Genomic DNA, 241902 nt, shown 5'->3' on the forward strand with positions numbered 1-241902 from the left:
TGGACTTCAGGGATTCAAGGAATTTTTAGGTGTAGCTTTGATGCCAAAAATATTAGCTGCTCTCTATCTACAAATGAATCAACAGCAAATATAGAAAAAACAGTCTAACTGGATTTTCTGCTTAAAATCACCAGTGGCATACAGACAAGGTGCTCAATAAATTTATACATACATATATGTAAATATAAATAAATATATATATATATATATATATATAAAACAGAATAAAAAAATAAAAAATCTGGGGACATAGGGATATAGCCACTAGGTGGGAGACAAGAGCTGGTTAGGGAAGAGGAACCTCAGCGGGACCGAGCGCGCTTAGGGAGTCCCCCAGCCACGGCCGCCAGCAGTGCCATGCCACGCTGGAGCTGCACGTTCATTCATCAGGGACCACTTTCAGAAGCGTACACAAGCAGGGTCTTCACTGAACTGGGAAGCTTTTCATGAATTGGCAGTGGTGGCCATGAATCGCTGTGGGGGGCCTGGGGGAGATGTTTTTAAAGTATCTGTATTCATTCTTTGGCTCTAAATAGTTTTGTGATGGGAAGTTCTGCATTTTCATCTACAGCACCGATGGGAAGGAACATCTTTTGTGTTATCTCATCTGCATGATCTCTACTAAAAATACAGCTGCCAAAAGCTTTTGTGGGTGGGTTTAAATGTTAAGTAAGTGTGAGGAGCTCAGTTGGTCAGAGCGTGGTGCTGCTAATGCCAAGGCTGCGGGTTCAATTCCTGTACGGGCTACACTGAGGGTTGGACTAGATGATCTCCAGAGGTCCCTTCCAACCTTACTGATTCTGTGATCCTAAGAGGATGGAGTTCAAGTCCTTACTATGTAACAGGCTTTCTATGTGGCTTTGGGCAAGCTGCTTTTTTCCTCTGCATTTTAGTTCTTCTACTTCTCTTTATTTTCCCTTTTTAAGTGACATGAAATGGAACTTCCTTTCTTCCCCAGTGGAGACAAATACTATTAAGACTATGTTATAATAATACTCCAAAATACAGAAATATCTTATTTGAGGGTACATTTTAATAAGAAAATATGAATTTTTTGTAGTATTGTGTGGCTCCTTATATTTTAGCTTTAGCCAAGATAACAGAAATTTCATTCAGCTTCTTGCATAAAATTATTTGTAAAAACTGGCTGAAGTTAAAAGAAAAAAAATAATTATTTGAAACAAAACAGACATACTGATCCCAGCCAAAACCTGTGCTATGATGGCATCTGAAAATCAAGAGGGGTCTGGGTTGAGAAATTAATGGACTAAGCAGGTCATATCAGAAATTAAGTCTAGCAGATGACCAAAGCAATGAGAGAAAAGGCAGTTTAACACAAATGCCTCTGCTGAAGTTTTTAATGTAGTGAGAGAGACAGCTCTTCTTTGGAAGAGCAGTTCCCTTCCCTTTGCATTGGCTGTGACTACTGTAACAGATAGGTATCAAAGCATGACATTGTAGGTTTGTTGCAAAGACTGACTGCAGATTAGTTTTTAGCATGATATTCTGAAAAATTGTGTTGGCTATCAGCTGTACTCAATTTATTAGCCAGTTCAACCATATTTGAACCAGAGTGATTGCAACCTCAAAGGTATGAATTTTCTGTAAGAGGAACAGATGGATAAATTGCCCATACTGTCAATGCTTATCTGCCCACTTGACTTGCTGTGAGGCAACCAGCATGAGTGAACTGGCCAGGCAATTTGCACATCCCTGAACAGCCATAAAATGTACTGTCCCTTGTGCCCTCCAATGGCTCTGTGGCTTTTAGAAGGAGTTGGAGGTAAAGTTGGAAGAAAATGTGGGGCTTAGGAGATGTGTCTGTGTGTAAATCTGGGGGGGTTGAATACTGGGATAGGAGTAGGGAAGCCTGAAATTTTTGCTGTAGAGGTACGTTTAAAGAGTTAAGAGAGAAGTCTATAGAAAAACAATCTTCAGTAGTCCTGCTGTAAGAAGGACAGTTTGTCTGCAAATGCTCTGTGAATGTGGAGCTCTGCTTAACTGTGTATGGGGAAACTGGGATGGATGGTGCCACTGATGAACAAAAACAAATGATAATTTATTATTTTATGTAGCATGTTTGCCCTTGTTACCAATCTAGGCTCCTTTGTGCTAAAATGTTTTTAAAATCCAGGATGACTTGGTCACAATTATTTTGGCTTTAAAGGAAGTCTCATTTTTGAAGGACATTTTATTTTGGTTAATATGAGATCTAAACTCAACCTAGCTATAGAAGTACAAGAAGAGATGCTTTTGAACGCTTTCCTTTGGAGATGTCTGCATTCATTCCTTTTATACTTAAAGCAGAGCCATATAACAAAGTTAAGCTGTTCTTTATTTAAAAAGCAAGGATATGATTCATGCTATTTCTTGTAAATCAGGATTAAATCCACCAAAGCAAGCAAAGTCACTTCAGTTATGGAAAGGAGATAATGCTTATCAAAAATACAGGTTTGCTGGGTCTGATCACATTGGATTTATCTGAGATCTCATTAATCCAACTGACTTAAGTTGCTTCTTCAAGTGCTTTAAAAAATGAAGTGTCTATCAAATTTTTTAAATGTTTTCTTTGGAGGGAGTAGAAAAACGATGAAAATGGAATTTTAGAATCTGACGGTCTTCCAACCCAAATTAATCACTCTCTGAAAGCTAAGTATGTGCAAATTGGAGGTAAATAAGCTATGGGTGCAGTAGGTGAAGACATCTTCGTCTCTGATGAGGCTTCAAAATCCTGTATGTTTTGCCTAAAATAAGAATAGAAAATCAGGATTTTTGGAGTTCATCAAAAGGCACCAGTGAGTTTGGTTATACAAGTACAATCTACAGGCTGGAGGGGAAAACAGTTTCCTACTCCCTCTCCACTTTTCTTGTGGAAAAGTGTGTGGTAGGTGATTGGAAGAAGAGGAATTCTTGTTCTCATTCTTATTATTTCACCTGGATCAGGTAGGGCAAAGACTGTGTTTCAGTCACAGGGACTGTATTCATATCTAGCTAAATGTAGTCTTCCAATTACAAGTAGTTTCTGGCAGCAAGAATTGTGTCTCGTTATTTAGGATTGCCTACTGCTTTGGAAAATGTAGCAGGTAACACTTGCGTGTCATCTGCTTCATCTTGTTTATATTGAAAGCTGGAATGATGGCTGCTCATTTCAGACACTGACATTTCATAAATAAAATGGGCTGCCTATAAATGAAAAGTTTGTGGATTTTTGGTTTCTCTCCTTTCTGCTTTGTCCCTTCTCCTCTTCTATTTATCCTGTTCTGGACATTAGTATTTCTTATACTCATTGGATGACTTTTGATGTTTTTTTGATAACAAATTTGCTTCAATGTGGCTTTACTGATTTCACGAGGGTTAACTTCCTGTCGCACTAGTCACTTGGTCATTTGCATGTCTGTAGACCTGTAAAATTAGTCAGGACTCCAGAGAGAGAGGCTTCTAAAAGCCTTTTCATTTTTTGGAAAATGGCATTTGCATGTGACTAGAATTTAGAATTAAAGTTAACACAAGAGGTTGGTTTGGCAATTATGGGAACCAAGCCTGATACAGTTAGACTTGTAATAATCCTTAATAAATTTTCAGAGAATTCCCTCTCACTCCCTTGAAAAGGCACTTCCTAACATCAGGCATTCTTGTTTGAGAGGTAGATTGTGTGGAAGATTTCTGAGGACAGCTGGTGTGGGCTCAGCGCTACCTCCAACACGTAAAGCACAGCAGTCTGGCTAAGGAACAAAACCTGAGTCTATGCTCAGGCAGATGTGATGCACAGGAGTCTGTGTGCAGAGAGAAGAAATGGTGGCAACTCTGGATTGCAGTGGCTACGTTGCAGCTGTACAACATTGCCTACTGCTTGCTTGCAACTGGAATATAATATGCAGAGAGAAACAGGCCATCAGTCATTCTCTGTATTACTCACATTGGGTCTGGCTATGAAGGCAGTATACATGATTTAATTTTTACTCTGTTTAATAAGACAGCTTCCATGGATGGAAGGACAGCTTCTAAATTCTTTCTGAATATAAGCAGCTGGCCTGAATTTCTAAAATAATGCCATATGGTAGACTTTTAAGTTTTTATAGAACATTAAATAAAACTAAGAGCTGATGAAAAAGATCTGGACAGTAACATCATCATGTTCACTGAACAAATCAATAACACTGCAAGTACTTGCACATACAGAGCAATTGCGAGTTTCACAACAATAAACTGATTCTGGAAAATCCTATAGATTTACTTAGTCCAGTGCTCAATTGTCTGATAATTATAGATTTCCTAAGACTTGCTGCTTCTGTCTCTTTCCTGGATGTGCTGCCATGTGCTGCCATTTTTTTTTTTTTTTCGGGGGGGGGGGGGATTACTGTCTCTGTAGCTATTTCTTGAGTTCCCATTATTAACATTTCCTGCAGCTTTTAAAAACATTCTCAATAACATCTTTTAATCATTAACTGGCTATGTTTTTACAGTGTCCTGCAGCTAGTTTTACTTCTGGAAGCTAAGTGAGACGAAAAATTCTCTCCCCTTTCACACTCCTCTTTGAACACCACTTCATAGGAATACAAGGGCTCTAAAAGCTTTGCAGCTGGTGAAAGGAGAATTCCCACAGGAGAGATGAAAGGATTCCCTGCAGTGCAAGCGGCTATGCGGATTCTGAGTAGCTCTGAGCTGTAGTTCTCTGGAAGTTTTCTTAAATTAGAGCGACTCTCAAAGTCATGCTTTATGCCCTAGGCTATACTAGTTCCCAAAGCAGGTCTGAATTGCAGGAGTATAAGGGTGGCTGACAGTCACCTGAGGGCTTTGCTGGTGGACCATGTGTTTTCGTGACACAGCTGGTGAATTTAAGAGAGATCTGGGCTTATGTATTACGTCTAGCTGTGAAAACTGTGAATAGAATTCATTTTTAGAAAGGGAGGGTTTTGTCTTACAACACTATGATCCATTTCCCTTCTTGTCATCTACCTTTGGTTCTTGAGTATGTATTAAATATTCTGTAAACATCGCATGAGGACATGTAGCTAAGTGTAAGTGAGGGTGCAAAGCTTACTGGAATAGTGTTGGGGAACTGTGGAAATGGAGGGAGCCAAACTTTGTGCATTTTTGTCCAAAGTGCTTTTTGAGAGAAGACTTGTAGAACCGTCCCTTGAACTGCGCCTGGCTGTTGTTTTGGAGAAAGCTTGTTAGAGGTTCAGAATAGGGCCATAAATTAACATTTCCTGGTCCTCTTTCATTAAGGAGTGTGGAAGCACACTAGGGAGTCTAGGAACATATGCTAGTACAAGACACAACTGACTGTAAGTTGGAGATAGATTTCAAGAGCTGCAATGTCTCTGGCTATGTGCGGAGTTTTAGACTCCTAATAATTTTACAAGCAAATGAAGGCATACAGGAGTGTTATACCTTCTAGGACACTCTCCAAATTCATGCACTGTTCTTGAGACATCGGTGTAGTTAGCAGGATAATATGTAAATGTGTTACAAACTTGAGATACCTCCCAAATTATCTTATTATCTCCTTTTGTGCAGAATTCACTGAATTTGTCATGTACTACATCTGTTTTTATTTTTTCAGATAAATGAGGTAAGAACTGACAAAGATTCACAAGTATCTAAATGTTTGTAATATTTTTCCAATCGACCTACATGCAGAAGGGATGCTGTACTTTGAACTGTACTGAAAGGAAGCTGACACTGAAAACCCATCAAACTATATACCAAAAGTGAACCTGTAATTTGGCAATGCTAAAGTGATAAATCTCAGTGTATGCAGAACCATATGCAAATACGGATCTCCAATTTTCATTAAGTGATAGGAAAAAAACATTTTATTTAGCCATATGATAATGATTCAAACTAGGAAAAATCCTTGTGGTTTCTGATATGCTTCTGATATTTGAACTGTGCTAACAATTTCTATCTGAAGAATCAACCCTCAAAGCCCTTTTGACAGCTGCATCATCTTCTATGATTATTCATTATTCATCAAAGCTTAAAGAGAGTCAATACACACCAGATCCTTAAGCTTTTGTGACACAACAGCTGTATTTTTCAGATTCCAGTGGGCACCATCTAAGATTTCCATGTGTATCAAAGCTGTAGCAATCAAACTTGAGAAAAGCAGTTTCGCTATTTTAAGCATAGCATGGTCCTTTTAGGATCTGTGTTCTCAGCTTGTTACATTGACAGTATGACTGCAATCCTCAGCCATGAGCCTCATAAAATGCAACGGAAAATCAATTTCCGGACCTTCTCCCAAAAGAACTGTCATAGCAAAAAAGGTAGGATGTTTCATGGCTAGCACCTTCATAACAAGAAGGTGTAACAAAATAGTCCCTCATTGAATATGCATCTAACTACTTCTAAAAACTTAAGAACCTCTATCAAATACACTTTTTTGTGGAATACTGCCCAATAAGATGTTGATTATTTATGACAATCCAAGATGTTCACTGTTTGGTATTTGTGCCAAGGGAAAGCAAAAATAGAAGAGATAAATAAATGGAAGAGAACTATTACCATTATAAACACGAACATGGAACGTAAGAAATTTGTATGAAAAGAAGTTCACAACTGCGACTGAGAAATTGGAAAAAGGTGACGGGGTATATATATATGTTTTCATGTCAGTGACAGAATGACATGTATTACCACTTTTTGATAGATGGATAGGCAATATGCTGTTCAGGATCTAATGACATAGGGATGCAGTAATCATATTCAAAGAGATTTCAAAGTGTGTTCTTAGACACCTGTCGGTGCTACCTTGGAGCTAAGCCAATCATATGCTGATCAGACAGGAAAATAACTTACAGACAGATAGCAACATAATTGAGGTCTTTGAGACACTCAAGAAAACACTGTGCAAAGTAATCACCTTGTAGCTGAGTAACTGAAAGTTAAAACATGAACTCCTATAAAAAAGCTGCTGCACAAAAGGTCGCAGGCAGGTGTAAGAGTTCTTCGTGTGGTAGTATGTCTGCAGCTCCAGAGCCCCCGCATTAACATAGGAGACCTAGAAAAGACAGCGGAGAGGATGATCAAAAATATGCAATGGTTTCTGTATGTGGGGAGATTAAATACACTAGGCCTCTTCAATCTGAGAGGGAGACAGGAAAGAATCGGCACGACAGCGGTCTAAAATCAAGACCGACTTGGGGAAAGCTGCTTGGGGATTACTGCTGCCAGCAAGGGCGCAGGCCCGGGGCAGGCCTTGCTCGCACACACGGGCAGGCCCAGGTGTTTTAAGGGCTAGGAGCTAACGGGACAGGCCAGAAGCAGCCTGGTGCGGTGCCACCACAGGGAAGGAAGGGGGAAGGGAGGCAGGGCACGCACAGGGAGCCCCAGCCAGCGGCCCCCCCGCCGCTAGCGCGGCACTGGAGGACTCCCACCCCGCACCGCGCTTGTCCCGTCTTTCCGGCTCGTGTCTATGGTTCCCGCGGCGGGGTGGGGCGCGGCCAGGCGGGCGGGGCGCATGCGCACACGCTCCCGGCGCCGGCCGGCTCCACACTGGCGGAAGGGCTGGCGAGGGGCTGCCGGCGGGATGGAGGCTGCCGGCAGGGAGGAGCTGGGTGAGGCGCGCCGGGCGGCCCAGCGGCGGCGGGGGGCGGCGGGGCCGCGGCTCGCCGCGGGGCGGAGAGGGGGGCCGTGAGGAGCAGTCTGCCGACTTTCACCCAGCGCACCCCTCCGCTCGGGCCGGAGTGGTTCGGCCCGAGGGGGGGATGCGCTTCAGCGCTGAGCGCAGCTGGGCGGGAGGAATGAACCATCCCACGCGGCGGAGGGGGTGGGCTGAGTCCGGCCCTCCTGGGCGGCGGGCGGCGCCTCGGGGGCCGGGGCCGGGTGGCGGTGCAGGGCCGGGCCGGGCCGGGCCCGGCTGCCTTAACGCCTCAGTCTCGCCTCACCTGGCTGCTCTTGATTTGGTGGGACGTTAGGGATGTAACGGCCGTGGTTGGAAGTTCATGTAGATGCTTCCTGATCAGACCCCTAGGAGATGCTTTCCTCTGCAGTGAAAGCTCGTGTATGTGTGCGGTTTTTTCTTTCTTTTTCTTCCTTTTTTTTTTTTTTTTTTTTTTGAGGGTATGTGTGTCGACATATTAGCTATATTTATTGCAGATTAATATTCAGCCATTTGAGAGTGTGTGAGGGCACGTGTGTGCTCACCCTTTCATTTGCGTACTCATGGGCCGACCAGGGATAGCTCGGAGCTGGTGGTTTGAAGGCGGGTGCTGTGCTGGAGTGGGCAGCTCGGCTGCCTCAGCAGCCCGCATAACCCTTGCTCTCGCGTGGTGGTTTTGGGGAGCAGGTAACATGCTTCAGGTTTTATTTTCTCTGCAGACTCTTGCATCTTCCAACCAGAGATTGCAGCCTCTGGAGCAAAGGTGGCAGAAGAAAATTCTGACTTCTTCTTTAAGTACTCCGCTTCACAGATTGGCTAGAATTAATGTCTGGCAGAACCCTTGGAACTGGATTTTTTTGAGGGATTAAAGTTCAAAAATGCAGATAGACACCTGATAAGATGGCAGAATTTGCCTACCCACTTCATTCTTGTTTATTGAATACTTTTGAATGATGACGCATCAGAAAGAATTTAAGAGTTTTTTAGTCATGTAGGAATGTATAGCTTGAGTTAGAGGACAGTGGATTATTTTAAGATTAACATCTCTCCAGATACATGATTCATTGTGAATTCAGTGTGCCGTAATGTGTCTTGGAAAGTGCATAATAAACTGTTAAAGACTCTGGATGCTTTAATGAAATAATTCAAGTGTCTTGTTTTATTAGTCTTCTGCTTTTTGACAATTATGTTGCAAAAGCAAATAATTCTTTCTGCTTAATGAGGAATTACTGACTTCCAACACTTGCTTAGAAATAATGGCTTTCAAGATTAATATTCTTGTAAACAAGAATAAATGAATTTTATTAACTTAGTTTGAAATAGAAATAAATGATTCAAAGATACCTTTCAAAAGTAAATCAAGTAATTCCACCAAGTATGGCTTTAAAGTTCTTGAAAACCAACAAACCCAACAAAGGGTAATGTTAACTTTTATTAGGACTTTTTAGCAGTTGTTAAACATTAAATGCTTGCTTATCTTAAAGTAGGCAAGTCTCTTTTTAGTTTTCTTTTGTGGAAAATAGTTTGTGCTTTGAGGGATTTTTGCTTGTCTGATATTCTGTCTGATGTTCAACTAAAAAGATAGATTATTTGTGTATGGTTGAAAGGATTATCTCTTAGTTCTCTCTTGAACTAGAAAAAGATCTAAATATTTCAATCCTTATAAGCATACTCTTTGCACTGCCATTCATAGTCGCTTAATGTTGATCCATAATTTATATGTCAACTATGGAAACACATGGCTGAGTAACTTCATATATTCTATCAGACTCATATGTGCTTGGTATATTTTAGTTTGATATCTTCTGGAGAAAAATGCTGCGCAAGTTCTTTGCAGGGTGAAGTTTGGGGAAAGGAGAAACATATCCCTTCTTTAGTGGTTGAGGGAATAACTGAGAGTTTTAGGGCGAATTGTCTATTGAACCAGTGGCAGATTCTGAAAATAATCAGAATAGTTGGTGATGATGGTATTTCAGATTTTTTTTTCCTTTTTTTTTTTTTTTTTTTTGAAAACGCTGTTTTGGAACACTGTGCTGAAAACCTTCTCCATAGCTTTAAGATGATAATTTACAGAGGGTGAATTTAAGTGGAATGCTTAAGGAAGCCAAGCCCCTACTGGCGTTATAGTAATGGTTGTTCCCTGATATTTGTGTGATGATATTAGAGTTGCCTGTTGCAGCCCGGGAAGCACCTCTACAGTGTGTCTGCTGTTCACAGCCTTGCTCCTTAATCTTGGCCCACAAAGAGCAGCCGTAGGCTTGGTTTGGTGACAGAGGCTCTGGGCACGTATTGTTCGTTATGAGGATGGCATTCTAACAAACTGTTAACATGTGCAAGCCTGTGAAAACATATTAACATAAAATCACATCTTAGATTAGTATAAAATTTACATGGTTCTGATTTCTCTCTTATACAGCAGTCAAAATGGTTGCATTTTAAAATGAATCTGTTTCCCTATTACTAAGGCACTGGGTCACCTCGTGCTTCATAGAGATATTTTACAGGACTGTGAATATTCTGCTGTACTCCTGGCCTTGTTAGCATGCTCTAGTGTAGAAGCTGTGACTGAGTGATGAACTGTCTCTGAGACCCCCTTTGATTCATACTCTTTACTAATTATTTATATGAATATACATACTAGGTGGTATTCCAGCAAGATCTGTGTTTGCCTTCTCCCATACACTGAGTGAATACAGATGATGTAGACAGTTATAGGCTATATCCAGTCCTCATAACTACTTATATTTTTATGTCAAATCCAGCCCTTCCTGTTAGCTGACACTAACTTCCGTAACCCCCAAGGAAAAAAAAAAGATTATATTGCTTGTATTTGCAAAACAGTTTTTAGGTGGCAGCTCATCTCAGAGGTAACCTTCTGTGAAGGAGCAAAGGGAGATTGGATTTGTCTTTATTTTTAACACTGCCTTAGCCTTTAACTTGCTTTTCAGCCATGGCTCATTGCTTTATATTTTTGTCTGTTTCATCCATAAAATGGAAATGATGGAGTTGAATTTTGTGCTTGCTTGTGCCTTGTGCTGCTAAGAGCTCCAGATAATTTTTAAAATCTTAATTACTTGAGCAGTTGTCGTTGTTTGTAGTGATCTCTCAAATTTACGGAACTAGGTACCATGTGAAAGAATCTTTATTTTTGTAAGCTTGTTAAATTAAAAAGAAAAAACAACCCACAAACAAGAGATTAATCTTTTCTGTGCAGACTAACCTAGATTGTTAATTCGCTAGTTACTTAATTCACTAGCTTGCGGATTTGTTAACTTAATTTGTTAATGTCACTTGCTTATGAGTAAAATAATTGCCTAACCAGCAGTGAAAGTGCTCATCCTTCCTCCCCTGTCGTGATGTGGGTGTCCCTTGAATTGCTCTGGGAAGCAGGAGAGCCTCAGCAGTCCAGCTGCTGGTGGATATGCTGCAAAGGCTTTGGTGATTTGTACCTTCCACCTGAGACATTTGGTCTATACCATCTCTGCTGGTTGTTACTGGGCAAGCATTTACCTAATTCTGAAGAGTTTCAGCTTTATGAGATGTTAACAAGTAATTGTTTATAAAACTTAAAGGATAGCAGACCTTATTCCTTTTTTGTCCTTGAGTATCTGACATATGTGTTGCTCTTGCTTTAGCCTAACGACGTTGTTCCCAGCATACATCAGACTTTAGCATGAGCTGTGGCCTCAAAGCCCGAGCAGGAATAAAATGAACAGCCACAGTAGTACAGAAAAAATAGGTTCTTGGTGAAAACTGAAATTTACTTATGGAGCTTTCTAACCGAAGGATTACTTAAATGTGCTATATATAGCTTTACAATTAAGTAAATTTAGTAATGGGTGAAAGATTTCTTTGGAAGTAGGTCCACAAACATTGGCAAGAAGCTGGCACATTCTGAAGGGTAAGAATATTAACTTGAAGATGCAAGAAAAGAATGTTTATAAAAATCTAACCATTACAGTTTTATTCCCCAATATTTAAGTAGGAATTGACTAGCAGTTAAAATTCTTTAGACTTCTTTGAGAATACCATGATCATGTTTATGCATCACTATAGTATGACTTATATCTGTAATCGATCAATGATTTATATCTCTAGTGGATTAAGGAGTCAGTTTAACATTACAGTTATAATTTTGGGAACAGTGGAAGAAATGCACTTTGGGTTGGCTTACTGGTGTTAGGCAGTACTTGTAGACCTTTGACATCCTTCTTATGTGGGTGTTCACAAAAGAAAGCAAAAACAGTGGCAAATATGTAAATAACTTAAAATCTGAAGACAGCATTAGGTCTGAAAAGAAATTTTAGGATAGCACAAGGCAAAGAGAGTTTCATCTTAGCTGTAGGAAAGAAAAGGATAAAACGTGGTTGGTGCTTTGGTTAAGTAAAAACAAAAAGATGACTAAATGTGAACTGTCTCAAAATTCTTAGTTGTGCTGAACCGTGAAAGATAATGCAGATTTTTTTTTTTTCAATGAGTGCTGTGGCTGAGAATTGGATTGTTAATAGTAAATGAGGTTTAGATACATTCTAGACTACTTGGAGCAGAGACCTAAAGCAGACTGAGATGTACACTGTATCATGGGCTTTGTGATATGACAGTCAGTCAACTTCACCTCTGATTCATGTATGGCATGCTTATGCTGTTCTTGTAGCATGGATTTGACATCTTATTTAAGCTGCATGTGTTGGAGCTTCCTATGGGAAAAAAAAAAAGTCAACATGTGTATTCCATGCTGATTTTATGGCAATAACTGGACTTCTGGCGCTAGCCTGAAATTATCTGTCCCAAGAAGTGCTAAGTTAGGCCCTTGCTGATCTATATTATAGTTACATATGTGTTTTGTTGGGCAGAGGAGGCTTAGGGTTTCTTGCCTGGCATGCTTTGGATCAATTAGGTTTGGATGCTACGCAATCCTGGGCATAAGTACGGGTAGGGACTGTGCTTGAATTGCAGTAAAGACATAGCCACAGTATCCCCACAGTGGAGATCTGTTACCAAATGAAGGAACCTGTGTTTAGAAAGTTGCTTGATCGAAGCCTGGTAATATACCCCTGGCCTGTTACTCTTTACTGATCCATGCATTTCGGGCCAAAGTTACACACTAGTCATGGGATAAATGATGGAGAGAGGAGGCAATTTGAAGAGCAATGGTATGACTAGAATAGCGGCTAAATAGTGTTTTTTGAGTACTTCAGATAATCGAATATTTAAAGAGAACTTGTAATAAGTGTAGTTACCACAATGAGTTAGTGCTGATTAGTATGTTACTCATTTTAAATCTGGTTATAGTGGAATTTCTACTCAAATGAGTTATTGTATTGGAATAAGATCTACGAACTGCTGACCTAAGTATACAAGTAGGAAGCAGACCTGAGTTCTAATTTTATCTCTTTCTGGGAGCATGAGTAAGTAATAGACCTACTCTATTTCATTCTTCTCAGTATTTATTGCATAGGAGTGGTATGTTAATGAATATTTGAAGAGATTTCAAGATAACTGTTATTATGGTTACGTACTGGTCTCATAAGACAAAAAAAATCTACGTGAACAGGTATAGATTTTAAAGGGGTTATTGTTGAACAGGGTTTTACAGGCATAGCATTCTACTGTGCAGTTGGCCTAAAATCAAATTTTAACCCTTGGGTTTCATTTCTTCAGACACTACGTTTTATATTTTTACTGATTTATTATTTTTTTTTTTTTTACTCTGCAGATATTTGATATGTTTTTGAAGCAAGAGATTTAGTCTGTCCCTATAGACAAACTCTTTCAAGGCCTCCTGTGAGTTATAAAAGTAAAGGATATATAACTTTAATGTTGTGTGGGGAGGTATATTTAACAATAATATTTTTCTTTATTGTCTGTATTATTAAATCAATTTCCAATTCTTTGCTTTTTATCTCATTTAAATAAATAGTTTCTAGTCACATATGGTCAGACTAATAAGTATCTCAACAATGACTGAGTTAAAATAAATACCTCTTAAATAGTAAAGTAGGGCCAGGCTAGAAAATAATTAAGCCACCTACTGTGCTCTAGTTGTGTACAATTTTGCTGTTGTTGTGGTCAGCTTAACAGGTCAGAGAAAAGCCGATAGCAATGGCCTTGGAGAATGGAAGGCCTAGTTGTACTTTTGAGATGCATTGAGTAATTTTTTTTCTTTTAAGATTTGTTTTTATCAGCATTTTAGAATCTGTTTTATCTTTTACAATAGTGTGGTAAACAGTAGTATTAACAAAATCAGTTGTGTAATATAAATCCTGTGCAATGAATATGGATAAGCAGTTTGTATGTGTAAAAATAAACACATACAGGTGTTAGTTTTAATATTGTGGAGCTTTAAAAAGTCTTATGATGGGGCGTTCAGGGAAACTCCCTCCCCTTTTTAGCTCTGTGTTAAAATAGACCTATGTTCAGTGTTTTGGTAAGGTTACGTCTCTTGCCTTCTCTCCAGAAGAGCTGGTGCTAGGTTTTTCAGGTGAAGAAAGTCCCTGTAAGATCACTTTGGTGACATTTGTCAGCTTGGAACATGGAAGTTGGCTGGCTCTGTTGTTGAGCTGCATTTGAAAGAAACACGTTTAAAGAATTTTCTAATAACCTGCTAACCTATTAGCTTTTCTTGACATTCAGGTCTTCATTTCATCCTGTAGGCTGATGATGTTGGACAGGTTAACATGAGGTGAATTGAAAGCAGAATGTAGGTAATGCAATACGTAGCAGACTGTAGTATGTATGCACAAAATTATCAAATCTTGCACTTAGTAACTACTGAATAATGGCTGCTCCTCTAGAATAGGAGGTTCCACGCTGCTGAGACTCACTTTGTATAAAATATGCTATCTTGTACCTTGAGACACTTTGTAAATAAAACTTAAATCTGTTTTTCAGAGTAAATACTTTTTAATGATGCATTGCTTTTCTCTTATTGTTAGTAATAGCTCACAACTGTTAGCAAGAAATGTAATACAATGTGAAACTGAGATGTAGTATTGTATAAATATCACTTATAAAATGGCAGACTATTGTGGAAAAATAAATACTAAGAAAATGTACCTTATATTCTGTGATTCTGTGTGATTCTGTGATACCTCTCCAAGATTTGGAAATAAATATTCAAACCACCATGATAAACATATTTAGTTACCATTCTGTCCTTTGGTCTGTTCCCCCCCCAAGTAGTTTTAATCAAAAATTGGAGGTTACATTAAATTCAGTGTGCCCTTCCTTTTGGGTTAAAATGACTGTGTGGTATAGGAGACCTTGAAGTGATGAAGGGGCACAAATATACTTAAAGTGGCCCAAAGTTGGAGTATGAAAATATGTTGAGACCATATGACTATTGTTGTTTTTGTTGCTTGTGAAGTTGTGTGCAGTACCGTAGTTCAGTGAATTCCATTGTGATCTCTGGCGGTTTTGTGAATCTTCCTGAATCTTATAAGCAAATTTTGAAATGGCAGATTCTCTGGAGACGGAGATATGAGTACAGGAGAGCATATATCAAAAGGTATGAGATGAGATGCAAGTTTTAAAGCCATGTTGGTTCAGTGTGCAGGAAAGAAACTAATAGATGTGAGGCTGGGAAGAAATTTAATGTCATGCAGGCAAATTTACAAAAGTGAAAGCAATCAAACATGAAGATTTTGTTTTAACCTAACATGGAGATTATTTAGTAGATCTAGAAGAAGACTTTTTCATGCATTAGAGGAAGGTGTAGTAAAATTCTTGCATGTTCGAACATCAATTATAAGGGAAATCATTTAACTGAAAGCTTAAGACATAACATGAGGACAAAACTTTGCATAGCAAGAATGCAAAGCCAGTAGTGCTTGTTGTGTACAGCTTCTGCACAGTCATGGTTTCTGTTTATGGAGGGGAGATTTGCCTTGCCAGCATCTACCTGTTGACATCTCCAAAAAAACTCACTTCATTCTAGCAATATATGACTGAATTATGTAAAAATCATGATTATATACCAAATGGTAATGCAGATGAGACACCGGTTTGTTTTGACCTGCCAGCCAGTTACATCTTTGAATAAATTAATCTTATCATACAAACTTAAAAATGTGGATTATGGTAATATTGTTAATATTAGCAAATGGTAGAAAATTGGTACTATCTTGAAGTGTAAAACAGCACAGAAGGAAAAGCTGCCTTATGCAGCATCTATTAGATGTAAAAACCAAGGATGGATATCTCCAGATGGATTGGCTAAATTCCAAAGGACTAGGAGGCCCCATTCCTCTTCATATTTGATATACATTCCAAGGGTATCTAGCTGTACCAGTGAAGAATACTATTGTGGAAATGAATTCTGATACTGTTGTCTAGAAGGAATGGCTTTCACAACTGCAGGTGCTTGATCTCGTGCTGAACAGATCCTTTAAAAGTATTTGAAGTCTATACTCAGAATTAGTCTTGGTAGGAGATTATGCTGTAATCCCACTGGAGAAAATAAAGAAGCCTTGTTCAATGTTACTTTGTCATGAAGTTAGGACAACATGGGATCTGATAAATCCAGAAGTTTCAGATAAAGAGTTTAAGGTATTCTGTATATTAAAGATTCATGTATGGAACAGAAGATGATTTCTTTGAATTCAAATAAGCAATTGAGAATAGTTAGGAGAGACAAGCAAGGAACTGAAACATTAAAATGGAAAGCAATAGTAATAAAAGGTAAGAGAAGAAGGTAAGGAAACCTCAGGCAAATCATTAGTGAAAAGCTGTATGTTGTTGATATATATAAATGTATATAATAACAATATATCAATAGATTATTTATACTGACTATAGAGCGGGAATAAAAATTTTTGCATATAACCTCTGGGAGGGGTCATCTTTCTTTTGGGTCAGTATAGTATGCCACATGATTTGTTGCCATCTTGAGGAGTAAATTGCATCTAAGTAGCGAACTTGGGAGTTTTACCAGTGCTTAAAATTACAATATAGAAAGGATTTTGGAGTTCAGTTATAAAGACCTTGATATGAATTTATTTCAGATTTTTCTGTATTTTTGGAACTGCTGGCTAATGTGGTTTTCTGTTTTTTTATCTCACTGAATTGTTTTGGCTGCTTTTTCTTCTTTGCCCCTTTCATTTGAAACTGGTTCTGATGTAGCTCTAGTTGCTTAGTAACAAGTATTACCAGGTTTATTGTCTGACATCAAATCTTCACTTTGAGGAAGATGTCATCAAGAGATCAGAAAACCTTGATAAAGAGGGAAAAACAACGGAGCAAATCAATTTGAGCCTTTCTGTTTCATGGGGAGATCTGTCCCTAGCTTTAGCTGACCTGCTGTGCTACTTGCTTTTCTAGATGATGAAACAGCAGAGAAGAAAGAGTTGTTGCCTGTTCGTTTGCCCCTGCCTTTCTTAACCTAATGTTTTTTTTTTCTTCTTCTTTATGGTATTGACATCTGTATGTTGACATTTTTATACATCTCCTTAAAACTCAAGTTTACTTTTGTTGATAGCAACTATCAGAGAACTAGTCTTCTACAGGAATATCTTGCTGTTTGTCCAGGATGTGTCCCTGAAAAGAGCAGTGGTTAGTGATACTCCAAATAGCAAAGCAATTTTTCGCTTAACAGTTCATGTACTAGACATGGATGCATGCAGAAATTTATGAAATACACACAATTTAAATACATGGGGACAATATATGTGGCGTGAGGGGGGGAGATGCAGAAACAGAATCGTTGGGATGATCAATTAAAAGAGAGGCTGACTTTTTGGAATGAATCAGTAATGTAAATCTTTCAGTTTGAGCATTCTTACTGCCTCTTTTTGAATGCTTATTTTTCATTACTGTCATCATCTCCCTCATAAATGAAGGTCAAGTAAGTCAACCAAGAGGAAAATAAGGAACAAAAAGGGTGTTATGGTCAAGCATTCAGCCTCATAGGTGAGGAGGCTGACTTGTTTTTGAATGATGATTCATTCTAGAAAGACAGCTAACCTCTCCTCTGTTTGACAGGTATCAGTGATCCTGTTCCTTTCCATCCTTCATGCCAAATGAGTCTTCTCTCTATTCCATTAATTCTTAAAGGAAAAAAATGCTTTTCTGTTTATCAAAATCAGTCAACTGCTGTATTTGACAAATGAACTTACGGGTCAAGCTCAGAGGGGAGGCCAACTAGGAGGATGGAATGGTGAGTGTCTGCTGCAGATCACCCGGTCGGGAAGAAGAGGTGGATGAAGCTTTCTTTTAAACAACTGGAAGGAGCCTTCTAGTTGCAGGTCCTGGTTCTCATGAGGGACTTACTATCTGTCTTATCTATCTTATCTATTTTTTTTTTGATTTAGGTGCTGAATGATCCAATTAGGGGAAGTGCTTCTCTGACTCTGCTACTCATGAATAAGAAAGGCAGCTTTGGTTGTAATGACCATGGATGGTGAAGTTTTAAAATCTTAAAGGCAAGCTGCTGACTAAAGACAGTGTACTTCAGGAGGGTGAATATAGGCTTGTTTAGGGAACTGACAGGCAGGATGCCTTAGCAGCTTGCTCTGATGGGCAGAGGAGCCCAGGAGAGCTGATGGATCTTCAAGGATAATCTCTTCAAAGAACAAGAGCTGTACAGTTTGATGTGCAGGAGGCCAAGTGGCATAGCAGGAGGCCAGTTTGCCCGAACAGAGAACTAACTGAACTCAAATGCTGAAAGGAGGGTGGAGAGTGGGAACAGGCTACTCAGGAGGAATAGAGCAGCATGGCATGGTGCACAGCAAACATGAGACCTCAGTCACAAACTGCAGCAAAAGAAGTTTCAGTAAGAGGAGGGAAGAAAAAGCTCCCTGTGAGAGTGGTTATTGCTGGAATGGGTTCCCATGAGAGTGTGGAAATTCATCCTGAGATACTTTCAAAACTGAAGGCTATTGTGTAGCTCATCTGAGCTTCATCTCATCCGCTTCTTTTATAGTTAGTGGAGTGAAATACAAGTCTCCAGGATGCAGTTTGTCATTTGGAGATACTTGAATATTGAAATTGGGTCAAAAATCTTCCCTGAAGAATGTTAAATGTACAGTACTTGCTTACTCTTCTCCATGTTCTTCTTGCCTGTACATACGTCACTTGTCTCTCTCTAGATTCTGAATTCTTTAGGACAAAGACTCTTGTTTTGTATTTCTGCAGAACGGTGAGTTGCTAGACCTCAGTTAGGAGTTCTAGACACTGCAATAATTTATTATCAGCACTGTGATGGTTGTAAAAACAACTCTTAGGTGACTGGATGCCTTTAGGCATAGACAGACAGATTTTTTGAGGGGAAAATAGCTTGCCTTCATAGAAACAGTTTTGATATTTAAAAAATGAACAATACCTGAATGTGTCCAATACATTGTTAAATGATTGCTTTTGAGGTCAGAATGACAGATGGGAAGTTAGGACAAGAGTAAAATGGGATATTTTTAAAATGCAGAGTCTTCAGTGAGTAATCTGTTGCCAGTCAAGTTGTGTGGCAAACAGTGTGCCTGTGTAAATCAAAACTTCCAGTATCGGGCTAGCATGGAAGAAAAGAAATTCATTTTCCTCCCTTGACCAAGAAGTTGCTGATATTCACCAGTTCTGTGGCCTAAGAGCCACATTGCTGGTCGGAAGGTATATGGTAGACGTGCTTACAACAGGTCTCTGAAAGATCTGTGCACATCAAGCAACAAGTATTTTGTATGATTGCTCCAAGATAGAGTATATGCCTGAAAGTTAAAAATGCAGCTGTATCTCAGGAAAATTTAAATGTGCTTAGCTACAAGCAGACAAGATCTGTCTGTTGTTTGTAAAATGGAGGTTAAAAAGTGTTTCTCTGCCCTTCCGTCTTACTCACAGGTGATCCTTTTATCACAGCATGGCAGGCACAAGGGATTGAAATTAGGTTTTGGTTGCCAGAGGTATTTAATTTAGTGTTTCCTGACTCTGAAAGATTGGGCTTCTAAAAGCGGTCAAATGCTTTTAATTAGTTAATTACAAGTCAGATTGTTTTTGTACATTTGACTTTGGTTAGGCAGCTCATAGTACTCTGGTAGGTTATGCCTATCCCACCAGGGAGGAGGCAGCCTTGTTGAATGGTCCCTGCCCAGCAGTAGCTGCAAAGAGAGCAGCTAGGCAGAGTGACCTTCTGTTACTTGCTTATTCTGTGAAGCGTACAAGATTGCTGGGTCCTGTTGAATCTTTTAATGTCACTGTAGAAGCATGACCGTAGTGTCCTATGCATGTTTCCCTGGCTTGACTCAGAGTATAGTTCTTGAGGAGGGTTTCTGAATCACAGTCTTGATACTCCCACATCCTACCAGGAAATGTGGAGTGCTGTGGCAACTAATTGCACGCGTCCAAACTACCAAACTTTTCATGTCACAATGACAGTGTTGCAGTGTTCCCTGTTGGTAGTTTTGTTGGATTTTGTACACATGATGTTTCTGCTTTAGTTTTTGTTTATTATATATATAAACACATTGCAGGCTGTTGAATTCCTTTGAAGTAATGTAGCAAGGTATCATGGGGGAAGGCTGCTGTTTGCATCATGCCGGTGGTGCCCAGAGTCGGGGAGGAAACCTGCAAAATGGGAAGGAGGCGAAGGGACAGAGGCAAGTGAGACACGGCAGGATGACAGCTTTGGATCAGAGGCTTTGTGGTGAGAGCAAGTATTGAGCCACACAAAAGAGCAAAAGAAACACCAAAAGGAAAGTTTTTTGAGGGAAACCTCAGGGTGACTCTGTAAGAGCCACCCTGATTTGCTATAATGAAAGTAAGCCCGAAAAAGAGGCCTCATCTGCCTGGACACAGTACGTAGGGAGGAAAGCTTGTTTACACATACTTTCATTTTTATTTTTATTCTTACCCATCCAATTTTAGTACTATCTGTTTTAAAGAGGAGTGTAATAATTCAGGAGTCAGGTTTCTTCATTTACTTTAAGTCTTCTGCGTCTTTCTTGGGTGCTGAAGTTAAGGAAGAAAATTCAAGCAGTTCCATCTCAAAGCTGTGGCCTGCTCAGGGTCCCCTTGGACTCCTCAGCAGGAACCTTACTCACCGTCCTTTTGTTGTCTTCATTCAGCTTTGCAAACTGTGTCCTGCAGAATGTGATTGAGTCCGAACTTACCAGTTAGAAACCGGAAAGTTAAATTAATGATGGTGGTGATTTTTGTATGCTGCTGAATTGCATATGATCACAGACTTTATGCGCTTGCATTTTGGTTTGTTGCTAATGGAAACATTTTGGACTGTTATGTTCAACTCAATATTCTTAAAATAAACCTAACGCCCATGGGATGAAACTTCCAGCACTAGCCCTGGGCTTCCTCTGACACCTGAGGTGAATGACTTTTCCTTCAGGACTGTCAAGCGCAGAAGGAGTGGGCTGTGGGTCAAGGCTGCTGTATACAGCAGCAACTCCAAGAGGTTAGAAAATGGTAATTGCATCCCAGATAATCAATACTATGTGTTGGGAGCAAAGGGAAGGAACTTTTTGCTGACTCTCCTTTTGATCGATGTGTATAATGCGTATACCATTGAGTGAAAGATGATTAAAACTATTTCAACTTGTATAATTATAATATTGCTGACTATAGATTTACTTTACGCTATACTTTCTTATTGGCTCTCTAACCTCTCCTGATGTTACATCCTACTTGGAATTTTTAACTTCTGTCAAGTGTTTTAGTTACTGGCTTTTAACTTTGTCTACACCTGATTTCATATGACTATTTGCTGTCTTTAGGAGAGATTGATATGCATACTTTTAAAACAGAAGGAGGCTTACTCGGGTAGTTAAGATTATAGAAACATCTGTTTTATTGTTCTCTGTAAGTTCCTCTTGCTTATGGCTGGCTTCAGTGCCCTGCTCTTGAGTTAGACATCTTTAAGGTTTCTTTAAAAACAGAAATGATTTATTGAATGGCTAATTTTCAGGGTTCTGTATGTCTTTTCTGTTTTTGTGCATATATGCAAATCAAAATAGGAATTTTTATCAGATTGACCCTAATAACTCACAAAATAATGCTCATATCTGGCAGTTTTACTTCTAAACTCGGAGTTTGTTTATAATGCCAAATTTATTTTAACTGTTTTGTAGACATGGAGGTGATGAAGCCTTTAATTGAAGAGCACAGTTCTGATGAGGAACATGAACATGATTTGTCACCAGTTGAGAAGCATTACCAAATTGATAATGAAGAAGGCATCTCGTATGTATTACTCCTAAGAATCAGCATGTTAAAATTCATTACCTCAGGTTTGTTCCTTGCAAGTAGTTCAGCAAGCTCTTGTGTACTTGCAGCCACAGTACAGTTTTGTGGTCTTACTTTAGGACTTTGCATGGGATTTTTGCTGCCAAACAGCAGCGCTTTTTTCAGTAGGTTCTCTGTTCTGCAGAAATTAACAGTGCACTGGTCATAAAATAGTCCAGGGTGCCCATGTGCTAGGTCATAAGGCTACTCAAAATTCAAGCAGTATTTAAGGAGGTTTTTGATTCCTTTTATTTTTTAATAAAGAAACTTCAGGAGACATTGGAAATACTTATGTGTTAAAGTTTAATTTGAAGATCTTGTGAAATGTCTTTATTGATAAAGATTTTGTCTGTCAGCTTCGTAATTTGTAATTGGTAACTGTTTGGAATGTCAATGATTTTAAAGTAGTGTTGACAAACCTTAGTAATTTGGTCTGTTTCTGAGGCAGAAAGGCAATAAAATTGCTCAGAAATTCAAGCCTTTCACAAGCTGAAGGAAGGAAGATCAGACTTGTATATTCCAATTGAAGGAGCTCACATGTAGAGATTAATGAGAATTTCCTTTGAATGTGCTGGACCACCTTAAGTAGATAAAGCTCACAAATTTTCCCATGCTAATAAATGTTAGGATTTTTTTAAAAAAATGAGAATATATTTTTGCTCTGACTTCTATTTTTATTCTCAGGTTTATACAAACACTTACCCACCTCCTCAAAGGAAATATTGGGACTGGGCTTCTAGGTCTTCCCCTTGCAATAAAAAATGCTGGCATTGTGGTAAGAATTCAATTTATTTTTCATAGATGACAAAAATTATCTATAATGTTTGACAGATACATGATTGAGCCCTAAAAACTGCTTCAGTCAGAAGACTTAACGACTATGCATTGTGTTTTCTCTTATCCAAACAATTTTTCTGTGGAAAACAAATATTTTGTCTGAAAAAAGATTTGGATACAAACAGACTTCCATGATGTCTCATGGGAATTGTTGCTTGGGTTTACTTTATCTTTTGTTTACACTTTGCTGTATCTGTATTGTGTGTCCTAGGATGCACTGTCATCTTGTTAAATCAATCTTGTGTTTCTGGGGTGCAAGGCATAGCACAGTCTAGTGTATACTAGGTAGTAAACAATGACTCTCCCAGGGCAGTGTAATAGAAAAATAAATACCTGCTGTGAAAACCTTTGGTCGAATATCTTATTTAAAACAAATATTTAATTGAATATTATCTATGACTTGTAACTATTAAAATTATTGGGCTGGCAACTGTATATATATTTTTTTCAATTGTACATCATCAAGCATACTAATGTAATGGAAAGAAGTCTTTGAAGTGGCATTGTTGATGACAAAGTGGTTCAAGCCGATGTTTAAAATTGTGCAAAATATGCAATCTTCTGTCTTGCCCAATTTTTCTTAGTAAGTCTCATAATGAAGCTTTTATGAGAATGAAGTTTTTCTTGCCTGTTTGCTCTTTACAACTTGATTGCCTCTGAAAACCCTTCTCTCAAAAAGTTAAAAGTAAGGTAAGGCCGTAAAGCATTGGCAGCAAATCCACCTCTGAGGAAAAAACCCAAAAAAAAAACAACAAAAAAAGAAGTCACATGTAATTTTTTAAATTTAAAATTTATTTATTTGCTATGACGTGAAATTGCATGTAAAGATTTTCCCTCAGCATATTTTTGTGAAAGATTCTATGTAAATAGCTTTGGGTATTTACGTATCCCATGTTATAGGGGAGGCTACGCTGAACCCCATTGTTATATTGATTAAGTATAGCTGCTTCCACAGGCTGCTCTCCAGTCACTGTTGTTAATGTAAGCGGATACCTGAGGGCTGATATAACTTGCTTTATTAATAAGACTTGGACAGCTGCATTGTCCTGTGATCAGGACAATCTGCCAAGAACTGACCACCTGGAACCACATCTTTGTTTTATCTGAACCACATCTTAGTTCTGATGAACTAGGCTGAACAAAGCTTTGTTGTATGATTTGTGGTCATCACTGTCAGGTGTATCTATAGGTGAGGGAAGGGGACTCTTTAGGAGAGACAGACGCGAGTCGGCTCCTCCCTGGTTTGGGGATGCCTGACCAGGAAACTCCTCAAGGTTGAGAGCCCAAATTGCTTGGTGGTATGTAGACTCTGCTTTATTTGCTAACTATTGATTGATCTTTCTTTCTATCCCTCTGGTATGTGAATAGCCTAGGCCTGCGAATTAATAAATTGTATCCCACTCATTGCTTATTTGTGTTGTGACATTGCTTATACACATAACACATCCTCCTTTTTTTTCCTCTATACCAGATTGGACCAATCAGCCTTGTTTTCATAGGAGTTGTATCCGTTCATTGTATGCACATCTTGGTACGTTGCAGCCACTCTCTATGTCAGAGGTAAATGTGGAACTATTCATTCTGTTGCTGACTTTGAATATTACTTTTTCTTCCTTCTTTTCTATTTCTAATTTTCAGACTGCAAAATGTCTTGATGCTGTAGCGTTTTCTACAGATCAGAGTCTTGTGCTTCAAAGAAGGAACACTTAAGTTCTTATGGTGCAACTATCAATGATAGCTGTACTTTGAGCAACACTATCTGAATACATTGAAAAACACTTCCTTCACTACTTAAACACAAAATTAGGTTGGGAAGTAGCCAGGTCTTTCTCATTGCAGTTGCAATTGCATAGCATCTGTACCTACCTGAAATGAGGGTTCTGAGATGACTCTGTTAGTGTCCACACCTTTTTTTTTGTTTGCTTGTTTTTGTACTTCAGGGTACTCCTTCCAATTTCTTTTCAAAAACCACTAGACAGAAAATTATTTTATGTTGCTAATGTTTGGATTAAATCATTTTTCTAGACTATATGGGAGAAGATGCCTGTGATATCTTGGAAAAATGCTGAGTTGCCATGAAGACATTCTGCTCTGTAGTCCATCTTTGTGAATGTATTTTTGACAGTGCCATTAGTGAGATAAGAAATATTTAGCTGTCGCAGCTGTTTAAATTAGAAAATATTTTGCACTCATGCAATTTTCTATAATACTCTCCCATTTCTATATCTTTGTAGCTTCTTCCTACCTTCTGTATCTTCATAGCTTTGAAAAGCATTCAATTTATAAATAGCTATTTTAGAAAGTATTTTATAGGAATAAAGAATAAACTGTGAATTACTGTTAATGCTTTTCATGTTAATACGTGAGCTCTGTCTCTTTGGATTGTGAAAACTCGATTCTTCACAATTGTGGTGCTGATGAAGTATGTTAAAATGATGCTAGTGGGGAGATGAATGTTAGATACGCCTCTAAGTGAGATGTACTGTACAGGGGGGTGGAATTTGAAGTTGACTTGTGGAGTATTCCAGTTAATAGTGATTTTCATTAACATCTGACAGCAAGGTAAAAATGGTTAAAGAGAAGGAGTAGGCTGTCATATTTTAAAAGTACAATAAAGCTTATTTGATCTGAATAGAGATGAAAAAGATTCTTGTCCTTGTAGCTGGGAAAACTACCATCTCAGTTTAATGATATATTCTACTATGAAGGGATTTTGTCATTCCTGGATCCTCCTTCCTTTCTCTGTAATTTTGAATGGCTTTTGAAGATATATGCAAAACTAAGACCACTGAAACAGTTACAAATGACTGTTTTTCCAAGAAAATCTGTGGTGCTGTTGAAGTTCTTTGTGACTTTTAGATAAGAGATCAATTTTTTAAGCTGCTGATATAAGAATTTGATTCTACACAACTGTGTAGATCAGTTTATCAAGAAACTTCCTTTGTAAGAAGCTGATGTGCTGCTGAGTTAGTGGGAAGCAACATGGTTCATATGTTTATAGAGTGCTGAATAGTATTACTTGTGGGAGATGAGCTCAAACTGTGACTCTGAACTTCAGCTGCTGCAGAATGGTATCACAGATGATTCCTTATTGTAATCCTGTGAGGCCACCAGCATTTTCAAGGTAGGGTTCTAGGCCATGATAATTTCTAGTTAGATCTGTTCTTTCTCCACTCTTTCAGGTTGAAAAAATACTCACTAGGATATAGTGATACAGTTAGTTATGCCATGGAAGTGGGGCCCCTGACTGCTCTTCAGAAAAGAGCTTCTTGGGGAAGGTAAGCTTGCATTAGAATTTAATTTAACTGACATTCTTAAAATTAATGACTGCACTTGGAATGGTTAGAACACTTCTTACTAAGGCATTGCTAGCTCAAAGAATGTGTTCTCTATGCTTGATGTTTCTTTATGCAATGCTATTTATTAGTTTCTGTGGCCAACTAAGGAACATGGGAGGACTGGGGAATGTGCTTCTGTTAGGCATTTCATTTTGCAGGTCTGCAGGAGCTGTGAAGAAGTGAATTCTGTTACGTGTTAGAGGAAAAGATGTGCTAAAGCCAGAAGTGTGTTCTATATTGTCTAATGGATTGAAATAATTTAAGTTTTCAGTTCTCTTCTATCACAAACACATTTCTCTTTATGAGAGTTCACTCTTTAAAGAAGTTGACACTGCAAACATAAATGATTTAAATATATTTATTCTGAGAGGAAGGAAAGCTTTCTTTGATTCCTATTTAAATATGAATTGCAAATGATGGAGTAATATTTATTATATTTTGCAATACTGACATGGAGATATTAATACCTTGTTGTCTTTTTTAAATACTTTTTCTCCATTTTGAAAAAGGCCATAATTTTGCCTTTTCCATCTGTTGCTGTATGACAGTTTACAGAGTTTAAAATGGTTGTAGTATGACTACACAGTAATGAAACTCAGAACCTTGAGATTGTTGTTAAATGTTAATATCGGTTTTAAAGGCCTTTCTCCCTATCTTGAAAAAGGCTATGATTTTGTCCTGTTATTTGCAAGGATGCAGCATCTTGTATCATGTGCTTTGACTATTACTGGATTCCAAAAGAGAAAAAAAAGAAAAGATGAACTAGTCCTTTAAGATCTTTGTGCTTACTTCATATGAATGGAGTAGAACTCAATTATAGAGAAAATTGGTTTGTAATGAAATAGAATGGAAATACTGTAATGCATCAAAGAGTTATAAGCTACAAATGGCAATTCTGTTTCCAGAGACAGTGCTGCAGAAAATTTGTTCTCTGAGGCAATTTTCTGCTGTATGTTTAACTCTATCAAAACAGTTTTATGTCTTCAGGCCACTAGTGTGCATAACATTTTAAAAAATAATATGAGCCATAGTTTAGAATTTTTTCAATGAGATAAAATGTTTGAAAATATATCTAGATACATTCATACTGAGCCACTTAGTAAGCAGTGAAGACTTATGTTATCTTGAATTGCTGAAACTTCGGTAACTTAGACTGTATGAGACATTTCATCTTCTCTGGTCTCCATGGAAAATGGCTGTGTTAAAGTGCTAAAGAATGCAGCATAAGTTACATGTGCACTGAATATATGTGTCTATTTTTTTATATTTTTGTACCACATTGTTAAACAAAAGTCTTTGAATTACATTTTGTGGCACTTTAAAATATATGACTGCCTTATGCCTTTCTGAGAAACCTTGATATTCACTTGGTGTTACCTTAAAAAATTTACTTTGTGCTACCAGAGGAGGAACCTGCATTGCAGTGCTCCTGAAATTAATGTGGCATTTGAATCTAGCATTTTCCTTAGTGTAAAAAGAAGTAATAGTTTTATATCATGTGGAAATGGGTTAATTGTTTGAATCTTAAGTATAACATATATATATATATTTTTTTCCCCTCAGATATATTGTCGACTTTTTTCTAGTGATAACACAGCTGGGATTTTGTAGCGTTTATGTTGTGTTCTTGGCAGAGAATGTGAAACAAGTGAGTAAAGATATAAAGATACTGGATGGATACAATTATGATTTTAGTTTGCTTTCCCTCCAAATTTTATTTCCTTTCTTTATGAAGTTCAAAAGAACTACTCATAAAAAGTGAAGTTGAGAGATGCACAGAATAGGTTCTGCCATGGTTTCCGCAAAAGAGCTTTTGGAATAAAGGAGCAATTTGCGAAGTGAACTGAATCCAGATCTTGCGTAAGTGTTGGACTTCGTTGCTCTGTGATTTGTTTGTTGAATTTAAAAATTAATTATAGATAACATAGAAAATAAAGTCAAAAGTGGCCTGAGAGCCTGTTGTTGCTGAAATTTTTTTTTGGTCAGGCTTTGCTTTTAACCTCTTTTTACTGACCTCCTGAATGTTTTTTCCTTTTCATGTCAGTGGAATCTTCAGTTCTATTCTTATTTATTATCTTCCCTTTTCCAGAATTATCTTACAATTAGTCATCTACATTTCAGTATAATTGTGATTTTGGACGAGCATGGCGTTGTTAACTCATAAATGACCTGTGATCCACTGTGATCTCTTGATCCTTTACTGCAGAATTGTTCTAGGCAATTCTTCTAGTTCTTCTATTTATACAAATAATTTCTGCTTACCTACGGAACTCTCTATCTGTCCTTGCTGAATTGATTTTAGCCAGTTCTCAAGGTTGGATTTTAATCCTCTTCTACATTGTTTTACTTTCCATCTGCAAATGGAATTTTTAAAACTTGCTTATTACACCATTGATTTTATTAAGTAAAATATAAAACAGCACTGCTCATATAGCATTTCATAGTTCTTTACTTTAAATATTATTACATGTATTATGTAGTATTAAATGTATGCAGACAAACACTTCAGTACGTTGTAGCTCTTTAAAATGGATTGAATATTATTAGAAAAACGCTACAATTTATCATTTTTGCAAGTTATAGTTAAGAATATCTAAAACCCAAATATTTTGTCATGCTATTTTCATAAAAGATTCAATTAAAAATTGTGTGTGACCACCCACACAGTTGAAAATGCACATACATGTTCCAAACAAGCCCCTAACCTTTCAAGAAAACCAAACTGTCCCCCTCTATGCACTTAGTAAGCTGCTGTATCCCTGCCAGTGTACCTGCTCGTATGATTAAGGTTGGGCATTTGACATAAAACTAATGACGATAAATCTGGGCTTGTGTCTAAACGTGTGTGCTGTGTAATTAGTGAAGTGGGCGAGGAATAAGGTAAGACAGATATGAGACTGAGCATTAATCATCTGTATGGACTCTCGTTCCACCCAATGAGATACATGAGATACAATGTTTCTTTACATAGTTAGCTTATTTTAATGAGGAAGACATGTGTCCCCATGAGCAGTTAGTAAGTAGTAGATATATGTCTTTTTTCCCCATGTAGACAAGTATTTATATTATGTTTAAAAAGTATTCCAAGTTCTACACAGGAAGTTGCTTTCAAGATGTGAAGAATTTGTGTGTGTGTGTATATTTATATCTGTCTCAGGAAGAAACAGCGTATCCAAATTTTTACTTATTTATATATAAAATATATAAAAATAAGTATATATAATTTATATATATTTTATATATAAATAAATAGAAATTTGGATATGCTGTTTCTTCCTGAGACACAGATTACAAAATGAAAAAAAACCTTAAACACAATCACACTGTCACTGTATTACATAGTCATAGTCTACTTTACCTCTGACATTTCTTTTACTGGTCTTTGGAGGTGGGAATTCTTACTGCCTGCGTCATAATGTAAGTTCAGACAGAAACCCTTCCCATCTAGCAAGTGTTAGACCAGCCAGTCCTTATTCTTTCATTTTGACCTTAAACATAAGGCAAGACTGAGCACTTAGTGGTCTCGTCTCGTGTAGGTTTTGAAAAAATGAAGCCTCTTAAGAAATTGTGTTGCCACTTTCTCGAAGGAGAGTTAAATGCAGTCAGAGCTGAATGCAGTCAGAGTATGTAGAGATGCTGCGAGGAAGGCTAAGGCGCAGTTGCAGTTGAGTCTGGCAAGGGATGTCAAGGACAACAGGAGAGGCTTCTTCACGTACATCAGTAGCAAGAGGAGGACAGGGAAAATGTGGGCCTGCTCCTGAATGGGACGGGGGCCCTGGTGACAAGGGATGCAGAGAAGGTAGAATTACTGAATGCCTTCTTTGCTTCAGTCTTCACTGCTAAGGGCAGCCCCCAGGAATCCTGTAGCCTGGATGTGAGAAGACTTTCATTTGGTTGAGGAGGAAAGGATTAGAGACCTTCTGGGCAGGCTAGACATCCACAAATCCATGGGCCCAGACGGGATGCATGCACGGGTACTGAGGGAGCTGGTGGATGTTGTTGCCAAGCCGCTTTCCATCATCTTTGAAAGATCCTGGAGAACTGGAGAGGTGTTTGAGGACTGGAAGAAAGCCAGTGTCACTCCAGTCTTCAAGAAGGGCAAGAAGGAGGACCCAGGCAACTCTAGGCCAGTCAGCCTCACCTCCATCCCTGCAAAGATGATGGAACAACTCATTCTGGATGTCATCTCCAGGCATGTGGAGGAGAAGAAGGTGATCAGGAGTAGCCAGCATGGATTCACCAAGGGGAAATCCTGCTTAACCAATCTGATAGCCTTTTCGGATGGAATGACTGTCTGGGTAGATGAGGGGAGAGCAGTGGACATTGTGTACCTTAACTTCAGCAAGGCTTTTGACACTGTCTCCCAGAACATCCTCCTAGAGAAGCTCAGGAAGCGTGGGTTAGACAAGTGGACAGTGAGGTGGACTGAGAACTGGCTGAAAGGTAGAGCTCAGAGGGTTGTCATCAGTGGCGTGGAGTCTAGTTGGAGGCCTGCGGCTAGTGGTGTCCCCCAGGGCTCAGTACTGGGTCCCATCCTGTTCAACTTTTTCATCAACGACCTGGATGAGGGGACACAGTGCCTCCTCAGCAAGTCTGTCAATGATACCAAGCTGGGAGGAGTGGCTGATACACCTGAGGGTTGTGCTGCCATTCAGAGAGACCTGGACAGGCTGGAGAGCTGGGCAGAGAGGAACCTCGTGAGGTTCAACAAGGGAAAGTGCAGAGTCCTGCACCTAGGGAAAAATAACCCTAGGCACCAGTACAAGGTGGGGGCTGACCTGCTGGAGAGCAGCTCTGCAGAGAAGGATCCGGGAGTGCTGGTGGTGGACAACAAGCTGACCACGAGCCAGCAATGTGCCCTTGTGGCCAAGAATGCCAATGGTATCCTAGGCTGCATTGGGAAGAGTGTTGCCAGCAGGTGGAGGGAGGTGATCCTGCCCCTCTCCTCTGCCCTGGTGAGGCCTCATCTCGAGTCCTGTGTCACTGTCACACACTGGAGAGAGTCCAGTGTAGGACTACAAAGATTATTTGAGGGCTGGAGCATCTGCCCTATGAGAAAAGACTGGGGGAGCTGGGCCTCTTCAGCCTGGGGAAGGGAAGAGTGAGGGGGGATCTTATCAATGTGTATAAGTACGTGAAGGGAGGGTGTCAAGGGGACGGGGACAAACTCTTTTCAGTTGTCCCATGTGACAGGACAAGAGGCACTGGGCAGAAATTGAAGCACAGGAAGTTCTGCCTGAGTGTGAGGAGGAATTTCTTCAGTGTGAGAGTGATGGAGCCCTGGCACAGGTTGCCCCGAGAGGTTGTGGAATCTCCTTCTCTGGAGATCTTCAAGGCGCGTCTGGATGCAACCCTGTCTACCATGCTGTAGGTGCCCCTGCTGAGCGGGGAGGTTGGACTAGATGATCTCCAGAGGTCCCTTCCAACCTTATTCATTCTGTGAAAGCTGGATATGGACCCCACACAGATGGGAACCTGTGAAAAACCAGTAGTTGCAGAGACCTGTAACACACACCCTGTAAATGAATTTGTTATCAGCAAGTCAGAAGTCTCACTTAAAAGTCTGTTTAATTCAGATTGTGCTCAGATTTTCTCTTGGAGGTTGTGTCTTCTTCCGAGCAAGTTTGTTGCATATATTTGTCCTTTAGAGGGCACCAAAGAACAAAAATTGATATAGCTTTAAATCTGTACCTAACTGGGTAATGGAAGGATGGGACAGATGAACAGAGGACTGGAAAACTAGATTGTGAAATGTTTGATTTCCCTTTCTTCCTAATGGATGTCCAATATAGATTTTTTACAGACACTATGCAGAAAAGACCTGGAATTAGAAGCTAACGGTGTTGATTGCATTATGTGTGTTTTTGATTCCTTTGTGTTACAAGACCCCATTTTCAGTTGTTTATATTAAATTTCGAGTAAAGCTCTTCCTAAGGAATTTTTGCTGAGGCAGCAAAGATACTCAGGTTGGTGGAGCGAGTCCAGTAGGATGCAAGTAAGAGGCTTATGGGTTAAAGTGGCTAGATTTGGAGAAGAATGACGAAATTGGAATAGAGTTCAAGGCTGATGGCAGCAAGACTGGGATAGGAAAAGCATGATCCCCTCCGTATCTGCTTTTCCTGCTTGTGGAATATAAAACCTTTTTGGCATTCTTATACTGTTAATGAATATTTGTAGAGTTTTCTGGAAAAGTGTCCTTTTCTCGTTGCTTACTGATAAAGCTATAGTATACCGTCAAATTCTTGCTATGTGGGAGCGCTTGGTTAGCTCGGTAGGCTTCAGCCTTGAAGATGACCTATTAAGGTCATTAAGGACCTATTTTGTGCTAGACCTGACTCAAAGACTACTATTTTGATCCCACAAGATGCTGAAAAGTCTGTAGAACGTATGGCAGAAACAGCAGGCTTTGGGGTGTAGGTGATGCCACATGCTAATGTCTGTGCATGAGAGGATCAAGAGCATGCAGCACAAGTGTTCTTAATTTTGACTTTTTAAAACTTTTTAAGTACTTAATTTTGCTACCTTTGATGTAGTTTTTGTAATGTATCTAAGGTTTTATCTCTCCTTTATAGTCAGAATAAGCATGAGCGTGGTAATATAAAACATCATTTTATTGACGTTCTCCAGAAGCCAAAATTACTTTAGTAGAAAAGATAATGAAGGGATGCCATGAGCAAATGTGTATTTCTGTGTCACATATCTTTGGCTTGCTTTTAGCAATGGGAAAATCTGGAGTATGTTTGTTTATTGTAAGAAATTTTCAAGCACAAATCCTTGACTGAGTAAGTGAAGAGCCTTGTTGGCTTATAAAGCCTGAGTTGGCTTATATCCAGATATTTCAGATTGCTTTGCTTCATTCATAGGAGAGAGACAGCTGGATATAACGTCTACTGTATCTTGTTCTGACATGACTGCCCTTTGCAGTGATGCACTAGCTGAAAACAGCAGGAGATTGAGTGATGATTGACCAGAATAGGAACCTGAGATTATACTGAATTTAGGGCCAGGGAGTCCCATCTTGGCAGTTTCAGTTAACTGTGGCTTGCAGATGTCTGCGTCAATATTCACTTGATAATGGCAGTGTAGAGTTTGTGTGCGGCTGTAATATGTTCTTTCTCTGTGGTTCTCCTCAATTTTTGTCAAAATAAAAATGGGTAAATATAAAGGCTATTTAAGATGGCCCTTTATCTCTGATATATTGTGGAGGTGTGATCTGGATTTTATGCCCCTCATCATGGTAGCTGAACATGGTAGATGTGAACTTGAATCAAATCCTATGCAATATTACACAACAATAGTGTTATGCAGTACTACACACTGCGTGTTCAAGCAGTTTGGCCCAATAAACTCCAGGTAAATATCTAGTTGGAATTTGATATTGCAAATAGGAAAAAAAAAAAAAAAAAAAAAAAAAAAGTAAGAAGTTCCTGAAATCAGAATTCTGAGTTTTGCACGTACAAGTGAAATTGTTGTTTTCTTAAGAGAAAACTGCTACTCAGAATGATTTGGGTAGCAGCTAGCTTATATTGTGGCATTTTAAAGATGTTTTAGAACCTAGTCTGTATCCTGCATGCAGTTTCTTTTTTAGCAATATTTTTTTTGAATAGTTCATCAAGTTAAAGATATTTGTATAAACTGAAGGCATGTTAAATATTCAGTGTGGATGAGGCTTTCAAAGGGACTGAAGGGAGTTACATTCTCAAATTGCATTGTAATTTCTAGAAAATCCTCCTATATGTCGTTGTGTGTAGGACATCTCTGGCTACCTGTGAATACATGCAATTAAGTAAACATGCAAGCCTGTTCTTAAGGTACTTGCTCTATATTTTTAAGTGCTATGGAAAAACATAGGAAATTTCCTACAGGGACTCTTACTTCATTCACATAGCATTAGAGAAGTAATTTGATTAAGCATTTGGCATAATGCTTGGCCAAACAAAGTTACTGTAGCTCTGAATTCAGTGAAATTCAGTTCTACGTGAATTTAGCTCTTTTTAGTAGCTTTCTAAAAACTTTTTCTTAATGAAAACCCACAAGTGTTAAAGATGTATTATAACTGACACTCTTCTGATTCTTGGGAGGTAGATACCTTCAGTGTTTTAGTAAAGACAGGGGCTCGCTATTTTCTTTAAAAGTGATATTTCTAGAAAATGTGTGGTTGTATCTTTTTTTTAATCTTTCCCTTTTTCATAATGAAAAATTCTAGTGCTTATTGTTATAAAGAAAAGAATTTTAAATAAATTCTACCTCCTTCAGTTTGTGGATTGTCTGAAACAATGGAGCTAAGGTGAATTGTGGAATTTTTCTGGAGACTTGCTAAATTTAAGTTTGACAGAATTGCCAGTTTAAATGACACAATTTCTATACTCTTGATTTTGTACTATCAACTAACCCGTTTTAGCTTATGAAGTTTCACAGTCCCAAGGATCCCTTGATTGCCTACCATATCTCCTGCTTGTCCTCTTATCTCCCTTTCTTCCTCTTCCTCAAGCTAACAAATTAATAGCCCTGAGTTGCTGTAATAGATATTCAAGATAGCTAATATACTTTCACATTGTGTAATACTAATTATTTGCAGATATGAATTTAAATTGATTTAGTGGATACAGGTCTGCGTAAGCTCTTAGAGCTCTTGACTTTTTAAATGGAGCCAAAGTTGATTAAGAAAAGAGTGAAGTTAAAGTAATTTGAATTAAAATAAAGACAACTGGGTTATTAGACACTGAAATCAAACAATAACAGTTGGTCATCTTACCCCTTACTCTCCTTAAGAAAATTAAAACTCTGACTATGTAGACCTAAATTGATCTTGCCTAGATTCATTTTACCTAACTCTGGCTGCCTAGGAGATGGACATGTAGTCTGAACTACTCAGGTACGTTTCTGGTTTAGGCAATTGCGGGATAAAGACAAGGTCTTTCAGGGCACAGTTTCGTCATTTGTCCTAAGGATGAGCCACCTGCTAAAGATGCCCATCTTCCTTTTGGCATGGGGAGTATACTGAACCTAAAATACCTAGCTTTCAGCAGATAAACTTGGAGGGACAAATACCACCTAAAAAAAACTGTGTTGTGACCATATACAAAAAAATCAGTGGTACCAATTTTTTTAAAAAATATCAATTTTCCAACAGGTCCATGAAGGATTTTTGGAAAACAAGACTATTTCCATAAATGCCAGTGTCACCAGCAATTCTTCAGAGAAAAGAAGTACCGATTTACGGATATACATGCTGTGTTTTCTGCCGTTTATAATCCTCCTGGTCTTTATTCGTGACCTTAAAAGCCTGTCCTTGCTTTCATTGCTTGCCAATCTGTCCATGGCTGTCAGCCTGGTGATCATTTACCAGTATATTGTTAGAGTGAGTATAAATTGTTTATTATTATTTTTTTTCTAGTATAACATCTCTCATTTGCTGCATGTAGTAGCTAATCTCTGGTTTATATTAATCAACAATTTCAAACAACAAAACTTATATTGTAATTTATTGGGGTAGGAAGCACCCTAGTACTTGAGACATGCCTTTACTGTACTTCTAAGAGAACGGATAATATCGAGGCACTTCAGATAATAAAGATAAGATTATAAGGACTTCGAATTCTTCAGTGGAAGAATATATGAATTTTCATCAGTCACACTCAAAATTTATAATATGGGTTGTAATCTGTGGTCAGTCACTTTGTTGCAACAGTAGGACAGTTTCAACAATAATTTTAGTAATAGTGTTTCTCTAATACAATCAGGAAAATTCTAAGGCTTATGCTTTAAGAATATATATTGCAGACTTCGTCTTCTCAGAAGTTGAATAGTCATTGCGTTTTCTGGGTTACTGTTTTTTAATATTTGGATGCATTTCATAATGGAACAAATTGAATGGACAGTTAAAAAAACACATTTAGAAACCTCAGGTGTTATATCTGGATGTGCGGGGTGTACTACTGTCTGAGAAAGCTTTCATGAGAGTGTGAAGAAAGTGGTAGGAAGAGGAGAATGGTGGAGGAAGGCAGAAAAACAAGCTGTGTTTAAGATACTGTTTGGGACTGGAGGTAGGAGAAGTAGTTGCACAAAACAGACTGGGGGAGATTGAGAAAAACTTTTTCTTTCCTTTTACTATCCCCTATAATTATGAAGTAGACCTGTAAAGTACAAAGGCGATTAGAAATACAATACTCTCTGAATAGCCCTGAGTTTGCAGCCTTGAAAAATTAAGCTTGGGGTATGAGCTTTCCTTTTCGTTTTAGTTGATGTTCATTCATGTATACCAGTCTGATACTTTAAATGGGAAAACTTTTAATGTCAGTCACATGATCCTAGGATAAAATATCTTTGCAAGTGTCGGTGGGTGGAAAGTGGTTGTGCAAGGTCTAAGTTCGTTGGTGGGGGAAATTGGGGACTGGAAATGGCAGTGTATACTACATTGTCAACACATGCTGATTTTACTTTCATATAGAGTAACACACATATCAAAACTAATGCTCTTTACATAGGATTATTTTGCTTTGTTGTCTTCAGGATATAGCAGATCCTAAGAAGTTGCCTCCTGTGGTTGGCTGGAAGAAATATCCACTCTTTTTTGGGACTGCTGTATTTGCTTTTGAAGGAATTGGGGTGGTAAGTGCCTAATTACTAACTCTTCAAAATACCTGAATCACTACCAGATGATAGAGCGTAGGCAGTTTTTACTCCTGTTTTGTTTTTTTTTTTTTTTTGTTTTGTTTTGTTAAAGCAGTAATCTGACAGTTGTATGAAATGAGTTAATTTACCTTGTCAAATGGATACTCATCAAAGAGGAGTTTGATGAATATTGATTAATAGCCAGACAGTTAACACCTTCCCAAATTACAAGAATGTCTAATTCATCCAGATAGATTAAGATAATAGTATAAAAATAATCAGTATCATAATATAATATTCAGTTAATAATATTATGACAGTACTGTAGTCGTAATGATTCAACAGTTTAGCTTGAAATGAGTGTAAAAACAACAACAAAAAAGTATTCAGCTTCCTCCTTATTTTCCTTTGGGATCACAGAGGACAAAAGACACGTATCAAAAACATATTCTTCTTGTCTGTAGGCATGACTTAATAGAGATGGTAATGATAAGAAAAAGGCTAGGAGTTTGAGACTATTGTTTTGATTCATAGGTTTCTGAGAATGAACCTCAGTTCCCTGTTTCCTGAATGATGTCAAATAGAAAGATTTATCACTCCTAGAAGTTTGCTTTTTAAAATTGAGTCTCTTTTAATCTCTTATATTCATATCCTATTGCTTCTAAGGGCTTTCTGATTGGCCCTTGCATCTCTCTTTAACAAAGTTTGCAAGTTCCTTAGCACTTTACTTCCATGTTGCATGTTTTAAAAAATAGTCAAAGAAGCTTCTGGGAATGCTAGGTCATAATGTCTTTAAACTATTGGGAAATTACTATATGCACTTTTTTACTAATGTAATTACATACTTCAGCAAGTGTTAGCGTGTGCTTAAAACTTAAAAAACAGAATACACTTCATCTAAAATGACTATTGTTTGTCATTGACATAACATGGGGGAGATTTCTAATATCTTTCTTTCCTGGAGTTGTCAGATCTGAATTAAACAAGCATCTATCTCCCTGTTGCCGTATTATCACTGCCAGAAGAACTTGCTAGCAAATGCTTGCTGGCTAACTAGCTTTCACCCTAGCAAAAGCTCCTATTGTAGAAGTGTGTCTTCATATACATGATCCATGCATCTACGGACTGTGAATCTCCATTTCTCAGATTGTTCTTTAGCATGCTAAAACAGTAAAAATAGTGACTGGTGTTGAGGGCTAGCCACCATATATCTCGGCTTATCTGGACATGATTCCTTTTGTGATCTAGAAGTTCTGTCATAGGAAATGGGGCCTTTGGGATTGTTCGATGCCCACAAATCCTGGACAAAACATCATGCGCAGTGAATCTGACAGATTAGGGTATACTAAGGCAACACTCTTAAATTTTATAGTCTGCCTGGGGCACACTGTGTAGAGACTGCACTTACCTGGGGCACACTGTGTAGAGACTGCACTTATTGCATATGGGCAAATGCAAATCAAATACAGTAGGTCTCATATATTCTGGTTGTATTAGATTTGTTACTCATGTATTGCACACCATGTGTACATATATTTCTGTCTGGGAAATCCCAAGAGTCCTGTGAGCCTCAGGGATATGCAGAAGGCTTATCATTTGGTGGCAGTAGTTTACTGAATCTTTGAGGTTTATAGTAATTATTTTCTGGTAAATTAGATTCCGTATTAGACAGATCCTTAGACTGAAGTTGGTGGTAGTAACACTGATTACCAGTGTAAACCTGTAAAGAACTGCTCAGAGTTGTGCTTGGTTGAATGTCTAGTTGTTACTGTAGACATCTTTTTAAAACGCTGAAACTTTTTACTTATTAATGAAGAGAACATAATACAGAGTTTATTTTTTATTGCATCAAGCAATGTTTTTATCTTTTAAAAATACTACTGGATGTTAATACTAGTTATTGAATATATTTCTGTATAGACTATCTCAATTTCTTGCTTGATTGTAATTTATTTTCAAAGCAACTGAAGAGTGTATCCTAGGTCTTTCACTTCGTTGCTGGTTTATAAGCTAATCGAATGTTTACGTTCATTGTTGTTTGCACTATGTGTATACATATGCATATGTACATTAAACAAGACCATTGAAATAACATGGCTACCTTTGCAAAATAAAGTTATTGTAAAATTAAAAATTTTGAGCTTAATATTTTTCTTCCTTGTATGTAGAATGATATTAATATATCTCTAAACTGTAGGTGCATGCATCATAGAGAAGATTTGAAGAAAAAAATGGTTTTATGGATTAAATAACATTAAATAGAGTTGTTCAGGCATGAAATAAAAAAGCTGACGTGAGACAAAGGCAAGATAAACATTTCCACTTTACATAGTTAATATTTTGTACAATTATTTGTGATTGATTTAATTAATAATTAGTTGTTGCAGTTCACTGAGCTACCATGATAGATTGAGCTGTGATGTCTGCGTATATGTTGGTTAACTCTTGCAAATGTGAAGTGAAAGGAGAGCTTAGATGTCTTTCATTGGGGTATAAACTAATGCGTTGTACTTCAGGTTTACAATGGTTTAAGAATACTTGCATAGTCAATTGCTGTAGTTTTGCTAATATGTGATGATTACCTGTTAACCTGTGATAATTTTTTTTCTTTACCAGAATAATATAACCATATGAATAAAGGAATGGCAGTAAGTAAGACTGCCTAAGTTACTAAAAAAAAAAAAGTACTAATTTAATTTGGCTCCTTAGTCTGCTCTGACTACAAGTAATCAAAATGGATTTCTGTAAGAAATCTTGATACTAGATTTTATTCTGTTATGTCTTGCAAATAGCATTTATTTCCATGGAACTATCTGAACATTGCATTATAAACCTTACAGTCTTAATTTTTATGATAGAACATGATTGATTCATCTTATGCAATAAATTAGCTTCAAACAGTTATGGGTATAATTCTGTACATTCATTATGCTAATTTACATTTTATTCTTCTGAGGAACTACCAGATCACTGGGTATTATGAATAGAGGCAGCAGAGGAAGTTTTGAATTTTTTGGACTAGTTAAGCAGTTTAAGTAACAACCTAACAAGAGAGGAAAAGTGGTTTCTCTAACATGATTGTTCTATGCGAAATGGACTTTCCCTCTAGAAATATACGTCAAACAACTTTTTGAAAATAGAAGTATAAATCAATCAACTAGCCATTGCAATTAGGAGGATTTCTTCTCAAATTGATCTTGTTTTTTTTTGTTAACAGAAGAGTGGCTAATACAGAAAGAAAAAAATAATTAGAAGTGTCTAATGCCTTGTTTAGTGTGGAATACCTGTTTCACAGAATCACAGAATGGGTAAGGTTGGAAGGGACCTCTGGAGATCATCTAGTCCAACCTCCCCACTCAGCAGGGGCACCTACAGCATGGTAGACAGGGTTGCATCCAGGTGCGCCTTGAATCTCTCCAGAGAAGGAGATTCCACAACCTCTCTGGGCAACCTGGTCCAGTGCTCCATCACTCTCACAGGGAAGAAATTCCCCCTCACGGTCAGGCAGAACTGCCTGTGCTTCAATTTCTGCCCATTGCCTCTTGTCCTGTCACATGGGACAACTGAAAAGAGTTTGTCCCCATCCCCTTGACACCCTCCCTTCAGGTACTGTATGGACAATGTACAGACATTGATAAGATCCCCCCTCACTCTTCTCTTCCCCAGGCTGAAGAGGCCCACCTCTCGCAGCCATTCCTCATAGGGCAGGTGCTCCAGCCCTCTGATCATCTTCGTAGCCCTGTGCTGGACTCTCTGCATAGCTCCACGTGCCATTGCTGGCTCATGGTCAACTTGTCATCCACCAGCACTCCCAGCTCCTTCTCTGCAGAGCTGCTCTCCAGCAAGTCAGCCCCGACCTTGTCCTGGTGCCTAGGGTTATTTTTCCCTAGGTGCAGGACTCTGCACTTTCCCTTGTTGAACTTCAGGAGGTTCCTCTCCGCCCAACTCTCCAGCCTGTCCAGGTCTCTCTGAATGGCAGCACAGCCCTCAGGTGTATCACCCATTCCTCCCAGCTTGGGATCATCTGAGACTTGCTGAGGAGGCACTGTGTCCCCTCATCCAGGTCATTGATGAAAAAGTTGAACAGGATGGGACTCAGTACTGAGCCACTAGCCGCAGGCCTCCAACTAGGCTCCACGCCACTGATGACGACCCTCTGAGCTCTGCCTTTCAGCCAGTTCTCAATCCACCTCACTGTCCACTCATCTAACCCATGCTTCCTGAGCTTCTCTAGGAGGGAGACAGTGTTCAAAGCCTTGCTGAAGTCAAGGTACACAATGTCCACTGCTCTATCCTTCTCTGCCCAGCCAGTCATTCCATCCTAGAAGGCTATTTTGTCTATTTTTCTTGAAGCCACATATTAGAATGCCGGGGAAATATTTCAGCACTTAATTTTTTGTCCCTTTGTTCCAAAAAGCTTTTTATATTTTTTTTCTTGTAGTTTAGCACTTGTCATCATTTAAGGTGTGACTACAATTCGTTAGTAACTCTAATAAAATGAAACTAATTTAACAGAGAATTCTAAAGTCCTCGTTGGTACAGGGAACATGATTCAGGGAGATACAGTTATTCAACAGATTCCTGGTATGATTTGTTTCTTGATTTGCTGTTTCTGATGCCAGTGCATCTCTCTTTCAGATGATGAGTATAGCAACATGTCTATCTTTTGTGTTTCAATTCAGATCTATTATAGTTTAGGACCAATTCGATATCCTTGTGTAATAATTTTGCTTCTGCTTTGGCTGTATTCAGTTCCTTGATAAATGGACTTTAAGAACCTTGATTTTACACACTTGTTTGTGAAATAACTCATAGGAGGGAGGTTAGCCTATTTATAGTTTAACTACAAAATCTCTAATAAAGTACTGCAAGGGTTGACTCTAGTACTCATATAAAACCAAGAACTAATTAAATGTTTCTTTAGCTAGCATTATGTATCAATTGTGGGACATTTTCATGAAAATCTATCGGGAGTTAAAATTGTTAGACAAGTTCTCATTGCGCCTGGAAAGGCTTCTGTTTGAAATTCATATGAACTCATATCCTGCCTATTTGCTTTCTGCTTATAATAAGATGAGGAGTGTGGTTAGCACTGCAAACTCAAATACTGTAGTACTCTTAGTCACATATGGAGGGTCTGTCAAGGTTAAGGGGTCTCTCAACCTCGAGGAGTAACCTTGAGAGGCATCCCTACACAAGGGGTGATACTGGCATGCAGCTAGCTGCCATGCAGGAGACCTCACAGAATGATTGAAGTTGCAGGGGACCTCTGAAGATCATTTAGTCCAACCCCCCCTGCTCAAACAGGGTCACCTAGAACACTTTGCACAGGATTGCATCCAGGTGGGTTTTGAATGTCACCAGAGAAGGAGACTCCACAACCTTTCTGGACAACCTGTTGCAGTGCTCTGTCACTCTCATAGGAAAGAAATTCTTCCTCATATTCAAGTGGAACTTGCCATATTTCAGTTTGTGCCCTTTGCCTCTCGTCCTGTTGCTGGGCACCACAGAAGAGTCTGGCCCCATCTCTTGACACCCTCACTTAAGGAAGGTATTGTAGACATTGATAAGGTCCCTCCCCCAGTCTTCCCTTCCCCAGGCTGAAGAGGCCCAGCTCTCGCAGCCGTTCCTCATAGGGCAGACACTGCAGTCCTCTGATCATCTTCATAGCCCTACGCTGGACTCTCTCCAGTAGCTCCACATGTGTCTTGTCCTGGGGAGCTCCTGGGGAGCCCAGAACTGGACGCACTACTCGAGATGAGGCCTCAGCAGGGCTGAGTAGAGGGGCAGGATCACCTTCCTCCACCTGCTGGCAACACTCTTCCCAGTGCATCCCAGGAGACCATTGGCCTTCTTGGCCACAAGGGCACACTGCTGGCTCATGGTTAACTTGCTGTCCACAGAAACTCCCAGCTCCTTCTCTGCAGAGCTGCTCTCCAGCAGGTCAGCCCCCAGCCTGTACTGATGACTGTACTAGATTCTGTGCTGCTGATGACAACCCTCTGAGCTCTGTCATTCAACCATTTCTCAATCCGCCTCACTGTCCACTTGTCTAACCCACACTTCCTGAGCTTGCCTAGGAGGATGTTATGGGAGATGGTGTCAAAAGCCTTGCTGAAGAGAGAGGAGACAACATCCACTGCTCTCCCCTTATCTACCCAGATGGTCATTTCGTTACAGAAGGCTATCGGATTGGTTTAGCGTGATTTCCCCTTGGTGAATCTGTGCTGACTACTCTTAATCACCTTTTCTTCCAGATGCTTAGAGATGTCATTGAGGATAGAGTAGTTTTCATGAGTTTTGAACTGATGCTTTTTTTTTTTTTTTTTTTTTTTTTAATGCAGAATCCCAGATTGAATAGCAGTTTTTGGAGTAGTCTGATGAATCTTTGTTTTCTAATAAGGTGAATTGAACTCTTTACCTGTCTGAAAAAAATCACTCTAAAATCTTATTTGATTGCAGATTTGAAGAATTTTGTCATATTGCTGGAACTCCGTGCAAATCATTCACTTGTTATCACAACTGCTGCAGCAGAAATAACATTGGTATCATGAAAGGGCTGACTCAATGTCAATGTGTGCCAAACACTAAGTGATGCTTGTAACAGCTTTAAGAATGCTGTACTCTCTTACTTGTCTTATTTGTTTGCTCCTGATTTGAGTCATTTAGAGAAACAAGGTCACTGCTGACTGGTATAAATTACCTGCTGGAACTTTTGGATGTCTTGGCAGCCAGCTGATGATGATCTCTGTGCATTGACAAGGAAGAGTTGACAGCGGGGTTACACAGAAAACCGTGAAGGCATTGCATTGGCAGATACAACCCAAGAACTCTGTACTGTAGTGGTCTGATGTCTGTCCTTCTTAACAAGGAGAATGAGTTTGGGATTTCAACACTCGAAAGCTGAGATTTTAAGATTATCAGGATGTTTTGGGGAAAATCATGCTGACTAGTAGCATAAATACTGTCTGAAATGTTAGTAGCAACAGAAATCTAATACTGAAGTGCTATTTTGGCTGTTCAATTTTGATTTTAATCTTTAAAGTGAAGATTTCAGTTTAGGTAGAAATGAAATTTAGATTATGAGATACAGAAACTGTAGGTTCAGGGCTCAGTGGAACTTCTTGAGTGCAGAGTCGTACTGGGGATAGGGTGGTATTCTGCTGCATCTCTTCTGTGCTTTAGTTTCTCTCTGGCTTCATGTGTGTCGTGTGAAGCTATCTGGCAAATCATGGATTGGTGTTCGAGGTGCAAAACAGAGCAGCCTACCAACGCTACTTTTTGAATGCGAAAGTTGCAGGTGATGAATGTGTTTTCATAGAATAGGTAAGGATGATTGTTTTGCAAAAAACATGTTCAACCCCCTTTTTCATATTCCAAAGGTGAGTAGGCCTACTTTTATTGTGCATGTAAGATTCATGTAACTGAATTAAAATGTAGCTTCAGACTTTGCTGTTGAGTGTGCCTAAAATGTGGTTCAAACGCTTGGACATGCTTTTCAGAAGAATGTAAAACCAGAGTCTCCAGGCTTGAATATATATGCATCATTATAGTGTACAGGTAATAACTTTCAATAATGTAGTGCTTATATAATAGCAGTTACACTTCGTGAATATTTCCTGGAGAAATTCTTACTGGCTTTGCCATTTGAGGTATAAAAAACAAATGCAAATTTGGAAGTAATATTTTAATTCAAAATAAAGGGAGAAGGAGGATAAAATAGATTCCTAACGTTTAGACTAGATCATTTTTCTTCTCTATCATACAAAAATATGTTCAATCTAGCTGTGCAGTTTTATCTTTTTTTTCCTATTGGAGGATATTAGAAACTGATTAGTCTAGCAAAGATAAAATGTTACTTTCCAAAATTAATTTCAGGTTTGGAAAGTAAGTTTTCTGATTTTTTTAGGCTTCTTCTTTAAAATGCCGTTTAAAACCTCTTTTGAACTTGAATACCATGGTTTTGCAGTTGAAGGTAAGGTAGTATTTGTATATATTAAAAAAAAGCTCTGAAATCAAGTCAGCCAGCAGCTATCCAATTCCAGGATTTAAAAGGAAGAAACTAAGTGGATTATCATTTTAAAATGTCATTGTATGGATTTTGAAAATGATGCAAATAAGCTTGTCAAAGCTTTGAGATAAAAGCCTCTCATTGTCAAAAATTCTTTTGCCAGCTTAGTATTTTCCTTTAAAAAAATAAATGAAACCCAATGATGATCTATTGTCTTTAAGATCAGACTGGATTTGTCAAGAATAGATATTTAACAGGTAACAAAGTGGTGTCCCCTAGGGCTCAGTACTGGGTCCTATCCTGTTCAACTTTTTCATCAATGACCTGGATGAGGGGACACAGTGCCTCCTCAGCAAGTCTGCAGATGATCCCAAGCTGGGAGGAATGGGTGATACACCTGAGGGCTGTGCTGCCATTCAGAGAGATCTGGACCGGCTGGAGGGTTGGGCAGAGAGGAACCTCCTGAAGTTCAACAAGGACAAGTGCAGAGTCCTGCACCTAGGGAAAAATAACCCTAGGCACCAGTACAAGCTGGGGACTGACCTGCTGGAGAGCAGCTCTGCAGAGAAGGAGCTGGGAGTGCTGGTGGATGACAAGTTGACCATGAGCCATCAATGTGCCCTCGTGGCCAATGGTGTCCTGGGGTGCATTGGGAAGAGTGTTGCCAGCAGGTGGAGGGAGGTGATCCTGCCCCTCTACTCAGCCCTGCTGAGGCCTCATCTCGAGTCCTGTGTCCAGTTCTGGGCTCCCCAGGAGCTGAATGGTGGAATCATGGATTTCACTGATGCCAGCTCTTTATCAAGTTAAATATTTCTTCCTATCTTGAACTTGGTGAGTACGGGGGTCTTTATTTTACCCTGAAGAACTGTTTGCTTAGCTTCAACTGTTTTCTTGTGTATGTTCTTCCTTAATACTTCCTGTGCCTAGTGCAGCGTAACGTGTTTAGGCAACATCCAATACCTGATGCTTGTAATATTTTTTTTATTTTTTTCTTAGAAAACCCAAGATACGTTTACATTAACACAGATAAAGGGCTCCTAAGTTTACTACTTGCTTGGTTTATGCATTTCTTAGAATCCTTCTGCTGTTCTGTGACTCTGGGAAACAGAGAGAGAAAGTTGGCAGAGTGCCAACCTGCCACGTGTTGTGGCAAGTGATTTGGGGGATTCTGGTACACGTGACTTCAGTGAGAAACAAAACCCAGGTCTTCTGGCCGGATATAATCATTAGATGGAAAACTTCTGTGTTATTAGTATGCATGCAGTAAAGCCAGTGAGACTTATACTAATACATATAATTAGGCAGCATAGGAAAAAATTTTAGGTAGAAACATTTTCTTCGATTTATTCTACTTTTTGGTGTCAAGTTTTCATATTCTCTGTCCAATCTCTAATAATTCTAACCTACTACTATTTTTCAATTACTCATAATTGTCTTTTGCAAGGTTTCTTCCTCCTTTCTATTTTGATAACAATATTCTACGCGAGTACTTATCTGCAGTACTTTTCCTGGAGTGAGAAGCTATTTAGAATAAATATTTGCATCCATAGTTTTGGATTTTCATAGCTGTCATGTAATTGCCATCATCTTAATTTCTCAGTCTGTAATAGATTTTCTTTTTCCCCCATGTGAACAGTTTTCATTGATGAAGGTAATATAACTGGTGCGTGTGTGTGAGTACATATGTATCTAAAAATAAAAAGTAAAATTTCCATTTACCTCCTAAATATTTTGTCAACATAGTTGTTTTGTAAATTAAAGCTATTGTGTTTTCTAGAATCATAAAAGTTTATAGAAATGAAACAAGGAAGAGACTACAGTTTAAAAAAATGTGTTTTGATTGTATGAGTCAAAGTAATAGATACTGAAAGAACTATGATTTTGTTGAAGGTCTTCTAAACTCCATAGACTTCTTGAATGCTCATGAAGGATAGTGTTCCCATATACAAAGATTTTAAGAATACATGTTCTTTTTGGTTTGAAAGAGTCCTTTGTTGAACACTTCAGGAGTGACCTTCTAATAGAGTGGCTTAAAAGTCATATGCTTGTAGGCATAATTTGTGAAGAGCAGAAGAATAAAATCCTGAAGGAAATAGATGGAAAAGTGCTGTAATGGAGGAGGCATTTGAAGGAGCAAGGTTATACTAGGAAGTAGTATGTTGGGTATTCTTAAACTTATCTTGCACTTAAGGTGTTTAGGAGCTTTACAAAAAAGAAAATGAGTAGTTTAGAAGTTCAAATGCTGTGCTCTCTCTCATTTCAAGTGGAAATGAACAGAGCTTTCTGTTTTTTTGAGAAAAGCACATGGAGTGATCAGTCTATCCGTCTATTCTGATATTTCAGAATGAGATGGTGATTTCTTTTGACAATGGTTTTATATCAAAGGATAAGTTCTGAATTAAAAAAAAATCCCTTTATGTTTCTAGGAATTCTGTGTTGTGGTCCTGTTGATTTTTAGCCATCTTAGTCTAGGGAAGTGCATTGTTGGTTTCCTTATCCCAGCATTCTTTCTCTATTGGTAAGCTCATACTGTGGTTATTTTTGATATATTTTAAAAAGTGAATTTATTCTACCCATACTTCATCTTTTCTTGCTGCCAAAGATGATATTGTCCAAGGTACACCTTCCTCCTCTGAAATATTTGAAGTTGTTTTTTGCCTATGTTCAAACATTGTTTATGAAAGTGTTGGCTATATTTTGACCTAAAAACCCAGAGTTGGAATTTCTGCATAAAGTTGAGACTTAGTTCTCCTTACCTTTGGATAGCTGTATCTATTATACTGTGTTTTAGGGAGTGTGGTTGAGAAAAAGGGAGAATGCTTTTGTAAAGAGAAATTCCAGTATTTAGAGCTGTAAAACTTCGTCAGAACCTTAATCTTGATTTTTTTCTATGATATTCAAAAATTCTTGATAGAAAACTTTTTAATTATTTACATGTACAATCATGGAGTTTGCTCAGCCCCAAGATGTACCCTGCAATGTACATGTACCCGTTCTTACATGTCACTTTAGAAGCTAAAGTAACATTTGGGTAGAAGAATGTTTTAGATGACAGTCAAAAGATCTTTTGGGAGACTGCTTGTTTTTTTTTTTCCATACATTACCATGGAAATGGGCTAAAATTCCCAGACTGTTTTTTGCTGTTGTCTACAAAGAAGCAGATATGGAAAAGTGAGAACTTCGTGATCGTTATCAAGAAATGAACTTCAGCCTTTTTAATAATAATAAAGCTTATTTTAAGTGATTTAAATTTTGATGTTTTTTTGATCGCTGGCTGACGTAAAGGTTTAAGTTTTATATCACCATTGGGAAGCTTAATTTTTTAACATGAACTAGGAGGAGTCCAGAAATACCTGGTCATGTGCTATGATGTATTATACTGACCAGCAACATTCCTTGCATTTCTGACTTGTATTTTCTTTTGTTGCTTTCTCTGTAGAAATTTTGAGTAGCCTAAGTTATATGTTAGAATAAGCATTTTGTAATCTAAAGGGAAGATGGTGAAAACAAAATGGAAAAGTCAAGACTGTGGTGGCTACTCTTTTATTACCCCCCCCAAAATATTTTCTATTGGCATATATCTTTTGCTGGATAAAATGGGATTTTAATGTAAAGGACAGCAAAGCGTATAACACTGCAATGATTTCTACATGATACATTTTAAAATGTTAGTGACATAGAGCTAAGATAATGCTTCTTAGTTTTCAGTTTGTATTGTAGGCAAGTATTTCAGGATTTAATTTGTGAATCTAATCAGATAATACATAATAGTATCCAGAATTGTGTAGCTTTGGTTAAATTGCAGAGCAAGTTAAAAGTTAATATCATGAAAGGAGTGATAAACAAGCTTTTAAACATAAAAAGAAACCCCAAAGAAAGCAGAAGGTTCAAATGGCAAGCTAACTGGGATGGATGTAATGCCTCTAAGTGTTGTTAAATCAAGGCCATCAGAATTGGGCAATAAGTTATGTATTGTGGATATGAATATTTTCTTTTCCTGATTGAAAAGGTGGGAAGCTTATTTGCATGAATTTGAGAAGATTGTTTTGGAGATGAGTAGAATTGCCCGGCAGATTTCAGGAGGTAGGGTTCTGTAATGAGAATTTTTCTATTTTCATTTTTTTTAACTGAAATACTTAAAAATTATAAGGGAGAGAAGATTGCTACATTCTCATTCAGCAATTTTAGTGGCATTTCCTGAAAAAGGGGAAGATCAGCATATGGATTTAAATACTGAACATGCATACTGTCAAGTTAGCCATTGCAGGATTAGTTTTTTAGTGGTTGTGGCAATTAAATCGTAGCTTATTTGATTATCTGCAATCTGAGTTCTCGTGTGTGTTACTTTTGGTCCAGTCATGTAAAATATACAGTAGAGATTTCTAATTAGGATTAGACAGTTCCCTGCACCTTTGTTCTAAAAAGTCTGATAGTACTAGGATATTTTAGGCAAGTAACTAAGAGACAGCATTGTTACTTGGGGATGATTCCAACTATTGCATGCAATTTCATATTAAAGGGAAATTACTTTACATAATTGATAATGGTAGACTTCTTTAAAGATTACTACTGGTGGACTACTTCAAAGATTAGATTATGATTCTTCGCCAGTGAATTATGGGCAGTTTTTGAGATCCTCATTTGGTGGATTAAAGGGAGATGGATCATACTTTGATAGTTTGTAAATTAAGAAACTAAAGGTTGATAAACTCCTGCAGTGACACTAGCTGACTAGAAGCTCCTGCTGCTGCTCCTCCGAGAGAATGTCTGAGCCTAGAAGGGCTCACTGGTGATGCTGGAAAGGGACACGCTCACTGAACTCTGTGAGGCAGGACAGGCTGCACGCTAATGCAGCATCTCCTGTTCAGTTTAGAGGTGATTCTGGTCTTGATACTAACTCAAGAGTGAGCAGAGAGTGTTTTTTTTCAGTATCCTCCCTCTTGGCTGCAGAAATGCTTACTAAAAGCAAGCAGACAAGTGTGTTGGTTCTTGTTTTCATAAAAAGCCGTGAGGCTGGCTGAGTATGATTTGTCCTTTTTAAATCTGTGCTGGCCACTCCTAAACATCTCCTTGTTCTTCATGTGCCTGGAAATGGCTTCCAGGAGGACTTGCTCTGTAATCTTACTGGTTTTCGAGATCAGGCTGATTGGCTGATAATTATCTGGATACTCTTCCTTGCCTTTTTGGAGGTGGCTGTAACATTTGCCACTTCCAGTCATTGGAGAACTCCTTTCTTTTTGTCCTTTCACATCCCTAACCAGTTTCAATTCCAGCCACGCTTTAGCTTTTCTATTTCCATCCATGTATGCTCAGACAGTGCTTGCTTCTGCATATCCTGTCCCCATTTCCACCTTCCTCACAGATCTTTTTGGCAGATAAGCTCAGTTAGTTCCTTGTTCAGACGAAGTGGTGTTCTACTGTGCCTGTTTAGCCTCCTACCTAACAGGCTGGATAGATTTTATGCCTTGACATAAGTTTTTGAAGATCAGCTGGCTTTTGGAGGGAGGGAGATTATTGCTCTTTAAGTCAATTCAGACAACTTGATTGCTATTTCCCTGAAAAAGCTGAAGTCTGTACTTTGGAAATCTAGGATCTTTAATTTGCTAGTTGTCTTCTTCACTTCCTTCAGAATTTTAAGTGTCACCATTCTGCATTCATTGTAGCCAACACTGCTTTTGACCTTTACATTCCTCATCAGTTTTTCTTCTTTCTGCCTTTTCTTGATTAGGCTGTAGTAGATGCTCACCATAGTGTCCAAAGACCTTTAAGCCTTTAACAGACCTGTTGCCATTGCATAGCAAACTGTGCATTAAAGTGGTTCCTTTGTGCAGCATACATCCCATCAAACACTCTTCCATCCTGTCTTTCCTGTAGATCCTGTATCCGTTCATCACACACTCTAGATATGAGAGCTATGAGACCATGTCTCTTACCTCCAGCAATATCAGAACTCTGTGACTTTTCACAAACTTGCAGTTCCTCCTGTTTTTTCCTAGCCTAGGTGACTTTGTGTGAAGACATTTCAGATGGTCCCTGACTTTAGAGGGGTGTGAGAGCTGCCAATGCTGTTGTCTTTTTCTGTGTGTGCTCACTTCCTATCTGCTATTCCTACTTTTATCTGCAGGCTTTGATCTTCATTCATCAGTGAAACTAATTAAAGGTCTTCTTAACTAGGTTAGCAAGCCTACTGAAAGATATTCCCTTCTGTCACTTTTTCAGGTGGATCATGTCTCTCCCCACCTGTCCTTCCTTGAAGATGTTCTCATGTTTGAAAAAGCCTGAACCCAGCTGCTAGCACAAACTGCACAGCCAGGATTTCATCTCCAAGATGCATCCACTGCTGTCTGTAATTTTCTTGTCTGGTAGTATGTGGAAAGCACTAACTAACTCCTAGCTAAGAGCCCCTAAGACACCTTTGTTGTCACCTCGAGACCTCTGTAGTCACCTTTTATACACTTACTGTCTCTCTTGGCAGTATTGTTAGTGCCTGCGTGGATGAGCAGTCCTCATGGTCTAGTATTTGGATAAGCTTTAGTAATCTTTCTATGGTGGCCTGGGTCTAGGCCCAGGGTAGCAGCATATCCACTTCTTCATCTGGTGGCTCAGCAGTTCATCCATAGCACCCCTTCTGCAGGTGAGACCACCATCATCTTTAGCCCTGGCCTCAGGAAGGAGCACCTGGTGGTCCTTGCAGCCTGTGATCTGGGTGGATTCATCTTCCCTCAGGAGTTCATCTTGGTCCAAGTTTCTGATGTGCTGAGGTGGCTCCTCCAGGGTTAGAGCAAGTGACCTTGTCCTATAGCAGCTTTCCACCACTGTCATACCAGTTCCAGCACAGTCTTGCGCGGTCTCGAACAATCCCTCTGGGCTCTTGGTGCACCCTCTTTGGCAGCAGTGCTCTGTGTGTTAGTTGCCTTGATCTTGGTTGCTGGTGCTCCGTATCGAATGATTTGCTTGGAGGCTGGATGTCAGTCCGCTCTGTCTCTCACAGCCTTTCTTGGCAGACCAGCTCCTGCAGTAGGTTTTGATTCCTAGCTACTCTTCTTTTACCTCTCTTATGCTTACTTGCTCCGTCCTCCCACGCATTTCTCTAGACAGGCAGTGGAAACCATACTGTGGTTTCATGTAAAGCATTATATGTTTGCAAAATGGCATTACTGATAATAGTAACTAGTTACTAGCATCTATTGCCTTGACCTGTGCAGTCATGTAAACATCTCTTTTTCTTTTAGTGTTTTTCTTTCAGAATTGCCATAGCCTGTGTGTGTTATAGATACATATTTTACTATTTCAGTTAAAGGTCTAGTAAATAAGTAAGAACTTTCTTTCTCTTATACTTTTTTGTGAACAACAGATCAGCTTCCAAAGATCAGCATGGATCTTTCCTCTGAAAAAGTCATCATAAGGAATGGTTCAGTGGAGTCAGTAAAAGGTCTTTCAGTTGAGCTCCCTCTGTTGACTGTGAAACCACAGGAAATGACTCTTTTCCCCCTTAGTCTTTTATAGATTGCTTTATTGTCCTTCAGAGAGGCAGACAGTCCCAAGAATCCCTTTCCTGATGGGAATCCTGGTAGAAAAACACTAGATTTTTCATTACTGGAATGTGTCTGTAAGTTCACAACCCTCCTTCTGCCGGGAATGTACAAAAGGATTCTGTGTTGGAGATACTGGAAATCAAATCTCTGTGCCTGAGAAGTTATTAAGAGATTCCTGATATCTGTAAGTTGGGCAATGAATTGCCGTTAGAGCTCTGCAGAGATGAAATAGCTGGCTTGGAATAAGATCTTATTGTAACAATTTATGCTTATTAGGATTCCCTGAATCTGTAGAACATGGCAGAACATGTGCAGGAAATATGCTCCATTTATAGTCGCTGGAGAATCAGTAGTTATGCATTGAATGAGTATTTTTATTACTGAACTAGTCCCAAATATTATCTATTGAAATCTTCTTTCAGAGTGTTTTATAGGAAATCAAGTAGGGAGAAATTCAGATGAGGGGGAAAATTGCCTGTAATTAACATTCTTCCAAGTTCTTTGTAAGGAGACATGTTAAAGCAATCTAATTCCAGTTAAGGACAAAAGAATCCAAGATGCTATCCATTTGACCTGGCAATTCTCAATGTTGAATATAAAGAGACTACTGTATTGCCACTGACGTTTATTTAATTCAGATAAATTAAATTTTGTAATATGTCCTGATATAAATTTTGCTTTCTTCATCACTAGATTATATTATAGTACAATTTCAGGTTGATTACTGGAGGAAATAATTCAGCAATGAAAGCTTTGAATTATAAAGAGGATCCTCAGTTAATTTATATTATATGCTTTAATTAATTAAGGATACTGAGAAACTTTGGAAATGCCTCCAAATGTGTCCCTTTTAAGAGATCTGTTTTCTCCCAAGTAAAATGACTTCTTCAGGAATTCCAGTGTGTGAGGAATGGGATGAATGGGCAATGATGATAGTTGATAATAGGTCAGGAAGTGAATACCAGTGGGTAAATTCGAGGGAAGGAATGATTCCTCTAAAAAGAGGAGTATGATAGCTATTCAAATATGTTTTTTTCTGTTAATTAGTTGATGAAACCTGCTTTGTTTGTAACTCACATTTTTTTAATTGAAAATAGTAGATACTTAATCATTTAAAAAGCAATTTTGTATGAAGGACACGAGCTTTTATAGCATGGCCCTGTTGCATTGAAATTGTTTTGCCTTTGTTAGATTTGACATAAGTGGAAACCAGATATGGAAAGCTAGTTTAATTGCAGTTCCACACTGTTAAACAAATATATTGTATAGTCTATAGGTCTCCTTAAAAGTAAGCTGAATGGCACTCTTTATTCCACTGATTATATTGATTAGATCTTCATTAGCTGTTACAGAAACTTAGACATTTTGCTTATATGTAGACACACGAAATCTTAAACTGTATCCTGTCTTGAGCATTTGAGATAAGTACACAGTTACTCTGAAAGAGATGGGAAAAAAATTTTTCTAAGAAGTTCTGTGCCCCTTCAGTTTGTGTCTTTGTTAAGATTTAAAAGGATCTGGTGCACTGATGAAACTCAAAGAGAGAAGAGCAGCAGCATACCGTGAGCTTGTTGCTTGGATTTCATGCCTTGCCTTGAAATTCTGTGTTGGTGGCTGAAAGCTTAAGTTGAACCTTGTAGAGTGTATTTTGCTGTACTGTATATAATGTGCAAAAGACGACAATCTCTCCAGAAAACTGCAGGCAATAATGGTGGCAATGCCCTTATCTGCACTTCTAAGTGACAGGAAGTACAGCAAGCTCCCTTGGCTGCAGTTGAGGCTGCAAGCATCTACACTACGGGTAGGAAAAGTAGCGCTTAGTGTGCTTGACCCTAACTTGGTCAGCAAAATGAGACCAGCTTAGGTCCATGTTCCCATCGTTGGTGTACTCAGGCTTCTCCTCCAGGCAGTGCAGAAGTCACTGCTGAGCATGGACTTGGGTGTGAACCACATTCATGATAGGTGTGTCTGTGATGAGAAGGGACCTGACTTTTCACTTACCTGGCAATTAAATATACTGAATAAAAATAAAAAATCCAATTACTTTTGGATTTTGAACATAATCTATCACAGAAAATTTTCAAATATGTTACTTGTTTTGCCTGTGCGCTATCATCTAGGCTCTGTATATTTCTCGTGTCACTTTTCTTAACCTATAAATATTGTTTTATCTTTTCAAACTGACATTGTTTTCTAACCAAGATAAGTGCTTTTGAGTAAATAACTGAATGTTTCTATTGGAGTATATAAAACAATGATTTTCTGGGCTGTAAAATATTATTGTAATCTTATTTATTAATAATACCATCTAAATTTAAGAAATTGACTTTGAAAAGGCAGCAGTTGGGAGGAGTCTTACTGTGAGGACATAAAATGTAATTATTTTCCTTCTATTTCTAGGTACTCCCACTGGAAAACAGAATGAAAGACAGCACGCATTTCCCACAGGCACTGAACATTGGCATGGGAATAGTTATGGCCTTGTATATCTCGCTAGCCACTCTAGGGTATCTGCGCTTTGGGGATGAAATCAAAGGCAGCATAACTTTAAACCTGCCACAAGATATATGGTAAGTGCATATAAGATTGCTATAACCCTTGCTCTAGAAGGGAGAAGTTGCATGTGGTGTGAAAGGCTGTTTCATGTGTCAGTGCTGTCATGCTTAAAATTGATAGGTGCTCAAACTTTTTTTTAAACTATTTTATGTATTTTCTCTATGCCTTCTATAATTATGTCATGATCCTAGCCAGCAACGTCTTGCATAGAAACAGGAATTGCATATGGGAAGAGCTCAGTGATCTTGATGGTGCAGTACTCCATCTCAAACAGGAGCCAGTTCTCAATGTGTCGAAGGAGGACATCTGCAGTTTGCAGCCAGATGAATTCAAGTTTGTAAAATGGCTCGTTTTCACTTGGATACCCTGGAAATATAGTGGTATTTTTTTAGTGGCATGACTATGTTTAGCAGGTAAACAGCTGCAATAGAAGACATCAAATGCAAGACATCAAGAAATTTATTGTTCGTTTTTGTTTTTGTACTGCTATTTTATAAACTGAGATTGGGTCTGAATGACATTTTGCATCATAATCTTGTTTTTTTTTTTTGTTTTTTTTTGTTTTTTTTTTTTTTTTTTCCTGTGGTCCCATTTTTGGGGGCATTTTGGTTGTAATATGTATTTAGTTGTTGCCTTTTGTGGACATATACATACATGAAAAAATCAGAAATCCTCCAACACTTAACTACATCCATTTCTTTTTATATGACGCATCTGAAGAAAGGGAAAATACTTCTGGCTGTAATACTACATAATTTTACTTATTGTTAGTGGGATAAGTAAAAAGTTTGTTTTAAATGGTATGTATAGGTTTCTTTGTTAAAGCCTAAGTTTATTTGTGCCTTAAGATAAGTGTGCTTAGAGAAAGAGGAGGTGGAAAAGAAGTGTAGAATAAGGCAAGAGTGCTCAGTGTCTTTCCCTAGTGCTTTTTGTTGAGCTTGTGCAAGCAACAGAATGAACTTGATTAGCTGTTGCATAAGTGATCTGTTTAAATACCGATTTTTGAATACTTCTTGGCTACAGTTCAGATGTGAAGATAAAGTAGTATTTATCCTACTGACTTTTTAGACCTAATGCAAAGAAGAAGTAATACAAGAGATGGAAACTGGTGCTCTAAAAGGTGGGGAATTGACATTACAAGTTTAGTAATCTAAGAGCTGTTCAGGATGTATAGATAGAGATAATAGTTACCCGTTTGCACTTTCCTTTGATAGTTCCCCAGAGCAGCAAACAGAATCGGAAGGAGAAGCTCTGTGGTACCCCGTGGGTTAGTGCTGGGCTTTGCAGTGAGTCTACTTGATATGGCGCTGATGAGCCAATGTGTGCAGTTAACTGTGCTACCAAACCAAGTTTCCACAGATCCATATGGCAGCATTGTATTTCAACTGGAGAAGACTAGTTTGGAGCAGTGCTTTTATGGTTGTAGATGATGCAGGCTTTGCTTGATGTGTGGGTTTTTGTTTTGTGTTCTGTTTGGTTTTAGATCAGATGTTAAGTATGAAAGCAAATCTCAGGACTTCCTGAGTCAGTTCAGTCCAAAAAACTGAATCAGTTCCGTTCACAATTCAGTTTAAAAAACCCTTGTGTTTGCTGTTATTGTTAACCAGATAGCACACATTACTATAATTCACCTGAAGAGCATGGGAGTGAAGAAAAACTCCTGTCTTCTGAAACATGGATATTTTGTTTCCGTGTTATGGTAAAATCTCGATCATGTACGATTGAGACCACATCTCTTTATTTAATAATTTCTGAGATGTCAAAGCATAGAGATCAGATGTTAGGCTGTTGGTTATTGTGTCCTAATATAAAAAACCAATAAGTAGCTTGGTTGAATTTGAGAAATGCTGGGAGCAGATATGTTTTTGTAAGAAAGTGAGTAAGGGGAAAGTGACTGGAATATAGCTATGCAGTGAGACTTAAAGTTGAATTCCACTTGGTCAATTCCTGTCTAACCGAGACAGCTAAGATTCAACTGCTTTCTGAGTTTTATTGGATATTCTCTCAGATGGATGAGATCAGGAGGCATACACAGCCCTTAGTCCAGTTAAGTCTTTTGCTGTAATTTAGAATCATAGAATCAGTAAGGTTGGAAGGGACCTCTGGAGATCATCTAGTACAACCTCCCTGCTCAGCAGGGTCACCTAGGGCATGGTAGACAGGGTTGCATCCAGGTGCGCCTTGAATCTCTCCAGAGAAGGAGACTCCACAACCTCTCTGGGCAACCTGTGCCAGGGCTCCGTCACTCTCACAGAGAAGAAATTCCCCCTCACGGTCAGGCAGAACTTCTTGTGTTTCAATTTCTGCCCATTGCCTCTTGTCCTGTCACACGGGACAACTGAAAAGAGTTTGTCCCCGTCCCCTTGACACCCTCCCTTCAGGTACTTATACACATTGATAAGATCCCCCCTCACTCTTCCCTTCCCCAGGCTGAAGAGGCCCAGCTCTCGCAGTCTTTTCTCTTAGGACAGGTGCTCCAGCCCTCTGATCATCTTTGTAGCCCTACGCTGGACTCTCTCTAGGAGCTCCATGTGTGTCTTGTCCTGGGGAGCCCAGAACTGGACACAGTACTCGAGATGAGGCCTCACTAGGGCTGAGTAGAGGGGCAGGATCACCTCCCTCCACCTGCTGGCAATACTCTTCCTAATGCACCCCAGGAGACCATTGGCCTTCTTGGCCACAAGGGCACATTGCTGGCTCATGGTCAACTTGTCATCCACCAGCACTCCCAGCTCCTTCTCTGCAGAGCTGCTCTCCAGCAGGTCAGTCCCCACCTTGTACTGGTGCCTAGGGTTATTTTTCCCTAGGTGCAGGACCCTGCACTTGCCCTTTTAAGTAGAGGACTACTCGTATTCTAAAATGGCTTTACTAGATCAGAGCCTTGGGAGAAGTGATTTGCTCCAATTCTAATTTAGAATGTAATTTAGATAACCAGCTGTGGGTCAGCTTAATATGTTAACTGGAATATGCTGAAAATTTATTTTATGAAAAGAGAGAAGTGTTCAGATTTTTAAATGTTTTTTAACAACTACTTTTTTATAGAATCAAAGGAATCCATTTTAGTGCATTAACTAAATTTTCTTTTTCTTAATATGCAGCTATGTTTGGCTCATGGACTTTCTTAGTAATTGTTTTTCATGTTCTCAAAGGTATGTAAAGTACATAGTTTCCATTCTTTTTCAAAATTTCCAAAGTGTAGAGTGAAGGGAGGCAAAGATTATTGTTTGCTTCTTTTGCATACACCAATGATGATAAAATATTTTTAAAAGATAGTCTATGGAACTATCTTTATCTGTCTTTACGTAATACCAAATTACTATAAAATCAATTCCTATAATATATGAATCAATTCACTAATTACATAATCAATTCAATCAATATAAAAATTAATTCCTAATTTGAAAAATTTGAATCCCTGACAGAGTTAGAAAATTACTCAGTATCGTGGAGACACTTGCTTTGAAGAACCGTGTGTTTAAAGCTTTGAAGCTTATTTATGAATTTCTTACTTTTTAAAAATTAATTTTATAAATTTTTGTAGGGATCTAAGGTCTAAAGATTAAAGGTAATTTGGGATGAGCTGGTCAAGTATTCTTTCTGCTAACTGACTAATATCCATGTCAGCTTATGGATTCTGGACAATAAGGCAGAGCTAATAGAGATGTGACTTATTTCTCTCTTTTTCTCTTTCTTTTTCTTTTTTTTTCCTAAAGCTGCTCAAGAGTCCAAACAAGGAAATAAATGTGTTGCAAAAGCAACAGTTCCTAACCTAGATACTCCACTTCAGACAGGGACGTAGTATTGTAACAGGTATTTTGTGCATGCCTAGGACTTTATAGGACTGTATACAGTCAGTCAGATCTCTGATACAAGTAATTTGGGACTTGTTAACAAAATTTAAGTATACTTTTATCATAGAATCATAGAATCAGTAAGGTTGGAAGGGACCTCTGGAGATCATCTAGTACAACCTCCCTGCTCAGCAGGGTCACCTAGGGCATGGTAGACAGGGTTGCATCCAGGCAGTCCTTGAATATCTCCAGAGAAGGAGACTCCACAACCTCTCTGGGCAACCTGTGCCAGGGCTCCGTCACTCTCACAGAGAAGAAATTCCCCCTCATGGTCAGGCAGAACTTCCTGTGCTTCAATTTCTGCCCATTGCCTCTCGTCCTGTCACACGGGACAACTGAAAAGAGTTTGTCCCCGTCCCCTTGACACCCTCCCTTCAGGTACTTATACACATTGATAAGATCCCCCCTCACTCTTCCCTTCCCCAGGCTGAAGAGGCCCAGCTCCCCCAGTCTTTTCTCATAGGGCAGATGCTCCAGCCCTCAAATAATCTTTGTAGTCCTACACTGGACTCTCTCCAGTGTGTGACAGTGACACAGGACTCGAGATGAGGCCTCACCAGGGCAGAGGAGAGGGGCAGGATCACCTCCCTCCACCTGCTGGCAACACTCTTCCCAATGCAGCCTAGGATACCATTGGCATTCTTGGCCACAAGGGCACATTGCTGGCTCGTGGTCAGCTTGTTGTCCACCACCAGCACTTCCGGATCCTTCTCTGCAGAGCTGCTCTCCAGCAGGTCAGCCCCCACCTTGTACTGGTGCCTAGGGTTATTTTTCCCTAGGTGCAGGACTCTGCACTTTCCCTTGTTGAACCTCACGAGGTTCCTCTCTGCCCAGCTCTCCAGCCTGTCCAGGTCTCTCTGAATGGCAGCACAACCCTCAGGTGTATCAGCCACTCCTCCCAGCTTGGTATCATTGACAGACTTGCTGAGGAGGCACTGTGTCCCCTCATCCAGGTCGTTGATGAAAAAGTTGAACAGGATGGGACCCAGTACTGAGCCCTGGGGGACACCACTAGCCGCAGGCCTCCAACTAGACTCCACGCCACTGATGACAACCCTCTGAGCTCTACCTTTCAGCCAGTTCTCAGTCCACCTCACTGTCCACTTGTCTAACCCACGCTTCCTAGGAGGATGTTCTGGGAGACAGTGTCAAAAGCCTTGCTGAAGTTAAGGTACACAATGTCCACTGCTCTCCCCTCATCTACCCAGACAGTCATTCCATCAGAGAAGGCTATCAGATTGGTTAAGCAGGATTTCCCCTTGGTGAATCCATGCTGGCTACTCCTGATCACCTTCTTTTCTTCCATATGTCTGGAGATGACATCCAGAATGAGCTGTTCCATCACCTTTGCAGGGATGGAGTTGAGGGTGACCGGCCTGTAGTTGCCTGGGTCCTCCTTCTTGCCCTTCTTGAAGACTGGAGTGGCATTGGCTTTCTTCCAGTCCTCAGGCACCTTTCCAGTTCTTCAGAACCTTTCCAAGGTGATGGAGAGCGGCCTGCCAACATCCGCCAGCTCCCTCAGTACCCGTGGTTGCATCCCATCCAGGCCCATGGATTTGTGGATGTCTAGCCTGCCCAGAAGGTCTCTAATCCTATCCTCCTGAATCAAAGGAAAGTCTTCCCTTCTCTGGACCCTCTCCCTCACATCCAGGCTACAGGATTCCTGGGGGCTGCCCTTAGCAGTGAAGACTGAAGCAAAGAAGGCATTCAGTAATTCTGCCTTCTCTGCATCCCTTGTCACCAGGGCCCCTGTCCCATTCAGTAGCAGGCCCACATTCTCCCTAGTCCTCCTCTTGCTGCTGATGTATTTGAAGAAGCCCTTCCTGTTGTCCTTGACATCCCTTGCCAGACTCAATTCCACCTGTGCCTTCCTCACAGCATCTCTACATACTCTGACTGCATTCCTAGAATTCTCCCAAGTAGCCTGTCCCCTCTTCCACATTCTGTGTATTTTCTTCTTCTGTCTGAATTTGGCCGGGAGCTCCTTGCTCACCCATGCAGGTCTCCTGCCCCTTTTGCTGCACTTCTTACTCAGAGGGATGCACCACTTTTGAGCTTATCTTTCTTTCCCCAGCAATAAACTTTTAATTTCTTCTATATGTTTATTCAGCTAATAGAAAATCTTTTTTTCTGTTAGCAGTTTTTCAGTGTCTTCAAAAAATGAAAACTTGCTGAACCGTCTTGTAGGTGAGATGAATTTCTGAGAAGCACAAAGACAGATGTGAAACGACTACTAAAGTTTATCAACCACATTGTTCTGTTCAAAACCTCCCCATGCTGCCAGAGTCTTTACTGGCTGTAGATTTAACCTACCCTTCGAATTGCTGAACGACAGAGATGCTGTAACCTCCCTGGGTGAGCTGTTACAGGGCCTCACTGTTCCCTTCCTTTTGAAGCCTTTCCTACCACTAAACTAAGCCTCAGTTGGTACAATTTAAACCTACATTTATTTTTCTTTGAGCATGGAGAACGGTTTATCTTCTGCTTTGTGGAGCTGTCTTTTAAGTATTCAAAGGCTGTTATTCTTTATTCCCTCAGTGTTCCTTTTTCTAGCCAAAACAAACTCAATGTACAGCCATTCTCAGTAGTCTTGCTTTCTGAACCTCTAATTATTCTCCTTATTGTTCTCCAAAACAGTCTACCTTTCTTTTTCTTTAGGTTCTATATTACCAAACCAAGGCTTTTACAATGCTGATTATTTCATGTGCAGCTTAGGTATTTTTTCCTTACAATATTAGGAGATGTTGTGAAGACTGCAAAGAGCACAACACTGTTGACTGTTATCTGCTAAAATTCCAGAACCTTTTTTGTAGAATTACCGATTCAGTAGTTTGACATTACTTTTGTACAGGTGTTTCTCTTTTTTTATTTAATAGAAAGTCTTGCACAGCATGCTACTGAATGGTATGCTATTTTTTCCATCCATTTCTCCAATTTTTGAAGGTTATTCTTAATTTGAGGCCTGACTTCATATCCTTGCAGGCAACTGTGTATGGTTCTATCCCTAGATGATATTTTTATCGTGAATTTCATTAATAAAAGGATTGAATAATAACAATCTACAGTACAGATTCAGATAGAATCACATCTGTTGTAGTTTTCCACTCTTGATACTAACTCATTGATACTACACTGCATTTGATTTTCTAAGCAATTTTGCCCTCACATTTAGTTTCATTCATTCTATCATTTTTAATCTTGCACATGAGAATGTCATGTAGAAGCTTTTAGCCAGTTGTCAGTATACAATATTTTGGGCCCAGCTGATTTGGAAACATACACTTTATTCTGTCTACTGACTGGAAAACCTTTAGGTTTTTCCTCAAGGAGCCTAATTCTGTTCTATAATCATATTAACATCTAACATTTCCCAGCATAACTCAGGTAGCTCATTGAAGAAACAGCTCCTTACCTACTGGAGATGCTGAATGTTGTATTAGAGTTCTGAACATCTAGAGGGTATGCAATTGCCTTGTTTAAGGCTCGTTGTATCTGAATATGTTTTTGTTTGCCAGCCTCTGTCAATTGTATTTTATTAAAATAAAAATTACTGGCAATGTTCCAGACAAGATACTAGGTTTGGAGACAGGTTATAGTAGAATCATAGAGAAACCTAAGTTGCAAGGCACCTCTGGAGATTTTGATTTAAGAAAAAGAAACAAAACATTATCTTTAATTAAAAAAAAATTATTTAAAAAAAAAGTTATTTTCTATTTTTAGATTTGCTTTAGGAGGTATGTTTTTCTTTCAGTTTCATCAAGACAGTTAAAGCCTTGGGCTATTCTCCAGTCTTCGTGGTAACCTTCATCCTAAGTATTGCTTTTACTGACAAGAGTCTTGATTTGGGGATCTTTACAAATCCAAGCTTTCGCCAGGGTTCTGTTCATGTTCATCCTTCTTCCTTCTGAAGATTTCTTGTGGTCTGTAATTGGGATGATAGTTTTAATTCTTCTCCTGGACTATATATTGACTATACTTTCCTAACTCTTAGAACTGCTGGTATCCTTCAGATGTCACAAAATGGAAGCTGCTTTTCTGAAGAACATCGGGTAAATTTGAACTTGTCTTTCCAGGTGTATATATATGTGAAAACCAGCTGTCTTGCAGGAGATAAATGCTTCCTTATACCTGTCAATATAAATTAATTGTACACATAGAGGTATTCCAAATAATCATATGTACTGATATCCCTTCTTTATCTGAGGCATCCTGTTTTGATGGGAAAGAGTTGAGCTGTATGAACACAAATTTTGCCATGTCAGCTGGCCTCAGGATCAGAAGCCAAAATCAGTGCTGATTTGATTATGTTTGTTAGTGCAGATGTAGTCTATGACCTAGCAAAATTCAGCAAGTGCTGCTATAGTGATGATGCGATACAGATGACCTCACTGGACAACTGAATGTGAGGAGGGTATGACTGACATCAAATACTGGAGACTGGAGAAAAAAAGGAAGGATATACAAACATGTAAAATTGTGGTAGGTAAAATTACCTTTAGGATAATGTAAACGTGTTGTGTTTCAAGTGATTTAGCACTCATTGTACAGTCAAATTTAGGCTGTAATTTTGTAGCATTACAGTCTTAAGACAAATATTCCAGTAATGACACAGTTTGTGTGAGACACATGATGCAGAATCATAGAATAGTTGAGGTTAGAAGGGGCATCTGGAGATCATCTAGTCCAACACCCCTGCTCAAACAGGGTCACCTAGAGCACATTAGATAGGATCCATCCAAGTGGGTTTTGAATATCTCCAGAGAAGGAGACTCCACAACTACTCTGGACAACATGTTCCAGTGCTTTGTCACTCTCATATATTCAAATGGAACTTGCTGTGTTTCAGTTTGTGCCCATTGCTTCTTGTCCTGTTGCTGGGCACCACTGAAAAGAGTCCAGCCTCATCCTCTTGACATGCTCCATTAAGGTATTTATAGATACGGATAAGACCTGTCTCAGTCTGCTTTTCTCCAGGCTAAACAGGCCCAGCTCTCACAGTCTTTCCTCACAGAGAAGATGCTCCAGTCTCCTAATCATCTTCGTAGCCCTATGCTGGACTCTTTGCAGTAGCTCCGTGTTTCTCTTGTACTGGGGAGCCCAGAATTAGACAGAGTCCTCGAGATGAGGCCTCAGCTGGGCTGAGCAGAGGGTAGGATCACCTCCCTTGACCTGCTGGCAACACTCTTCCTAATGCACTGCAGGATACCATTGACATTCTTGGCCACAAAGGCACACTGCTGGCTCATAGTTAACTTGCTGTCCACAGAAACTCCCAGATCTTTCTTTGCAGAGCTGCTCTCCAGCAGGCCAGCCCCCAGCCTGTACTGATGACTGTACTAGATTCTATGCCACTGACCACAATTCTCTGAAGTCTGTCATTCAGCCATTTCTCAATCTACCTCACTGTCCATTCATCTAACCCACGCTTCCTGAGCTTAGCCAGGAGGATGTTATGGGAGACAGTATCGAAAGCCTTGCTGAAGTCAAGGGAGACAACATCCACTGCTCTCCCCTTATCTACCCATAATCCCATCCTAGAATGCTATCAGATTGGTTAAGCCTGATTTCCCCTTGGTGTATCCATGCTGACTACTCTTGATCACCTCCTTTTCCTCCACATGCTTAGAGATGACATCCAGGATGAGCTGTTCCATCACCTTTGTGGAGGTGGAGGTGAGGCTGACTGGCTTGTAGTTTCCTGGGTCTTCCATCTTGCCCTTTTTTTTGAAGACTGGAGTGACTTTGGCTTTCTTCCATTCTTCAGGCACCTCTCAAGTTCTCCGTGTCCTTTCAAAGATGATGGAGAGTCGCCTAGAAATAACTTCCATCAGCTCTGTTAGCGCTCGTCGGTGCATCCCATCCAGGCCTTTGGATTTGTGGATGCCAGGTTTGCCTAAATAATCTCTAATTCGATCCTTTTTGACCAAGGGAAAGTCTGTCTTTCTCCAGGCTTTCTCTTTTTTCTCCAGGGTCTGGGATTCCCGAAGGCTCTCCTTAGCAGTAAAGACTGAAGCAAAGAAAGCATTTAGTAATTCTGCCTTCTCTGTATCCTTTGTCACTAGGGTCTGAGGACCCCATTCAGCAGCGGGCCCACATTTTCCCTAGTCTTCCTTTTTTGCTGATGTATTTGAAGAAGCCCTTCTTGTTGTCCTTAACATCCCATGCCAAATTTAATTCCAGATGGGCCTTAGCCGGCCTTGTCACATCCCTGCATACTCTTGACTGTGTTCCTATATTCCTCTCAAGTGGCCGCTCCCTGCTTCTACATTCTGTGTGATTTCTTCTTTTGTTTGAGTTTTGCCAGGATGCTCCTTGCTCACCCATGCGGATCTCCTGCCCGCTTTGCTTAACTTCTTATTCATAGGCACGCCGCTCTTGAGCTTGGAGTAAGTGATGCTTCAATATTAACCAGTACTTTTGGAACCACCCACCCCCTTCCTTCTAGGGCCCTAACCCATGGGATTCCTTGAAGTAGTACCCTGAAGAGGCCAAAGTTTGCTCTCGTGCAGTCCAGAGTTGCAGTCCTGCTTATTGCCCTGCTTCCTCCTCACAGGATCCTGAACTCCACCATTTCATGGTCACTGCAGCCAAGGCTGCTTCCAGCCTTCATGTCTCCAACCAGTCCTTCTTTGTTTGTTAGTACAAGGTCCAGCAGCAGACCTCTCCTTATTGGCTCCTCTACCACCTGTGTGAAGAAGTTATCATCAGTGCTCTGCAGGAACCTCCTGGACTGTTTGTGCCTTGCTGTGTTGTCTTTCCAGCAGATATCAGGGTGATTGAAGTCCCCCACGAGAACTAGGGCCTGCGATTGTGAGGCTGCTTCCACTGTCTCTAGAAGACCTCATTGATTTCCTCTTCCTGGTCAGGTGGCCTGTAGTAAACACCCACAACAGCGTCACCCATTTTACCCTGCCCTTTAATCTTTCGCATAAGCTCTTGAGTTGCTCTTTATCCACCCCTACACAGAGCTCGATACAGTTGCTCTCTCATATAAAGAGGAACTCAGCACCTCACCTGCCTGGCCTGTCTTTCCTAAAAAGCATATAGCCGTCCATGGCAGCATTCCAGTCATGAGTTATCCCACTATGTCTCTGTAATTGCAATGAGACCATGGCCCTGTGACTGCACACAGATTTTCAGTTCCTCCTGTTTATTCCCCAGGCTGCACATGTTGATTTACAGGCGTTCTAGAGAGGTAGCTGAGCATACTTTCGAGGTTTCCCTGGAGGGCTGCTAAAGGATCTTCCGTAGTCATGTCCCGTGCGCCCTTCCCCAGCACCTGCTGGAGACATCCCAACCTGAGTGACATTCTGTTGACTACGTTGTCCCTATTACTCTCTCTTACCTCATCTTTCCTAGTTTAAAGCCCTCCTTATCAAGCTGACCAGCCTGTTGGTGAAGACATACGTGCCTCACTTAAGCATGATCGTCTGACACACGTATAATGAAATCTTACTTCTATTTATTTCTCAGTGTTGAGTTTGAGTGTGTAATCAGAATCCCAGATCTCCATAGTTTCTAGTTTTGTTAAAACCTCTGCTTCATTATTCTAAAATTGTTTTTTAAAATCTGATTTTTATTAAATCCTGTCCTTTAGCTATATAATTTGATCATGAACTGGTTGATTATGAAATGTAATCCAGCCTTTTATATCATATTCCTACAGTGCTTATATACTCATTGCTTAATTTACAGGGACTAATGACAAGAATTATGGTTCCAGTAAGTTTTGTTAATTGAGTAAGCTGAATTCCTGGTTTAAATTAGTTGAACATGAATTTTTTTATTTTTTGTACTAAACTATATAGATGAATGAATGTAAGACATATCACAGGTTGTGTTTGCCATGTATTACTTGGGTGGCAGGGTCTAGAACGGGCATGTTTTGCTGCATGTATTAAGTTAAGGCAGACATGTTTTTTGAAGATCTTGCATAAATGAGAACAAATGAGGTCCAAGAAATGAAAACACAGTAAGAGTTTATTCCTGGAGAAAAAAGATGGTAAAAATAATAAGAAAATACTTTTTTAACATGTTATGAAACTTTACAGGTTGGAGGATTCATAGTTTCAGCTTTTAGTTTTAAAAAGTAAGATGTTTCAAGGGTGGATCAAATGATACTCATTTGTTTCTATAATCCTACCTCTAATCATATATCTGATCTTACATGTATACGTATGTGAAGATACAGATTTCCAAAACCTGCTGGCTCCTTGTTTGATGAAATATGTTGTATAGAAAAATTAAATGATAATTTCATGCTTAAAGGATCATTCTTGTGAGCTAAGATGGCTTCTTTTCGTATTTACAATGTTTGTCAACATTGCAGTAAGATTTATTTCTGGATTGGATTCTTGATAAGGTGTTTGCTCAGCAAACGTAAATCAGTGCCTGCAGTTCATGTGGGAAAATTTGCCAGATCCTTCGTGCTGTCGACCATATTACCATTTTTTGAATTCCAGTTCTTTGCCTGACTACTGCATGTCTATGGTCTCTATAACGAAAAGTGCACATTTGCTCTGATGCTGTTACGAGTTAAACAAAACAATTGTTACATGCTAAATCTTGAAAGTTCTCTCTCTCATTCTTCAGTCTTCTTGTTCATCATAAACTGTTTCTAGGAGGCAGAAATATGCCTGACATCTCCTCTGTTCAGTTACAAGGTGGCAAACTAAAGAGACTCTTTTTGCTCAAATTCAGATTACAGTGGAGCTACTGGGGTGTGACTGTGTGTTGCTATGGTGCAAAGTGGCACCAGTAATCAAAGCCCTGGTTAGTCATTTCTCAGACAACCATTTTCCCCTGATTACTAGTCCTATGTATAAGAAATTGTTATACTTAGTATATACTCATATAAACAAACAAGGCTACGTGAGAGATTCAAGACGTTGCCATCAATTCCATCTCGTAAGCAAGACACACTTAAAGAAGCTAAGGTTAATGTTTTGGGCCTGAACAGGAAAAAAAATCTCTCGTATAGGTAAAGATAGAACTTGACTGCAATTAAGTATTATGTTAATGATTACTAAGTGTATATCTCCTGAAGAATGTACAGTCTGACAATCATTCAGGGCTATGAATTTTTTTCTTTATTCTCTCCCCTTTTCCCCTCTCCTCCTTTTCCCCTCTCCCTCCAAAGTATTATGATATAACTTCTTGCAGATACTCTGTTTCAGGATGTATTTCATCCAGATTTCTTCTGATACAAGTTCTGATTCGGCTGCAGTCATTAATGCATCATTGTTATTTGTGAGGCTAACAGTTAGTTATGGATCATTTAACTAACCAGTGCTGCAACTGCAACTCCTTTTGCTGTGTAATTTAATTAATAACTGGAACACTTCAGACATCTCAGATGGACCTTTTTGGCACATCACCAGTAAGTCAGTGTTTATAATAGGAATATCCTGAAGAAATTCGACCTTAAACTTAAAGATATGAGGTACTTCCAAAATCTGTTTCTGATAATTCACAGTCCAATGGAGAGTCTTACATAAAAATATCTAGACAACAGAGACATGTCTGGAGTAGATTCTTTCATATTATTTCCTATTGCTTGGGACTGCTTAATTTCAGATGTTTCTAAGATACTTAATATGACAATTTCAGAAATATCACCTTCTCAAACTGAGCAGCCTTCCTCTTAACTCAGAGGTCTTATAGAAGTTAACTCAAGTGTGTGGCTGTCATTAGACTTGTAGGGTGCTCTGGGGGAAAGTTTCGTTGAAAAATTTGGCAAATAACTGCTAACTGATAGTTGCTGATTAGATCTACAGTGTATTAATTAGGGTTGACCTTGGGGATTCAGTGTGTAGGTGGCAAATGAGAAGGTGCCATCAGTTTCCTGAAAGATACTGAAATTCTGTAGTGGTAGTAAGTATACTTGTTAGATTTAATTGATGTTAAGAAAATTTATGCTGCTTTTTCACTTAATCATTACAAATAATTTTCATTTATTTTATGCTTAAAAAATAAATTTTGTGATGTAATTTTCTTGTTTTATAGCTGTGATTGTGTGGAAAAGCTTTATTTTCATTATCTAAATTAATGCACAACCCAGTGCATCCTTTTTCTGTAAATAGCCTTGTCTTTGTGATTAAATGTCGACACCAAGAATTTAAAATGTATGAATTTGATTTTGAATGCGTAATTTTGATGCATAATTTAAAAATGATTAATGATTAACACAAACAAGATTGCTTGAATTTTTGATTTCACAGACATGAAAATACTTCTGTTGTATTATTTTGCACTTTATTGTACCTTCTCCATTAAAGAAAAATTGAGAAGACAGGAATGAAAAATTCTGCTTCTAATAGAGCTGTTATTAGTATAAAGTTAGTGACGGACTGATTCTTGGCTTATCTCTCAAATGAGCTGCAGCTGCATTCTGTCACCCTGGACTTCAGTCTACCAGTTCAGGACTCTCTAAATCATGTCGTGGCTCAAAGCAAAGCTAGGCGCAGAACTTAGGTTTATGTAGAGACTGGCATGCTAGAGTGAGTGTTGTGTCATTGGGAAATGTTCCACTGTGGAGCTGGGACACAGTCATGAAACACTCCTAGATGTGGGCGCTTGGAAACTCTAGGCATAGCTTATGAAATTTGAGCTGATTTACAGTTTCGTGGAGGCTGACCTATTGACAAAATTTATAGTTGATTTAGTTATTGCATAATGTACAGAAAGAAAGAATTCTTTAAGTCTAAAAACTTTAATCATTGCACATGTTAAAAAACAAAATGTGAAACTATCTGCCTGAAAAGCTGAATAGTCTTTTTGGTACAATGAGGAAAAAAAAGCATGAAATGGGTTATTAGCTTATATTTTGATAGACCTTCAAGCTTGTTAAATACTCTAAACTTACAGATAAGGTTAAAAAAATCCTGATTTAATAAAAAAGTGGGAGATTTACTTGCTTAGCCTTTAATGAATACTCAAATGTCATATGATAGAAGATCCTTTAAAAGAAAAAAAATTAGCAAGCTAATTTTTTGTTAAGAATTTGCAGCTTACATGAATTTCTGTAAATATTTTGAACAGGTTATATCAGTCTGTAAAAATTCTGTACTCCTTTGGGATCTTTGTGACCTATTCAATTCAGTACTACGTCCCCGCAGAGATCCTCATTCCAGCTGTCACCTCAAAAGTGGAGCAGAAGTGGAAGCTACTTTGTGAACTTCTGGTGAGAGCACTTTTAGTCTGCTCAACATGTAAGTTTATACAGAACTTTCATAAAATGTTTACCGTTATGTCTTCCTGAGGCCTGCAGTGATAAAGAAATGTTCTGTTATATATTTTTACTGGAGGTTGGCAAATGTAAGATTTGCTTCAGTAACTCAGTATTTTTTGATTTTCATAAACAGGTGATTCTAGTGTTGTATTTTAACACATTTTTTTAGTCAACTTGACCAACAGTTTGATGACAAAGCATCTTTTGCTGATAATAGATGCTTTGCCGCTACTAACTAAATGACCTGAAAAAGCTACTAACTTGAAAATAGTTTTAGGATGAAAGATTTTAAGTAATGCACACCCATTGCTATTTCATATCTGCGCTTCTGTGTGTGACCTGCAGTACGCGTTAAGCACAGAGAAATTCTGTCACTGTTTTACCAGTCTATGAGAATTAAGCCTAAGGTATGCTGCTGTGTATCCGTAAAACAGCATCAGCAAACATTGGTTTCTGGTCAGAGTGTTCGTGGTGTCATGGTTCACTTATTTTGGGTGATAATGTCGCGAAGTAGTGTTGTATCTCTGCCCTCCATGCCCATTCCTCCTCCTTTTTTTCTCCCTTGTCACCTACTTTCCTCTACTCTTCCCGTCTTCCTATTCTGTCCCCTCTTTTCTCAGAGGGCTGAGTAATACAGACAGTAGTAGGGATGAGTAGTGGATTAGGGCCCCTTCTCTGTGCTCCGTGAATGGTGAGCATGGTCTCATCTGAGAGTCGATATCCCTGCGGATAATGAAGTGATGAGCAAATTCAGGTCTCTCTTCACATCTCCCATCAAAACTGCTGAAAAACATAGGGAAATTAAAATGAGCTTATCTTGAAAATGTTATGAAAAATTGTAACTGGTAAAAAGCTGGGTTCTTGACTTCGCCATTTTAACTTAAAGTGACTGCTTATCTTAAAAAGATTAAAAACCTCCAAATGAAGAATGCTTCTGTCAAGAAGAGCCTGTGGTGAATAGACTTAAAAGCACATTTGCCTGTCTGACTTCTGTGGGAAAATGACTCCATGCTTTTTTTGTTTTATTAGTGGGTAATTACTTACAGTAATTACTTACTGTAATTACTGGGTAAACTGGAAAGACAAAACTGAATGGCAATCTCTGTGAAAAGGAAGTAGAAAAAGAATTAGCTTTAAAAGCTGGAAGATGAATCTGTGCAAGGTGAAAAGAAGAATTGGAGGCAAATCAATGGCGGGATACATTTTGAGCTCTACTTGAAAATGGCAAGGAGGTCTATGGGGCATAATTAAATAGGGCTGGGTCAATGGGGACTGGAAGAATCCAGTAAAGCATGAAGTGTGGTGAGTCCCTTCTTCCCAGAAGTATGTTTGCCTGTTTTTTTTTTCTTTGTTTAGTTTTCAGACATTTGTGCATTGTTATTTTTCAAATATTTCCTTGGTTCATTAGAAGACATCATCTAATCGTCTTTTCTTTTTTGAAGGCAAGGTAAATATTTTAAATGATTTAATGTAAAGTGAATGTTGTATCTTTGTTTAAAAAAAAAGATGTGGGAAAGATGTGGTAAAGTTGGACCTAGTTCCTGAAATTGAAACTTAGCAGTGATGCAAATCTTTAAAATGGCCTTGCAGAAATATTACAGATTTAATTAGAGTCTTTGGGCACATTAAATTCTTTGCTAGAAGGCATTTACAGAAAAGTACAACTAGAATTTTACTCCTAAATGTTTCATATTTGTGGGGCTGATGTATGATCAGCAGAGTTTATCTTAGTTGTCATTTCAACTTTTTCAAGTGGTTTGTACAAAATCTACATATGCTGTTATCTGTGTGTGTTTGTCCTGTTTGGGTTGCAAAACTTTTGTGCAAAGAGCTATTTAATTGCTGTGTAGCTTTCAATAGCTTCCACGAGCTTATACTCATCTTCTGTTTGCTGCTTTTCATTGAAGCATTGGTTATAATCCAGACCTGGTTTTAGTAGTACTTCACTTTCACTAAATGCACAAAATGAAATGATTTAGAAAATGTTTCCTTAAAAAAAAAAAATCCTCAAAGCCTTTAAATTGAGTTTTAAAAGTGAAAATGTTTTTGATGTCAGTGACAGAATATTTTGTAATGTCTGGACCATTCAGGGGTCATGCATTGATTCTGCCTGTTTGAAAATAATTTTCTAAAAAGAGAAACTAAAAACACATCAGCTTTTTGAGAGAAGACTTGAAAAATCAGTTGGCTTTTCCTTACTATTAGTTTTTTTGAGGCTTTGCACTTCTCAAATAAAAATGTATGAAGTCGTTGTTTTATTGTTCAATAAGTGTTTACCTGGGAACATGCATATCCTGAGGTCGTGCGGGCAGAATGTTGGTTTCGGGTTTTTTTTTTATTATTATTTGTTTGGAGGGAGGGAAGTTGGTTTGTTTTAAGTAAGGACTTGGCAACTGGAGATGCAACGTGCATCCAAAAATACATCAGTTCATTTGATATTAAACACTTCTCACCATTTCTTTTGCAAGAGAATTACATCTTTTCATCTTTGTTTAGATTTCACTATGTATTTTGTGTAGTCCTTCAGGTTGGTATGATGCTTCATAAATGTAACACAAAAGTTGTTTTAAAAACTCTGATGAGCACCTTGTGCACTCACTGGGACTGGACCAATGGGCTAGATTTCCAGTGAAAGTCCAGAGTAGTGCTGAAGGCTGGGTGCTGTAGTTAATGAATGCCGATGGGAAGTTGTCCTGCACATAGAAATCCATCAGGGTGGACCTGCCCTCAGGCCACCAGAATGCTTGGAAGATCCTCACTGCGGAAGTCATCGAGGCACATTCTTTAATAATCTTCAGCTGCATGAATTGCAGCTCTTGCCTGACAACTTGTTGTCTGTTGTTCTTTGGTGAGTCCATTCAGGTCATCTCTAATAATTTAGAAAATTTCTTGTAACACGTGAGATGACAGAAAAGAGATTTGATCATGCTCAGATTGTACAGTGCTCTTCTCACATCCTTGTAGTTTCAGGAGATTCTATTACAGTTATATATATATATGTTTATTTGAAGTGTAAATGCTTTTTATTTATTTTTCTTTACAGATTTTTTTTTAGTATTTGTGGTATTTGAATTTCAAATAACTTCAGTACTTTGAAATATTTTTCAGGGTAGAATTCCTATATTATATCAGTATTTTCTCTGATCTTATATCTTCAAAATACATATCACAAAAAATAATTGGATCTGCATTTGCTACATGTGCATGGATAAAGATTGAGCTTCCTGTCCAGATTTTGTCATGGTTCAGCAGTTTGCTGAGCCCGCTGTGTGATAGCGTTGTGGTTACTGCGCAGACTGGGAGTAACCATTTGAGCATGAAGCTTTTCAGTTTGCTTCTGAAGAAACTGGAACATCTTGGATGAATTTTTTAAGCTTCACAGTTCTTTTAATATCTTATGATATTTATTGCATAGATCTCTATAAGTTTCCAGTTCATCTTTTGAGGGACTAGTCTGTCTGGGAGAACGAGACAAAACCTTCTATGCAAGTGAGTCCTTCTGACTGTTGTTCAGTGAATTGCTTGAAATAAGCTGCCATAATGTCATGAGAATTTTTTTGCCCATTCCCGCTTACCTAACACTAAGATCATGGTAATCATGAAAGGGGGAGACAAGGAGAGGATTTGCTGAGTCCAAATAGTCCTTTCTCTTGTGTTTAAAAACTTCAAAATATGCTCACCACACTGAGACTGAGAGGAGATCGAGAGGTGAAGAGCTTTGACTGTCAAGCATTGTCAATATTGAGGCTAAATAGCATCAAACATGCTCAGTTCTGTTGCTGTCTCTCAGTGAAAATTGTGTTTTAAGTATTTAAGACAAGGCAAGAATGTAATTTTCCTGAAGTATACAAGTGTAGGTTTCTGGCCTCCTAGCTACCAAAATCTTACACGTGTTTGCTGCCAGAAGGGCATTAAAGATTAAGAAGTGCTTTCTGGAGGTGTTAGAAAAATCACAGAGAAATGAAGTACTGAGAAAATCTTTTTCATCTGAATTGTGGCAACAAATTCACAAAGAAGTAAAAGGATGAAAATAAAGATAGAAAAACTAAACACTTAGTTTTAAAAGAAAAAGGTGTTTTTGACGTGTTATTTTGAAGATAATGAAATAATTTTCTTTTAAATTGATGAAAGGTGCTGAAATTTGTTATATAATGGAGAAAAATGAAGTTCAGGGGTAACAGTGTCTTTTATCTGCACAACAAATACAGATGTTTTTTATAAATAGCTTAATTTAGAGCTGCTTTGTAGAAGCCAGAGTGCGGCTCTTAAAATGAAAATGAAGAAATGTTGTATTTGAATTTGGATGTGGAGATCTTAGTAGAATTGTCAGCTGTTACGATTGTTAGCTTGAAATGAAACAGATTTAATTGAATGGCTGATTCAGCTGAGCGCGAACTGAGCTTTTTAGTGAGCTACTTTCCATTAAAAAAAAAAAAAGATTAGGCTGAGCCTGCTGCATAATTTTACTAAGATAATAAATTCATTATTCAGTTGACCTTTCAGTTCTGCTTGTCTAAATATTTCCCCATTTTAACTGTACTTGGTTTTAGAAAAGAACAGTTCTTAGTGCTGAACAATTAAATACAAGATAACACGATGTTTATCAGCTATGTTATACTGTTTAACAACATTAGGCCAATAGAATACTTATTTAGAGTAGCTGCAGTGTAGGTAAGATGAAGGAGTTTTAAGATCTGAATAGATTTTAATATATATATTTAGGATTAAGTGATAGCATTTCCCTGTCTGTGTATTAGATTTTTTGATAAGATTTTGACCATTTTAAAAGTAATGTTAGAGAGAGATAAATTGAATAGTTAGTTATTAAAGAGCTGTATGACAAATGCATCCCGTTCACCTGTTAATCCTTACCTTTTCAGAGTAATGGTCAAGAATTCATCAGTTTGATATTCTTTCTTGTTGCTGTGAATCAAAAAATCTGAATAGCTCTAGGGCTGGAGTATAAAACTGCAGAATTTTATAAAACTCTCAAACTTTATTTTTTTTTGAATCTGGAACATTGGTTGTCTCATGACTTGTCCAGGGACAAGTCAAAGAGCTGCATTCTACGGTTTAGGAGATGGAGGGAAGAACAGGAATATCTATAGGATGTTATTTTATAATACATGTAAGTCAAATTAACAGCTCAGCCCTCATGGAAAGAGGGTGTCTTACTCTTTTCTTCCCTCCCTATCTCTCTTTCCTATCCTGACATGTAATTCAACCTATTCTCCTTTTGCTGGCTCAGGCATTTGATCAGAAAAAAGCAGATCTGATTCACTGATCAGCAGAACAACTCATACTCTCTTTTGAACTGCTTTGCATATTTTTTGATTCTACAAATGATGGAACATATTGTGTTTTGACTTGCAATAATTATTCATTGAGCAAAGATAGTCTGCAATGGCAATGGCAATGGCAAAATATGAATTCCATGTCTTGTTCTTCAATGAGAAATTCCTTTATCGCTTCACATGGGCTTTTCTGGTAAGATTTTTTGGCTGTATTTCCTGCTTCAGTAAAAATGGTTTTGAATCACAGTGCTGTCCTATAAACTGGTAAGTCATTAGCAGGGTATTTCTCTGATAAAGCAACTGCTCTTGCAATACCAGGCAGTCCATTTTTAATGATAGGCGTAACAATTGCAACATTCTCCTTTGGAAGTTTTATGTATTCCCACAGTGTTTCAGCTGAGGGTCCTACCTACTGATACACCATGTTGCCACAGGGCAGTCTTGACAAAATGACTGAATATAAACCACCTGCAGTTTGGGTTACTAAAGCTGTAGAAGGTGCCAAAATCCTGTAAGTTTCTGGCTGTAACTGTTCATTAGCAATGATAGTTTGCCTTGCCCATCGTTTGTGGTGTTCAGTGGATATACTGGATGCTATGATTCTGTATTATTCAGAAACCTTAATTTTTGGACCATTTTGGCTGATATTTGGGGCAGTGTTTCAGAGTGATTCCAGTAAGAGAGCTTAAATGAAAAGATTAGAAATGTGCCCATGCTGTGCTGAAAACTGCTCTTTAATAGGAGAAACAGTTTTCTAGTAAAGAAAGATTTGGAGGAATTGTCAGATTAGAGTAGCACCCATGTGTTAAGAGTCTGTTCACCACGGTGAAGACTGGTTTCAGAGGAAAACTGTTGTATGTTTGCTGTCTTCCCAGATGAATGGGGTTTTTTTGGTTGTTTTCCAGTTTGCTAATGATAAGGGGTTGCTGTAAGAATAGAATTGTTCTTGTGATCTGTTTTTACCTTCATAAGATTTATCCTCCAGCTGAGTCTCCTTGGGTGTTTTCATGCTAATGTCGGTATCTTGCACATTGTGTGATTGCAGATGATGGCACTGCTAACCACAAGGAACGCGTTCTGGTGCTGTGGCCCACAGAAGCAAATGAGGAGCTGGAGGTAGTTTGGGATAGGAGACTGGAAAAGTACATACTGCTTCATTTTATTTCTGTGTTCTTTAGGAGCAAATCAGTTTTAAATTTTTCCTTTGTGAATATTCCTGTATTTACCTTGTGATGATTTACCAAATGTAATGAATCTTAAGAAACAGAAATAAAATTACTCTCATTAGGACAAGTAACATGGCTGTGTAGTTGTCAGTCAATGTAAGATGGCAAACAGATTTCTGCAACCTGAGTCGAAAAATTAGCTTGGTTGGCTTTCAGGACAGAAGTGTCCTCTGCCTTCTATTGGGTACTAGGGTACCTCTTAAAGCTTGTTTTGTAAAAATATGGTATGAAGCAGATAAAAGAATTACACGCATTACATTTTGGCGATAGGTCTTGTAAATGAAGACACCTCTGACATTGAGAATCAATAAGCCAGGACTGCCCAGGCTGCTCGTGTGACTGCCTGGTAAGATCTCTGGAACAGCATGGGTGTCACACAGTTATTTTACTTTGCTTGCTTGTAGGCATTTTTATAGTCTGTTGTTTTTTTCCTTTGAAGCTTATTACTATGGAAATGAGGATGTAATTGGTCCAAGCAAAGCTAAGTGGAGTGCGCATTTATTTTGCATAACTGAAATGATTTGCAACTGTTGGGATTTGTCTGGCCAGTTCTGTCTTGGCTGCTTCGGTCATTTCTAAATTGAAGAAACTTTGGCCAGGTAATGAATTATAGACTTCTAAGGATGAGGAAAGTATAATAATATTATGGAACTGAATTTGACACATCTCTTCCATCTGAATCAGTATGGATATAATGTTTTTAAATAGAGTTAAATCTTCACAGCTTAAACTGTGAAAAATCCATGTAAAATAATTATTTATCACATGTAAGCCAACACCTGTTTAAAATTACACTTGAATTAGTGTACTGTACCTGTTATATTTCTTAAATTATTTCAACCATCTTTTCCATCCTCCAGAAGAACTTTGTTCATGCTGAGTGGTTTATTTTTTATTATTCTGCTGTGGCCTTTTAGAAATTATACACTTCCCATATATCAGATTTTTCTACTTTCTGGCATATCAGAGAAAGTAATACTAATCTTTGCTGGGGAGAGATGAGTAAGAATTCTTGGAGAAATGTTCTTAAAAGCTGGATGATATTTTTTTTTACGTTTGGTTTTACAGTGTTTTAAAATGTGACAAACAATTAAGGTTTTTAGAGTAGCATTACATTTGTGGTATTTAAGATTGTCCAAGGTTATGCATCTAAATCTACAAATACTCAGTTTTTGAATGAGTAACCGGTTTTTGCTGTGTTAAAATCAGTATTTTATCTTTTTAAAGTAACTTTTTTTCATATAACTTCTTTTATATTTTCTTAAAGCCTACATTCTATATCTTGTAAATGGAATGATTTGCAGAGAGGATGAAGAGACTTACTGGCTTTTGCATTCTACTTAAAGTACAAGGTATTACAGTCAGGCATGTTAGTAGCTTATAAGGGAAAAGTAGAAAGGACAAACCAAATACCAAGGCTGTTTTGTACGGCGAAGAAAAATCTATGACAGAAAAAGACATAAGCAATTACTTCTGTAGAGTCACTTGCCCCAGCTGTAATGAGTTAGTTTGTATTTCAGCTTGATGCCTTCACTCTGTGAAACATTTTAATAAAAAATAATCAGAAGTTCTCAAGGGATATGTGTCAAATCAAATAAGAACACTTAACTCCAGTGATTGATTGATTAATTTGAAGCATAATTTCTACCAATTAAGACTGGTTTATTTGAAGTCAGGTTTCTGAAGGAATGGGTCTATATAATTTTCCCACCTATGTACCCCTCTGTCAGTGACTTTTAAACTCATAGAATAACAGAATTTAGGTTGAGAGGGAACTTTGAGAGCCATCTAGTCCAGCCTTGTACTGAAAGCATGGCTAACCTCAGCCATTTTTGAAAAAAAGGCTTGTGATCTCAATTATGATTGAATTGATACAAACTTTTCAAAAAAGGTTGTCTAAGTAAAGGCTGGAGAACTTGCTGTTTCCACACAGATGGATTTTAACATTATATGTTATGTCCAGCGTTAGCTGTTTAGCCTGAACAGTTAACTCTGGACTAGTTATATAGTGTAATATCTGTTGCCTTTTGGGATGACTGTAGGGACATTTGGAAGAGAAATGCAGGGAAGTTGTTTAGGGTAAAAGATAGAAATCCATGAGAAAGGAGATTCTGTTGATGTTGCCACTCAACTTGGAAGAAAATGCTGACCTAAGCTATTTCATTTGGGGTTATTTGTGCATACATTTCCTGTAAGGCAAACTCAGACCATATTTTTTAAGCTAAGGAGCGATGACGACAAGTTTTTTTTAGGAAGTCTGTTGACAGCTGCTGGAAGCATGTTAAATTGTATTATCAGAGTCTCAATAACAACAAATAATCCTACTACTGCCTCCCATGCAAATATTCCTATAAAATGGACAAACTCTAATACCTTCATAAGAAACTTACTGTTTGAAAAAAAGACTAAAAGGGAAGATGTTTCGTAGTGTGATTTATCTGTTGTCATTTAGGCCAGAATATCTTCAAGAATATATGAAATCATTTCTGTTTCTCAAAATTCAGCATTTTTTTCCAACTCAGTAGCTCCACTAAAATACTTCAGTCAAATGATTAATAAAGGAAATGGAAAACAATTCACTGCTTTAAAGCTGAGTGCACAGTTGACTGTTACAGTCACGATAATGTGTTTGGATACTCAGTGGCTTTGGAATCTGAATGATAAATAATACAGTACTATTAAGCATACGTATATTAGGCCAAGCTTTCAGCAGGTGGATTTCACCATAACATTTTTTTTTCCTTCAGAATCTGGCTATTCTTATTCTTATGCCAGGACAATTTAATTGGTACATGTAAATTTGCTGTGAATCATTATATCATTCGATTCCTGGACAGAAGCTTATGGAGTATATGACCTTGCAGTGTGGTGGAGGGGAGGTGGCAGAAAAGAGAGACTGGGGACTTTTTTTTTCTTTCTTTTTTTTCTTTTTTTTTTTAAGATAAGTCTAAATTATGTGGTTGATTATTCTGTATTCTGAACTATGGTATCTCAAGAGATTTAGTTTATAATGCTTAGGTATTGCTTATAGGCTACGTGATGTTGGCTGCCATCCCAAGAGTGGGATCTCTGTGCATCTTTTTGCCTTTTTAACAGAGCATAGCAGGTTAGGAGGACTGACTAAATCTACATAGCTATTCATTAGCTTTTTGATTATTCTTACGTCTATATAATCTGAGTTAGACAGCTGCTGCTAGTGAAAAAGTGCTGCTAGGATTTACTAGAGCTATTTTAACGGTTTTACCAGAGTTACATCCTCTGATAATCGATACACAGAATGAAAGTGCCACTCTACAATAGCTTAACTAGCACGTATATCCCATATTTTATACACTGTGATAAGTATTCAGATTTTTGTTCTGCCATGTGCAACTTCCAGCTCCTTGTTTCCTGCTGACATAATTTATGATGTATTATGATATCTGATTGCCCATTGTCTTACCAGTAAATCTACTTCTTTTGTCTCAGGGTCTCACACTGGCAGCCCTCATTCTCCCTTCTTTGGCTCACAGTGTTTCCACTCTTCCTCCAGGTTACCAAAATTCCTGTTGTCTTGTCACATCTCTTCCTTTGCAACCTGTACTACTTTCCTCTCTTTCATGGATCAAGATCAGATACTACATTTTTGGTCTTCTGCACAGTTCTGCTTCTGTGTACTATAATTTCTTGCTCTTCTGGTGCTGCCCGTGGTCTTTCTAATTGCATCCTCCTTGACCTTTCAGAGCTCTCAACAATTTCCTTTTTTTTTTTTTTTTTTTTACTATTTATTATCGGAAAAGTCACTTGATCTCTTGTTTTCTGTTACCCGGTACCTGGGACCCATTTGTTTTGTAACTTTCCTAGGTTTATTTTGTTTCCCTTTATGTTTATGCTTTTCCCTTTACTTTGTGCTTCTCTTTGTTTTAATTGTCTCTCAGAATTCATCTGTGGTATCAAACAAGGAGCTGGAAGTTTATTAGTATCATAAGTGCATGGAGTGAGCTGTTGTTATGTGACCAGTAATCAACTTGACATAATATATTACAGATTTGAAGTCTGAGAGGTTTGGCTAAGAGTGCTACAATTACCTGATTTCATAGAATCATAGAATCAGTAAGGTTGGAAGGGACCTCTGGAGATCATCTAGTCCAACCTCCCCGCTCCGCAGGGTCACCTAGTTATGTTTCCTTTAATTGTCCCTGTTTGATAGTTATGGAATATATGTCTTATTGGAGTGTGGAAATAAATACTTGCTGCAAAGTATACCACTGAGAACACGATAAGAGTTTAATTTAAAAACCTCTCACTTAGAAGTGAAGAGTTGGCTGAAAGAATTTACTATTAGAATCATAGAATAAGTAAGGTTGGAAGGGACCTCTGGAGATCATCTAGTCCAACCTCCTTGCTCAGCAGGGTCACCTCGAGCATGTTAGACAGGAAATCTTTGATTTGGTCAACCGATCTTTGATTCCTTATCGTGCCCATCTGTCAACATCATTCTTCTAGCTTGGTGGGGCAAGTAGACCTTCACTGGGCAGAACAGAGTAAATGAGCAGGTTCACTTTCAACCACTGCAGAAGCCTTCCTTTGGGGACTGAAGCATTATCATAGAATGATAAGGTTGGAAGGGACCTCTGGAGATCATCTAGTCCAACCCTCAGCTTAGCCCATACGGGGATTGAACCCACGATCTTGGCATTAGCAGCACCACGCTCTAAGCAACTGAGCAAAATGAAAAACAATATATTCTAAATGTACTTGTGAGTTTGATTTAAAATTTTGATCTTGTTTTGAAGTTGTAAGCTAGAAACTGCATATTTTGTGGAAATGTTAAGTAGAAAGAATATGCTGCTCAGAAGTCTGAATGAGTTTTGATTGCATAAGCAAATATTGTAGATTTGTCACTCTTGGGAAAATAGTGTAATCATTTTGGCTATTACTGCTTAAATTAAAGCTCTGCCTGTATGGTGAAGTCATTTTTTAATTCAATCTGATATAATATTTGCTGAGATAAAATGAAATTGCAAAACAGTGAACTGAGGTTAAAAAAGTGTCATGAATGTTAAAAACTAAAATAATTCATTTTTGTGGCTCTGTTCTGGAGATCCTAGATTTAATCTTTATTCAACTTTATGCTAAATAAAATACAGAATACTGATAAGTAACCTGTCTTCTAAAGGTAGAATAGTTTGCTATGGTAGAATTAGAAACTATGAATTGCTTTAGCAATAATAACATTTCTTCAGAAGAAGAAATGAGACCAAGACTCATAGTGTTTTTGGTCTTGTAGTGCATCTTTCCATGGGTCAATAAGTACTGTTGAAATGCCTCTCTCTCTCTCTCTTTGTAGCTTTTTTTTAAGATTAGAAGGACCGTCTGGTCTGAACATCCAGTGTAGCTCTGCTTGTATGTATTTCAAGGAAGGGAAAAAATGCTGGAAGTAGAGCATGTCAGTCTTGACTGAAAAGATAACTAATGATTTACTACCCTCACTGTTTTGTTTGTTTATTTAGAAAGTTTCCTTTTCTGTGCTGTATTTTATCAAGCTTCAACTTCCAGTTACTATGCTTGCTTATCTCTTGTCTGCTAGACTTACGGACCTTTTCTTACCACATGTTTGTTCCACATGTAAATACAAACAAACCATAATTAAATTATAGTTGGCATACTCTTTGGAAACTAAATAGACCAAATGTAGGAGGCACTTTCTAATCCTTCTTACTTAAGAAAATCCTTCTTATGTAGAATATAAGAAACCCTTACCATTGCAGTCTCTTGTGTCTGCTAAAAGATAAACATTTCTAAGACAATACAATAACTTCTCTAATTTCAGTTGTATTTGTTCACATTTATGGTCACATTAACACTTTTGATATATTGGCTTCCTGTGCACCTGGGTAGCTGCCATGGTTCCCAACACAGTAAAGCAAAGTCGTTCCTTCTAGGCTAGGAGACCTGAGGCTTTCTCTGCTTTCCTCATTTCCCCCAGTGACTGTGGGGAAGAAAACCCAGTAATGGTTTTCTTCCCATTCTAAGTGTTACACAACTGAAGTTCAAGAGCTGATTTTTCACTGGAAATAGTTGTTCCCTATTCTTAACTGAATTTGGAGACTTGCTTTGTAAGAACAATTTTGGCATAAATATATTCCATTGAAGATAGAAATTTTTTTATCCTTACACTTTGTTAATCATAATGCCTTGTAATACTTGATCAAGTGTCTTACAGAAGTCTAGGTAGATTTCACCATCATAATTTTTTTAACTCAGAATTCAAAACTGATTAAAGCAGGTAGCTTGGTGAGACCTATTTTTCATAGAATTATGTATTAACTATCTGAATTCTTTATAGAGATCTCCCAGGATTGACAATTCCTTCAGTTTGAGATTATGATGAAGATGATAGACCTACAATTATCCTGTATAATCTTCAATGTATATAGTTTCCAAAGTATCAAAATTCACCAAAAAGCTGATTATTGTTCACGGAAATCCTTATCTAGTTCTTTTAAAACGCATGCTTCTTATGAGGGTCCTCCTGATGATAAGATATCTTTCCTGTCTGTTTGAAATACTTGATTGCTGTTAGAATGAAAGTACTTTGATCATTGTTTCATAAAGATTATTGGTCTTTTCTCTGAAATACTGATCAGAAATATTGCTGAAGCACTTCCTCTTTTTTGTTTGATTTTGATTATTCTATCCTATCTTCATGATTCATCACTGGATGTATGTGGTCACTAATCTATCACTAATGAGTAATTCAGAGATCAGTTTCTTTTTGATCAAAATAAGAGCTAAAACTGAATTCTTCCTTTTTGGAGGCAACATTTTTCAATTAGGTAATTCTTTAATTCTAGAGAGTCTGTGATGGATTAGTAATGTGTCTTGAATATCATCATGCCAGTACATTTAATTTGAAGTATCTCATACTAAAGCAGTTCTCCTTTGCAGTCATCATGCAGAAACAGGCAGCTGTGACATGAGTAGTTTCTTTTTTCTGTCTTCTTTGAGAGTCTCATTCTTCCTAACCTGTGTGTAGTGATTGATTCTTAATATTGCAGCCTTACTAAGTTCTCATAATACTTTCTATATTTATTGTAGCAAATAATGTGTAGGCCATCAAAACAACCTTCCTTTCATTTTCCTTGATAATTTTTTTTTGCCTACTGCTTACTACTTCACTTTGCTATTACGTTACACATTTTTAGCTAATTTATTTTCAGGCCATTTTCTCAGGAGTTTTTTTTGCTTTTTTCTGAAATGTAGACTGTCCAAAACCTGTAGCATTATTTTCCTGTAGAAGGTGAACCAGAGTTCAGCAAGGCCTCAGTATTTATTTACTTGGATAGCCGCATCTGCAGTTTTCTGCTGTTCATCTTCTTGCAGTTAGGAAAACTCTGTAAGAAGATTACTTATGAATTTGTTTACTGCAGCTACTTTTGTAGTCTGTGAAATGTAATGTAAAGCCATGAAATTAATGCAGATATAGAGCATGAACAGGCGATCATACTCACAAGCAATGCATATCTGCTCAATTTTGTAGTTGTAACCTGTGTTATTGGTATGGATGACATTACCATCAATAAGTGTCACTGGGACAAGAGAAATTTGACAGGAGACTCTTTCTGTCTTCTAAAATTATAGTATCCAATTTAGTATGGAAGTGACCTTAGGAATTTATTTAGTCCAACCTACCACTCAAAGCTGGGTCACTATTTGAGTTGAGACCAGGTTGCTTGGGGCTTTGTCCAGCTGGGTTTTGAAAACCTTCATGGATGGTGAATCCACAGCCTCTCTGGGCAAGCTGTTCTGGTGCTCGACTGTCCCCATGTTGAAAATCTTTTTGGCCTTATCTCAAGCCAGCAACTCCCTTGTTTTATTGTTATGACCACAGTCTCTTATCTTTACGCTTATCCTCAGTAAGGAGCCTGGCTCTATCTTCCCAGTAGCATCCTCGTGGGTACTAGGAGACTTAGGTATTGGAAAACTTAGGTCTCCCCTCAGCCTTCTCTTCTCCAATATGCTGAAGCTCAGTTCCCTCATCTTCTCCTCAAAGGACAAGTACTTCAGCCCCTCAGCCATCTTGGCCCTTTGCAGGTCTGACTGCAGTTCATCAGTGTCTGTCTTGTATTGGGAAGCCTAAAACTGGACATAGGATTTTGGATATGATCTTTGTAATGTTGTTACTGTCACTGAATAGCTTTTTAAATGGGATTTCATCTTCTCTCAAGCAAAAATCTAGTCTTATTGCTATATGCTTATTACATGCATATCTCTGGCACTGTAGAAATTGCAGTCAAAATTTTTGAGAATTATCTATATTGGACATTGCTGTGGATTGCATTCACTTATTTCACAGAAAGTTGAGCCACACATAAAATTTAAAAATTCAAAGTCTTAAGGTTTTGGCTTACTCATATATATTCAAACCCAAGTTTGACTATATGATAAAATATTAACTAAACTAGATATACCTAAAAACCCTATAAAATCCAGATTTTTTTTCCCCTAAATAATCTTTCAATGCCAGTATTTCATTTTTTGCATCCTAGATCTGCCTAGCTTGTTTATTGGTATTACTTACGGTAACTAAATTGTACTGTTACCCCACAATACTTATCTTTTTTCAGGAATACTGAGTTAATGCATGTCTCCCATATTATGGGTAGGAATTGGGCATCTAACTCACCATGTTTTGAGCTGAGAATAAACCACTTGTCTGGAATATTACACACATAGGTATATTTTCAACTACAATGCCAGTTGTAAGCATTTCTTTGGTATTTACAACGGTGTGAACAATTGTTACTGAATATCCGTTGGAGACAATTGCTTATGAATATCATGCGTGATTTACTTATTTGTAGGGCAAAAAAGAATTAGTACTGGGTTCAGATGTGTTATTACTTTCCAGAAGTCTGATTTAATGATAACTCTAATTTAGTCTGATTGTACCCTGCTATACTGTCATGCTTTAACATTCATATATAATCAGATCTATTTTTCCCTGACAGCTGCTCCAAGCTGGTTTTATGCTGCCCCCAGGAAAATGTTGTAAATTAGATATGGTATCTCGGCACTGACTTCTGCTGATACATTATAAAATGAAATTCTTGCATAACGGCCTATCTTACAACTGAATGATATGATATATTAAGGAAGAATAATGCTATTGTGTTTTTAAAAATAATATTTATTTATTCCTATTTTGTTCCTGTGTGTATGACTCATCTAATACTCCATGCTGTGGAGCATGGATAAGATAATGTACTACTTGCTTGTTTGTCCTGCAACTACAGCTATCCCTCTTACAAGTTGTTAAAGGCAGTGCACTGTGACAGACTTTCATGATGTTTCTGGTAAGCAGATGTGGGTTACGAGCTTATATTCACCAGCTAGTGATGGAAACATCTGTAGTACCCCATTGTTGTTGCTACGAGCCATTCTAGATGAAATAGCGGAATTGGGCTCTGTCCTAGCAGTTAAGTGGAAATTGCATCCATTAAGGGTGTTTATGAGGTTATGTGTGATATATTTTTTTGCCAGAAATGAGTAGTAAGGTAAAGCTGGTTGTCACCGTTATCGCTGATAGAAATAGCTTTTGTGGAGAAAAGGTGGAGGAAATAGTTTGGAAAGCACTGTTTTCCAAGTTGGTCATCTGTACAACTATGTGTTTTTATCTCTGGATACTTTGTGCAAACTGTAGACAAAGCTAATAGTACACAGGGGGTCACAAGTGTGACAGAGTTGATTTACAGTGGATGCTTTTTTGTGATCCATAATATATGAAATACTGTGACAACAACAAAATATTTTGATGAGTTTGCTTTTTCTTTATGGGGAAGGAGATAGTTAAAGCTGAAATATGCAGGAGTTCCTTGCAGGAAGATGAAAAGGAAAGGTGGGGGGATCAGCATCCCATAATGTGCTTTGAATAGTAAAGGTAGTTTTCCTCTAACCAAACCAGGAATACTTTATTTGTAACAAATAGGAAGAAAAATGAGAATTTGAGAAGAGATGTAAATCACTGAAACTGTTTAGGTATTGGATGAAGAAGCAAGAAGTCAAATATATGTTATGAACAGACAAGAGAGCAGAAATCTCTAATTTGGACAAAATAATGAGAAAGAGATAACCTAGAAACTTCCTACAGTGATGCTGAGTGCTTGAGTGAGGTTTAGTTCAGCAGCTGCCTCCTCACTTGCCTTAGGTTCAGCTTCGAAACCAGCCACTTAGAAGTCTGGACTGTTACAGGATAACATGAAGGCACAGAGGTATTCATGGGATATACGTAGATATCCCAATGAGATGGGATGTGTTTGAATAATGAAGCTGAGCACTTGGTTAAAATTTTAGGGAATAGGTTGCTAGACTCACTGCGTAGTTATGTAGTTATGGTCATGGTATGTTTTGGTAATGCAGGAACTAGGAATCCTTTATGTCCACTGTTACTAGAAACCATTTATGGAATTCTTCAACTAATTGAAAAATAGGGTATAAACAATAAACTACAGAAATATCAACCCCAATCAAAAATATTTTCCCCAAGTAATATATATATCTAGCATGTTTATATTTTGCCTATGTAGATTCAGTCATTTCTGATTCTGCATAGATATTTTATTTATCAAAGCCACTTCTGATTTCCCTTAGAATTCAGTGAAACTTGTCACTGCTGGAATTTTGTAATCATGTTTTTCTATATTATATTTCCCTCACTTAGGGCATAGTATGGATGATGCTTAATTAACAAACTGCAAATTATTATCTTAATCCGTTACTATTCGAATGTCATCTGAAAATTCACTTGTTTCCAAGTGTTTTTTCATTGCAGAAGTTTTTCACTGCATCACTAATGTGTTTTCACAATTCCATGAAAGAAAAGTGAATATGGAGATATGGAGAGTTAAGGCTAGAAAAACTAAAGTCAACCATGTTTTTTAGTTATTAAGTGCCCAATTTTAAACATTTAGAATATGATTTTTCAGAATATGAATTATGTAATGTACTGTAGCTGTTTACGTAGGTTCAAAGCATAACTTATTGACGTCAGCTGCATTTGCAAGTACTACGCACTTCAGCAAATCAGACCTTAGAAAATCTTGACACCCACAAACAATTACTGATGAGTGAAGTTGACATAAGTGATGTTGGGTGAGTCACTTAGGAACTCAGAAGCAGTTCTCCGGAGCAGTATTCTGTTGCCTCAACTAAAAGATCATTCTCTCTCTTCCTGTACTATTCTTTCTCATTCACCTTTCATCCTTTGCATGGACCCTAAAGCTCTTCATTTTCACTTCTTGGTCTTATTTCATTCTCTGCCATGGGTTCATTGCTTCATAGGTATGTGAAAGATACAATAATAACAGTAAAAAATTGTATGGTCATGTAGTTAAAGATCTTACACACTTTTCTTACACAGTACATTATAGTATCCTCAGTGTTACAGTATCTCGGGGGACTCTAGTTACTGAAATTAGAATCTCTGATCTTTGTCAAACAGGAGACAGATTCATATGCAGAAAGACGTTCCTTTACCAGGGGCTATAACATTTTGGGTCCCTGGCCTACAGTATGGGAGCATTAAAAATTTAAAGAAAGTCTCGTTTTTTTGGTATTTTCTTTTGGACAAAATAAAATACTTTTTCCTAAGTACTAAGTAAGAGAACTATGAATAATTCTGGTTAGAAATATTCCAATTTTCCAGTAAAAGTGAATGCATAACATAATCTCACTCAGTCATTACATTTTTGCAAATTTGTAAGTGATTGAAAGTGGGATTTTTTTGTTAGGAAATGTTAGGCAAACTAATGAGAAATACTGTCAGGCCCAACTATACATAACTCTAGTTAAAGCATTTGTCTCTTGGTTTAGAAGCTGTCAATTTAATGGAGGATAAAAAAAATCACTTGAAAAATACCAAGTCATTAATTGCTTGGTATCTGGCAAAGGCCTACACAGTTATTTTTCATTAAAAGAAAATAGTTTCCTGCAGTGCTGAACTAAATATATTAGTCTTAGTTATAACTTGTTATTAGCCACAGTTACAAGGAAGAAACTTATTTTGAAAAGAAAGTTGTGCAGTGCTCTGATTCAGGCTGCCATGCTTACTTATATCAGCAATTTAGCACAGTCTTAGTCAAGCACACTTAACTACATGCTTAAAATGACCTTCTGAGCAGGAGCAAACTTACGTATGGGCTAAACTACTTTGGTAAGCTGTAACCTCAGTAATTTACAGAATTTTGTATAACTGTGGATGCCTAAGTTAAGCAAGACCATATATTAATTTCTCATTGTATATTGAATCCTTCTGTCTCCCTCTTTCCCCTTCGAGAGCTTTTGCTCTGTTTTGTTTGATACGTAAGTTCTCATGGACAGTGTCTGTACCATCTTATGGATATGCACAACATTTATTCTCTTAGGAATGAGAGTGAGCCTATACTCATGAAGTAAGGATAATGGATAAAGGTCAAGCTAGATCCTCATAAGCCTGATTAGGTTTACATGTACTCTCACACTTTCAGTAATAAAAGAGATCCTACATTGTTTTAAGTAACCATAAATATCTTAAATTCAATCATAAAGCATAACATTCTTCTCAACCAGTTTTAGCTATTGAAATATTATTCATCTAGGAATGGAATTTATCTTGCATAACTTTAGGTGTCTGCATCTAAATTAATTGTGTAGGGTCCCATTACAGTCAAATTAATATTGTCAGTAGAGTGTAGGGGGAGGTATATTGCTTTCTGAAGAAGTATTCTACATTTGGTTAAATGAACTGTACCCAAAGCCTAATTTACCCTACCTAAGCGATGGAATCTACATGACTAGCTCATCTGTAAGCACCTAGATTTAGGTGGGATTAATTCAATCCTCATTTAAGATATTTGTCTAGATTTCCTCTATAGCAAGAAGTGAACCACCTTCTTTCTGTATTTTTGTCTTTCTGTATTAACTTTAGTCGTCTAAGAGTCCTGAAGGAACTTGGTGTCAAATTGCAGAACTGGATCCTTAGGTGTGAAACCTAATATCATACAAACAGGCCCTGTGCCAGAGGACTGATCCTGCGAACCAGTGAGACTGAATTTCATTAATATGTCGAGTGTTTGATAGTGAATAAGATCATTGATAAGCATAGCCTGTTTGGAAAGAGCCAGAGTGGGTTCTATAAACAGAAAACCTGCCTATTAGTGAGGGAATAAAGGGGATCCAGTGAATATAATTTTGAATGGTTTCTCAAAAAGCCTTTGTCAAGATTCCACGACATAGGCCATTAAGCAACGTTGCCACAGGTTTGGAAGAATGAACCTTTTATAGTTTCAAAACTGTTTAAAGATTAAGAAAAAAAGATAAAGCTTAGTGCTCATTTTCCAAGAAAGAGAAGATTTAGTAATGGTTCACTGCAGGTCAGTGCTCAGAGCAGTTTTATTAGAAATGTTCATCGGTAGCCTGGAGAAAGGAGTGCACAGTGAAATCCCCAAGTCTGCAGATGGTAATAAGGCCTTGTGTGTAGCTGAATACCGTGCTGGTGGCAAGGAACTCTAGAAGGACCTTACAAAGATGAGAGACTAGCAAATAGGTGGCAGATGAAATTCATTGTAGATAAATATAAGGTAACATGTCAAGGATAAGATAATGTAGACTGTACCTACATAGAGCTGGATGTGGAAGTGCCTATTAAAGCTCAGGAAGGGATCTTGGAATCATGGTTAACAAGCCTCCAAAACCATCAGTTCAGTGTGCATTAGCCGAGGTGGGGGGGGGGGGGGGACGACGAGTGATATTGCCAGAGAACAAAACATAATGCAGTATTTTGCTGCTATATAAAAACTTGTTTTCCCCCTACTTTACATACTGGTGCAGTTCTGGTCTTGGTTTCTTGAGAAAGAGGTACCAAAATGAGAGACAGCACATGGAAGAGCAAATGTCCCCTGATTCCAGCTCAGATTCAGCTTGATAGGATTCAGTTTCAGATCAGTACATGCTGATATCTTATTTTCAAAACTATTCCTTGGCAAATAATCTGCTTTGATGAAAAAATAAGAGTGTAATAGCTGTTTTTTTTCATACTGCTATTTTAGTTTTTACTGGCAAGGCTGAAAGGGAAAAGAAGATAACTTACTATTTTCATTTGCATTTTCATTTTTTGCTTAGTGGGTTTGTGTTTTGTCTTAAGTAGATGGTTAAACCCCAAAGGAAGAAGCAACTTAAATATTAAATGGTCTATATCTGAGTAACTTCAGATGAGTGCTTTGCTCCTTGCAATGAGAAAGCTAGAAGGACAATAACCATAATAAAAATAAACACACAAATTATCCTGAGCAATTGTTTTAGTTCAGTAGCTGTCATCTTATCTAATATAAAATTATAGGGAGTAAGCACAATAGAAATAATTGGTATGATTAAATATGAACAAAGTGCTTCATAGCAAAATAAAGGAAGAATACATTATTATTGGTTTGGTTACCAAAGTGCAGGGTAATGTTTTACATTCACTAAAGTTGTTAAATCCTCAAGTTATTTAAAACAGAGGATTGCATATAATAAAAAATGGTAGTGTAGATTTTTCTCAAAAGGATCTTAAGCTCTGTGGTCCTTGGTGCTGCAACTGGTTCTTAAAGCTATGCGTATGGTAGGGTTAATGCAGCAAATTCAGATTAGAATTCACAGTGCTGAGTATCATCCATCTTACTTGCCAGGGCTGAACACGCTAGAAAATGGCAACCTTAGGCAAACAGGTAAGATAATTATTCTACTTCATACCACACTTAAGGTCCTTAAATAAAAGGCAACAGAGCAAAATTATAACTATTTAAGAACATAAAATTTCTAGAGCTGCCCCTTTTTGATGTAGCAGCACTTTGCAAAATCCTAGAAAAACTGGTATGATGACATTAAAAAGTAGTTCAAATTAATGAATACTGGTACCATTTGCTTATGTTTGGCATCTAGTATTTTATATTCTCTGATAAAGCAGAATGAAGATGGTGAGGTACAAAATGAAGAAGCTGTTCAGGAATGTTCTGAGCAGTTCTTCAATCCTTTTATAGGAGTGATTTACACATGAGGATCATATATGCAGCCAAACACCATATTAAAAAGAAATAGTGAAGAAATTTGGTGTAGTTCTTTTTTACAAGGATATGCCTAGCTTGCTTAAGAGTAACCAGCAAAGTTCCTGCAAATAGCAGGGTTTTGAGTGGGGAACAGCTCTCTTTCTCAGAGGTATGTTTGAGTCTCTTGCCTAGCAGCAGAGCATTTCTTACAAGTAGAAGACTGAGACTATAAATTAAAAAAAATCACAGCTGGTATCAAAAGCAGACATAAAGGCTAAAATTGTTGTTAACCTCTCCCCGTAATTGGTGGTATGTCTTCATAGCAGCATTTCACACACAAAAATAGCAAGCAAGTTTGTACACTTCTCTTCTGGCAAATAGCTTTTCTACCTGCAGACCACTTTTCCCTTATCTGCTTAAAATATCTATAGTACTTGTAGGAACAAAACAGTGTTTTCTAAGAAGCCAATATTTTTTATGATGATTTAAACAATGTAGATTACATATTTTGAAAGAGCATTAAAAGAGAGAAGTAGAAAATTAGATGGTGGAGAGAAACGACATCTGACAAATATTTGGGGTCATGAAGGAAAGCAAAATGTAATTTTAGTTTCCTCACAACCATCCAGAGGAAGCTCTGCCTTCACACAACACATCAGTGGCTGGTAGCAGAACATCTCAAAAAGTGACATATGAGGTTCAGGTGAAATGGTGATATTTATTTGAAAAAAAATCTTCACATAACGCCATCTCAACCTCAGAAGTTTCTCACTTGAGTCAGGAATCATGGAAACTCCTGACATTGTACACAGTGAAAATAATTTTTTTTCTGGGTAATTCTGCTTATCTTACTCTAGCTTCTGTCTCTTCGTGTCTCTGTTTGCCTTGCCCCCTTGCATATACATTTAGTTGAGGACTATGAGGAGACTTTACACAAACTGGTTGATAATGCAGCCAAGGAAGGATAAGGTTAGTCAGCATTTCTGGAGAGATGGAGAGTGCACATCAGGTGTCAGTAATGGCTTCAAGAAGCACTTACTATTTCTTGGTCAAAGAAGACTTAACACTTGTGTGGGGATACTTTAACTTAGTAAAATACTAACTCTATTTTGATGCAGACTGTATATATATATTTTGACTATAGAAAATGAAAAGGAAAAATTTTATGGATATGGAAGAGTCTTTTTCCTCAAGCCATCTTCTAAGCTCATGCGTATTTACTTTCGTTGTCCTCTCTTTGGAACACGCTTTACTGTGCTCTCCAGTATTGGCCAGACTATTAAATATTTTAATTGACTAATTGAATTTATTGTGATGACATAGAACAGATGGTACTTGTACGTTATTTCAAGGTATCATTGTCATTGCCGGCTTCTTTGGTTCCTCTGCCTTTCTTTTTCTAGTCACTGAATTAATTTGTTTGAAATTCCCACACTGCACAATAGGTTTTAAACCTCTTTTTGTTTTTCTTCGTGCTGCTGAAACCATGGAAGATTGAAGATTCGTGTAAGTGCTTATCTGATTTCAGTTTCCTAAAATAAATATAAAAATTCTATATTAAAAAAAAACTACCATAAACTGTGTTCAAATAAAAAGCACGTGAAAAAGAAGACTAGCAAAGGTTGTATAGACTATTTTTTAAAACTAGTTTTAAAAAATGTCATTTTGAAGGAGATTGTTCTAATATTAATAGGTGTTTACTCTGCAGAAATATTGGTGATAAGAATATGTTTGTGAGTAGAAGTATTTATAAAACAAACATAACTGAGTTTTCGGAGCTAAACAACTTATTCTTCTATGTTTAGTTCCTGTAGGTTTACAAAGCTGATCTCAGCTCTCTTTTTTTTTATTGGTTTTGGTCTGATGTTGCTCACTTAGGCCCAGCCTTGAGTGGGAGGTTGGATCAGAAAACCTCCAGAGGTCCCCTCCAAACTATATAATTTTATGCTTCTAAGATTTTTACCTGCCAAAGTGCTAGGGTTTTTTTACTTAGGAATATCATTGCTGTTTCTTTATTCTGGTCTTTCATCAATTCTTTGTATGAGAAATAAAACTGTGCTGCATGTGTGTGTGAAGAGGACAGATAAAGGACTTTAGGATTAGTTAGAGTGTTTCAGTTGTGCCAAAAATGAAGAATGAAGACATTACATAATTAAATAGTCTAAACCATTCTTCTGAACTCTAAGGTTGCATCAGAATCTGTTCAGTTGTTTAAAGTTGAAAAAACAATGAATTACATAAAATGTAAATTATTTGGCCTTAAACGTCCCTAGGCCTTGGAATGAACTAGTTTATTGCATGTTACGATTTAGAATTACTGATTTTGTTACTCCATAGTAACTTTTTGATGCACTTCTAAATACAGAAATTGCGTGAATGAGCAAATAATTGTGGTTCCCTTAATTGGAGAAATTCCATGGTCTTTTTCAGAGAATTAACGTTTTGATCATGTTCATATTCAGTATAGAACCGTAATGTATCAAGCTATAATGAAAAGGAGCAAGAATCTCAATAAATGCTAACAGTTTGTATTTGGTCTCCAATACTGACTGATCATATTGACTCCTTGCAGTGCCTCTGCAGACTGAGAAGTACTTCTATCCCCGTATTTTATAAGATACACACAGAGTTACAGAATAGATTGGTTAGGACAATATGTTTGGGATTCAGAATTTCTAGAGTTAGGCAAGGATGGAACTTTTTACAAAGAGAAGTTATGTCTAAAGAAGACCCTAAAGAGTCTGTTGAATTGCAAGTGCAATGCAGGTTTTGTGAGAAGAACAGTACCTCCAAATGGATATTAGAATGCTTCTTTCTGATCCCAACGGCCTCATTCCCTTCACAGTAAACTGGTGTTCGCATAGAGAATAAGACTATGATGACCATTACTATTTTATGTGCTAAGCTGATCAATGCATAACCTAATTATCACAGATAATAATAGCTTCTTATTTTACATGTGCAAAAGATAGTTTTTCTAAACCATAATGCTTTTTTGTGCTTCCAATATGAAAATCTTTACGCATTATCTCTTATCTTTATTTGAAGATTATCATACAAATTATAAAATCCTCTTCAATATTGTATTAGTGCTTTTGGGAGCAAAAAATTTTGACTTTATATTTTGCAATTCCATATTTCAGCTTTTGAGCAACTGATTTAAAAGTATAGGTTTCAATATCTGAGCTAATGTTAAGCAGGAAACAAACATTTTCCAGAAGTGTAAAATGATAGTTACAGTTTTGTGATCAGTTGCCCGATCCAAATAATCAGTTTTACATATTCAGACAAGAACTTTTTATCCTTCTTAGGGGCAGAAGAGGATTCAGAATTAAACTACTTTTTTCCCCCCTATGATAGACACTGTCATTTAGAGTGATCTTCCACTGCTCGTGTTGGGATGTGATTTGATGTATGTACCAGAATTCCATTCTCATGAGTGTACTGCATAGATTAGTTTTAGAATGTTTTTTGCACCTTTCTTGCAGGTCCTATTTTATTCAGAGCCAGTAAGTTCCATCCATTCCTGATTGCTCGTAAGGTACCTAACAATGGTAATTTTCAAAATGTTGAAATCATTAGTGATCTCGTGGTGGTGCACTAAAAGCTCTGCATCCAGTTTTCACTGGTGACTCACAACGCGTAGAAGATATGTGAGGAAGACCTGGGGCAGGGCACAAGTCTCACTTGACTCCCAACTTCATGCTCCTCAACAGTGCTGTCTGCATCTCTAGCTTTTCAGGACAATGTGATGGTCTCTCCCTAGATTGATCTGCAAGTGTAGTAGGGCCCAGTGACCCTACTAAACTTATTTTCCCGGGACAGTGCTGGATCCAGAGACACCACAGTATTTTAAAAAATGATACAAAAATCATCTTTATATACAAATAAGATTTTTTTTTCTTAAAAAATACGGAAGCCTGTTTCACTGACTTTAAAGACAGTGCCTTCATGGTCCAGAAGTTAAGGCAGAAAAAGCAATCAGGACCAGACTGCACTTCACAGTGCTGACAGTGGGGGAGGCACTGCAACTTCTGAATTAAATCCTGTGTAACTGCTCAGGGTTTATTCTTAAATGCTGTATAATCAGATAGTAATTATGTCTTGTGGATCAAATTGCAATTATGTTCGCATTTCCATCCCTTTCCAGTCATCTCCCTGTATGAGAAAGCTGAAAATTATAATGTAATTATAGGATTTGTTTTCTGTCCCATAAGTGCTCATGCTTATCAATAGATACAGGAAATCTTTTAAGAAAATCTAAATTAGTTATTTAGCAAAAATAAACTTTCTAGCTGTTAGCCTGGATCAGGACTGGATTAATGGCTGGGACCAAGCCTTCATGGGTATTTTTGCAGATCCTGGGTCACAAGTCTGGGAATGGTAGCAATGGGAAAAATGGGAAAAGATGGATCCTTATTTTAGAGATGGAAGAGAAAAATATTTATTGTAATGAAATGACAGGTGTCAAAGTGCATGTGAGATGGTGTGTCTGAAAGAAAAATATTTTAACAGCTACTGTAAATTCACGCATACAGATATATTAGTGTGAAGCCAAAATGCTGTACAACTGAATGAAATAGAAATCACTCTTCCCAAACTGTCAATCATCTATTAGCTTTATAAAACCAACATACTTTGAGTATATTAAGACTGTTTGGTGATCAGTAATAGGTTCTCTTTTGTGGTAGGCTAGCAGAGCATATAAAGATGCAAATGGTTTGCTTGGATATCAGTTAGAATTTATTCCTAAACTTCAGGTTTTTTTACATTCTGTTTTGCTGTGGGCTAAGAGAGAATACCTTATAAACAGGTGCAAGGATTTATAGTTAGGCTAATTTAACATTCTAATTAAAATACAAGACAGATGTTATTAGTCCATTTACAATGATAGCAACTGTCATAGTGCAAATGAATTATTACAGAAGAGCCTCCTTAATAGTCGTTAACATTGTAATGTGTGAAGTTACTCAATAAGTACATCATTTTTTCAGATTGTTACCATATACAGTATGCACAGAGCTAAACTAACAGAAGCTAGGCAATAGTCAATTTGACTATTTCACCAATGGACAGTTGTACCCGCAATTAAAACAAGCTAACATCAGCTCAAGCCAGTACCAGCCAGAGACTCTGCACTGTTAACGTCTGTACAAAGCCTGTGGCCTTTTACTAGTAATGGCACAATCATATTTAGTGGGCTACAGTGTGTAATAAAATCATGTTTAGAAATATGATCTTGGAGGTTACCAAATTCCTTGTGAGATTGTTGAAAAAGGTTACTTTGAATGTATCAGTGAATTTAAAGACCAGATACATCTGGCAATTTTAGCTGTCTTTTTGTAGCAAAAGAGGCTTTTCTTCACATGGATGAGGAGCTTTCACTGTGTCATATCCTGATTTTTAAAATGCTCTCTCATGGTCCTATATTACAACTTTCTCACTGAATATGATATAGTCATGGAAGAAATAAAAATTGCATGCCAATATTGGACACCATATATTGGTTTTGAGGACATTATCACAGAATTACAGAATCGGTAAGGCTGGAAAGGACCTCTGGAGATCATCTAGTACAACCTCCCTGCTCAAGCAGGGTCACCTAGAGCATCTTAGACAGGGTTGCATCCAGGCGCGCCTTGAAGATCTCCAGAGAAGGAGACTCCACAACCTCTCTGGGCAACCTGTTCCAGTGCTCCATCACTCTCACGCTGAAGAAATTCCCCGTCTCTTTCATGCGGAACTTCTTGTGCTTCAATTTCTGCCCATTGCCTCTTGTCCTGTCACATGGGACAACTGAAAAGAGTTTGTCCCCGTCCCCTTGACACCCTCCCTTCACGTACTTATACACATTGATAAGATCCCCCCTCACCCTTCTCCAGGCTAAGGAGGCCCAGCTCTCTCAGTCTTTTCTTACAGGGCAGACACCGCAGCCCTCAATCTTCGTAGCCCTATGCTGGACTCTCTCCAGTAGCTCCATGTGTGTCTTGTCCTGGGGAGCCCAGAAGTGGATGCAATACTCGAGATGAGGCCTCATCTGGGCTGAGTAGAAGGGCAGGATCACCTCCCTCGACCTGCTGGCAACACTCTTCCTAATACACCCCAGGAGACCATTGGCCTTCTTGGCCACAAGGGCACATTGCTGGCTCATGGTCAACTTGTCATCCCCCAGCACTCCCAGGTCCTTTCCAGCAACGCTGCTCTCCACAAGGTCAGTCTCCAGCTTGTACTGGTGCATGGGGTTATTTTTCCCTAGGTGCAGGACTCTGCACTTGCCCTTGTTGAACCTCACAAGGTTCCTCTCTGCCCAGCTCTCCAGCCTGTCCAGGTCTCTCTGAATGGCAACACAGCCCTCAGGTGTGTCAGCCACTCTTCCCAGCTTGGTATCATTGGCAAACTTGCTGAGGAGGCATTCTGTCCCCTCATCCAGGTCATGGATGAATAAGCTGAAGAAGACTGGATGCTGTATCAACCCCCTGAGGGACAGTACTAGCTACAGGCCTCCAACTAGACTTCACGCCACTGATGACGACTCTCTGAGCTCTGCCCTTCAGCCAGTTCTCAAGCCACCTCACTGTCCACTTGTCTAACCCACACTTCCTGAGCTTCTCTAGGAGGATGTTCTGGGAGACAGTGTCAAAAGCCTTGCTGAAGTCAAAGTACACAACGTCCACTGCTCTCCCCTCATCTACCCAGACAGTCATGCAATCATAGAAGGTTATCAGGTTGATTAAGCAGGATTTCCCCTTGGTGAATCCATGTTGGCTACTCCTGATCACCTTCTTTTCCTCCATATGTCTGGAGATGACATCCAGAACGAGCTGTTCCATCCCCTTTGCAGGGATGGAGGTGAGGCTGACTGGCCTAGAGTTGCCTGGGTCCTCCTTCTTGCCCTTCTTGAAGACTGGAGTGACATTGGCTTTCTTCCAATCCTCAGGCACCTCTCCAGTTTTCTGTGTCCTTTCCAAGATGATGGAAAGCGGCCTGGCAACAACATCCGCCAGCTCCCTCAGTACCCGTGGGTGCATCCTATCAGGGCCCCTGTATTTGAGGATGTTAAGTTTGCCCAAAAGATCTCTAATTCGATCCTTGTTGATCAAGGGAAGGTCTTCCCTTCTCTGGACTTTCTCCCTGGCATTAATGCTCTGGGACTCTTGGGGGCTGCCCTTAGCAGTGAAGACTGAAGCAAAGAAGGCATTCAGTAATTCTGCCTTCTCTGTATCCCTTGTCACCAGGGCCCCCGTCCCATTCAGGAGCAGGCCCACATTCTCCCTAGTCCTCCTCTTGCTACTGATGCTACTGATGTTCCATGAGCCAGCAATGTGCCCTTGTGGCCAAGAAAGCCAATGGTCTCTTGGGGTGCGTTGGGAAGAGTGTTGCCAGCAGGTGGAGGGAGGTGATCCTGCCCTTCTACTCAGCCCAGATGAAGCCTCATCTTGAGTCCTGTGTCCAGTTCTGGCCTCCCTAGGGCAAGACACACATGGAGCTACTGGAGAGAGTCCAGCATAGGGCTACGAAGATGATCAGAGGGCTGGAGCACCTGCCCTATGAGGAACGGCTGCAAGAGCTGGGCCTCTTCAGCCTGGAGAAGAGAAGCCTGAGGGGAGATCTTATCAATGTGTACAAGTACGTGAAGGGAGGGTGTCAAGGGGACGGGGACAAACTATTTTCAGTTGTCCCATGTGACAGGACAAGAGGCAATGGGCAGAAATTGAAGCACAGGAAGTTCCGCATGAAAGAGACGGGGAATTTCTTCAGCGTGAGAGTGACGGAGCATTGGCACAGGTTGCCCAGAAAGGTTGTGGAGTCTCCTTCTCTGGAGATCTTCAAGGCGCGCCTGGATGTAACCCTGTCTAAGATGCTCTAGGTGACCCTGCTTGAGCAGGGAGGTTGTACTAGATGATCTCCAGAGGTCCTTTCCAGCCTTACTGGTTCTGTAATTCTATGATTCTATTTGAAGAAGCCCTTCCTGTTCTCCTTAACATCCCTTGCAGAACTTAATTCCAGCTGGGCCTTTAGCCTTCCTCAACGCATCTCTACATACTCACTGCATTCCTATAATTCTCCCAGGTAGCCTGTCCCCTCTTCCACATTCTGTCTACTTTCTTCTTTTGAGTTTTGCCACAAGCTCCTTGCTCACCCATGCAGGTCTCCTGCCTCCTTTGCTGCACTTCTTACTCATAGGGATGCACCACCGATCTTGAGCTTGGAGGAAGTGATGTTTGAATATTAGCCAGCTCTCCTGGACCCCTCTTCCCTCTAAGGCCTTAACCCATGGGATTCCTCGAAGTAGGTCTCTGAAGAGCCTGACGTCAGCTCTCCTGAAGTGCAGGGTTGCAATCAAGCAGGAAAGAAGTAAGGCAATATGCAGGATTGCAACCTTTATCAGGGGGGTTACTTCTTTCCTGCAGGATCCTGAACTCCACCATCTCATGGTTACTGCAGCCAAGGCTGCCCCAAGCTTATTATACATAAAGCCTATATAATAAGCCTTATTATATAGGCTTTATGGATATTATAGTTCACTTTCATGTTTTTATTTTGCTGCTCAATAATGTGAATGTGTAATACTGATGAAGTTGATTGTGAGTGCTTACCAGGGAGGACCAATTACAGAGACATTTCTATAGCATTTAAACGAAAGCTACTTTCTTATATCTTAGGATGTCTTAGCTGTTAAGCACAGAAAGGCTCATTGTTTAGTGAAATTTCATCATAGTAAAATACAAAACATATTAACCTCTCTTATCACTCACTTGGTGTAGACAAGACCTTACTTGCCTTAACTAGAAAGTTTAAACTTTTCTGATACTTCAAGGAGCAAGAAAATGAAAATGTACATGTGGCACAGATCTGATGACTGAAAGAATGCTAGCTTTATACCTTCACTCCGCAGAGAAAATTCTAGTTTAAAGGCTTTGAGTGTTCCTTATAAATCAGTAGGAGAATAGGATTCTTGAAGGAACCAACTACAGTTTGCAAATGTGCTGCAAGCTAGTTTAATTTTTTCCTTAAGGTCTAGTTCTTCAGAGTATGTGCACTTATCCTAAAGATAAAATCAGTAATTAATTCTTGGCTCTAAAATTCATTTTTAAGCACATTTGTCTGCACTTATGAAAATAAAATAGGAAATACGATTTTTTAACAGAGGCATAGAAAAAAACTTTATTAACCTAATTTCTTGTAAATTCATTTTTTAACAGTGATACTGAATGGCAGATTGAATGCTAGTCAAAGTTATCTGTTATCCCAGTTCAGTATCTTTCCTCTGCAAAGTAGCAATGTTAATGGTTTTATGGTTTAATGGTTTTATGTGATGGAGACACACAATGCAATAGGTTCGCTGTCTCCATTGTGTCTCATCTGTTCTCTAGGGGATGGTCACTGAGCTGATGATGCATGTACATACTGAGAAAATTAGATGTTCCTTTGTTAGCACCTTACTTTTTCTCCACCTACATACTTGTCCAAGTGTTCTTAAGAGAAGTCCTAATTATCAAGTGCTTTTGAAGTCTGGAGAATTAGTACTAATTAGCACACATATGATTCATTAAGAATGTACAGTTTTTGTTGATATCTTCTTACAATGCAGTTAATCCCCTTTTCCTCCTGTTGTTGCTAGCGGAACAGTTGGAGCTCTAGAGACAAAGGGCCACTCGCAGGTCATTTGCAGAGAATATCCTGAATATCCTGATTGAGACAATTAGACACGTAGTGTCCTAGACAATATTAATAAAATAAGAGTTTTACTGTTAGTAATAATGCTAATACCCACAGTGCTTGTCTTTTTGAATTGTCTGTATGATTACACATATATATACAGCCATGTGATTTTTAATAATTCTACTAACATGGTGTGAATGCTGTCCATCTGACCTCCAGTAACTGTAATATCACACTGAGGAAGGTAAATGCTTATATCACTGAGTTAATGTGGGTACTTCTGTTTCTCTTCAGTTTAGACTTTAAGAAGTTAACCTTAGTTCTATCTTACTTCCTGCTTAATATTATTGTTTAAATTACTTGACTTTTTCTGATCTGCCTATATAATTCTATGTACTTTACATTCCCAAATTATTAGTATTCTAACATGATGTGGGGCTTTTTTGTTTGTTTTTGAAAACTTATCCTCCAGGTGTTTATATGTATGTATATATGTATATATATAGTGTGTATGTTTGTTTATATATTTATTTTTATATATGTCATTTTGATTTGAAGAATTTTGAAATTCCATGACAAACTTTTTTACCTTATAATCTCTTTGTCAGAGTGATTATAGTACTGAATAGAGAATCAAATTGAATCTCTTGGGATGTTATTCATGTGACCAGTTTTTGCTTTTTTTAATTAGGTGAATTATGCTCCTAACTTTTCATTTTCTTCTTTTTTTCCATCACTTCACTTAAATGAAGCCAGAGCTGCTGTTCTCCCTTCTGATACAGAGATAATCCTCAACTATGTTTGCAAATGTGTTTCCTGACACTGAGTCGTGTTTTCGTAGAAACAGTTTATGTGATTGAAAGACATTAAATCTTCCCTTTGTTATTTTCTTATGTAACTGCTATTTTCTCACCACATATGTTGTAATAACAGAGTGCTCCAAAGCCTATTAATTAAACTCCCCTCTTCTATACAGTAGCATGCTCTACTGCCGGTTTTGTCACACTGAGTTCCGGAGTACAGAGAGAAGTACTTGGGCATTGGAGGTTTTTAGAAAAACACTTTTTATGAATATGGTAAAAATAGCAAGAGAGGGGAGAATATTTGCAAACGGCTGAAAAGTGAAATAGACTGGGTTTTTTATTGCATCTTTCTACATGTAGATTTGTCAATTGGTTGATACAACTTAACTCCAAATGCATACGCAAGATAGCAGTCTACCCTCCTGTGCAGGTGGCACCGAACCACTGGAAGTGTAGGAGAATGCCCTCCAAGGACGTAGCTAAAAGGGGAGAAAGAGGTGACTTGCTGCTAAATGCAGAAAGTGACAGGCTAAAGGTTATGTAATTCACTAACCCTATATTTTATATTAAAGGTAATCTTTAAAAAAAATGGATATTTTTATTTTAATGAAAGAATTTTTTTTAAAAAATGAAGTTATACTGTGAGAAGTTGCTGTAAACCAGATTTTTGAATGCCTTTCCTGCAGGACAAATGTAAAGTGTTCAGAAGCACTTGAAAACTCATAATGGAAAAAGAGTATTCTAGTGCTGCTGCTTTTTGCACAGAGAGTAGTTTCATGCAAAGTGGATTTGAACTTGCTTTTCACACTCTAGATGGTCATTTCACACATGTGAAATGATTTCTTTGCTTCTTTACTGACATAACATGTTATGTTTTTACAGCATGTTGTTAGTCACATGTTGTTGTTGGTGATGTGTGCCCTGGGCTTCCCTGAGCAATGGGCAGAACTTCCTGGCATAATTAAACTTGTATTGTAGGTTCTTCCTTTTCCTTTGAACTATCTCCTCATTCAAGATATCATTCACTGATGATCTGACAAACTCTCATTACCAAAAGAATGATGATTTACCTTTAAAGGCAGTACCTTTACTGAATGTTTTGTCAGCCTGAAAAGTCCTGATAAATATAAAAATCCTTATGTTCTCTTTCCTTGTCCTTCCCCTTTCCAGACATTATTTCCAGCTAGAAAACAAAACAAAACAAAAGTAAGAAAAAAAAAGAAAAGTGTGAGTTGTGTAGCAGCTCTGTGTAAACAGTTTCAGTACACAAGTTTGTGCCAAAATATTCTTCTCCCAAGATAAGAACACAAATCTAGAATGACAGGGATTGCTGTGGTGGGAAGGAATCTCTAGCGATCGCCCGGTGCAACTCTGCTCAAAGGAAGTTCAGCTAGAGCAGGTTATTCAGGGCTGTGTCCAGGCAGGTTTTAAATATCTCGCAGAATGGAGACTCCAAAACCTCTCTCCGCTGTTTGACCACCCTCACAGTGAAAAAAATTTTCTTATGTTTAAATGGAAGTTCTTATAGGTCATTTTGTGCCCATAACCTCTTTCCCTTTCACTGGGCATCACTGAGAAGAGCTTGGCTGCATCATCTTTACTCCCCGCATCAGGAATTCCTACCCCCGATCCAGTCCCCCTGAGCCTTCTTTCCTCCGAGCTGAACAGCCCCAGCTCTCGCAGCCTCTCCTCTTCACAGCAGATGCTCCAGGCCCTTGGTCATCTCCGTGGCCTTTTGTCAGACTTCCTTCAGTATGTCCATGAACCATGTCGTATGTCCTTTGGATACGAAAATAGGATTTTAAAAAGTTTTTTAAAAGTGTTTTAGGGGTATGTTTTCTTTAAATTTCAATTCTGCTTGTTATCATAAGCTACTTCAACCCTAAAAATGCAGCCTAACACTTGGAGAAATTAGAAATTTAGAAGTAAAGAGAATGCATAAGAGGATGGAATCAGAAAGCTAAAAATGGGATTTTAGTCAGGTGAAAAAGGAATATACTTTTAAAATCACAGTATTTCCTGTTTAAAACTGTATGAGCCACAACCTAGTGCAGCAATGAACAAATAAATCTTTTTATAGTTTGGTCAAAACTATCAGAATATACTTATTAGTTAGCTACATAATAATAAATGGGTGATAGAGAAATATGGTTATAAAGTTGGGGAATGTCTTAAACAAAAAAGTTTCAAATATATTAATAGTAAACATTTTTCAAACTAAATTTTTAAATGTAGCAGTATGTTTTGATGAGTTTCCATGTAACATTTTACTGTCTAAAATGTTTGTACTGTATTGTAAGATTACTGTATTTTCTGCATTAGTTCTGTAGTCCAGTGAAGCAAACTACTGATGAATATATTATGGTGACTGTATTACTTACAGAACTATTCTATCACATGTAATATCTGATAATCCCTAGTTAAGAAGTAAATCAACTGATAATCCCAGATAGAAAATGACAACCTAATTATAGAAGTATCCAGTTCCTAAAATTCCTTTTTTATTATAGTGATGAATCATAAACATAGAAAGTTTTTATAATCAAATCAAATATCAATCAAATAGTGAAAAAGTCCTAATAAGACTTCATAAGATAAATACTACTAGTGTTACGATTTAGTCACTGGCATACATAAGACAAAAAAAAAGATTTATGTAAATACATTATTTTCCTGATTTAAGTAAATGCAATGGTAGGGTGTGTCAGAATTTTACATTCTCTTAGTATTTCAGTACCTATTGTCTCTGAGGAGGTTCCCTGATAAAAATTTAATCAAACTGTGTAGATAGAATTTGAGTGATTTATTTTTAAAATGTGTCTTATTTTTTACATGTTTCTTTTTTTTAGTCTTTAATTTTTACTGTGATATTATTATGCGAAATTGGATTAGTCAGCCTTCACCAACAGATGGATATAATCCTTCAACCTTATAGTTATTTGTAAAATCAGTGTCTATATAAGCAAAAGTATCTAATTTTTAAAGATGCTGAAATGAAATTTTGTGTTAGGAGAATTGGTGGAACACAGTAGGAATGGGTGATCAGTAAGATGATAGTATCCAAATTCTAAATATGCGTGAAACCAAAATTACCTACTGCCGGTATTACCCTGGCTTTGTAGTGTCTTACTTTTCGTCATGTGGCCAGACTGTCCTGGTTTTGTCTATTGTCTGTCTTCAACCCAAATCGATGGTAGTGATATTTATGGAAGCAGAGGGCCTGGAAGTGTCCCCTTGTCTAGTGAAGTGCCAAAGCAAAGCCATACTGTGCGTTTCAGGAGCAGAATGGATTATGAAGGAGTTAAGTTGTTTTGGACAAAAAAAAATAGTTTTAAGATACAGCTTTCACAGTACCAGAATCCACTTGGGATAGTTTCCCAGCAAATTCATGAAACTGTTGAGAAGCAGATTACTCTTCTCATTCTCGGTTCCTTCAAAAACATGCTTTCCTAATGGAGTGGTGATACCTCATGGCATTGTGATTATATATATATATATATATATATATATATATATATATATATATAATTTTGTAAAAAATGCCATCAAAGTTTTCATTAGCATCAGCTTTTCCTGTAGCATGTTCAAGCTAGAAAAGACATTTCTAATAAAAGAGTATTTGAGAGATGTTTCATTGCACTCAAGTTAGAAATGATTATGCAGCAATAAACATATTATGAACATTAAAGCCATAGCAATGAGGCTGCAGTTCTGGAATTCAGACTTGTTACACATATAAATTAAGCTGAAAATATTACCCAGGAATCTTTTATTGATTATTTATTGTAATTCTTGGGCGTGCCTACTTTAACCCATAGAACTGAAGGAGGTATATGACACTGAAGAAATCAAGGCCAGAAAGATGGCCATGACCAAAAGAAATCTGCACAGCGCCTCCCCCCCGCACTAAACATAATAAAACAAAGCTAAAAAAAATTTTTACATGTCTCCTACCCCTCTAACAGCTACTTCAACCCTAAAAATACAGCCCAATACTCAGTCAGCTCTCGCTGCTGTTAGATTCAGCCTCTAACAGCAAACACAACCAGTGCTCTGAAGTTCTGAGAGTTGGTACATGAAAGGAGCAAATAAAGGGATGAAAGAGAAAGCAGTGATGTGTATCAAAGCTAGTTCTTGTCAACAGAAATGCTTCCAAAAGCAGGGACAGTTCTTAGATTGCTTTTGCACAAGTAGAAAAAGCAGAAATAGATTCAGCATATTTCATTTCCAGCACATTCTTGCTGAGGGAAAAAACCAGAATCATGATGTCAGAGGGAGCAGATGTGTATTACTGATAATGTAATTATAGTTACATCTGTTCTAAACTGGGTTCTTTGGGATGCTTTCGTCTACACTGGCATGGTGGAAGCTTGATTCTTGTTACCCTCAGACCAGCAGAAAATTGATGGTCTCCTTTTAGCACTGGCTTCTTACAGTACTCAGGGAAAGCAAAGCCCTTTGCAAGTATCTAGTGGAACGGTGAAGGTATTATTAAGTATTGAATATATCTTGGGGAAAATTGGATATATGACAGTCTTAGCTACATTGTGATGTGTTTCACTGGGTTTGTAGGATGAACTCCAAATTGTGAGCTAACATGAGTTGGATTCCATCAACAAGAAGGAAAGTTACAGAATTGGTAAGTTTGGAAGGGACCTCTGGAGATCATCTAGTCCAACCTGCCTGCTCAAGCATGATCACCTAGGGTATGTTAGCCAGGGTTGCATCCAGGTGGGCTTTGAATATCTCTGGAGAAGGAGACTTCACAACCTCTCTAAATATAAATATATATCTGGTTAAATTAGATCCTTATAAATGTGGTTAAAAATCACAAAATAAATTCAATAATCATCTAAAACTATAAATCAATATACACAGTATTTTACTAGAAATTATTGCTAAACATGTTTTAATTCAATGTCAGTTGGTGCGTCTGATGTGGTATAGTGCATAGTTCCTTCTCTGACAGTAAAGCAATTTGTATTTTTTTATTGTTTAATCATTCTATATGAGAGAAATAGAGATACTCATGTCTGCAGAATTCCTAAGTGAATGACAAACTAAATTATGATCTTGCTTTGCATAGTTTTCAAATAGGAAATATATGTGGTATTACCTTTGTGTGCTCCTAGTTGAACCCTCATTAAGAGCAGGTCACCAAGTTCAGTTATTTCAGTAATCATCTTCGTGTTTTCTGCTAAATTTCTTTTTCAAACCCATCTTTCTTAACAGCTTCATTAAGTCATACTATAAAAACATTGAAATGGAATACTAAAAGACTAGCTAGTCAAAATATGCCAATATTACTGTACTGTCGATTCTTCAAGTTTAAAAATGAATCAGGCCACAACAAACCTCCCCAGCATCCAAAATTTCCAAGCTTTTGCTTTAGGTCTTCAATGTAGAGTTTTAACTACCATCTGCTCTTTCCAATTTTTCTAGTAGACCTGCTGTACTGATTTTGATTTGTATAAAATGGATGTATTGTGGTCTGTTCTTTGAAAACTAACTGAGAAGCAGCTAAGTATCCAAGTGACAACAGCGAACTGGAGGATTAGAGGTGGTACTCAAAGCCTAAAAGAGAGGATTTAGATTGCAGAAGCTATGGTTTGCCCCTTTCTTACATCTCTCAAAAATGAACCAAAAATATCATATTATTGAAGCCTATTTCATCACAACTTTTCGAGTTTTTCAGTGTGGCCTCATTCTTTATATTTGCCTGTATTAAAGTAGCATTTGAATTAGATGGGCTTATCCTTTCTTTCGTATTACACTGCATACCTATAGCTGTAAATACCCTGATCTTTGTTCATCGGTATGTTTATTAGTAACCGGTCTCTATTTACTCATCAATATCAAAAATAGTGACTTTGCTGGCCCCTGCAAAATAACACTGGTAATACCTTTGATTCATACAGATTTTTTGCTGCCAGGTATCTTTTGGGTTCTTTCAGTTTGCCAGAAGATAACCTATTGTACCTATGTCTGTATAAGCTCTTAGTTTCCATCTGTTTTTTGTAGTACTAAACCGTAAATGTAACTTTATCAAACAGTCTTGTGATCTCATTAAACGTCACCATTCTATAGTGATGAATATAAGCTGCAACTCTTCAGAGTTGGGAAAATATAATTTACAATTTGATCATCATATGTAGTCCAGATCTAAAAATTCCAAATACTAAAGACACTTAAGGTTTAGATCCTGATGAGACAGGATTTTTCCTTTTTTTAATGCTACCCTAGTATATCCCCAATACACGTTTTTCGTTCTTCAAGTCATACTGTTTAGTGTCTGATACTTAAGTTAAATGCAGTCATTCAGAGACTTGTCTTCAGTTATCTTTGTGGTAATACACGAAAGTCGTTCGAAATTTCAATTCTTCCTTCAGAAGCAATTTATGATTTGATTAGATTAAAGCTAAGTGATATTTAGCTTTGATTATATGAAAACTTTCTGATGTTCAAATTTAAACAACTGATATTTTTGTACGGTGTGCCATTAGGAAGATTTGATTATTTCATTAGTGCATCTTAAGCAACTGCAGGTGATCAGGCTATGAGAAAAACAGTCTACTTATTTATTTAGATGCCATAATGTAGAGGTATGGGTCTAGGGAGTTTTAATATTGGCAATTTTAAAGCATCTGAGTTTGAAGATTTAACCACAGAAAATATGCAGATTGAAATCAAGTTGCATTAACCTCAGATAGTATTTCTGCTATTCAGTATAAATCTGAGCCAACTGTGAAGTGCTTAATTTCAGTTGAATTTCTTCCAAAGCCACATTGGACATCTATTTTTTAAATACCCATTCAAATAACCATCAATGCAAAGTGCTGAGTGTTCATACTCGGAACAGACTATATTACTTTGGATTTCATCCCACACTTTACTTTTTCTGTTTTGAGAACAGAGTGAGATCAGCTATAAAATAATTCAGTTGATACAAGAATCTGCTGAGGTAACATGAAACTTGATAAAAACTTAAGAGTATCTAATGGCCAGTTCCCTAAAGTATTTAGTTGCTTTTAGAGCATCTCTGAAGTATAATGTGTGTACATGATCATGAAGGGCTATGGTCTTTAAATTTAGTTGTGTTGTTTTTATTTTTTCATTTGACACAAGTGAATGTATTCAGTAAAAACGTTCAGAAGCTTGTGTCCCTTTGACGTACATGAAAGAGTTATATATATTAGCAATTGTGCTTAGACAAATTTGTAGGCTACAAGGTGCATAATTACTTTAGCTGGAATTCAGTGTAGTCAACAGAGGAACAGAATATGCATGGTAAGTCTCATCTCTAAGCTCATTCAAATTGATGACTAAATACTGAATTAAATTTTCGAGGAAATCAAATGAGAGGACTACAGACTTCTGTAGTTCTACAAATTTCTTAGGCTTTATATTCATGGTGGTTATTCTTTTTTCTGTCTTTAAACTTTAGCTTCCTAGAAGCTTGAATAGCAGCCAGAACTGGTATGTTCTGGCATACTTTTTTTTTTTAAAAAAAAGAATTGCTGTGCCAACACTTCTGATATATAAAAAAAATGCTTATTCATATAGTTTTTGATTGTCATCATTCTGCAGCTGCTATGCCGCACATTGCATTTCTCATGGTTCAGACATAACCAAGCAGTGCTAACATGTTGATTACAGCTTGACAAGCACTTCAGACTGCTCCTCTATATTTAACTAAAGTAGATATTTTCTAAATGTATGGGTCTCCAGCAACAGCACTAAATTTCAGACTATGTTAGTTTTTATTTTGTGCTACTTTACACAGTAGTGTAATACAGGGAAAGATTCTCTTTTCTTTAAATTGTTTTTTTTTTCTATAATGGGGAAATGAAATTGTTTTGGATCCTTTGCAATGTCATCTCTGAAAAGGGTTAATTTTAAAATATAGAATAATGTAGAGTAGACTGTCTTTCTTATTTCTGGCACACACAAATCAAGCAAAATATGAAAATGCTAAACAATAAGGTAAGCAAAGTGCTTTGTCCTGATGTGCAACTGCTGCATCTTACAATGTATTTGAGTATCTCTTCTTTTTTTTTTTTTTTTTTTTTTTAACTGCACATGTTAGAGTATAAATTCTGCAAGGCAGAGACTTCTGTGGAATAGGAATGAAGCAACTTGTATACAGGAGCAAGATTCTGCTCTTAATTTTATTTCATGTTACGGATTAAAAATAAAATTACCTTTAAATTAAAAATAAATTACCTTTAAATTAAAAGTAAATTACCTTTAAATTAAAAATAAAATTGAGCTGAAGTCAAAAGTGAGATTCTCATTCCCCTGAAGGCAGAGAACTGAGGTTTTCATGAAGGATGTAGAGCTCTGAAATAAAGTTGATAGTGTTTTTTTTTTCTTTTTTTTTTTTTTTTTTTTTTTTTTTTTTTCCTGGCACTTAACACAGTGAATTCCCACTGAAGGTGATATTATTGATGTCTGAATTTATTATTTGCCACAACATCTTACCTTATGATAACTTTCAATATCACTCTAATTTTTCTTTCCTTTAGAATTGTAACTTTTTATTCTTTCAATTCTTTCCCTCTCCATTTTTTTCCAGCAGCTAATTTATGAAAGTCTGATCCTTGTGCTTCTCTGTTTTGCTTTTTGCCACTACCCTCATTCTGAAGCTCTTCATCTACTCTACTTTTACTTCTGCTCCTCTCTTGAAGCTCTGCTCAACCTCACTGTTTAAGTAGTTTTTAATAATAGAATTTCCATAATTTATTGTATCATGCATCCTTCAATGTTATGTGTGTGTATATATATATAAATATATTTATATTATTTTTATCAGCCATTATTACCCAGTTGTTTGTTTCAGTTCTTCTTTCAATTATAAAACATGTTTGGTGTGCTTTAAGCCAGTGAAAAGACACTGTCACTCCTTTTGCCTCATGTTATACAGTGTTTAAGAAATGTGAAGAGAAATGAGGACTTTGAGTGTCCTGAAGCCTTGGAGGGTTTGCTAGAATATGTAGTTCTATATGAAGCTTCCTGCGGAGGCATAATCACCGTAAAATCCTGTCGCATGTAAATTGGGAGCCGTTGTTTGGTTTTATCGGTCATTCCCTGCCCTTGTCCTTATTCAGCCTGTGCTTCAGGGCTTCTGGAAAACCCACGCTATGGCCAAGAACCTGCACTGGCGACTGCACTGTCCTTTCCAGCTCCTCCTGCCGATGCAGGCTGAGCATTTGTGTGACTCAGTAAACTGCTCTGCGAGTGAGGAGTGTGCCGCTGTTAAGAGGTGGCTATTTGGATGAAAAAGGGAGATATGTTTTGCTTTACCAACCTTGGAAAAATGTGATCAGAAACCTGCAGTAGAATTGCCTGATACAAAGCCATGGGCTGCTGATGTGCTGCCTGGATGCGTCATATTGCTGGCTCTGCAGCTGCTCCTCAGGTGCTCCCTCCTTGCTTCTTCTTTTATTTGCACATTACTTACGGAGTACGTTAAAGCTTATCTTTTTATCACATGGCCTTTTGTTTTCTTCTGCAAATTTGAGCTGACTTATCCAAAAACACTTTTAAAATGGAAGTTATCAATCTCCTTCACTGTTGGAGAAAGAAACGAAAAAAAATTGATTCCTTTTACTTAAAAATAGTTTTATTTAGTTGGTACTGAATATGGCATTGTTGTGCAGATCTTGTGCAAATCATTAAGAAAAGACAATTCTGAAGAGCTTACAAACTAAGATAAAACTCTGGGGACTATCTTGCTACAGGTCTGAATGTTCTTAATTCAGGAAACTCCAAAATTAATGAACAGTTTAAAAACCATGAGGTATTACTCCCATTTTATTTTACCTGATTTTATATATTCTTAGAAGGTGCTGATCTCCTCCTCCTGAAAAAACAAGCTTTGTCTTCTTTTGATATGAATCACTTCTTTGTATTCCTGTCCATAGGCCCAACATGAAATGGAACTGTTAGATGATCACTCTGAATTCATGAGTATCACAAGACAATGATATATTTTAATTTTTTAGTTTCAGTAAGCTATGTTACACTAAGTTATGTTTCTTAGACTAGAATACAGTCTTGAAGAGATGGAAATCTTATTTTATTATGATTTATTTTCCAAATGTTTCTGGCCTTGCCTTGTTGCTATCAGTTATGTTTGTACCCATTTTAATTAGGTCACAGATCTTTTTAATACTCACTTGTCCTTTCCTCTTCCCCTTTCTTCCCTACCTCCCACTCCCAAAGGTACTTTTGCACTGTAATCAAATAATCATGTGCTCTAATGAAATAACTCTGCAGTTTTATTGATAAGAGTTTTGAATTATATCTGCCATTGAAAAGGAATTTCTTCATTTGCGATCATTGTAACTCTTCTCTGCTCCATATGCAATTCTATAGTAGTTTCTTAAAAAATTCGTCTGCCAGAATGGTATTTACTGGTTTCAGTGGCATTGTGCGCAGAAGTAAAAAATAATAATAAAAATAATTTTTCTGTTGTGGCTTAGTTACGATTTTGTGTGCAGCTCCAGTAAGTGTAGAAGCCCTTTTGCCACAGTGTTACTGGGGACCTACTCCCGAGCTGCTTGCTCAGCCTAACCTGTGGGTATTTCTTGGGTTTGCTGTTGCCCTGCCTGTGTCGACATGCTGTAACTAATGCCAGCTTTCCAACCTAAAGTTTTACTTATAGTTAAATATGCTCTGGACTTTAGCATTAAATACTTGGGCCTTTTTAAGAAGAGAAAGTTTTAGATTTTCTAAAAATGAAGTGGAGGAAAACCGTACAGGAGCTGTTTTTTTCAACAGACATGTCTTTTTTAAAAAATAACAAATTTAAGTTGGTAGTTGCACAACACCAAGGTGTCATTAACTAGAGGAAGTTTCTTAGCAAAGATTAAAGCCATTTTGGAGCAAGAACTTATTTTGCCATGTTTAGCAGCTCTAGAGCACTTTGCTCAGGATGAAGTTGTGCTAAACTATTGGGTTTGGTATGGAAGATAAAGATGAAAACTAAAGACTTCACTTTTCTAATGGAGAGGTTCTGAAGAAGATTTTAGGAGAAAATATTTGAAGAAGATTAAATTATCATGAAATAAGAATAGAATTACCTTAAGTAACAGAAAGGAGAAGCCATTAAAAAAACTGAATTCGGATGATATAAAGAAATCATTGTGGTAATACATACTGCATAGTAACTACACTTTTTTTTTATGTTTGAGCAGCCAGTGAAAACTTTTAGCATAGCAGGAGTCCTCCCTTTAGGTTTTGTTTTGTTTTGCTTTGCATTGTTACTAATTCCTGGCATATTGCTGTTTCATTGTCCTTTCGTTGGCAGGTTACAGCTTTCATTTAACACATTCCTAAAAAAAAAAAAAAAAATTTATTTTTATTAGTGAAAATAGATTTTTCACAGAATGTATCTCTCTCTTTTTAGAACCCAGTTTGCTTTTTTTGTAAAAACAATATAAATATAAGTAAAAACATTTATGTATTGAATATACATTTATGTGTGTATATATTACATAAGTTTTAACATTAAAAAGGCACTATGACCATAAAAAAAAAGCACTCAGCATTAAAATAATGCTGAAATTAAGTTAGTGTTGCCTGTGTAAAGACTATGAATTAAAGAGTCTGCTACCCATAGGATGAATTCTCTGTTTGTTTTAGAGCACTACTTGAAATAAGTTTTTTAAACTGTCTTAAGGAAAACACACATTTATGGAATTTGTTTTGTTTTTTTCCTCTCTGCATAGCAGAAGACTAAGCCTGCAGAACTTACTTCGTTAAAGTCCTTCTCTTGGAATTTATACTCCTGCTTTGATGCCCTGTGATGTCCCTGTCTTGTTCCTGGAATTTGAGGCTGGGAATTCAGCCTGGGCTAGTTTATCCAGGTCGTAATTGTCCTTTCCATCTATCATGCTGCCAAACTGATCTGTATTTCTTGCAGTTTATGCTCTTGGGAACATGGCTAAAGGAAAGGGAAGCCCAACTTTTCGTACTGCTCCCTCACTCGGCTGGGATTTATCACAAATTGTCTTTTATATTTTAGTTTAAAAGGCAGCTCAACCTTGGGAAAATCAATTCAGATGCATAAATGACTAAGCATTATTTGCTCAAATAAGTTTCTCTAACTAATTGACAATGAAGTACTTGACTCAATAGGGAAACTTATTATGACGTTGCTTAATATGCTTTTGAAAATTAGATACAATTAAATTTTGAGTTGTTTCCAGATGCATGCTATAAATAAGACCTGTCAAACATGCTACTAAGCAAGGGAACCAAGATGACTGGGGAGCAAAATAATTCTACAGAGGGAAAAACTCAGACAATTAATTGTCAGAAGCTTTGAAAATGTTTATATTTCACTTTAGAAACATATATAAAATATGGAGAAAATATAATAGTTATCTGTCTTTGCAGCCATTTGCTTTCAAATATTGCTTTTTAATTCACATTAGGAAAAAGATGAAAAACGAGCCATAACCATACTCTCTATGGGATTTCATTTCTCTTTGGATATATTGTTCTCACAGTAGCTTATTGAGAAAATGATCTAGCTAGGAGAGCTGATTAATAAAATATTTCAAGCACTAATGTGCACATTTTTAAATGTCTTAGTTACAAATGCAACACATGGAAATATTTTATCCCTGGGCAATAAGGAAATGACTCAGATAAATATATGTAGGTACATTTTTGCTTTGCGGATTATTGACATTTTGCTTAGCCTTCCTAGTGGTAATTATTTTTCCTACCTATAAGTAGCTGAGCAAGATAATCAGCTGTGATTCTAGCAGAGGCAAACAGCGGCCTGGTGAATTCTCTGTTGTCTCCATCTGTGCATGGAGTTCACTGGAGAATTGACACATATTTCTACTCGGCTTCTGAATTTCAGGTCCTCTTGGACTTTATGCGAATAGTACACTTGTATGTACATGTGGCAGTGCTAGACATCGTCCAAGCAGCAGTGGGCGTCTGGATAGAATTGGCCCAAGTAGAAGCGGGATGAGGAGTCAGAGTGATTACATTTCTTTGGTAGTAATATTTAGTACAGCGTAAATTAAAAATTTAACTTTTCTCCACTTTTCCAGAATAGATAGATGAAATGTAGACAGCATCTCAGATTAACTGAAGCATCTTGGATTAACTGAGATGCTTCTGTGGAGGTTCATGTAAAAATGAGTGTAAGTGGCTCCTACCCATTGATACTGCTAGTTTAATATGAGAGAATGTTTAATATTTGAATAGTGAAATAATATAGTTAATTTGTCCTGAGTGAAAATTTTCAAAAATAAGATGGAAATTGACTGGCAATTTCAGTTGATTGGCCAATATGACATCTCTTGCTAATGATAAGACATTTTAGCATGAAGGCTACAACCAATAGGAAGTCCTGAATGCAGGCTTCTGATTAGAAAAGCCCTTTATTTTCAAAATATTTTCTAATTTATACATGGTGAAAAACATTTTTCAGCACATATATTTAGATCGCTGTACAGAGAGCCAAAGGTGCGGAGTTTGTCCTTCAGAATGCTAGAAAGGAAAGACAGATGGAAAATAGCTCTTTAAAGACTGTAAAAGATAAAGGTAGCAAAAGCATTTCTTGAAAATATTTAAGAGCTTTTTGACTGTATGTTGAAAACAATTAGCAGTAAAGAAAATAATCAGGGGTATCAAAGCATAACTTTTCTGTCAGTTTGTATGCTTGGCATCCTTCTGTGTCTTTCTCTTTTTCAATAAAAGAGAAAATTTCTTTGCTTTAAAAGCCTATAAAATTATTTTGTAGCTGGAATTAATCACTCCAGCTGTTTTCTTTGCTAGTGTTTAAAATGAGTGTAAAAGCTGCAGAATGGCACCTTGGTATTATCCATGATTAGTAGTTTGATAAACTGATTCTCATAGCAGGTTTTGCAATATTTGTCCCACTTTATAGAGGACTGGAGAGGAAGTTGCTGGGTGGTAGCAGGTTGCTTTTTCCTCTGACCTGCGATAGGTCAAAATTTGCTGTTTTTCCATTTTATTTTGCTTTGTTGCCTCCACCCACACAGCGTATAATAGGCAGAAAAAATAATTTTATGAGTTTTGAGATCCATATGGAAGTGTAGGAGAATTAAATCCTCTGTGATTTAATTATAATGTCTTAACTAGCCTATAGGAAAGTCAGGACTTTGAAGAGCTGTTACCATAATAAGGGTATACTGCTTTAACACATCAGAGCAAACAGCATGAAACTGCTGTTTGTTAGTAAAATTAAGAAAAAATATATAACATTTTTCAATGAATTACATCCTTGAAATGTTACTTTTTCATGTTAATGTTTTATTTACTTTTTCCTGACTGGAATTTCTTCCCCTGTCTTACTAAAATATTGCAACTCACTCTGAAAAGATGCTCATGGTCTGCTGGTGTGGATATAGTTGCAGGATTCATGCCATGAACAGAAGGGATGGATGAGGTTTTGTTGTTTACTCCTTTTGCTCCTCATTGAAGGTCTTTCTTTTACAGCGTAGTCTCAAGTGCTTTGTCACATCTAAATTTTATGCAAAAAATGAGCCTTGAAGCCCTTTATGAGACTGTATGAGATCTTTTGATTACAAAATGAAACAGAGTGTTAAAATCTAAGTATTTTTTAGTATAAAAATGTGTTCTTCATGTCATTTGTAATAGATCCTTCAATGTTCTTGGAGGACTTTATAGACCTCAGTGAGATTGAGCCAAGAAGACCAATCCGACTGGAACATGTGCCGAATCTGGCCAAATTCAGTGCAATAAAATATATGCTTAAGTGCAGGGCTTAATTGGAGCCAAAGTGAAAATCCCATATGTGCTTTTCACCACCATTTCTCTTTTATTTGAGGATTTTTTTTAATAACTTTTGACATTCTTAAAGATATAGGTTTGTATGCTGGTTGTCCTGAAAAAGGTCCTAGTTAAATTAGGAGTTTTGCAACATGACCATGCCACTGAGTAAGGCTAAAATGAGATTTAGTTTATCAATTGTGTTTCCTAACATTAGAGCTATCCCAGGTGAGCTGGCTGTCAGCTATTTACAATGTATTTTCAATAGAAGTGAATAACAATCAGGGTCTTTTTATTTTAAACTAAAAAAAAATATTTATTTTTTTTAGAGAAAATCAAAATTTTGCCTGTGTAATGTAACTTGAAATAATTGAAATACTTCTGCAAGTAAGATATCTATTTGCAGTCATCTGTTCCACTTGGGCTTTAGTGGAATGGTACTGGTATGTGCAGTTTTCCTTTGAAGATTTCACAGATGTCGGTACCCGCCCTCAGATTGTTTTCAGCACGATGGAAACTATAGTTACTTCTCTGGGCCTCTTTGGATTTCCCTCTGTGCGTGTTTCAGCCGTGAAACCCAGCGGGACTGATGTAATTCTCCTTTGAGTGGCAACTCTCAGAATGACCTATTTTAAGCTAATATGGAAGCCTACAGCTTTGCTCATTCCTGATTTTGTGATGGAGAGTTCCTTTATGTCTAAATGTAGTGGTCTAGGAGGATTTCTGAGCCACGAATGTCCACCCTGTCTGGGTTCTCTACCAATATGGGCAAGTCTTGCTTAGAATACCCTGTTTAGAGCTTAATTAATTTTTTTCCACTAACTAGTTTTCATTTTCAAACTTCCTGACAAACTCCCAAGTTAACAATAAAAAGATGGATTTAATTTTTTAACTTAATGAATTTGATCAGGGAGAATTTTAATCTAATGACAATAATGTTTCCCAGGTGACCACACAACCTGTGATAAACTTGGACATGTATGTATATATACATATATTTTGCTTTTGAGGCTTCACTGCTAGATGTGTGGCATTTACTTACTGGAAGGTGTCAGTCACTCTAAAATTAATCATTGACTTCAGTAAATCCAGAATGATGTCTGTGATGCCTTAGTTGTGTGCTGTGCTCTAGCAGTATCAAAGCTGCAGTAATTCTTTCTCTTCATATCAAATTTTAATGAAAATGGGTATTGATTTCACTGCAGGTAATTTTTTAATCCTGCACATTTAAATTATTCCTATTCAATACAACATGCAGTTTCAGTGCTCTGTTAAAAGAATGGGCCTTTTACTGCTAAGTTTACATTATAATTCTGCTCATATATTGGTGTGTTCTGGGAAGATTCAGTTTTAAAAATTATACACTTCAAAGAACAAAGGCTACAGGATTTTTGAAAAATTATATCTGCTAGTTTGATTCCTTAAACATTTAAAAAAACTGTTTATTTTTAGCTATGGATAGATGACAGCCTCACTTTACATACAGTTTGTAGTCTTGTTGTTTTCCTATAAAAGCAGGAAAGGCAAAGATATATAGGCATTTAGTCATTGAATGACAGACATGATGTTACAGCTGTTTAGGATTCTTACATGTCATTTTTTGCCAGATTTTCTGATGTGAAATTTGAAATGAAATCTTTAATTTCCAAATGACATTTAGAAGCATTTAAATGTTGGCATTTCTGGATTGACATTTCAAAGCTAAAATCTTGATTTAGTGAAAATTTTCAATATTTTGATGTTTTAATTTTCTCCAGGTAAAAAGATCTTGACATGGAAGAATTTTTCACCGCATAGAAATTTCATTTCTAAAGAAGATCTGTTAAAATATGACATGTGATACCCATTTATGTGTCATACAAACTGCAATTTATTCTTCTCTGAAGCCTACTCATAGTATTTTTTGCAGTTTTTCAGAGTTCTTGCTTAACTGTTACAATAAAATCTTTAGTATATGCTTCCATTTTTTGTTAGAATGTCTTAGCCTTTTTGGGAGCAGAGGGGAGTGGACCTGAGGAAACTTGGCACTGTTTTATTTTATGAGAAAGAACACTCCTTTAAATAAACTTCATTAAAATATTTTTCTATAGAGTGATACTTCCAATGTAAATCAATACATTTTCTCTCTTTTGTCTACTTGAATGCTGTCCAGTGAATAAAGTATTCCTTCTTATGACAGTGTTACACAGAGGAGGCTCTTGTATCTGATACCTAATTTTTGGAATTCAGAAGCTAGTCCAACTGCATATTTTAAGTGGAGATGAGGGTGTTTGCTTCAAGGATATCCATACCATTGAAAGACAGTAAGAATTCATGTGCCATGTCTGAACTGTTACTTTTTAAAAGTCTTTAAAGTTATAGAAATGGTACATCACATAAACATTTACTTAAAACATGCACAATCTTGGTTAAAAGGAGAAATTTGCTCAACAGCTGTGCTGGAGTTCGCTGTGCTTCAGTCTGTCCTTTTAGTGGATGGGGAATTCATTCTTCAACTGCCACAGCATTCGTGCTGGCAGTCTGACTATATCTTGTTCCTTTTCTTATAGTAACTGAACTTAATTCTCTCTTTATTAGGTGATTCAGTCCATGGGCGGCATGTTAAACTTTTGTTTATGCAGATGTGGAGCAGTGCCGGTAGAGATAGGTAGTGTAGGTAGTAGTGAGGCTGAGGACAAAATTTTGACCTATGGTGTTTTCTACCCATATTAACAGTCTTGCCATGTGCTCTGTGGTGTCTGCACTATGCCTAACCTATCAAAGATGATTTTCTGTAACGTGCTACCTACATACAAGAAAATTGGTCCAAATAGCAGTGTTTGTTTATCCCAACAAACACCCAATAATCATCTCCCTTACTATGTTTTATAAGCTTATTTTACCTGAAACCGCATTCAGTATAATTTCTCTTCATTTTTCTTTCACTTCTGTTGGGAGAACCTCTTTCTCCACTGTAATACCATTCACAGTCTTCTGTGTGTACGTTTTCATAGTTCTTTTCTCTTGTTTCTTTCATGACTTTTTCTTTAGAGGGAAACTTGAGAAGGAAACTAAAGAGAGGAGCTTTGTATATATCTATAAACTGCAAGAATTTCTTTTCTGATTGACTTGTATTCGTTTTGCGGTCATAGCAATTCAGCTATTTTCTAAACTTATGCTGAAAATGAGTAAATCAGTTTTCAAACTTCATGCTTATGATCTCATCCTTAGTAAATATTTGCAAAGTTATTGGGCAAGGAATAAGATATTCCCTCAACTATTTATGTTAATAGTAAAGTTATTCTTCAATATCCACATCAATTTCTTTGGGGGGAAACTTTCTGCATAGCCAGGGCTTTGACAGTAAAAACATAAAGAGGAAAAATCTTTCTTAGACTTATCCACAAAGTTAATTTTATTTAACAAAGGTATTCTAAATTTGAATATTACATATAAATATAGTGTGATCCAGATCTAATGATGGAGTTATTGCACTTACTAGTTTTTTTGACTGTAAATAGTTGGGGTTTTGATAGAGTTCAAGCCTACTGCAATTCAATTTTTTTGGTGCTACTTTACAGTGTTTTTTAAAAATGTAAATACCATAGAGAGCAAGTATGCATAATAATTTCCACAATAGTATTTCAAAAAATTGTAATTAATAATATTTATCTCAAAGTCTGGAGGCAGTATGACCATACACCAAAAATTTGTGATTTCCTTTATTAATTAACCTAATTAAGCTAGCTACTTCTAGGTTTATCAGAAGTAAAATAAATCTTAGTAATAATGCAGCTATGATACACACCTATTGCTATTATGAAGTGACAAAAGGGTTAAAAATCATGCAGAAAGAATATATTATTTGAGAAGCTGGTTCACTGGAAAGGTGGATATGTAATTGTTGGCAGTCAACATCTGATGTTTTTATGAGCTTGCCAGATTAGGTTAGGTTTCTGTCACACAAAATCATGGTAAATAGTCATTGTAAAAATAACCACTTTAGATGGTTTAAGTACTGATCATCTGATAATTTCATAAAGAAGTTGTCATTAAGGAATAATACTGAATTCAGGTTGGTTTTAAGGGGTATGCTGATAGGATCAGTACTAGACCTGTCATTAGTTGATGCTTTTGCCCATCATCTGAAAATCAGAGCTGGTAGATTGCAAAGGTGATACAAAAAGCAATATCCTAATAAGTGATAAAGAACACATAGTATCCAGATATTTTAAATAAAACATTTTATGCAACTGTGGATATGTAAAAGTATATACCCATAGATGTAGGTGGCAAATGACACTTGACTGAAAATTGAAACCACACAAATTCATATTAGAATACAGGAGAGTGCAAATCTGCAGTGGTGAGGCTGGTGAACCGTAGGAGTTGCTTATCTATGGAGGTAGCAGGTTCTCTCACTCAGGGCATTATTTGGTTCTCCACAAAGACTATTAGATTAAGGTTATCAAATGTAGGTGCATACACGTACAAGATTGTGTAAATAGGTGTCTAGTATAATTTTATTTGTGTTGCATCTACCAGGCCCATGTCAATGTCTAGGATACAGCCGACACAGGCTATGTTTGAGAGGACTCATCTGGGGAATCGCTTTGAATTTATGCCTTTTGCGTTCCCTATTTCCTTTTGATATGGATTTAAAAAGAGGGAGAAGATGGTACATTTTTCCCAGATTGTTCTGTGGCCTAATGCTTCGCACTGTCCTGGGAGATGAGAACTGGCAGGCTTAGCTTCTCTGAGCCATGGATGCTGAGCTGAACTCAGCCCTGTAGGAGAATATTAAGTGCAGTCAGCATATATCTTTGGTTTGGGGTCTGGAAGAGATATATACATGGAGAGGACTAAATTTGGGATCCCAGATCGCCTAAGTTGAGAAGTTAGCTTTTAGATGCTTGGCTTAGTTACTGTGTTGGTACCTGTGGGTGCGTGGAGCAGGAAAAAAAAACAGCATCCTGCCTATATTGTACAGTCATCGGAACACTTTCTGGGCCATTTTCCCAACTGGCTGGGATTTCAGAGCGCATGAATCACTGCGGTATCACCATCACCTGCATAGTGTAAATCAGAAGAGGAATACGGTGATTTTTAGGAACTTGGTCTGAACTGACCTTTGTTCACCAGTGTTTATGTTTCTCGTAAAGCCTTTTCTCCTCTGAACTGCAATATTTTTTCTTAAATTCAAGGGATAATGTTCTCTGAAAGTTTTAACTGATTGAACCCACACTGAAACAAGCAAATTGCAGCTGATGTCCATGTTCTGAGTCTCCTTTGGCATGTCGTTTTAGGTTGACATTGAACTTCTGGGTAACAGCATAGCTTGTATCACAAAAAAGAAAGTCCTAGTACCTTTAATTGTCTGCTCATTGATTAATTATGCAGCTAATACTTGTTTTAAATTAAAGTTTAGTTAAAGATTATATCTGAAATCTTGCCTCTTTTAGGCTCCTTTTTCTTCTCTTTTCTTTTTTTTCTTTTTTTTTTTTTTTTTTTTTTTTAGAGAGAGCAAGAGGGAGAGAAAGTGTTTAAATGTTAACTCAACCGTAAATATTGGGGGGGGGGGAATCAAAGTTTTCTTTTGATTTTCCTGTAGAAAGTTATTATCGATGATTATCTAAGACCTGTAGGACAGATAACAGTACCATGTTTACCACTGATCTGAGGTGAGCTGTAGCTGGGGGCATATTCACTTGACTCACCAGGTTTGTGTCTTTATTTGGAACGCCACCAGCAGGCACTGGGTTTACATTGGGTAGCTGATACTTTCAAGGGTGATGGCAGCTGTTGTAATGCCTGCTAATTAAGAGATTATAATACAGTAATATCTTATGCTTGATATTTAATATTGCCTTTTATCCTGTGGGAGTGCTTAGTGCTTTACAAAGTGTATTTACAGGAATTGTTTCACATCCACTTAAGAGCATTACAAGATCATTATAGTCGAGTTTGGAATGGGAAGAAAACCATCCTTAAAATAGAATGCAAAGCACTTGTGGGTAGCCAAAAAAGCTGCCTGATCGTGTAACACGAGCTCAGTTCCTTATTTATCATATAAGCCCATGCACAATTAAGGATAGTGATCTTTCTTATCACAGTTCCAGCATAAATACTAAAGCTTTGACAACTACTGCAATGATATTAAAGTTTATTACATTCATGTTGTTTATTATCTGCCACTGTCAAAATGCCTTACAAAGGAGTTCAGTATTACTGTTGCCATCTCACAGACAAGGAAGCGGAGGCATGCGGAGAGGAAGTGACATGGCCAAGGCCACTAAACAGGCCGGCGCGAGTGAAACACACCGAAAACAGGTTTCCTATCCACAAATCCAAAATCTTTTTTCTAAGGATACAGTGCCTTCCCCTTTGCTTGTGGAGATAAAAAGTTGCAGGACATAGTCCCAAATATTACAGCCATGGGGGCTTACAGGCTCTTTGAGGGAAGATCATCTTGTTTCTGTACTTTCACACCTTTGAAAATAACTTTTGTTGACCATCTCTTTAGAACGGTTGCACTGCTTGTATCCTGTGTTTAGATCTGTATTTGAAATACTTCCAATAGACTGATAAAACATAGTTGTTTTTCAGTCTGTACTCTAAGCAGATCCCTTCTAGTTCTTTCCTGTATTTCCTCTACAGATAAGTTCTTGTTTGGTTCTCTATCACCTCTGAGCATCCTAAGCCTGTCTTATGCAGATTTGTGAAATTGTTGGACTTTAATGGCTTTAGGGAGTGCATTTTTCAGTAGGACATTTAACTTGTCATAGGAAAAGTTATAGCAGTTGGGAAACTGGATACGGCTTAAATTTTAAAACTAAAAAGAGGTTTCATTTCCACAATCCCTTTTTTTGATGGGTAATATACTAATTTTAACACATTTTGCCTGCACCTTTTCTTAATGCTTTCATTATCCTTTATGCATTTATCTTAAATATTGTTGCATAGCTTAGCACCAACAATAAATCTATGTTAAATCCGTTAAAATCCTGTCCCCACCATGCTAAAGCTTCTGAGGTCAGTTCCTGCAAGTCACCTGTTTCTGGAACGTGGTCTTCTGTAACAAGAGAGGGGTAGATGGAAAGGGAGTTCAAAATAAAGTCCTCCGGGCTGTAACTTTCTATCTGAAGAACGAGGTTACTCTCTGTGTTTATGCTCTTGGCTTTTTGTTTTCTGGAGTCCTTTGTATTTTTACACTCACACCGTATAATTTTATAACAGTGAGGTAGAGAGTTTTGCAAGTAACATTTTATATTGCAACATTTTGTTTGATGATGAAGAATATAACTGAAGTAAAATCAGAGGGATTTGGGTTTCCACAACATTAAATTTTAAACAGACTTGGACAAGGGAAACATGAAGAAGGATAACTGGCATATAGTAATATAAAACATATTGAAAGGTGAATACTCTCACTGTTTTTAACAGAAGATTAGTTGACATAATGACTACTTGCTGTTTTCTGTAGACAGTGATAGAACAGAAGAATAAACTGGTTCATTCTTAAGTAAAAACCTTCTTTAAACTGCAACTTACTTACAGAGTGCTGAACTTGAGAAATGTAGAAAGCAAGTGATTTCAGAAAACTGCTTCCCTAGAAGTCCTAATGCAACCTTTTCACTTAGATAATTTGTATTTTGACACATGCACAGATTTTAAAATGTATTCCATCCTTTTTAAGTGTTGAAGTGGAGATCAAGTTTAAAAACCCTGCAGAAAAGCTGAGAATTCCACTGACAAAATGTGAGTGAATCAGCTATTTCAGGATCTTTAAAAATGACAAAATATAAATATTCTTATAAATCAGCAGTAAAAAGAAAGTAAGTTTATTTTGTAGGTGAAAACTATAAACTCAATTTATCTGTAAAATTTAGAGGCTAGACATGAAGTTTTGCTATTAAAGTACACAAAGAATTTTTTTCATCGCTCTCAGTGGATTTATGTTTCTCCTTATATTTCTGTTTTTAAAGTTGCCAAAATTCAGTTCATTGACTTCTTTACAAAAAAGGTCACAATTAACAGGTCCTATTTTTTCATTAAAAATTACGGGAATTATGATAAAACAAAATAAATCAGGATTAAAATGTGGTGTTAATACATTTAATTCACTTTTATGAAATATACAGGTAAAAGAAAACAGTTTTATGAAAAATACAGTTAAAGTAATACATTTTAGGACATGTTTCTGTGGCCTTCTTGCTTACGTATTTCCATGTGCAAACAAAGTTAACCAGTTATAGCATGGATTTATGTATCAAAAACACCTTTTTTTTGGAATAATATAATCTAAGTACTCTCAGTGTAGTCCCTTAGATTTTTTTTTTAATAGAATGAAATATTTGACATGCATTTTCATGCAAATAATAAAGTGAAGATGGACTTCAGAAAAATACCTTTTGCTCAAATAGAATGACATACTTATTATATTAAATCTGATAGCTGTTTGTGAAGTGGTTAGTTAAATATGTTGTTGTTAGTATATTAGGCATTTTTTCCTCAAGCACTGATGACACTATGAAAAGATGAAAGAGTTTGTGTACCTGGCTCTGTATTTCTATGAAGAACAAAATATCCAGCAGCTTAAACGCATATGAAAGAATTTTAGTTTAGAATTTCATTCTTACTTATGCTTTTTTATTCAAGTCCTAACAGTTCAAACTGCTTTTTATTGAGAAATCATCTAATTATTTCTAAATAAAGGATATACAGTTTGTCTTCATATTCATTACAAGACAACCGCTGTTATTTTTGATTTTTGATAGGCAGTGGCATGGCTGCTTATTTTATTGTGCTGCTTTTATTGTGTAAGACAAATTAAGATTTACCTCTCTTTAGGTAAGAAAATTATATAGCTTTGCACAACCATTGTATCTGAAGGTCTGAGTCTAGGAACAGCAAACCCCATTTTGCTTTGTTAAGGTTAGGCAGTTCTGGCAGTTCTTTGTGCTGTCCCTTACCTATTGGAGATTTGATTGTGTGAATTAGCCACACTTCCATATGCAGTGAGAACTGGACTGGAAGGTCCTTATCCTGTAGGTGTACCTGCCTGACCCATGCCTGTGCAGGTAGTGCTTGATTTGGAGGGGTCTGCATAGGTACATGAGTGCCTCTGCCTACAGCCAGTTTTGGGATGAGTAGGTAATCAGAGTGGCAGGTGATGATAATTTGAGTTTTCTTTGAATTACTTTAAACTATTATTGAAAATCCTAATGAGAAGTCAATCCAAACTGTTCCATGAGAGTGAGGTCCATCTCACCAAACTTCAGCCATCTAAAAGTCAAGTGAGTGCTTACCTACTTGCAGCTAGGCATCCTTTAGAGAAAGAGGCAATTCCAAAAAGAATTCATTCTGACTACTTGGAACAAGATGAATCATGTGGAGATGCATATTTTCTCTGCAGAGCTCTAAATGGAGCCTGGCACATGTTAGACTATATATTTAATTTCTAGAAAATAAAACCAGGTCTTAGAATCTCACTCGGTGACTTCACGCTCTGTGTTACTTCATCCCATGTCCACCTGTGCAGTTGCTGCGTCTAACCCTTGCTGTATGATACCCAGCTCTTCTTCTGTGTTGGACAGTTCCTGGCAGCTTTATGTGGTTGGTAAATGTGATTACTTCCAGACTTCCTGTTCGGAAGTTCATTAATAAAAAGGCAGAACCCAAGCCTCCCAACTGACTGCTACATTTCTTCAGCACAGCACTAGGAAATAACACTTTCTTGAATTCTCTTTCTGATCCCCAAAATTTTACATGTCTTTTGTTCACCAAACTGGCACAGCACTTTTACAACTTCTGTTGAGCTGAAGCTAAAGCTTGGTGTTTAGGACATTTGAGATGCGATATAAGTCTCGTCTACCTGAGGAAAGCATTGAACTGAATCCTCTTCTTCCTGCTGTAAGGATTAGGTTATTGTTTTGCCTCCTGTCAAGTTGAAAAGATGATAGTGAGTGAGTGAGTCCCATGGAACTTACAGCTGAAGGATATTGTGTGGAGCTGCATGCCTCCGACATGCAGCCAGCTGTTTACATTGGGCACCGATCTACCTGGGGAGCAGGAAAATGAAGGACAAGTGCTGGAGGAGCTGAATCCTTCTCGTGGGCATGCATAACCTATAGCATGTGTTTCCAGTCATCTAACAAAAAATCAGTGGCTGACCACTCTCCCTCCCAGTAAATCCATGCATGCAGCAAGCACGACTGGCCAGACCCAGAGAGGAAGAGTGCTTCGGCCCCATCGCTGTGCCTGGTGCAAGCAGGCTACGCATTTGGCAGTCGGACTTTCCTATGTGGTGAAGAAAGCTGTTCTGTCTGGACTTTACTCTGTGAGGTGAAATGCCTACAAATTAAGAATCCAAATCTATAGGTAGCTAAATCTTTTTGAAGGATGCAGACTCTAGGCCATAATTCTGTACTTAATCTGCCCGAACCTGTCATCACTGGGAGACGAACTGGAACTAGCTAGTGTATGTGGTTCTCTCTGTGAGGCCAAGGCACTTGGTAATGTGTTTTCTCTATATCATAAATCAACCCAGCAGGCTCTAACTAATTTTTGCCTGTGACAGCAGCTGTTGCAAGCATTATTTTGGAAATATGTTGGTCATCCTACTGCAGTGTGATTGCTGTCTTTTTATGGACATTATTTGTGAACTCACTTTTGTAATGCTGCAGTAAATTCACAAGCTATTGACTAGCATGTCAGTAATAATGTAGTACCTATCACACACAGCACTGAAAAACGCTGCATTTTTATAGCCCAAATAAGCAGGCCAGTTCAAAACACTTAAAAACCACATGAGAAGTCAGGCATTTGCATTTTATGGGAAACTTTTAACAATTTGTGAAATCAGATTTTAGCTTCCTGCTTGAAGGTGGCTATAATTTCTCTGGGGACTGAAGTATCAGGTTTGTAACATATGTAGCACTATGAGCCTGCATTGCAGCTGGAATACTGCATTTGCTAACTGATTATTTCACCAAGAACAACATTGCCAAATTCCTGGTTTGTGCATTTTGACTGAATTCTGGTTTACATCTAAATGATGCTTAACACAAATGACAAAAATGTTGATAACCTGGTAAATAATAAAATCCATTCACCTTTTTCTTACATTAAAAATGCATAAAATAATATTACAAGTGAATGTATTTCACATTATGTAATTCTTTACATACTCTGCATACTTTAGCATACTATGCTATTATTTAAATATTGTAAAACTTATGATGTATTCTCAGGTGTGCCCAGTAGGATTTAATATCTTTTTAAGGAAATTTACTAAAAATAACCTCCCCAAAACAAAACTGGTAAAGTATAATGCAAGTATAAGGGTTAAAATATTGATTTAAATTCAGCTTTGAATCATGATTAAAAATCAATTATTTAAGCTAGTTTGGATTTAAATTCCTTAGACTTAAAGAAAGATTCTCTCCTTTTTTTGAGGAATGAGTAGTTCAGTAGTTACTAAATTAGTTAATTGGGATGTCCGCAACAAAAGCTGAAATCTTGGAAAGTCTCAGAGACTTTGTTGAGTTTTGGAGTCCTTTTATGAATGTGACTTTAGTACAGAATGAAATCTGATCCATTTCTTGCTGGCTAACATAAAAATATCACTCAGTGAAGGAGATTTGCACAGACCATGACATTCACTCAAATTTGATCAAGGCACTGTCAAATCACATCCTGCAAAGCCTCGATGGATATCATGGTTTCTGCATTACTTGTTTAAGGGGCCGGATATCTTCTACTGATTGTTACAGATCTTATTTCCAGGAAGTAAACAGACTTTGAGAAAGTATAATTTAATTGCATAATGTTTTAAACAGAATTTTGAAGTCACTTCTATTTTTTAGTAGAAGTTAATATAACAATGCTTACAGTGGATGCAATACATTTTTCATGGTTAAGGGAACAGCGTTTCACAGTTTCTAACATTGCCTGCTACAATTCCCATAGGTTACTTAACATTTGTAAATCCCTAGAAATGCGATCAAGAAGTATGTCGGTAAGGTTGCCAGTAGTCTTTCTTGGGATACGTATTTTTAGCACGTAGAACCGGTTTTCAGCATATTCAGGAAATGACCTTCAGCTGACAGTAAACTACACTTTGCAACAGATATAAGGTCATTGATTATCTTCTCTTTTAGAAATCCACTTCTGGACTTGCAACGGGCATTTATATAGCTTTGTTTGCCTTACCCTTCAAGTGATAAAAAAATACATAAATTAATAGTTTGAAATCTATTTTTCCTTAATGAAAAGCATATATTAACATTCATTGTGACCACCATATTATTATATGCAGCAGATAGTATAATGTTTTGAATGTGTTCAAACTTGGACAAGCTGTGCTTTCTGTTTCTCTAAAAGGAAGTAATTATCCACAGATCTTTCTTACTTAGGAAACCACAATAAAAACACCATTATCCAATTCCTTGAGATTTAAAGTTTTATAAAAGTGGGATTTTTGGCCCCTTTCACTATTTTTTTCTTTGAAAAAATCTGTAATGATTTTAGAAAGCTAAGGTAAGCAAGCATGGGTGGAAGTGAGGGAGTAATTAGTTCTCAGAGAATGGAACTAAGAAAAGAGATGATCTGAATCAGTTGTAAGAAGATTATGATATCCTCTTGTCTTTGTTAATAGAAAAACAATGGATCTATTGAATTAAAAGGATATATTTTACCTTTCCTTACTTTTCATAGAATCAGTAAGGTTGGAAGGGACCTCTGGAGATCATCTAGTCCAACCCCCCTGCTCAGCAGGGTCACCTAGAGCATGTTAGACAGGGTTGCATCCAGGCAGGCCTTGAAGATCTCCAGAGAAGGAGACTCCACAACCTCTCTGGGCAACCTGTGCCAGGGCTCCGTCACTGTCACAGGGAAGAAATTCCCCCTCACGCTCAGGCGGAACTTCCTGTGCTTCAATTTCTGCCCAGTGCCTCTTGTCCATTTGGTGTCCAAACTCAAATTAAAAGGCATCACAGGTTGGGCTGTTAACCCATTTGTGGAGCAGCTGCTTTCTTTGCTCACCTTCCCTTTTTCTGTTTGAATATATTTGGTTAGCTTTCCCTAAACATAATATAGGTTAGTGTTTTCAGAGGTTCCACGAGTCTCTGCACTGAAGTCAAGTCATAATAAGGAAGTTTTGAGAAGGAGGCCCAGTAGCATGTAATGTACAATTTCCTGATCCTCTGGAATGTAAGTAATATATTACACCACCTGAACACATAAAGAAGTTCCAAGATTAAATAGTTCTTCCCTTAATTGTGCTATTATATATTAATCTTAAGCAGGATTACTTTTCAGTAACTTTTTAGTAACTACTTTTCCGTATTCTCCAGCTTAGCAAATTAATGTGTTTGTGCTAATGGTAACTGTACTACACACAACCCCCTTCAAACAGAGATTACAAACTCCAAAACAGAAGTTTTATTACAGTTTTTCAGGACAGAATCTCCTTGTTCTATAATTCATCTAAAACTTTTTGGGGAGGGGAGATTGACTTAATCTGTTAGTTAATAAATTTTTAGTCCTTAGATGGTAATTAGAGAAAATAAATTGTCTAGTACAACTAGTATGTTTTTTTGCAGCTTTATGGCTTCCATTTCTCATGAAGGAATTCCACAGAAGCATATACATACGTACATTTTTTTTCATCTCAATGAGTTCCTTTAATCATCTTTAATAGAGAAAAATGTTTTGGTTACAAAATAGGGCAATAAACTTGAAGGGTGAAGATACATAGCTTTAACTATTCCAAAGCTAAGTATATTAAATTTACTCATAATTGTTTTATTTTTTGCTCACTTCATACAGTAGCCAAAAGATACATAACAGTTCCCCCCCCCCCCCACCAAGGGTGAGGGCAAAACAAGCTGCTTTTTGTATAGAATAAGTTTTAGCTTATTCAGGCTACCCCAGGTCTGGCTTTGGGTATGTGACAGCAAAGCAGCTATGGGTTACTACTTTCTTTCCTGTGACATAGCTTGATATTGATACTGCAGAGAAGAGAAAGGCTGGGGAGTATGGAGTCAGGGCAGTGCCTGGAGGCGGTTATGCCTTTCCAGCAGCTCAGGAGCAGCACAGTTGACTCTTCAAGGATTTGCTCTTGCTCTCAACTCTTTTCATCTCTGCTGCCTATGGCTAAAATAGTCTGGTCTTTGCACCAGCAACCTTCACTTCCACTTGCAACATTGAGCAGTCTCAAAGTAGCAATTTATTGTAAGAGACTGAGGCAGAGGGGCAGAAGTTTAATAACAGACTCACCTCTGGTGAATCTGTACAATCAGATGTCCCAAAGTGATCGGCTCTAGGTAAAGTATCAACCCCGTAACGGTGTGAGATTATCTGTGCAGACTTCAGTGTTAATACTTTTTGCTTTGTGCTCTACTCTCATTTATTGAATCTAGTTGCATATAGCAGTTGTTTAACTTACTCCTCTTAAATATGGCTGAACAAGTTTGTATTTTAAAGGGTCAGTAGCAAAGCTGAAATAAATTTGTTACAGAGATGAGTAAACATGACCTTTCAAAGATAACAGTGTAACCAGATGTCTGATGCGAGCCCACCAGCTCTAGTCAATTGAATACTGAAACACATTTGCACATAATTCAGTGTATACTATGCCAAGCGTCCGCGCATGCTAGTTCTATGAAAATCAAAGTGGTGTAATTCCTACAAACTGCATCATGAGAAACTTCCTTGATCTCTCACTGCCAATTTTTTTTTTAAAGTCTTAGCATCCAAGAAGGACACTTAAAAATAATCTTGAAGATTTTATGTGGAGTGGCAGACACAACCCCAGTACAAATAGGATTACAAGGCTGAGCGATTTATTAACTAGTGCTTTGACATTTGACCAAGAGTAAACAAGCCTCTCTGATGCAAAGTGCTTTTAAAAAGTGAAACGATTTCCATATCTTTGAGGCACTGATGTGGAGGCTTCGGGGGAGAGAAGGCATCTGCCCACTGACTGAACAGGTTATTATGGCTGTGCTGTTCCGGGGCGGGCAGCACACCCTTGCTTACTTCTCATTAGGAAGGGTAAAGTTATTTAAACCATTGTCTCTCGTATGACTCTACTGCTTCCCACCAAAACAGGACAAAGCCAAAGCAGTGAGTAGTAATGCAAGGGCAAGTGGAAAGTTAGAAGCGAAGTTCTTCCAGTCTCTCAAGGCATACTGTATATTGCTGGAAGATAGTGATGAAAAGGTTTTTCACTCCAAAGGAAATAAAGCAAAACCGTATGATGTGTGTGGTTGTCCTAGATCCTAGCTGTATCTCTTTTTCTCTCTAGTGTGGAAGTGGAATTTGTCACCTTGTGCAGTATAGCTGCAATTTTGTTCCTCCATTGTTCCTTTACCTGTTTGGTTTTGCTTTTGAGATTGAACTAGTATTTAAAAGTAAATGTTTTAAGTAATTGGATTTAAAAAATGATTTTTTGAAAATTGAATCTAAATACCTTTTAAAGAAATCACCTTCTGAAGGTATCTCTTATTCTTTTGATGCCTCGAAGAATATGTAAAGCAAACCAACACCACCTCAAGCCTTATGTTAATTAGTGCTTGTAGTCAGAAAAAATAACTTTCTAATTCACAATTATTTAATATCAGGATCTTTATCTAAAATCCTGATATGTATGTAGATTTTTTCAATATGTAGATTTGTTTTTTCTTGTGTGTGAAGCTCTGTAAATTATTCACAAATACTTTTAATTAACTATTTGCATTAGACAGTTTGTCTCCAGATTAATAGCAGGTTTTTATTCAGTCTTACATTTATTATTACATAAGCTATCAAAACACAGTTTCATTTGCACTATGAACCCTTGGGAAACGCTTTCTTTCTTTTTTTCTTTTTTTAAAATGAATAGCTATTTTTTCTGAAAAAAATAAACCCTGTTAGATTTTGTCATTTATTTTTTAAATTTGCATTGTTTTCATTGTGACCTGATAAATGTATTATTGTTTCATGAAAGAGGGATAAATGATTCATTGTGATCCTCTAAATCAGCCTGCAGTTTGGTAGCCCAAGGGTTGCCGGACCAGCTGATGTCTGAGATGTAGCATGTGCTGTTTTGCCAGCGTGCAAGCCAAGAGGGATGATACGACTCTTGCATTGACGACTGAAGTACATTTGCACAGAAAACACAACACAGATCCTCTGTCAAATGGCCAAGCACTGAGAAGACATAGATATCCAGTCTTTCCAGGTGACCGGTCTGCAGACTTCTTTGCAGCTAAACCTACTGAACTTTCTGGGGTTTTTCTGTCGTAGGAGGTGTAGGAAGAACTTGGACAGAATGGAGGAGAGTGTTGCAGAAAAGGAGGGGTGAGTTAGAAGACAATGTGAGGATGATGCAGTAGGTAAGAGGATCTGGGAACATGGCAATATGATAAAATGAAGAACAGGATGTCAGTTTGACTGATTGAGCAGTATTGCAATCAGGAAAGCTGGATAGGGAGCAAAGGCTGGAATGTTAGCATAGGAGGAAGGATTCAGGCTGGTGTTTTGAGACACAAGTTGAGACTCTCGTCTCATTGTTCATTCAGATCAATGAATAATTGATCTGTGACTAGGTATGATATTTTCTATACTTGATCGAATCTCTACTCAATTCAGTGAAGTTCTGCATGGGAGTATGGCATTCATGGATGCTTTTGCATAATTGTGGCCTTTTTCATTTTTGGAAGTTTTAAAGCAAAACATCTTTCTAATAGTATGTGAGATGATGCTGCAGTAAAAAGCACTATGATGCTTCACAGAGCTCCTGAAGTAATGTTTTTACTTTATACTTTATTTTTTTTTAAGAGAACAAAAGTCTAATTTGAATACTTCCTGAATCTGCTTTCTGTCAAGCACATCAGTTTCAGGAATCATGGTTCCAGTTAGCTGTACTTTGGATGCTCAAGTCCTAGACAGACGACACTGAGAAAATGTTGTGTGTGTGTAAACTGGTGAATATGTGAATACCTTTAGGCATCCCACAAAGTGCTTTGTATGTCAAATGCTTTATATGGGTTAAGAGTGTCCTTTTAAATGTGTGTAAGTACTACTTGTTGTTATAATTCCCTCCTAAGCCTATTGCCTGCCTGCACTGAAAGTCACAGAAGTGACTGAGCCAGGTTGGCAAAATACAGTACAGTCAATGTAAGAATACATCTGAGGAGTCGTGGTATTGCCATGATCTTTCAGCTAATATGATCTGTGTGTGTGTGTGTTGTCTTCGGAGACCAAGAATCTTTAAATTATCCTCACTGTAGTCTTCAGGGTACTCAGAAAAACAGGAAAAATAAACCTAGGAACACTTAGAATCATAGAATAATTTAGGTTGGAAGAGGACCTCCGTAAGTGAAATAGTCCAGCCTCCTGCTCGAAGCCAGTGTAATTCAGTCAGATTGCTCAGGGCTATGTCCGGTCGAATCTTTGCAACCTCCGAGGATGGAGTTTGTACAGCCTCTCTTAACAACCTGTTCCCAGGGTTTGACCTCACTCATGGTAAAAATTGAAAGGAATTTCCTAATATCTAACTGAAGTTTCCTGTGTTCCAACTTCTCTCTGTTGCTTCTCATCTTATTGCTGTATAGCAGCTTCTTAGTTCAGTCAAGGTCTGTTCCTTAGTAATGCACTAAGTATTTCCATTCAGTATAACTTTTTTAAACATGGAAATAAACATATGCCAAGGAAAGAGTAATTGCAAGTTTGTTTTTTTGCTTTTTTTTTCCCCTCCAAGAATCTGAATGCCATGGTCAAACTGTGAAAGAGATTTTTTTTTTTCGTATTGCATAACAAAGTGCAAATCTGACCATTTTGCTTGTAGTAGAATTCTCTGGTAAACACTTAATTGTACACATTCTTTTTCTGCTTAAAAGGGCATTGTCTTTCTTTGCCATATCACAGGCCTCTGTCTTGTTAAGAAAAGGAATTTGTTCTGTGCATTTAGAAAATCTTTAAACTCCAGTTGTCCTGAAAATGTATGTCAGAGATTTATCTTTAACGTGCTAGTGCTCTAGTCCTTGGATTTAGTGTTAAAGAAGAGGAGCAAATATAGAGTAAGTCTGTGGTGTGCTGACTTCCTGCAGAATGTAGAAGCATAAGCCTGAACTGTACTGTGACTATTTAAACACTTACCACTGTGATAGCTGAGGTCTGCCCAAATTGTAGAATCGCCTGCAGCAAATACAGATGTTCTTGGTTTGATGTATGTGACCTTTCACTCTGCTCAGAAGCTAGTTTAGTAATCAGAGCTCCTTCTGAAAAGGAGGAGACTTGGGTTCAGTCTGCTCCTCATCCTGAAGGATGTCCGCTGTGGTAAATGCACAGAAATTGGGTAAACACTGAGAGTAGAATTTGTCTAGTTACTCTGCTACGGCTATCTTCACACTCAACAAAATAAAAAGTTCAACACTGGATAATCTGTTATGGATCTGTTATAAATCTGTAGAAATCTGTGTAGCAATGTACAATAGCTGCAGTTGTTCTTCTGCACATGAAGCCAAGCTGTAGTGTGCTGCAGCAACAGCGATAGGTGGCATTTGAGGGATAGGAGTTCCCTTCCATTTAATCAGTGCAATTGAAACAAGGACTTCTTCAGCACTGTCTGCGTCTTTGAAGGACAGTGGTTGTATATCACTTGAGACAATTATTTTGCTCTCTAGCTGTGTGATGTTACCATTTTCTTGTAATATCTAACATTTGTCTATTCTGTATTGTCTGTTCTATTCTGTGTCTACTCTTACTTGACATTCTTAGGAAGCCCTCAATTTCTTTGATCATGTATATTTATAAAATTTTTTGTTAGGACAATTTGCTCAGACCATTGATTCTATGATCTGATATGGATTACTTATTTCTTTCAAATGCACATGTATAAATACTTCTGACTTGGTTTCCATCAGAATTATGTCTAAATATCAAAACACAAATACAATCTAAATTCTGGCAATATCTGGAAACGAGAACCAAAATCATAATTCAATATTTATGTAGGCATATAGAACCTAATTACTCTTGTGCTCATTTTGCTCATTATGTGGGATGTAGCATGGCATATGAAATACTTTTTGATAGAAATAAGGTAGTCGAACATGTGATTACTAGAGGAAGTAGTGGAATATGATAATCACATATTTCACTTCAGCTGCAATTCTAATTCACCTTCTTTGGTCAGTATTAAAGACATGGAGAAAGTGTTTTTGTTCCCAGTTATCTCACTGAAATTTACCTTAGCAAGTAAATCTGGCTAATCACTTGCTGATTCGGTAACAAGAAGAGAAAATTGTAAAAAAAGTAGCTCTATAAAAATAACAGAATAAAATTAAGGATATCTCTCTACTGGGATGATATGACCCTTAAGAAAATAAAAATATTCTACTATAGTATTCCTTCAAAAAAACTCAACCCACACAAACGTGTTACTACATGGTTGAGACAGACTGTGGAATCCTGTATTGCTAATTCTTGAGATTAAACAGCAGAGTTTCCTAAAGAAGCAGTATGTTACAGTCTCTTGTTATCTCTGTGAGATATTTTGTTCGTATGGTTCTTACTCTTTCACTGAAGCCTGAAGACAATTTAACTGTTGCCCAAAGTAAGTCTCATATTAATATTGTAGGACTTCCTTTCTTCAGTTAGGATTCCCAGAGCTTCCAAAACAGAAAGTTTCATGACTCCTGATCAAAGCTCAGAATTTCTTAACTTTGTACTTTTAAGTTTAACTAGGCCAGGGAAATTCAAGCGCTCTGCCTGCAGAAATGCCCCTTGTTTGCTTCTCTTGGAAACCTGACCCCATTCTTAACCCTTGAAGACATTCTTTGGTACAAAATAAGCATGAGTCATAGTTCTGTCAGATTGGTACAAACTAAAATAAGATATTAAATAAAACTTGAGATACTTTTTCAAACCCCCTCCTACAGAAATATACAAATTCATAAGAATTCATATGAGCCAGGCAAACATTTGACATGATCCAAACCAATGCACAGTATTTTCTTTTCTATAAACTAAAGCAATTATGAACTGTGTAGTTTTGGTTTTTCCAACTTAAAAGTATGAAAATTTTTCTCATTATTTGTAATCAAGCAGAACATTTCAAACAAAGCTATGAACTGTAAAATTAATGAGTATCTGCTTAATTGTGGACATACATATAGAATTGAAAGAGGCCTATTACAGAAGTTAAAAATCTGTATTTAATGTATTTACACCCACTACATCTGTTAAATTAGCAAGATAATAAATGTTCAACTCTCTCTTCTGCTTCAGAATTTTCAACATATTCATTAGCGGAGAGTTTTACCAGTCATTGCAAATATACTTCAACTCTAGTTTTCAATTACTTACACATTTTGCATTACTGTGTAAGTATCAAGCAGGATTGCCAGTCGTCCTGGTCTGAGTGCTCTTCTTGGGTACTTGCAATGTCTGTTTCTTTGGCTTTAGTGGGTGTTGTGTTCACTAAAATTGTAGAGGTGGGTTCTTCATGACTTTTATTAAACGGTGTAATTTTTTTCTCATTCCTTTCAGCTTTGCCCTAGATAATGTAAAAACATGTGGCATTCCCAGTCTTTAAATGTCACATCCATGTAATGGAAGAAACAATTTATGATGTTTGACTTTCTGAATAATTAGTCATAACAGTAGAATAAAACACTTGACTGATCTACTGTTCAGTATCATGGTGTTCCTGAGTTTTTCTGAAGGACACCCTCTGTCTAAGCTCCTTTGGCCATGTGCTGTCTCTCGTATCTCCATAGAATTCATAAGGTACTCATAAACTATAGTCATGACATGCAGTTAATGGGTTTTTCTTGGCAGATCTGTGCATGGTTTAATTCTTGCAAACACGGCGGGTTGGAGAATCCTTTATCCTTTATATTTCTGTGGGCTCATACCTTTGGTCATACCTCCCTTTTACATGATGTGACTGTAGTTTTTATTTAAAAGTGTAACAGTAGCAGGAGATAGCTGTATGTTCTACAAGTGAATTTTGTTTTTATCTTCACCAAGGAGTAGACAGAACTGACCTCTCTCTGCAGACACGCTTATCTCAGAATTGGAAGTGCAAGGAAATTTGAACTAGCAAAGGGCGAGCTCATAGCCAGTCTTATGTGTTGGGATCATGTGCTGTACCGCATTGGAACCTAAACAAAGTCTGTACTGTGCTGCAGCACGTACACTTAGTAACCCGTGTCTCTGCTGTCATGAGCTTATTTGCCAATGCAGAATTCCTCAGGTTAAATACTCTCAATATAAAACATGAACACTTACGTATTTTGAGTATATTACCTTTTACTTTTTAGTTTTCGTCCTCACAGGCTATATTGAGGATATCCTTCCCAGTTGATTTGGGTTCTTTTGTTGTTGACATTGACATTATTTCCATAATATTTGGTAGATGGATGAGTTACTCCAAAGCCAAACATGCTTTTCTTGTAAGAGATTATTATGGTTTATGGGTTAAGAAGGAAGGTATGGAAGAACCAAAATATATTACACAGTAGTTTTGTTGCGCTGATGTTTTTTATGCTAAATTTCACCATGCCCTTTCTTCCACATGGCTTTCTTGTCTTTATGAGAAGCAATTGAAAATGTCTGGCAGCTAGAAGGGGATACATTCATGAGTGGTAAAAAGACAACTGTTTGCACCTCACATACAAAATCATATTTGAGCCTGTGCTCAGCTGGCATCTGAAAACTGTCTTTTAATAAAGGATTGGAAAAATTACATGATGAATTGGTAAATCCAAATTAATAGAGTAACCTGCATAGAGTTGCAAGCCAAAGGAGTTAAAATCAGAAGAGATTCTGGTCCTCTTGTAAGGATGAATTCTGTCTGCAGAATGGTGTAGTTTACAGAGATAAGATCAGCCATGCCATGCTGAAGGGCTTCGGGGACCTTCTTTTCACAATAACCTGCTGCCAGAACTGAGTTCTGAGTTTAGTTAACTGATCAGCTACTGAAGAAATGCAAGATCAATGCAACTGTAGAAACCAAGATTGTTGAAGAGACAAGTTTATAGATAAAAGTTGCTGAAAGAATTGTGAGAATGCCAAGTGACCAGGAGGTTTTGTGTCCAGTTTGGACAATTTCCTCTCTCTTTTACATTATTTTTAGTAATATATCTTTACCTACTATAGCCTATGCAGTATACAACCTTCCCTTTCCACTGTCCATCCTGAACTTTGATCTTTTCATTAAAAAAAAAACACAAGTAAAAATATCTCCATATAATTTCATATTTCTCATTTCTTAATGTTTTGTAGGCCAAATTTTCTTAGGCTCTAAGTGCAAACAGTCTTCAATTTGAAGTCTGTAAACTCATGCAAAAGTCCAAAATAGAAATTGAATTTCACATCAGCACTAAAATGTATGTTTCTCAGAAATACGTGCATGAATCTGCATAGTATACACATCTGGCAAAATAGTGGATGATAGAGAATTTTTAAAAGCCATCACTAGGTTATGTGTTTGTCACTGTTTTGTTTCCCATGATGATGTTGAATCTGAAGCCACAAGTACTTTTCTTGTCTTTTAGGTGCTGTAGCAATTTTGATCCCTCGCCTAGACCTGGTGATTTCTTTCGTTGGAGCTGTCAGCAGCAGTACCCTGGCTTTGATTCTACCTCCTCTGGTTGAAATTCTCACATTCTACAAGGAAAATATAAGTCTATGGATGATACTTAAAGATATTTTTATAGCTATCATTGGTGTTGTTGGATTTTTAACAGGGACATATGTGACCATTGAAGAGATCATTTATCCTGCATCCACAGTCATAGTTAATACAACAGAGAGCATCTCTGCAGATGTGAACACTACAGACTTGATGACTGGCTTCTAATAATAATCAGGTGCCACAAATCATTTTTGTTCCTGTCTGTAGGGTCTGTTTGGTAAAAAGAAATCCTGGATGAATGGCAGACCTATGTGTGGGACAAATTCCAATGGGTTTTATATGATTTTTTTGAAAAACAACTCTTTCTCGCTCTCTTTTTTGTTCCTTCCATCATTCCTTCTGCTATCTGAATTAACCCCTCTGCTCTCAATCTTGTCTGCCCGTTTAGTGAAAAACTGAATTGACATCAGGACTTTTTAAAAAATATATTGGAAGAAAATACAATTTTATATTATTTGCAAGAAAAAAAAGGAATTTTCATAAAGAAGTCAGGATGTCTTCCTCCACAGAAAAAGTGCAATTCAGTCTATTCACATCCAAACATAAGGTCGAGGTACTTCTATGGCATACTTAGGCACGAGGCACTCTGTTGTCAGGGTTTGTGTAGGAGTTCAGTGATGTACAGACCCTCTCTTGACTGTCTCTGAAGCAGTGAATTGCACCCCAGTAAACCAGAGATACTGTGGTTTTAGAAATTAAAAGCTTTGATTATTTTTTCCCATTCTTGGGGCTTGGACATTTGCCCTGGAAAAGCTTTTGTGTAATTGTAGTTGCCTAGGTCTGGTTCCTGGGAATTATTAGATCTTGAGTCATAGTGTGTTGTGCAGAATGAGTATGACTCTTGTTCAGTCTTTTCACAGTGGCTTCCAGGTGAATTTTTCAAGCAATAGGAAGGCCCAAGCCCTTTTTGGTTAATATGAGTAGAACAGATCATCACACTTCGTGGGTTAGATTCCAGTAAGCATAAAAACTTTTTTTTTTTTTTTTTTTTTTTCCACACTGACCATACTAACATTGAAGCTGAAGAGTGGTCAAGACAGGCAGAGAGGCAAGGTTTAGAGGTAAAGGTTATATCTTCTATTAGACTGAAAGAGAGCCAGTTCCTTCAGGAACCTACTTCCCATCGTGCATGATCTGTTACTATATGTTCCTGTACCATGAGCTGCTCCAAGCAGATGGCATCAGTGAAGCCCTGGAGAGCTGCAGGGGCCTGGCTGGTCCAAGCAGCTTAAGGATTCCCGATGTTAACTTTTACATGAGAGAGGAAAGGATCAGACACTGCTTTCTAGAATGGAGTTTATGCTGTACTTTCACACGTATAGGCTGCGGGTTGTTTGTAAAAGAACTGTGATTCCACAGCACTTTGAGTTTAGGCACAGAGGACGTGCTTTGAAGCCTCCTGCAGGTTGTCTGAAGGAGTGGGTTATCTCAGGATTTACTTTCAACTACTGGTACTTTGTAAAGAGGTACAGCTTATTATGAGATGTAGGGTATACGTGTAAAATATTATTTTTTTTCTTTTTAGAAAGTTATTTATCCACTTTGGATTTTGGATGCAATGTTACAGGATATTGTTATTTATCAGAGCAATATTATTCTCTTTAATGATGCAAAAAACATCTAACATCACAAATGATGATATAAGTAGTTTATTTTTCTACATTTTGGTAACTCCTGTTCCAACTCATTTTTTATATCATTACTCTATCCTTAATTGCAACTGCACGAATGTACGAAATGCTGTATTTTTCTATCTATTGCTAGAATTCTGTAGACTGCCTGTTTGTATTTCTATTAGAACATACTAAATTATTTTTGCATGCTTATGTTCTGCCTTAAATAGGATCTAACATGCCCATTACTGTATTTTGCTTCTTTTCTCCATTTTGAAGAGAAAAAGAACACATTGATAAACTAGTTACAGGGTAGAAATGAATTTTCTGCAGCAAGCCTGAGCATTTTCCAGATCCCCAGCAAGAATCTTGCCTTTTCAGGGTTCAATTTTGACTTCCTGGCTCACACTGCACAGTTGAATTTAACTCCAAACACCAAGCCATGTTTTTGGTTTTGTTTGCTAAAGACTGTATGTTTTGTAAAATAAAAATTTATCATACTTGTTCTTGTTATGAAGAAACTCCTTTTTCTAAGACATATATCTAATTATAACATTTCCCCAAGAAATCTGATATACCAAAACCCTTCAATTATATTCATAGAAATTAAGATAGGAATATATGCAATATTTTAGTTGCCTTCAGAGCATTTCTTAGGAACTTACCATTTGGTATCAGCATCATAGTGCTAAAATAATCTAGTCTCTCACTCACACGCACACACGCACACATGCACACACGTTTATTTATTCTTTCTCTCTAGAATATTTTCCCAGTCATCTTCCATGTGGTATTAGAGCCCTTTCATCTCCATTTTCCTTAAAGCATTTCTGATAGAGGGATGCAATATAACATGAAGTTTGAACTGCGTGTATTTTCTCAAATGATAGTTCTAAGCAGTGTTCTCATTTTCATTTTAGCCTGGGCAAAATTAAATACTTGGCAGGCACTTTAAAGGAATGAGTCTCTGCAGTTTTAATGCCATATTACTAACCTTTTATATGAAAGTGCTACTGAAGAGCAAATGAAGGTAATTATCTGAGAGGCAGAAGGTAAATTCAGCTTGAAGCTTTTTTAGTTGTCTTTAAGCTGTTTGAAGAGACATATTGAAGTTAAGTGTTTCACTGTATTTGGCAATACATCTGTTTTTTTACCTAAACCATACACTACACAGTGACAGAATATATTTCTGTTAAGCTTATTTTGCTTGATATTAAATATTTCTACATATAATATATTTTGTAGGACGAATAACATATAAATGAAAGATTTTTTTTAGTTAGTTTTGCATCTTTCTACCCGTATGTGTTTGGAGAATAAAGAATTGTCAAGTCCATTCATATCATCTGTTCTTCACTGACTGCACGCTGGTGAACACCTCTGAGATGGTGCTTCTGCCAGCATGCAGAAGGACTTGAATTCTAGTCATTGGACCAGTTCAGTGTTGGTAGTAATTTTTGGACAGTGCAAGTGAGTAAGGATGTGATATTATTAGTGAAGATTTGCTGAGCTGAGTGCCTACAATCTAAATAGGTGGCCAGGTTACCCCAGTGAATGCAGCGTGTCTTTTTGAAAGTCAGGTAACTTGTTTATAAGGTTGATAAGCTTGATAAGGTTTAGCGAATCTAATCTTAGCCATCAAGCCTTGGATATCCTGGCCCAGATACCAGCAGGTCTTACTGCCACGTCTGACAGGAGAACAGCCTGTCAAGCCTGGAGGGTTTTCAGACGTGTTGCCACTGATTCACCAGGTATGAAGAGGTGTTTTTAACGCAGTGGATCAACACTGTCATGTTTAATGGTGATGTATTTTTTAAGTCTTTAAAATGATTATTAGTATATTTTACACAATGTTGATTTTCTCCTACAATGTAGGATTTTCTTTGTTTTAACACCCAGACAGTGCATTTGTGTGGCCTGCTCTTTCATAGAAGAAGAGTGAGATACCAGAATATCTTTGTTTGGATGAGGCTAAAATGTCATTAGTAAAACTAGTGAAAAACTACTAAGTCTGAATAGTAAGAGTGTTCCTGTGAAACATTACCAAAGATTTAAAATAATAGAAGATCTGACAGAAACCTCTTCTGAATAATAAGAGTGTTCATTCTGATTTTAAAGTACTGTAATATGAATTGTAAGCTAACATGCAGGGAGCGAAACTCCAAATTTAATGGATATAGTTTACATTAATATATATTTAAGATGGAAATATAGTTTATCACAAGCTAAATTACATTGAAAAAATGTATGCAATTGGATTATGTTCTTAACAGGGAACAGAAAGCTATTGTGTTATATTTGTGGACTGTATGTGCACTTACGTTTTACAATATGATATTGTTAACAGTTTTAATGTAGTTTAATCATTAGCTGCACTATATAATTAACTGGGTCATTTTCTTGTCTGTAACTATTTGTCCTCAAATATTGGGCAAGAAAGAGGGTAGTTTTGTTTAATGTTCTGTAACTTAAATTTTCTGTATCAATAAAGACTCCAGCAATATTGTCCTGCTAATTCACTGTTATCCTTCCCATCACCCATTATAGCACATGAATAAATAGTTGCCTTAATGCAGTAGTTGCTTTCATTTTTCTGTCAGGGTTATCTAGGGAATGGTAAGCAATTGGGCTGAGACTGTCTGGTGTGCTCTAAGAGCTTAAGCTTCACTGATAATAAATCTCAAACTCCAAAGTTTGGGACAACTAAATTCCATTATTCTCCTCTAACATGTGAAGACCAAGTAATTTCAAAGAGATTAGACAGAAATACACATCATAGCCATCATTTCACATTTTAGATTATTTTGTATTTATCTTAGATATCTGTAACAAAAAGCTACTATTTCACAAGTGTAAAGTACAAAGTGAATGCAGTTTTCCTTTTTTCAAATACTCATCTTTGTCGGGTTGGAAATTAATACTTATGAATGTAGAATGTGGGAGGAAGATTAACTTCAAACATATAACATGCCTCAGTGAGAGTTTATTTGTACGTGAATGAAGCTGCGGTTATAAAGGAAAAAGATGATTTAGTAATTTTCACATCTCTCCAGTTTAAGGCCCTGATCTTACAATAAGTTTGATGCATATAGGAACAGTGAGATGCATATAGTGAACAGTCAGAATAGGACTTAAGAGGTATCAGTCTGAATAGTCAGGCATAGGATATGTGCATATGTGACACATAGGCACATACTTTCTTTTTAGTCCCTGCAGAGTATCTTGCCTAGCATTCGCTGGCTGTGGTCCAAGAAAGACTTGGATCTCCTGTAGATCCTTTCTTGCTTTTTTGTAACTATGAGTGTCTTAGATACCAAAGGGCATTTCAGATGGCAGTAGATGTCTGTGTTAAGATAATTGAATCATAGCCTTAGAAAATAGCATTATGAAATTTTAAAAAAATACAGGATTCATGTAAGTTGCCTAAATGTATTTGTTGGTGCCAGATAAATGAGGGCATCTAGATCTCCATGCATGGTTTGTAGATACGACAACAGACCTGAGCCCTTCCTGACCAGTAGTAGGAGTCAAGGCAGGATACCCTAGGGCATCCCAAAGGGATGTGCTTGGCAGCTGAATTGAGCTTCTGGAGAACTGGGTGGAGAGGAACCTCATGAGGTTCAGCAAGGGCAAGTGCAGAGTCCTGCACCTAGGGAGAAATAACCCTAGGCACCAGTACAAGTTGGGGGCTGACCCTGTGGAGAGCAGCTCTGCAGAGAAGGACCTGAGAGTGCTGGTGGCTGACAAGTTGACCATGAGCGAGCAATGTGCCCTTGTGGCCAAGAAGGCCAATGGTCTCCTGGGGTGCATTAGGGAGAGTGTTGCCAGCAGGTGGAGGGAGGTGATCCTGCCCCTCTAGTCAGCCCTGGGGAGGCCTCATGTCAAGTCCTGTGTCCAGTTCTGGCCTCCCCAGGACAAGACACACATGGAGCTACTGGAGAGAGTCCAGAGTAGGGCTACGAAGATGATCAGAGGGCTGGAGCACCTGCCCTCTGAGGAACGGCTGCAAGAGCTGGACCTGTTTAGCCTGGGGAAGAGAAGACTAAGGGGGGATCTTATCAATGTGTACAAGTACCTGAAGGGAGGGTGTCAAGGGGATGGGGCCGGACTCTTTTCTGTTGTCCCGTGTGACAGGACAAGAGGCAAGGGGCAGAAATTGAAGCACAGGAAGTTCTGCCTGAACGTGACGGGGAATTTCTTTACTGTGAGAGTGACGGAGCACTGGACCAGGTTGCCCAGAGAGGTTGTGGAGTCTCCTTCTCTGGAGATCTTCAAGGCGCGCCTGGAGGCAACCCTGCTTACCATGCTGTAGGTTGTACTAGATGATCTCCAGAGGTCCCTTCCAATCTTACTGATTCTATGATTCTATGATAGCTACTGTAGCCTTGAACTACTTAACTGACCAGCAACTACTGGGAAATTCATTTGTCTAAACATAGTGCCAGGTGCCCTCTTCAGGTATCACAGCAGAAAAGCACAGGTTTCCCAAGCTGTATCTTCTGTTGTATCTGCCCAACTCCAGGTAAATGTCCCAGGGACACTGTGACATCACAAGAGATCCACAATGCCTGTCCTGAGGCAACTTGACCCATTCCTGTGCATCCCAAGTGACCTGACTTGCTGTCTAGGCTCCAATGACTGTAGTGACCTGGACAATGTCCAGTGCACTTGGACAGTGTCCAATGACTTGGACACCTAGGTCATCTATATGTGGTTATTTAAATTTACTCTAGACCTGCAACCCCCTTACAAGTCATAATACTCTGCTATTTTGTTGTTTCACAGTGACAGAAAGCAAGTATATTACCGTGAAATGCTAGTAATGGTTTACCACTCTACTGTTTCAATCACTGCTTATGACAATAAAGATTTGCATTGATTTAACTTTTTCAGGAACCCTGTTTATGTAGAGATCATGGGGTGAGGAGCTGGGTTATTGAGCTAGAGATACAAAATAAGATCCAGATCATGTTGTCTGTGTTCTGGCTGATTCAGTTCTGTAGTAAGGTCTTAATAACTGAAAAAGTACCAGAATGTACAGACCTGTGGAGGATTTTTTTTGTAATAACTTGTTACCATTTTTGCTGTAATATTTTCCACATGTTTACCTCAAATCATACTGTAATTGCTTTTATCCTAATTCCACGTTAAAGTGTTAAATTCAAACATTTCCAACCACTCTAAACTATATCTGATTTGCTATTCTAAAATCCTCCATTGTGCCTTCTGCAGAACTACACCAACATTTACATGTTGTTTCTTTTCCAAAAGTAACTTAAACTAAAATAAATTGAAATAGGATTTATGCTGTGTCAACATGCTGACAGAGGTGGCAAAATGTTACTTGGAAAATTATCAGCTCGAAATGAGGAATGAGATTAGTGGCTGAAAAGCCTTACAAGATGCCACTGGATTCATATTAGATAGAGTGAAAGGCAAGAGGGACATTACTGGAAAGTGATTATTTTATTCATTTGTTATTAAAAAGTTTCCAGATGATCCTGAGAAGTTGTATACATCACTGTGATTATGTAACTGCACGAATGTATTATGAGCCTTGTCAGTCCTCCCACTCATCCCTACCACTTTAATTTATTCTATTTTATATAGGATGGAATCTATATTTCTGTTCTTTTTAGGTCTCTCTAGCAACAAAGTATCTTCTAGTAGAGAATTAAGCAATACAACTAACATCTATTACAGTTTATATTTCACATGCTCTCCACAGAAGAAGCAACTGCAGTGAAATATTTTGGAAGAGTTTTAGCAAGGGAGAAGAAACTTCTGATTTCTTTTGTATACAATTTACAGGTCTTGTTCAGATTCCTTGGTTACCCTGGACCATCCGAAACAGCATGAGAAGACTGAATTTGGTCCAAAGTTAGCTGAATTATCCTCTAGTCTCCAGTAGGGTATTGACTAGTCTGACTAAATACAGTTTATGTCTGTGAGCTGACTACACCCCGGATGCGTGCTGAGGCCGATTTAAGTGATTTCATATTTCAGTTCCTGTCAAACCCTTCAGTGAGCACTATCTGGTACAGGCAATTTTTACTGTTATTTCATCAAATTTTCCTGAAACCTTTTTATTAACAATTAACCTCAATTTACAGTTCTGTAGATTCAATCCATGTAAATAATGGCTAAGGTATAGAAAGCAGCCTATACATATACATTTAGTTTCATTTTAATACACCTTTCAGTGCAATAAAATTGAGATGCCTCTTAAATTATAGAAGAAACAGAATCTGTTAGGTTGTATGACAAAAGGCTTATCTCCACAGAGACAGGGGAACACGGAGGCACAATGGCAGGTGGAACAACCCCCCTCTAGGGAAGAAATTACATTTTTTTTTTATTCCCATAGGAGAAGGGACAAACACTAAGGGTTTGTCTCCCGGGAGCAAGGTTCTCAGGACATAGGAAATGATTTGACGAGCACATCTTTTAGAGCATGACAAGGAAAGAGGATAGTGTCAGGTTTTGTGGTTAAAGGCTGATCTCTGTAAACACACAGGAACAGAGACCCCAATAACCTAATCAGAAGAATGAGCACCCTGACTTGGCTGCTCCCAGGGCTTTTGCAGAAGAGCAGTCAGCCTACGGTCTGGGTGTGAAACCCACCGGAGGAGTCAGTGGGAGAAACTCTTCTGGGATCTCCTCGCAGATAGCGGGGTTGCTGCCCATGGGCTGTGTGACTCACTATGCGATGCGGGGGAAGAACATTTGGGAATCGCACAAACCTCACTGTGGCATGTTTTTAATGGGATGTTTAGGGAAAGGACCAAAGGTGGGGAAAGGAAGGGATCAAGGGACCAAAGGGGTGTTTTGGGGAGAAACCAATGGCCTACAAGCAGTGGCTGGTCAGCACACTTAACTGGCCATGCTCTGCCCCTGGTCAGTCTGTCCTGTCTTCTCATTAAACTCCATTCATAGCTGTTTTCCTGGGTGAAGGACTCTCCGTTCTGTGTGTGTGCATGTGTATGGAGGCCAGCAAATGGAGCGGGGACCACAGGCCAAAGGAGCTCATGTGTCTGAGGTGCCAACACCTGCAGAGCCCAGAGTGAGTGCCTATCGTGCGGGTATGTACTTCTGCGCAATCACTAGTGAATATCAAGCTGGACTAGACAACAGGTAGGATAAGAGGCTTGGGAACTAGTGTAGATCTGGGCCAGCTACAGGAGAGAGACCAGAGTGATCTGAGAGTTGGCTAGTGGGGAGAGCAAGGGTCACAGCCAGCTGCTGGAGAGCTCATGGGGTCTCCTGTCAGCTACTGTTAAGGCTGTAAATTTGCACCAGCTACAAGAGACCGTGTGTGTGTTTATATGAGGACCCTGTGGGATCTGTGATCTAGAGAAGGGAGCAGCATCAAGCCACTGGTGCTGTTTGTGTTTGTGTGAACACTCTGTTTTTGATGTTCTGTGTGGCTGGTCATGTGTGTACATATATATGTATTGGGTGTGTGCGTGCTCCCTGGGACTACATGCTTACCCTCAATACCAGCTGGACATGGGGACGTGGAGCTGTAGCAGCCTTTCATCTACCAGGGGACTGGATTTGGCAGCTCCTAACAGAACCCACTCATACTCTTTTTGAAAACAAGATTCTCACAGGGCTCAGTGTCATCTACTGATATTGCTTCATTTTGGCCTTTCTCTGATTTCATAGCAGAAGGTACTTGTGTCTGACAGTGCACCATTTGTTTGAATAATAGCTTCTTCATGTTTTTTAAACCAGCCAATAGTTTCTTCAAATTTGCAGATGTGGGCTTTTGTCAAGTTTATTTCATGCTTTATGTGGGCAATGCATACTGGATACTCTTTAACTCCAGGCCTGATAGACTCTTCTGACTTGGGGATTAGGTTTAGCTCAGTTGGTTAGCGCATGGTGTTAATAATGCTAAGGTCACAGGTTCAATCCCCATATGGGCCACTCGCTTGAGGGTTGGGCTAGATGATCTCCAGAGGTCCCTTCCAACCTTACTAATTCTATGATTCTATGACTTTGAACTTAGTGGGTTCAAACTAGTGAAGCTAGTGGAGTCCTTTCAGTTCTGTTTTAACATACACACTTAGAAACAAAGGCTTATTTTGGGAACACACCCACCCATATCTGCTGTTTTCAACTCATGGTATGTAGGCACTTAGGGATATGAAATTCCTTCTAAGGGATCTATAAAAGATAACTACAGAAGGCAAGTCTTGAGGCAATAAATATAAATTATTTATCCTGCATTTTCACTGAGAAATATTTAGGGTCCTGCAGATGCAAAAAAAGGCTGCACATATTAACAGTTGTATGCAATTAGTACAGATGTCTGTAGTCATATTTTATTACAGTAATTTGTAGTGCAGGAGAGTTAAACATTTCCTAGATATTAGAATGGGAAATTAAAGATGTTTTTTACAAAGCCACAGGGCAGGAAGGCCATCATCACAAGAACACTTATGGAATGGCCTAGAGTTTGATTTTAGCTAACAAATAAAAATACCATGAGTTGAAAATGAGTGTTTGTCACTGAGTCATACTACAGGTTGAATAAGATGTGTTTGTCACTGAATTATAGTCAACATAGCAATAAATAAAGAAATAAAAAGCATGCCACCCATTTATGGAGGAATCCTTAGTGTACGGTACTGGCTGCTTTCTCATTCTTCACTTGAGGACTGGGAACTCCAGAGAAATCATGTTGAATGAGTACAGTAAAAGTATCTGCAGGTTGAATGGCTGGAGATGCTTCTTAGGCTTTTTTGCTACATCTCTGTTCTGTGGGCCTAGATATCCCCAGGTAAAATTCAGTCTTTTCTATGTATCTGCTATTGAGATATACATTTGGAGCCCAAGGATTTTCTCCTTTTGTGCCTTGCAGGCCAAATCTTCAGATGGAGGTAAGTGGCAGAAATTGTAAACTAGCCTTACTTATTTACACCACATAGGAATCTGGATCTGCAGGTTTAGAAATTTTTCAGAATTTTAGTTCTCAGCAACTTTCAAAAGTGGTACTGTGAGCACCCCAGAATTCAAATAAAGTACATCTTTAAAGTATCCATTTCTTAGAATGTTGACCTGAAAATGCCATTGGGAAGTTCTGAGTTTATTTTTTTAACTATTTTCATAGCTAATACATTCATTTTATAGAACATAATAGCTTTTTGCCATTTTAAAATGACAGTCCTAAGAAATTAGAGAGTTGTGGGAAACCAAGCCCAATTGTCTGTCCATCATACATCACTATTATTAATACTTCTAAGACTTAGTTAGTCTCTCAGCATCATTTGTGCTAGACCATCTTCTTCAAAGCCCAGGACAACTTTGCTGTTAATGGGTTCATGTTGATGTGACTGGAGCAATTCTCTTGGCACACAAAAATGGAGAGAATCAGCTCATTCTGGTAGCTGGGCTGGCTCTGAGGCTAACAGTCTAAGGCTCAGCAAGCTTACTATCACTAAAGTGACTAGATATGACTCAGCTATATGCAGGGAATAAGCCCATCAAATAAGAGCTTGGCATCTTTTACCTCATCAGTCTTACAAGCCACACTTTGAAAAAAGTACATAGTATGTTGTTTTTTCTGCATATGTGTATTAGCTTTAATTCATATTAATTCATCTATCTGAGGGCACATGTCAAAATTTTTGCATGCATAGTCAGATCAGACTTAGCTACTTGCTTTCCCCTCTCATTTGATAGGTCTTTGCTGTCTCAAATTTTTATCAGAACCTGTGGTGCATACACTGTGTCACTGCAGGGTTATTGCATAAGAGTGCTCTCATTCCTGAGTCTGATGAGTCCACAGATATTTTTATTCCTTCACCTGTAATGCTTCATCCTAACTGTCAGTTAGTGATTACTTACTTTCCTAATTTTTAGTTTAAACTGTCTGCAGTTTAGAGTTCTCTGTTACAATTATTATTGCTGAACTCGTGTCAGCTTAGGTAACAAGATCATGATTTTTTTATGTATTTAAATATTCTTAATATATATTTATTAAAATTCCCCATTTTCTTCCTGCCCAAACAATTTTCTTGTAAGTCACTGCCATGCCTCTCATCCAGTGCTCTTACCTGACTTTGAATGCATGGCTTGTTCTGTCCCTGGCTCTTAATTTTAGACTAAGCCATGCTGCTTGACATCATGCTGTAGACTTACTTATGCTCTGCTTTGCTCATTCAAAATACCTATATATCATAAATGCACATCTGAATGAAATTTATTCCAGAATATCAAATGTCTACTTGTTTGATGAACCGGGTTGGCACAGTTAATACCAGATGATGAGAATCAGTTGGAGTTTAAAGATTCAGTTGGCAGCAATCTAATAAGAAAACATGCCAGGATTCCTTGTAGTTTTCTAAGAAGGAAGGTATGTTTGATTGTGTTGTGGTTGTTATTTAGACAGAAAGCAGGAAAATTCCTTAGAAAGATTCCTGAGCCACATTTACCCTTTCTGTTACAGTGGTCCCAAAGATCACGGTAAAATGGTGCCTCAGAGATCATATGGAAGAACGTCATGACAGCCCCGACCAACCAGGAGCCCCATGTGCTTTCTGCCCGCAGGTACCGGCACAGTAAACCTCCGATGAGGTCCTCGTTGGCTCGATAGACTCCGACCAGCCCGACTCCGACCGACAGACTGTGTGCCCACTGCCCACAAGCATAATGGCTACAAGTGTTGTAATGCAGCACGCTCACACGCGTGTGCACCTCTGCAGGAGGGACCCTCGAGGCTGTGATCTCAAGGTTCGATAAAGCAGCAGCATCCCTCTTCTGACACCATTTTCTGTCAATGGTGAGACAGAGTAAATAACACCCAGTATGGCATGAAAGGGAGTTAAGAAAGGAGATGGAGACCCAGGCTGACAGCTACAAAGCACTACTGGATCCCACAGTTTAGATGCAGCCTGAGAGCGTGGGGACAATCCACAGGAAGAGTACCTCTCAAGGGGTGATCCCACACCGAGAAACACAGTAACAAGCAGTAGTTCCAGCTCTTCCTTAAGGCCCTTATAAGCCTGTTTCTGGACTGCCCATCTTTCCCACCGTTTGTTTGAGCCTTAGAACATGTAATTACACTGCAGTGATCACATTTTCTCTTTTTGTTAATCATTTGCATTCTTGCATCATCCACAGAAATCTGTATTGGGCAGTCATGTTCTTCCTCCTTGATTTTCTTCCTTCTCTATTCAGCATACAGCTTCTGTTTTCATCAGTTTCTGCCATCAAAGCTGATTATATTTCTCTTCTTGCAATTATTAATGCACTTCTGCCATGCTACATTTTCTATAATATTCTTTTCCTAGTACAATCACATGCAGTGCTAGCTGCTATTTACAGCTTCTATCATTTTGTCCTATAAATGTTGGTATTCTCTTGTTTTAGAAAAAGCAATACAGTTTGTAAGTAGCTTGTCAAACTCTCTTATTAGGCTCCTGCACCTTCACATTGGAGATATTTTATTGTACAGAACTGTTTTCCTCTGATAAATTATAAGTGCTACATTTCTTAACTTAAATACAGCATGATGGCCTTCTCAATGTCATGAGCTATAATGCTCTTCATTTCTGATACAGATTGGAGGTATGAATCTTGGGACTGCCAGAGGCCAGGCTAGCATCACAATTTTCCTATTATAACCATGTTGTTCAGCTTGAACAGAAATGAACCCTTACAGACAGAGCAATGCCATCAAAATCTGTGGGTATAAAGATATAGTAAAATATAGTTCTCTAGTGTCCTGTGCTTTGAGGTAATGATTCAGATTCATATCAGCTTCCGTGAGCGTTTGGCTCACTGTAGGAATTCTGCAGATCAGAATAACTGATACCTTTCTTACTTTTACAAGGTGTTTATCTGGGCAATAATATCATCTGCTACTGAAGAAAGACACTTAAAGAGCAATAATAAAACATATTTCTATCCAAACATCAAGGCCAAAGGAGTTATTATCCAGAACTGTCTGAAACACAGACTGGTTTTTGCAGCATCTCAAGTAAGACACTTAACAAGTGAGATCCCCAGGACTGCTAGTTTTGGAAGTCTCGGCTCAGCATAACACAGTTTGTAATTAGTAAGTCCATAAAATCAGTCCATGAAATAATTACTGCAGATATTCAGCAGTCTGGATACACAAATGTAGATATGGGTGTCTCACTTCTGGCAATGTTTGCTATAACTATAGGTATTTGTTAGCTTTTACCTTCCTCAGACACTTCTCTCTTTCTTTGCCCCTGATGCGGAAGGCACATGGCAGGTGCAACTACATCCCTTAGGACAGACCAACTTCAGGAACCATCATCTGATGTTTACTTGTCTCAGAAATCCCTTTTCTCTGACTATATTGCTCTTATTAATCACAGCTCGCATTCTTACAACATTTTTCCTGCAGTATTATTTCAGCACATAGTGATAATGGGAAGAAAGTTAAACAAGGCACTTAGCTCAAATCCAAATTTTCAGTAGGTACTAGGCTTTATTTCACGTCTCCTATCATTTTGAAGGATTGGCCAAATTTATTTTTGTGTTTTCAGAAGCATCCTGCTTCCTTCTAGCTACAGGAAAGCTGGTAAGTAGATACTTTCTTTTAGACTAGTTTTGGTTTAGAACATTTTAAATCAAGAAAGCACACCTGTAGCCTGTTGCAGGACACTGCAGACCTTGAAGTGGCCAAATACTGGGAGACTAAAAAACCTTCTAGATGTTGTAATATACCATTTCTTGGCCACATGGGCTTTCCATTATGAGAACATATGATAAAAAGAGTGTAGAACAGAAGGATAGTATCTAAAGAATAGCGAAGAATAAAATTCACAGTCATTTTACAGTGTTTTTCACCCTGTACTCCAAAAGAACAAACTGTGAATTTTACCTAATAAATTTTTCTATTTCTCTTCCTTCTTCTTCATAAATACTTATATTCTCCCTAGCTATTAATTTTGAGAAAGATACCTCTATTACCTAGGGGTGAGTTTAATTTTCATTTAGTTTGATATTATCCACAAGTAATAGCTGTGTAAATGCATATACTGCATTCTCAAAGACTGGCTTTCTATGAGGATGTTCCTGGATTACTTTGACAAGAAGCATACATCATTTTGTTTTACTGGGACCATTTAGGACATGGCTGCTTCAGAACAGTACTATCTGCAGAATAATTTGTACAGGGAACATTACAATTCTCTGGCAAACAATTGGCTCCCATTACACCTTGAGGCCCCCTTTCCATTAAGTTCCTACCAAGAAGTAGTTCCTGCACCATAAAGCTATGATGTAAACACATGCCAGAGAAGGAAACAGGTGGAGAAGGAAACAACATCCTCAAGAAGGTCAGTCCCTGGCCTGGATCATGCTGGTGAATGTTAAGCTGAGATGTAGGTGCCTGATGGCATGATTAGCATGCTGTTCTCCACCTCTGCTGTGTGCTCTCCAGAAGCTTTGTGTTCTCCTTTAGTCTTCTTCATCTAGGTAGAATTTCCTCCTGTTCTAAACCCAGTGCAAAGTTTGTGCATTGACTAAATACTATTTCTAGGACTTAATACGTATTTAGTAGGAGCACAGGCTGTTCTGGGGCACTGCATGTCAGTGATTTTTTTTTTCTGTCAGAAAAATGACTTTTCTTTACTTTACCGCTTGAGGTCTTTACTGTTTAGCATGGTCATTTTTCTTCTTGATTTGGAGAAACTTGAAGGCCTTTTGTGCAGTTCTCCATGCCCAAATTCTGTACAACTGGATCCTATGCGATCCAAGACTGGAAATGTTCTTACAACCTTATTCAATCCAACATCTCCTCAGTTTCACAGGGTTCATCAACTCCAACAAGATGTGCAAAGCTCTGGTCCTGAGCTTCTGGATTTTCCTCCTGCACTCATTTCCTCTTTCCTATTTTCAAAAAATGGCCCTATTAACATATTCTGCTGCCTCCCATCTCACCAAGTGCTCCTCCAGAAACACTATTTTCCTCCCGTCTCTGGCAGCAGCAGCGTGGTTAGTTTTGGTCAGATTGCTCAATGTTAGGAATGAAAATCCAAGCTCATGATTAGTTTGAGGCTCTTATTGTTGTATATCTAAATATGGTTTGAAAGCAGAAACAGAAGAGACATAACGCATCTAACTCATCACACTAGTACTTAACTGTTGTCTGAAAGTATATTTACTACAGCTTTGTCTAGATTAGTCCTAAATATCTTAAGTGATGGAACTTTGGATGCTCTTATCCAGTCTCATACCTCTTTCTGTCAGTTAATCCTGATTAAAGCTGATTGAATTACTCATCGGGAATGAATTTTTCTTTTAAAATTAACATTCTTCTATATTTTTCCCTTTTCTTGTGAATTTCCCATAGCCTCACTGCACCCTGCTGTTATCATCAGCATTTTATATGGTGTGTTCAGCTGTAGCCTAAGAAAAATAAATATATTCATACTTCACTGTAATAGTTGTATTACCTACAACTCACCAATGTGAGGGTTTTTAAAACTTTTCTATTAAGTCCATTTTGATTAGATTTATGGATTCATATAGGGACAAAATAAGTGCCTGCAAGAAATAATGCAGTTCAGGATGAGAACATAGTGTCGTAGAGCCTTCCAGGCAACATAAGAAAAAACCTGTGGAATATATTTGGAAAAATACTGTGTAAATACACAGCAAATACACATCTGTTCAGCTGTTTTCCCTTGATACTTCATAGAGCTCAACTGGCATTTGCAAAAAATATTGAAATGTACAGCACAGCGATGTAGGAGTAAAGGATTAAGACCTCTTTTTTGCTCATTATGAATACTTTACCTGTTGGAGCAGAAATGAATAAGGCTTACTATGGGCTAGGCAAAAAATGTTAGCTTTCTTCTCAATTTGCCTAGAGGCAAAAACAAGAAAAGGAGCAGCTGCAAAAGTGTAAAGGCAAAAAGATTCAAATATTGATAGAACCTAAAGGTGAAAAGGATCAGATCACTATGCCTGCAGACCACGACACGACATCCAAGGATGTCAGTATTTAAACAGAAAGGTATCTGGTCAGTACCTGTGAATATCAAAAGGTTGAAAAGCTAACACTTCCCTGAGTATATTGCTCAAGAGTTTAGTCTCCTTCACTGTTAGAACTTTGGTCCTCGTTTCTACTTTATGTTCCTTTCCCTTATGCTTCCAGGCATCTTTCTTTAAGATACCCCCCCCAAGTAGATTAAAGAACCATTCAGGACTTTGAACACTATATTTTCTTCCATTACTTGAACCTAATCATATTTTAATCATCTTTGAGAAACAGATTAAACTCTTTAAGTTTCTCACTGATGAACAGCCTTTTGTGATCTCTTATTTTTGTAGTCTTTCACCACAAAGCAGCAGTGTGCGCTCACGTTGCGTTGCCTGTCCACTCTAACCCTTACAGATGTTATTGTTTTCTTTTAGTACATAACTTTCACATTTCTTTCTCCATAGCAAATGAGTTCACACTATTTGAATGAAACCACTTTCCCAAGACATCAGCTTGCTCTGTATGATACCTTGTCTCTGTTAGTTCACACTCTGCCAGTTTTTCCATCATAAGCTTTACAAAACTTACTCATAGTGATTTTGTATTTGCTTCTGTATCATTGAAAAATTTTTTTTAATACTGTCAGGTCTAAAATTGATTCCCAACTGCGACAGCTAAAATATTTTCAGGCTGACAACCCAGTGAGCAGCTCTGATTGGTCTGGGTGAGGGCCCAGGACAGAAGAAGTACCCAGTCAGGGTACTTTGGGAAGACTCTGGTGAGAGGCAGCCTTGGTGCAGTGTTCCAGAAAGATACCATTTCCAGAAACCAAGGCAGTGTTGCTGCATGGGCCTGTACCATCTAAACACACCATGTTGTCTGGGGCTCTAGCACAGCATTGCACAGTGCTGGGTACCTACACTATCAGTGACAGCAGTGTTAAAGGCATTCCAGCAATAAAGCATAAGGGAAAGAGCCAGAAGAGTATTGGTCAACCCTCCACTCTGCTACTGATCTATTGGGTGACTTTGGATAAGTTCTCTACATCATTTGTGTCTTTGGTTCCCCAGTAGGAGAAATTAGAGGATATTTACCCACATTCTCAAAGTACTTTGAGATCATCAGGCTATAACCACAACAGGAATTTTGGAACCAGTTTAAGATAAAATAGAGTAACTTGGGTCAATGTTGGCTCCTTTTCTAAGCCCTGGATATTTTCCAGGACATGCAATGACACAAAATACCTAGTGGATACTAGAACTTTGAGGGAAATACTAATATTTATGTTTTCTGGATTCTTGGATTTCTAGATTTTAAGGTCAAAATTAGCATTTATTGCAGTCAGAATGAACTGTTTCATTGCAGTCAGAATGAACCTTCTTAATAACAGAAGGTCATGGATACTCAATAATTCCTGCAGACAGCTTTGGTGTGGGATAGAAAGTATCTTTGTCACAGCACTGATTCTTGATTTAAAGATTTGATAGAGAATTTACGTTCTCAACCTGGCACCTGCACTGATTGCCATGTCAACTGTTTGTAAGTTTTCCCTTGCTTTCAAAAAAAAAATTACACTTTATTTCCAGCCTAATAGTCCCAGTTTCAGCCTATAATCTTTGTGCCTTACTATAGCATTTATCCCTTATGGAAAGAATCCATTACAATTCATTCCTCAGGGAAGTGTGAAATAATCACCACTGAATTATCACTTAATTTTCCCTTTCATAGCTAAGTATGTCAAGTTTATGTTCTCCCTCTGTAGACTGCACTATTTTCTCTGACTGTATTTCCCTCTGGAAAGTTTGAATTTCTAGCCTGAAATGGTAAGGCCATGACTTGCATAATTGTACATGTGGATGTTTGCCTATCTGTTCACCTTTTACCAGCCTTGGCACATTTTTGCCAGTTTATCAGTCTGACAGAGAAGGCATAACTATCACGAGTTTAAAATTTTGTCAAATCTGTGGCTCAGGGAAAGGCACTCAAATAAATCCTGGGTGCATATCATGCTCTGACTGTGCCCTTGGTTGCCCATGGAGCATGCTGACCCTGCGGCAGCATACTCAAGCCTTGCAATCAGCCACAGATCGCACCACCTTCTGCCCATTCATTTTTTAGGAGACAGGGAGTTTTGCTAAGGAAAGTATGGAGATGACAGGTGGCAAGGGCCATGTGGGAGCAGTAGGGATTATTGAACCCAAGTTTGTATGGTATCAGGTGTTACTAGCTTCATTGTTCATGGAGGAACTCGTTTCCATAGTCAACATCAACTTTGAAAACTGGGGGGATGAGGTGGATTTGGTTAGCTCACTTGGTGTTTTTTGCTGATGTCTGTCCTCACTCTGAAGTCCATTTGTCTTTCTTGTCTTTCATCTGGAAACAGAGGAAACAGACTACAAAAAAGAAATAAGTATTTGCAGAGACCAAAAAAAAAAAAAAAAAAAAAAAAAAAGGACTGAAGAAACCAGGAGCAGATATATGTGGCACATGAAAGATTTTATTCATAGATTCATAGAATCGGTAAGGTTGGAAGGGACCTCTGGAGATCATCTAGTCCAACCCCTCTGCACAAGCAGGGTCAACTAGAACATGTTAGACAGGGTTGCGTCCAGGCAGGCCTTGAAGATCTCCAGAGAAGGAGACTCCACAATCTCTCTGGGCAACCTACTCCAGTGCTCCGTCACTCTCACAGTAAAGAAATTCCCCCTCACGTTCAGGCAGAACTTCCTGTGTTTCAACTTCTGCCCCTTGCCTCTTGTCCTGTCACATGGGACAACTGGAAAGAGTTTGTTCCCATCCCCTTGACACCCTCCCTTCAGGTACTTGTACACATTGACAAGATCTCCCCTCAGTCTTCTCTTCCCCAGGCTAAACAGGCCCAGCTCTCACAGCCGTTCCTTGTAGGGCAGGTGCTCCAGCCCTCTGATCATCTTTGCGGCCCTACTCTGGACTCTCTCTAGGAGCTCCATGTGTGTCTTGTCCTGGGGAGCCCTGAACTGGACACAGGACTCGAGATGAGGCCTCACCAGGGCTGAGTAAAGGGGCAGGATCACCTCCCTCCACCTGCTGGAAACACTCTTCCCAATGCATCCCAGGAGACCATTGGCCCACTTGGCCACAAGGGCATATTGTCAACTTGTCATCCACCAGCATTCCCAGGTCCTTCTCTGCAGAGCTGCTCTCCACAAGGTCAGCCCCCAACCTGTAGTGGTGCCTAGGGTTATTTTTCCCTAGGTGCAGGACTCTGTACTTGCCCTTGTTGAACTTCAGGAGGTTCCTTTTTGCCCAACTCTCCAGCCTGTCCAGGTCTCTCTGAATGGCAGCACAGCCCTCAGGTGTATCAGCCACTCGTCCCAGCTTGGTATCATCAGCAAACTTGCTGAGGAGGCACTCCATCCCCCCATCCAGGTCATTGATGAAGAAGTTGAACAGGATGGGACCCAGTACTGAGCCCTGGGGGACGCCACTAGACACAGGCCTCCAACTAGACTCCACGCCACTGATGATGACCCTCTGAGCTCTGTCTTTCAGCCAGTTCTCAAGCCACCTCACTGTCCACTTGTCTAACCCACACTTCCTGAGCTTCTCTAGGAGGATGTTCTGGGAGACAGTGTCCAAAGCCTTGCTGAAGTTAAGGTACACAACATCCACTGCTCTGCCCTCGTCTACCCAGCCAGTCATTCCATCACAGAAGGCCATCAGATTGGTTAAGCAGGATTTCCCCTTGGTGAATCCATGCTGGCTACTCCTGATCACCTTCTTTTCTTCCATATGTCTGGAGATGACATCCAGAATGAGCTGTTCCATCCCCTTTGCAGGGATGGAGGTGATCTGGCCTGTAGTTGCCTGGGTCCTCCTTCTTGCCCTTCTTGAAGACTGGAGTGACATTGGCTTTCTTCCAGTCCTCAGGCACCTCTCCAGTTCTCCAGGACCTTTCAAAGATGATGGAGAGCAGCCTGGCAACAACATCCGCCAGCTCTCTGAGTACCCGTGGATGTATTCCATCCAGGCCCATGCATTTGTGTATGTCTAGCCTGCCCAGAAGGTCTCTAATCCTATCCTCCTCAACCAAAGGAAATTCTTCCCTTCTTCAGATTTTCTCCCTCACGTCCAGGCTATGGGATTCCTGGGGGCTGCCCTTAGCAGTGAAGACTGAAGCAAAGAAGGCATTCAGTAATTCTGCCTTCTCTGCAACCCTTGTCACCAGGGCCCCTGTCCTATTCAGGAGCAGGCCCACATTCTCCCTAGTCCTCCTCTTGCTACTGATGTATTTGAAGAAGCCCTTCCCGTTGTCCTTAACATCCCTTGCCAGACTCAATTCCATTTTTTAAAATTTGTTTTTGAAAAATAAAAGGACTATTATGTTGATAATGTGCCTTTAACAAGGACTTTGATCTTATTATTGCAGGACCTGAAGAGAAATGTGAAGAATTTTGACAGAGAATTCTCTGTGCGGTAGCTGTGAAGCAAAAATAATTGGTTTATGCCCTCACATAGGCAGAATGGAGTGTTGATATTCTTTCCTCTACTGATTGATATGAAGTCTGGAAAACGTTTCTACAAGAGTAATGATGTTTACAGCACCAAGTTCTGAAGTGCCTTTGAAATGTTCCCATTGACTGGAATGCTAGAGGCCTTGTAGGCTTGGAAGGCTTATAGCTAGCACATTACAAAGCAGGTGTTCTGTGAAATGATTGGATTTCTGAGACTTACGGTTAATTTTACAGTGTTTTGATGGCAAGAAGTATCAAATCATAGGTGTAAACCTTGTATAGTAACATTTTTTTCCTTTTAATATGCCCACACAATAGTAAAGCTATATTTGTATTTCATGGACAGTGCTCTTAAGTAGGGGGGAGGAAATTCAGTTTTTAAGTTTGCCATTGTTTCTGGGTGCCTAATAAGAACATCAATATTATTGCAAATGATATCCAAGGTGTCTCAAAATAAGTAACCAAATTCCAAAACCAGAAAAAAATCATTAGGTTATTTTGGAAAATACTGTCCAAGATGATTGCTCTGAAAATCCTTTGCATAGCTGAAACCTGTAGCCAGAACTTCTTAGCTATATAGAGGAAGAGGAGAGTTGTTCTTAGCTCTATAGAAGAAGAGGAGACCTTTTACTCAGTGCAAAGTGGCATAACATCATCTAATTTTATGGAGGTATTGCTGATGTTAACCAGCCTAAATGAGAAAAAAAAATCAGTCTCTGGAAGTATTAGGAAGAAGATGAATAGTTTTATAAAGAATAAATTATACTAGATTGTTCTTTTCTATAAAATTGCCTGAAATAGTCATTGAAAGCAAAGCAGTTGATCTAGTTTATTATACTACTGGAATATAGCAAATCATTTCATTAAGCAGAAGGAATGAAATACACACACACCTACCTCCCACAGCTGCCCCATGCTGTTTTCTGAGACACCAGAGTTCTCATAAAATCTCTCTAGAGCTTGTTACAAACATTCCTCTCTTATTTCCTCTTATTTCACTGCTTCATTCCTTTTTCTTTTTCTTTTCCTTTTTCTTTTTTTTTTTTTTCTAGGCTCTTAAAAATATGATGTTTATCACCTTCAGAATTTTCTTTCTGAGGTTAGGCAATTTTCAAAGCATCCCTAAATTCTTTAAAAAGATGAATAGTTGCAAAGTCCTTGCTTAGAGGAATGTTTTAGAAAAGGCTCCTAATTTCTTTGCCTTAGCTAGACCTGAGTCTTAAACCAAAGTCATTTGCTGGTATAGAGGAGACACCGATTAAATTATTTTGCTTGATGGAGTTTCCCTGTGTTTACACTGAGTTTTGATTTAAAGCCTGTTAGAAATAATACAGATTTGAGTCCACCCAACCTGTTGGAGATGGGACCTGAATCTGGCCAGTTGATAAATGTAGATATAGTTAATCTTGGAATAATTAGATGTTAGTGAAAGAAAAGGGAGAAACCTCTATTTTACCTCTGAAAAGGCAGCAGTAACACATCACCTGCCATGATCATAAGTTTGGCATGCCATGAATAAAGTCCTGGCAGGTTTCCTCAGAGAGGGTTTGGACAGAAGAGCTGTTCTTGTGGCAGTGATCTCCAGTGATGGCGGTTTCTTAAGCTTTTCTGGCATCCATTTCTTTGAGGGTTACTTTGACTGGACCACATTCTTCTTCAAGTATATTACAGGTGTAATTTCTCATTAGCTAGGAAATGGTAATTCATTATTGTACTGCCACAGAAAGACAGATAATCTGGGGGGTTGTGGCCAATTGGTACTGTTTCTTTTAACTATAACAATTATTTATTATTTCCACCCTCTCCCCTCGTTTTGTGTACCTTTATGTCACTTCCAGCTGGGCTCCCTTGGTCTCTCTGTGTTTGAAGTGTGGTATTCACCATAGCAGGAGAAAGAAAGATCAGCCAAGGAGACCTACTCCTCCCTGCTTTGCTTACACCTTTTCCCACATTGAAAATGAGCTCTGGGCCATTTTTTTCTGAAACCCTTCTAGCGTCAGTTCATGTCCTGCAAGCCAGTGGGCTTTATATTCAGCTGATGCAAAGAGGGTTAGCTCTGTTGCAGTTCTCATAGACACAATGGGTCATGTCAACTGAGATCTTATATCTTTATTTTAAACTATGCCTCCACCAGGAGGGTTTTCTGCTTGTCATTGAGAAGGTACTGCACATAAAATATCTTTCAGGTGCTTTCCTGCAGGCTAACATCTCTGTAAACTCTCTAAACCTTTTAGAAGATGCAGGGGAATACAACGAGGTTTGTTTAATGTATTCAAGGAGCAGAATCTCCGGAGTTGCAATGTGTGCCTAAATTGAGAGACCAGATATCTCCAGAGAGCAGCATGTTTTCCTGGTAGAACAAAGATTTCATCCATTTCCCAAAGTGCACCCTGGGATGCGGGACAGTAAGATAGCCCTAAAGACAGCAGCAGAAGAGAGGGCTAACAAAAAGAAATGGATCACTTTGCAACAGGGCAGTTAGTTGGAGTGATCTAGTCTGCACTGAGCTCAGTAGCATAAGTCAAGGGTATTGGGTCTGCCACAGGGTGATTATGAAAATGCCACAGGATAACTGCAAAAAAGAATAAATTTCTGATATTTTTAAGCAAGCTTCCCTAACAAACATGGAGGGCACGAGTTATCAAAGAGACAGTGAGGAGGGTTTGTGAGAAATACTTTTCCCATTAGACTCCTCTCCCAGTACTTCTTATACTAAGAAGTTTGGATGAGCTTCAGCTCGTTAAAATGAAGCAGTAAATTACGCTCATCTGCTATGGAAGTACTATGCTGTGCAGCAAGCGTTGGAAGGGAAACCAAGCAAAAAGCTGGTTCTGACCTCGCAATTGGAGCACTCATCTTGGAGGCTGCTCTCTGCACTGCTTTTTGAAATCCAGCAAAAGGAAAACATTTTCCTAGGATCTGGGTCTAATTTAACCATTACAGTTAGTTCTCTCTCTCCTCCTCTCATTCTGGCCCCCTGACCCCTACATGCCTGTCTCTCATTTTCTGAGAAGGGATGATGATTAACTTTATTTTTTAAGGTGTCTCATGGCCTGGTAACTGTGGCAAATTTCTTGAGATGTGCATTCAGTTCTCTTGAGGCTGACCTAGAGCTCAGATGAGTTAGCTGCAGTTACCTACCTGACTGCATAAACCTGAATCACATGGGAGTTTCAGAGCACGTGTACTCTCCTCATCTTCACAGAGGCACTAGGCACCCGTGTGTGACCAAAACTAAGTGCTCACACAGTTTACAGGCTAAGCAAGGAGGTGCTGACTGGGGGAAGCAATGCTGGCAAGAGATCAAGCAAAAATGTCCCTAGGGCTTCCTGTGGATTTTAAATGCCTAAATTCCAATAGACAGGGGCTATGTGGCCTGGTCCCACCTAGTCCTTAGGAAAATGGAAGACTTTGCACTTTTTTTCCCCCCTCAGTTATGCAAATATGACTAAACTGTGCCCTAGAACAGTGCAAATAAAAAGGAAATTCTGAGGGATTTCACTGGATCATTATAGTTTTTGCAACATGCCATCTAGTTTCATATACCAAATCGATTCAGATGCTAGGAAAGATTTCAGTAGAGAGCAGTGCAGGAGTCAATGTGAAGGATAACAGAACGCCTAGGTCATGAGTCTGTCGAGTGGGAACAGTCCTAAAGAGGCCACGTAAAGATAGGAGTACTGGCAGCCCAAAGGGCAAACAAAGTGTACACAGAAACTAGTGTGCCTGCAAGATGCAATACTTGTCATGTCTGTGATAAGGCCTTAATTTTGGCTTCTGTGACGCAATGCTAAAAACTTTTTTTTCCTAGATTTACTGTGAATAAGTGTATTTTTAAAGTTTTCTATGTACACATATAAGCTCTGCAAGTAGAATAAGTAGTCCCCTTGGTAGAGAGAGAGATGGATTATGTAATCTTGCAAAGATGAAGGTAAGACTGGGTGACCAAGCAGTCTTTTCTGGTTTTCTGCTATAAATCTGCATAAAAATCCAGCATGATGTTCAGTCCTATATAATATGCACAGCCAACCTCCTGTTTATAATCTAGGAACTCTGAATCTCTAAACTTCAGGAAGTGTTAATTTTAAGATAGCAAAGGCCGGTATCCCTGAAATAGAGATTTTACTGTTGTATTACTCATTTTTGTTTTAAATCAAGATGGATTTGTATAATATGATCATGAGACTGTGGAAAAAATAGACAAAATATCTCTCATTAATTATAATATTAGCATGTTAACTATGTCTTTCTTAAAAGTTTGTAATACTATTCTCCAGAGAACTTACTCCTCTTCCTCTTGTGCTCCCGTATTTTAGTCTTAGACAATTGGGCTGTTAGGACCAACAGCAAGTGGAATAAGGCTCCAGGTGTGCATTTAAACTAACTAGATGCAAATCAGCTCATAATTAGCCATAAAGATGTCGATGAGTTGTCTTTTGGAAAAATTTAATGAAAGTCATTCTATTTCTTCAGAAATTTCCGTCATCAAATTTGACTGAAATATATCCTCCTCCACCATGCATTATACCCAACCAAGCAGGAGTTAATAGCATTTCACTGATACAGAAAATTAAAGTAATTCTCACTAGTGATGACACAGCATACTCAAGAAACTTTGCTCCCACTTTCATTTTTTCCCATTCTTCCAATGTGATTCATCCTCCTACATCTTTTCTTCCATTGTTTCATGAATAATTTCTCTTTAGCTGCACCAAGCAAATGTAATGCTGTATAAAAACTGGAAACTGCTGCTTTTGTGCAGTAGTTACTATTAATAAAACACTCTGGTTCTAACAATTCTCTGATCAACACATCCTAAATCTTCCCTTCTGAGAAGTACTGTTCAGTTTGTAAAAACTGGAAAGATACAAATCAGGCATTTATAGTTTCTCATAACTTAAGCAGGGTTTCAGATATGATTTATTCAGTCATTGGCAGAAGCAGATTACATTTGTATGTTCTTTTTGAGGTAACTATTCCCACTCTGCAATGATGCCAGTTTTGTAACAGGATTAGTATGAGAAGATATACCAAGCTACACTTTTCCCAGCTTCTTCCCCAGTTTGGAAAATGGAAGAGAAATTTCACAGATCAGGGATTTACAGTAGTCTGTGATTATAAAAGCACAAGTTAGTTGAGATCTGTTTGACAAAGTCTGGCAATGTGCTGGCAATGATAAAAGAAATGGAGAAGCCACTTATGGGATATGATTTATATAATTTAATGGCAGCCATCTAAAAGTAGATAGTCTGAGTTTAAACTTGTCATGCCCTGTTGTCATTGGAGAGACAAAGGCATCTTAGAAAGCAGTTGATGCTATCCCTATTTGAGATGACCCTATGGACACGCCTGTTTCTTTACACTCCATACTGGAAGAGTCCAGCCAATTTGCTGTCAGATAAGCACTAGTAGATGCACACAATTAGGCAAGAATAATTATACTTTGCGCTACATAACACTGAGAAATGTCCATGCAAATTTCTAGATCCTCAGCTCTGACAGAGGAAACAGCTAATTTGGTATCCAACTGAAATAAATGCTGTATCTTTGCTGGACTAACTGAATGAATTTTGGTGCTTTGACAGCTCGGAGAGGAGTGCTGTCCCAAAGACTTTTCCCTTTTAACTAATGCTGACAGGAGAGAGGGAGTGGTGGAAGGCGTACGCCTCTCACCAAGGCATACCTCCACCTTCCACCATCCTAGCCAAATGTCTACGACGACAGTATTTTGATCAAATTTATCTCAAGCCTTCTTGGTCTGCTTCCTCCTCACAGGATCTATCCCTAGAAGACTCAAACCTTCAGTGATGAATTGGGAAGAACCATTTAACCACCTTTGGTGGGGTCGCAGGCAATGTTAGGTCCGTGAATTGAGTTATTATAGGGGATTAAACTTCTTCATGAGCCTTACAGTTTTCTGCTTTAGATTTAATTGGGTTTTGAAACAACTTCAGCAAGATCAAAGGTTCACCATGAAACAATGATGCTATGGAAGAGCGTTTTGCTGCTGGAAGATTTACATTTGAATTCTAAAGTACAACAGCATGGGCAGCAAGCAAAATGATTTTTATTTATTGCTCAGGTCAATTTTCAAAAGAACCCAAGTGGTGGTTCCTAGGCAGGATATTGGACTTTTGAATCATCACTAAGCCAGAATGCTATTTCTGCTATATAGTTTATCTTTCCCTAATACTCTCTTAATTTTGGTCTTTTGATGTCTTGGAAACATTTCTAATCACTGGAATGCTGCCATAGATGGCTACGGACTCTTTAGGAAAGACAGGCCAGGAAGGTGAAGTGAGGGAATTGCCCTTTATGTGAGAGAGCAACTGGAATGTATCGAGCTCTGCCTAGAGGTGGTTGATGGGCCAGTTGAGAGCTTATGGGTAAGGATTAAAGGGCAGGCAAACATGGGTGGCACTGTTGTGGTGTTTGCTATAGACCACCTGATCAGGAAGAGGAAGTCGATGTGGCCTTCTACAGACAGCTGGAGGTATCCTAATGATCACAGGCCCTGGTTCTCATGAGGGACTTTAAATACCCCATATCTGTTGGAGGAACAACACAACAAGGCACAAACAATTCAGAAGGTTGCTGGAGAACATCAGTGATAACCTCCTAACACCAGTGATAGAGGAGTCAATGAGGAAAGGTGCTCTGGATCTCATATTTACAAACAAGGAAGGACTGGTTGGAAATGTGAAGGTTGGAGGCAGCCTTGGCTGCAGTGACCATGAGATGGTGGAGTTTAGGATCCTGTGAGGAGGAAGCAGACCAAGAAGCAGGATTGCAATCCTGTACTTCAGGAGAGCAGACATTGACCTCTTTAGGGACATGTGCAGAAGAATCTCAGGGGATAGGGCCCTAGAAGGAAGAGGGATCCAAGAAAGTGGGTTGATAGTCAAGGATCACCTCCTCCCAGCTCAAGAATGGTGCATACCCGGTGATAGGATGAGAAGCAACGAGCACAAACTGAAACACAGCAAGTTCCTTCTGAACATGAGGAAAAATGTCTTCACTGTGAGAGTGACTAAGCACTGGAACAGGGTGCCCAGAGAGACTGTGGAGTCTCCTTCCTTGGAGATATTCAAAAGCTGTCTGGACACAATCCTGGGCAATGTGGGCCAGGTACCCTTGCTTGAGCAGTGGGGGTTGGACTAGATGATGTCCAGAGGTCCCTTCCAACCTCAACTATTCTGTGATTCAGTGAAATTAGTTTAGCAGAAGTTACCTAGTGAGAGAATTTGTAAACTATTTCCTTATGATAAGTAATGATTTCTCACTATGAGCAGTAACTACTCATGCTTGAAAGCAAGTGGTCCTATTTAACTATGTTCTAGTTCTAAAAAGCTGCAACTTAATGAATCTATTTATTTGTCTCAGTTTTTTAGATCAGATCTATGCCTTGGCGAATCTGAAAAACTAAAAGTGATGTATTAGCACTGATGACACTGCAACATTTTGATATAAAACCCTAAAACGTACAAAACTGTTCTTTTAATATTGTTTTTCCATTTGGAATACTGACCTCATTCAAGATTTTTACCCTATTTTATGCTTTAAAGACCTGTTGTAAAGCGGGTGCAGATTTAGCCCATGAACCTCACCCTGACTGGAGGTGTTAGAAAATGACATTAGTCACAATGAGATTGTTAGTATAAATGGAATGCCTGATGGGAGACTGAATGCCACATGGCACCTCAGTGATGAACAGGTGTTGCTGCTGTTGCTGTGGTTCAGTCCACAGCTTTCCGAGGAGTTGTAGTTAGTATAAGACAAGTTAGAAACACAACTGATAAGAGAAGTCAAAAGCAGGGTTGAGTACTACAGACTGTCATTAACTTTAAATAGATGAGACAGCATTCACAGAAAAAAATGTAAGTACTACAGTGGACCTATTAATGGCTGTCTTTGTAGTGTGCTCTCTAGAACTGCTTTATTTACTATATAGAACTAGTAAAGAAAGGGAAGGGCCCATTTTGAGAGCTACTCACATGCATGAGACATTACTCTTGAAGTATTATAAAAAAAAAATTTGTGCTGTGGGAACAAGGTTGTAGTCAGCAGCATGAAGTCCAGCTGGAGGCCAGTCACTATTGGTGTACCCCGGGTGTCAATACTGGGGTGAATACTGTTCAGTTTCTTAATTAATGACACAGATGATGGGACAGAGTTCACCTTGAGCAAGTTTTCAGATAATACAAAACTAAGAGGAGCGGCTGATATACCAACTGGATGTACTGCCATTAAGAGATACCTTGACAGACTAGAGAAATGGACAGAGAGGAATCTCATGAACTTTAGTAATGGAAGTGCTAAGTCCTATACCACAGGAGAAATAACACCATGCACAATGGACAACTGGCAGAAAAGCAGCCTGACAGAAAAGGACTTGGAGGTCCTAGTGGACACAGAATTGACCATGAGCCACCAATGTGCAGCAAAGATATTCATCAATATCCTGGACTGCAACAGGAAGGCCATTGCCAGCAGGTTGAGGGAGGTGATCCTTCTCCTCTACTCAGCCCTGCTGTGACCACATCTGGTGTACCGTGTCCAGTTCTGGGCTCCCCAGTACAGCAGAGACATGCACCTGCTGCGATGAGTCCATTGAATAGCCGAAAAGATGACCAAGGGGCTGGGGCTTTTCTCATACAAGGAAAAGCTGAGAGCTGGGCCTGTTTAACCTGGAGAAGAAGGGCTCGGGGGGGATATCACCAATGTTTATCAAGAACTGATGGGGGAGTAACGAAGATAGAGACAGACTTCTTGGTGGTGCCTAATGAATGGACAAGAGGGAAGGAGAATGAACTGAAATACAGAAAATTCCATTTAGACTCAAGAAAAATTCTTTTTCCTTTGAAGGTGGTCAAGCACTGGAACAGATTGCCCAGAGAATTTGTGGAAGCTTCATCCATGGACACATTCAAAACCTGATTGGAAACAGCCTTGAGCAACCTGCTGTAGGTGACTCCGCTTTGAGCGGGATGGGGTAGATTAGATGGTCTCCAAAGTTCACTTCCTACCTCAGCTATTCTGTGATTCTGTGAGTCTGTATCAAAGAGTCCCTACAAAATAAGATTAATGAGTCTATAGTTGTTGTTATGGGAGCTGACACTTTATCTCTGTAGAAAGTCAAAGGATTTTAATGGTGAATTTCAAAGAAAACAGAGTTCACCAAATCAGGACTTGGTTTGTAAGAACTGCAGAAAGAAATTTGAAAGACAAAAAGAGCTGAAAACAACTGTCAATTTCTGCAAGAAATAGCATAAAGGACATTGGGGGTGTAAATCAGTTGTCTAAATACACACCCCTAGAGCTGTATGAGATTCCCATTCATATCCTGCCTAGCCCCTACTTGCCAACATGTGATTCAGAGCCATATTACAGACAAATACACTGAGGCATCTTAATGAAGGTGTTTGTTTTCATAAGAGTTAGGTGTCTAAGCTCCTGTTATAATTGGGGAGGGTGAGATATAATTGCCAACTTGAGTGCTATTCAAGGTGCTCTAGAGCATACAAAAGGCATGTGCAGGAGGCTGGTAGATAGGACATAAGACCCACTGGAGATTTTCACCCTTCTGGATTATTGACTGTAAAGTCAGCAGGATACCCTAGGGACTTGTGAATGGTGTAAGACGCTTATGTTTAGGCAATTAAATCTCAGCCAGAATATGAGGTGGTCCTGATTTGGAAGAATGACAGACCACAAGAGATCTGAAGAACGTTTTTCTACCAAGAAAAGAATCAGGACATACAGTTATAGATGAATACAAGTAACATGTCAGGCATATAGGGAGAATATTAAAAAGTGAAAATGAAGAATGACTTGCAACAGAAGGTTATAAAAATCAGGAAGAAAAGGCTGTACAGACACGTTAGATCAAAAGAGAGAGGACAAAATTATAGATCCATTTTTCAACTAAAGAGTTAAGCAAATACAAAAAGAATCAGTGAAACATGAAATAATCAAGACCTGGTTTGCTTCAGTTTTCACAAAAGGAGAGAATTGCAGCTAAATCCTTACTACACTTAATATCAGCAAAATGGAGTTTTGAACAGAGTCCAAACTAGCAAAGCAGCAGTCAAAGGGTACTGAGACAGATTAAATACATTAAAATCATCAGTAAAATTAATTTGTTAGACAATTCATTGTTTGCTGATTGCAGAGGTAACCTCTGAATCTTTGCCAGTTATCTTTGAGAAATATGGAGGACAGACGAGGGCTAGCGAATGGCAAACATACTACTTTTCTTTAAAAACAGAAAGAAAAAAAAGAGGATCTGAGAAATAATGGCCCAGTCATCCTAATTTCAAATCCTGGAAGATAGTAGAACAAATGATTAAGCAATAAATTTGTAAACCTCTGAGGAGAGAAGATAGAGCCAGCACAGATTTGTCAAGAACAGTTTGTATCAAATTGAGTTAATTTGCTTTGGAACAATATAATTGGCCTAATGGATAAGAAGGAAGCCACTACTGTTAAATATTTTGTCTTTAGAAAACTTTTTGGCAGTCCTGTATTGCAAAGGATTGTATGGGCAAGTTTATGCTATCATAGGGTGAGTATACAACTGTTGACATTAACAAGAGTCTAGCATCAAACCGAAATATTTTCAGCTAAGATTCTCCCATAATCTTCATCATTTTTGTTAATGGTTTAAGGAGTTTAGTTAAATTTGTAGGTGCTATCTGTCCAGAAATGGCTATTAACTCTTTCAGTAACAGAATTATAATTCACAGTTCTTTTAATCAGAAAAATCATTTGAAAGCAACAACACAAAATTAAATTAAAAAAAGAAAACATTCAGGGAAGTATATGGACAAATAAGAAATAAAATGCACAGACAAGAATTAGTAAAGTGGTGAGGCAGTAAGACTGAAGAAAAGGATGGGAGGGCTACAAAAGACGCAAGTTAATGTGAGTAGCAGATGTGATAGTCTTCCAAAGTGCTCTCCGAGGATGCCATATACAAAGTCTGCCAGCTGGTTAGTCTTTTATTTTTCTTATTCTTATCTTCCTTCACGCTGTTTTGGCCATAGTGTTGTCCAGTTTGACATCATGTTTTTAGGATATTGATATGCATTTTTTAGAAAGAAACATGTACACAGCCAAAAGTCAGTAGGAAAACAAGAGGAGTCACTAGAGAATTAGAAAGCAGAAGCAAAGATTGAATAGTTAGTCTTGCTGATTCCAGAAAAGAAAAGCCATGACAATTACATGCAAATAATGTTATAGGGAAGATTTGTTGTTTTCCAAGTGCATTTTAAGATAGAGTGAGAAAGAACTAGCTCAAAGTGAAATGGGATAAATTTAGGTTAGATATCAGGAAAAGCTTTCTAACTTTAAAGGAATTTAAACAGGAGCAAAACTTGCATGGGTTACATGTGGGAAAAAACGATATCATTAAATTGGCATTATTTAAAAACTTAATTGAAAAAATTAAAAAAAGGTTAGTCAGTTTTATGTCAGAGATTGTCTAAGTACACTTGCCAGCCTGCAATATGAGCCAAACAGAAGTCATATAGCTACTCGCACACAATCCTGGCCTCAGTTAATACCCTATGGCTCCAAGCAGAGCTATTTTAGCTAGGAGGTACTGCCAAATATACTTGTAGCTTTGAAACTTCTGATGGACTCAGACATGGCCAGGAGAAATCTGCAAATGGTTATGTAGACATATTTTCTAGATGATGTTGAGTGACCTACGAGAGCTATACGAGAGCTGACTCTATTGCTAGCAGCACACTTTTATTCCTATCTATTTCTTTAACTATGCGGCAGGAGTGCCCCTTCTCTGGTTTTGGTCCCGTTGTAGTCCGAAGGAGTGGATCTGTTTGATCACAACCTCCAAAGAATAACAGATGTGCAGGGAAGTAGTGGAGGCAAGCTTTTGTCCCCCCCCCCCCCCCCCCCATGAAATTAGGACATGCCCAGGGTGCACATGCAGGGACCAGGATGGCAGCTCACAGAGGACTGTGTGCACACATTGCAGACACTGCTGCTGGGTATCTGCAAGGCTAGGGACACGTGTGCATGTGCTACCAGCAGAAGCTCATCTGTTGGGGCTGCTGAAAGGCTATCAGTCCCCCATTAGCACTGTTTGACGTGTCACATACTTGGCAGGGCATGACACTGCATCCTTTACAATTCATACTCAAATTGTAGCCAACTGTGGGCACAGATGGGAAACAACAGTGCAGTCTGGCAACTGGCAGTTGACACTGATGAAACAAGGAGTATTTTTATTGGATAAATCACCAGTAAACACTTCATTGTGGCTGTTGTGGTCGAGGACCTTTTGGGGTATGGAGAGAGAGAGAGAGTGATTGCACCTCTCTTGGGAACAGACCAGTATGCTCAAGAAGACTCACGGAGAGGACAAGACTTCATAAAGTCTTGCAACCCAGTAGAAACCAAGATACTTCTGAGAAAAGATGTATAATGACATAAAGAAACTAACATTTTATCAGGTGCTCTCTTACAACAGAAAGATGCAAGGAGATCCACCTCAAAGTTGCTGTAGGTTCTTGTCACACAAAATAAGAAGGAAGAAGTTAAAAAAGAAAAGTATAACTAGAAAAGTGGAATTGATAAGGAAAGCAGGGAAAGGTCTTACACATTTTGGACAAATTTTTCCACTAGATCTTTAACATGCCTGAACATGAAGATGGACTGGTCCATATATGAAAATAGAGAAGCTGGTTCTTCAGTTGGATCTCAATTCCTTAAATGAAGAAGTAAGACTAAACATAGTGGATTTGATTTCTAAGGGCCTGAAGTTATTGATCTGAATTGTATCACAAAAATATTTGAGGCAAGTATGAGCATAAGCCAGAAAATACAAATTAGAAGATGATCATCATAATCTGAATGTAAAGGGACATTCTGTTATATGTGTGCAACAGTTTAATAAATAACATATAGTAACACCATTAATAGGAGTTTTGCAGAGGAAGAAGAAATGATATGATTTTCTACTCCAAAGGTTATGGAGAGTATATGTTTAAGTATGTTTACAAAGATGGAATGTTGATAAAAAAATAATGCGATAGAGAAAAAGAATAAGAAAAGGAGAATAGAAAAAAAGATGAGAACGAAGATAGGACTTTAAAAGGTATAAGGAAATAAAAAGCAAAAGGATGAGGAAGCAAACTAAGTAAAAATAATAAGAAAGTAGAAGGTTAGGGAAAAATATAACGTGTCAAAAACAGCAGTAATTTTGATACTATTATGAGGCATACAATAAGGAGAGAATGTTTTCTAGCAAAAGAAAACGTAGTATGTGTCTTGTGACTTGGCTAAATGGATGCCACATATCTCAAGTAGGATAAGCTGCGGTGCTATATATATTTTCAGGGCTGAAGTCTCCAAAATTTGATAACTGTACTAAAAACTATCGCACCCAAAGTCTGCTAAGCCAATGCCAAAACTGAGGAGGTGAAATCCATCCGATCAAACTTAGATACCTGCATCTAGTGAGTCATGTGAGACTGTGTTTTTATATGGAGAGAAATAGGCCCTGCTAGAGTGATGCATCTCATACAACGTAGATGACTAAAACAGGCCAGAGGAACCATCTGAAAGGTTGTTTCTCTCCTTGCATTGTAAATGGAACATAAGATATCTGGTTGAAGATCTAAAATTTATTAAGATAAACCTTATTGACCTGACTTCAGCAGGCTCTGGTGTAACTGGAAGAAAAAGCAGTGTGAGATATTTTTGTTAAAGCATTTTTAGTCATTGCTGCCTTCTGTTAGGGCTAGTGTGAATAAGCCATTATTCAATACTTATTCATTATCATTAAAGCACAATTCCTTTGGGGAGGCTGCATCTGTAAACAAATGACTAATGGCCTGTACATTTTATCTTCAGTTCATTCCTATTTTCCTATATGCCTGAGGACAGAAGCTGTAAACAATTTCTGTAATAGATTTTTTTTAAAAAATGGAAAAGCACTTGTTCAGTCAAAATGGATTTCCAGTAAGTGCAGAGCTCTGCTTCACTGGCTTCACTGGAGCTCAGAGGACTACTGACACTTCATAGGAGACTATAGGAAATAGTTAGCCTAGAAACTATCCCATTTTACTTTCTTCTTCCCTTCTGTTTTCTCTAATCTTTTCATGAAGTCAGGATGTTGGCTTCTGTCCATTACTCTCTTTTGTAAATGTGGAGATAGATGTACTGCTGGAAGGAGACATGCCTTTGACAGCAATAGAGAGAAAAACTCAACAGCTATTCACAAAGAGTGTCAGCAAAGCAGAGGCTGCAGACTCACCTCTTTTCCATGCTGACCATGAAGCTAGTATTGTGCAGAAGCCTGGATTAATAAAATCCTGAGTTAGCTCATATTTCCCAGGATTGGGGCTTGGTATGGGTTAGATACATTGGTGTTGTGTGGCTGAGAACTAGGGTTTTGCTAACTTCATCACACCTCTGGGCTAACTCTTGTGTGTTCTGCATTCAGCTCTGTTCTGGGTTTTCATGGCACTGTGTGCCTATGGACTTGCTGATTTCTGTCTTTCCTAGGTTAGATATCTCTGTATCACTTTGCATTTCTAAGGGTAGACAAAATCCTTAGCTATAACTGGGGGTAGTCATCAACCTACTTCCAGAGACTCTCTGTCAAATCCAGTTGGGTGGGAGATGCATTTTGCATCTGAAGTTGCATTTATAATTTCAGTTGCCTGACTTCAAATATGGAAACTACAAAGAGGTAGCAAAAACTATGTAAGATATGAATGAACAGTATTTATCTAGTTTGAGTAAGGAATTCTGTGGTGGTACAAAGTAACAGGCATTTTCAGTTCTCTTTGGCAGCTCCTATCTGTGCTAACAGACTCTTGACTGCTGTCAGAGTGGCAGCAGTGATTACAGGTTTAGGAAAAGGGGACATGAGCACATTTCTTTAACCATCATTTCATAGCAATCAATAGTGTAAATTACCATTGATTTTTGTATTGGAGTTGTTGGCATGTTGCCATTATTTGCATTTTACTTGCTAACAATTTAAAATGTGGCAGAGACTAAATTTGTTTGCCTCAGTAGCCTTTACTAACTTCTGTAGGGGCTGGTGAATCCTGGTCATTTTCAGAGCTGTTATTTCCCAAGCAGAGATGGGAAACATCATTTTTTTACTGCAAAGGAAGCAAGAAGATTCAAAGCAAAAATAGCCTATCACTGCCCTAAAATTAGAGTATTTTAGCCCATGGTCTCCTATGCTGAATTGCTCCCAACCCTGGTAGCACAGTAGATTTTGAAATCTACCATTCAAGGAATAGCTACCTAAGTTTGCAACTTTTCTGACTTATATTTAGAATGTTAGAGAGTTTAGGCACTAGGTTCATAGCACAGAGTATAAAAAAGAACTTTAATTCCTGTTGCTACAGGACTGCAAAGACATTAGTGTGGTTCTGATAATAAAGAGAGGAAGATAAAGAGACATAAGAACTGCATGTCAAATAGTTGTGACTCTGAAAGAGGCTAAAAGTTACACCTAATTCTTAGAATTCTACCAAATGTCTGATTTGGTTCTTCCAAAGTACTTCTTGTAGATCAGGATCAGGCTTTTTTGCAGGCTCCCTCTATGACCTTGAGTGACTTGCCTCAGCCAGACCTGTGGAGACTAACCCTGGGTTGTTTCCACCCCACTGAGCATCACTGTTCCTGGGATGAACCAGGGAGCTGAGGAAGGTTCTGCGTTTTCCTATGAAATGTGTTGGCAGAGCAAAGTGGCTGAGAAAGTGTTTGACCAGCCAACACTGAGAAGAAGAATACAAACCCACCCATCCCCTGCATTTTATGTTTCTTGAATGTGTCTCTCACTGTATCTCAGGGAGACTGAACATATCCCTTCATGTCTCTGGGCCTAAACACCTATCATCCTTTTAAATATGGACAATTCACTTTTTTTTTTCCCCAGAAGAGTAAGGGTAGTATTTGCATTACCCCATTTTATGTAACAGCTTAGTGAAGAAACACCTATCTAGATACGAGGGATTTTTACTTGTTAACATTTGTTCTTAGAAAGACTAATTTTATAGTGAATATTTTTTTCGCTGGAGGGAGGAAAAAGGAATAAAAATCACATTGGCTTAGATTTAATCTCTCAATTGAATGAGCACATTTATTTCTGTATTAAACAATCTCCTCAGTTTTCCCATCAGAGTTTAACAGGTTTTTAGGCAGCACTGGTTTTGTCCCAGATCTTATCTCATATTTTCTTGCAAGTACCTGATATTAGTGTACTAAGGGAATCATCTCATTTTGTGCTCACATGTTGAAAAGAAATTAACAGAGATATAATTTGCTCTGCAACCTTTTATAATGAGAAAGATTTCAGAAATAGCCAATTTAAAATAGGACAAATTGTTATTCCCACAGCAGAAAGTCTGCAATAACTGATATAAGCGCCTCTCTGTCCTGCAATGCTAATGAACAAGCAGCACAGCCAGCATCTCCAGTTACTCAGTGTAGAGGCCATTGATTTGCATGAAGTATTCTGGTATTCTTATTTAACTGTTGAGAGAAGAGCTGCGTCCAGCAACAACCACTGTTTTCCTTCCTGAAATTTTGCATTATTCCATATTTGCTTTCTCATGTGAAGCTAAACTCCTTCTTTACCAGAAGGACCTCCTTTTCCTGAAAGAATTAACATTGACATTTGTAAGCCAGCTATTCGGGCTAGTTCCAAACCTTTTTTTTTCCCCAGTAGATGATATATTGGGATGGGAAACCATTCACAGGAGAGACTGTCCTTTTGGAGAGGAAAAAGAACAATCAGCCCATATTCAGTCAGCAACAGAGAGGTGGTATCTTTAATTGTTATTAGGCTATATTGTTTTATATTGCTTTTATATCTTTAAGGAGATAAGGGAAGGAAAGATTTAAAGCAACTCGTCACCTAATTTTTTGTTGGCTCATCTCAGCTAGAGCCCTACTGGGTAAAGCCTTCAGACATAACTCAATCATGTTATGTCATGGCAAAAGACCTGGCAAAAGACTCCTAAAAGCCTTCTCACCCTTTCACACATAGCTCCAACTTGAAGCCCTAGTGAGACTACTTGTGAACAAGCATTTTTTTCAGTATTAAGAAGAGTAAAAGAATCTGCTATTTCTTGTCTCTTTTTGACTAAAACCAGTGACTGGATCCTTTATCTTGTTATCAACCTTTCTGAGCTACCAAGAATTCACTGGATTAGGTTTTGAGACTTAACTCTTTCAATTTTACAGTCTAGTGGAATAGGTTATAAATTGTTATAAATTACTTGGCACTGTACTGCAACCTTTTTAGGAAATTTGCATCCCTCAAGTAGTGTTCAGTTACTAGTCTGTCATCTCCTTTCTCAGACCTGATTAATCCAATGGAGATCCATTTCACCCTTGACTACTTTGCACAAATGACTGCACTAGTCCAATTCCTGTACATGTTTTTCTGCAAGTATCTGTTAGAGACATGCAGTGTGTATCAGTCCATGTTATGCATTCAGAAGTATTGTTCTTCTGTAGAGTTCATGTTAGTATTTCAGCCAGCACAGAAAGGTGATCTTTGTTCATGCAAACTTAAGTCAGCATTACACAGTTAATTACACATTCAATCTATTCCAGAGGACTGACACAAGACGTGCAAAATCAGAAGACCTGATTTGATTGTGTTTAAATGATTTTTTTACAAAATGGTGTGAAATCATTTTGTAAAAGCATTTCCTTTACATGGGATTAAGATGATCATGATTTTTAATCATATAAACAGATCACATGTTAGCCCTTAAACTAAATTCATCACGAAGACACCTTTTCCCCTTCTGCACAGGGGCTGAAATTTACTCTTGCTATGGAAATAAAAGTTCAAAAGATCAGACTCATCCTTAGCTACTGGTATGCACAAGCCATGTCTGGCTACTTTAGCAGAAATACACAGAATTTTAAAATTTCTGGGGCATTTCATTGAAGAAAGGTAGTGAGTTTCCTTGTAACAGGGCTTTTGAAGGTATGAACCTGCTGTCAGCAGATGAATGGTGTTTTCAAGCTGAACTTTTCAAAAGGAGTTTTACGTAAGAATTTGTTTCATAGTCAGAAGCTGAGCAGAGAAAAAAAGGAAAAGGGCCACAAAGTAAAAAACTGTCAGTGATGGTAGTGGGGCACACAGAGTAGAAGAGAGATGATTATGATTAGCTTCACCAGCTGATCACAGCCTAGCCAACCTTGATCTTTGTATGACTGCTGCGTAGGTGTGAAGTATTGAACAAAATACCAGTGTGCCTAAGATAGGGCTAGCTTTTTAGTAGCAGATTGGATATTTGAAGAGTTATCGCAACCTCTGTCCTATGTTTGGATCTCATCCTCTGAAATCCTATGCATTTATACAGTTAAGTAGGAAGGGACCTTTGGTGGTCAAAGCAAAGCCTGTTTGGGCAGATTCTTGTGTCCAGGCAAGTTTTGGATGTCTCCAGGAATGGAGACTCCAGAGTCTGTATGAATCTCCATTTCAATGTTTGACCATCCTCATGGTGTTTTCTTTTCTTTCCTTTATCTAGCTAGAATTTCCCATGTTCCAACTTATGTCAGTTGTCTCTCATCACTATAAATTTCCTAAAAAAGTCTGGATATGTATACTCTAAGCCCCCTGTTAGATAATTGAAGATGTCAGTATTCTTCCCCCCCTCCCCCTCAGCTTTCTGCTTTTAAGGATGAACAAATCTAGCTCCCTTTGCCACTTTTTTATACCATGTTCTTCTGTTCCCTAACCTTAGTGGTGGCATCAGTTGAACTCATTCCAGTATGTCAATGTCTTTTTTGTATTTACGAGCCAAAAGCTGGATGCAGTGCTCCAAATCTGATCTCACAGTTACTGTCCAGCCTCAGAAGAGTGGATCTACCCATAAGGATCCTATTGAGAATTAGGACCAGAGTTTACAAAATGAACGGGAGGGCATAAGGAAACCATAGCAGAAAATTGTAAAGATAACCTGTTGATAAGGGAAATACAGGAACGGCTTGTGGAAACAAGATTGGAGTCAAAATATGATTGAAGTAAGGGAAAGGAAGTGAGATCCTGTGCAGGAAAGGATGGCCATGAACTTAAATTTCCACTAGCCTGTGGGAACTGCAACCAACAACTTGCAGCATTAGCACCTCACAGTTACAGGCACAAAGTTACTCCTCCACAACTGTAGCTATTTAAAAATCAGAATACCTCTGGTCTGCCCTTGCTCCCTGCAGATTCTGTATTCTGTATAGAGGCCGTAAGTGCTCCTGGGAAGCTCTGGCTGCTAAGGAGCTGTTGGTTGCACCTCATCAGAGGGAGTTGGGGCATCTGTTCCAGCTGACCCTTGATTAGGGTGGGTCAAGCACCCTGTTAGCACTAGGGAGAGGCCTGGGCCTAGAGGGCAGTGAACAGAGGCAGCAGAGGCTGAGCATGTAATCCGAATAAGTGTATGAACACAAACACACAAATGTGTACGTGGTAGGCCAAACAGAGGAAAACAGAGAATGCACAGCTCTCATACAGACACAAGCTGCACAAACAGCCTGAACCTGTTGCCCGCTCTGACAATTAAAGCATGAAACGTCATTAGTGGAAAATATATAGATATATTTATATAGATATATATGTACATATATACATTATAGATCTCTCCACTAGCTGGCCTTAGACAGCCAGACACCCTGTGCAGTACCTGTCTCTGGACCCCAAGTCTCTCAGTTGTCTCATGCAAATAGGTCTCTGGGGTAGCTGGTGCAAATTCACAGCCTTAACAGTAGCTGACAGGAGACCCCATGAGCTCTCCAGCAGCTGGCTGTGACCCCTGCTTCCCCCACTAGCCAACTCTCAGATCACTCTGGTCTCTCTCCTGTAGCTGGCCCAGATCTATGCTAGTTCCCAAGCCTCTTATCCTACCTGTTGTCTAGTCCAGCTTGATATTCACTAGTGATTGCGCAGAAGTACATACCCGCACGATAGGCACTCACTCTGGGCTCTGCAGGTGTTGGCACCTCAGACACATGAGCTCCTTTGGCCTGTGGTCCCCGCTCCATTTGCTGGCCTCCATACACATGCACACACACAGAACGGAGAGTCCTTCACCCAGGAAAACAGCTATGAATGGAGTTTAATGAGAAGACAGGACAGACTGACCAGGGGCAGAGCATGGCCAGTTAAGTGTGCTGACCAGCCACTGCTTATAGGCCATTGGCCCTATTTATCACTTGCTGGTTCCTCCCCAAAACACCTTGATCCCTTCCTTTCCCCACCTTTGGTCCTTTCCCTAAACATCCCATTAAAAACACTGCACAGTGAGGTTTGTGCAATTTCCAAATGCTCTTCCCCCTCATCGCATAATGAATTCCACACTGCCAGTGGTCAGCAACCCCCGCAGTCTGTAGGAGAATCCTAGAAGAGCCTCTCCTGCCGACTCCTCCCCAGTTTCACACCCGGACTGTAGGCTGATCATTCTTTTGCAACTGTCCTGGGAGCAGCCGGATAGTCTGTCCCTCCAATTAGGTCACTGGGATCTGTTCCTGTGTGTTTATCATCAGCCTCTAAGCACAAAACCTGACACTCCTCTTTCCTTGTCATGTTCTCAAAGATGTGCTCGTCGAATCATTTCCTGGGTCCTGAGAACTTTGCTTCACGGAGACAAACTCTTACCAAGTTCTTCTCCTGTGGGAATGAAAAAAGTAATATTTTACTATAGCTCCAAAATAAAATTTAGCCACACACAGGAAGTTATTTAAAGAATGGGCAAACCTTTACTTCTAGAAACCTTTCCAATGGAGTTACAGTACAGCGAAAATGCTGTAATCTAATAATGTATTTTTCATGCTATTACTTTTCCCATTGTTCAGAGCCTTACATGTTAGGAGTTAAAAATGGTGTTGAAACAAATATTTAATCACTTCAATCCAATTTATTATCAAAGACTTTTCAAACATCTTTTCCCCAGAATATTCAGCATTCAAACAACAGTTTCTTTTCTCAAAGTCCCAAAGTTCTTTTCAGCCAGATTTTCCCAAAGACCCTTTTATCTAGATCTTCTCTTAGACCTGCATTGCCTGTACTTTTTCTGAATTTTTTCTCCTTGTCTTTTTAATTCTTTCCACGATTCTGTTTCTTTAGTATCTTTTTACTTTTTTTTCTCCACAGAAATACAGACACATACATCTCCACTTGATTAGTTTCTAGGGAAGATCATTGGACCGTATTTCCATCTTCAACTCAGATATTTTTGTAGTACTCTTTTAGGTATTGCGTCTTCATTTTCAGCTCCTACTCTCACTTACTTCTATACTTACTCTAAATAAATGAAAGCTCTTGCATTTACTAGCCTCAATAAAATTTGACATAATCTGTATTGTTATATGTTGTTTGTACTGCACTTAAGATTAACTACTCAAAGCTTGGGCCTGATATGATGAGGCACTGGACAAATATACAATACAGTCCTTGAATACTAAAAGAGATAAGGGACAAAAAAGACCTGTAATCTCAAGAGACAGGTCACTTAAAAAGATTAGAAGAATTATGACAGATGAAGGACTAGAGGACAGAGATTAATGGCTGAATTTACAAAAGACTGAAAATTCCCTGTTGGAGACCTGAATGAAATGTCAGGGCTGTTTAAAACTACTGAGAACTGACTGCCTTTAAAATAAAGCTTTAAGTGACAGAGAAATCAATAATAGAGTAAGGAGTTAAATTTAGAATTTTAGACAAGTACCTACCTATATATTATCTGGGTGAAATTGAAGTCTTTGGCAAACTCCCATTATCTTCAATATGAGGTGCTTCATTTTCAGTTTTTCTGTCTGTCACATACCTCTCAAATATTCTAGGTAGAGCATATATAAGAAAAGAAAAAGAATAATTACTAGAAGGCAACCTGGATCTACAGTGCAGAATCTCATCTCTAGATAAGCTAAGATGAAATAGTTGTACCTTGTTTTGGTGAGTGCAGTATGTGCTGGGTCTCTGTCTACATGCACTCTTGCTCTTCTGTTACTGACTTGTTTGATCTACAGCTGAACAAAACAAATGACAGAGCATTGTGAAGATGAACAACTCATATTCATTTTAATGGAATATTAACTTTAAAATGACTCTTTCCCTCCTTCCCTGTCTTCCTCCTGTGGGTTTATCAGGAAGCCATGAGGACTGTATAGCTAAAATTCTCAACAAAACCAAACAATATACCAAATTATATTTCATCTTTAAACCTTTGCTTACTTCCATTGTTGAATATGATTTATTTTGGGTAAAGTAGCCATGTTGTCTGTCAAAAAAGCTGAAAAAATATTTTGATAGAGAATAAAATTGATTCAGCTGCCACTAGCAATTTTATTTCTGTATCCCAGAAAACTTCAAAATGTCATATTTTGCTTCTATAACAAAAGAGAGAAAAGAAAAACATGGAAAAGGAGAAAACTGAGCAGAAAGCAAATTTAAGACACCTCTGTGTTGGTGATTAGGAAGAAAAAAAAAAGGAAAAAATCCTATCTTTCCTTCCTTCTTAAAAAGAAGACATTCTGGAAAAAAATGCAAAAAGAGTACAGATTGCCCAAGAACTCTGGATCCTTACTACTGCCTAGTGAACTCAACCCAACAGAGGGAGAAAACAGTTATAGCCTATGCTGGGGATTCAGTGGTGGCCTGCTATGGGTCTGTACATGTTGTCACTTTTGCAGCAGTTACAGATGTTGCCGACATAGGCAAAACCACCTCTAAGAAGTTCAGAGAGACATTATGCATTTACAAGAGTCATCTGCAGGAAACATCCTGGGGCCAAGTCACTTGTCATCTCTAGTTCCTTGGGAGCCTGAGTTAAATATGGGAGTTGTTAAAGTTTGCTATGTTCTTCCAGCTTTCAGGATATACTGGTGGTCCAAATGGCACTAAAATGTCTTTGCTTATCAGCTTTAGAGAATGTATAAGCTAAATCAATCCCCATATGTGAAGTCAGGCAAGTATTTTTCTCTGAGGTCAGACTGACAGGGCCCACTGTAGATTTTTTTGTCTTTATTTGTAGTGCAGGCTGTGTTGTCTTTTCTTGCAGCATTTGTTAACATCACCTAATAAATTCCCTGATGTTGGAAGGATTACATAGTTTGTGCCTTCAATCTTTGCTTTTTTTTTTGTTACACATCGTAGTTTGTGGCTTTTGGTTTTAGGTGTTAAATTTGTTGAAGGGTCTGGGGAGGGTTTTGCAACCAGCTGCATGTAGGGCCACACACAGGAGGCTTGGATCTTCCTTGCTTAAGTACCTTTTCCAGGGCTGCCAGTGACTGCAAGCGGGTAGCGCTGGTGATTCTTCTCTCCTGTGTTCCTCTGTGCTGTGGATACCTTGCCATTCTCCCTTGACTGCACCAAAATGCTTACTGATTGAGATCAGATTACTCTGTGTGCCAGTAAGTCTTCTGTATTTCCAATGATAATATAAAAATAGAAACTTTCTAGAATAATAGTAAAGTGGAAATAAAAAAAATAGAGTCACAAAACCCAAGAACCTATGATGCAATTACAGCAGAAAAGTATGAAGAGTCATTGTACTCCCCGATGTGAAATTATACGGAGAGAGACCACTTCACTTTCTTCCACTCCCTATGATCTGCTTTTTAATGATCCCATAGAAGATCTGAATGCAGTCTGGAGGGTATGTGAATCTCACTAACCTGCTCTGTGTGCAAAGAGACCTCAGTTGCTTTTGCATGCTTTTTGCATGTTACTGAAGGACAAGAGGTTATGGAAAGAAGTAATGTTCAATATGGTCTAATTTACATTTTTGGCTTTCACATGTGGTGTAGGAGAAATAGAGGACTTGTTTCTCAGTTTTTTTTGGCTTCACCAGTCTCAGAGATGGATGTGGCTGTGAAGAACCTCCCTCCCCCCAAGAAATCTGTAAAAAAAAACCAAACAAACAAAAAAAACTTTACTTCACAGCCAGCCTGCAAAGATTTGAGTGTAAACTTAATGCCTGCAGTGAAGATTACATGATTGTAAACTGAGCGTTAATCCTTCATTAAATACCTTTCCCATTACAGTTACTGGGGAAACTGCAAGCATTATGATAAAGGTGAAACAACAAGTAAGCAAATAAATTTAATTTTTAATTGCATCCTCTGTAAACAGATACTTACATTGATTTCACTTTTATAACATTGCTAAAATGTATGTATGTGTCCTGTCATGTGAGGATGAAGAACCTAATTTATTTTTCGTCTTTAAATTCTTTCCTTTATAGGAACCAACATCTTTTTTACATTTCTGTAGCTTTTTTATTTTAAAGAGTTGCTTGCTAACTCAGCCAATTAGCGAACATCACTATACTTTTTCAAAATGCAACTTACAAAGCCATCAACCATGTTACCTTCTTGTGACGGCCTCAGTCAGCATGTATCTTCATTGCTCATTCAGTTAGACAACAGTAAGTTACACAAAGAAAGGCTTATGATGGCATGTTTCCAAACTAATAGTTTGGCCAAATACAGGAAAAGATGGACAACTCAAGTAATCACTCTATAACACACTGGTCCCAAAGCAGGCTCTGTGTTTACAGGGATCTGTATCTTTCGTAGGTAATTTGGATATGTTTTTACTGTGTGTTTTAATAGAAAATAAAATGTACTTTCTAATTTACTGTCCTCAAGATGCTTAAAATGTTGACAAGTGCTGTAAATACCATCTGCTTGGGATGTCCACTGTGTATGGTGATAATATGAAAAACTACTTCTTGTATAAAATTCTAAATATTAGTTCCAACTCTATGGAGCTCCCTTTGCAGAACTGTTTAACCTACCACCCTTCCACTGCCATGCTCTATTGTGTAAAACATTTTCCTAATTGAGTAATACTAGAAAGAACACAGAAGTAACAAGAAAACTGGTGCACTGTCCAATGTTAGCAGGAGACTAGGGATTCAATTGACTAAGCAGCCCACCACAATGTTCTTCAAGGACTTAAGAAGTAATTCATTGTTTCAGAATAAATCACAATTTATTTTTTTGCTGGAAATCTCACTTGTGCAAAAACTGCACACAAGATTCATAATATATTGCTATGCACCTGCAGTCCAGCAGCACTTCTACACTCATTTTTCTTCATATATAAGGTTGGATTTGTAGCTTGGTACAGAGGGTGATGGGCCAAAGTTTGTCTCTGCAGCCTTATTAAGCATTCCTGGCTCTCCCTGGTCTCATAAAACTGTGTAATTGTTAAATCTGAAAAAAAAAATCTTGCATTCATTTTTGCTCCTTCTAAGCAGAACACTCAAGCATTCACCTCTCCCCTCTGTGGTGATTTTGTCAGAATCCACTTGTCATTTTCTGTTCATTCCACATGTTTATGGCATTTTGATTCCACTGCTATGTACAATTTACAACATGATAAAAAATCTATTGTTATAAATGGACAGCACTGAGTTCAAGTATCTTTCACTCTACACAATACAGGTTTCATACATTCAGTGTGAACATGCCCTTTGCTTTCTTCCTACGCTCATTTTGGATTAATAGTAAGTAGCATGATAACCCTAAGAATTTCCACACAGACCTGGGTACTGCTGTCCAGGGTATTATACACACACAGGTGGTCCTTGTTCTCTAGATCTTGCCATCTAAATAGACAATTCAAAAGACAGAAAAAATAGAAGTGGTATGGAGAGATGAGTGACAGGTCATAGAGCAGGGCAGGAAACAATTGTCAGGAGTTGTTCCTGCTCCACTCCCCTGGCTACAGCAGGCTCCTTCTCCCTTAAATCTTTGAATATCACACACGTTCATCTGTCATCTTTAGCTGACTTTATTCTAGTAGGAAAGGTGACATAGATGCAGGGCTGGATGTTCACTTGAGATTATGTGAAACATAGTACTGGTTAAGGAGAATGTAGTTCAACTTTTCTTACTGAAAATGGGTTCCTTTTTATAGAGATTTGTACAGTTGAAGCAAGTCTGAATTTTAAGAGTAATTCCAAAGAAATAAAATTTCAGTTAAAAAGCGATGCAATTACTTATATAAAATAGATTTAAGAGCAGAAGGTGATCTGTTGTCTTCAGTGACAGTAGGGTATAAAGGAATTTGGTGTGCATTGCTCAAATTGGCATACATATGATTAAGAAACATTGTCAATAACATATATTTGCCCTGAGGATTTAATACGTCTTCAAAAACATGGTTAGTTAGTCTCTGAATACCCTCTCTGTAGTCAGTGCAAGCTTTATTTACGTTCATTTTACAAAATGCAGTGAAACACAGTAAGTTGAAATTTTTATTCTGAGATCATACGAATCAATGTCAGAAAAGGAAACCACATCCAGAATACTACAGTCAAGGCCCTGAGGGCCCTCATGGCCCAGGACCCGATTTCAGCTCAGCCATCAGGCTCTGCCCCAGTGATGCCGTAACTGTGCTCATTGCTGGTCCTGACTCTGGCCCTATCTCCTGGATGGACCTACATTCTAGCCTTGTCTCCAACCCCAACCCAAGCTCCATTTCCTTTTGCTCCTGACAGGGCTCCCTGAATGGACCCTGGCCTTGGTACATCCTCTCAGTGTCTGGGGCTGTTGATGGCCCCATCACCAATGCCTAGCTCTGCCCACCACGTTGAGACCCCGTGGGACTGCTCCTGTTGCTGAGAGCTGGTGTCACAGAATCATAGAATCAGTAAGGTTGGAAGGGACCTCTGGAGATCATCTAGTCCAACCTCCCTGCTCAAGCAGGGTCACCTAGAGCGTGGTAGACAGGGTTGCATCCAGGCACGCCTTGAAGATCTCCAGAGAAGGAGACTCCACCACCTCTCTGGGCAACCTGTTGCAGTGCTCCGTCACTCTCACAGGGAAGAAATTCCCCCTCACGGTCAGGCAGAACTTCCTGTGCTTCAATTTCTGCCCATCACCTCTTGTCCTGTCATTTGGGGCAACTGAAAAGAGTTTGGCCCTGTCCCTTTGACACTCTCCCTTCAGGTGCTTGTACACATTGACAAGATCCCCCCTCAGGCTTCTCTTCCCCAGGCTAAACAGGACCAGCTCTCGCAGTCTTTTCTCATAGGGCAGGTGCTCCAGCCCTCTGATTATCTTCGTAGCCCTACACTGGACTCTCTCCAGTAGCTCCATGTCTCTCTTGCACTGGGGAGCCCAGAACTGGACACACTACTCGAGATGAGGCCTCACCAGGGCTGAGTAGAGGGGCAGGATCACCTCCCTCCACCTGCTGGCAACAGTCTTCCCAATGCACCCCAGGAGACCATTGGCCTTCTTGGCCACAAGGGCGCATTGCTGGCTCAGGGTCAGCTTGTCAGCCACCAGCACTCTGCAGAGCTGCTCTCCAGCAGGTCAGTCCCCAGCTTGTACTGGTGCCTAGGGTTATTTTTCCCTAGGTGCAGGACTCTGCACTTGCCCTTGTTGGACCTCAGGAGGTTCCTCTCCACCTAACTCTCCAGCCTGTCCAGGTCTCTCTGAATGGCAGCACAGCCCTCAGGTGTATCAGCCACTCGTCCCAGCTTGGTATCATTGGCAAACTTGCTGAGGAGGCACTCAGTCCCCTCATCCAGGTCATGGATGAAGAAGTTGAAGAAGACTGGATGCTGTATCAACCCCCTGAGGGACACTGCTAGCTACAGGCCTCCAACTAGACTTTGTGCCACTGATGACAACCCTCTGAGCTCTACCTTTCAGCCAGTTCTCAGCCACCTCACTGTCCACTCATCTAACCTGCACTTCCTGAGCTTCTCTAGGAGGATGTTCTGGGAGACAGTGTCAAAAGCCTTGCTGAAGTCAAGATACACAACGTCCACTGCTCTGCCCTCATGTACCCAGCCAGTCATTCCATCCTAGAAGGCTATCAGATTGGTTAAGCAGGATTTCCCCTTGGTGAATCCATGCTGGCTACTCCTGATCACCTTCTTTTCCTCCATATGTCTGGAGATGACATCCAGAATGAGCTGTTCCATCCCCTTTGCAGGGATGGAGGTGAGGCTGACTGGCCTATAGTTGAATACTTTCCTAATGGGAGAAGAAAGGAGACGGGCAATTGATAAGGCAGAAGAAGTGGGTGAGAGAAATGAAAAGGGGGATCCTGAGGTCTACTTACCCATCAGAAGGGATCCAGAGTGGGATCCAAATAGGAACAGGGACTGGGAGGTATTGAAGCCGTATCAACAATTAATTCTATATGCAGTTCAATATGGGGTTCCGAAACCAAAGAATATATCAAAGTTGTATGAAATAATGCAAGGGCCTGAAGAAAATCCCTTAGCCTTTTATGAAAGATTATGTGAAGTAGTCAGAAAGTGGACAGATTTGGATCCAAATGAGGAAGTGAATCAAAGAAATTTTAGTATGCTCTTCATTGGCCAGTCAGCCCAGGACATTAGAAAAAAGCTACAGAAAGTAGATGGAGCTGGGGGACTGTCTGTTTCACAGCTGATGGAGATAGCATATAAGGTATATAATAATTGAGATGGAAAGTGAAAAAGAGAAACACAAAACTGAATGAAAATACAGGCCTCTCCCCTGGCAGCCGCTATTTGGGGAGATGGATTCCAAGGTAGGGGCAGAAGAAGCAAAAGATGTAATAGAGGAGGAAAAGGTGGAAGGAGAAGGGGGCCAGGAAGAGGCCTTCCTAGGCCCCCTTTGAGTCTAAATAAATGCACAATTTGTGGACAGGAAGGGCATTGGAAAAAATGAATGTCCAAACCAAAGAAGGATAACAAAGCCACAGAGGCCAGAAATGAACCTAATTATGTTAGAGGAGTCAAATATGGAATGAAGGGGACTGGGTGAGAAAAACAGGATCTCCCCAGCTGATCCCGTGGTTCCGGTAAAGCTGGGGTATGAAACTATAGATTTTATTAGATAGTGGAGTCACTCATTCAGTAATAAGTAGTTGTAAAGAACCTTTAAGTAAGACTACTACCACCATTGTTGGGGCTACAAGAAGGAAAAATTGAGGTCATTTTTGCAACCAATGGAGTGTACAGTTGGAGGTGCTAAATTGACCCATGAGTTTCTCTACACGCAGAATGTCCCCTCCCTTTATTAGGATGGGATTTACTATGCAAATTGAATGTGCAGGTGACCTTTTCCAAGAATTCCGTGCAGCTCCACATCCATTGAGAATCGACATGGAGAGCACAAATCTACCTTTTGATGGAATCAGCTTCAGAGGAAAACAGGGTGCTCCAGCAGGCTGCTGGAGACATGTCTCGGATGCATGGCTCACACGCCCAGGTCAGACTCCACTCATTGTTCGTAAGGGCCGCTTAAAGCTACTAGAATTCCTTATCTCAACTGTGCTAACCTTGAGCAGCTACTGCTTGGGAAGCAGCTAGACATTGTTGATGAAATGGAATATGCATGCCTGACCCTGATGGGGATATGGTCAGTCTGTGGTTTCACATGTGGGGCCTTCTACCACATACTCTTCCAGTCACTGACTCTTCACCAGGTATTCTCACTACACCATCATATACCACATCTTCTCAGACAGGTTTGTGATTGCCTGCCAGGACCAAACAACCCTTTCTATCAAAGCCAGAAGGGAGTTACTAGGAACTAAATACAGAAAGGGATATCATGTTGTTTCAGCTTTCATGCTATAGCAGAGAGCTCCCAGTTTTGACAACATTGTAAACAACATGTTTCCACACAGCTCTTTGATTGCTGTCAGGACAAACCAGCCTTTCAGTTTACGAGGGAGAAAGTCAGAATATGAAGTCCCTATTCATTATCTTTAAAGTTTCTCACATCTCTCCAGGATCATCTCCACTTGAAAAGCTCTTGTGACAAGCAGTCAGATGCATTGTTGTGCTGCTACCTGGAGTTCCAAAAATCACGGAAGAGTTGGGATAGGAAGGAACATCTATAGGTCACCCGGATTAAACACCCTCCTTAAGAAAGGTCACTGTAAACAGGCTGCCAATAACCATGGTCAGTTGGGTTTTGAAGATGCAGACTCCATGGCCTCTGTAAGCAGCCTACACTCATCCTCCGATGATCTCACTGTGAAGAAGTGATTTCTTTGGTTCAGCCAGAATTTCCTGATCCACTGCCGCTGGGATGACACTGACCCCACTGTGACACACCAGCGCTGCTGCTGCTGGTGAAGAGAAAAAGCACGAACCAAAGCCTGTCCCTTCTTCCCGTGCTTCAACCCTGTCCACAGACTGCCAGCCCAGCAGTTTGACAAAGAACCCGTTTTTGCCCTGTTCCTGAAAAGCCAACATGCAGCCAGGCGCTGCTTCACAAGCCTGACGCCCATGCCTTGCCAGTCAAGAAAGTCCGGCTGTGAAGCAGGCAGCTGAAACATTTGGTTTTCCATAAGGTCTAATGCCAGGCCGAGGACGAACCCTTGAATAAACAGAGAACAAAATAAAATGAGCCCTGCCCAAGAGACTGCACAGCTCAACCTCTTGCTTTCTCTTCAGGGGGATGTTCCCCAACAGTAGCCTGCATAGGTAGCTCTGACGTTTTGTCTCCTCATTATTGTGGTTACGGGAAGAACCTGTGGCAAATCATCCCCTACGTTACTGTGTTTTTGCCTTGTTCCATAGGAAACTTCACATTGAAGCCTGAACACTTGCTAAGAGGAAGACAAGTGGGCCCGGTCCAATGGGCTCTCCCCAAATTGCACTCTGAAGGAAGCCCTTCGGTGTCCGAGCATCGGTGCGTCAAGACCAAAGCGTCAATACTGGTCGTAACAATACAAGGAGAATACAGTTCAGCACTGGTCTGCACACAGTGCTCGGCTTCTAGCCGCTTTCTGTTGCACCTTTCCCCCACTCCTCTGACTCCCAAGGTCCGGCCTTTCAGTCTGGAGGTTGCAGTGGGGAGGGCATTACAGCGAGCTGGCAGCACCCGGAGTCCTTGGAGAGCAGGGCTCTGATGTTCTTGCTTCCTTGCTTTCTTCCTCAGGCTAGGATTCACTTTGGGTCATTTTCGTATGGTTGCCAAGACCCCTTTACACCTTGCTCTTTCTTCACTGCTCTGCAGCTCCACAGTACATCCACACTGACTGCTGTCCGTGGTGCATTTGTCGTCTGTCAGATCCTCGTTCTTTGCTCTCGTTGTTAGCCCTGAAAATGCTTGGTTGTTGTTGTTGTTGTTGTTCCAGCTCCAGGTCCCCATGTCCGTAACGGCCCCTTGGTGAGTTGTTCAGAGCAGTGGGGTCTCCAGTGAGAGCCTGTGCCCCACCTCTTATTGCCCCAAGCGTGTATTCGTCTGTCACATCCTGGGTCTCCACCTCTCAAGGTCTCTGCTGTCATAGCAGGCCGATACTATGCCCTTGTGCTAGAGGTGTACATGTGCCTGTGCCATGCGAGGATGTGCCCAAAGAAAACAAAGTAGCCATAGCCACTGGGTGCACTGGCAGAACTGGGGTCACAGCTGAATGAAGTGAAGCAAAGCTTTCTTCGGTTCAGCCGCAATTTCCTGGGTGTCCCTTTGTGCCCACTGGCTCTTGTCCTGTCACGGGCCACCCCTGAGAAGAGTCTGTCTCTACCCTCTTGACACCCTCCCAGCAGATACTTCTCAACAGTGCAGAGATCGCCCCCCCAGAGCCTTCCTGTCTCCTGCCTAAAGAGGCCCAGCTCTCCCAGCCTCTGCGGGCATTGGCCTAGTCTGCAGTTGGTGCACTGCCACCAGCGAGTCCCTTGTCTCCTCAGCACAGGACTAGCTGTTGAGTTCCTGGGCCGCCCCAGGAGCTAAGCACTTTCCTATCCCCGGTACCCCGGGTGCCTAGCGCAGCTCTACGGCAATCTTAACTCTCAGACAGAGGGGACTTTCCTCCTTCTGTCTCCCTTGTAACTTAAAGAATGACATAACTCTTGCCACGAGGCTAGAGGAGACTTCTCTTTACTGGGAGTCAGTCAGAGCATGGTGCCCTGTGGCTCGAAGAGAGCGTCTCTCTTGGTGCATCAGGGCGGGTGGGCACAGGCCAGGCGCAGGCAGCACAGGCCCCGCGAGACTCCCTGCAGCAAGGGCTGGGGGCTGGCGGCGTCTCTTGGGGCGGCCACAAGGCCCCAGCTGCAGAGCTGCTGAGAAGGAGCCCAGGCGGGCTGCGGCGGCGCTGGCTCCTCAGGGCCGGCTGTAAGGGTTCGGGGAGCGGCGCCGTAACCGCAAGCGGCCTGGTCTGCGGTGTGGCCCGGTCTGGCCTGAGCGGCTGCTGCTCACAGGAGCCTGGGAGCTGGAGGCCGACGCTGCTTGGCCGGTGGCAGACGTCGGTGAGCGGTGTTGTAGCCGCGAGCGGCCCGGCCTGCGGTGTGGCCTAGCATGGCCTGGGTGGCTGCTGCTCGCAGGAGCCCGGGAGCTGGAGGCCGACGCTGCTTGGCCGGTGGCAGACGTCGGTGAGCGGCGTTGTAGTCGCGAGCGGCCCAGCCTGCGGTGTGGCCTGGTCTGGCCTGGGCGGCTGCTGCTCGCAGGAGCCGGGCAGCTGGGGGTCGAGGCCGCTTGGCTGCTGGTGCTGGAGCTGGTCGTCTCCGACTGTGTGCTGGAGGCTGTAAGGAGAGGCGAGGTGGTCAGCAGCGTGGCCTCGGGGCCCCAGGGCAGGAGAGGCCAGTGCCTCTGCCAAGCCCAGCCTGAGCACCAGCAGGCACAGGCAGGCCTTGCCTGGCCCTGGCCCTGGCCCTGGACTTGGCCCGGAGGGACCCGTTGGGAACCCAGGTTCTCCTCTTACAGGTGCCCAGGCCTGCGCAGTCATCACACTCCCAGGTGTCTGCGGTGGCCCTCAAGGCGGAGCAGCGGCGGTGCGTGCCCTTGGCAGCACAGGAGCAGCAGAGGAGCAGGTGCCAGGGCCTGGGAAAAAAAAGGTGACTGGTGGCTGTGGCAGCCAGGGCTGGCAGTGATGCCAGCGAGGCAGCCAAGCACAAAGGGCCGGAAGCAAAAGGCTGCCTGGCACAGCTCCCCACGCTGGCCCCACTGGAGTGCCAAGAGGCCTCGCTCCCAAGAGGCAAAGAGCCTGGGCACAGCCCCAGGCCGGCCCTTAGCTCTTTGGTGCACTGCTTGGCCAGCGCGAGCAGGGGCATCCCTCCTGGCCTGCCAGCACAGCATCCCCATCAGCAAGGGCTGTCCCTTTGCCTGTTCTTCCTGCCCTGCAGGGCGTCCATCCTCTTCCCCAACAGCTTCAGAGGTCGCGCGAGACTCGGGCTAAGCCACCAGCCGCCACATGGGCAGTGGGGAAATTGCTGCTCTGCTGACTTACCCCTCGTCTTCGGCCTCTTCTCTGCCTCGAGTGTAGAGGCACCGGCTGGCATCGCATCGACTGTGCCTCTCGTAGAGCTGGTCGAAGGCACCATCTGCTTCCCATGCAGCTTCTCTGCAGGTGACGCAAAGGAAGGTCAGGAGGCTGCCCTGCCCCTAGCATGAGGCCGATGCAGCTCACGGCTGCCGCTCTGCCCCGCCGCCCCCTGTTCCAAACTCCTCAGTGAAGCCTGACACCAGACTCGCGGGATGCCTGGGGTGCGGCACTGCCTTGGGGAGGCCCACGCGGCCGGCTCTGTGGCCTCTGCAGGCCTCTCTGTGCAATGGGAAAGAGGAGCCTGACGTCTGCTCTCAGCCAGCAGGGGAGTCTGGGGAGAAAACCAGGAGGGAAGCGCGGGCTCTCGCAGTGTGTGTGGGGAAGTTGCCTCAGGCTCAGAGAAAAGCACCGGGGCAAGTTCTGGCAAGAACCAATCCCTCTGAAGGTGGTTAGTACCAGCACCCCACTTCTTGCTCAGCAAGCGCTGGGGCCGGGAGCATCCCTGCGTGCTGGCCCGTAGCTTCCTCTGCTCCTGGCAAGCCCCCTGCTTGGCGGCAGAGCTTGGTGAGAGAGCCTCCGGGCTGGCCCTTCTTAGGCTCGTGCCCTTCTTGTGTGTGGTGGGCACAGGGCAAGGGCAGAAGAGAACCCACCTGACAGGGACTCGGATCCCCATGGAAGACATTTCCCAGAGGAATGTCTCCCTGTCTTTACACTGCGGGCACTGGAAGCAGAAGAAGCCAGCGCGGAGAGCTTGTTGCTGCAAGAGAGGCACAAGCAGTGTGAGCGGGGCACTGCCCACTGCTAGCCACCTGCCGTGCCCAAGGGGCGCGGGAAGGGCCTCTACCTGGATGCAGCCGCGGTGGAACCACGCGTGCCTGCAGGCGGGGCACACCAGAGCGTGGTAGGAGAGCTGTTCCTCCACGGGCTCCAGACAAATAAGGCAGGAGGTTTCCCCGTCCCGGTGCGCCTGCACTGTTTGTGCCGGGCAATGTTCCCGGCAGAAGGACCTGGGTGGAAGAGGAAGAGGTGGGCAAGGTCAGGGTGTGTAGAGTGCTCCCGCGTTTCTGGAGAAGACTACCCCAAAGTCTTCCTTGACACAAAGCATGTGGTGGCTCTCTGCTCCCCGGGCATTGTGTGCATGGCTGTCTTCCCACCCCTTTCCTGCCCAAAGGTGCCAGCCTGTTGTGGCTGAGGCCTGCGCATCACCCCCCAGAGGTGGGCCCTGGCACACCCACGCCGAGGGAGAGACCTTGCCTGCGTGCAGAGAGGAGGTCTGATCAAGACAGTGGCCTTGCAGCCAGGAGCCAGGAATGCATCCCCAAAACGCAGGGGGCCAAGGACAAGGGAATGCCAGGGCATGGCTGAGGGCAGACCCTCCCACTCTGCTCCAACACCTGTGCTAGGGGCAAAGGAACATAAAGGAGCCCTCCACGCCCTGGCTCGGGCTCTAGCTAGGCTCTGGGAGGGTCGGCGGGGGTCAGAGCAAGCAGCTTCTTTGTGGACTTGGCCAGTGCTGCCAGAAGGCCGACCGAGGCAAAGGCAGGCCAGCACAAGGCTCCTCGGCTCTTACCTGTACTGCCCAAAGAACTGGGAGACGCAGCCGTCTTCGCAGCCGCAGGGGAAATGGAAGCTGCGCTTGCAGCCCTTCTGACGGCAGCGAATGGTGGCCCCGCGCTCACCACAGATGTAGCAGAGCTGGAAAGAGCACAGCAGCCCCCCATCAGAGACCTGCTCGGGGTCCCAAGGCCTGCCGCCCGCCTTTGGGAAGGGGGCAGGCATCTGGGCACTGCTGGGTGACGCCCAGCACAGCCACCTCGGGGACTGAGATTCCAGCTCATGCTGGAGCCTCTCTGGAGCTCCTGGGACGTGCGGGAGCGTTGCCTGGAGCCGACGGAAAGCACTGGGATTGCCTTCCCGTGGCCCAGGCAGAGCTTGCACAACCCCATGCCCGCACAAACCTCCCCACGCCCCTACGAGCTCTTCACCTGCCGAGTTGCCCGCTTCACTGCCTGCCTGATATCGGCCGCAAAGAACTCGTCGGCTCCCGTCTCAGACGTGCGTCTCACGGGGAGCCCGCTGGCAAGATACTGAAAAGTAGAAAGGTCCCGGCGCTCATTCAGTCATGAAGCATGGCGCATTGCTAGCGGATGGTGCTGAGGCACTGGCAGGAAGTGCGGGGCAGGCCATGCTCTGTTGCCTGGGCTCGGTGAGCTGTAGTGCTCCTGGGCCTTGGAGCTGCTCCACAACAAGCAGCGCCAAGGCCTGGAGAGGTGGGAGCCTGGGCTGGGCTGTGGGCAGGGAAGGCCCTGGCGGAGAGCACTGGGGCGAGGGGCTGGGGAACACTGCTACAGGCAGCGCTGGGCTGCTGGGCCTTGCTGAGCTGAGCCCCTGCCATGCTGGGGCGGACCAGGAGAGCCCAAGCAGAGCTCAGCAAAAGGACTCCAGCAAGTGGAGAAGTGTAGGAGGTGTGGAGGAGGAGTCGACCCCCACAGAGCTCTTGGGGTGGGATTTCCCGCAGCCCCACAGCCTGTCCCCTCCCCACGCCCCAATCATGTGTGACTGGCCATGGAGATCTCAGGCTGCTGGGCTGGAGCAGCAAGGGGAAGCTGGAGATAGCCCCAGGGAGACTCACCAGGCAATTCTCATGGGCACAGAGACCATCCTTCCGGCGTTTCTCGCCGTACTTATCCTGGTCGGAATCGGCCCGGCGACACAGCACGCAGGCTGCAGGGGCAGAGCAAATGCCACAAGCACCGAGTGTCTCGCTGGGGTCTGGAGGGCTTCCCTCGCCAGCGCCTGCTCTGCCCCTGCCGCCCAAATGCCCTCCTGGTGCTGACTGCTGCCCCCACGGCTCCCCGACAGCCCCACGCTGACCCAGAGGAGGCTCCTGCACTGGCCCCAGGGGTTCCCAAGCACGACCTGCCCCCTCGCCTTCCCCTTTCTTCTCCCGGCCCCTCTCGCCCCTTCCCAGCACAGACCGTTCCTCCCTGCATGCCTCTGCAGCCTAGCACATCCCTCCCCGCGCCCCCGGCCTCGTGCGCAGCACAGGAGCTCGGGGTCCCTCTGCTCTCACCCTCCTCCCTGGCGTCGGGCGCCTTGCGCTTCATGGCGCACACGAGACGGCTCGACAGCGAGTGCTCCGGAAAAGATCTGTCCCGGCGGCGCCGGGGTCTCCACTCCAGGCACTCCTTCGCCAACCCTGGGGGAGCAGCGGGGCCAGGGTGACTCTGCAGCCCAGCCCAGTCCAGCCCAGCCCCAGCGGCCATGACGTGGGGCCCCGCTCCTGCCGCTGCGGCAGCCCCGCGCGAGCCCCTTCCTGCCCGGCTCCTGCAGAGCTCCCCCACCCGGGCCCCGGCGCTGCCTCTCGCCGCCTGCTGCAGGGGCCACGCCGGGGCAGGCCCCAGGGCAGCGGGGCTGCAGCCCGGGAGCTCCACGGGGCTGGAGCAGCACCCTGGGCCTGGCCCTGCACGGGGCAGCGCCACCTGCCCTGCCCGCACCTGTCCCGTGCTCAGAGGCGCCACCTCCAGCCTGGGGCTGCCCGCGCCCCGCAGCCCTTTTTGTATTGCCGGACTGGCCCGTGTCACCCACGGGCACTGTGGCACGGCACCGCTGCCAAGATGTCACTGACCCCCACTGTGACATGCCACCACTGCCGGGGGGACACTGACACCTCTGTGACACGCCACTGCTGCTGGGATGACACTGACCCTACTGCGACACACCAGCGCTGCTGCTGCCGGTGAAGAGAAAAAGCACAAACCAAAGCCTGTCCCTTCTTCCCGTGCTTCAACCCTGTCCACAGACTGCCAGCCCAGCAGTTTGACAAAGAACCCGTTTTTGCCCTGTTCCTGAAAAGCCAACACGCAGCCAGGCACTGCTTCACAAGCCTGACGCCCATGCCTTGCCAGTCAAGAAAGTCCGGCTGTGAAGCAGGCAGCTGAAACATTTGGTTTTCCATAAGGTCTAATGCCAGGCCGAGGACGAACCCTTGAATAAACAGAGAACAAAACAGTGATCCTTCCATAGGGACTGCACAGAGCTGCTGAGAAGAGGCCCAAGTGGCAGCACGGCATGTGGTTTGGCTGAATCTGACCTCACTGACTACTGCTCTCAGGAGCTGAGCAGCTTGTGGTCGAAGCTACCAGAACAACCTCAGCTTTATTTGAGAGCTATGTTTTTCTCATTGCTGTGAAATATGAAGCAGGTCACAGTAGCCTGGGCTTGACCTGGAGCACTACGAAGTTGTGAGGCTGCAGTATCATCATAAGCCACAGGACTATCTCTAACATCGTAGTGAAGGCTTCAGCCTTCTTCACTACCTGCCTCATACACTGTGGCACAAGGCAGCACCCACAGCAGCAACGGCCACAGCAAGAGAGACCTCACAATGCCAAACAGCAGCTTGCTGGCCTGCCAATATACCTGTTGTATAAATGCCTAGGTGTCGTTCTGTACTAGAGGAGAAAGAAGTTTAAGTTGCTTGTGCTGTGGTGAACATGGGTGTGGAAAAGCTCAGTAATGCTTTTGAAATTCTATATAAGCTGTTGAATAAACAGAGAAAAAAATAATTAACCTTGCCCAAGTTACTGTATTGTTTTAGCCTGCACCCCTGATATTCTTTCTTTCTTTCTTTTTTTTTTTTTTTTTTTGGTAGATGTTTTCCAAAAATGTCCTCCATAGGTATTTCAGACCTTTTGTCTCCTCAGTGTTCTGGTTACAGGAATAACTTATTGCAAATCATCTCCTTTTCTTTTTAATTTTGTCTTTTTAGATTTCCTACATCCTTTAAACTTGCTCTCTGTAGATGTCCAGTGAGAAAGGTAATGTACAAGTATAAACTGGACTGGAATTTGTTTGTATGATGCATTTTAAAAGTGTGGTTCAGTTATATGTAAAGTGCCAAGCATTTAATTTTATGTTTCAACATACGTTATATTTACTCTCCATGATGCCATAAGGATTGAGGCTTGAAAGCAGAAAGTATGTTAATTTTAGGAGAGTCTATATTCAAAATATGATTTGTATTTTGATCATTATCCTGGTCCAGGTATCAGCTGCATTAAAACATGGAGAAATGTTGTTTCCTTAAAAGTGGCTTGTTTTATAGTTGTGGTAATTGGAAGAATGCATTGAAACAGGTGAATGTGTATAAAAAGGAGAAATAAGTGGAGTAGAAAAATATACTACTGCAGTATTGCTGTTAGATATAGCTATAGTAATTTCATACGTAGTTATTATTGCAATTTACCTTCTGTTGGAGTGATACAGTTTTGGCATGCTAGTAGTGCTTGTATCACAGACTCACGGAATCACAGAGTATTTGGGGTTGGAAAGGACCTCTGGAGATCATCTAGACCAGTATTTTGTGTCTAGCAATGGCAGTCAGAGATGTTGCTTAGACCCTCTAAATATGTGGCTTGTTACACTCAAATTCTTGTTCAGGAACAAAGAGTAAACATACCTTATATATAAAGTCAATAATTTATTGTTAGTATATTCAGAATCTTAACAGTCTAATCCTAGAATCAGGAATAGTCCATATCTAATTACTACAAATAGAAAATTTCAATGCATACAAAGTTTCAATAAATATAGTAACAATGTAATAGTAATATAGTTATGCAGTGCAAGAAGGTGAAAGAGGAAAAGTGGGATGAGAGCCTTGCAAGCAGAGCACGTGGAGCTGGAAAGGGAAGAAGTTAGACTAGGTCTAGCACTGTGCTAGAGACAGGAGACTAAAACTACCTGCGCAAAAGATGTTTTGTCCTGAAATCCTTGGTCTCATCCAGTACATAACTTTCTGGTCCTGCAAGCAATAGCTGACTTTGCAACATAGATCAATTCAACCCCCAGAGCAGAGCTCCTTGATACTCTATGATTTAAAACTTACAAGAACTCATTTTGCATGGATAACCTGATTTTTATATTATTTTTTAACCTGTGATCATTTGATTTTGAAAATGAATCATGGGTCTTTGATTTAATCTTTGTGTGCTTTTAATGTAGCACATACAGAACATCAAACATCACTTTGGTAAAATTGATATTTTGATTTTTTTTCCTCTTTTTTTTTTTCTTTGTGGAATCTTCTTATTAAATTTAAACAGACACTTGAGGGGCTAATTGATGCAAGCAAAGAACTTAAATTTAGCAACAATAGCATATCTTACTGATATAACAATTACTGTGTTCTAATCAATTGCTGCATTTGCATGCCATTTGAGATTCAGAATGTGTTTGATTTCATAATATAAAGTAACAAGTTTGTGTTTAAAATTTATTATGGGAGTGTGATTAAAGAGAGCAGATAAAGAAAATCATTCAGACTGACACACAAGAATAGATACTTTATTGATATTTTGGCAGATTTATTGGTATATTGGCAGATTATAAATAAAAGAATAATAATTTCATGTACAATGAAGAAAAATGTTAGGGCCTGATCGTGCTGTCTTTACTAGCTTGTTACTCTGAGCAGTCCCGGTGGAATTTTAAGGACTGAATGCAAATTTCAGACAGAAGCATATCTCTGGAAACCTAGTTCCCCTGGCTGACACTCTTTGTCTTATGGTTCCTCAAGATGCAGTAAGCTGAAATATGAGAACACCATAGCCAAAATATAAGGCTCAGCTTCTTTTCTGACCTCCTCCTTCTCCCCAACCCGCAGCATGCTTTCACAGCTTATATTTGGGCATAGGTCTTTTTCAGATCCTTCCGTGGGTCTTTTCCTACAGATTACATGGTAAATTAGGTCACTATTTGAGAGAGAGGACTAACTGCTTCGCTTGCTTGACCTGTTAGCTGACATGTGAGCTTGAGCCTTTGCTTTTGGAAAATTTCACCCCGAATGAATCACAATGTCTCTATTAAAATAAGGCACAAGGTATACTTCTTTAATAAACAATTCATTATTTGGGCCTGGGAGAAGTAGGTAAAAGAGCAGAGCAGTTTTTGATTACAGCATAGGCCGTTCGAAACTTGAGTTTACTGAAGGGCAATTCTGATTATTGCTTACAGTAACAAGGCAGCTTAAGCTGCACAAGTGGGATGTGTTCTTGATATAGTCCATGTTACATGTTAGATAAATACAAAGAAAGACCTTTCATCTGAGGGAACTGAGATAATGAGCCTGTGTTGAATACCCCTCTGTCTTATCTTTTCCTCCATCAATAACTTTAAACTATTTCATTAATTTTACTGAAATGTAATAGATGGGCAGAGGAAGAAGTATATCAGTGCCCCATAGAGAGAAAGGCAGGCAGAACTCAGATGTCACACTGTTCATTGGGCAGTGACCAGCCAGGCAGCACAGTCAACGTATCTATAACTCTAGGCTAGCTACTCATGATAACATATACATAATAGAAAGATTATACAGAATATAGGTTTAATGGGATGAAGAATGAGTTTAAGGGAGAAAGTAAAACAGATTCATAGGATTTGTTACTTCTGATGCTCTGAGAAGAATAACTTCATTCACTAATTAATAGTATAGAGTACTTCCAATGTATATGCCATATCTATTAATTGAGCAGGATAAAATCTAATGGTAATCCGCAGGATACTTGGGAACTGACTAGCAGCTCTCATTGCAGCAAATCCTATTACTTTCATTGAGCTATCCCAGGGTACACTTAAGAATACCAGTGAGAGGTTTAAGTCTTAGAATGTCATTACAGCAAGGTCTTTATATGCAGAAGGGCTGCATGATTTTTGTTGCATACTAAATATTGAAAATTGGCATGCACTTACATGATAGCCTGTAAGCATGCTGGAGTTTTGATAGCAATATCCTGCTACCTGTATGTCCAAATACCTTCAAATTGTGGTAATGATTCAGTGTGCTAACAGGTGGAAAGGATTATGCCATTTCAGGGGTCCATCTCCTTGCAATCAGCCAATTAATTGCAGCAGGGAACCACAATGTGTGCAGCAGAAATCATTAGAGGGCTTGATGCATTTTGAGTAATTGGGAGTTTCACTTTGTCATTTCAATTAACTTGACAGCATGGTGGGCTAGCAGTGAATGTAGCAGTTGCCAGAATATACTTTAGAACAGACTACGTGAAAGAAATGCTAGATCCGGTGGAATTCCTAGTATCTGGCTAATTATAGCAACATTTGGTTAAGGTGTTTGGTGAAACATGACTGTATGTTTAGGCCACACTTCAGCTCTGCCAACCTGTCTCTTTAGGGAACATGGAAGTAATAGCCATAGCATTAAAGTGTGTTTCTCCACTCTGCTTGCTGATATAACCCCTACAGCTGTTTCCATTTGAGCCAATGGAACAACTTCTATGGCTTGACTGGGGGAGGATTGAGTCTATGGAAGAAAATGGGGTTATGAGCTTGCCTCCTTTCCAGATCTTTTGGGAAGTTAGTACACAAAGCCTACATCTTGTTTTGGGGCACAGGAGAGTACCACACAGTTCCAGGGCTTTGAAGCATATTTATGTAATCAGAATCTAGCTTCTAATAACTTCTGAATGCTATCTGTTCATTAATGCTAAGTGGTTAGGGAATTTTTATAATCGGTGGCCTGACTCATTTCCTCAAAATCAGTGGGAGACCTTGCATTTGACCTTGGTGGGCTTTTAAACATGTAATATGAAAATTAAGTGTGAAAAGGGCAAGCAGTTTAAATTTAGAAAAAGTTCTTAAATGTGTTTTCCCCACTAAGGATATACTAGAAAAAGAATGTGCTAACTACTCTCCAGTTTTCATAGAAACTCTCCCTACCAATCTTAAATGATAAGGAGCTTTAGAAAGATATATTTTCTTTCTTCTATCTTCTCTTCTGAGAAGATTTATCCTCATAGTTAAGCCTATTATATTTTAAAGTTATTGTAGGTGGAAAAACAACTGAATTTCATGCCTCGTATTTTGAAATGGAGTTGTTTTGGACCATTTATTCTGGATTTGATTCTGTATAATTAGCAAATAAATGGAACCTTATTTCTCTGAATAGATCAAAAACATTTGAAATCGTGTTGCTTTGCAGGCTAATGACTTGATTTTTTGCTGGTACAGTTCTGTATGTCAGGGTTGTGATAGATCTCCCTAAATCATAAACTCTATCCTCAAACCTTTACAAAGAATCTAGTGGGGATATTGTGGACATAGTTTTGAGTGCATTATTAAGGTTTGTTGATAAACCGTTCTTGTTTGATTTTCTCATGCCTGAGACTAGTATCTGTCTTGTCTTGAATCAGAAGCTACTTTGATACACAGACTCCCCTCAAAACACTGTTCATCTGAAGGGAAGACACACTCTGCTAGGAATCAGCAGTACATAAATTCTTTTTTTTTTTTTTTTTACTTGGGCTAAACGCTTACTACTTCAAATTGTTGTTTGTCAAAAGCAAGAAATTCCAAGGCAACTGAAAAGTCATGATTTTGATACTAGAGGCTCAAGTCTCATGGGTGCGGATCAGGGAGTTTTTTCAGGATGAATGTGTCAAAACTTGGTGCTAATGTTTTGGCAAGAGCCATTAACTGCTACCTGTTTTCTCTTGCTGGTCCAGAACAGGCTGTACAGAGCTGCCATCCAGCATGCCGCCGCTGCTGCTGCCACAGAGGCCATCGGTGAGCTGGTGGTTGACTCTTCACACACATGCCATTTGTTCTAGCTTTATGAAGATTTGTTTATATTGTCGACTTTGCAAACAGGAAGCTATTCTACAGAATTCTGCTGAATGAGTCATATTGTGTAAGATCGTGAATTAGAGCCTTAAAATATTAAGATTTGGGGGATATCGATTAAAAGATTTTCAAGAATGCCTAATTTTTTTATAAATCTAATTTTCAGTTTCAGAAATGACTAATATACTAAATAATCCCTAGCTTGTTGATTTGCAATTTATAATATGTAATCCTGCAATCTATAATCCTGTAATCTATAATCTTTAGAAATGGTACTCAGTCCTAAATTGCTTGAGTACATTTTGAAAATTTTATCCGTTATCTTTTTTCTGTGCTGTTATACAGATCAGTACAGTAAAAGACATACCACCAAATACTACAGATAATATTGATCTTTCAAACATGCTATAGGAAATAAGATGGAATCAAATAACTTCTTCGATTTTTTTTCTTTGTTAGCTACATAATTTGTGAGTAAAGAAAATATAATCATATATATAATCCTCTCTCTATATATATGAATAAATATTTTTCTCATTATACTCAAAGGATAGGTGCATTTCAGTTGTTGAAACTGACACAATGCATTATTGCAATGGGTCTGCATTTTTGGTGTATTTGAAGTATGTTATTTCTGTATGCATTGGTTTATTTTATCTTTGCTGTTTAATGATAGGATTAAACCCAAATCTACTTCTGGATGAAAAAATGATTTATTGAGTTCTGCAAAAGTAGAAAAAAAAATAAACTCAGATTTTGAGAATGAATAGTCCTTTCTCAGAAAGTTTATTTCAACCTTGTTAGACACACTGCTTCACATGTACTGTTTCTTTTGTGATTAGCTTTACAACTCTATGGCCCCAACAAAGCATCCTAAAGTTTACTTAAGCTCTAATGTTAGTTTTTCTAAATGAATGTGGCAGAGTAAGAACCTGAACGTAGGAAAAAGTAGTTTAAAGGGGTAATGACTTGAATTTATTGCTGACATTTAAAAGCTACCTCAGTGATATTTACCCATCTAGTTAAAGTAGTTCATCAAGATCCCTTTGACAAAGCTCTGGAAAACAAATGCTGAGATATATCATGATATCTCATTGCCATTACAGTGGTGGGCCCACTGACTGTGTATAAAGAGGCCATCTTAAAATATAGTGCAGCTATCACTAGGTAATTTGCATCAGAGATTTATCTTTTTGGAGGTAGCTTCCATACAGCTCAGTGACTCTAATTTGAAACAGTTTTAAAGACATGACTCTCAGAGAGAGGATGCATGTTGATAGACTAGCCAAATCACAAGGTGCTTCAGAACACTTTTTCTGTTATTTCAAGCAGGTTTATAAAATGGTGTTTTCAGACCACTTGGACTTGAATCTGAAGAGTAAATAGAAAATGAAAAAATAAAAATAAAAACTGCCTGTCTTAACTGAACTTTCTAACCTGGCTATATTAAGCAGCAAGTCCTGTGGAACCGTATGGAAAAGGTGAGTCAGAGAAAGAGATTAATTTCCATGCTCAGATACATACCTTGAAGACCCTCTGTCTCTCCATTGACTACATAATCAAGAGAGGTTAACTTGCCAACTCAGAGAACTAATTTAGTCTATAAGATTAAGAAGTTAAATATCAGCTCTTCCCACCCCACACAACCTAAATATTAGCAGTAGGGAATAATGAAAGTCAGAGGGACAGCACACTATGCACAACCTAAGCAGTTATTTGGGTAGGTCTTAGAATACTTGCCTGGTCAGAGATCCCATGCAGGGCATGAAGAGGCCGAAGGCAATCGTTCTGAAAGCACCCATGGTTAAATGATAGTTCTTGTCTTGGCTGCTACAGGTATACATTCGAGATGTGTTGAGCTGAAGGGTTACTCTCTCTACATGCCTCTCATACTCCACAGGTTAGGCCAGAGGGAGCACAACACATATAAGCCAGTGAGTGGCGACGATTTAGCATCATCTTGTTGATGGCAGGTAGTGAGCTGGGATATGATGCTGATTCCCAGCATAACTCTGGAGATTGTCCAGAGACTGTCCTGGGTGGACCCAGAGGTAGAATTGCCTCAAATCTTATGAATCAGCACCTCTACAGCAGAAACCATGCAAATAAGCATTTCTAAAAGTATGTGGCCCAAGTAAGATAATTAAAATTAATGTGTTCTTTAGGCATAATGTTTTACCTACTTGTAGGATGTTTCTGTACACTGTCCTGGGAAGATTCACAGCTCTTATTCCTCTTGAATTCTTTTAAAAAAAATGATTTCATGGTCAATATCTCCATAAATATTTTCCAAGAGCCAATTTCTATATTGTACAATGCATTATATAAATATTGGTTTATTTTTATGTAACTTTTCTGATCCTTATTTAGGCTAAAGTATAACTATTATATATTATAGCTATGAGTAACAGAACAACTCTCAGCTATAGTTGTCTGCAGACTTCCTTCTTTCTCATTAAATATAGTTTATACACAGATTAGAAACTGCAGTGGAATTGCATTAAGTCCTGATGTACCTGTTCTAAGCATTATTATATGTTCAGGCTGCCCTAATTCACAATAGCATGTAAGCCACTGGGTTAGCTTTAGGCTTTAATGTTAAGAATGTGACTCCTGCAGCACCTGCATATAGGCTACTTCAGTAAGAATACTTTCCATTTTGATGAGTAAATGTTAATAGCCTTATCTCCAAGATAACAAATGTTTTTGGATGGAATTCTAGTTTAAGCAATACCTGAACCTCTTAAGATCTTCAGTTAAACGTAGGACAGTTAAACTGCTATGGTATTTGGATTATTAGAAATCATATTGATGAAAAAACAAATATTCTGCCAGCCTTTTACCACAGAGGGATTAGTCTCCAATGCCAGAGTCTTCTTGGATCAAGCCTTCATCACACATTTAAGACAAAATTAAAATAACCAGCTAAAAGAATTTAAATATCTTCAGTGCTTCATGAAAGCATGACCTGAAAGTGGATAAAAGTACATTTGTACCAAGTCAGTAGACTCACAGACATAGGCCTGGAAAAAAAAATGCAGCATTTAATGAGACTTAGTGTATTTTATCAGGAAGGACTGAAAACATTCTCTTCCATTACTTTTCTCTAGTCACAGATTGTCAGGTGGCATAGGTACTCTGAAAGATTTTATATTAATGCACAGATCATTAATATTAAAAAAAGAAGTCTGAATAACAGAAAATAAGTAAACATGTGCAGGTCAGAAAATTGGAACTAATAGCTAATAACAGTTTTGTGAATGTCTGGATTGTTTAGCTAAACTTTAAACACTAACCTCACTTCTGCTATTTTCTTATGTATGCCTCTGGATGCAGGGCTATTTTAACTGCTACATAAAGTTTCAGTAATAGCATTGCCAAGAGAATCTAGAAGTAGAGTTATGGCTTGATTCTTCTAGAAGCCTTCTTTAGAGGGGTCTGCCCTGTGATTTTTCTTTTGCTGTGGGCTGACCACAGAAATTCATGCTGTTGGTTGCTGGTAGCTGAAACCTAGACCAGAAACAATGATCTAGATTTGGAAGTGAGCCTAAGAAACTGAATGTGTCGGCATATGTCATTAGAAAGACACTTTAACGATACGATATACTTGCTAAGTATACCTTAGGATGCTTCCTTGTGTTCTGGCTGAGCAGCTAAGAGTATCCATCCTTCTATCTCAGATATGCAAGTTTTATTCATTTTCAAAAATTCTTGACAGAGCATGATACGCTTCCCCTTACTTTGTGGGATATCTGTTGGAAGATTTTCATGACAGCAGCTTGTTTAGCTTGTGAAGACTTATTGTATACAAACTAATATAAGTATGCTGAGTATAAAGAGGGTGAAGTTACACTGTTTTATCCTCTAACACAGGAGAAGAGAAACTCTGTCAAAGCAGCTGCATGAGCCTTCTTTCTTCTAAGCTGGAAGGCTTACAGCTAAGATTCGTGTCGTAAGCTGGTTCACATCACATACCCGTTTTTGTCTTCCTAAACAAGATTAGCTGTTTCTCTGGATACTTAAAATGATACAATATGGGCTTATCAGTCAAGTTATATATTTTTGACATAAAAGTGGATGGTCAGAATTTAACCATGCTGTGGATGTACTTTGAATTTGCCATTTAGGTGAAACTTAAGGTCAATGAGGCCATATTAGCTGAAATCAAAATGAATAAAAATCATCAAGACCTCTGTGATGTGAGGCTTATGAATTTTAATGACCTTTCAATGAGTTCAAGCATCTTTTAGAGGTGACTCAATATCTCACAGTAAATGCATCCTTATGACATAGAAATTATAGTGGCTGTTTTGTAGGGGAGTGATGACAATTATTTTCCATCTCATATTGCCAAAAAAAAAGAACCTTTCCAAAGCTCATTCTGTCAGTCATAGTTGGATAGCATGCACTAACATCCTATTTCATTGTAAATTGTTTCTTTTTCCAAGTTTTTCATGATAGAGTACTTTTATTGTGGAGCGAAAGGATTGATTTTGAGCGTAAGAGATGTTAAGTCTTATTATTAAAAAAAAAATCACAAGAATTACACAACCAAAGAAACATGTTTTAAAACTTTTTTGTGTAGCATCTTACCATGCTAAAACAACTGGATTAGAACAAGAAGAAAGGATTCATTTGCTATAAGCACATCTATTCTGAGAAGGCTGGTTTTAGACAACAGTTATAAGTATGCTACTGTAACTTACAGATGTATTAAATGAAGTAGGTAAGCAAGTAATTTATAAAGCATATGGTGGTTTAATACATGTTGCAGCTCCTATGCTCTCCTTTATGAAGATCTCAGAATAATGGGAGTTTTTCCCCACATTTGGCCTCATCAGTAAATACACTTGCAGAAGAAGCTGCTTAGCTGGAGTCCAACTCCTTCTCCATTTCCTCCGCTGGGTGAAGGATTTCCTGGGATAGAGCTGCCATGGTTATGTGTGTGCTGCCATTCATAAGCTGAATATGACTCTGATTCATTTTTGAATTCCTCTGCTTGGCTGAAGGGCTCAATTGCAGCATCTGCCCACTCCTGCGAGTGGAGTGCTGAGTGTCCTTTGTCTGGCTAAGAAACGGTTTGTGACTCATTCAGTAGATGGTAAATGTGCCTGGCAGTGAGCTCAGTGCTTAAATGGAAGACTGGGGTCAGTCCTCAGTGAACTTCTGCTCACAGAAAAGACTTGTTAAGTTAATTTTGAAGGTTTTAATTTATGACCTCTGTACTCTTGACAGGTCTTGACAGCACACAGACATGGCAAATCTTTTGCAATTGGCTATCCAATGCCTTATTTCTCCTTTCTATTTTCCTGACTTATCAAAGCTTCCTCTTATTCTATTTGCTTGTCTGTGGCATCAGTCCTCAAGGCACTTGTGGTAATGCTTTTTGTGCATGACATTAAGCACTTACAGGCTTGAAGCCTGTGATTATGCATCTTTTTATCCTGATACTCCTCCTTGTTACAGGATGTGTGACAAGATGTCACTCACAGGTACATAGACCCATAGTGGTGGGTACTCTCCAAACACAAAACAAACAGGCTATGGTTCCAGATACTGAACTTGTGAGATTTTATGCACATATAAGGAAAGAATGTGGAGTACAGCATCCAATTTCAGGCTCTCCGGTGCAAGAGAGAGACCAAAAAGCCAGAGAGAGCCCAGTGGAGAACCACTAAGATGGCAATGGGACTGAGATCTATTATTTACAAGAACTATTATTATTTATGAGAACTGGATATGGTTGGCTTACAGAAGGGAAGGCTAAGGGGTGATTTAATTGCAGTTGTCTACAATCTTAAGAAGAATTGTAAAGAAGATCAAACTAGGTGCATACTGAAAGGACAAGAGGGAAAGGCTACAAGTTGCATAAAGGGAATTTCTGGTTCTGTATAATGAAAATCTTTCCTTACCCTAAGGGTTGTGCAGAACTGGCATGGGTGTGCAGAGAGCCTGAGGAACCTTCATCCTTGGGCATATTCAGTATTTAACTAGAAAAGGCCATGACAGCTTTAACTCTGGATAGCCCTTCTATGAGCTGAGGAGTCCAGATAGCCTCTAGAGGTTCCTCTGTACCTAAAAGTTTTAATGATTCTGTAACAGAATCCATCTTTTGCAGGAATTACTGCACAAAGTAAGTCTTTTGTTAGGCAAGCGGTGAGACTAGATGACAAATAACAATCCCTTGTGCCTTTAAAACTGTGTAGTCTAGTAACACATCTGATGACTTTGGACTCCTTCAGCTTGTGTTGAGATCCTCCTACCCCACAGGTAAATTTTGCATGGGAATATTGTAAATCTGCAGAGATATTTGAAAGACAGTGCAGTGTCCATAGATCAGTGATGATCTTTCTCAAGAATACAAGGCAAAAATAGGAAAGACCTGTTAGATGAGAAAAGCTGATTCAGTACATGGCTGAAGAGCTCAAGAGTTGTTGATGATCTGTGATCTTGAGCTGTGAAGCGAAGCTAATGAAGATACTCAGAATAACTTGGATACTGCTAACAGTATAGTCATGCTGGCATCTGGTGCATTAGCCATATAAAGATTTCTCTAGACTAACAGAAATGTATACAGAGAAGAAGCAAACCTAAAAAAATCCCTTTTATTAAGATTCTACCTGCCTGATATAACTGAATTCTGGGCATGATCCATTGAAGTTGGCACATATATAGAATTATGGCAGTTTCATGAAGCATTGCCTATTAGCTGCAGAAGAAAATTCAGCTGGAACTCATAGATGGAATTGTCTTTGGCTAGCGACAAAGTAGAAGGCAAAGCTATAACAGCAATAAAGTCACGATCTTAACAGTAGGTACTAACATAAACTGCTGGGTGATGAACTATAAATGAATTATTTGGGAGTTTTATCAGGATTCAGTGTCCCAGCATCTTTAAATGTATTATTGAGCAAATACATTTTAGAAAAGGCTTGGGAACTCATTATATAGAGTATGTAAAATAATGTATAAAAGATATTTCAAAAGGAATTTCTTTTGGAAGTTTCTCTAGAGTGAATCACACCAGCTTCACCACATTAGCATCCTTGTGGCTTTAAAAAGTGGGCAAGTGTGTAAGCATGCTGAAGCTAATTTGTTCTGCTGCCCGTTGGTGTTGGGATGGGAGACAACAACTTTGATTTTAGAAATGAAAATGATAGTACTGTGTTTCACTTCCTATTTAATAGACCTGTGATCTTGTAATAACTTAGAGGAATTGTCAGCAAAGTAACACATACTTTAGAACACTTTCTAGTCTGTTAAAACCACATGCAGAAGGTACTAGAAATAGAAAATGCCTGAGGGAAAAAAAAAAAAAAAAAAAAGCACAGTATTCTCTCCACTGGGTTCTCTGGAGCTGTTCAATGTTGTACTCATTGGCCGAGACGATGGGTTATCTGGCATTTGTTCAATCTCATAAAGAGAGAAGAGAGACTTACAAAACTAAAAAGATATAGCAAGGAGACTGCCTACATTTTATTAGTCAAGCTTTACAATCTAGGGGCTGTGTGATTTTCAGCTGTTGCCTGGTTATTGTATGATAGCAGCGAGCCAGTGTCCAGCTGTGACTCTCCAACCAAAAAGCTGTTAGTAGTGCCTAGTTCCTGCATCTAAGATCTCCTTGAATACTGTGCCAAAAAATGTGATGAGAGATCTCTGTTAAAACATGAAAGGCCTGTGAGTTTCATAAAATGATACAAGAGCTCTATCAAATAAAAACAGGAAGCCAAGTATAGTACTTGCAGGGGGAGAAACAATAGGAATTAACTGAGAATTTCTATGGGTCACTTACAGCAAATTGCTTTTTATTGCGTATTACCTCTGTGAAAATGCAAAGTGTGACTAAGGAAGTTGTTTGCATGAAGCAGTTGCCTTTCAGATGTGCTGTCATGAAGTAGTTACCCTACTGTTCGGGAAGTTTATAGAGATCTTACTTGTTTGTTGGATTATAAACAGGACTGGTTTTGTTAGAATGTTTGAATTCTTTGCTGGACTTATTTTTGGTCAGTAATGAAATGCAAGGTTAAGGTGTACTAACGACAGAACTATGAAACTACAGCAATAAATGCTGATATAAATTAAAAAAAGAATGTAGCCAAAAAGAACTGAGCCCTAACCACTAGCTAAGGAATACTCAGAAAAGGAGAAAAAATCACAAATACCAAGTTTTATTTACTTCTCACTTTTTCTTCAGCTCCACTTTCAGCTTTCAAAATTTTCTTCATTTTGGAAAATGACAGAATGCCAAATTCATACTTTATTTTATTTTTTGTCCAGAATATAATTTTTTCAGAGTTGATAATTTTTAAAAATAACATAGCAGTAAAATAAAGAAAGAAGGGGAGAAAATGTCTGTTTACATACTGTCTGGTCTATCATGCTTAGGGGTGATTTGTGGGGTAATTTGCAAGTGAGTTCACCTGTGTAGCCTGTGCTGCTGAAAGAGCAGAGATCTGAATGAGTGTGTTTTCAGCTTGGAAATTTGGAATCATATCACTAAACAAAGGTTGGGACCCTGCAATACAAGAAGGGCAGGAAACCAAACAAATGAGGAATCTAGCTTTAAAAAATAAATTCAAGAGGTATTCAAGGGGATTTGAGTAGACTGCTTCAGAATAGTAAATTCAACATCTCCCTTCATTGAGAAGCATTCTAGACTCGATTTGCTGGAAGGGCAGCCAACACCTCTCACTGAAGACAGATATGGGACAAAATATATAAGCTGGATATGCTGTGTCTTTAGATGCAAAAGAGAGCATGTAGACTGTTAGGAGGAAGTGAGCATAAAGCACTAGGGGTTGTGAGGTATTCATTAACATGATCTATAATGACATCTCCAAGGACAAAGCTGCTAGCTTTGGAGGGTCTGCAGCAGGACTAGCACTGGAGGAAGAATTAACCACTGCATAGAGAAGGAAGTTGCTCCAGATACCCACTGAGAGTGTATAAAAGCATGAGTAGGAAGAGAGTACCCATGTCCACTAGTGAGGGATTACAAACCACACTCCACAAAAAATCATAGATTCAATGAATCAGTAAGGTTGGAAGGAGATCATCTAGTCCAACCCCCCTGCTCAAGCAGGGTCACCTAGAGCGTGGTAGACAGGGTTGCGTCCAGGCAGGCCTTGAAGATCTCCAGAGAAGGAGACTCCACAACCTCTCTGGGCAACCTGTTGCAGTGCTCCGTCACTCTCACAGGGAAGAAATTCCCCCTCACGGTCAAGCGGAACTTCCTGTGCTTCAATTTCTGCCCATTACCTCTTGTCCTGTCACATGGGACAACTGAAAAGAGTTTGTCCCTGTCCCCTTGACACCCTCCCTTCAGGTACTTATGTACATTGATAAGATCCCCCCTCAGTCTTCTCTTCCCCAGGCTGAAGAGGCCCAGCTCTCGCAGCCGTTCCTCATAGGGCAGGTGCTCCAGCCCTCTGATCATCTTTGTAGCCCTACGCTGGACTCTCTCCAGTAGCTCTATGTCTCTCTTAATAGGGTAGGAGATTCATAGTTTCTAGGGAAAAGCAAAAAGCAGGAGTGACTGCCGAATCCTACATGTAGATGACAGAGAACAGTCTCTGCTAAGAGGCTCCCTCCAGGGCAGACCAACACCTGGGAGATGAAACATTCCTGAAGGTTACTAAGGCAAATCCAGACTTCTGGCCAAGGCATTTCTCTGCTTATTCATGTAAGCACTGTTAATGACTTTACACAGATCCAAAGTGGCTGTGAGATACTGGAAAGAAAAGGAAAAGGCTGGAGACTCCCATCTCTCCTTCCAGTGAAGGGACAATGCATGTCCACATAAAGACGCATCCTGTAGATAAATGCATGGCTAAGCACATAGCACTGTCAGGCAGGCTTTCACTACTTCACCCCAAAATATTTAATGAGTCATTGACTGATAAATGTCCCAAATACATAAAAGGGTAACAGAAACTTTGCACATTGCAAACCTTCTGAGAAGAGCTTAAATCTATGACTGAGAGTAGTATGAGACTATATAATGGACTACAGAGGAGTATAGACTTTGCTGACTTGGACAAAGGCTTAAAAACTGTATGAGCTATTTATCTGTTGTAGAGATATAGGAGTAACACAAAGTATTTGTAGATATTGATAAGATCGCCCCTCAGTCTTCTCTTCTCCAGGCTGAACAGGCCCAGCTCTCGTAGCCATTCCTCATAGGGGAGATGCTCCAGGCCTCTGATCATCCTTATAGCCCTATGCTGGACTCTCTCCAGTAGCTCCATATCTCTCTTGTACTGGAAAGCCCAGAACTGGATGCAGTGCTCCTGATGAAGCCTCACCACAGCTGGGTAGAGCAGCAGGATCATCTCTCTCAACCTGCTGGCAACACTCCTCCTAATGCAAATGTGGAAGACTTCAAAAGCAAATTATGCAGTCATTTGTCAGGTGGGGCTTAGGTCAATATTTTCTTCCTTTGAAAGAGGACTGGAGTCCAGGTGGCTTCTTAAGCCCTGTTTTCCTAGAAATCCATGATTTACCAGCAAGAAAAGAAAGTGGAAGGGGAGACAAAACAGAAGAATTTATAAAACAAGTCAAAATAAAGCCATAAATTTTGAAAAGCAAATTTTCAATGAAAAATTTTAAAAGACATTTCAGTGTGCCTAGTGACAAATGTGTAAATTTAAAAAGGGCATTTTCCTACAAAAAATATTTTGGTAGACAATTTTCTGTGGAAAGCTATGTTGATTACAAAGCCTCAAAAATTGAAGATATGAATGTCCCTAAAATGTTAATCTTCTACTTTCCTATTTCAAAGTTCACCTTTTGTGCTCTACTTCTATAGTTAATATTCTACAGATCTTTTCTGGGCTTTGTACAGTTGCATTTTCTGAGGGAGATCTGAAAAATTACCAATTAATTTCAGCTTCTACTTTGAAAAAGGTCATATAAAATATATCTTTTTCTGCTTTTAGAGAAGAGAACTGTTTTCAGGATTTAAGAGCTCAGTCCATGTTCTGCAAGATTACTGTGTCTGCTTCCTGCATTCATGCATTAAATTCTTAATGTACAGTCACATTGTCTAGAGCAAGGAGGAAGATTCATTATTTTTCTATAACTCTGAATAAATAAATAAAGTAACTATGTTAAGAAACAAAGAAAAGTGGAGGTCATTTTGGATTTAGCTACTGAAAAAGTAAGAGGCATGATCAAATCAGTAGAGGCTTAGGTATATTTCATTAAGTAATCATACTGCACAGTACTCTTGTACATTTATAGATATTCCTAATATCTCCAAAGTAAACTATCACCTTCATTTCAAATAAATTGAAATAGATTTGGCTCCCATTGGTCACACTAATTCTCCTTTCAGAGGAAGAAACTTCCTATGTTCCTTAACATAGACATTATCCGTTTCTGAAAGAGTGACTCTTTTTGACTTCCATCCATCTCTGAGACCATGCAGCTATGCGTGGCTGCTGTATGGTCTGAGGACTGGCTTCCTCAAAGCATCTAGATATGTTTTACTGCTGTTCAGGTAGAGCTGGGAACACCTTAATGACAGCAGTATACCCTTATATTGCATAGCAGATATATAACCCCTTACTAAATCATTTGATCTCCTTCAAGAAAATCTCTGCTACTCAAGGGATATTACTCTTAGCTTGAGTCTCTGCAGGGAAAAGTTTTTCTCTTAGAATAAAGTTAATGTTATATCTGTTAAACTCCACAGTATTCCTGAAGCCAGCACTAGCCTGACTGTCTTTATTTTTGAAAATCTGTATAACTCAGACCACAGTACCACATACTTTTCCCTGCTTTACAGACTGAGTCCAGGTGGGATTCCTGCCAACTCTACAATAAGGCTAGTGTATATAACTGTTCACTCCTTTCCTGTCTTGACAGGAGCATAATTTAAAATGATTGTCTATGCTGTACCCCAAGCATTTACTTATGTGGCCAATAACTTTTTACTGTAGTTTAGTTGTCTGAAGAAAAGATTAATTTACAATTTCTGCCATTAAAAATGAATTTATTTCCATTAAAAATAACTTTATGGAGCCGCTCAAGAGGATGAAGATCTATGTTTTGTCGGGATGCATGTTTGACAAACATCTTGCTGAGGGTTGCAGGCTGCAGTATTTCTCTCCAGTCCAGCTGGAAAAAACAGACTGGTTTTTACGAAGCAGTTCGCTTCAGAGACCTTCCTTTCACAGAGTGATCTCCAGTGAATATTCGCTGTTAGATACCTTGTTTGTCTGGTAGTGAGAGATACTAGTTTGCTCATACTGCTCTGCTTTGGAGAAGATGAAAGAAAATACTTGTAGTGATTGTCATAAGATTTGCAGCACAGAACTAAGGTGAAGGCCTTAGATTAAAGGACTAGAGGTTCTGGAACAAGGGCTACTATACTCCTGGCTATTTGCAAGCAAAATGACTCTTTTTTGAAAAGCAAAGCACACACTTGACTAGTGTTCTTTTAAAGCGGTATAATTAGAGAAGACATATTTACTCACCTTGAGAGGGAAGGGATAGGTAACATTTTATACTTCCTAAGCAAGCTATCTCTTTTATAGTACAATTTTAGAATTTATGCACTTACTAGCCACATTCTAAATGGAAAGAATAAGGTGATACAAGCAGGGTAACTTACAGTTTGGCATCTCTCCAAACTACATAGGAACTGGAATTATTTATGTTTGTGTCTGGTCATTTGAGATAAAACTACCATCTGTTAATCTCGTTGCTGCAACAGGGATTTCGTTTATGGGGCCTTACTTATACACTACATTAAAATAAATTGAAAAAAAGTTTGTATAGCTGTATTTGTATGATGGATGAGGATACTTGATCTTATGCTCAACCCCAATGATTTTCATTTAGTAATTACTGCACCTGCCCATTTGCCTTAGAAAAAAATATGATCATTTCCTTCTGGAACTTACTGCCTATAAAGCCAAAAGCAATGTCATTTGGATGAAAAAAAGATGAGAGAAAGGAACGTGGGAAAGTCTCCAGTTTGCACATCCATATTCCTAGACAGTTTTATGAGGATATACTTTTAGGAAAGTAGGCTTTGGACAAGCAGCTAACGATGGGTTCTCTCTATCCTTTTGAACATATAAGGTCATATACTGACTAGAGAATCCAAAAAGTATTGAATATTCAAAATCAAAACCTTTCCTCTGATAAATGTACATCCTTCTGAAAAACAAATCTCTAGCATTGGTTAAAAGATTATTTCAGAATGTGATTTTATTTAATTTTTAGACAAGTGGCCAAGATAGTCCTAAGCCTAACCTTGCATATTTCAAATTCCTCTAATTGTACTGGCTTTGTCTCCCTTCCTAAATCAGTATGTGGAGTATGTTTTTCATGCCCTGATTCCTGCCTTTCCTTCACACCTTTTATAATTGTTAGTGGCTTATTTGTCCCAACTGATGATCCCAAGGATTTAGGTTAAATGATGTCAGTAGTACCAGTGGCAAGAAAAAGAATGCCATAATTTGAGATTTGGCCTAACTTTGTAGTTCTCAGCAGTTGAAATTAAAATGTAATGAAAAAAGAAGACGCAGAAAGTACGATAAAGTCACTTATTCATTGAACTCTCAATCACGTCTGATGTATAATAGTACCCTTGAAGGAATTAGTTTTTATCACATTCTTTGTTAAATGAAGCACATATTCCATTTACTTTATTAAGGAAAGTTATACTGATGAAAGGTCAAAGTAATCAAGAGATATCTTTATGCATAGTATGAGTTAACCATCCTTATGGAAAGAGCTAGCTTTGGCAGCCCTCCTCCTCCCTCCCTCACTGCTAGCGATAAGGAAATTAAGCAGTTGTTTTGTAGAAAAGTAAGGTTGAGTAACATATTACAGCTGATTAAGATACTGAATTAACACTCTTGGCCACAGAGGGAATTGAACAGAATGCAAAATCTTTTTTTTTGCTTTGTTTTGTTTTGTTTTTTGGGATCTTGCCTTGCATAACTTTAGGATCTTATCCACACTCAGTAGACTTTGACTTTGCAAGTAGCGTCAGGCAGCTGGTGGTTCTAGCTGCAAGTCAGGCTGGGGACCTTGGGGACTGAGGGATTATTGATTCCACCAAAGAATGAAAGACTCTGGCGCTGATGCAAAGTACTGTGGATCTCAGCATTGTGAGGCCTCCTGGAGCCTTGTGGACTGCCTAGATGGTGACAAGTACCAAAGATTAGTATAATACAAATTTCTCCAAATTTTGCTAAGAGTTCAGCAGCTTATTTACTGAGTCCTTTCTATACTTCACTGACCTTATTACAGCTTTGTTGGAATCATAGTAATGAGCCTGCCTATTGTTGCTTACTCAGACACAAAGATTTGATATGAAAGCACTTTCTGCTATCTTAGATGTTAAGTGTATGTGACTGAACATGAACACTATTAAGAGGATAAAAAAGGTAATATATTTACAGGACACTGTCAACAATTTTTATGACAAATGAAACTTAGTAAAAAGTGTGTTGGAAATATCTCTTGGATGTGAATGTGCATGTATGCATGCTTATTTTTTTAAATCCTTTATTTTGTCACCTCAGAACAAGGTAAGTGTCTTGTGGGTTTGATGTACGTCAGTCAGAAAAAATGAGTTACCCTCGAGTTCTAGCTATACACTAACTTAAGCTTGAACATATATTCTTCCCACCTGTGTTGCCTCTGTACCCTCAAGTGGAGAGGCTCTCTCTTTCCCCTGCAAGTAAGGTAGTAGATGGTGTTTCTGCAGCAGTTGCACACAAATGCTGAGGACATGAGTCTGCTATTTCTTTTATTTGTACCCTGGAGGAGCACAGGGAAAGTGTCCTGTGCTTTGCAACACAGTGAGAGCAAACTGTGGGCAGGAGATGTTGGCAGCAACAAGAAGGGAGATAACACTGCCTAGAGAACCCTTTCTAAAAGATAGCACAGTGGCTTAATGGTCTCAGCTGCACTGCTACTTCTTTTGGAAAATGAAATATTAAATTACTTGGTCATTTTGTGAGGTGGTTCTTTTCCTCATCTAAGTGCTGAGAAGCCTTGGGGGAGTAAAGAGCATTACATTCCACTCATATGGGAAAAAGGAAAGTATAACAACTAAAGAAACATGTATTTATACCCCATGTATATTTATGCATTTCACAAGTGACCACACCATAACAGTGGCCGGTCCCATGGGGCAGAGTAATGGGAACACAGTTTCCAAAGTGTGACTCCTGATGCCCAGAGTGGACTATTTGAAGGGGGGTGGAAATAGCCCCTTAAACAACTTTTAGCTGGTACAGAAGCATCTGAGAATGGAGATAGTAGCAAGCAAAATCCCATCTAAACTAAGTCTCTCTACCCATGCTGGGTGGGAGGAGAAGGAGGAGGAGAACCCCCAGCAACAGCAGTTGCTGCCTCCCTTTTCAGGTTGATTTATGAATAAAAAGAGGCTGCAATTTGCAGGGATGGTAGATGTTAAGAAGTCCAGAAGCTTCCTGGGCTCATTAGGAAGAGTATTAGCAGCAGGTGTATGAAGGTGATCCTTCTCTACTTGGCACTGGTGAGATCATATGTGTAATGTTGTGTACAGTGCTGGGCTCCACAGACACAAGAAAAACACAGACCTACTGGATGAGTCTACTGAAAGACAGCAAAGGTGATTAAGGACTTGGAGCGTCTGACATGGAAGAAGATACTGAGAGAGATGGAATTTCTCTCTGGCATGAAAAAACCCTTGCAACAACTCTAATCCTGTGTCCTGTGTCGTGTGCTGGTCTTGCAGGGCACCTCTGTGAAGCTAGCTCTGTGCTAACAACTGCAACCTGAGACAGCCTCAATTGGGGCCCCCTGTGTCAAGGCCAAGAGTATATCCCTGCCCTGCAGGTTTGGTTGCCAGCCTTGGTGCCAGCTCAAAGCCAGCACAACTGAAGGCAGCCACTCTACTTGGTGACCTTGGAGGGAGGCTCACAGAAGTGCAGGGAGGAGGCTGCAGCGAGGGTTGACCCCATCTCATGGGAGCTGCTTTACACCGGGTTTTAGTGCTGGGCTCCTACTCAAACTACAGCCTTGCTATATCTGTCATGCCTGTGCTGGGTCAGGGACTGATGATCTAGGCCATGCCCTGATCCATGGGCTGAGTTCCTGACTTGACTTGTCACCATGGGCTTGCCTGATGATCTGGGCTCTGGGCTGACCCTAGCTGCCAACTCCAGACCTGCCCTACCCTGCTGGCCTCACTTGCCTCTGCTGTTCCCTGACACCCTAAACCGTCCTGTGGCTTCCAACTGGGAAACTCACAGCCTGTCCTTACCCCTTGATGTGTTTTTATCTTGAATGTGACCTTCATTCGCATCAAACCAATCTGAACTACTGTCAGTTCAAGGTGACTTACATATTCTGGGGGCACATCTTGCCTTACTTGCTTGGCTTTATATGAGTTCAGTCCAAGTAACCATATATTCAGCCAGAGCACAGATCTGTTTCAAATACAGACAACAAAGCATAATGGCCTTTAGTGTGAATTGTTGTTCATGTACCATAAGCTTGTTCAGAGCTGTATTTCCCTCTGAACAGCACACAGAGTTCAATTTCAGTCTTCCAGTTCTGGGGCCTTAATGTGTATAAACCAGCAATAAATTTCTGCCTGTTGGATATTGTTAGGCAGAGAGTAGAGGGAATATAGTACAATAACAAAACCATTTGCTGAAAGAACATTAACATCTCTAATGACAACATCAGTCGTACTGTTAACTTGAACTAGTATTTTCAGTCTTTCCAGTCTGTTAGAAAGCAGAAGCAAAACACCTTTTTCTGTCCCTAATACTATTTTCCTCCTACTTTGCTGCTTAATGAAAAAAGTGTATTTTCTTGTATTTAGCAAAATTAATTAGTTAAACACAATAAATTTGGCACGTTATAATCTCTTAGTGTGAGAGGATTTTTTACTCTCAATAAAAAATCAGATTTATTTTCAGTCATCTAATTATTTCTTTTCAGGGTGAAAGATCAAAACGTAACGTTTATGTGAACATATTTTCTAAGTACTTTGGCTTAGCCACTTCAACAAATAGAGTAAATGAACATGATAACATTTTGAAAAGCAACTCATAAAAGGTTAATTTATATGTAGACTCATATTCATGTCTCACATCTAAATGCATCTGGCTTCTCATCAGCAATTGCAGCTACTTTCCTAAGCTTCCCTGAGAATAAAGTCATTGTATAAGAATAAAGTTATTTATCACTTCTTTAAAATTACAAAATCATTCAGATAGGAAGGGATCTCAGGAGGTTTCTAGTCGAACCTCCTACTCAAAGCAGGGTCAATACTGATCTGAGACCAGCTTGCCTGAGGCTTTGTCCAGTTTGGTCTTGAAAACCTCCAAGCACAAAGAGGCCACAGTTTCTCTGGGCAACTTGATCCAATACTTAATTAGCCTTATTGTAATGTAGTTCAAATATATATATGGATATATGGATACACACACACACATATATATATGTATGTATCCATTTGGAACCTTATTGTTTCAGTTTATCGCCATTATCTCTTGTCCTCCCAGCATGAAACTCAGTGAAGAGCCTCAATGCATCTTCCTGCTAGCCTCCTCCTAGCTATTGGGGGTCTGATGTTAAGCCTCCAAAGCCGTCTCTGCTCCAGGCTGAACAAGCTCAACAATGACCATCTCAGTGGCCCTCACCACAACTTCCTTTAGTGTACCAATGTCTTTCCTGAACTGGGGGGCCCAGAGCTGGATGCAGTATTCTAGATGAGGTGTAATGAGTGACACATAAAACGGAATGATCAGTTTTCTCAGTCTACTGGCTCTGTTTCTGCTGATATAGCCCAGGATGCTACAGTGTCCATCTCTGCCAGGACACACTGTGCACACTGGGATCCTCGGGGCCTTTTCCACAGAGCTGCTTCCCAGGCAGGCAGTCCCCAGCCTGTGCCATTGCAAAGGTTTACTCCATCGTGTGAAATCCATTCTGATTACAACAGAACAATCCTGGGAACAAACTGACTCATTTGCTGTGTGCACGGTTGGGAGATTAAGACTAACAGGGTTTTAGATAGCTAGTGAATCTACATGACAGTATAGATGCAGTCTATGTTTGGAAGCAAGCATATTAGGCAAAATTCTGATGTTATTTGGAAGAGCTCTGCTGTTTTTCCCAGAACTACACTGACTGACACCATACAAAGTTCAGGTCACTGTATCTAGGAACCTAGCAAAACTCAGAGAACAATTAATGCATTTGCACTCATTTTACATGTCATGCTGCTTTCAATTAGCCTTCCCCCAGAAAAGTCCCTTGCTTTTTAGTTATTTTAATGAAATATCTTGTCTTATTTAAGAATAATATGGACCTACTGGGTGATATGCTTAGCTGGATAACATCTAGCAGTGTTCTGAGGGTCTCTTCAGGACATTCCTGTGAACAATATAATCATCTCAGTTATTTTCTTCCTGTACAAGATAGATGCAGTGGTCCAATTCTGTGTTTGTGGTACTGCACATTAATGATGTTCCAAATGTCATACATTTAAATTAATTCCTGGAGCTAACAACCTGGAAAGAACCCCAGTTGCTTTTACTTATTGCTTTGATTGCCTTGAAAAATCTACCACTAACATATTTTATGTGTTATCTTTTATTTTTGTTGTATTTGTATTAGACCTATGAAACTATCATTTAGTATTGGATAACTGTACAGAAATTACTTTCTATGTGATGTCTACTTTATTCTAATAATATAAAAATAAGACCACGAATTATATTCTGTACAGTAATTCTGGATGAACAGAATGACATATCTGAAAAAATGTTGCTCTTCAGAGGTTCAGCTGCTTAGTTCATCTAAAATCCGTTTCCCTTAAGGCTTTTTTCTGAAACTGAACATACAAAATTGAAGTATCCAAAATCACTACTTGCTTTTGAAACTCCTACAGATAGCCCTAAAAGTGTATATATTAACTGTATTGAACAATATTTAGAAGTTTACAGTGTTTATTTATTTGCATTAAGGTTGAACATGTTTACATTTGGGCAGATATCTTTGCTGCTGCCCAGGAAAATGTTCCAGGAATTTTCAAATGTTTCTGCTTTGAATCTGAAGGAAAAGATTTCCTTACAGGTTTTGTTATAGAAAGGCAAAAAGTAAGAAGATAGGAGGCAGGAGGGAGCAATTGTGGAGAACAGAGATCAAAAAAAGTGTAACTCCTAAGGAGACAACAGCCTAGGAAACAATCAGCCGTTGTTCCACAACACGTGAGCGAGATTCACTCAAGTTGGAAGGCACATCTGGCAACTCCTGGTCCAACTTCCTGCTCCAGGCAGGGCCACCCTCAAAGTTACACCATATGCCTGGAGGCCTCATACTCTTTCACCTTTCCATAATAGGTTCTACAAGAATCCCCTTGGATGCCTCTCCTGGATTTAACATCTAGTAAGTGAGCTTAAGCTCTTACAACAAATATGGGAAATTCATAACCAAGCCCTACATCTTGCCATATATTAACTCCATCCAAATAACAGGTGACATCCAAGTGTTGACAATCAACTCACTCTTCACTTATAAGGGTATTGCTAACAGGTCTTTCAGATGCTCTTTTTAGATCGAAATAGAAGAATTGAGAACTGGTTGGCCAAAGGCAATGAACCTGTTTCTTGTATCATAGATGATTTCTTTAACCACAATATCAAGGAATATTTTGCCTGTTCTACTGAGTTTTGTGTTGTTTATATAAATTGAACAGCATAAACAGGAAAGAATAAGATGCTCTCACTAGAATGGCCTTGGAGTATACAGCAGTCTAACTGAAGTCAAAAGCAAAGCAGGTGCCCTCCAGAAATATACCTGAGATAGCTGTGAAATGTCTATCTCAGAGTTTTGTTTCTGTTGTTTTTATTTTTAACATCTTGACTTGTTTAAATATGGACCTTAAAGGACAATGCCCACAGTACCCGGTGCAGAGCAGTCTCTGTTATTCCTACAGGAGCTCTGTGCCCTATGAATTGACTGCAGTGTAGAGGTGTCTGAACATTAAGACCTCCATATTTTTGGTGGGGCCAGGCCCTGATATATGATATCTGATATTTCAGCATAGATGTAGTTTGCACTATTATATCAAGTAGCACAAGTATTTCATGTTTTTCAGTAAAGGAGGGCTTAAATAAATGAATGTTTTGCTTTTCAGAGGTTAGATTCCTCTTGACAAGACAGAATGAAACTAGCCCTCAGATGGTTTCTTTTTCAGTTATATTTGTGGACACAAATTTATTGAAAGCTGTAATCATGTAATTTAAAAAAAGAAAGTATATTGTTTTATTTTCAGAATTGGTGTAACCAAAATGTTTTATACACAATATTCAGAGTGTCTTCTTTAACCCTGGAGGAGACAAAATGACAATTTTTTTAGAGGGGAAGGTGGGGAACAATAAAACATCACACTAATTAAATTATATATACTCATTTTTTTGTTACAGTAGGGTAATTACACAAAAACATTATGCAACTGTGATTTTAAACTGCCAGCATATTTAGGTTGTCATTATTTTTGGAAGTCTGTGGTGCAGATGCTATCTGTTAAAACAGAATGATTGTTCTTGACCGCTCCTCAAAATAAGTGATGAAGTTGGACCTATCTACCCTGGAAATCTGTTCAAAGATTCAGCTCTGTTTCTCCTAACAATACTTATTTCTAGCCACAGTAAGTGTTAAGAAAATACTATAGCTCACTAAAGTGACAGATTGAATCTCACTCTTTGTAAAGGTGTACTTTTATTTTCATTTTGCTTTAAACTCAGTATTAAAAAAAGTAGAGGTGAGATATAAAGAAGATGTCTAAGGGGCTAGTAACCATCCAGCAGAGTGCTGCAACTCTCCAGCACTGTGAAGGCTCATGAGTCAGGAATGACTGCCAGAGTTATTTGTGAGAAATACTTGATTTTATGCCTCCAAGAGAAAGGATGGTAGTGCTCCTGCTCTCAAGGGGTTGACATTGTAAAATCCCCTCATAACTATTAATGGAATAATTACAAAAGAAGTGTCTGCAAGAAAGTCTCCACATTTTGGAAAAATATGCAACAATTTCAAAGCTGTGATGTTCGTCTCCAAAGGATGAGCACTGTCCTCTTACGTAGGGCAAGAGAGTGTAGGGTTATTAGTCAGTCAGCCCCTAGCTGTGCTAGTAAGAACTGGCTGATCTTGTGAGCCCTCCTGGTCTGATGGGAGGAATTCATTTTAGAGTAACGAAATTCAGAGTGGTCACTGTGGAGTCTTACATGCGGCAATCAAGTGTTGCCAACATCTGGTATATTGTTTGCTTAAAATGGAAAGAAAAGAGAGATGAGAAAGAGTAAAAATGATGAGTAAAATGCATTTAACTGTGTAAAATTTCATTCAAGCATAAGAAGCATTTTAATAAACCATTGTTTGTTTTTTAAAGAATATCACATCAGAATGAAAATCTACACTTAAAATAGACCTGTCTGTATCAGTCTGTATCACCATATAGGTGTTTTTGTTTATTTTACCCATCAGTGGTTGGGTCAAGTCCTTTGTTTGACAAAAGACTGCATGTGAGGTGAAGGGACTGGAGATTAGCTTGTGGAACCTAGTCCTTACCAAGTAAGGAGCAATTGGAAGCCCTGACACATGGTCCAACAGTGAAGAACACATGGAAGTGAAAGCCACAAGAGCACATTTCCACTCCAGGAATCCACCCAGTCAAGAAGCAAAGCTGAGCTGAGGATTTACTGAGCACTTTTAACTTTTTCAAAAATTTACAGCACCACCATGGCAATTCCTTCTTCCTTCCTCTCTTCCTCTGTTCCACCTTCAGTATTGGTTGCTCAAGTGCATGCCAACAGCTCAGCTCTGTTGCTAGCAGGTAATTTTAATCTGACTACTCACATTTACTACCCTCCAGTTTTCATCAGCATGTTCCTCATACTTGCTCCTCCAGGAGCAGCAACATGTTTGTGGTCATTATTCTGTGTGTCAGATGCAATGTTTTAAGTTTCATCTGAAATCTAAAATGTGCATTTGACTCTTCTCCAGCTTCCACTCTGCTAAGTGCTTGTCCAACAAAGCAGGATGATATGATTGCTCATTCTCTCTAATGACTTGAAAATGTAAGCACCAACAATCAGTTCACCTAATCTTCTTAGCCTGAATCCAGTTTGCTTCCTATCTTAATCCTCCCTTTTATCCCATTTGTTTCAGACCCTATATAAAAATTATGAGTGACCCCTTTTTGTGTGGAATGCATGCAAAGTCTTAATCTAGATGCACCTTAGCTCCTCATAAAGAGTGTAAGGGACAATTTTGCCATTCATTCTTCCAAATTTATCAGTTTAACATCTCCTTACCTAAATTATATGGCAGGAGGCCTTGATAATTTTAGCACTTCTTCAGTATTGCTCTGATATGAGATCTACCTACGAAACAATGATTTAGCAAGGGCAACCCCAAGAAATCCCTGTGTGTTTTTGATCATAGTAGCCAAACACTTATGCAATCACTAAAAATTTCTTAAATGAGAGAAAGATAAGTAGCAGGAACTCTCCCTCTATGCTGGCAGATGAATGGACAGACTGAACTGTAAGAGCACATATTTTCAGTCCTCAAAACTTTGATGTAGTATCATCACCCCTTCAATCCTGGGGTTGTGACTGTGTTCTTGAAACTATTACTCTTGTATTTCTGAAGTGTAGCCTTTACAATATTGAAAGATTTAGCTTTACTTTGTTGAAAAACAGATATCAACTGTTGCTTACCAACAGACATAGATAGTTCTTAATTAGACTTCTCAAAAGTAAAGAAGAACTAGGGTCTGAAGACAGACCTTCCCCCCCACCCCCAGCTCCAGCTTTTCTAATTACAGAGAAGAGAATTTCCTGAGAAAAAATAAAGAATATTATTGCAGTTCTGGACTACCCACTAAGCTGAGTTTTTTAAACATGCATTAACTGCACGTTTCTTTCTTTTCTTTAAACTTTTAAAATGAAATGGAAATGGAACTCATACTTTTACCCAAGGCTGATTCTGAGCCATTCAATGTGACAAATATGAAGAGATTTCAACAACAATTAATGATATTCTGTGTTCACCTGCTTCTGCACTTCCTACCCTCAGGCAGCATTAACTGTTTGGAAAAAGGGTTGCCTGAAAGCCTAAGTAGGGTAGCCTTCTTAGAAAGGATCTGAAAGGATGTAATTTTTTTCTTGCTGTGATTTCAAACTCCTTTTCTCTTTCCTCAGATTCTTCTTGTTGAAGAGGGAGGCTAAAAGCTCTATGTGACTTCATATGACATTAGAATACAAGATTTTTCCAGATTGTCTTCTGTTCTGGATTCAAATCCTGAACAAGCCTCCAGTGACCCTGCTTGAGCAGGGGGATGGATTAGATGATCTCTAAAGATCCCTTACAACATCAACCATTCTGTGATTCTGTGATCTGAGGTCTGATGCCTTCAAAGCTTGACACAGTTGCAGTTGTTGCTTCAGTGATCTACTAACACTGGCTCTGAACCTCACTATACCATCCTTAATTTCTTCTACTCTCTATTTTGGGGCAAGAAAATCCCTATATGTGCTGAAAATAAAATTTAGCTCATCAGATCTTCATTCCTGCTCACTTTTAATGCATTTCTAAAACCCTCCATTCTGTATACTTTTATCAGAGTCAAATTCTTTTTCCCCTGCTGATTGTAGTTCAGTCTTATCCATCCACTTCTGGCTGGCTGGTTTATCACCCTCTAGCTTGCACTCATCTGCTCCTCACTCTTCCTCATCTATGATGATCATATCTCAGATCAACTAGATAAGTGCTTGTGAGGTTGCTCTCTAATCAAATTCGTTAGACATGATTTAGCTTCTTTTAGACAGCTTAAACTAGATCTTTTGTAGTCATAATTGAATTGACTGAATTCTGTTAGGAAGCAATTGCTCAAACAGTTATGCCAATGGACATGAAGAGCAGTGACAAGCAGGCAGACATACGCTAAAGTTGGAAACATCTTCATCAGGGTCAGCCACAGCCAGAACAGGATGTGTGACATCAATCTTAAGGAGTTTGGCATACAGGTAATATAGATAAGACATTTGGGAAAAGGCCCTACTATTGCACACACAGCAAGGCTTCAAATTAACTTTGTATTTAAACAACCAAAAAGTCAGGACTGAGCAGTTGTTGGGATTTACTCTAGCCTAACAAGTAACAGTTTAAAGAGAGAGCTTGGGCAATAGTGATCTAAATCTCAGCCCTAACTTTAAGATAATTCCCTTTCTGATGAAAACGAAGAGAATTTCCCAAAGTTATATTAGGAACCATTCTTTTTTTCATTCTCAGAAAGCTGACAATTTGTTGAAGTGTATGTTAAGTCCTTCAGAGATAAGCTGTACATCTAATGTTTTGTAGGATTACATGCTTTGACTGGAAAACTTTTTAGAGGTTTGAGGTTCTTCTTCTTTAAGTTTAATGACTATAAAAGATTGAAAAGCCACAGACATGGGGACTCAGAAGAATGCTTTGTTAAGCTTTATGTTACATTAAAGACATAATTATTATTGTTAATTTTAATTAATTTTAATTCAGTTAAGCAATTAAAGTCATTCATTTGTTAAACCTAGTGGCTATACTGCTAGGTGTTTGCACTAAAGCTGCTTGCCTGAAATGAAGCTGATGAACTACTCATTATCTGAACTGCTTTCTCCAAGCAAAGTGGTAATATAGGAACAAGGAAAAATTTGAAAATATGATGTGTTATTAGTGGAATTGGACTGATCTGATTTTGAAGGACATAGAGACTATGCTCAGAACTAACTAGTCGGTGGCCTACAGAGTCACCTGGCACTTTCAGAATCTCTGCAGCCTGCTACAAGATAGCAATGTAAATTCGAAGTGCTCCTCAGTTTCAGTCTTTCACTGTTAGTGTTGCAAAGCTTACAAGTTCTAAACATTTCCTTTGATTTTTTTATTTCTGCTGCCTGCCTGATTTAACTTGCCACTTTCTTTCTAGATCCCTGCAGAAGATCCTCCTCATTCTGGGAATGAAAAGCCCCACTGTGTCAGTCAAGGAGAAGCAGCAGAGAGAGCTGCCCACCTCTCTGTGTGCAGTATGATTCAGATCTGTCTGGAGGTGTCCCTAAATGCTATGTAAAAGGCTCTTACCTCCTTCCTAATGACATAATAAAAGGTTTAACTTACCTGCAGTGAATGTACTATATTTGTTTCCAGATGAATAGTGAACAGGCTACAGTCACTATAAATACTCTTTGTAGTTACTTAATAAACTTAAATGACTGTAAATAAAAAGGACCTTTCTGATTAGTGAGTAAATAATAATTGCTCAAAGCCCCTTTCCCCCCAGCAGACCTCAATTACAACTGCATAGTATGTGACAAGACATTTAATTACCTTCCTGAGGACCCAGTAATTCTGTTTATAACGAATACACCTCCCTATTACTCCTTTGCAAAAATTACTCTTCTGGTGAGATGTGTTTGGGTACTGTTGCTGTTTTTGATCAAATGAAACAAACAACTCAAGGAGAGGTGTTGCAGCCTGTCTGTCAGTTCTTCTTGCCCATCAGAAAATTTGCTGCTACTGGGCTTATCTCCTCATTTTCAGAGTGGGGATCAGTGTCAACACTTCATTGGGATCAGATCTGACAGCAATTGAAGTCGCTAGGGATGAGATTCAGTTTTAAATTAAGGCACCACAAAGAAGACATTCATATGTGAGTCAAGTGTCTAAGCTCATATTTGTTGTAGGTGGAGATCCAGTCATAAAACCTATGGAGTTTTGGAAGCAAATCAGGTGACCAGCCATGTAGGGCCAAATTAAGTTGCCTAAGCAGAATCATCTTAAATGATTTGAAATACCTTAGGTTTTTACAGAAGAGTACATATCTCCCATGGGTCCTTTCTCATACATGGCCAAGAGAGCGTCAGAAGTCTCAAGTTATTGTAAACAACATCAAATACCTATGCTTTGGCTACAGAATCGTATCTTGGGTATCTAATGTGGGGTGAAGATGCTGAACTGCTGTACAGACTGCTCTCTGTAATAAGAACTCATATGTAGAAAACTACATATAGATTCCTAAAATGAGATATTGTAAGACTGATAACCTATCCTTTCCATAGACAGTTCTGATTTTGCTTCAGACTCTTGTAGGTAGAAAGGATAAAGCATTCCTATGAAACGGGGATGAAGAAGTCAGGTTATATGTGATTCTAGTTCATTTCAGTTGGACCAGTGCAAAAGTACAGGAGTGGCTGACTAATACCAGCAGTATTTCTTTGAATGATAACCTGAAATGTTTTCCACTGGTGTGTATGTGGTAACAGAGGCCATACAGTACAGAGGGAGAATTCCCACAAGGTTTTCAAGCCAGGTGGCTTCAATACTAAGAATTGTATACTATAAGATATACTCTATACTGTAAGAACTATAGGCCACACTTGAGAATCACCCTTTAGGCTTCTCAGGTTCTCACAGAGAGGATTTTTGTGCTCTCTGCTTAGTGTTTTCTGGAGAAGACTTGAAGAAATGAGATGTGTGTCTGAGCTTCTTCTTTAACATTCGGAAAATCCCAGATGAAATCCTGCCATAAAAACTAAGGGACTAAATCTCTCTTCCCTTGCACACTGAACCATCTTCACACGAAGAAGAAAAGGAAAGAACCAGAATGCTGAAGTACAGGTATGCACGAATTTATAAAAATGTAGGTCTGTAGAGTGCTGGACCAAATACTTCTTTTATAGTGTGATTTGACGTCACCAGAACGTAGCACCTCAGGCTCTGTGTTTGAACCTCTGGGCAAAACTGAATTTTGCACTCAGGCAAAATTGAATTGTGCACACAAAGAATGAAAGACATCTGTCATTGGAAGGATAAAAGTAAAAGGAAGAGATACAGTGAAGATAAAAAGCCAAGGATGCAGTCCTCAACAATTGAGTCTGCTACTTATCTTGCTAGAAGAGGTTAGGAGAGGTTATGACTGCTCCTGCTGGAAGGGAGCTCATCCACTCTGTACCATGGCACCATCTTTAAGCTGACTTCCTAGGGCTCTGGCATTGACAAATTAGCTGGTCTGTCCAGAACCATTTTGCTGCTGGTGGTGATCTGCTGCCCATGGCAATTGCCTACTTTGTCTAAGTCTAGAATCCAGCTTGTTGATCATCGTAGAAAAGGGAGGCAAGAAGAGAGAAAGATGAAGAATATAGAGTCTACCTCTACAATGCGACTGTGGCAAAATCAAGGGACTCATGAAAGTCATGCAACTGTTTAGCATCTCTAGAGTGATTTTGACAGTCCCGGTTTGGAAAAGTGTCAGTCTTTGTGCAAGGAAGCAGGCATTCTTACTTAGCATAAAGGAGCTGGATTGTGCCCAGCCTATTGAGTGTCACTTGCTTTGCAAGCTGTAAGTTTCACCTCACCCTGGGACATTTCTACTTCAAAGGAGGGGCTGGGAATAGGGGAGTAAAAATGAGTTGATTCTGTTTAGCAGCATTGAAAAAGAGCCAGGAGGCTTCATACCATCCCTCAGACGGTTGTTGGCAACACGACCTGACAGGCTGTGTTGACTGCTTGGAGTTTAGAGAATTGAAATCGTTAAATCGTTAGCAATGTATTTGCTCAATGGCATGGATGCTCCTTGTTGACATATGTAGGAAGCTTTCCCCTTAAGTATATTAAATGATTCTGTTATCAATGCAGAGTAATGGTGATGATGTATTAAATTGTTTTACCAGAGCTTTAATAATGTCACAAGTGAGAGTATTTGCACTGAAACCATTAAAACTCTCCAGTCTTCACAAGTGCTTTGTTAACATCTGTTGCCCTTCACAGTTTCTGGGTTTTTAAACTTCTTGAGATAAAGCATCTCAGTGATGGGAAAGATTTACAATGCTAGAACTGATATTTTTAACACCAAGGAAATATTGTTTTTCCTTATGGTCAGGATTAAAGTGATAACTCTGCAATAGAAGACTTTAGGCCAGACATTTAATGAGATAAAGTGCTTGGGCAGAGCGGAGAGTGAAAAGGGAAGGGGGGAGGTAATACTCTTTTTAAGATGTCTGCTAGTTGGAGTGTATGTTGGTATGGAAACCCTTTGAAAAACCTCTAAATAAATTTGCTAATCTGTCCCTTGGTGCTATGGTAAACTTGGTCTTTAGGGAAGGAAGGCAGATATATAACCCCTACAGGGCACTCATTGTGCAGTCACCAATCCTGTTCTAATTTCTGTGTTTTGATCTTTTCTTTTTTAACATCCTGAGTTAGAAGAACAAAACCGTCCTACTAGCATAGATGCATCTAGACACTTGAGGGAGAGAAAATATGACTTTAGAGGCACTGCCTTCCAGTAAGTCTGCCTGGATATAGTTACTCCAGCTCAGGCTCCCTCCCTCTTACTTTCATGGAGACATCTGTCATTAAAAGATTTTTAGAAATGAAATTTCAAGCAGCAGCATTTCCCTAATTTTTAAGGCAAAACTCAAAGTGTAAAAAACTTTGCTAAAACTTAGCAAAAAATCCACTTAGCATTCTGTATTTCTTGACACCTAAAGCAGAGTGAAAAGCCTAGATGGATGTGTGTTAAAAGTTAAAAATCCTTACCTTTAAATGTAGGTGAAGGACAAAACTCTACAGATACAGTATTAAAATGATCTTTCTGTTATCTTTCTATTACAGTTATCACAGTTAGATAGAGGATGCTTTGGCTTTTATAATGCAGTAAAATCCAAGTATCTTTAAACCATGTTACTAGTTTACTATGCGATGACTGAGTGGAGGGTCATATAAAAATAATGGTTCATCTCAGATTGCTCTTGCCCAGCTTATTACCAATCAGAGATCAAGAACCAGGCAGTGGAAAGAAGTGTAGTACCTTTTCACCCAACCATGTAGGTAGTCATATATGTTCCAGGAAAGAGTTACACCAATGCTTTAGGAGAGGGAACTTCCCTCCATATTTCTTACTGCAATGTTACACAGAAATCTTGTTATTTCAGTCCCATTAGTTACAATCATTGGAATATTGTTAACATACGTACGCTCCACACCCGAAGTAAATAGACCACAATTTTAGTCCTTCCAAATTGTTTTCAGAGGAGGAGAAGGAAGATATAATTAATTAAACAGGAGTCAGTAATTTATAAATTTGTCATGTGACAATTGTCAGTTGTCAATACAGTTACTACAAAGCAGGATGCGAGTACTGAAAGCAATATTACATGTTGTTTAGAGGGCTCCACCTTGTTGCAGTGCACACACACAATCATCAAAATCATCTTGCAGATGACACTTGAATTGGACTCATTCTTGTTAAGGCTATTTATGAAGCTCATGTGAGAGACTGGTATTGTATTGCACCTTGGGTTCAAGCAAGGAATGCACATTACAAACATACCTAAATAAATTACTCCAATGGTGTATCTCATAATAGAGGCTCAGACCTTGCAAGAGAACACAAGGTATATGAAGCTCAATCTGTTATAAGAAAAGTTCCTCCCTCAATTATTTTTAAAATTCTCTGATGAGAAGAAACAGACATATCCCCTCAGCAGGTTTATAACTTACTGAAATAACATTTCCAATACATTTTGCTATCCTCTTTAAGCCTGCAGTCAGACTGTTAAATTATGTATTTTATTTATTTATTTAGATTTCTTTGCTACTCTCAGGCCAAGCCCATTGATTAATTTTAAATGAATTTTTAAAAACATCTTAGTCAGCTAACTGTATTTCCAAAGATCCTTCAAGAAAAAGAATGACCAGCCTAAGCTTTATCCACCACTTGAATCAGTTCCCTGCACCATTTCTTCACCACTTCCATCTCCCTCCTGTTCAGCCATCTAAGGAAAAGCCTGGGTGAAGAAGGGCATTAGGTAATATCCTAAAGTGAACTGAACAGAATTTTTTTGAGCAAAAGTGGAACCAGTGTGACAGAGTGTGTATCAGAAGAGTCTGTTGTCTGCTGCTCTGTGTTAAATATGAATCATTATAGTCTCAGTTTCAGACAGTTCATTTCCTTTGGTTCAAATCAGAGCAACTGGCAGTCACATAAGACATACATTTCTCCTCCCCTTCCCTCTGTTTATACTTTGATGAGACTCTTACATTTAGAACCACAAATAAAAAAAAATGATAATGCAGAGTTTACAGCCATAATTAAAGAGGCTACGAATCCTTTGGAAAGCTACTAGCCAAACAAATATGGGCTTTAAAATTTTAATGTTATAATGAATATTTTTACTTTTACCATATCAGTCAGTAAACAGGACTGGTCATGAAGGACATTATAATCAACTTTCTTTATGTGAACACAGCTTAACAAGCAGCTGTACTTTTATTTGCAGTACAGTGCAAGGAAGATCATCTAGTATTACAGCTCATTCTTAGAACAGATGTTAAACTGTCCTTGACCCTGCCAACACCAGGGTCAATAAGATCAGAACAAGAAGGAGCCACATTCTTGAAACAAAAGGGATGCTGCATGACTCTCATTTTCACATGAGTTGAATCTTTCTTCGCTATGGTCCACAGTTACTAGACAAAAGACCAAGCAGAATTGCAGCCCTTACTTCCATCCTGTTTACAGGAGTGAGACTGTTATCTTGAAGATGGCAAGGGGAGGGCTGGGGTCGTTCCAATACATGCCTCTGCAGTTACTGACCATCCAAGTCGGGCAGTTGTGGCAGAAGTGGTAGGCTCTGTAAGTTGTTATGGTAACATGCTTTCTGCCCTCATACTCTCATGAGCCACCAGAGTCATTTTTCCTCAGAAAATAAATGTTTTTCAGTACCTCTCAGATGGTATGAGTGCAGTCTTCTTCTAAAACAGATTTTTATGGCACTCATTTCAAAGGGCAGGAGGTTGCTGCCTATAGGAAACTGCACTAATATCTGACTGAAATGAAGAAACCTGTCAGTGACTTAGTAGATCATTTAGTATTTATGGGTTCGGCTCTGTCTTTCTTGAGCTCAGTGAACTCTACTTTAATCATCTCAAAGGAAGCCTTTGGATGAACATGAATATTTGTGTCTATGAGTTCAAAAATTGAAAATTAAGATGGAAAAAAAGGAATAAGTAGATATTATCCATGTATCATTTACTTATTTTGGATTTTTATCAAAATGATTCTAGAAAATCTATTTCCTTGAAGTTTTTTGCTTATCTGTGGAGGAGGAGTACCTGATATTTCATATGTAGCATCTTAAGAGCATATTAAGATGAAGTAGCCTAGGCAAACCATAACCAAGCTACAGTCAGTAGACCTAGGCACTGCATCTTGCGGGATGCCCAGAAACTCATCGTGCAACAACTGTAGCCTTACTACAATCAGAGGTGCCATCAGAAAATTTGTAGGCCCTGTCATACCCAAGCCTGCTTGGATAATCAATACACTTGATAGGTGGCTTAATCCACTAGCAAAAACACCTCAACAAGCTGTCTGTTAGATGCTCACATGACCATCTTATGAACAGGATTCAGGAAAATCTAACAGCATGTTGCATTCATGGGTGCTCCAGCAACCAGTCTTTTGGATGGAGTAAGTGTAGTAACTATCACAGAATCACAGAATGGTTGAGGTTGGAAGGGACCTCTGGATATCATCTAGTCCTTCGCCCCCCTGCTCAATCAGGGTTACCTAGAGGATGTTGCCCAGGATTGTGTCCAGATAGCTTTTGAGTATCTTGAAGGAAGGAAACTCCACAGCCTCTCTGGGCAACCTGTTCCAGTGCTCAGTCATCTTCAAAGTCAAGAAGTTCTTCCTCATGTTCAGACAGAACTTTCTGTGTTTCAGTTTGTTCCTGTTGCCCCTTGTCCTGTTACAGGGCACCACTGAAAAGAGCCTGGCCCCATCCTCTTTACATCCTCCCTTCAGATACTTATACACATTGATAAGATTTGCCCTCAGCCTCCTTTTCTCCAGGCTAAACAGGCCCAGCTCTTGCAGCCTTTCCTTACAGGAGGATGCTCTACTCCCTTAGCCCTTTTTAGAAGCCCTTAGTTGGACTTGCTGCAGTAGCTCCGTGTCTCTCTTGTTTTGGGGAGCCAAGAACTGGACACGGCACTCCAGATGTGACCTCATCAGTCCAGCAGGACTCCCAGGTCAGCCCACAGCCTGTATTGGCATCCAAGATGAGCTGTCCCATCACCTTTTCAGTGATTGAGGTGAGGCAGACTGGCTTTTAGTTCTTGGGGTCTTCCTTCTTACTCACCCTTTGTGAAGACCAGAGCGACATTAGCCGTCTTCCAGTCTTCAGGAGACCTTTCCTGTTCTCCATCTCCTTTCAAAGATGATGGAGAGTGGTCGAGTAAAGATGTCCACCAGCTCCCTCAGCACTTGTGGGTGCATTCCATCAGGGCCCGCAGGCTTGTGGATGTCGGGTTTTCCTACATGAGCTCTAACCCAACACTCCTCCACCCAGGGAAAGTCTTCCTTTCTCCAGACTTTCTCTCTGGTCTCCAGGGCCTGGGATTCCTGAGGGCTGGTCTTAGCAGAAAAGAACGAAGCCAAGAAGGCATTCAGTAACTCTCCCTTTTGTATATCTTTTGTCACCAGGGCTCCTGCCCCGTTCAGCAGCAGGCCAACATTTCCCCTCCTCTTCCTTTTGCTGCTGATGTATTTACAGAAGCCCTTCTTGCTGTCCTTGACATCCTTTGCCAGATTAAACTCCAGATGAGCTTTGGCCCTCCAAGTTCCATCCTTGCATACTCAGACAACGTCCCTATATTTGTCCCAAGTGCCTGTCCCTGCTTCCATCTTCTGTACTCTTCCTGCTTCTGTCTGAGTTTTGCCTTGAGCTCTCTGCTCCTCAGTGCAGGCTTTCTGCCCCCTTTGCTCAAAATCTTGCTCATTGCGATACACTGCTCTTGAGCCTGGAGGAGGTGATCCTTGAATATCAGCCAGCTTTCCTGGATCCCCCTTCCTTCTAGGGACGTGTCCCATGGGATTCTTCCATGCAGGTCCCTGAAGAGGCCAAACTCTGCTCTCTTGAAGTCTACGGTTGTGATTCTGCCTCTCGCCCTGCTTCCTCCTTGCAGGATCCCGAACCGCACCATTTTGTGGTCACTGCAGTCAAGGCTGCCCCCCAGCTTCACATCTCCAACCAGTCCTTCCTGGTTTGTCAGTACAAGATCCAGAGGAGCACCTCTCCTGTTGGCTCCTCTATCACTTGTATCAGGAGGTAGTCATTGATGTTCTCCAGGAACCTCCTGATTTGCTTATGCCTTGCTTTGTTGTTTCTCTAGTAGATGTTTAATCCTGCCCTTTAATCCTTACCCATAAACTCTCTACCCACTCATCATCACACCTAGGCAGAGCTCGATACATTCGAGTTGCTTTCTCACATAAAGGGTCTTCTTGGCCTGTCTTTCTAAAGAACCTGCAGCCATCCACGGCAGCATTCTAGTCATGAGAGCTACCCCACTATGTTTCCATAATCACAATGAGATCATAGCCCTGTGACTGCACACAGATCTCTAATTCCTCTTGTTTATTCCTCACCTGGTGTGCTGTGTATAATCATTGTGCCTTCATTGTGTATCCCTGAATGTATCGAAAAAATACAGATCATAGCTAGATCTATACATATCCCACTCTTTATTTCTTTCTTAGGAAAAAGGATTTGAAATTTTTTGGCACACTGATTGAAGGAGGTAGTAAATTACTGACAGAACTGATAGGTAATATTTTTATATTGTCTTTGAGATCCTGAAAACTTTTACTGAATTCCAGTCTGGTCAAGTGAATTCTCTCTCAATTTATTGTGGCAGGAAGAAATGCCAGGATGATTTTACTTGCCCTTTTTTTTGTACTAAGCATATATCCTTGTGGCAGAACAGACGCCATGCAGTAGCAGCAGATGATCACTGCTATCCTACTGCAAAATGAACTAATATAGCAGCTGCCTCCTACACCAAAAGCCATCATCAGTATTACCAATATCATTGACAGCTCAAACCTACTTATATCTGGAAACTGTACATATGTCTTTTGTATAAATATGTTAATTGTATCAGTAATTACTATTAGTCAGCATGGGGTAAAAGTTCTAGCCTGTTTTATGGGTGCAGAAGGGATTTAAATGTCTTTCAGTGTCTTTCATAAACAGTAAATGCAACTTGAGAAAGATTAGTCTTCATTTCAGTATAGCGAATCAGCTAGCAATTCAGCTGTGATTACAGTTATATTTTCTTCTGCTGAAACCTTTGTTTTCCTATTCTTCTCCATGTAACTACAGAGATTTCATTTTGAATAACCTCTAGGAAATGTCATATCCATATGAAAACTGCCATCTCAATGTCTAGAAATCATGCAACATTTTAGAAGTCTAAAGATTAGAAAATAACACATTAACATTTAAATGAAGTGTAAAAATACTATACTGCTCCTGAACTTCAAAGTTGAGGATGTGAATTTTTTCCAAAGGGCATTTGTGTCTTCAAAGAGAGACAGTCATTGACTTTAGAAACTCATAAGGTAAATCTTGCAGCAATTGTCAGATGACAATCTGGTAAACATAAATGAAAAAGGCCATGAGGAAGAACTGCAGGGTTCCATAACAAACTACACCATAGTTACTTAGAATGCAGGTGTCTGAAAAAGATCTCTTAGGTTTAGTTTACGTATTCATTCAAAATAAGCTAATTTAACAGTTGGATGACCTGAGCATCCTCAGTCAAACCCGCAGCACTGGTCCCTGCACTAACAGCTAGCAATTATCCTTCCAGCAGCTAATGCCTTTGGAGAACTGTAAGAAATGATTCGGCCTTTATTTTTGTCAGATCTCATACATTAGAAAAAGGATATGAAGGCTATAAACAAAGTATCTGATCCTGCTTTCCTAAAGATCAATTCAGTACCTGCTTCATCTTTTCCTGGTGTTTCATTCTGCAAATGAAGAGGTCTATCAGCAGATCTAGTACAGACAAAAGGAGCCACACATGAAGTGAAAAGGCAATGAAGAGTCTGCTTAGCCAGTGTTTTCTTTGAAAAGTCTTTCAAAGCTGATTTTACCTCATTTTTAAATTGCCTGAGTTACAATTTACTCAATTAACATTATGAAGTAACTGCCTAAATGCAACAGCCAAGTGAACTATCAGCCACTTGGAGACAAAGATTGTGATAATTATTGATGGCCTAATGAGAGGTTATTCTTATCCTCCAAAGAGTATATCTACACTCTTCTGATAATGCAGAGCTCCTAAACAAATAACTAATTTCTTAATACAGAAAGCCTTATAAAATTCAATGTACATGGAGATAAAACCTATCTTACTTTTTAAAACATAAATGGGCAGCTATGTATGTAGGAAGAATGGAAAAACTTTTTTTTTTTTTTTTTTTTAATTATCATGACTACAAATGTACTCTGGTATGTTTGTGTTTCTAGCAGAAAAAATATTCTTTCTATGTTTCCATGCTTTTGTTGAGAAAAAATATAGTGTGAAATATCATTGTTGTTGTAGAAATCCTTATCCCTTTATCCCTTTTCTGCTAGTGCAATTGGTCATTTTACTCTTAAACTGAGAGAGAAGGATTACAGGACTCAGTATGAAACTGTAGATGACATTTCCACAGGTTGTGGGCCAAACACAAACTCTAAGATCAGACCTTCTCACGCAGCTAGTATGTCTTGACTTCCTGATTGCTTTTCTCCTAAAGACTCAAGGTGGTTTAGCCGCTAGATAAATAATGGGTTAATCCCATCCTTCTTATTTAGAGCATAGAAGTTCTAAGGAATCTGTACATTTATGTACTGTTTGTCCATACACGTCTGCGCCAGTATTTCTTAACTATCCTTATGTATATGCTACCGTTATAAAGAACTCTCACAGTAGCTCCACACAACGCATCTTCTTTCACCCACACATTTGAGTCACAAGGGACCAATGGCACAGTCCTCAAAAGATTCAATAAAAAATAAATGAAAAAAATAAATCCTTTGAATCACAGAATCACAAGGAATAAGAAATCACATGTTGTGGAGTTGCTATTCTCTCTTCAGGAGCTTCAGTGTGGTCTGTAAATGCTTGAGGTTATAGAGTGTCTACAGTTTGAGCTTCATGTAGCCAAGAAAAATATCACATTTTAGTTTTGTATCATTCGTCTCATTGAAATTATGAGAAATAGCATCTGAGGAAAAAAGAATGTTTTATTCTGATTTTTTTCTAACACTTTTGATTTTATCATGACTCTTACGATACCTAGGTGTTTTCTTTAACACCCAATTCCATAGTATAAATGTTAGTGGCAGCACTAGAGCTGAAAGACAATGTATACTGCTTCTGTAGTCATTGAGCCGTCCTGGGCCTGCTTCACCATAGATTTTCTGAACAAGCTGGTGTAGTCTGTAAAATGGGGTTTACAGACATTTGCTCATCTCCAGGGAAGGGTGTGAGAAGTTCACTAGAGACTGCGAGATGCCTGTTTTGTAAACCTGATGGGAAAAGAAGCCATTTTCAGGACTAGAGTCTCATTATTCTGAGGAGCAGAAGCATATTGTTAATTCAATCATTTATCTCGCAGTAGCTCACAATAAATTTGTCCATGTAGCCAGTATGATCTGACCTCTTACTTGGCTCTCTGCTCTGTAAGGCAATATGATTTGAAGTGTTAGAAAATATATAGACGGTAGTGGAAAATAAAATCAAAATCAAAAAATAAGGCAGAAAATCTACTTACTTGGGTTTCATTTGCAGCTAGCTGTGCAGGGCTTGTTACTATAACAAAGATTCTCACCACTGTCCAGAGTAACCAGTGTGTGCAGATAATAGCACTGTCCTAGAGAAGGTGATACGTGCGGTGTGCGATGTCTAGGAGGGGCATGTATCATATACTGAATTACGTAAATATAGAGATGTCTTCATTATTCTTCAGGAAACCTGTAATCATTTTAAGACATTTAACTACTTTTTTTTTTTAATTATAGAATACCTTCTTGAAAGTGGTCAGAGTAGCACAGATGTAGTACTTAACAGGAATGAAAAAAACAAATTGCCTATTTCTTACACACTGTCCTGTTTGCTGTGTAATGGACTAGAGACAGGCAGAATTATTTGAATTAGGGAAGGGGAGATATGCATGTCCTAGATTTCAGCAGATGACTCCAGAATGTAACCATCTCTTGCCAAGAATGAGTTTGGCAGCCTGGCAGTGCTCAAAACTTCATTAATAAAATCTTGAGAACCTCTAGATAACTTAATAATGGTTGGATCATGATTTACATTCTTTGGTGATTCCTGCAACTTCAAATGCTTTTGCTTAACAAACTATGAAGAAGAGATCACTCTCTTTTTCTGATGTCCTTTAATGATATTTAACTAAGAGAGACACATTCAAGTATACTTTAAAATCTCTTTCATTGTTCATCAGATGAAAGCCTTGTTCTAACAAAACCCTGGTTCCTCTGGAGCTGTAGAGGTAGGAGGACACTGAATTAAATGTGTCAGAAGCACAGCAAATTCTTACAAGTAACACCATTCTAGATTCATAGGTTTCAGTTCAATCCATGCAACTTTATTTGCACAGAAAAAGTTGAGTTGATAGAATTAGCTATTTAAAAAGTAAAAGTATTCTTTGAAAAATAACTGGAGAATGAGATGCAGCATCATAGTCCAGGATCTGTACAATTTTTCACCAATTATATTGCATTTGAGGCAATATGATTTGTTGCATGTATTGCATTTGAAAGGTGCTCCCTATGTATGGAAGACTGTTGTGTTTTTTGAAAAAATTCTGCACACAAACAAATCTAGGGGAAAAAAAAAGAAGTAGGCGTGATGTGTTTTAATGCAGATGGCTTCGATGCTGCATCTATTATGATATACAACAGAGAGAGCTATTAGTGTCATTGGATTCACTTTCTGTGTTTCCAGCTAAAAGCTGGGAGTTGCAACCAATGGCACAAGAGTATCTAGGTCACTAGCTGCAGTAGCTTTTCAATGGTTCATATCTGCTAATTATACAAAATATTGTAAAGCACTAAACATCTACTTGAAATTCTGCAGCAGAAGAAGCTTTCATGGTATTGCAAAGTGGCACGCTATTTAAGATTAGTGCCACTTCAGAACAAAGGGCAAATCTTTTGATGGACTATATTTAATGATGTAATGTTACTTGAAATTCAGGTTTCATTACGTGCTGTTGCATAAAGTGGTGGCCTAAGACTAATTATCTCTTTCAGGAATCTAGTCTTATGAAGACAAAACTTGCATTGACTTTGGATGACATAGTGATTAAAGCATAATAGAAAGGCTGGACCTGATTAAAGATGAATTTACAGCCTAATGTTTAAAAAGTATTGGGATCACTAGCTCATGGTTATATGGGTTATTGTATTAAAAGCAAGGTATGTGGGATCATTAAATTCATTACAATTTGGAAAATATAGCATGTACTTTGTAAAATTCTATATTACATGCACTTCATAGAAATATTTCCTTACATGCACTTCATAGAAATATTTCCTTACCTTTTAAACAAATTTATGATAAAAGAAATAGAAAATAGATTTGTGGTGGTAGGGCTAAGAGTAACTTTTGACAAGGATGCTTTAACCTTAAGAGACATAGGCATAACTGCTTGAACCAGACTAATGCAATGCACTTCGGGCTAAAGATCTGCTTAGCAGTAATGAAGAGTTTGCAGAGCATAAAATGCCCAGCTCGGGGAAAAAACAGGCAGAATATGATACTCAC

General features: G+C 39.1%; 2 protein-coding genes across 3 annotated transcripts; one reads left to right on the forward strand and one right to left on the reverse strand.

The window, feature by feature from the left end:
- Positions 1–7530: 7530 nt before the first annotated feature.
- SLC36A4 (solute carrier family 36 member 4) lies at positions 7531–141288 on the forward strand. Of its 2 annotated transcripts, none has more exons than XM_062577925.1 (11): positions 7531–7562; positions 21667–21778; positions 22505–22595; positions 24129–24217; positions 25840–25935; positions 27559–27643; positions 35129–35356; positions 36508–36606; positions 54556–54725; positions 69603–69772; positions 139130–141288. In XM_062577925.1, the coding sequence occupies exons 1-11, from the start codon at positions 7535–7537 to the stop codon at positions 139432–139434; spliced, it is 1473 nt and encodes a 490-aa protein (XP_062433909.1). In that variant the 5' UTR covers positions 7531–7534; the 3' UTR covers positions 139435–141288. The 2 variants fall into 2 exon arrangements, with proteins under 2 accessions (XP_062433909.1, XP_062433917.1); XM_062577933.1 differs by lacking the exon at positions 139130–141288 and adding an exon at positions 76132–76319.
- Positions 141289–192600: 51312 nt separating this feature from the next.
- LOC134145430 (PHD finger protein 7-like) lies at positions 192601–196835 on the reverse strand. The gene is made up of 7 exons (XM_062584953.1): positions 196643–196835; positions 196202–196293; positions 195140–195327; positions 194220–194576; positions 193534–193647; positions 192942–193127; positions 192601–192829 (listed from the first exon to the last, which is right to left on the reverse strand). Exons 1-7 carry the CDS (start codon positions 196833–196835, stop codon positions 192601–192603), a joined length of 1359 nt encoding a protein of 452 aa, XP_062440937.1.
- Between the last annotated feature and the right edge of the window lie 45067 nt (positions 196836–241902).

Source organism: Rhea pennata, chromosome 1 (genome assembly GCF_028389875.1).
Source record: "Rhea pennata isolate bPtePen1 chromosome 1, bPtePen1.pri, whole genome shotgun sequence".
Taxonomy (NCBI): Eukaryota; Metazoa; Chordata; class Aves; order Rheiformes; family Rheidae; genus Rhea; species Rhea pennata.

Excerpts from the sequence above, each read along its gene's own strand:
- SLC36A4 (XM_062577925.1), top strand. The coding sequence starts at position 7,535 with ATGGAGGCTGCCGGCAGGGAGGAGCTGG. Across the intron at positions 22,596-24,128 it reads TAAAAAATGCTGGCATTGTG|ATTGGACCAATCAGCCTTGT; the intron begins GTAAGAATTCAA and ends CCTCTATACCAG. Across the intron at positions 27,644-35,128 it reads TGGCAGAGAATGTGAAACAA|GTCCATGAAGGATTTTTGGA; the intron begins GTGAGTAAAGAT and ends ATTTTCCAACAG.
- LOC134145430 (XM_062584953.1), bottom strand. The coding sequence starts at position 196,835 with ATGGCCGCTGGGGCTGGGCTGGACTGGGCTGGGCTGCAGAGTCACCCT. Across the intron at positions 196,294-196,642 it reads GCCCGACGCCAGGGAGGAGG|CCTGCGTGCTGTGTCGCCGG; the intron begins GTGAGAGCAGAG and ends CTGCCCCTGCAG. Across the intron at positions 195,328-196,201 it reads GTGCCCATGAGAATTGCCTG|GCGGGCGGCAGGCCTTGGGA; the intron begins GTGAGTCTCCCT and ends CCCTTCCCAAAG.